This window comes from Pogona vitticeps, chromosome 6, assembly GCF_051106095.1.
Source record: "Pogona vitticeps strain Pit_001003342236 chromosome 6, PviZW2.1, whole genome shotgun sequence".
Lineage (NCBI taxonomy): Eukaryota > Metazoa > Chordata > Lepidosauria > Squamata > Agamidae > Pogona > Pogona vitticeps.
In genome coordinates, this window is record NC_135788.1 from 95719742 (window position 1) to 95990110 (window position 270369).

Below are 270369 nucleotides of genomic sequence, written 5' to 3' on the forward strand. Positions count from 1 at the left end.
CACTGGAAAAATCGGAATCTTGGGACTGAGCCCTGATAAACTCTGGCTCAAATTAGGTCACAACTGCATTTGTACTTCTTAGAATTACACTCTCCAACCTTCTCTTTCACCTCCGGTAACATTTCAGCATGTAGACAGCAAAAGAACAGAATGCCCTGTATGAAATTTCTCTATCCTTGTCCACCAGCACCCCCTGCTTCCTTTTCCTTCCCTGGTGCCTGAACAGTTAATTATATTTAGCAACGTGATATGAACATCAGTAGGCAGTAGGTGACCTTATAAATGACTATCATGGTGTTAGTCAAGCTGCTGAATGGAGGGGTGGGGGGAGAGAAAGAGAGAAATAAAGGCTGGGAGGGAAAGAAAAGGGAGGGGTGAGGTGGGAAGACAAATTTCCTGTTGCCATGACACTCCGTGCAGGATTTGGTTGCTTGCATCACTGTCAGACCTATATCCCCTAATGGAACTAAAGTGAGACAGAGAGATGGAGAGAGACAGACACTGTTCTCTTCCAATCTCGCTCGCTCGCTCTCCCCACCCCCTCGCTTCCTTTCTGGCCTTACACAGGATTTCTCCATTTCAAGCATTAGTAAGTTAGGTTGTTGATAGAGTGCTCTTTCTCCCTCTGTGTGTGTGTGTGTGTGTGCATACGCGCGTCTGCGTCTGCAGAGATTTAAAAGCCCAGGCATCTAATAGTAGTTGGGGAGGGGAAAGCAACGGGGGCAGTGCCAGCAGCTGCTCATATTGTGGTGACGTTTGCTCCACCACTGACCAGGGAGGGAAAGGAGCAAAAGCAAGTGAGAACAGAGAGTGGCAGACAAGAGGAAAGTCCTGTAAATTTTACAAGGAGGCAAGCAACTCTATTTTTTCAGGTGTTCCAATGTTCTTTGGGAATGTTTACCTCAGAGAAGGACTGCGGCCAGCTTTGCTTCTCGTGGTTTTCTTCCCCCACCTCCTGAGGATCTCAAGATTCCTCTCAGATACATCAGGACTTCCAAAGAGGGCTTCCCTGCCATGACTAAAATGATTCCTGCCAGATGACTCTGGCATTTTTGGAGCCTTTTGCTGAACCATGGAGATCTCTCTGCTGAGACTTCTTTTCGTTTGTTGCTTTCATCTTGAAATCCTTTGGGCAGCTGGGATTTTTCAGCATCAATACTCGGCTCCACCCAAGGCCAGGACTCCCAAAACAAAGGATTGGATGCCTTCCTCCTCCTCCTCTTCCTCGTCTTCTTTGGCTTCAGCTTTCACGTGGGTGCCTACTCCTAACTTGGAAAAGGCTGATCCTGAGGGACTGGAGGCAGCTGTGGCCTTTCTGTACTCTGGGGATGTTTTGAGCCTCTTACAAGCCAACTGCAGCCAGAGGTTTGAAGTGAGGGATATGGGGAAGGCCTCTGGTCCTGCACCAGCCTTGCGTTCCTATCTGCGTGGTGCTACTGACACCCTGACCCATGCCACCAATTTCCTCAATATGGTCTTCCAGACCAACGACATCCGAGAGTCCAGTGTGAAAGAGGATGTTGAGTGGTACCATGCCTTGGTCAGAAGTGTTATGGATGGAGATCCTCAAATTTACCGAGCCGTGCTGACCTTTGATGCTCACCCGGTGTCTTCCAAGCCTCAGCTGATGGTCCAAGCCACCAAGGAGAACAATGAGATCTTACTCCAAGACCTCTCAGCCTCTGCAGAGAACCTGAGGAATTTGACTTGGGAAAACGAGTGGTACAACTTTTTCCGGTTCCAGAGAGCCCCTCTCCTGTACAAGCGAATTCTCAGCAATGACCTCAAGACCCTGGACACTCCCAAATGGAGCCAAGGAGATAGCTATGTGATGGACTCAGGTCACGTCAAATGGTCGACTCCTTTCCTGGAATGTGAGGATGGGAAATTCTTGCCCAACTGGATGGTCACACTCTCCTCTTCCTTCTATGGCCTGAAACCTGACCTAAATCCAGAATTCAAGTAAGTGTTAAAGGGTGTGAGGGATGAGGGGATTACATGGTGGCCTGACCTCCTGGGTTTGAAAAAATATGTGAAAAACAACGATGAGGGAGCTGGATCGTATATGACAGCAATCTTTAGGAAGGGTCAATGGCCTGCCTAGCACCTTTTGTGAGAATGGATCTGGACTCAAACATTTTTTTAATATTGAGCATAGGAGTCTGTGTCTCTGTTTATCACTAATATCCATAACTCACTGAGAAACTCCCCAGGCTCTTGTAACAGCTTACAATAAAATTAAAACATAAAAAAATAATTATCTCAGAATGTGGTACTATTTTATTGATTGGATCTATAACAGGATTGGTCCTCTGGATGTTATTAGACTGCAGAGCCCATCATCCCTGACTCACATAGCCACTGCTGAGAGATGCAGGAGATGGAAGTTCTGCAACAAGTTGCTCACCCTGATCTATATATAAGATGCCTGTAAATCATGTTCTCCAGGCATGATTTACTCTATGAAGAGTAACAGTAATGATCAGCAGTAAGAGTAAGAATGACAATAACAAAGTGCATAAAGAGGTTTCTCATCACAGCTAAGTAACCCTTACTTGTCCTTATGCATCTGGCAGGGTCGGAGAGGGCAAGGTAAAGTGCTGAAATAGAAAGGCATATGAGACCAGCTCCTGAGCAAAGAACACTGAGTGAGTCCTCTGATTTAGGATCTCAGAGGGCCCAGTTTCAGATGTAAGCTGTTCTCAAAAACAATGAGATAGCACTCAGTGCATCTTCAGGCAGACACATACACTTACTCTATGATTCCCCATGTTCCAAATGTGGATTTAAATAAACCCCTGGGTCTTCGCTCATTTTCCATTGGGCATGAATCAAAGAGAAGATCCATTTACACTTGCCTGCTATTCATTGCATCATAGAATTATTCCTTGTTTTGTAATTTTGTACTAAAATTAAATGAGAAAGGGCAGTATATAAAATTAATAACTTCATTAGTACAAACTGTGGCATCAAGCCATAAAGACTACCACTATATCTCTGCTTATACTGCTGCATAAACCTTGTCCTTCACAAACCGTTGCCCAGGGATGTCACCTGGAAATGCCAGACTATTAAAAACAGATGTGCTGTGTGGGCTCCAGTTTTACCTGGAAATCTCTTACTGCAAGACAGGTGGTCCCTTAGCAGTAAGAGAAGCATTGCTGAGGGGCTGCTGATGCAGCTTTACCACCACTACCTCAGCAATACTACACTAGCTTACCCGGAGGGGTGGTGGTGGTGGAAGAAAACTCCAGTCTTTATAAGCATCCTCACATAACTACCTGGAGGAGATTACTATAGGTGTCCAAAGGAATACATTTTACGTTGTTATATTGTTATTCCATTATCTTCAGCAAGCCCACTCTGATAATTCAAAAGGTCATTCAAGTGCTTGGGAACCATAACCAGACCCTAACAACCTTACCTTCTAATACCAGAGGTGTGTGAACTATGACAAAAGAAAGGTATTTTGCACATGGCAGGAAACACAGCCATCTTTTTCAATATTACTTTACACACTCTAGAACTAAGTCTCAAGACTGAAATGAAAGAAGGTGTTAGGACTGAAAACTACAGTAGTGGGCAAGCAGGTCAAACTGAACCTGAGAAAAGAGATACAGAAATAGTCCCCTGAGGTAGAAATGTACGTATTTCCCTTTAACCTTACACGGTCGTTAAAAGAGAAAGGAGATTGTATGTCCACAATCACATTTATTTATCTGGTGATAAGATTTATCTATCTTGTGTGAATTCCTGACAGCCATAATATTAAAAAGATAAATTAGAAGTTTCTAATCAGGGTAGTAAGGGTGGGGGTGTTATAGAAAAGGGGAATAAAGTATTTTGACAGCAGTCTCATTGATTTTTGTAGGACTGGCTGCTTAACCTCCTTTTAATAAGGCATGTGTGACTGTATGTTTTCTATTCTGTAATGGACAGAAGCCCCAGAAACAGAATATTTAGACTGCAGAAACGGACCCATCAACAGTGCCAGTGTAGAACCATCCCATGACTCGTATAAGGTGTTGTTTTTTAAAATAGCTGTTAAGTTTAAAGTGGCATATAACAAAGAAGAAGAAGCAGTTACTGATTTATGAAAGGCTCCTTGCCTATTCGTCTGAGACAATTCACACCTAAGGCAAGCAGTCAAAAAGCTATTTAGAAGCCTAGGCATACCATGTTTTAAATGGTTATCTTATATTCCAGAATGCCATAGTCCCATACAGTGTAATACATTTACTTTGTTCCTACACTACTTATTGAACACAACAGAAATCCTGTTTAGCTCTTTTCTTTGCTAATTCACTTATGTCTATAAACAGTCTGTAGATCTACCATTTAATTCTGACATCTGGGTTGCCACAAACATCTGACATCCTTAAGTAGTTGCCTGGGCCCCAAAAACCTAGCAGAGATTCTTGTCATGAGTCCTTCCTCCTTCAAATTTGTTTCCAGCTTGGTGCTCCAAGCAGTAATAGACAGCTGAACGGCTAGGACTACTCATCATCATTATTTCTTATAATGCCCCAGGAGGCCTTCATCTGAGGCATTGTGAAAAATCCAGATTGCATCTAGACCAAACTGGCTGGTAGTGCTGTTCACTGGTGTCAGGGCTGGCCCTACAATTAGTTAGGGTGAGGCACCCACTTGAGGCAGAATATTTCGATTACTGTGAAAAGCCAGATAACGGTTAGTAGCTAATTTAGTATAATTATTCTATTTTTAATTCTAGCACAATGAAAAGAGGCCGTTGTGCCAAAGTAACTTGTCTGCTTCTGGATACTACATGCCATGTCTTTGAGTGGGGAGGCACCAATTGCTACTCCACCTTAGTAAGCAAAATGTCTGATCCAACCTCAGCTGGTACTACCAGCTAAGTTTACCAATGGAAGAAGGAGCTCAACCAGAGGTCCCATTTCTTTGGTCTCCATCAAATCCTGCTTGCTTAGGATTATGGCACCTGTTGTTTGAAAAAGTAACTGCTTCACCCAGAATCTTCTCACACTACACCCAGAATCAATATCTTGTTATCTTATTTATTTTCTGTTTAATTATTGCTGTTAGCCACCTGGGGCATGAATGAGTCATTGAAAGGTACAGTATAAATATCTAAAATAAGCCAAGAAGTACGGACAATTTCCTGTCACCCCATGGAAATTTGGATCAATGCATACCCCTCTCTATGTTGGAAGAGTATAATAATAGCTTCATTCCACACATGACTTTTTCATTACTTCATCCAGACACCACAATTCAAGAAAAACATTGACAAGATGGAACGGACTAAGGTGAGAAATGCAAGACTAATAACAAAATCTAAAAGATAACAGACAGAATGAACCATAAGCATTTGCTACGTCTATAGGATTCCCGCATAAATTGTGACCCCCAAAAGATTTGAATACAGCCCACCTCTATAGTATCAGTAGAGAGATCTGATACACTTCTTGTTTATGCTGCGGAGAATAAAAACTGGAATAATTCAAGCAATTGAAGTCATAGTCCTTGGAAATGAGCAATCCTTGGCTCCCTGGGATCATTAATTGTACCTAGAAAAAAAGAGATTTACAATTTTCAGTGTAAAGGATGTATGAATGAAGAAGGAGAACATATATTTGTTTTACTTGGTGAGAATTGAGGTTCAAAGCTCTAGCTGCCTACAAAAGATTCAGGTGAAACTTCAGAATGAAGTGTATTTCTTGAAATAAAGTCCCTCTCTATGTAGTAGAAGATATACCTTGCTCATGAAGAAGTCCCAGGTCCACTCTCTCCTACTTTCAGTTAAAGGCCAATATTGGTAACAGGTGGAAAACATCTGTTCAATGATTTGGATGAGGGATGGGGAACGCGTGCTTGTCCAAACATTATTGGGCTACAACTCCCTAGCATGGTCAGTAGTCATGAAGGAAGGAAGGAAGATGTAGGTCAACAGCATCTGGAAATTCAGATGGATGCAGTTCTCCACGCTGATATAGGATTTCAAAGTAAAGATTACATGTATAACGTTATCATGCTCACTCCAGTTCTCCAAGCAGCAGTTCCAATGGGACAGCATGTACAGTACTCAGATTTGTTTTCCCCTGGAATGAGATCACTGGAGATCACTTGACAGTTTGCACTGTTTAAGAAATTTATTGTTTTTCTTACCCCTTGTCCCCTCCTCTTAAAGGAAGAAAACAGAGATGAATAATCTATCATCATCAACGACAACAACTAGTTTTACCTATGGATGCAGATCATCAGAATATCCTTGGCTGCCAACACTGTTCTATCAAGATAGGGCAGCACGCACTGCTAGTTTTACTCACAGAAATTTGATGGGAAAATCATAACAGCATATATAGATTTTCTCAGTTAGACCTAGTTATGGAAACCAAAACAGCATACCTGATTTTATAGCAACAAAAATATGTGTGGCTGCACCTGTACCTGTGCAAGGCACAACTGAGTGGCCAGGAGTGAAACATTGCAGTTAATTGTGCTGTGGAATGCTGAAATCGTCCACACTGATTTTATAAACAAATCTTCAAAGTCCTCTAGTCTCAGAGAGGAATGCTTAATATTCTGGTTAATAGACATTAACCAAAATATTACACATTCCTCCCTAACACTGACATTTACAGCCTCAATTTCTCCCCCCAGCAGTGAACAGGCACTGCAATGGAGATGTAAACTGAGGGATCAGAACAGAAGCATAATCCCCACTGCCCCATGCTGCATCACTGAAAAAAATTGCCCAGCCAATAGTTTGTTTTTTTGAAAGAAAGAAAGAAAGAAAGAAAGAAAGAAAGAAAGAAAGAAAGAAAGAAAGAAAGAAAATGGGAGAAATTACCCTCACAGAATTTCCACATGACATGCAGTTTGAGCTCCCGCTTTGAGTCACATGTTGTTGGCCAGATACTAGCAACGTAGTGATACATTTGAAAGCGCAGATGCTCATCACAACACTCCCCACAGCCAGCCCCCACCATATCGAGAGTCCCCAAATTGGTGGACAGGTCTATATCAACCAAGGAGGTGCTGTTTTTGAAAAACAAATGGCTCATAATTGCCTATTCAAGATCAAAAAAATCCTCAGGCAGTCTGCAGGGATAGGTTATAACAATATACTCTCCCTCAGAAAATCACTCTCCAGGTACTACAAGGATTTCGGCTAAACTCAGAAGACACAGGGAATCCTGAGGGGGTGGCAGATTATGCCATGCTCCCCGCTTCTCAGAAAGTGACAGAGTGTCAACCTGTGTTCCCTGCCTCCACTACCATATTGTTGGATATGTTTTCTTTCATAGTTCCATTTCTATTATAGTCATTCTCCCCTTATCTTCTGATGTCTTGTGAATCTGCTCTCTTGTCTTCTTACTTAGGTCCTGCCACAGCTTCTTTTCTTACTTATTACCAACTGACCTTTCTTTCCTAACTCTTCCTCAGTTCTTTCCTCTGCCTTCACTGCTGTTTAATTATAATGATATTCCAGCATTCAATGCTCTTATCAGAGTGAGATGATATTCCACATAGTTGACCCTTTCCTGAATAACACATGTCCTGATGGCCTGCATTCACGTGTACTCTTTTCTCCAAATATTAAAAAACAGAACCCAGGCTAGTGGCCACAATATACATATTCTGCCTTTCTTTCCTTTCATATTGCAAAACCTCCACAAATACATAACTCTCATTTCCACATGAGTATATGTAAACAAGTGGTTTGAGTCCAGCATTAAAAAGCCACAGGCTATCGTGTTTTACGGCTTTTTTCTATTTTTTTTTTTTTACACCATGCCCTCCAGATTCTTTGGACCACTGCTCCCATCATTGTTACATAGGACTAATATTGTCTGTATGATGATGCTGATGATTATAATTTGCCATGTCTGAAGGGCATCAGATGGGTGACAGCCACTTTGCCCATGCACTTTAGATGGTGGGGAGGGGCTAATTTTTTTCCCTCCAAACCTCCATTTGAAGTGTAATTCGTACATAACTTTTTCCATAATAGCGCGGATGATTGCACTGAGGCTATAACTTGATGTACAAAAGGAAAGTAAATGGCCTAGCCATGTGTTTCCATGGGAACTTATTGTTAGACCATTTAAATTTTCTGAATGGAAGTGAAAGCACCAGCGAAGCCTAGTGCCAGATCTAGGTGCCTGTACTGTATGTAAAGATGAGGAAACAAACAAACAAAAACACCAAGCTGCAGTGAGAGAACAAGAATGGCATGGAGAACGACCAATGACAAACTCAATAGCTGCCAACATCATGGTTTAAATATGCCTCTCTGCATTAAGAGTAAAGGAACACAAGATGGAGTCTTCAACTGCCCTGACACCCTACTCTGTGAGCTTTGCGTAGGCATCTGTTTGGCCACTGTGTGAACAGAATGTTGGAACAGACAGGTTTTTGATATTATCAAGTTCCTTCCCCAGTTCCTTTGCTCACTTATCTACATGAAATACTCAGCATAACATTTTGCTGTAAAAGATGCAGAAAAGGGAACGGGTTGGAAATGCCATGGAGTATTACAGAGGCAGATCCTCTGATGTGCAAACTTAGAAAGAAAAAAATCCCATTGAAGTAGCAGAGAGCATTCCCCCCCACCTCTGGAGCATAGAGCGCTATTTTTAAAACAAGGAAGTGTAAGTATTAGTAGTTATTTGTGAAATGTTACTTATTGTTACTTCACACGCAATACCAGCATATTTTTATTATGCTTTTTTTCCAGAAATGTAATAAAAATGATCCCCAAAATTATTCTCAATAAAACATTATAGAAGTAATGGGCACATTACAACTAAGAAGAGTTAACAATGTTATCAATAATTACTTCACAAAGTACTGTAATGTTGTTACACACACACACGAGTGTGTTACAGGTAAATAACTTTTAGCACATTACATCCAAGTTGTGTTAAAGGGAAAGAGAATGTGAAGGTCTTGCACAATGCTCTACTTTTTCCTTGAGTAAACAGGGAGCAGTTTAAGGCAGGTAAAGGTAAAGGTTCCCCTTGACAATTTTTGTCCAGTCCTGTTCGACTCTAGGGGGCGGTGCTCATCCCTGTTTCCAAGCCACAGAGCCAGCGTTTTTGTCCGAAGACAATCTTCCGTGGTCACATGGCCAGTGCGACTTAGACACGGAACACTGTTTACCTTCCCACCAAGGTGGTCCCTATTGATCTACTCGTATCTGCATGCTTTCGAACCTCTAGGTTGGCGGGAGCTGGGACAAGCAACGGGAGCTCACTCCGTCACGTGGATTCGATCTTACGACTGCTTGGTCTTCTGACCCTGCAGCACAGGCTTCTGCGGTTTAGCCCGCAGCGCCACCACGTCCCACAGTTTAAGGCAAACCTTGGTCAAAAAGCTTCTTCTGATTTAAAAGCCTAATTTGTTAATAGTCAAACACAGATTTCCATCAACTCATTTAACCACCCTTTAACACACAGTCTACTGGAATAGAGTTCTTTCTGAAACACATAAGCCCTTCTGTTCAGGATTCTCAGGCTTGTCCTATATCTGATAAGTCCATCCTCCCCTTCCATTGACCAGATTGCTCGTGTACTCAATCATCAACAAAGAGGCAGTGAACTGCAGTGCCCTTTTAGCCTGCTTGAGATCTGTCTCTTCCAGAGTTCAGGCAAACACAGAAGCCTGATGTGTGTGTGTACACACACACACACACACACACACACACACACACACACACTCCAGCTGCTTTGTAATCACATATGTTAATGCGTATTAAATATATCTGTTGTAACATCATTTTTATTTCCAGATCCACTTTGCCATATTTAGGGGAAGTTAAGGTTCACCCTTATAGCTCAGCCTAAGGTCCAACACGTGAGGTGTCTAAGCAGGAAATGGCACTCCGTAAGACCCACCCAAATCAAGGTGCATAGTAACCCAAAGCCAGCCAAACTATCCCAACACATGAAGGAAAAAAGTCCTACAATCACTTCTCTTCTCTGGAATTAAAAATATATTAATAGCAGAGTTAGAAAATAAGAATTGGCTGTCCTTTGAAGACAACCAAATCTGTTAAGTCGTCCATCTTACTCTGTCTAATGGTAGAGTCAGCCTTGCTTGAAGGCGATCTCATCCCAGAGCAGAAGCTTCTTTAAAATGACATGCTATGGTTTGGAAATAAAATAGAGGAAGATGAGGAGGCGAGGAAGTAAGGCCACGCACCAGCAGAAACTTCGCAACTTTTTTCCTGTCAGAATTCCTGTGTCTCTTAATAGCTGTAAAATGGGCAGGGATCAGTTTTGGCACAAGTCCTCCTTCTGCGTAACATGGGAAGAGAGGTGTCACCTCTGCCATCCCTGCACTCACGTGCCATGATGTCATTCTCACAATAAGAAGGAATTCAAGTAGGATGATGGCAGTGCCTTTTTTTTGTCCAACTGCTCCCCTGTCCACAACACAGTTGCTTCTTGGCTGGCCTGGAGGAGAAACATTTGACCACAAGGAATTGAGCCACACACCTTTTTTTTGGCTACAACCCCTCCCCCCAATAATTCCTTGGCCTGAAGACTCCCAAGGTGAGGCAATATTAATCTAGTCAGCTAAGCAGCAAGCAAGAAGGCAGCAGCAGAGGCAGAAGTTAGAGGAAGAGGCCAACTCAAATATATTGGCAGCCAACTCAAGTCGCCGAGAGTAGGTGCCAATGACAGATCCACCACCTCTCCAAACACTCCACTGCTCGATGCAATCACCTTCTCCTGGGCAATGGCTGGCCTCGGCCTGGTAAAGATGTAAGAGGCTAGTACAGAAGCAACTGCTACCAACTTACATGAGCCTAGGGATGATTACAAAAGCTAGTGGAATGCTCTTCAAATTTTTTGAGCTATCATTTTTACAGTGATTCATGAGTTGGTAATCTCCAAAGTAGACTACTGCAATGGTCTCCACTTAGGGCTGCCCCTGAAGGCAATACAGAAACTTCAACGGACTGGTATTAGCAGATTCAAAAATATTTCCCCATTTCTCACAAGCTTTCATTAGCTCCCTGTTAATGCACAATTCAAAGTATTGGTTATTACCAACGAAGTCCTTAATAGTTTAGGACCTCAATACTTGTTGCAGTGTCTTTCCCCTAAATAGCTACCTGGTCCTCCCACTCTTCACAGTCCACATTGCTAAGAATACCTACACCTAAGGAGGCCAAAAGAGTAAGCATAAGAAATTGTGCTTTCTCTGTAGCAGCACTGTCTCTTTCGAATAAACTTCCAATAGAGGTTGTATCCCTCCAGGTTTTTAAGAAGCAGGTAAAAACTATACTTTTAAAAGCAGCTTTTTATTTAGTAACTTGAGATGTTAAGCTGTTTAATTAGTTATTTTCATTTAAATTGGGTTGTCTGTGGCATAGGATTAATTATTGTTTTTTAATTAAATGTGCATTTATAGTATACTGTGCTTTATTTGATTGAATTCTCAACTGTAAGCTGCCCAGAGAGTGCCATGCACTATGGAATGGTATACACACTAAATAAATAAATAAATCCCACAGTACAGTATATATTTCAGTGAGTATATTAAGCCTGGATCAAATATTTGGCCCCACGCCCAGCCAGGAATTTTCAGGCTATTTAGGCCACTTATATGATGTGCTGTTTACACGAGAGTTTAGAAAAAAATTATTTGTGGACCACAATTTCCAGAACCTCCTAGCCAGAATGACTGTCAGTCATACTTGCTGAGGGATTTTAGAAACTGTATCCCAAAAGCTAACTGTCCAAGCTCTGATATGCATCTCAGCTGAGTGCTGCAACATCTGCTAGGACTCTATGGCCAGGCTACAGAAGACCAGATGTTAGAACTGTTCCCCTGCTGTTATCTCTCCATGCCCAGTATATGCTTAACCCCTTGTGTTATCTGTTCCAGAGGGGTCGTGAGGATGGATGTTAAAATCCAGAATGTTGATATAAACCAGTGTGCTACTGGACAGGGATGGTTTGCAAACACACACCAGTGTGACCTCAACAGTACACAGGTAAGGGGACCCTTGCAGCTGTATGCCTAGCTCTGTATTCCTAGCTAAGTTACATTGTGATGTTAGATTAGTAGAAGACTGGTAGAAAGGCAGACTAGGAGGTTTTTTTTTTACATTTCCCATTGTCTTTCTGTAGAAATATTTGCCTTCTCCAGCTACTGCTTTCTTGTAACATTTATTATAGTGCCTCCAGTGTGCAAATTGCTCTAGATAAAACAGAAGTGTTACAACTCTTATTCAAAGGGATTATCTTTAAGCAGACAAACCAATGGAATGGGAAAAGGTGTGGTGTTGAATGATGGAACTGGATATCAAGGTACTGCTGAGACAGACAATGAGTAGTTTTAAAAGGCTAGAGTTTAAATGAAATTTTGTACAAATTAAAAACCTGAAATATTTTCAGAACCCCATAGAATGAAATGTTATTTTTGGAATTTAATTCAGATCAACAATGTAATGTTTTTTCGATTGAGTTGCAATTCACACAAATGTTATCATTTTCCAGGAGATGCACACGCACACACGCACTTACATCCTTTGTGTCCTATTAGCTACAGTACATAATGCTATGGTTGGGATGCAGGTGTCAGCAACTTGCTGTTACAGAATACAGTATGTCCTTCAGAAGTCTTTCCCCATAAAGATCTACCTAAAGGTCAAAACAGATGCAACCTTAATTGCATGGATGTAGTTAATTGCCCATGAATTCAATTAATGTGCAGACAGTGTGGTATGTTATATAAATGGCAGCCAAAAAGAGTCTTGAGTAGCCTCTGAACTACAGAAGTGGAGGAGGCCTTAATTTTTCCTCTCCACCTCCCCAATCCTGACAGAGTATTAAAAAAAACTCAGGGTCTTAGAAGTGTCCCTTTGCATTTTTGGTTATGCTTTCATTGGCACCAATGACAGTTTCAGCTGAATAATACCTTTGGAGAAAGGCTATTGCAGCTCTGAAGCATAAATCATAGTAGTTTAGGGCAGTGCTGTAACTACCATACAGGATTTTGATAATGGAGGCTGGATATTTGTATTTCGGACAAAGAGGGACAGTAAGACAGTATAGGGACCCATGGTGGACTGACATAATCAGGGAAGGATTTCAGAACTGCTACCCGAATGCCTAGCATTTGGCCAAGCTGAGTCTTTCTGTAGGAATGCTTCACAAAGGAAAAGAACAAGCACCACAAAAACTCCTACGCATTTTGAGCAAAATTCTTTGATGTGTATAAATTTTTAAAATAGCCATAATACACGGCCACTGCAAATTGCAATATCTAACCAATACCCCTTGCACTATATTACTTCCTACAAAGCATATTAACAGCAACAGTAAATTGTTATCTCAAAACCAGAGAAGATATATTAAAAAGGAACAAAGTAACTGTGCATGATTTTCAAAAGCATAATTTATTGTTGATATCTTTGCTTTAGTTAATCAAAATAATGTCAATATAATATGATGTTTCCTAATTTACGCTGTATTCATTTTAATAGATAAATGCCAATTAAAATATAGTTTTATATATCTTGGCCTATCTGTGTATGTGTCTCTCTGTTTCATTCCCATTTATTTTGTCAACATGCTTTTCCATTCTACACAGCAATTTTCCAATTTAAAAGTCTAAATGCCAATACTGGAAACAATGTTAATTTTTTTGTAGCCTTTGCCTTTCAAAAGACTTTGCTCATAACAAGAAAGGCATTTTTCTCTTTGAGTCCTTGCAGATTTTGCTCTTCTGTGAATCTTCCTTTCTGCCACAGGGTTCTGTTTATTTTCTACTCTCATTTTTCTTTCTTTCTTTTCGTTTAATGTTGCCTACCTAGCACCACTCACAGCTAGCACAGGACCTCTTCCTTTGCCACACTTCTTTCCAATATCCCTCTTGTGTCTCATTTCCCCTTTGCTCCTGGCATCTCTGCATTATCCCCCGCCTCCCCCGCTGACCCATCTGCCTCTTTCAGCTGCTCTGTACCTTCACTGCACAGCAGGGTTTTAATGTGCAAATCTGCATTTAAGCACCTTTTACCAAGTGTGTGTTTCTGTGTGTGTCTCATTAGGAGCACATAACATGTAATGGGCACCAGGGCAGCACTCGAACAATCACTCACTCTTATTTCTATAGGTCTAAGTGCGTATTGTCAGAGCTACAAATCTCAAACCATATATTACAGAAATAATCTTGGGAGTTCTTCCAGGCATGTAAATCAGTTGGATGCAAGGAAGCAGGGATGAAGCAAAATGCCCAAGTTTTCAGAAACCAGGGTGAATTCATTTGCTTGGCCATATCTGTACAAGAGCAAAATTTATACATGCTTTTTTTAAAAATCTGCTACAGAACCTATGTAAGACATTTTGGTGCCTGAAGCAAAAAACAACAAAAAACTAAGCTCAACTTCAGCCCTACATAAGTGCCTACACCTACTTATTAAAACTAATGGAACTTAATTTAGGGTGCAACTACACAATGGGAAAAATGCAAAGATTTGTTGTGAAATTGCACCTAGGAAGTTGGGTCTCCCTGGGTTAATTCACTTCAGCCAACCACACATGATTCAGCAGAGATGGGAAGAAATTGCCTAGATTGTAGGTTGTTAGCTATTTGAATCCTCTGCTCCCCACATCTGGTCTGCTTGTTCCCCTCCCCTCCCCTCCCCTCCCCTTCCCTCTTTCTTTCTTTCTTTCTTTCTTTCTTTCTTTCTTTCTTTCTTTCTTTCTTTCTTTCTTTCTTTCTTTCTTTCTTTCTTTCTTTCAAAACTTCAGTGTCCTAACACTTGAACATCTAGGTGGCTGAAGAGGGGAGAGAAAAGAGCAAGAAATCAGCATAGAGAAGAGGAACTTATGAGTTAGCCTGTTTTCCAGCTTGCGAAGGTAGTTCTGTCCTGTGACTCCTGCAAATTTGGATGGTCAGAGCAGAGCTACCTAACAACCTGGAAACAAGGCTGATTTCATCCTCTCTCTCTAACCAGTTACTGTAATGTTCTTTTTTTTCTCTCTTTGGTCTCCTAGCTGTCCTAGTACTAGGGCAGCAAGCCTTTCAGAAGGAAGGAAGGAAGGAAATAAGCACACCCAGGCACCAGGTGTGGGGAGGAGAGGGTTCATACAGCTGCCCTGCCTCGTGATCAAATTCCAAAAAAGTAGAAGCCTCAGCAGAGGAGGAAAACACTACAGATTCAGGGTGAAAAATCTTGGGCTGATACGCATTGACTCTTATGTCATGTAGTTAACAAAAATAATGTGAATCTGACCATTCCAATCCTGACACATTCCTGCATTATTTATCAATGTAAGTATTCCCTTAGCTGGGATAAACAAGTCCTATTCCTCTATAGGTTTTGTACATCTTTAGTCCCACATATAGTAGACCTATTTCACCTCCATCTAAGCTTCTCTCTGAACTAATATGGGATCATAATCCAGTAGGAAGTTCTCCTGCACAAGGTCCACTGAACAAATTAGAACAGCACAAAACACTTAAAATGATATGAGAAACTTAAGAAAATCCAGGAATTTCTATGTGTCAATATTTATTTTCTGGAAGCACATTTGATATTGAGCATACTGCTCTTCACAGATCTCACTTTAAGTATCAATTTCCATTCCTTAGGGGCTAGCCTTTGGAAGTACCTTATGGGACTAATTTGTCCATTTAGTTCAGTATTGTCTATTTTGACTGGCAGGTGCTTTTGAAGGTGGTAGACAAAAGCCTTCTCATCTTCTTACGTTCCCACTAATCTATATATCGTCATTCAATTGAAAGGGTAGGAGCAATACTAGGAGCAGTCTCTAGTAATGAGTACGGTCCTGGCTTCAGAAGGTTTTGAATAGTAGAGGGGAGAGTGTAAGTCACTTACACAGCTCCATGTTTTCAGGGGCCAAAATCTTGTTAAAATATCCTAATCTGCAACATTAATCACACAGCTGGTTTTCACTCCTTAGCAAGGTGTCCATCATGTTTCCGAACTAGTTGCTTAACTAGTGTGCAACTGGTTGCATAATCAGCACTCTAATAAATGGTGCAAGCTGGTTGCATGATTAATATTTTATACTTGTATATTTCAGTAGGGTTCTAGCCATGGTGTACACTTGAGCACATAATTCAGTTTTTCATGGTGCGGAATTTGTGCTACCAGAGTACAGAACAGTTAATAGCCTTTTAGCCCAAAGAAGATACATACAGCCTTGGCTTTTATTTCAAGAGGAGCATATGTATTGGCGCTCATAACACAGTAATGTGCCAAAGAAATTATTTATAGGACATTTTGCTCTCAAGAAATTGCAGGGATCTGTTTCTGAGTCAACTGTGTGTGATTTTACATTAAGTTGACTTTACATAAGGAGAAAACAAAATCTACATCATTACAAGGAAGAATGGAATTTATGTGAAATGCTTGTTAGATATGAAAGTCTGGGAGGCATCTGAAACTATTTCAGCATACCAGTGTTCAGTGTCCTCTATAGCAACCTAGGTGTGTCCATCTTATTGTGAAAAATGTGGTATGCGATACATAAAGTTAAACAAATGGTGTCAATCCAGAGGCAGCTATACATAGTGATGAAGCCCAGTGATTTCTTGCTAGGATTCCATGGTCATAAGGAAATTGAGACTGGAACGCTCTTGAGTACCATTGCTGGAAAAATGATGAGTTGACCAGTAATAGCAAAAACATTTACCCTAGGCTCAGAGTAATTATATTGGGCTTAATCAGCCTGAGGCCTCATACAGCTAACAAATTACAGAGGTCACCAGTCCCGTTAAGTGAGCAGGGCTGATATCTATTTCATAGCTGAGATTTGCAACAAAGCAATTGGATGTATATATGCATTCTTCCTCCAAAGCCCCAAACTTCGCTCCATAAGACGCACCTCTCCATAAGACGCGCCAAATTTTTAGGAGAAGAAAACAGGAAAAAATAATCTGTTTTCTTCTCCTTAAAATTGGTGAGCCTTATGGAGAGGTCCATCTTATGGAACATACCCTAGGACCTTTTGGAGGCTCACCCTGCCCGCCCGGAGGCCAGAGGGGGCGAAATCGCCACCTTCTGGGACTCTTCTGAAGCTTCCCAAGCCTCAAAAGAGTCCCAGAAGGTGGCGATTTCACCCCCTCTGGCCTGTGGGGGGGGCAGGGTGAGCCTCCAAAGGGTCCTAGGGTGTGTTGCAGGACCCTTTAGAGACTCACCCTGCCCCCTGGGGGTCAGAGGGGGGAAATTGCCACCTTCTGGGAGTCTTCTGAAGCTTCCCAAGCCTCAAAAGACTCCCAGAAGGTGGTGATTTCACCCGCGCTGGCCCCATGGGGGGTGGATGAAGCGTCGCAAGGGTCCTGGAAGGCTCACTCAGACCCTTGCGACGCTCCCTCCACCCACCCCCACGGAGCCAGTGGGGGCAAAATCATTGCCTTTACTCCATAAGATGCACAGACTTCCCCCCCCCACTTTTTTGGGGGGGAGTGCGTCTTATGGAGCAAAAAATACGGTACTCTATGAGCATTTTCGGCCTTCACTGGCATGTTTCATTCAGTATCCACACTTCTGATTCAGTTGTGAAAATGTTTTATAGTCCTGCAAGCTTCCAGAATCCCTCAGATTTGCTGATACCCTTTTCTTCTCTGGACATGATACACATTTGGAAATATAAGCCATGACATTATTACACTGAATACCAAAAATGGAAGACATATATATTAGATCCTTTCTTCGTTTATCTAAACTGCCTTCTCCAGGATGGTGTCTCCCAGATATTTTAGACTACAAATCTCATTTAGACCCTGCCAGCATTGCCAACAGATAGAAACAAGTGAGTTGTGATCCATATCATCATCATCTGAATTTTAAAAAAAATCTGCACAAGTGACCATCACCACACCTCATGGCTACAGATTCTAGGAGTGAACTGTATGATTAGTGTTAATAATACCACGATCATTTTCTGTATGCCATTTCACTCAAACAATGACCACATCCATGTAAGCTTGTGGTCTGACGACTGTATTCTATGCCTCTGAAGAAGTTAGCTTTAAAGATGCCACAAAATTGTTCTTCTTTTGTGTATATACCAATTCTCAATGGATCATGACCAATGGAAATGTTCTTGATAGCCCCCACATTTCTTAGTCAACACACACTCCTTGCCTTATGGTAAAACCTCTTTTACCTGCAGTATCCAAAATGACGTAACATGGAGATTTCTTTTGAATTTTTCCTCTTCTGATTAAACAAGGCTTTTTTTGTTTTAAATTTTAAACAGAAACATGCTTCAGCGTTGTTAATTAACAGCTCATATCTATCTCTGGTCTTTCGTTCGGTTCCATCCTCTTTTTCTCATGCTGCGTAAATACCAGAGACCCATGCTGATCATTATGTGTGTGTGTGTGTAATTAATTCATTTCTTTTGAACCACAGGAGCCCTTTAAATATCCTTTTCCTCAGGCACTTTTGATTTTGCAATCTGTGAGGGCCCTAGTTTTTATCAGAGCTAGCCACTCTTCCTGTTGTCACCATCTCTCTCGTCTCCTTTTCACACTCTCCATCCCACACTCGTTTGCCTGCTCCTGGTCTTTCTTAACCCCATCTTCTGCATGTTATTGCTTGTGCTTAGAACAGATACTTGTAATGTCATCAGCAAATAAAATTAATCTCAATTGTATCATTTTTTCCTAATCCTTTAATTAATTCATCATTTCTTATTGCATTAGCTAACAATTCTATAATCATACAAAACAATACTGGCGAAAGTGGGCAGCCTTGTGCCTCGGCCTAGAGAAATCCATTCTGTTAAACCATCATTGACTATTATTTCTGAAGTATTATCTAAATATAACTGATCTATAACCCCAATAAATCATTATTAACAATTAAAAACCTATGAGAAAGTATGGATAGAAATAAAAATCATTTAGAAAAATTTGGGGAAATAACAGGATCAACAGGATAAATTGGCAAAAAACACAAGTCATGATGTTTAATAACAACAAATATGAACAAGAAAAGTTTGTAAATAAATATGGTTTTAAAATGTGTAGTTATATTAAATACCGTATTTTTCGCACCATAAGACGCACTTTTCCCCCACAAAATAGGGGGGTGGAAAGTCTGTGCGTCTTATGGAGTGAAGAAAACAGATTATATTTTCCTGTTTTCTTCTCCTAAAAAATTGGTGTGTCTTATGGAAAGGTGCGTCTTATGGAGCGAAAAATACAGTACTTAGGTATAAATATAGTCAAAGTGACTCAAAAATTAAAGGAGCAAAATTTTGATAAATTAAAAAGCGGTATTAAAGATAAATTCTAGAAGTGCTCTAAATTCAATCTTTTGTGGTTTGGGAAAATCACTATGGTTAAAATGAAAATATTACCAAGTATAATTTTTCTATCTAGGATGCTCCCAATACAATAAGAAGATGATGATTTTAAGTATTGGCAGGGTTTAATTAATGGATTTTGTAATAAAGGTAAAAAATCAAGAATAAATAAAAGATATTGGTATAGGACTCCAAAAAGTGGAGGTTTAGGTATTCCTAATATAAAAAATTATTATGTAGCAAATCAACTAAGATTTATTGGAGATATTATATATAACGAAGGAAGATTAATTTGGAGGGATATGGAATCTTCAGAAATACATGGAAATATTGAAAAATACTTGATCAATGCAGTAAAAAGAAATATAATAAATCAGATGAATAACTCCTTTTAAAGAAACATGTTAAATATGTGGATATAAAAATAAGTTTTGTCCTTTTACTTCGCCACTAAAATTAATGACTGAAATAGAAAATTTCCCAGCAAACTTGAAGGGCTTTGTTGATTTGTTTAAGGATAAAAAAGTTGCCAGATTGAAAGATTGGACGGTAAAAATGAGTTTGAAGGATCAGATTATAGCTAAACTTCAAACTAATAAATAATCATGGTACAATTATATCCAGTTAGACAGATGGACTAATGAATGGTTGAGGATTAATGGCAAATGTAGAGAATGTACCAAGTATGAACAATTTCTATCATCACATGCTTTGAAGAAGGGAGTAGTAAGTAAAATTTATAACCTAATTTTGGATCAGGAAGAAAATGAGATTGAAATAGAAGGATTAAAATCAACTTGGGAACATGATTTAAATACAGAAATTAGAACACAGGATGGATAAACATTTGGAAGATGAGAGTTCTAAGATTAATGTCAATAAGAATAAAGGAGAATATTTTAAAAATTAGTTTAAGGTGGTACATGACTCCGGTGAAATTGAACATAATAAGTTCAGACTATTCTGTTGGAAATGTGATGAAGAAATTGGCACATATTATCATATGTGGTGGGAGTGTAAATTGATTCAGAAATTTTGGAAATTTATTTTTAAGGAAATATGTGATATATTTGGAAAAGATATTGAATTTAACTCAAAAATTGCTTTGCTGTCAATTTTTGATAAGACAGAACTTGATTATTACTCAAAGGGATTGATTTCTAATTTTATGACAAGTGCTAGATTACTAATAGCTAGATACTGGAAAGACAAACATGATATCAAATTAGAAGATTGGTATAACGGAATATGGAACATTGCGTTAAATGTCAGATTGACTACTGAACTGAAAATGAAAACCTCAAGGCATTTCTAATTAGTCCACAAATTCTGGCAGAGAGTGTAAATGGATATATTCGGTTCCACTCTATGTTGTGTAATAGACTGAAGAGTCCAGGATAAACTCTGTAAAATGTACTTATCATGTGCACAGAGGGCCAAGTTTGGTTAGGCATCTTTGTGCAAGCTCTGAGACCCCTGGTGTGCAAGATGGAAGTATTGGTTTAAAGCATGAGAAGTAATGGCATACCATGAATATTCCCAGGCTATGTTAGACCCTGGGCTGCAGCAGGTGGGTCACTGGAAATAACACAGGATGTAATTAGACAGGAATTTGTCCCATGGTTTGTTCTGGTATGGGAACTGGCTGGTTTGGTCCTTTCTCAGGAAACTGCATGACATACTTATATGTCAGTGTGAACTGTCCTGTCTCTTTCAGAGGCTACTATTTCTTATTGGTTTGGTTTGGCTGCAGATAGGATTGCTCCATTTTGGTTTGGTTCCAACAAGTGTGATTGCTGGGATCGAACCAAAATGGATGGCTTACATTGTCCATTTGCTTAAGCTATTTAACAATCTTGAGAAATGGAAAGCTTTCTTCTCACTCCCCTGAAGAGGGGAAAGGAAAGGAAGTTTTATGTTTCTTTTTAATTGTTCCTAATGCCTGAGCAATACATTAGCAGCATGCATTGCTGATGTGCTATGTAAGTTAGGAGCTATTAAAAAGAAATCGAACATTTATCCATTTGTGGGAGAAGTTGGAAGGAACTTTTCAGTTTCTTAAGATCATTAAGTAGCTTAAGCAAAGCATGGAGGCAGACATATATCTCCCCCTCCCCTTTTCCTTTAGAGGGAAAGAACAGCTTTCTAATTCATGCTAAACAGAGTCACTTCAGGTTGATGAAGTTGATCCTTGCATGTGGATGCAAGGATTGCCTCAAAGGACGCACTACACCTCAAAGCATGATCAGTTTAGCAGAATTGACACCAATCCAGATCAGCCGGGTCATCTATTTGTGCCCACAGTCTCTGGCTCTATCAGGAGGCCTCAGTGGGTGGTGTAGCACAGTCTGAGAACATACCATCCAGCATGTTACACTGTGAAATGGGCCGGGAACTTGCCAGAATGCAGTAATTCCTGAGATTGTTCTAGAAATACTTCCATGTCTCTTGGAACCCAGGCTCCCATATGGGGTATACTTCTGGCAGAGTTTTGAGGTTATTACTGTGCTTACAAGTTAGTGACATACCCACCTGTTACAGGCCACATGTTGCATAATGAGGATGCAACTAAGTTAAGATTTCAAATGTAAAATAATGAATGTCAACTATGTTGCTCTTTTAATTCAACTAGTAACATTTTCTAATTACCTTCAAAAGGTACTTTTAAAGAGGCATTTTTACAGGCATTTTGAGAGAATTTTTTCAAGATTTATACTATTCCTTTATTCATTCACAGTGGCAAGGGAAGCACTGCTAAATATTTTCAAGGTGCTGTGACAGAACTAGCCTCTAAAGTCAACCAAAGTGTATTTTTCTGTATTCTTCTGGTTTGCTCTCTATGACACAGCAATGTCCTATATGCATAATGCACATAATCTGCCACAAATCAACAAGTAACACAATAAGTTCCTTTTAAAATGTAATGCTCCGGGTTCTGAATCTGCTCCATTCCCGTTACAAAGGCCTCTTCACATCCGTTTTATAAAAATCTTTTCTAAATAATTTTAAATCTCACCTGATTACATCTACACTTCAATTTGAGCTGTGCCATGTGGAAAGCCTATTTCCAATGCCAAATGCCACTCATGACAGCCCTTCTGCACATTCACTGTTGTCCATCTGGGAAATGCTTCTAGGTAAAAGGGCAGATCTTCTCTGGATTTGTGCCTTCCATGTACCTTTAGAAAGCAAATACTGTACTGGGGTGAATCCATTTGTGTGTGCACTTTCTTTTCATCAGCCCAAAACTCCAGCCCTATTATTTTGTATTGTCTTGTCCACTTCTCCCTAGATCTTCTTAACCCTTCTTTAGATAAATGCAAAAGTTGCCCTTTTATTTCTATAGAATATGTTTCCACACTTACTTGGGAGAGTTAACCATAAAAGTGGGGTTGTAACTTTTATATAGTATTTCAGACAAAATCCTTGGTGCTTAAATCTTTTGCCTGTTCAGAACATTTATTGGCAATAGCAAATACATAATTTTCAGAGCAGAAAATCAAGGATATTCATAGTATTCTTGCTCAGACATTAGAGTCTTCCTTGCCGAGAGCTAACCTGTCTCTCTGCATTACTCAGTGAAATCTACAAGAGCAGGCATTGAACAAATGATTGAGACCTCCTCTCCTCTCCTTTGCCTTAGCTACTATACATTTTCACACTAGGCAGAACTCCATAATGATGTGGTTTAGCCTCCTCTTACTCTGATTACTAAACGCTTCCTTTCAACCCTATTAGACGTGTCTAATCTAGCCATTAGTTTACAATAAAACAGCTTCAGACATTAGATGACTTAAAGTAGGCTTGTCCAACCTGCGGCCCGAGGGCCGCATGCGGCCCAGGTTAGCTCGTAATGCGGCCCAGTGCAATTTTTTATTTTTAAAGACATTCCAAAGTTTCAAGTTACACTGCCGGCTCCTGCGGCCGGAATGTGGCCGGGGCATGTCACAACAGTAGAGGGGGAGAGAGGGAAGGAAGGAAGGAGTGGGAGGGGAGGGGACAGGGGGGCTGCATGACTGCATTGAGCCGTCCCCGTCAATAGGTGGACTCCCTCCCGGCCCCATAAAGCTGCTGGAGTCGAAGCTGGCAGCCTCTGCTGTCTGAGATCGCAGCTGCCGGTAAGCACGCTTGGAGCAGGGCTGCGGAGGACGGCTAGGGCTGCCCCCCCCCATGTGGCCTAAACCAAATGTATGTGCGGCCCAAACCAAATTTTCATCTTCTAATGTGGCCCAGGGAAGGTGAAAGGTTAGAAACCCCTGACTTAAAGTGTTAGTCTCCATTACACATACTCTGAAAACAGAAAGGTTCTAGACCAGGCCTTAGAGCTTCTAGTTCTCTGTACTGTTAATGTTTTTGCTGTCCAGGGCTGATCACACCGTTATGTAGAGTGAGGCAGCCTCCTCAGCAGCTGGATGCGGAGTTTCCAGAGAGACAGCAAACCTGCTTGTTTTTGCTACTTAAATTGCTATTATTCTATTTGTTGTGCTATGGCAGAGGAAAGTGTGTGTGTGTGTATGTATCAAAATAACTTGACTGGCCCTGAGGACTATAATCTCCACTGTGGGTTGGAACTGCCATCTGCCATTATGCCTTGGGCAGCAAAAGATCTTTGGCTGGCCCCATTTAGGTCACTGATAGTAGTTCTTAGGTATTTCCTCACAGGTCTTCTGTGTATTCTAGCTCTTTCCATTCTACATAGACTTCTCTGCCCACTAGATCTGCAAAAATCTCAACTATCTTTGAACTGTCAATTAATTTGAAAAAGTCTCTTGGTGACTCTGTTATCTCATCATTAATGTGCACAGTGCTCCTCTTTCCAAGGTGGGAAGAGAAGTTCCACTGTTGCTGCCACTGCTACCCCCACTCAGTACCACAACACTGCTCTCATTATGAATGCAAAGGATGGCAACAGTGGTGGCAGCAGCTTCTTTCTCCTATCTGCTTCTCCAACTCCATAGTGAGAGCACTTACTGATCAGCTGCGTACATAATCCCTGACCCTGATGACACCTGGGGTCAGGCATTATGCACAATGCACATTCCCAGGTGAGAAATAGCCATGATATGGAGATGTCGCTGCAGCAGCTGCGATTAGAGGAAAAGACCAGCGGCTGCTGCCATCTGAGGCTGCACAGAGTAGGAGGGAGTGATAGTTCTGCCACCACCCCCAGCATTCCACCACCTGAGATAACATCCTAGCCCTAGTGCTTGTACAGAGTGAAAACAAAGAGATGGATTTCTCTGGTGTGAAGCGTACAATGCCTAGATACAAAACAAATGGAGAGAGGCTACAAAGCAGGTGGGCAACCTTTGGCCCTCCAAGTATTTGGGATGACAACCCCTACAGACACATACCATCTGGGTGTGGTTGATGGGAGTTTTATGTCAAAACATCTGGAAGGCCAAAGGTTCTCCAGCTTTGCAACTGAAAAATCAGAGGAAAATGGAGGAGAGGAAGAACTGTGCTTTTCAGTTCAGCAACATATAGCTGAACTTACTGTATTTTTCTGCTTATAAGATGCCCCCATTTATAAGACCCACCCCCACTTTTCTAGCACAAACATTAAGAAAATGTAGCTTTGAGGACTCAGTTTCTGGGATCAGAATGCTCCAACATTAAGAGTCCCTGTGGAATCTGAGCCTACAGGCTCCACCTCTGAGGTATGTTCCAATTGCTTTGTTCAGCATCAGCTGACATCAGTTCCATAAGCCTTGTGATTGAGGGAAGCCTTATTTACAGAGGCAAGGTATGGCCATTTTGTTCTCCATGTTCTCAGTTTGTGTAAAAGATACCCCTCAATTTTTAGTATAATTTTAGGAAAAAGTAGCATCTTATACACGGAAAAATACGGTAGCTTCAGCAGCCTGAGGAGTTGAAACTTCACAGAGAAAGCAACTTTGAAAATACAGTGGTACCTCGATTTATGAACGTAATCCGTATTGGAACGGCGTTCGTATGTTGAAACATTTGTAAGTTAAGGCAAAATTTCCCATAGGAATGCACTGAAAACCATTTAATCCATTCCGGCTGTTTTGTGTTCTTATGTTGAGGCGCAATTCGCAAGTAGAGGCATTGGTTCTCATAGGAACTAATGCAAAGCCGATTAATCTGTACTCTACCACTAGGGGGAGAATTTTTTTATTTTTTCTTCTTTTGACCTAAGATCAACTTAGGTAAAAAAAAAAGGGCAGGAAAGTTTTTTGTTTGTTTGTAAGTCGAAGCCCCATTCGCAAGTCGAAGCAAAATTTTGCGAGCTGAGCCATTTGTAACTTGAAATGTTCGTAAGTGGATACATCCGTAAGTCGAGGTGCCATTGTAAAAGGGTATCATCATGTAGGTCCCCAATCCCCACACATTTTTTCAACATTACACAGCATGGATGTAGTTGAATTTAGGGGCTTTAAAAGGGGAGACGACCTCCAAAGTATACAAAATTGAAGTTAGCAAGCTGGCACTTTACATTTTTACTTAAAATTCAAGTACAAGACTTAAGAGGTTTTTTTAAATGAGTATCCCACAAATTTCAAAAACAACATTTTTTAAAAAAACAACTAATTCCTAAAGGAATATTTGAAATCTACCTCACTTTGGAAAATGTGTAGAATTTTACTTCACCTTCTCCGTACCTTTCCTGTTGCCCCATCTCCTTTTTTCCAGCTGGCCTTGTGGCCTTAACATGCCTTAGAGTCTGGCACTTGATCTGCACAGTAACAGCATGAAAACACTGAGATTTGACAACTCTAAATAGGGTCTGCGGAAGGAGCAGGCTGACAGTTCTGTACACAATAACCCTTTGCTCGATTCGTCCATCAGGCCCTCTGCCCCACTTCTCCATTCACATCTGCTCTTTTGGCACGGGTTGGGGGGATCACTTGGTCCTTTGGCATTAAACTCCAGGAGGCTCACATGGAGAGAGTGCTCATACAGTGGTCGATTTAGCTCTTTTGGCTGCGGTTGCTCTCTGAGGGATTAGCGCACTCTGCAGCATTAGTGATCCATTTAGGTTTTACGAAAAGGGGATTTGGCCATACAGCGTTTAGCTATTATCATGTTTAAATGTTTAACCACTGATGTCCAGAAAAAGGGGCGGGGAGCCATCATGAACAAGCTAGTGAGGAGCCGTGAGAAGCACAAAATAAGAGCTTTGGTGAGAACTGAGACACTTCGATCTCACTAGATCAGACAAGAGGTTAAGGGGAGGTCGGCTGGATGATAAGGAGGGGAGAACCCGAGTTGTAATCTTTTAAGTCTTTGTTTATAGAGAGAAGGCATAAAGGCACGTGGCAGTGGTATCATCTGTAGACTCAGGCCCAGAAGCTGTGTGAAATACCCACAGCAAAGTCCCACTGGACAGGCCTGGCCTCAAAGACTAGCCATAGGATTGCTGCCCAGGTCCATAGCTCACCAAGGGATCCTGCTACCAATATCTTGAGTCTCTTGACCCTTCATATATCTATAGTAGTCACCTTTCTCCTTCCCTGTGGCAGAAATACAGTAAACAGAGTTTAAAGAAGTGAGGGTTTTTAGAGTACAACTCTGAGCACAGATGGTTCATGCTTGGGGAAACACAATTTTGGGAGGAACCATCCTCCCCATTCCATGAGCCACCCCAAATCCCAGAATCCATCAGCCGGCCGGGCCAATGGCTTGGGTGGCTGGAAGATTGAGGGAGTTGTCATCCCAAAATATTATTTTCCAGATTGGATAAGTGAATAATTGGCAATATCAACAGCCATGAAAAGAAGGAGAAGGTGACTCTGCTTAAGGGAAAGATCTTTCCCAAAGGGTCCTCAGAAGGTGGAAGTAGTTCGGCCCTTAGGGCAGCCGTGCAACACGCAACAAAAGAAGGCAAAAAGATTAGTTTTACATATTTCTTAGTACAGTACATGCAAACTTCAGTTTATGCATGTAGATTTTTAAAATAATCGGTAAAATTAAGGTAGAAACACAGACCGCCAGGCATAAATGGTGAGATATGTCACCATAACCAGGTAACCCATGTCCTTGCAGTCTGCTATATAGCTCTTATCTTTCTCATTTTTTTTATCCTTACACTGGATTTAGACAGGACTGCACTTCAAACTTGGCACCCCTTCAAACAGAGGACTCTCCTTTGTAAACCAGTACACACCATGGTCACCCTGACTGACCCTGAAGTATGTGGAGTAAAGAGGGGGGGCATTCGTTAACCAAGAGGAGGAAGGTCACACATCCCCTCCACCTCTCGATCAGGTCAGAGGGGAAGCTTCACATACCTTTGTGAGGAGAAATCCCACTGAGCCTTTCAAGCTCCTTCTTGCTGGGGCTTCTGCTTTCCTCAAGCTTTGCCTACGGCGGATGATGTTTATCACCTAGCAGGCCTCAGACACCACTGAGCATGTGCAATCCTTTTAAGGGAAAGCCATTTTGAAACTAGGTAAAAATGTGTGCTGTAGACACATAAGGCAAAGAAATACAATCTTTTATTTGTTTTACTTCTTTCTTCTTCATCCTTCAGGATAAGAACAATGCTACTATTACACTGCGTACTGAGATACACATGTTCTCATTCAAGCCTTTATGGGCTATAGGTTGACTTAGCTTCAATAACATTCACCCCCCCCAGTGCCTTCGGACAGTTCTCTGGGAAATTCTAATAATGTGCAGAAGATCTTGGTCGTGGGAAGCTTCTGGGTACCTTAGCCTTATTTTAAAAATACTATAGGCATGATACTGTGGAGCCTGTCAATTTGGACAGATTTTTTTTTTGCCCCAAGTATTAACTTCTCGTAATACTTTGGGATGTGAAACCTTAAATTAGTTGCATATGAACATGCAATAACTAAAATGCAATTCAGACAGGAGACTCCAAAATCCAAAGACAGCTATTTTGCAAACTAATTTTGCACATTAACAAGATTGTCCTCAAGGATCTTCTGAAGTGAAAAGGGGAGACAGACTAACTTAGAAAACTGCATTTCTTCTTTCAGTGTGTACCACAGGAAAAGCAGGGGTTTGTCCTTGGGAGATATCTTTGCCTCTGCAAACCAGGTTTCTACGGCATAAGCAAAGCCTCATCCTCCCCTACTGCCACAAATAATGGCCAATCTGGTATGTAGTAGCATTGTTTGTCTCCTTGTTGCAGTTTTCCCAGACTGAGATTGAATTTATCTGGTGAGAGAAAGAATCTTATTTATAAATGCTTCTTCATTCTGTTACGTAACATGAAACCCCTGGAACCTCAAGCAGTTTCTCCTAAGGAACTGGAGAGACAAAACTGTGTACTGTATGCTGTTTTATCACTTCCAGTAGTAGCACATGTGGGTATATGTATGCAGTCCTTACCCCAAGCTGAAACATAGAATAATTGGTATGATGGAATTTTCAAATACTGTACTTGAAAGATTGCCCTACAGAGGAGGGGCAGGATCTGTTCTTCATTATTCCAGAGTGCAGGGCACATAATAACAGTTTTTTTTTAAAAAACACAACAACCTGGGAGATAGCATTTTCAGAATAAATAATAATTCTGCTTTGTTTTAAAATTATCAAGAACCATTGTGATGTAAAGTTTAGAGTGTTGGACCAGGACCAAAAACATTGAATTCTAAATCCCCATTGGCGTCTGCCTCCCCCCCCCTGCACAAACTGCCCCACAGAATTATTGTGAGGATAAAATGGAGTAGGAAGAAGAGAAATATGTGTACCATCTTGAGTTACTTGTATGAAAGAAAGAATTTAAATTTAATAATAATAAATGGAAAAAGAACAGAGACAATATAGAAATAATGCCAAGAGACCTGTAATTGCTGTTCTGTTTTTATTTATTTTAACCAACAAGATAAACACAGCAGGTGAGGTGTATATGGATCTTTACTGTGAAACCTGGGGAAGTTTTAAACACATTTTCCTCAGTGCTATTTGTCTGATTGAAATAATTCTGTGAAACTGTCAGTTTTCCTTTAAGGAGAAATATACAGGCAACCCAGTATATCAAATACTAGGTTTGGGAGATGTGCAATTCAAATTGGAGACAATTCACAGGGGGAGTGATTCACAAGAACTCTATGCCACTTCTCACAAAGTAATATCTGTTGCAAAATAAGTGGCTATATGTCTTCATCTCTGTCTCATCTGCCTTTTTTCAGGCATTGTCATCAGCCTGTACTTCTCATAGCATTCCTTGCTAATGTGATACTCCACTTTTGTGCTCACCAGCATATTTTCTCCTCTTTTGTGACTGTGCCCTGAGGTATAATTAGAGCTTGCAAAGGCTACCTTTTTTACTTCAGCTCACAGAATGCCCAGCTAGGATATTTGGCTGGTGTGTTCTGGGAGTTGTACTCCAAAAAAGGAACATTTATAAGTTCCAGTTCTAATGTCAGTATCTACAACTTATTAAGGACTGTTCAATTGCTTTCAGGGTTTCATGGGCCAGCCTTGTCCCTCCCCCTTTGTAGTTCCACATAAGTACTACTTTTATTTGGCCTCTCCCAATTTGAAGAGACACTTGTACAGCAGGCCGAGGCAAAGAGGCAGTCCCGAAACCAACAAAACCAGGGAGCTGGGCAGGGGACGGATTGTATTTGTCTTCAGTGTGGGATTGTCACATTCAAATTGACATTCTCAGCCACACTAGACACTGTTCCAAGTCCTGCATACAGAGCATATTACCACAGTCTCTCGAGACTGAAGGATGCCTACTACTACTACTACTAATTTCTACTTTTTCATCACACTTAGGAGAATAAAATGCAAAAGATATTCAAACGAGACTTGCGCTTATGCAACCACAGTCTATTGATGCTTGGGTCAGTGTGTCTCATATTCAACATCATTATCAGTTAAATGGTCAAGGTTCCAGGGACCTGCCCAAATTTTTTCAGGCCTGTTCCTTTCCTATCAAATACCTTGTAAAGAATTGCCTGGATACAGAAGGGCAGCCCAGAAGTCTCTGTTGATTTTAAGTGAGGAATGGGATCCATGATTTTAATAATTGCTTTTCTCAAATTAACAGAGGAAGATGCTTCCCAGTATGGAGCAACAGCTTCTGGAAATTGGCTAGAGTGCCGCCCCTGTCGGGAGGGATGTTCTACCTGCATTGATGGCACACCATGTTTAGTCCAGGAAGACTGGTTGTTGCGGGCGGCTGTTCTAGCTTTCCAAGCCTTCTGCATGCTGGCGGTTTTCTTCAGCATGCTGGTATCCTATCACTTCAGGAAGAGCAAGGTAAGGGTATTGGTACACAGTAGGAAGACTGTATGGATGTGCAAAAGGAGAGGGGCTATAACAACTTCCCCAAACTAGTATCCTCCAGATGTGTTGGTCTGCAGTTCCCATTATCTCCAACTGACACAGCCAATTGTAGAATAACACATCTTCATGGGTGACAGGAAGGATGAATGATGGTATACCTCTTTCTCTTTCCTTAGTCTAAGGATGTGTCAAACTGTTCTCACTACCAAATTCTGCTTGCCATTTTTTCTAGTGACTAGAACACTAGAGCACCACCCTCAAAGCTGCCATTTCTTAGTTGGAATGGGCTGTATCACCATTTCACTTTAATCTCTGTTTTCCTAGAGGATTCGGGCTTCAGGAGTTGTTCTTCTGGAGACGATACTCTTTGGCTCACTCCTGCTCTACTTCCCTGTGAGTATCCAGATTGGACTCATGTCGGTTGAGTTGTCAGAGGTTATATCTGCCATACTACTCTGCCAGGAAAACTGAACTGGCGTTGGTTCCCTAACTTCGGGGGGCGGGGCTGATGCCAGGGAAAAAAATTGCTCACTACACTTCTCATGGATCAGTGCACTGTATTCCAGCAAGGGGAACAGGCTGGACAAGAAGTGGCCAAATGGAGTTATCCATATATTGGCCAAAGAGACAAGTGTGGTTTGAGGAATTTGAGCCAAAGAATCTGTGTCTGAATCAACAGCCCATGAGGACAGGACAAGTGCAGGTAAGGGAAGAAATAGACCCTATGGGACTAGGGGCAGTAGTCTGAGGAATTTAAGAACAGCCAAAAAAGTCTTGAGGTAAATAAGAACAAGAACTTCACAGATTATATTTTTTGCATGTATATGTAACCTACACATTAAAACTGAAAAACAAGGAATAGTCTATAGGGCAGAATAACAAGAAAGTGGCAAAAGGAGTTTAATGGATTCTGGAATAGACAAAGAGAATGAGTGAGACAAAATGAAATTGAGCTACACAAATTACAATGTTACTGTGTATATGCAGCACACACTTTAAAAGCAAAGCTTGTGAGGGGAACAAGGAAAAAATTACAGAATTACTCCCATTCAGTGTGGTTTCTGTGACCTGGCACAGGACTGGCCATTCCATTACATGGAATGAGGGAACTATCACATCTCAAGTGATGGAAACTGAAAATTGGCAGCAGTGGCAGCCACTCCCCTCTATCGGAAAATAGACCTTCTTCTTCTTCTTCTTCTTCTTCTTCTTCTTCTTCTTCTTCTTCTTCTTCTTCTTCTTCTTATTCTTATTCTTATTCTTATTCTTATTCTTATTATTATTCTTATTATTCTTATTATTCTTATTCTTATTCTTATTCTTATTATTATTATTATTATTATTATTATTATTGATGGTGGTGGTGGTGGTGGTGGTGGTGGTGGTGGTGGTGATGATGATGATGATGATGATGATGATGATGATGGATGATGTCACATTTCTCCCAACAAGGGACCCAAAGTGGCTCAGGACATTAAAATTCACACAATTAAAAAGTCAATAAGTTAAATAGATAACGCTGCACCGTTTGTCAGGCACCCATTAAACTAGACTGTTGTCCTCAAACACAATGGAGACTCCTCCATCATCGGTACTGAAGTAACATTTACTGATAGCCCAATTCACTTCTGTACAGTATATGGAATTAAGGGCAAGGTCTCATCCTTTGCCTTAAAGAGCAAAACAATCTCAGCCTAGCCTTGATCTGATATACATTAGGCCAGAGTATCAAATTTGCATATATACTGTATGTCCTTAGCAGTATAATCCATTCTGCTTCTGATGGTCATGGGGAAGGGGCAAAAAGCAATGCAATCCACTGAAGTCCCAGTCAATTACCACAAGTAATATGGATAGGTCTCTTCTATTCTTGAGATTTTCAGAGTTTGGCAGATTACCTTTGAGTTTATGTTTGCAGTCTTAATGGCTGTGGCAAAGTAAGGAATTCAGTGCTGTACACCAGTGTCTGCATTTCATGGAACATACAGAGATATCGTCTTTTGATAAAAAGCAAATGTTCTTTAAAGTTCTTAATGAGGGATTCTCTGTATTAGGCCACCAGAAAAGCAAAACCAAATTATTGAAAGCAATATTTTTCCAACTCCCAAAGAGGAGCTACAGCCTCACTTTCCCTCTAATTATTATTTGGAATTGGGAAGTCACCTCCAATTGATCACCCACAAGAAAAATATGGGTTGGCAAAGTCTGTGTCATCTGGATGGATCGTTGTGAAACAATACCATTTTGAAAGGGGGAATAATTATGTGATGCACACTTCAGTTATGTTTCCCGTTCTTTCTTTTCATCCAGGTTTTTATTCTGTACTTCAAACCAAGCATATTTCGCTGTATTGTCCTGCGCTGGGTGCGTATGCTGGGGTTTGCCATTGTTTATGGAACAATAACCCTTAAACTATACAGGTAATAAAGATCCTGAGGTGAGTAAAGAAATATTTTTGAAAATGAGCCATAGAAAGATCCATATGAAAATTATTAACTCTTTTTCTAGGCTTAAGGAAGTTAGTCCTTTTAGCCTCATATAATAACTCCAGACACAGCCAGAGATACACTCAAAAACAATTAATATATCTACATTATGTACCTTCCTACATTATATTTGTACTTGTTCAAACTTTCTATTTTGGTGCGGACTTGATCGGGTTACAAGGGGTCATTTGAAATTGGGGTGGGGGAGCAATGTGCCATTAGATGTACTATTTCCATCCCAATGGCATATCTTTTGGCTTGTCCTGTTGTTAGTTAAACGCTTCCCCTAATCATCTGGTGAAAGTCAGAGGAAGTGAAATTATTATTTTTACATGTGCTAGTTTGTTTCTGATATGATGAATCACTTCAATTAAATAAATAAAAAAATTATTCGCCTGCTTATATATTGCTGATTGAGAATTTGCGCACAACCATGGTTTTGATCAGCAACACAGAGACAGGCAAATAATTTTTTAAAAAAATGTAATTGAAGTGATTCTCAGCACATCAGTGATGATCTAACAGATGCAATAACAAAGAATGTCATGTCCCCTGACAAGGGAAGTGTTCAATTTCCAATATCCTGGAGTGGTTAATAAGCCATTTCAGAATTCTAAAAATTGACACAGGAAGAAGCTACCGGGCTCTAGTTTAGTCCATTCCAAGCAATTACACTTTTGGAAATCTAGTCCATTCCCAGCAAGTGTGGTTTCTTGGAATGGAGCCCTCCAAATCTGCAGCAAAATAGTAGAACTCCCTGACAGAAGTCTAAAAGGGCGAGGTGGGGGCCAGATTGGTCTGTTCTAGTGATGTCCATGTGTGGACACTACAAAAAAAGAGAGTAGACCGACCCCACCCATCAGAGCATCAAATAGCAGGACAAATCCCCATGTAGACAGTCTTTTTCTCTGTGGCTCTAGGCAGAGTTGGACCCCTCAAGTGGCAGCTCCTTACTGGTGAGGTGTGTAGAGAAAAACTATGTAGGCTGCACAGCTTGCTCTGCATCCCTAAGCTAGCCTTCTGCCCTGAGGAACAATGGAAAATGTTCCCGTTGCCAATGTCAAAATGAAAGTTGGTGGCCAAGCGTGTTGGACCTGTGCAGGTGAAAGGGCAGAGGAAGCCATCTTGTTTTTTACCTGAGCAGCAAAATGTCTTGGGCTGGCTCCATCCAGCAACTGATTTTGTGTTGTATGACTTTGTGGCACCCCAGGTTCCCTCAGACATTTCAGCTTTAAGAAAAAAATGTTTGTCCACAGACTTTTTAACCATCTTTGTTTTCTTGTCCTGTAGAGTCCTTAAGATATTCCTTTCCCGCACGGCCCAGCGAGTCCCTTACATGTCCAGCAGGCGGGTTTTGAAGATGCTGGCCTTGATCCTGCTCTTGGTGCTTTGGTTCTTATCTGCATGGACTGTCGGCATGCTGGAGAACATAGAGAAGAACATCCCACTAGTGGTCCTCTCCCAGACCACCAGAGGCCTCCAGTTTTTTATCTGCGACCATGACCGCTGGGACTACATGATGGTTGTGGGTGAGGAGCAGACCTCCCTATGCTTGATCATGTGACAGGGCTTAGTCTCAGAATATATGAGGCAGGGCAGGACATCCATTTTGTATCTGTTACCTCTCCCTTAGAGAAAGCTGCATCCTAGCCTCCTCCTTCCTTATCTGTTGGGAGGAGATAATTTACGTTTGGTGGGTGGCCTGCCTTGTAGCTTAAGGCAGCGGTCCCTAACCTTTTTCGGTTCATGGGCCGACTGGGGAAGGCAGGGTACCCCCTGTGCTTGTGCACAAGTGCCGCGGCGCTGTTTGTGCATGCGCACAAGCGAGTGTGCAGGCGCAAACAGCTTTTGCGGGGGTGAGTGCGTGCAGGAGGTGGGGTGGGAGGTCTGTCTTCGTGGCCCGGTCCAGCTCAGACCATGGACCGGCACAGGGCTGCAGACCGGGGGTTGGGGACCTCTGGCTTAAAGCACCTGTGGCCTCTGCTCTAATTCTGCTCCAGATTCAAAGCCGAGGCAATTCACATGTTGGGGTTTTGATCCTCCTAGCTTGTCCCAGTTGCCCCTCTGCTGAAACACAGGCTGCTGTTCTGTGGTTGCCAGTTTTGTATTGGATGGGGGATTCTGGGAGCTGTAGTCCAGAAGAGGTATTTTTCCAGGCTGTGCCCACCCTGCGGTCAACTCCCATCCTAAATCTCATCTCCACAATGCCCAAAAACATTCCACTCTCCCTTAGTATTCTTTCCTTGTCTGTTTCCTCCCCATCACATGTGTTCTTGAAGGCAAGACTTCACTGCACATGCAGAAGACAATCTACACTTGTAGCAATACACACATTTCAGCTGCAAAGTGTCACTAGAGTCATGTGCTTATTTTGCATAGTTCCCTATGCTCCATTTTAGAGGCCAGTAGGAGGGGTTGCATGCCTAAATGTCCCATACCACAGCTAAAACAGAACTTTTTTTGTGTGTGTTTGTATGGTGTATCCTAAGATCTAGTACTTCTAAAGATATAGAAAGCACCCATCACTGAGTCACCATTATCAGTCATCATCAGGGAAAAGCTTACTTTGAGTATAAAATGGAAAAGCTTACAGACAAGTTTTACTACAGCACCTACCTACTTACCTTTGGTCCTAGAAAATGAAAATTGAGAGAGAAGAAGGGAACAGACAAATTTGAGGGCAAGAACATGACTATATGGGAGCTGCTTAAATTTCCTATTTTTCTGTCTGTTGCTAACCAGCTGAGATGCTGTTCTTGTTATGGGGAAGTTTCCTTTGCTATGCCACTCGGACAGTCCCTTCTGCATTCCATGAACCTCGCTACATGGGCATCGCCCTACACAACGAGCTGATAACTTCCACTGCCTTTCATGTTGTCAGGTGAGGACGGACAAATCCTTTTTTAAATGGTGGAATGGAGTGCAGTTATACTTTGAAACCAAAGTTCAATGTAAATTGGTGTAGTGCAATGGCTGTGAGCTTGGAAGCTTCAGCTCTGACCTCTGCCAAGAGAACACCTTAAACAAAACACTAATATTTCAGTGCTATATTCATTCATTCTGCAATTAGTGTGGGCACTTTGTGTGCTGATGCACACAAAGAATTTTAAAAAAAGAATACAGTATCATAATTTGGGAAATCCATGTTCAGTTCCCCACTGAGCCATAAAACTCATGTTGATATCTTGGGCCACTCTCTCTCTCTCTCTCTCTCTCTCTCTCTCTCTCCCAGGCTGACCTTCCTCAAAGGATGTGTGTGACAATAAAGTGCCAAAAAGTTTAGCCATGTGCACCACCTTAATCTCACTGGACTAATGTAGAATATAAATTTATAAATGTAACTAAAAAAATTAACAGATAACAAAATTGCCACTAATTCTGGTGGTAGCAACTTGCCAAATGCTGTCTGTTTTCCTATCCTTTTCTTCTAGCCTGGTATTATGCTAACAAGGAATGTACTACTAGCTTTCCTAACAACCTTATTTTTCAATGCACCCTATTCTACTCTACCCCATCCCACTTATTTCTGGCTTCAGGTTTTTAATGGTTCCTTCTTTGCATCCTGACTGGACTTTGCTGCTCTTTTTTGTTCACACACATGTTACTACCACCATGACGTTGGCACTTCTTTTCATCCCAAAGGTAGGAACCCAACAGAATCCTTAACAAAAATGAAAAACCACTTCTCTTTCTCATCTCTCAAACTTTAAAAAAACATGTTAGAAGAAGACACAAAGCTGTAGTTGTTTTCACTATTTAAAATACTTTCCATTTGCTATTTTGCCTTTTTGATATACATGACGTTTAAAGTTTATATTGATGTATGTCCTTTTCTTTTGTGTGTTTGTGGCATATTGGGTGCCTAGAGGTTTTATGGCATCAGATATGGCTCCAGGATTTGGAGTGGGGGCTGCACATGGTATTCGCAGTGGGGCTCCTTAACCTGAAAAAGGCAGGAAATGCATATACCACAATACATACAAATGTGTTTCCTGGGTTAAAATGTATACAGATACTGTATGTTATACAATGCTAGAACATGCTGTGTAGAAAGATATATTTTTGAATGGAAAAAAGTAAAAAAACCCTGACCCAATATGACTACACAGTCGAGCCCCCCTTAACAATTACCCTGCATTACAACAAATCCTCTTCACGACAATGTTTTTGCAATCGCAATTGTGATCGCAAAACGATGTTTTAAATGGTTGTTTTTTTGCTTTGCGAAGATCGGTTCCCTGCTTCGGGAACCGATTCTTCGCATTACGACGAACAAAACAGCTGATTATCAGGTTTGCAAAATGGCTGCCAGGTGCTCAAAATGGGTCCCCGCTGTGCTTAGGGACGGATTCCTCGCTATATAGGCACCGAAAATGGCCACTGTATGGAGGATCTTTGCTGGATGGTGAGTTTTTAGCCCATTGGAATGCATTAACCGTGTTTTAATGCATTTCAATGGGTTTTTTATTTTCGCTTTACGACGTTTGCGCTCTACAGCGATTTTGCTGGAATGAATTAACGTCGTTAAGCGAGGCACCACTGTAATAGTAAGAAAAACACATCACAGACTGACAACAGGACAATAGACATGATTTGATTATGCATCCTTCAGTCCTGAGAGAGTATGGTAATGTGCTCTGTATGGAGGACTTGGAACAGTGTCTAGTGTGGCTGAGAAGGCCAATTCGAGAGTGACAGTCCCTTCCACACTGAAGACAAATACAACCTGTCCCCTGTCTAGCTCCATGATTTTGCTGCTTTCATGACTGCCTCTTTGCCTCGGCCTGCTGGACAAAGGTCTCTTCAAATTGGGAGAGGCCTGCCTCCAGGCTGAACGCTCAGATGTCAGGGTTTCCCATCTGTTGAGGTCCATTCCTAAGGCCTTCAGATCCCGCTTGTAGATATCCTTGTATCGCAGCTGTGGTCTCCCTCTGGGGCGCTTTCCCTGCACTAATGCTCCATACAGGAGATCTTTTGGAATCCGACCATCAGCCATTCTCATGACATGCCCAAGTCAACGCAGACTTTCATGATGAATACATGAAACACAGAAGCAAACTCGATACACACAGATCTATTATTTAATTATGACTAGCAACCAGGGACAAACCATTAACCCCTCTTAAAACCTTCTGTGCCAGTGGTAATCCCAGCATCCTGTGTTACTCAGTTCCATAAGCCTATCATGCGTTGGAGGAAGAAGAGTCATCTTCTATTCATCATGACTGTCAATTAATTCATTGGATAGTTCCAGCGGTGGGTGGGTCTAAAGTCAAGAAAACGATAGGCATTTCTGGTGTTATATCTTTTTCCAATTCCCTGAGCCCCTGAGATGGAGTAGGCTACACATGTATTTATTATTACAAAATTTTTAATGAATTAAAAAAAAAGATAAACCCAAAGCATTAACCATATGAGATACATCTACAGATTGAAATAGAAAACAGATGAAAGTGACATACTTGGTATTTGTCCCTTATACTTCCTCTTACTTCCCTCAGTAACCTATGTGTGATTTTTAGATAGATTGCTATGAATTGTTGCTTTGACTGGATTTTAACACTACTTGTGTTTTCCATTTTTGTGTTTTTCATTTCTCAAATTGGCATTTTAAAAAAATTGTATACATACTGATATTTGCCTTAATACAGTATTGCCTGTTAATTATGTAAGATGCCTCTTTATTCATTGTTCATAGTTTTAAATATTGTCTTTTAATGACATTAACCACTATTGTACTGTGTTTTCAACTTTAAATATTATCTTTCACTGTTGTAATCTGCTTTGGGTCCTTTTCAAGGAGAAAGCCGGGGTAAAATAAATAAATAATTAAATAATTTGTATAGATGCTGCAAGATCAGCTTCATGTCTTTTTCTATCACCTTCCAGGAGAGTATGGTGCATAATCATAAATAAATAAAACAGACCTATAAAATAAATAAATAAATAAACATATGGAAATATGTCAATTAATTAATTATGTCCTATCAAGTTGATTCTGACTTACAGTAATCCTTGACTGGATTTCCTCAATATAAAATACAGTACTCAGAAGTGGTTTATCAATCTCTCCTTATGGTAATGCTCTATGCTTGTGCAGTTTGCCCAAGAATACAGAGGCTGGCCTTGCTCTTGGGAAGTTCATTGAGGAATTAGACTCCAAATTCCTAGCTCTGCAACTAAATGTCCCAATCCACTGAGCTATATAGCCAGCATGAAAATTTGTTATGGTTCATATAATCCAGTGGTTCTTAACCTTGGGTTACTCAGGTGTTTTTGGACTGCAACTCCCAGAAGCCTTCACCACCAGCTGTGCTGGCTGGGGTTTCTGGGAGTTGCAGTTCAAAAACACCAGAGTACGCCAAGGTTAAGAACCACTGATATAATCAGTGAAAGGAAACCAGGTGTCATTACAAGCACAATGACTATGGCTATCACATGCCAACCAAATCTGTTCTGTTTGTCTGTGCTGGACTGCATAGTCTATTTAGCCAGTGCCTACTTATCTAGCCTTGGACATTATCTAGCCACTAATTAATTATCTAGCTCCACAGATTAATTTATCCATGTCTCCAGGCAGCCCTAGAAATTTATAACTAACATTCCCTGTAATGTATCCCTGAAGAAAATTCACCTTTCTCCATTCCATGTTGTCACACAGTTCCTGCATGCAGGGTCGCCCTTGCGGGAGGAAATAGCTGCTGAGGTCTACGAAGATGAGCTGGACATGAGGCGCTCAGGCTCCTACCTGAACAGCAGCATCACATCGGCGTGGAGTGAGCACAGTCTTGACCCCGATGACATTCGGGTGGGTGGAACACTCAGGACCTTCTTTTGACGCTAGCTATGCCAGAAACTGTGCAGAGTAAGAGTTGCCTTTTGCAGTCTTTCTCATGAAGCTAAAACATATTCCCCCCTCCCACATAATGATACATAATTTCAAATCAAGAAAGTGGGTGGGGAGGAGAAGGTCCACAAAAATCAGTGTGGCTGAACATCATTTCTTGTCTCCTTGAATATCGGTTATGGAGAACACACGGGGATGGGATAGAAGAAAAGTATTTTTCGGCATTAAAGGTATGAGTGCCTGGATACTTTCGCTACTAGGCAGGCTTTACTTTGGAACAGTTCTCATGTGTGGGATGACAGCAGGTACCACACAGTCACAGGATACCTGCCTGGAATGCAGAGGGTCTCGGGTTCAATCCACAGCCTCTCTAGATATGGCTGGGAATTCAGATTCCCCCTGAAAGCCTAAGAGAACTTCTACCAGAGTAGACAAGACTCAGCTAGGCACATCAATAGTTTGACTTAATGTAAGGTAGCCCAAAATATTGCAGTGCAGGATTTCTTCCCAACAGCCCCAGTAAGTATGTTGCACACACAGCAAAGAATTCAAACAAGAAATGTCTCTATAAACATTCATCCCATGCATTCTGAGTATTTAATTAATTTTCCTTTCAGTGCTAATGGGAACCTGCCTGTACATTTTTTTCATACCCACCACTGAGCTAACCTTTCTGGCAGCTTTGCTTTTAGAAGACATATATTTCATCAAATGAAACAGTGAAGGGCTGTTGTAGCAGCAGCATAGACTGGGGACACTGGATTTTTAATGCTAGTTATTCCTGGGATAAAAAGTTATCTGAAGGATGTTGACCATCTGCATAATGCTATGCATTCAGAAATCTAACAATATTGTCATTTAGTCCACATCTTAGCATAATGTTGTCATTATGATTTTGACTGAATAAGCATTTTTATTTTATTTTTCCCCACCCACCTATCTGTGTTCCCTACCCTTTGCCATGTTGTCCCCTCCCTGCTGCACATAACATGTAGGATGAACTTAAAAAGCTTTACACGCAACTGGAGGTTCATAAAACCAAGAAGATGGCGGCCAACAACCCTCACCTTCAGAAGAAAAGAAGTTCCAAGAGGGGCCTAGGCCGTTCCCTCATGAGGCGTATCACTGAGCTTCCAGAATCCATGTCCCGGCAGTGCAGCAAAGAGGAGAAAGATGGGTCTGTGGGTGGAGGAAATGCGAGTCGCTCTGGCTCCTACAAGAGAAGGCGTTTGGACTCTGGTAGCTCCAGCGTGAAACTGAAAGACGACTCCTCTTCCAAGCCTAAAGTGGCCTCATCCTTGAAGAAGTCCCACAGCACCTATGATCACACAAGGAACACCAAAGAGAACAACCTACCAACGAGGCACGAGAGTTACAAAGAAGCACCTTTACTGGACTCAATGATGAGGAAAAAACTAGCCAAGAAAGCCTCAGAAAGATCCAACAGTGACTCTCTTGATGACTCAGCTCCTCTGGTCTACAAGTCAGCCAGTGCTCACAATCTGATGGCAGAAAGAAAACCTCTACACCCTAGGCCATCCCCCCTGCAGAAATCTCTCAGTGTTGTCACCAGTGCCAAAGAAAAAGCTTTGTTGCTAACTAATAGGGCCTACCTAGAAGACAGCAGCAAACTAGCTCAGGACAAAGAGAAGAAAGCAGCCACTGAAGACTCCACAACAGAAAGTGAGGTCTCTGGGCACACTGAGGTTACTGACGTCAGCTCTAAGGCAGCAGGAAAAGACTGGCAGACAGATGACACATCAGAAAGAACTGTGAGCTCTCTTCTGGAAGATGGTAGCAGCAGCCAAGATACTGTGTGCCCATGGGAAAGTGTGACAGCCCCATCCACACCCTCTGAAAACAAGTCTCAGAAACATGTCACATATGCTCCTATCAGGAGTCTCAGCATCAACACCTCTGAGTTGCCAGGAAGGAGACACCATGCCAGTAAGAAGATACCGCCTGAACCACCTATCAGGCAGCAGAGTTTGGTTCACACTTTTGAAAGGAAAGATGTCACTCCCTGGGATGCACAAGAACAAACACAGACTTCTGGCCAGTGTCTCAAAAAAGATGACAAAGAGAGACCAATGCTGGCAGATGTACATCTGTCAAAGATGGAGGAGTCTCTAGAAAAGACTGAGGTGCAAAGGAATCAGCAGACAGAAGATAACGTACCACCTTCTACCCCTGCAGGATTAACCAGACTAGCCTCCATTGCTGCAGAGGTCTGCCCGTGGGAAGTCATGGAAGTGCCCATTCCAAGGAAGAAAGACCCAGAACTGAGTGAATCAGATAGTCAGAAGAGCTCTCCTGAGAAACAGATCCCCATTCCCAAAAGTACTATGAAAAGCTTAGGTCTTGCCATTAAAGCATTCAACCGGTCAAGGATGAAGACAAACATAAGAGCAAGAAAGGATGATGAGGGAAGTCCAAAGAAAACTGGAAGAGAGACAAGTGGAAAGAATGAAAAACATCAAGTAGCAGAAGGAGCCTTGATGTCTGTAGGAGGGTCACCAAGGCAACGGGTTATATCTAGGGGCTCCAGGGAAACAGTCAGTAAACAAGCGACCATTTGCCCTTGGGATGAGGAGGAAGAAGAACTTTCCAGCTCACATAAAAGCAGTCCAAGGAAAGTTCTTGAAGTATGTCCTTGGGAGGCAAGTGCAGATGGCCTCACCCAGGACAGAGCAAGCAGTACAGAAGCACCAGCTTCCACTTGTACGAATAGGCTGCACTGGATCAAGAGCCAACGAGAATCTGTCTGTCCCTGGGAAACTATAGATGATGATCAGACTAAAGAGGAAAAAATCTCCAACATCTCTCCAATAGTCCTGAAGACAGAAAAGAAAGCGGAAACATGCCCTTGGGAACTGGAAGAGGTCGTGCTGAGCACTAGAAGCGAAGCCCAAGAAAAGGCAAGTGGCTTGCATGATTCCAGGGATATCAAGAAGCCTCCTCTGGGCACAGAGGTTAGAAAGAGCCCAGATCTCTCCAAAGCAGAGGAAAAGAAATCCAGGAGTGTTGAGAGCCACACATTTAGTCCCACAAAATTGGAGGGCAGCACAGATGTTAAAACAGAGGTCTGCCCTTGGGAGGCAGAGGAATCTCTATCAAAGCAAAAGATGTCTGAGGAGGATCGTGAAAGATCTTCCAGAGAGAAGGGCACTACTCCAAGAGCAGAAGCAATAAAGACTTACCAAGAAGACACAGTTTGCCCCTGGGAGATCATGGAATCACCAGAAAGAATAGATGCTAAAACTACATTGAGTCAGAGGGTATCTGACAATGTAACAAGCAGCAAAACTGCTATATGCCCTTGGGAGTCAAGTGATACACCATCAGAAGAAGCTAGAGAGGAGTCCAGAGAAGACCCCAAAAGGTTTGAAGGTAGAAAGCTCAGAAGTCCATTATCAGAGGAGATCAAAGATAGAGAGAGCACCCCTCGAGACTCTGTTTGCCCTTGGGAGGATGCAGGTGCTGCAGATTCTTCTACGAAACCTGCTGGCAAAATATTAGACCTTGGCAAAATAGTTTTGAAGAAATCTAGCAGTGGGGACAGTAAAAAGGTAGAGGTCTGTCCTTGGGAAACCAAGACAGCTGAAGTGTGTCCTTGGGAAGTAGTTTCATCCACCATGGAAAAAGGGGTGGAAGAAATGGAAGGACAACTCTTCAAAGGCATTACACTGAAAGCACTGCCTCCTCTTAAAGGACTGGAGGACAGCAAACAGCGTGAATCTGTCTGTCCCTGGGAAGACACAGAAGCAGAGGCTGCTTCACTAAAGCCTAGTGCAAAAACGTTAGAACCAAATAAGGCAAGCTCTGATAGCTTCCAGAGCAAAAAAGCAGAAATTGCTCCTTGGGAAATACAAGAGGCAAAAATAGACATTAAAACAGCCATATGTCCCTGGGAGAGTGATGATACCCCAGTGCACACAAAAAAGTTTAAAAAAGATGCAAGTTCACTCTCAAAAGATGAGAAGAAAGAAACCAGAGATACAGCCCCAGAGAAAGATGACGATGGTACAAGGGAGTCTGTCTGTCCATGGGAGAGGACAGAAGACAAGGAAATATTGATCAAACCTAAGCCCCAGAGCCCCTGTGTCTCCAAAGGTAGTTCAAATAAATCAGGCAGTGTTGAAAGCTTCAAGGCAGCTGTTTGCCCTTGGGAAAGTGAGGGCATCGAAGTCAGCACTAAAGCAGATATCAGCCCCTGGGATACAACTCCAGCTCCATCAGATAAAAGATCCTCAAGACACGATGCAGGTGGAACCCTGAAAAGAACAGGAGACGTTGCGTCTAAACCTCTAGAGAAGGCAAGCAGTTCCCGAGAAAATATATGTCCTTGGGAAACCATAGACACTGATGACTCATCATCTGAGCCTAGTGCCAAGAGACCAGATCTAGCTAAAGTCAAGTCTAAAAAATCCAGTAGTACTGACAGCCTCAAGGCAGAAGTTTGCCCATGGGAAAGTCAGGAGGGTGAGCCCAGCATTAAGGCAGCTGTATGTCCATGGGAAGCTCCTGAAAGCCCTGTGGGAGAGAGACCATCATTTAAAAGTGTTGGTGCTTTTGAAAGGCCAGCTCCACAGAAAGAAGCAGGCCATTCTAAAACAACAGAAAAGATTATCAGCCCTCTTGAATCAATCTGCCCCTGGGAAACCATGGACACTGACAAGCCTTTGTCAGAGGTCAGTGCCAAGAGTCGAGAAGTGTCTAAAGTCAGCTCTAAAAAATCTGATAGTGGTGACACACACAAGGCAGAAGTGTGTCCTTGGGAAAGTCAAGAAGCTGAGCCCAGTGTTAAGGCAGCTATATGTCCATGGGATGTGCCTGAAAGCCTGGTGGATCAGAGACCATCATCGAAGGGTGCTGAGGCTCTTGAAAGGCACAAGTCAGTCCCACTGGAACAAGCAGGCCATTCTAAAGCGACAGAGAAGGTGAGTAGTCCCCAAGAAGCTATCTGTCCTTCGGAAACCATGGACACCAGTGAACCTTCCTCTCAATCCAGGGTTAAAAGCCTAGGGCTATCTAAAAGCTATAAACTATCAAGTGGTACTGACACACTCAAGGCAGAAGTGTGCCCTTGGGAAAGTCAGGAAGCTGAGCCTAGTACTAAATCAGATGTGTGCCCATGGGAAGTGTCAGAAACCTCAGTGGATAAAAGACCATCACTGAAACGTGCTGGGGCTCTTGAAAAATCTAAATCAACCTCTCTGGAACAAACAATCCATTCTAAAACAGTAGAGAAGACAAGCAGTCCTCAAGAATCTGTCTGCCCATGGGAGAGTGTAAATCCAAGCGAATTCTCTGCTAAACCTGGACAGTCTAAAGTTACTTCAAAGAAATCTGACAGTGCTGAAAGCCTAAAGGCAGAGGTTTGCCCTTGGGAAGTGGTTGAAGAAAGTGTTTTGAGAAAGGATGATGGTAGCAGGGCTCTCCAAAGGGAAGACAGCAGGAGTACTTCCCCTAGGAGCATCTCTGAAGCAATGGAAAGGTTGAGCAGGTCACGAGACGACGTCTGTCCGTGGGAGAGCATGGAGCTTGAAGGGCCTTCAATGAGATCTGCTGGCCAAAGTCCAGCTCTGTCCAAAGCTGGGTCAAAGAAATCTGACAGCGCTGAAAGCTTAAAGGCAGAGGTTTGCCCTTGGGATGTGGTTGAAGAAAGTGTTTTGAGAAAGGATGATGACCAAAGGGCAAACAGCACAAGTACTTCCCCTAGGAGCATCTCTGAAGCAATGGAAAGGTTGAGCAGGTCACGAGACGACGTCTGTCCATGGGAGAGCATGGAGCTTGAAGGGCCTTCAATGAGATCTGCTGGCCAAAGTCCAGCTCTGTCCAAAGCTGGGTCAAAGAAATCTGACAGCGCTGAAAGCTTAAAGGCAGAGGTTTGCCCTTGGGATGTGGTTGAAGAAAGTGTTTCGAGAAAGGATGATGACCAAAGGGCAAGCAGCACGAGTACTTCCCCTAAGAGCATCTCTGAAGCAATGGAAAGGTTGAGCAGGTCACGAGAGGATATATGTCCATGGGAGAGCATGGAGCTTGAAGGATCTTCTCCGAGATCTGCTGGCCAAAGTCCAGCCCTGTCCAAAGCTGGGTCAAAAAAATCTGACAGTGCTGAAAGTCTAAGGGCAGAGATTTGTCCATGGGAGTTCATAGAGGAAGAGGAAGTGAGCACCAAGACAGAAGTGTATCCATGGACAGCAGCTATGGCTCCCTTTGAAAAGGGGAAGTTGAAGCAGGACCCAGCTGAAACTTTGAAAAGAAAGAAAGACCAAGTGCCACTAGGAGCTCTGGATTCGAAGAAAACTGGGGGAGAATCATCATTTAAGAAAATAGAGAAGTCAAAAAGCCACCAAGAGTCTGCTTCCCTTTGGAAGAGTATGGAATTTGACAAACCACCTGCCAAAATCACCCGAAGTCTAGATCTGTTGCAGGTGAGTTCCAAAAAATCTGAAAGTGTCGAGAGTCTAAAGGCAGAGATTTGTCCATGGGAATTCCAGGAGATTCCAACACATGCTAAAGCTGAAATCTGTCCATGGGAAGTAACTGAAGGACCACCAGAGAGAGGGACCTTAAAAAATTACCAGGGCATGGTTTCTAGTGATGAAACAAGCACCAGCCCAATAATGAGACTGTTGAAGACAGAGCAGAGACGCGGCAGTCAGCAAGAATCTGTTAGTTCTTGTGAAAGTGTGGAGCTATCACAAACTCAAAGTCCCAGTTTGCCAAAAAGTGGCTCAAAGAAATCAGTCAGTGTTGAAAGCTTGAGAGCTGAAGTATGTCCGTGGGAAACCGAGGAAGAGGAGCCTAGTGGCAAGATTGAAACGTACCTCCCTAAAACAGCAGCAATCCCATTCAATGAAGGATCACTAAGACAACATATTTCACAAGGCAAAACACAGCTAAGCCCAGGTGTGATTAAAACTGGGGGGGAAACTGTATCTAAAAAGATAGAGAAGACCCATAGCCATCCTGAATTAGCTTATCCTCAGAAGAGTACTGATGAACTGTCAGTCAAACCCAGTAGTAAGAGTTTAGATTTGCCTAAGGTGGTCTTTGTGAAATCTGACAGTATTGAAAGTCTAAAATCTGAAATCTGTCCATGGGAAGTTCAAGAAACTGGAGCCTCTACCAAATCTGAAGTGTGCCCTTGGGAAGTGGTTGGGACTCCACTGGACAGAGAGACATCGAGTAGGGATGGAGCTGCCATTTCTAAGAAGGATATGAAAGTGGATTCTGCAAGTCCGATAGGAACAATCAGAACCCTGGAGAAAGGCAGAAGCATTCGAGAATCTATCTGCTCATGGGGGAGCATAGCTGCTGTGGATGTCTCAGCATCAAATACTTCTGCTAGTCTTTCTTCAAAAAAGCCTGACAGCAGCAACGACAGCAAGAAGACAGAGATCTGTCCTTGGGAAACAGATCAGCTGGAAAAGGAAGATATTTGTCCAAGGGAAGCAAGACTGGTACTAGCCACTGAGGATGAAAGAGCTATGCCATATGCCCGTGCAGCAGAGATGCCAGCAGCCAGCGTGAAAAGATCCCAGAGCGAACAGGAGGGCTTGCCTGAACACAAGCCCTTGTGCCGCAGCCTTCCTGAAACCACACTACCTATAGACTTAAGCAAAGGGAGTGGCCCAATGGTGGAAGTACTGGCAAAAAGTAGACATGACAGTACTATAGCTGATATCTGCCCTTGGGAGGCTGAGGAAGACCCCACGGCCACAAGGAAAGACTCTGCTGGAATCACCAAAGCTTTGTCAGAGGTGTGTCCATGGGAGATAGAAGACACCAGCCCCACTTCGGCCAGTTCAGCTAAAAGCAAAGCAGGGGAGAAGCCAAAGGCTGACAAAGCATAAGATCCTTATAAACCCAGATCAGATATTTGTCCTTGGGACTAAGATTGAATGTGTTTACAGATTTTTCATAGAAGATTATCTACTGACTGCTCATGTGCCATAAAATATGGCTTACTTTTAGCCCACTGCCTGGTTTAATAACAAAAACAAAACAAACAAAAAGGACAGCTGCCAGCTTCGGTGATGGTGCCCATCATATTTGTTAATGCTTGGAATCATGTTAAAGCAGTCATGAGACAGGGGACTGCAGCCATTAGGGAACAGCGGTACCTACCTGCCTTCATCTGCAGAAAGAGCAGGCTAGCTGCAAAACTCTGCACATTCTGCTCCATATGTGTAAAAATGTAGCATCACGATCCCTGCATTGTTATGACTCATAAGGTTTCCAGTTTGTATACTCCTGATGTCTGTAAACAACAACATTTTTATAACATGTTTCAAGTAAGAAGTTGCAACCAAACACTGGCTTTATGCAGTGCTTTGTTTGAGGAACATCAAACAAAAACTGGAAATTAATGGCAGATAGGGGGACTTCCGTAAGTGTTCTAGTTTTTGCTGTTTTTGTTTCATTTTGTTTTATTTTGTTTTGCAAATATGATCCCAAGTGGAAATCTCACAGGCATGGAAGAGGAACAATACAGTATAGTAAATTATGATTCATAGAAGACTGTGTAATGCATCTAACAAATTGTTAATTTATTCAGTTTACCTGTATGCCAGAGGGAGAGAAAGATTACTATTTAGACTCTTCTTATTCTGTTTGATACTTCTGACAGACTGTTCCTTCAGTTTTCTAGAATGGCTTCTGGAAGTGTTAAATAATATTTGAATTGCCTCAGATATATCTGAATGGTACTTGTGGGTTTTCAGTCATCACTGAATCCATGCTCAGCCATTTCTACTAGGAAGCATAATGAGAACGAGGTATTGCCAGGCACAGAGGAGGCCCTGGTTTTGCTTGAATGCATTTTAGATTTTCTGAAACGTTGCGTGAATACTGTTTGTGTTGTATCTGCCATTAAACCCATTTGTGGATTTGCAGTTATGAATTTTAAGGCACTGGTACTCATCATAAACAGCCCACATAGCCAGACGCCCAAGAAGAGTCTAGAAATGCAGGCAGCTAAATTTGTTTGTATCCATCTCTACCAAGTCATATCTATAAATTTTAATTGCCTTTCCAAGACCTATTTACCACAAAATACTTTGTATTTTAATAGTGATAGGCCAAAAGAGGATGTTGCTGCTAGGAAAAAGCTACACTCCTGCAAAGTAGTGTGAGAAAGGATTGTAGAAAGGATTAACGTCAGATGGGAAAAGGATACTTGAGGGGGCTGATAAGATGGACTTACTGTCCCTGCTAATTTAATAGTCCTGACACGTTGACCTTGTGAGCCTTGGCTTCACTGCACCACTGTCCTTGTGCAGTGAAAAGGAGCCAGAAGTACATTCTCTTGTTCTAATTCAGTTCATGCAGGATACTTCTTAGGAAGCTGCCTTATTTAGAGTCGGAGCACTGATCCATGATGTCTGTATAGTCTACATGTCAGATTGGCAGCAGCTCTGCAGACGTGCTGACAGGAGTCTTTCTTTGGCCCTACCTTGACATTGTTGGGACTGAATCTGGGATGTTTGATATGCAAAACATGTATTGGGCCACTAAGTAATTACTCTTTCCTGTTCTAATTTTGGAGTGTCCCATTGCTGTACTGCATACACTGAGTGTGCATGTTAGCACACATCAAGCTCTTCCCTGCAAGTGAACTGCAGGGGACGGTCAGTTTATGTGTATATTTGTGAGTTCTGTTAAAAAAAAAAGGTAGTGGGAAACCAATAGGATGGGGGCTTGGGCTACACCTGCCCTTAGGCTTCTGCTGACTTTATTGTTTGGTTGATAGACATGTTCTGCTCTGTATCAGACTACAATCTATTTATTTATATGAAACTCTGCAGGAGCCACTAAAATTGACACTACCTGTATATCCCAACTCTACATTAGTTATTGACAAGATCTGGTGTGTCATAGCATTTAGGGCAATAAGCTACAGAACAGAGCAGAGTATCTTTGGTTCACTTCTTGCCTTTTTCATTAAATCTACAGGTTATATTAGGGAAACTGCTTTCTTTCAGTTTCAAAATACTTCAAATTACAACAGGAATACATCATAACAAAATATTGTTAGTAGGAAAGATCCAATTTGTAGTAAAGTCTTCTTGTTTATCTTCTGCTGGAGGTTAGATTTCATGATGGTTATTCTGACTGGTCGCTGCAGCTTTAAGTAATGATGTTGCATTGCACCCATACTATTCTCTGCAGTAGGGAATACAATAATGACTTAATTTGCAGAGTTATTTAGGATTACAAATAATGCTTATGAAGCATTTTGTACACTAGAAAATGATATGCAGATATGAAGTATTTTATTATCATAACCATTACAGTATTATCAATGTAATGTAACTTTGAAGACCAGAAGAAATTGTAGACATCAACAACACATTCAAATTACACTAATGGTACTGTACACATGGAAATGCCCTTAAGACAACATTAACAACAGTATTGTAAGGAACAAAATAGATTACATCCTAATTAATTAGATAACAACTCAACAACTATGCAAAGAAGAAAAAACGAAAGCACTGAAATCAATGAAATAACCCAAGTGTATGTCACAAAAAAGGGATTCATGAAGGCATCAATATGATCAATCATCGTGCACTAAAATAGCTATATTTATGCCTCTTGCTTCAAACAGACAGAAGTATTAGAAGATCTGGACATCAACAATCTCAAAAGTAAAAATGTAAATAAATAAAGGATAACTGAGGAACTGCTAGAGCTAAGGGAAGAGAAATAAAAAATAGAAATATTCCATTAACTATATAAGAACCTTTGAAACAAGCTCAAGAAAGGCAAAGAAAAGTGGTGGTCCAAATAAAGGCTGAAATCCTGTTATGCTGCAACACAAAAGGTGCAATTTTGGGAGACAAAATGTCTCAAGTTAAGAAACATCTGCTGGCATTCATTGGACATGAGTCATACAATTCAGTATGCAATAGATGTTTCTGGAGAGTTCTTAACTTCAGGCGATTCGCCTACAAAAGTTACGCCTTTTGCACCGCAGTGCAACAGGATTTTACCCAATCTACAGAAACAAACTGTAGAGAAGGTTCAGATCTCCTTTAATGTGGGGGGAAATCAATCAAGGGAATAGTAAATATATTTAAATTTTTTAATATATTTGATAACAGAAAACAAGATAAAATAGTGGGATTCAAACAATCAGGAAGTAGATTTAGGTTCTACAATAGGATGGAATCATCAGCACTAAGAACATAATGTAGAACTAACTTCGTCTTAATTTTTGGGGATGCACAAAGTGGCATGGACAAATTGCCCAGTCCATATGGTGACTCATTGCAAACAAAAAAAAAAGTCTATATGTTGCAACAATTGACACAAGCACACTTAGAAGTAGTCTTCAGCTGGTACCTGTAGCTCAATAATAAAGGCATGGCCTTTCATACATAAGGTCCAGGTTCAATACTAGGCATCTCCAGGTATACCAGGCAAAAGATTCCTCTTTGAAACCACACAGAGTTACTGCAAGTCAATATAGTTTACACTGTAAGCCACAGGTGTGATACCCATTCTGCTCCAGATGTTTTAACCTTCACTTTCCAAAAGCCATAGCCAACAGTCAATTAAGACTCTAAGAACTGATGAGTGAAACATCTGGATGATCCAAAAGGATTTATCCTGCTGTCAAAAATACTGAACTGGGTGGAGGTGGGAAGTGTTAACAGTTTTACTTGGTTTAAGGCACCTTCCTCCCTATGTTCAAAATGCAGAAAACTATCCCTCAGCAACACACTGAAATACCAATGGGGGCCCATTTCTAAATAAATGCAGCAACAGCAGCCTCTCAGAGTTAGTCCTTGTGTTCCTGTGTGTGAAGAAGTGGATTTTGATCCATGAAAGATAACACTTAAATCTGTTAGTCTCTGAAATGTCACATTTTGTTCCTTGTTTTCTCTTTCTTCTTCCCTTTAATGTTGTCTTTCTTTCCTGAAAGAATCTGACCTGAAAGTGTATATTTCTTAGCAGGAGGCACATTCAAAGGAGGTTCGGCTCACTCAACATATTTTAGATTCCTACTAGTTCCCCCTAACATTTCCCCCTCTGATATATACTTCTCCATATGAATAACCTCTCATTTGCAGCTTGGGTAAATTCATTTTCGGACTACAACTTCCAGAATCTTAACCATAATTTTTCTAGCTGCTGTTGAATCCAGAGAGAATATAAAAGAACTAAGAGGAGCAAAAATGACATTCTTATTTATGATTTTAAAAACTGTTTTATGGAATCCACTTTTGCCTGTGAGATTTATCTATTGCGCCTTTAGGAAGTACAGCACTGCTAATATAATGTAAGGTCACCTACCTGTATCTGCGCTGAGTAACAAACGAGGTTATTAAATTCTGTAATAAATGTAAATACATAAATAAAAGATTTATCTATATATTGAGAGAATGAGTGCAGGTGATTGTTTGGATGTCCAGAACAGCTGGTAACACTAGCTGGGTTCCAGCTGGTGCCACCTTAAAAATACTCAATAATGCAATCTTCTGGTCAGATTAGTCCACTAGTCCAAGCAATTCTACATAGATTTCGTTGGATGCCCCACTAAGTCCAGTGGGAGTTGGTGCTTGGCATATATACTTACTATGTATCCTGAGTTAGCTGCTCTATTTGGTGCCCAAGAATTTCAACATAGCTAGAGTATAAACAGCTTAGACTACTGCCACCCTCTGCAGCTTGGCTTTTTTCCCACCCTGGGAGAAAACAAAACAATCAAACCATTGTAGAGCTGCCGTTTATGACACTAAGCCTTTGGTCTAGATGGGCAGGGTATAAATCTAATAAAATAAATAAATAATAAGATGCCCCTGGGCTCCGGGTCAATGTATACAGTATTTGCAAACACTCTTGTTACATTCTTATTTTACAATTTCAGTAAGTGTACACCTAAGCTGTTCAAGGTGGGAAAAGCCCTAAAACAGAGGTCCCCCAACCTTTTTGGGACCACAGAGCGTTTGGGGGGTGTGGGGTCTGTGTGTAGACTGGTTGGGGGGGGCGGGGGCACCCCCGTGCTCGTGGGAGGGTGTGTCACGCTCATGGAGGGGCGTGTCACGCTTGCGAAGGGGTGTGTCATGCTCGTGGGTGGGCATGTGCCTGCGGAGGGGCAACACGCCCACCTGCAAGCGCAACACTCTCACCCGTTCTCAAAATCTGCCTGGCTTCTAATTTCAGCCCAACTAGGAGTGGGAGCAGTGGCGGCGGCACCTACTTGGCGAGCGCGAGGCTTCCTCATCAGGGGCTCCCAGAAGAGCCTTGCTTCAGAGTTGTCTCCATGGTCCTGGAAGACACAGGAGCAATTCCACCACTGACCCTCCCCGCCTTCCTTTCCTGCCTGCCCCCCCCCCCGAAGCACCCACGCATCCAGAAGAAGAGCCCTCTCCCTGCCCATCAGTCTTCTCCCTCCAAAGGGGCAGAGCTCACGGGTTGGCAGTTTGGCACCACCAGGCTCCTGCTTTTAGGTCTCTCTGTCTCTCCCCCCCTCCCACTGCTCTTCGCGGATCACCTGGCAAGGCACTCCGAAGTGCTCCGGCGATGTGCCAGGGAGGGAGGGGGCGACACAAAGCCCTTACCTGGAGCACCTTGTCAGGCCACCTCTCCAGGCATTGGTAGCACCTCCGCTGCTGCTGCTGTCGCCTCGTCCTCTCTGCGGCTGAGGTAAAGGAGGGGCCCCACTCAACCAGGCCGGATGCTTCTCCTTCCACCCGCCTGACGCTCCTCCACTCCCTGCCCAGATGTGCCATGGGAGGGGGTGATGACAAAAGAAAGCAGCCTTCTCACACGCGCTGCCCTGCCCCCCTGATTTCTATTCGCAGCCTGCCACGGAGAGCTCGCACCCATCCGTCTGTCAGTCTTGATGGTCTGTCACTCGTTCCCTCTGTCTCTCTTCCTTTCCTTTTCCTTTCCTGCTGCTGCTACTTGTTTGTCACTGCTGCCAAGGCTGAAGAGCCGCAGCTAACAAGGGGGAACGAACATTCCGTCCAAGAGAACAAAGCGGCCAGTAGGAGGCACTGCCAGCCTGCCTGCCAACCAATGGGGAGTCACAAAATTGCAACACGCCCACCCACAAGCACAACATGCCCACCCGTGTGTGTGGGCAGGGGTGGAGATCTGTGTCCACGGCCCAGTTGAAGGATGCCCCTGGACTGTCACCAGGCCACGGACCAGGGGTTGGGGGACCCTTGATCTAAACAAACTACACAGGGAGTGCCCCCAGATCGCTTTACACCTAAACCTATGGAGAAAGTTCTCCCCTTAATGGAGCTTCCAATAGGAAATTAGTTCTGGCCCATACCCCATTCCCCACTGCTGATTTATTTAATGGGGAGAAAAAAAACCTTGCACTATATTGAGAGGCCCTTCAGAAGTACCTGGACTTGATCCAAAGGATCATTACTACTCACCACTCTTCTGAGCAGCCTCCTAAGCGAAAATGAGAAATGCCAGGCTCTTGCTGAGACCTATGTCTGGTATACTACTCATAGGGTTCAACAAATAGCCGATGGCAATGGAACAGTTGATCGGCCTGAAGCAGCAGCCCTCATAACCTGAGTTATTGATCCCAGTCCTAATAAGCTTGCTGGGGCCCACTTGCTGAAAGCAGCAAGAAATGCTGCAATTCATGGCCTCAAACTAAGAGTGCCAAAGGCTGTGAAACCTTCACAGAGTATATGTGATTTTTAAAAACCCCAATGAATCCCCAAATGAATTTCTGATGAGGCTCAAGAATAGTTTTCAACGGTACACTCACCTTGATCCGGATTTGGAATCAACAGCCAGCTGTGCCACAGGTGCAGCTCCAAAAGCACCCAGCCATGTGTGAACTGCAGCCACTGAACTGACCGAGTCCTGCTGGTGGTCTGGTCAGACAGCTATACATCAGCTGTAGCACAACTACACAAAAGCACTTTGCACATGTCTCTCTGCTGTCTGTCTACTCATTGCCCTCCTACCCGGAATAACCACGCGAGACCAAGTATGTGGGTAAAACATGGGCCATGCTTTATTGAAGTCCAATCCATTTTCATAAACATTGCCACTCCTTTGGCAAAAAGGGGGAAATAGCACACTGTACCTTGGCATCTCCCTCCTAATTGTGAGAGTCTGATTCAGCCAGCCTGGCTAGTTAGGACTGTGCCCTAAGTCAGGACAAGGCAAAGAAAGATTTGTTTTAGTGCTAACATTTTCTGAATTTGGACCAGGGTTCTGTGGTGACACAAATAGTGCTTTTAATGGCAATTAGTTCTCCAACATCTTCTAATATTCCATTCTTGACTCTTGACCTAAAAAGGAGTAGGTAAATATCTCCACGTCATTAACTAAGGTAGTTGATGGATGCTCATTTGAAGATACTACTTATCATTTATTAGCTTATAAGAAAAACAAAATCAAAACAACCTGACAGCAGCCCAGCAGAAGTATTTATGAACCACAGGACAAGACTTTTATTTTACTCTTGCAAGGAGCCTGGTTGGACTTAAGAGTGTGAGAGACATTTAAATAACTATTAACATGCCACTGAGGACATAGTGAGAGGTGATGTCACATGACGTTTGAGGTCACATGGTTGCTAGAGTGACAGTTGGTCTTTGCCCACTTGCTGCTTTCCTGCCTCAACAGCCATTGGGAGCAGAGTGAGTTAGAGAGACCTTGGCTTTTCAAAATTACTTACATTTACCTTTCATCCGGGCTTAACCATGGACTTTCTCAGCCATTCAGGTTCATAGTTTGTAGAGATGTGGTGAGTGCTCGTATCGATGGCTGAGAAGGAGTGGCAGTCCAACATGATCCGGAGCATGAATTCCTGTCAGTTCATACTCAAGATGGCAGATTGGTAGCAGGTCAGAATTGTTACTCTCCGCCGCTCTGGTCTATTTTTCTTTTCTTTTTTCTTTCTCTTTTTTCTCTACTCCGTTTAAAAGCACTGGTTTGTTTGTCTGCTTGGATGATTCCTTCCCAACCTGCCCTGTATGTTCGTGGTTGTTTGAGTCCGTGGAAGCTGGTAGGAGTGAATAGTGGAGGAAACAAAGGTACAATGGGCGAGACCAGCAAGTCGAGGCAGGGAACAATTACGCTGGGAGCCGGCATCAAAGTTCAAGCAGCGGGAGTCGTTCAAGACAGCTGACTGGAGCCCAAGGGCAGCATGCTGGGAGCCGAGAGCCAGGGGTGCTGGTGGAGTTCTGCCTGGAGGTCGATTCGGGAGAACTTGTTTGGGACTCCGGCGATGACGGCGGGACCTGGCGTGGAGGACCTCACAAGCTGCTGAGAGAACTGGAGGTGCCGAGCATCTTTCAACCTTGGTAGGGTGCTGGTGATTTTTACAGGGTGTTTGGAGCAGGGGGACGGGCGGTGGGGTCTCATGTGTCGTGGGGTCCTGCTGGTTGCTCCCCTGTTTGTTGCCATGCTGCCGATTTTCATCAACAATCACCCCCCCTGCCTTTCTGTATGCCTCAGCGAGGACTCGTTCTCCTTCATTTGGTCTGGAGAACGGCAACAGTGGCACCATTTTCTTTTACAGCTTTCTTATTACTGTTGCCTTGCTGCATGTAAAACAAACACATCTCAAAGTTAAAAGCAGCCTCACGAACAGGACAGTGAGCGGAAGGAGGAGACATTGGGTTCATATTTTCTTTACTAATTTAAGTTATAGTATAATGTGTGGTGGGGGTAACTTTGGGGGAAAATTCTGTGTTTATAATTGTCTCATAGGCATCCTTCAGTCTCGAGAGACTATGGTAACATGCTCTGAATCGAGGAGTGTCCTCTCCAGAGCATGAAGCCCGGGTAAGGTAATATGGAGGATAGGCTGTTACCCAAGCAGCAAATCCCCCCTCTCCACATTGCTGAAATGGTCCAATGGAAAGGCAAGAGCCAATACGACTGGTTCCAGCAACGTCGCAGGAGGTGGCAGAACGACACGAGCTGCCTTCGGGACTCCATCTCCGGATTTTGCCTCGAGGTTAACTCCTGAAGCCTTTTCCATGAGTGGATATAGCCACAAGGCAGTGGAGGTTTGAAATCGGAGTTTTCCTTCTCCGAGATGGACTGCCTTCCATGGCTGACGAGCCCCACCTACCCGGCCTGCTCTTTAATAGTGCAAAAGTATGATCTGATCCTTAAAACTTTCCTGACTCCCTGGCTTATGCAAATATAATTGGCTTTCCTATTTACCATATAATTTACCATATGGTAAATTATATTTACCATATGGTAAATATAATTGTCTATTCTTTAGTGTTTATGTTATTTTAGTTTTCATTTTATGATACCCTAATCTATTTTTGACCACCTTATTGCTAATTGTTTTATGCTTTAGTTGCCCAATTTAAATTCTTTTTTAATTCTTATTTTGGTAAATCATCTAATTTCATAGCTGAGTAATTCAAATATTGACAATTGTATGACCCTGTTGTTATTGTCTATCGTTAAATATTATTTGCAAATTCTCTTATTATTGTTCATTGTATTACTTTAGTGTATCCTGTTTTTCCTTTCTTCTTTCTTGACATGGAGAGGAGAGCCTGCCCCCCAGTGAGGGTTCTAACATTAGTGTCATTATGGGTAGAGGGAGATACGGTGCTGACACAGTGCCTACTTGTTTTAGAAGAACAGTGAACAGATGTCTGAAGGCTGTTCACTGTTCTGGCACTGTGACCCTGCCAGCCTCAAGGTAAGCCGATCAGCCGGCCCTCCACTCTAAACCTGGTGCTATTGAATGCCAGGTCTATGTCCAATAAGTCCCAACTTATACAAGATCTTATTCTGGAGGAGGATGCAGACCTGGCGTGCATAACTGAGACTTGGATGGGTGGGGAATGAGGTGTTGCTCTGACCCTTTCCTGCCCTTCTGGTTATTCAGTCCAGCACCAGGGTAGACTAGAGGAGCGGGGGGGGAGTAGCCATTGTTTACAGAAATATCTTAGAGGTTATGAGGCGCTCCTTGGTGGTGAAGCCGGGCTTGGAGGCCCTTCATGTGTGGATTGGGGGCAGGGACGGTATTGGGATCTTGCTGGGTTACCACGCTCCCCATGACGCAGCCACCTCACTACCAGAGCTGGCGGACTTTGTATCCGCGGCACTGTTGGAGTCCCTGAGGCTTTTGGTCCTGGGTGACTTCAATATCCATGCGGAGGCAGAGGGTTCCGGTCCAGCTCTTGAGTTCTTGGAAACCATGGCTTCCTTGGATATGTCCCAACATGTCAATGGTCCCACATACATGGGTAGCCATATGCTAGACCTGGTTTTCTCCACTGAGCGGAGGGAGTGTGGTCTGATGGTGACTGACCTGGTGTCAGTCCCCTTGTCATGGGCAGATCACCACCCAATAAAATGTAACCTCTCAATGGCACTCCCTCCCCACAGGGAGCATGGACCTATTTTAATAGTCCACCCTCACAGGTTACTGGATCCATTGAGAAGCTCTGGTTGATGGCTGGCTTGCCGCCGCCACTAGGGCCGTAGATAGCTCCTAAATGCCCTCTCAGGCACAGAGCTCAGCCAGGGTCCTGGTATAATTGGGACCTACGAGCAATGAAGTGAAACAGGAGATGGCTAGAGAAAGGAACTGATGGGTTATAATAAGATAGCTCTCAGGATTGCAACTAACCATTACCTGGCTAAGGTAAGGGCTGCTAGACGATCACACTTCACTGACCAGATAAGCGAAGCTCCTAATCAGTAGGCGGAACTTTTCCATATAGTTTGCAATCTATCCGGAATTGGTCTGGGTAATAGGTCTCCCACTAATATCTCACCTGACCAATTTGCAGCATTTTTAAAGCAAAAGTGGAGGCCATCTGCCATGACCTCTCTCCTTTTTTAAATACAGTGGATCGAGCAGAGATGTCCAGCACACCGCCTTGCCCAGTGATTCTCGATTTCTTTCAGCCTGTGATGCCAGATTTGGTGGACAAAGCACTTGATCACTGTCAGGCCACCACTTCCTCCCTTGACCCTTGCCCAGCCTGGCTAATCAAAGCAGCCAGACCTGTAACAATGGAATGGGCCACAGCAATAATTAATGGGTCTCTCCAAGAGGGCAAGGTTCCTCTTGCCCTCAAGGAGACATTCATTAGGCCCATTAGGAAGAAACCTAACTTGGCGGCGTATGATATTGGAAAGTATAGGCTGTCACCAACGTTTCCTTCCTTAGCAAAGTGGTGGAGAGGGTGGTAGCAGACCAGCTTCAGATGCTTTTGGATGAAACCAATGCTCTGGACCCATTTCAGTCAGGCTTCAGGCTGCATTATGGCACAGAAACGGCACTGGTCGCACTGTTGGATGACCTGTTGAGGGAGGCCAATGGGGGCAATATGTCCTTGTTGGTCCTCCTTGATATCTCAGCCGCCTTTGATACCGTCGACCATGGTATCCTCCTGGGGAGGCTCTCCGAGTTGGGAATTGGTGGCCTGGCGCTTGCCTGGCTCCGATCCTTCTTGGAGGACCGTCCCCAGAGAGTACAGCTTGGGGGATTCTTTTTCGTTTTAATTATTTCATCTCAGCAATGATTTAATATAAGTGTTAAAACTATGTTTTAATGGATTTATGATGTTTATTATATTGTTATGTTTTTATCATGTGTGTAAGCCACCCTGAGTAGACTTTGTCTAGGGGGGCGGAGTAAAAATCTAATAAAAGTAAAGTTAAAAAAGTAAAAGATGTACTCTGTATCAACGGACAGGATTGCTTCCTGTTTTGTCTATAGCTCTGAAAAATACATTAAGGCGTTGCCTGGGTAGTGTAGGTTTAAGGTGGTGAGGTCTGGAAGGGCAGTTGATGTGGTACTTTTGAGAGGTTGCTGTTGTTTTTTAAAAGAGATAAATGGATTTGTTAGGGGGCAGCCAGATGTAAACTGGATTTCAATAATAGACTTCCCACACAGATGGGAAAGTGTAGCATTTGTGGTGATCCTTTTCTGGGTGCCCCTTTTCTGATGGAGCCATGGGTGTAGTTGTTGGATATGAAACAGAAATGTTTCATTTCTGAAACATTTGCCCACTCTGGATGATTAATCTGTGTATTTCATCCCTAACATTCATTAGATTGTATTCAGTTAATCTCCTTCCTTAGTACAGTGGTGCCTCACATAGCGAGGTTAATCCGTTCCGGATTAACCTTCGCTATGGCGAAACATCGCTGTACGGAATGTAAAAGCCCATTGGAACGCATTAAACTTAGTTGCGTTCCAATAGGCTGCAAAATTCACCGTTCAGAGAGGTTGCTCCATTGCGGCAGCCATTTTCGCGCCCTCAGTAAGCGAGGGGAGGGTGCGAAAACGCTGCGCGCGGCCATTTCGGGGCTTCCAGCGGCCATTTTGGAGCCACCGAACAGCTGATCTGCAGCATCACTTTGCGAAGATTGGTAAGCGAAACGCTTACCGATCTTCACAAAGCGATTTTTGCCCATAGGTGCCATCGGTATGCGATCGCATTTGCGATCGCTAAAACCTAATTGCTATGCGATTTTGTCGTTCTACGGTGCGCTCGTTAAGCGAGGCACCACTGTAACTGTAATTAGAAAAAAAGTTTTTGTATATGTTGTTCAGAAATGAACAACAGACCTCTTTACATATTGTTTCCAAGTCTGAAGGGTTCCAAAGATTATTGTGTCTGAAATAGTTACCCATTTAACATGTTAATACGCCAGGATCTATTGACTTGTTCAGCTTAATAGTTCTCTTTCTGGGCTGATTTCTCTTGTATTTATTTCCATATTGTGATTGGGTTCTTTTGTGAGTGGGGGCAGGCCAGGAGTTTCGGCGGGAAGAATGGATGGAGATGACGCAGAAGGTACAAAAACCGGTTCTTTATTCCGATTAACATCAAATGTTCCCAAACCGAAGGGATCCAACAACTCAACATCAGTTAACACATGATAATGTTTCCCTTTTACATTTTTATCTTCTTTTGTATCTTTCAAACTCTTTCACATTCGCCCATGCGGTTTGGTAGATCTTAGTGTCTCCATGAATGCATTTAACCACTAAACCTTCCTCCGATTTGTCAGTCTTTAAAGTTCTCCTGCAGCCAGTATTGGTCAATGTTTTCTTCTTCTCCCCATTTACCCAAGCAACTACCTCCCAACCTGACTGTCCCCCATCATTGCGCACTCTAGACTGGTTTAAACCTCCTACCCAAGAGCAATCAGTTCCTGGGCAATCTCGGCATAAATGGCTGGGGGCGCCACAGCCGTAGCAGATTAGACTCCCAAAGACGCGATCGTCTACCAATATCGGTCGAACAGGACGAGGTCCCATTGGTTCGAATGGGCGACCACGTGGTCAAGCTGCTCCCAGAGCGTCCATGCTGCGTCGTGTGTTGCTGCTGGGTGTTGGAGCGGCTGCCTTCTCATGAGTGCGAACACGTTCTGTAGAAGAGGTGGAGCTCTCTCCCCCTGCCTCTTCTGATACGCAGTAATCTTCCACTAGGTGGAGCGCTGCTTCTAGCTGTTTGGGATTATTCTCCTGCATCCAACTGTTTATATTCCCGCTCAAAGTGGTCACCAGCTGTTCCATTATAATCATCTCTAATAACTGCTCCTTCGTCTTCTCCTCTGGCTTAATCCATCTAGTTAAATTAGCTCTCATACGTTGCACTAATGTTCGAGGGTGCACGCCTGGTTTTAACTTTAGTTCTCAGAACCTTTTCCTGTACACCTCTTCTGTCAGATTTAATGTCTGTAACATTTCTGTTTTCACCATATTATATTGAGCCGCTTCAGCGGGACTCAACATGTCTACCACCTCTTGCAATAAACCAGTCAAACATGGTACCAAGATTAGTGTTCATTGCTCTTTGGGCCAGCCAGCTGCTACTGCCACCCTTTCAAACTTATGCAGGTAAGCTTCTGGATCATCGGTATTACTCATTTTTTGTATTCGGATGGGCACTGGACTGGCTACTAAACCATTCTTTATCACTACATTATTTTTCACTCTTTTATCCTTGTCTGTTTCTTGTTTCATCCTCCTCCTTGTTAACATAGTCTGTTGTTCGGTTAAGTTCTCTATCATTCTCTCCTGTCTCTCTATGGTTCTCATCATTCTTGTCTTCTCTTCTCGCTCTGCCCATTGGCCCGCCCCACGTTGGGTGCCACTTTGATTGGGTTCTTTTTGCCACATTGCTTCCACCCACACACTTTTCCCAACATAGTGTCACGTTCCCGGGGGTTACAACAGCCAAGGTTCGATAAACCAGTCCAGGGGCAGGAATACCAAGAATGCAAAGCCAATGTCTATAAACCAACTCACAGAATGCAGTCCAATGTCAGAGTCCAGAATCCAATACACAGCATAGTCCAGGGTCAGAGTCCAAAGTCCAATACCAGCGTAGTCCAAGGGCAGAGTCCAGAGTTCAGGATCAGGAACACGGTACAAGAAGCGTGGATGCAAGCCAAGGTTTTGACTCTTTGCTTCCACAGAATTTCTGGCTTCACTGGGAGCTGTTTTATAGTAAAACAGCTCCTTGAGCTGCTGAAAAGCTTTCTATCCTGCTAATACTCAGGACTAGATGAACGTAGGTTTCTGTGGACAGCCTTTGAGCGATCCTCTGATCTCCTTGTCCTACGTTTTCCCCGAAGCCTGGCCCGAAGCTTGTCTGCTGTGGAAGGAGAATCTGGAGGCGGTTCAGGTGTTTCTAAACTCACAGCATTCTCTTCAGCCTCAGTTAACCCTTCTGGGTCCAGGTCTTCGGATGCACTCATGACACTATCCCCCTCCCCAGGACTCCCCCCTTCAGATGGGCCGGGTCGATCGGGATGGGTAGCATGGAACTGCTGTATGAAATCAGGGGCGTGTAGATTACTGGCAGGTTCCCACGATCGATCCTCAGGACCGTAACCCTCCCAATCCACAAAATACTGAAGACCCCCTCGGTGGATTCGGGAGTCCAGGACCTCTCGGACCTCATATTCTTCCTCGCCATCGATCAGAACAGGTGGAGGTGGAGCCAGGGGTGAGGGTCAAGCAGGGTCCAGGGCCGAGACAGGAACAAGGAGGGATTGATGGAAAACCGGGTGGACACGGAGAGTATCTGGAAGTTGTAGCCGGACATTTGTTCTGTGATTTCATAGGGTCCTATAAACCAAGGGTCCAACTTACGGGTTCGGCCAGGTCGGCGAAGGTGACGGGTAGAAAGCCAGACCTGGTCTCCTGGTTTCAGAGGTGGCCCTTCTTGTCACTTCCGGTCGGCCGCTGTTTTATAAGCTTCTTTAGCCTGCTGAAGCTGCTCTTGGAGTAAGTCTTGGAGGGCCTGTAACTTGCGTATATGGTCATCGGCAGCAGGAACCATGGTCGAGGGTAGAGTAGCCGGGAAAAAGCGAGGATTGTACCCATAGTTGGCTTCAAAGGGTGTCTGTTCTGTAGATGTGTGCACAGCGTTATTGTAAGCAAATTCTGCCAGGGGTAAGAGGGTAGCCCAATTATCTTGCTGATAGCAGGTGTAGCAACGGAGACACTGTTCCAGGCTGGCATTGGTACGCTCGGTCTGTCCATCTGTTTGAGGGTGATAATGCTGACGACAAGTGCACCTGGGTACCCAAACTGGAGTGTAAGGCTTGCCAGAACCGGGAAGTGAACTGGGAACCACGATCAGAAATTAGGTGCGTCGGGAGACCATGTAGACGGAAAACATGATGGAGGTAGAGTTGAGCGGTGTCAGGGGCTGTGGGAGGTTTGGAACATGGGACAAAATGAGCCATCTTACTAAGATACAGGTATACCCTTGTGACTGCGGGAGATCTGTGATGAAATTCAAGGATACTGTGTCCCAAGGGCCGGCCGGTACAGGTAATGGTTGCAGCTGGTACGTCCTTGGCTCGACAGCAAACCTCGCAGGAACCAACATATCGGGCAACGTCAGCTCGAACCTGGGGCCACCAGAACTCTCGTGTGAGCAAGTGCAGAATTTTGTATTGACCAAAATGTCCGGCAGGAGGGGAATCATGAGTCAGATGGAGGACCTGAGCTCGGAGGGGCCCCGGAGGAATATATACGCGTCCACAATGTAATAGGAGGCCCTGGTGGCTGGTAAAGTCATTGACCGAGCCCTCTTGAAGTTCCTGCAGACGTTGCTTGGCCCAGGAATCTGGAACTTGGCTGGCTCGAATCTCTTCAGCCAGGGAGCGAGTGGTTACGGCTGCAAAGACTGAAGGAGGCAGGATCGGTGAAATCGGGGTTTCTTCAGAGGCCGGAACGACGTATTCTGGTTTGTGGGACAAGGCATCAGCTTTCCGATTCTGGGTATGCGGGATATAAGTAATACGGAAGTCGAACCGGGAGAAAAAGAGACTCCATCGGATTTGGCGTTGGTTAAGGCGTCGGGCTGTTTGTAAGTGTTCCAGGTTTCGATGATCTGTCAAAACTTGGACTGGGTGATGGGCCCCTTCGAGGTAATGCCTCCAAACCTCGAATGCCATTTTGATGGCCAAAAGTTCTCGCTCCCAGATGGTGTAATTACGCTCTGAAGGTGTCAACTGCCGGGAGTACAACGCACAGGGCTGCAGTGGTTGTGAGGGGTCCTCCCGCTGGGACAGTATTGCGCCCAGGGCAACACTGGAGGCATCTGTTTCCACGGTAAATGGTATCCAGGGATCCGGATAGCGTAGGATGGGCTCAGTGGTAAAATGGGTCGTTAGGGTGGTAAAGGCATGATCTGCCTCCGGAGTCCAACGGAATGGCTCTTTGGGCCGGAGGAGGCAGGACAGTGGCATGGTTACATCCGCGCAAGATGGCAGTAATAATTCGCGAAGCCAAGATACCGTTGTACATCCTTACGATTCCAAGGTTTCTGCCAGTCCAGTACCGTCTCGATCTTCTTGGGGTCCATCTGGATCCCCTGGGGAGATACAATGTGACCCAGGAACTCGACTTCTCGCAGGTTAAATTCGCATTTCTCCAGCTTGGCGCAGAGTCAATGTTCTCGTAACCGTTGTAAAACCTGGCGAACATGTTCCGTATGCCGAGTGGGGTCTCGGGAATAAATCAGAATGTCATCCAGGTAAACGATTACAAAGCTATCGAGCAAGTCCCGAACGATGACATTCATGAATCGCTGGAACACCGCTGGAGTGTTGGTTAATCTGAAAGGCATGACTAGATATTCATACTGGCCATAACGCATTCCAAAAGCCGTCTTCCACTCGTCGCCATCACGAATTCGCACCAAATTATAGGCGCCACGGAGATCCAACTTGGTATAGACTTGGGCCCCTTTAAGGCGATCCAGAAGCTCGCCGATCAAGGGTAGAGGGTAGCGGTCTCTAACAGTTATCTTGTTCAGAGCTCTGTAATCATTGCAGGGGCGGAGCTCCCCACCCTTCTTTTTAACAAAGATGACAGGAGCAGACAGAGGTTACGTAGATGGCTGGATGAATCCCCGTTTCAGATTTTTATCCAGAAAGGCCCTCAAGGCTGCGAGTTCAGGTTCCGACATGGGGTAAATCCGTGCCACAGGAAGGGGCGCCCCAGACACCAAATTAATAGCACAGTCAAATGGTCGGTGCGGAGGTAGTTGATCAGCCCCCTTCTCCTCAAAGACATCAGCAAAGTCCTCATACTCCGAGGGGATTACGGATTTGTCTGCTGACCCTGCTGCGGCCAAGGTGGCTGGTGGATCCAGATGCGTACACGGATCCCTGAAACTTAACTCTCCTCATGTCCAGTCCATTAGGGGTTATGGGTTTGGAGCCAGGAAAGTCCCAAAATAAGTGGAAAACGGGGCATGCGGGCGATGTTGAACTGTAGTTGCTCCTGATGCTGTTGAACCTGGAGGATGACCGGTTGGGTTTCTTGGGTCACGGGACCGGAGTGAAGGAGACGTCCATCTATGGATTCGACTAGGGTTGGGATCTCTTTATCTTGTACAGGGATCCGGTGCTGTTTCACAAAAGTGGTGTTGATGGAACAGCAATCCGCCCCAGTCAGTTCATACCATCTTACGCGGATGTAACCACGCCACTGTCCCGCCACCTCCAGCCCACAGAGCCGTTCCTTTGGACTCCGGAGGGAGATCATGCCTTTACCACCCTAAAGACCCGTTTTACCACTGAGCCCATCCTACGCTATCCGGATCCCCGGCTACCATTTACCGTGGAAACAGATGCCTCCAGTGTTGCCCTGGGCGCAATACTGTCCCAGCGGGAGGACCCCTCACAACCACTGCAGCCCTGTGCGTTGTACTCCCGGCAGTTGACACCCTCAGAGCGTAATTACACCATCTGGGAGCGAGAACTTTTGGCCATCAAAATGGCGTTTGAGGTTTGGAGGCATTACCTCGAAGGGGCCCGTCACCCAGTCCAGGTTTTGACGGATCATCAAAACCTGGAACACTTACAAACAGCCCGACGCCTTAACCAACGCCAAATCCGATGGAGTCTCTTTTTCACCCGGTTCGACTTCCGTATTACTTATGTCCCGCATACCCAGAATGCGCCGTTCCGGCCTCTGAAGAAACCCCGATTTCACCGATCCTGCCTCCTTCAGTCTTTGCAGCCGTAACCACTCGCTCCCTGGCTGAAGAGATTCGAGCCAGCCAAGCTCGAGATTCCTGGGCCAAGCAACGTCTGCAGGAACTTCAAGAGGGCTCGGTCAATGACTTTACCAGCCACCAGGGCCTCCTATTACATTGTGGACGCGTATATATTCCTCCGGGGCCCCTCCGAGCTCAGGTCCTCCATCTGACTCATGATTCCCCTCCTGCCGGACATTTTGGTCAATATAAAATTCTGCACTTGCTCACACGAGAGTTCTGGTGGCCCCAGGTTCGAGCTGACGTTGCCCGATATGTTGGTTCCTGCGAGGTTTGCTGTCGAGCCAAGGACGTACCAGCTGCAACCATTACCTGTACCGGCCGGCCCTTGGGACACAGTATCCTTGAATTTCATCACAGATCTCCCGCAGTCACAAAGGGTATACCTGTATCTTAGTAAGATGGCTCATTTTGTCCCATGTTCCAAACCTCCCACAGCTCCTGACACCGCTCAACTCTACCTCCACCATGTTTTCCGTCTACATGGTCTCCCGACGCACCTAATTTCTGATCGTGGTTCCCAGTTCACTTCCCGGTTCTGGCAAGCCTTACACTCCAGTTTGGGTACCCAGGTGCACTTGTCGTCAGCATATCACCCTCAAACAGATGGACAGACCGAGCGTACCAATGCCAGCCTGGAACAGTGTCTCCGTTGCTACACCTGCTATCAGCAAGATAATTGGGCTACCCTCTTACCCCTGGCAGAATTTGCTTACAATAACGCTGTACACACATCTACAGAACAGACACCCTTTGAAGCCAACTATGGGTACAATCCTCGCTTTTTCCCGGCTACTCTACCCTCGACCATGGTTCCTGCTGCCGATGACCATATACGCAAGTTACAGGCCCTCCAAGACTTACTCCAAGAGCAGCTTCAGCAGGCTAAAGAAGCTTATAAAACAGCGGCCGACCGGAAGTGACAAGAAGGGCCACCTCTGAAACCAGGAGACCAGGTCTGGCTTTCTACCCGTCACCTTCGCCGACCTGGCCGAACCCGTAAGTTGGACCCTTGGTTTATAGGACCCTATGAAATCACAGAACAAATGTCCGGCTACAACTTCCAGATACTCTCCGTGTCCACCCGGTTTTCCATCAATCCCTCCTTGTTCCTGTCTCGGCCCTGGACCCTGCTTGACCCTCACCCCTGGCTCCACCTCCACCTGTTCTGATCGATGGCGAGGAAGAATATGAGGTCCGAGAGGTCCTGGACTCCCGAATCCACCGAGGGGGTCTTCAGTATTTTGTGGATTGGGAGGGTTACGGTCCTGAGGATCGATCGTGGGAACCTGCCAGTAATCTACACGCCCCTGATTTCATACAGCAGTTCCATGCTACCCATCCCGATCGACCCGGCCCATCTGAAGGGGGGAGTCCTGGGGAGGGGGATAGTGTCATGAGTGCATCCGAAGACCTGGACCCAGAAGGGTTAACTGAGGCTGAAGAGAATGCTGTGAGTTTAGAAACACCTGAACCGCCTCCAGATTCTCCTTCCACAGCAGACAAGCTTCGGGCCAGGCTTCGGGGAAAACGTAGGACAAGGAGATCAGAGGATCGCTCAAAGGCTGTCCACAGAAACCTACGTTCATCTAGTCCTGAGTATTAGCAGGATAGAAAGCTTTCCAGCAGCTCAAGGAGCTGTTTTACTATAAAACAGCTCCCAGTGAAGCCAGAAATTCTGTGGAAGCAAAGAGTCAAAACCTTGGCTTGCATCCACGCTTCTTGTACCGTGTTCCTGATTCTGAACTCTGGACTCTGCCCTTGGACTACGCTGGTATTGGACTTTGGACTCTGACCCTGGACTACGCTGTGTATTGGATTCTGGACTCTGACATTGGACTGCATTCTGTGAGTTGGTTTATAGACATTGGCTTTGCATTCTTGGTATTCCTGCCCCTGGACTGGTTTATCGAACTTTGGCTGTTGTAACCCCCGGGAATGTGACACCCCTCCAACTGCAGGAGATAGGGGTGGAAACCACATGGGATCCCTTTTGTCTCCAAAGCCGTGAAAGTTTGAACTGTCCCTGAAATCCATCTCCCTCCTGCTCCACACTTATCTTTCTTGGCTGCGTCTGGTGGATCTGGCAGCAATCCTCCTCCACTCATGAGTTTGGGGAAATCTTTCACTAGCTTAGCAACACAATCTCTCTCTGCTCCTTTTTCTACTGTCTGGACTGCTTCATCCTTCAACTCCAACTGCCTGTACCCCCTCCTTTCCTCCTCCTTTATCTCTTCTTTCTCCCCCTCCTTTGTGCCTTCCGCCAAGACCACTTCTATGGCTTTATTGTTCCCTCCTATGTCATCCAGATTTATTAATTCTCCATCCCTCATTTACTTCGACTTGTTCTTTCGGGGAGGATGGCACACTGCCCATCTCTTGCTCATACATATTCATCGTGTTAATTACTTGCTCAAAACGTAAAGAGATAGTAGTTTATAAATAATACATATCACGTAACTATATTCTAGGTGAAACAACATATCTTATGGTTAGACATTGACCAGGTAAGGGATCAAAACTCAAATTAGATTTATTTATTTTTTACTACCTTCCCTTCTCATACAGGCCAAGACACCGACCAGGTAGGAGATCAAACCTAATTTTGGTTTATTTTTTCCATTTTTACCACCTTCCCTCCTTATGCAGGTGAAGACATTGACTAGGTAAGGAATCAAAACCAATTTCTGTTCATTTTTTGCATTTTAACTGCCTTCCCTCCTTATACAGGCCAAGACACAAACCAGGTAAGAGATCAAACCTAATTTTGGTTTATTATTTCCATGTTCACAACCTTGCCTCCTTATACAGCCTACGACACCAACCAGGTAGGATATCAAATCTAATTTTGGTTTATTTTTTCCATTTTTACCACCTTTCCTCCTTATGCAGGTGAAGACATTGACCGGTAAGGAATCAAAACCAATTTGTGTTTATTTTTTCCATTTTAAGTACCTTTCCTCCTTGTTCAGGTAAAGAAACTGAGAAGGTAAGAGATGGAAAAATGGATTTTTTTGCATTTTTACCACCTTCCCTCCTTATACAGGTAAGGACATCAACCAGGTAAGAGAGCAAAACTGGTTTTGGTTTATTTTTTTCCAGCTTTACTGCCTTCCCTCCTGTGCTGTGATGTTTTTTGTGTTTTGGTATGGTTTTTTCCCCAGCCCCATCGCATTTGGGCTGGCTGTGTGTATGTGGAGGGTGTTCGTGTGTTTTTTTTTCCCAGCCCCATGGCATTCTGCTAGGGCTGGCTGTGTGTGCGGGGGTTGTGTTTTCCCCCCAGTCCCATCACATTCCGCTGAGACTGGCTGTGTGGGGGTGTTGTTTTTGAGTGTTTTTTCCCAGCCCCATAGCATTCTGCTGAGGCTGGCTGTGTGCGGGGGCATTGTGTTTTTTCCCTCAGCTCCATGGCATTCCGCTGGGGCTGGCTCTGTGTGTGTGGGTTTTTTAGTGTTTTTTCCCAGCCCCATAGTGTTCCGCTGGGGCTGGCTGTGTTTTTTGTTTGTTTTCATGTGTTTGTTTTTCGGCCCCAGCACATTCCTATGGGGCTTCCAGTGTTTTATTTTTATTTTATTTATTTTTTGTGTGTGTTTTTCCCGGCTGGAATGGACTAATGACGTTTCTATATACTATATTCCTATGGGAAATGGTGCTTTAACTTACGACAATTTCAAGTTATACACATCTAGAATGGATTATAGTCGTAAATCGAGGCACCACTGTAGTAGGTGTGGTTGCTGACCTTGAGCCAGATATCCTGGAGAGTGAATTCAAGTGGACCTTAGAAAGCATGGCTAACAACAAGGCCAGTGGAGGTGATGGCTTTCCAGCTAAACTATTTAAAATCTTAAAAGACAACACTGTTAAGATGCTACACTCAATATGCCAGCAAGTTTGGAAAACTCAGAGGAGGCCAGAGGTTTGGAAAAAATCGGTCTACATTGCAATCCCAAAGAAGGGCAGTGCCAAAGAATGCTTCAACTACCGTACAATTGTACTCATTTCACACGCTAGCAACGTTATGCTCAAAATCCTCCAAGGTAGTCTTCAGCAGTATGTGGACCGAGAACTCCCAGAAGTACAAGCTCAATTTCGAAGCGGCAGAGGAACTAGAGACCAGATTGCTAACATGCAATGGATCATGGAGAAAACCAGAGTTCCAGAAAAACTGCTTCATTGACTACGCAAAAGCCTTTGTGTGGACCACAGCAAACAATGGGAAGTTCTTAAAGAAAGGGAGTGCCTGACCACCTTATCTGTCTCCTGAGAAATCTATATGTGGGACAGGAAGCAACAGTTAGAACTGGATATAGAACAACTGATTGGTTCAAAATTGGGGAAGGAGTACAACAAGGCTGTGTATTGCCTCCCTGCTTATTTAACTTATACAGTGGTGCCTCGCTTAACAATTGCCTCGTTAAACAACGAAACCGCTTTATGATGAAGTTTTTGCGATCGCTTTTGCAATCGCAAAACAATGTTCCTATGGGGAAAATTACTTAACAATGATGGGTTCCCTGCTTCGGAAACCAATTTTTCGCTAAATGATGATTCAGAAACAGTTGATTTGCGGTTCTAAAATGGCCACCCGCTGTGCAAAATGGCTCCCCGCTTTGTTTTCAGGATGGATTCCCCGCTTTACAGGCAGCGAAAATGGCCGCCCCTATGGAGGATCTTCGCTGGATGGTGAGTTTCCAGCCCATTGGAACACATTGAACCAGTTTCAATGCATTTCAATGGGCTTTTTCGTTTCGCAAGACGATGTTTTTGTAAGACAGCGATTTCAACGGAACGAATTAACATTGTCTTGCGAGACACCACTGTATGCAGAATACATCATGCGAAAGGCTGGTTTGGATAAATCCCAAACCGGAATTAAGATTGCCAGAAGAAATATCAACAACTTCAGATATGCATATGATACCACTCTGATGCCAGAACGTGAGGAGGAATTAAAGAACCTCTTAATGAGGGTGAAAGAGGAGAGCGCAAAAAATGGTCTGAAGCTCAATATCAAAAAAACTAAGATCATGGCCACTGGTCCCATCACCACCTGGCAAATAGAAGGGGAAGAGATGGAGGCAGTGACAGATTTTATTTTCTTGGAATCCATGATCACTGAAGATGGTGACAGCAGCCATGAAATTAAAAGACGCCTGCTTCTTGGGAGGGAAGTGATGACAAACCTAGACAGCATCTTAAAAAGCAGATACATTACCTTATCAACAAAGGTCCACATAGTCAAAGCTATGGTTATTCCAGTTGTAATGTATGGAAGTGAGAGCTGGACCATAAAGAAGATTGACCGCTGAAGAATTGATGCTTTTGAATTGTGGTGCTGGAGGAAACTCTTGAGAGTCCCCTGGACTGCAAGGAGAGCAAATCTATCCATTCTGAAGGAAATCAACCCTGAGTGCTCACTGGAAAGAAAGATCCTGAAGCTGAAGCTCCAATACTTTGGGCATCTTATGAGAAGACTTCCTGGAACAGACAATGATGTTGGGAAAGTGTGAAGGCAAGAGGAGAAGGGGACAACAGAGGATGAGATGGCTTGACAATGTCATAGAAGCTACTAACATGAATTTGACCCAACTCCGGGAAGTAATGGAAGATAGGAGGGCCTGGCTGGCTCTGGTCCATGGGGTCACGAAAAGTTGGACACGACTTGACTAAACACCAAAATAGGTTATTGGCAGAAGATGTAAGTAAATGTTTGGGAGGAACACAAGGTCCTATCCAGACCTGCTCTCTCCTATATATACTTCACACATTTTGTCTCCATCTCACTCCTTAGCCAAATCTTCACACACACACACTCAGTCCCTACATCTGAATTCATCCACTATCACACTGACCAGCCCTCCCCACACCACCCTCCCTCCAGAAACTGACAGAACATGTCTCTTCTCCTCCTACCCACAATCCCCCATCATTGCTCTTCATATGCACATACCCAGACATACTATTAATACAGTATTTAAAAAAAAAACATCACCTCTAGACCCACGCAACTCCCCTCTCATACGTACACCACCTTCTTCCCAGCTGTATGGCTCCCTTACAGGAGATCCTCCCCTCCCAATCCCACACCATGCCACATGACGCCTCCTCTGCCCCACATAGACAAAAAGCATCCCACTATGCACTCCCCTCATCGCTTCCATGCCCCACATGCCCAACAGCCCTAACCAATCCCTCACACCATTTATAACATGCCCCCCACAACTCACCCCTCAATAGAGGGGTTAAAATCAGTTGTGTTCCTAGTTAACTCCAACACTTGAGTCCATCTCTGTATTTCTGGAGCTGGTGGGCAATGTATACCTCTGCCGGCGTGGATTCATACACTGGCTTGGAACTATTTTTCCCACATATCCTGATCTGACATAGGCAGGTAGAGGCAGCAATTGGCGCTTCCCACAAGGCTGTGCTGGGGATGGATGTTGGTGCAATTATAAGATCCTTCTGCCCCCGGCCAGCCCTTTTTCCTTTGAGTTAACTTGCCCGCCCTGGGTCCAGTGTGGCTGAGGTGGTCGCTTCGGGGCCGGATAGGAATTTTGGGTCCGTCTTACCTGATTGGCATATAAAAGGTGGGCGGACGTATTTTTGCCTATCCCACACTGTTTACCCATGGGATTCTGAGGGCTATTTAGGTTTGAATCACGTTTAAATAGGTCAAACTGTCAGGTAGTGCAGAAGAGAAGGTGAGTTTCATTGAGCTCCCAAAAAGCACATGGGGTCCTACTGCACCCAGCATCACAGCAACCAGGATCTAGCATTTCACTTGCTGGGATGAGAGGTGAATAATGTATAGTCCCATCCATTGCATGTCTTAGTTCTAGACAATTGGATGGATAGCAGATAGGGAGGTTTTTCTTCCCATTCGGTTGCCAGGAGGGTACAAGCTGTTCAGGGGACAGCTCTGACCAGGGGTTTGGGGCTCACCCACTTAGGATTGGAGAGGGGGTAAGAGATACCCCTAGAGCCTGCCCCAGGGATCCACATGACGTCCAGGTCTTTCTGCAGGATGAGAGTGATTGGAGGTTAAAAGCAATAAAGTGTGGCCCTAGTTAACTCCAACATCTGTGTCTGTCTCTTTATTTCGGGAGTGGGTGGGCAGAGATTAAATAACAGTGGTGGAGGAAAACATTGAATATTAATTTCATGAACTTTTAAATATCATGTGAATAAATCAACAGTGTTTTGGAAATTCATAGTATTACTGTATATTTGTCATGAGTGCATCTGAAGACCTGGACCCAGAAGGGTTAACTGTGGCTGAATAGAATGCTGTGAGATTAGAAACACCTGAACCGCCTCCAGATTCTCCTTCCACAGCAGACAAGCTTCGGGTCAGGCTTCAGGAAAAACGTAGGACAAGATCAGAGGATCGCTCAAAGGCTGTCCACAGAAACCTACGTTCATCTAGTCCTATTAGCAGGATAGAAAGCTTTCCAGCAGCTCAAGGAGCTGTTTTACTATAAAACAGCTCCCAGTGAAGCCAGAAATTCTGTGGAAGCAAAGAGTCAAAACCTTGGCTTGCATCCACGCTTCTTGTACCGTGTTCCTGACCCTGAACTCTGGACTCTGCCCTTGGACTATGCTGGTATTGGACTTTGGACTCTGACCCTGGACTACGCTGTGTATCGGACTCTGGACTTTGACGCTGGACTTCCTTCTGTGAGTTGATTTATGGACATTGGCTTTGCATTCTTGGTATTCTTGACCCTGGACTGGTTTATCAGACTTTGGCTGTTGTAACCCCCAGGAACGTGACAATATTCCAAAGTGTCAATAGTCAACAAGGGACCACAGTAGAATATTTTAACTACAAAAATTCTCAAATTTTATTGATTGATTGGTTGATTGGTTGGTTGATTTGATTTGTATCCCGCCCATCTGGTCTATGCGACCACTCTGAGTGGCTTCCAATATAATACAAACAAATTAATAAAAGCACATAGTTATATAAATCTACAAATGAAAATGTGGAAACCAAGAAAATAAATAAATAAAGGACAAATGAGAAGAGAGAATCAAGTATTGACTGGAGGGAAGGCCTGAATAAACATCCATGTTTTTACTTGGCTTTTAAAGATATCCTGCTTTCCAGACAGTTTACATGTCTCCTCTACATTTTCTCTTTTGCATTCTTTTTCAACAGCTCCACAGTTCATCCCTAAAGCAGTCTTGACTGCCACTAGCAAAGTTCCATCTCCCACCCCTCCAAATGTAGGATATCCACAAGGATAATCACAGGCCTGACACTATACTGATTTCCTACTGATTCTGCCTCTTATCATACAAGAGGTGAATTACTGAGATGGGGCTCACATGATCAGCATTGCTGATTTGTCAAGAAAACATCAAACTAGTGGTATTCCCATTTGGACATAAGAAAAAAAGCTCTCTTGATCCTGAAGGATAGAGGTCCAAGGTTTGGACCCTTACAAATTTTAAACAGAAGTTTCCAAGAGCTGCAGATGGAGATGGTGTTTGTAGCAATCTCTGACAGATTGTTACCGCTGATCATGCAGGTAAAAGGTAAAATGAATGGAAGAAGCAGTGCAGAAAGAATAATCAATTATTGGTCTCAATACAACACAATATCATTGTTTGGAGTTGTTGCATGCACGGTCAGAATGGCCACAATGACATCCAGCCTCTAATAGGAAAGGGATGAGCAGACCACTGTCTCTTCAATTGGACATGTTGGAGTAAGATGTTCCTTGCTTAAAAATTGAATTTCCTTTTTTCCTCTTTCAATCTGCATTTGGTTAGGCAGAAGGGGATGGGTGATTCAGAAGTCATATACTGGGGAATGGAAAGGAATAGTGGAGTATTGGATGGTAGCACTCTTTGTGGTACATGGCGGGTATGTCCTACATGCAACTAAACTACATCAGGGCCTGAAGACAGAATTCTACTCACACTGAAGCAAAACTGCTCCCTTTCAGTCTTTGGTACTACTACACATGTTCAACTACTGGGTGACAATAACAATCTATTTTGAAATACAGTGGTGCCTCGCTTAACGAGCGCACCGTTTAACGAAGAATCCGTATAGCGATCCCTTTTGGGGGATCGCTATACGGATCTGCCCCAATTGCCGCACTCGCTTTGCGACGATTGGGGCGTCCGGCAGCCATTTTGGAGCTGCCGATCAGCTGATCGGCGGCTCCAAAATGGCCGCCGCATGACCCGAAATGGCCCCTATCAGTGTTTTCGCGCCCTCCCCTTGCTTATGGCCGCGGATGACCCGAAATGCTCCCCCGCAGCGTTTTCGCGACCTCCGTAAGCAAGGGGAGGGCGCGAAAACACTGATAGGGGCCATTTCGGGTCATGCGGCGGCCATTTTGGAGCCGCCGATCAGCTGTTCGGCGGCTCCAAAATGGCCGCCGGACGCGAAAACATCGCTGGAGGGGTAAGTTTGGACGCTTATTGGAACGCATTAAACTAAGTTTAATGTGTTCCAATAGGCTTTCCTTACCCGCACAGCGATGTTTTCGTATAGCGAAGGTTAATCCGGAACGGATTAACCTCGCTATACGGGGCACCACTGTATGTTGTGTTCTGCCTACACGGAAGAAACAAATATAAAATAGTCTTTGTTCTACTAGATACCAAGATTCCTTTCCTTTTTGTTTGTTCCTTGTTGGCCACGGAGGGGGGGGAGGCCTAAAAGCAGATGCCCCGGTGGCAGCAAACCCCTGAGGGAGAAGATTGCCAGGCAGGGAGAGGGCTCCCCTTCTGGATGCATGGGCCCTTTGGGTGGGGCCGGTGGGGAGGAAGCCCTGCGCTCGCCAAGTATTTGCTGCCGCTGCTTTTCCTGCTCCAGGTTGGGCTGAAATTAGAAGCCAGGCAGATTTTGAGAGTGGGTGGGCGTGCCGTGCTCATGCGCGCGTGACATGCCCCTCCGCAAGCACAACATGCCTCCGATGCACACGTGCAGGGGGGTGGAGAACCGTGTCTATGGCCCAGTTAAAGGAAGCCCACGGACCAGCACCGGGCCACTGACCGGGGATTGACGACCCCTCCCATAACAGACAGGCACACACAGAAAAAGGATAAAGCAACCAAGAGTTGGGAGAAGGGACATCTGAAAAGTTCCTATCAGAACTGTAATTTTGTATACGTAGTACCTATAACAAAGGAAGATGCAGGAGTGCAGGCACACAATCAGGAGGTTAGAAGTTGCAGGCATCCAGAAGCCTCTAGGAAGCCCAGAAGCAGCAGAAGAGGGCTCTCCAACCAGCTGCTGTTCTCCATCAACTATTAATCAAAAAATTCTGTCTTGGATCATCAGAGATACTGCAATAGCCATCTTGGCTATTCATGCAACCATCCAAGTTTGCATTTGCTTTTTCAAAAATAATTAAAGAAAAGACCTTTTTTTAAGAATTATTAATCTTGCTTGGTAGTACAGAAGCCCTTTGTAAGGGCTGAGTATCTCCAACAGAAAGTAATGTTACTAATATTGAAATATTACAACCAGTGCTAAGGTTTGAAGGTGCATGATAATCTTGTTGAAGCTACCTAGATCTGCCTGAACCAGACTACACCAGGGAAACTTCTGTGTAAGTTCTCCTTTAAAAGAGTGAAATATACATATAACAAAGAAGAGTATGTATATTCCACACATGATTTTCAAATGTGAAATTTTCAATAAAGCCTCTTTCAAGAAATCTAGGACTGAGCCAAACTTCACTCTCCCCATAAGAACTGGAACAATGTCAGTGTGATGGGGGAGGTTGAGATCATAGGTTGGCCCAAGAAAAGCGGATCATGAATGGCTCACATACACTTGAATCTTGGCACATGAGCTAAAACTGCAATGGCAAAATTTGGATAGACTTACTTAGTGTTTCTTGTGGATACTGTATAGCACTCAGCTATGTACGTGGCAGGCTGTCTACAAGAGACTAACCTGAAATGAAAACTTCTCTGCATTTTGCCTTGGGATTAGTCAGTTTCATCAATTTATGTGCTTGGTAACAACTGTTTGCAATGATGTCACAGACACAATTAAAAAAAAAACTCAATGAATCCTGTGATACCTTGAAGGCTATCAAGTTTTATACTGAATACAACTTAAGTCTTCAGTGGGACACAAGAGTCTTCTGTTGTTTTGTTGCAATTGACAAGCATGGCTACTGCTCCCCTGGAGACTATCCAGGAGGAATCCCAAATACTTACCCAACAATTTTGAATCAGCATTTAAACTCTCAATGCCTCTTTTAGCAGTGGGGAGCAAGAAGAATATTAGCATTTGATAGGGGAGCCATTCACCATTGTTTAGCAAAAGGAGCTCTTGGCAGGAAGAGGATTGGATTTTATGCAGTTACTGCACATTTAATGCTCTAAAACCAAATGTCTGGAGAACATCTTAGCTCAAAGCAGGCTAACTTCTGATTTCTTTATGTAAAGGTCAAGTTCTAGTTTCACTGCCAAGTCTCAACACTAGTGGAAAAAAATGTGTGTGCCTCTCAGCATGTACAGTTTTTTCAGGACCACTGGAGAATCATGAATAGCCCATCTAGTATTAAGAAATATAACCAATATCAAAGACATGCCTCCTAGGTAGCCTTGAGAAACAGAACTTTTTATTGTTAGGAATTGAAAACACTGGTCTTAAATGTACTCCAGCAACAAGTACCAAGCCATTTAAACAAACAGCAATCAGAAAGGCTTGAACGATACAGCAACATTGGAGATCTTTGGTTTGCTCAATGCCATGTAACATCTTTCAGCCTCTTGGAACTCTCAAATTGTGAAAAAAATTTATTGTCTATACAAATTCTGTGTCTAGATGCAAAAAGGACTGAAATAGAGGCATGAAAAGATGAGATGTTTCTAAGCGTGGCAGCATTCCATTCAACAGCAGCTCCAATATCCAATGTAATCACGTTCTGTCTCATATGGGGTAGTTTTCTGGTATTATTTGTTTTACTGAGTCACTGGGTTGGGTGCCTGCTGAGGAGCAATGGGGTCTTCATATTCTTGACTAGGGTCCAATTTTGGTCCTGGAACCATAACAGTCTGCACAGCACAGGGAGAAGCAAAAGAGGGAAACAAATTAGCCTACCAATTTCCAAAAGATGACACATGATACTAACTAAAAATCCCAACAAATCTGAAAGTGTTGGAACATGCAACCCAAAAGTTGCCTTCAACAAGGCAACTTTTAGGTTGCTCCTTTTTTTGAAATCCTTTTGATCCTTTTCATGAAATCCTTGTCAGTGGTAACAAGTCAAAGCTTGTACAACACTGCTTCCCTTTGGGGCACTTTATTGTTTAGCTTAAGTGGCAGCCAATTCTTTTATACAGCACAAGACAGAGACAGCCACTTAGTAAGAACCACAACATGAGTGGAGGCTAAACCTGTACTAGAAGAACCTTAGTGTTTGGTAGAAAACACAGGTTTTGCTTTTTCTCAGCTGTGGCTCACACTGCAGTTCAGGATTGTGCCAAACTCCATTTGTGTAACCTCACCCATTAACCTCACCAAAACCTTGGGCTTTGCTTCTCAGCAAAATCTTTGATTGTGATGGAAACCAGGGCTTTGGAGAGCATATAGTGGTGCCCCGCATAGCGACGATAATCCGTTCCGGAAACTAACACTGGAAGACACTCAGTTGGGCAAGTGCTACAGGAGCACAGGACAGAGTAAAAATAGAAACCCAAGCTGTATGCACAAACTATGCTCTGGACAGTCTGCCACTCTCCTATGTGTGTGTTCTCAACACACATGCCCCTTAATTGCAACAGACACATTTCTGTGATTAACGGAGCCACGCTTATACAATTTAGCACTTGCAATACACCCTAAACAGGTTGCAATTTTATGAGACCAAGCTCCAAATCCCTGCATGACAATGAAACATGCACCGGAGCTTGGTGAAATTCTTTTCTGAGACTACAGCTCTGGCTATTGGCCAAGCTGGTAGAGGGATCTGGGGAGTTGTAATTTTAGACAATAAGGGCTTATCTATATGGGCTCATTTGGAGCAGGCTGGTATGGGCTAAACAGCATTGCTTCAGGTCGAGCAGAAGTTCAGTGTGCCATGTGGTATGATCCTTGCATCCAAATGGCCTAGGCACCTCTGGTTACCTTGTTATGTCATCCTCCTCCTGCTTCCAGGAGGAAGTTTTCCATTTCTTTCTAAGTGGTGTACTGCATCAGCGCTACCCTAATATAGTTTTTAAAAATGTATTTGATATTATAATATTGTGAAGTAGTTGTCTTCTTAAGCCACTTCACAATATGGGAAACTGAGGAAGGCAAATTTAAGCCACAAGCTCCACTTTGGTTCATTTTCAGTGTGGGTAGCAATACTATGGGGATGGACTGTTTCACTCCAGTTACATTGTGTGATCACTGGAAAAAGAAGTGAAACAGCCTGTCCTTACAGCAGACCAAACAGTAGGACAAATGCCCATCTGATCACACCCTACATTTTCCAAGCTGCTGAGAGATTGGGAGCAGGCTACGCTTTCAAGTGGATATGAAAGGTATAAAGTCCTACAAAAATGGAAAACAAGAATGCTAGCAACATTACATTGCTCCAGTGAGGCACAGTGCTTGTGTCTACACACAGGAGAATGCTTTAGAAACAGCAGCCAGGAGTCAGGAAAATGCAAAGCAGCATGGCTCCTACAAAGTACCTTGATGACGGGGTCCTTTGGAGGTGCCCAAGAAGGAACAATCTTATCATGTAATCTCCACTGACCATACCGGTTGGTCAGGTGCTTCTCAAACACAACATATTCCAGGACATCCTTTGGTATATTCTCCCCACCATACATCAGCCTCCCAAAACGATCATAAATAGCCAGCGTCTGTCAAGAAGAATGGTAAATCAAGGTTTTGGTATGAGGCAATGTTATGCAAAATGCAATACTGTATATCCCATCTGGAATGAAGGTGCATACACGTACCTGTCGGGTGTGCATTCGAACTGTCACTTGTCCATACATATTTTCTTGGCTCACCATAGTTGAGAGTCGCACCTGAACAATCCGTGGGGGCTCCAGGGACTCCAAAAATCTCCACCTGATAGTCTTGTATTTGTTTCCCCGCACCATTTCCTAACAATTTAACATCTATATTTAATATTAGGAATAATCTGAAGATTTCAGAACACTTGACATGAATCGTGCCCTTGTGAAATTTCCCACCCTTGGTTCTTTCACACCCTGCAGTCTCAACCACAGTACACCAGGAGCTGGCAGTAGATTCAGGAGGAATCTCTAGTGGGGAAAAAAGCAGCAACTAAGGGTCTTTTTTTTAAAAAGTGCTTTAGGAACTTGGAAATTTGAAAATATCAGGACATTCTCGGTTACAACAAAATAGCTAAGCATGGAAGGTATTTTCCCCTGCCTTCTGGGCCACAGAACGTATAGATGGACATAGAAAGCAAAATCAAGTTGTGGAGTACTATGATCTGTCATGCTAACCACAACAAACAGGTCAAGATGCTGACACCCACAGAACTTTGTGCACAGTACAATCAGTGAGACCCAGTGGCCTAAGGCAATAAATAGCCTTGGAGGCCTGAGACAGACCCACATCAACTTCTGAGATAAGAAAACACTAAAGATCAACTAGGCTGAAGAACTAAACCCTGCAGGGGCTGGCTTCTGTTTGTCAGGTTGCAAGGTGTTCTGCTCTTCTCTGCTCTAGAGGAGAACCTAGACTACATGTAATACAACAGGGCATTATATACTTCTCTCCTCCCTGCATGCTTTCATCATCAGCTTTTTGAAAGTTCCTTTAATTATCTTCAAGCATTGCACAAGTAATAACAAAGTAAAACACCTTCAGAGACACATGATTTCTACTTTTCAGGAGCTATGGTTGCCAAGTGGCCATTCTCCATATAGTGACTATGCATATATTGCAAGCAATATACAACCATGTACAAATCCTGTCTTCTACTGTCTCTACCCATATGATTGTGGACCTATTTTAAAAAAACAGTGGTTCTGCTTTTATAAATGTAATTGATCCCTTCTGAGATGATGGACGCCAACACTCCCTATAAGGCTCCTATGGCAAAGGTAACTTCCTTCCTCATTGGAAGGAGACTTTGGCGGGACAAACGAACCTAAACTAACTCAGTGGTCCATGCCTCAGGCATCTACCCAAATGTGAACCAGGGATTAGTTAAAAAAAAGATCTGGCCATGCCCCTCTGAGGCAACCGGTAAATCTGGAAGGAACAGTAGCAGGGCATGTATTGAAAGTACAGTATTCCATGTTCAATTCCATGCATCTGGAGTTAGAAGTCAGATTCTTGGTCCATTTAGCACAGTACAGTCTGTTCTGACTGATAACACATTTCCAGTTTCCTGGGCAGGGATCCTTCAAAACTCCTTTAACCTAGGTGCCTTATTTAGGGGCCACTATTCCTTTAATGTGGAAGACAGGAGGGCCTGGCGTGCTCTGGTCCATGGGGTCACGAAGAGTCAGACAAGACTTAGCGACTAAACAACAACAACAACATTCCTTTAATGTCTCTATGTATGAACACAGGAACCCATCAATTGATAGTTAAAACTACCAGGAGTAGCAATCCGGGGATATAGTGAAGAAATTCTGTAGGTGTCGGATACACGAGAGTGTACATAATGCATCAACATTGCTTTCCAAAAATGTGGGGAGGAGAGCAGGTTAACGCTTCAGCAAGACATTCATTGATTAACTCTCAGATATTTACCGGGTAACAGTGCTCAGTCACTAAATCATGCAACTTGTCCTTGTTGAAGCTGTAAAAGGAATAAAAAGTATTCAGCTATCAAAATGCCTGAACAGCCAAGAGATTACTCTTGTAAAAATGTTTAGTATTCTGCCAGTAGCAGCAAACAAACTGAAAGCAGGTCAGCACTCATTCAAACAGATACAACCACATAACTCTTGAGAGCTCCTACAAACAGCGGCACTGTCAAGAAACCTCCCCCATCTTTGAGCACTGTAACAAGATCACAGTCTTATTTATTTAAGCACATTCAAGATCCCATTATTGTTCTTGGTTAAAGATGGACAACAACTATAATTTATCCAAGCTAAATTTATGGGAACTATGCTGGTCAAAATTAAGCCTCTCAGTAGGGGTTTGGTTCAATAGAGTAACTATCTTTCTGCTGCAGCCTGTTCACAACTACACAAATGCAGCAGGCACCTTGGGGTAAACACTAACTTTTTAACAACAGGAACCAACAATGTTGCTTTGGCATTTAATAATCCATGCAGTCACCACTGCCCTCTGCTTGTGTTATAACAAAGGTGAAGACCATGCAGCCCTCCAGATGTTGGACTGTAACGCTCATCAGAACAATTAACACATTCTGTGGTGAGAGATGATGCAATCCAATAACATGCAAAGGACTACATTTCTCCCACTGTTGTATTAAAGATTTCAAAAGATCTAGCCTCACTTTACACTAGCCTTTGAAGAGCTCTCCCTTCCAGCTTCTGCAAAGTACAACAGGAAAGGAAAGAAATGGCTGGTATCTATTCCAATTGTTAGTACCAACTAGAGTAGATCCATTGATTCAATGGGCTTTAGGTAAGAATTATTTAGCACTGACGACTTGGCAGTTGATTCAATGGGTCTACTCTCTAGCTGCCAATAAAATATTAGCTTCTATGTACTGTACTCTGCTGCACATGGGACCATGAGGACAGAGGACCCTCCTCTTCCTGGGATAGTAGAAGATGGCTTACTCTATTGCCAGAAGCAGAAGAATAATTAGTATAGGTACACCAATTTGTAATCCTTCAATCTTTTCATTACAATGCCTCACATTCCTTCAACATGTATACAAAAAGTTCTGTTGAGCACAGAGTAATCTTGAGTTGACTCCCTAAAACACACTGAAGTTTGACAAAAAGCATCAAAAACATCCCAAGGGATAACACTGGAATACATATTAGCATCACATGAATTTAGCATTCACGAGACTGGTGTATTCAAACCTCTGTTTACAGAACTCAATTTTGCCTAAAGAGCTCTGTGAAAACCTTTATATACCAACCTACATCGGCTCAATTAAAGGTATCTAGCCTGCTTTATGTCATCAGTCCTTTAGGTCCCATAAAGCTGATTGCTGTTGTGAAACTGGTGTGTGGGTGGCAGGGTGGAAATAACAGCATGAACCCAAAGAAATATAACAAACCATTTTTACTTTGTCAAGTTATTGTGAGCTTCAATAAATATGTTCTGGGCTTCCTCTGCAAACGTTTTGACATTGAATTTAGGATCCAGTTTTCGAATCTTTCGGATTCTGCCAGGGCAAGAAAAGGATGATAGAGAGAAAACAGTTATGGTGCAAAGAAAGCAACTGTACTGATATATATTGCTTCAGGCTAGTTCAACCCCCCAATACATAAGAACTATATCTAGACTAATGAAATTCTTGCAAAGGTTTTATATCTAACATATTGTGCTTTGGAGCAAACACAGCAGGAAGCTCTTTCCATTGCTTGCTTTTTAAATTTGTTTTATACTATGTAGCTCCTTCTCTAGAATCTTGGATTGACCCTGCCTGCTAGAAGGCAGGACTTCCTCCAGTCATACTCTTGCCTACTAGAAGTAAAGCAATTTGATTTCAAACTCCCTTCCTATTCGGAAGGAGAAACAGGGAGAGAAATTCATTACTGAACTCATTAGAGATTGACCAGGGCCTCTTACTGATGAAACAATTTTATACGAAGCAAATTATGAACCAAAGAAAAAATTCCCATATAGCAACTCCCACCATCCCTTATCATTAGCTATACTGGCTAGGACTGATGGGAGCTGCAGTCCAAAGGGAGGCCCTTATGTTGCCCACCACTGATTTAGATAATGTGTCCTCCTAAGACATCATTAGAAACTAAGTTTCTAATGTTTCTAAAAGGTTTTTTTAAAATAGATTTATCTCTGAAAGACTGGCTTATCAATGACTTAACCAAGAGATGCAGAAACTGAACCTCCATGTTCAGCAGCAGTACACTAGAGTTTACAAAGGACTGGTACCAGCTTCAGTATATTCTGTTTATGAGTGTACACAGGGCATCCAAGAGGCCAGTGCTGGATGCTCTCCTGCTTTATCTACCGATACCTAAATATCTTGCAGAGTGCAGGTTTGGTATCTGTGGATTAGCAAGAGCCAATAAAGGCAGCCAAGAAAACCACCCTGTACCTGCTAGCACTGTAGCGGCTCCGAATGCAAGTAGAAGGAGTCTCCCAATGTCAGAAACTAGAATTTTTTAAACTCCTTGTCTGTGGAAGGACAGTGTCAAACAGAAACATTCAAACCTCCTCAACCCACTCATCTTTTATATACAAGTTATTTTATGGCAAAACATTCAGTTGTAAAATACACTTCACAAAGATGAAATGAGCAGCCTCAGAAGGACTAAATCTTCTTTCTCTGTAACAAGGCATACTCATTACTTCGAACTTTTAGGGTAGTTGTTCTGACCTACAGAGGTAAAATTTCTGGAAATGTTAAAAGCCATATAAAATGGCTTTGGGAAAAAAAGAAAAAACTCTCCCCCCCCCCAATTTTTCCATTCCTCCCCCCCCAAAGCCGTTTTATATGGCTTCAATATTTTCATAAATTTTACACATCTAGCCAGGACTGCATCTTGCTTAGACATGGGAAGGCCTGTGGGGAAAAAAATGGAAAAACGTTTTCCCCCCTTCCCCCCCCCAAAGCCATTTTATATGGCTTCAAAATTTCCAGAAACAATACATCTCTATGAATTTTTTAAAAATACTTGTCTAATGGGTGTCCTGTGACACACAGAAACAAATGCTAGAAAGAAAAAAATAATATTGCATCAGAATGGGCAGCTGCTATAAACTGGAATGGTACATACGACAGTTGTGTGCTTGCCAACTGTCTGAGTCGCTCTGTCTTTTGCTTCAGCCCATCTTTTGACAAAGATGACATTCGGGCATCTCCTTCTGGAGGAACATAAGCGTCGGCGATGCCAGCTGTGCAATCAAAGCAAAAAGCAATCAAATGTAACAGAAGCCAGAAAGTTATTTTTACACAAAATACACTCCTGCAAGTCTAAGACTAATATAAAATACCAATTAAGAACTGGAAGAGAGAATTAAAGCATGCACTTTTGCTCCCTGATGTACGGAAGCATCCAAGTTAAGGAATTTATGAGCTGTTGCACTGAAGACTTAAAATCTGTTTTAAACCAGATAAGGAGCAATTGCAAATTAATCCTGTAGGGAAAAGGAAAGAGCCATAATATTTCACTAAAACAAAATGGATCTTTAAAAGAAGTCAATACGTTTCAAAGGAGGTGGGTCCACGAATTCCAGGTTCAAGTTGTATACTTACATTATAGCCTTTACTTACAGTTTCATTTCTCTATTGCTACCCTGTAAGAATTTTGCACTGAAGGTATGAGGCAAGTGAGGTATATAAAACTAAAAATCATACAGTCAATATTGGTAAAATGGAAAGACATAGTGATCCACCTGACAGGATTACTGTACAGACAAAGGTAACTGAGGCTTGAAATGAATGTCAATTAAAAGTTCTATGTATCAAAACACAGTGGAGCAGGGCAAGGATTTTCAACTGGAGTCCTCTAATGTTTTTAAGCTGCAACCCCCATAATCTCTCACCACTGGGTATAGTGATTTGCGTGTTTTAAATTATAACAAAATAGGGCTAGACCACCTCCAATGGTCTGGGGGCCACAGGCACCTATCCCTGGACCTTGGAAAGCTATACCCACTCTTTATGAGTACTGTACTAACTTTCAAAAACTAAAGGAGGGATCACTAAAAATCCCCCTTGCACCCTCTAGTGGCCCTCCAATTTTCAAAATTAAGTTTCGGGAGGGAATGGAGTGCTCGGAGCATGTTGGGAGTTCCAAACATGGCAAAGTTGCCCGCATAAGATACCAGGGGATTTTGCAAGCCTTTTTTGAAAAACATTTCCAGACATTTGTGTGTGAGGGAACACTGTGGAGTCCCTACATATTAAGGAGCCAATTTGGGCCCCTGAGACCACATGGGCCCATGTGCTCCGTGGCCCTGCGCTACAGAGACAACAAAGCTGAGGAAATGGCCCTGGAGCTGTTGCCATAGGAGAGGCCTAACAGAAAGAAAGGAAGATTTGAGAGAAAGACACAAAGGGTGAGAAGCAAATGGACATGTGGTGTGTGAGAGGAATTAGGAAGTAAACCTCAAGACAGAAGACTGGTTCACACATGCTTGCCCATCCCTTGTTTGCTCAAGATTTGTTAACTGCAATCTGAAGCCTGGTCAGCATATGCAGCAGAAAGTGCTAAGAGCCCTGAGGTAAAAGAATGGACCGTAAGTGCTTTAGACAGCAGGTGTACGGTGTAGGCAGAGCACAGCACCACCAATACCTATTGGGAAACAAGACAGCAGCACAGCAAAGGACTGAGCTGAGATAAAACACAGGTGGTGGATTCTGGCCTATCAGTCACTGCTGAATGATAACATCTACCAGTCCTAGTCAGCATAACTAATGCTGGGAGTTGAGAACTCAGTTAGCCGGGATGCCTGGCTGTGGAGCCAAGGGCTAAGTGTTTCAATTCTCACTGTGCCTTCTGGGAGAGGTCAGCCAAGATCATCTTGACCACAAATAGCTAATTGGTTACCCAAACCATGTAGCAAGCTGCAGAGTCCCAAAGTGCCACATGGAGGAGGGCCTGGCAACCCATTTCTGTACCAGGGAAAACTGACAAAAGATCAAATCAATTGACAGCATATTCATATTAATTACTATTGCACAGATAGAACAGATCTGTACATGTAAAATGACTTCACTGAAAAGCACTTCATTTGAAACAGTACCATTAAAAAGCTGAACCTACAGCACAATTTTGTTATCATTTTTCAGCCTCTCCTGCCACTGGCAGGCCGCTCATATTCAGGTGTGAAGAGAGCTTTGGACTACTGTAATCATATGAATAATCATATACAGGGCTGTGGTGGATTTAACCACAAAGCAGGCATTTCATCCAGCCCCTGGAGAAATGGGGTAAACAATGATAACAGGCCCCATCCTCGGTTCCTCTGTCTCCCAACACTATGTGCTCAGATTCTACCATTCTGATTTGCCAGTTGACACGGAGGAGCAAAGAGAAAGCACAATTCCCTCGCTCCCCCATTTTTTCTTTGGGGGCAAAGAAAACATTGCCGTAGTCATACACTCATCTGATAAATCACACCCTGTTTTTCATTCTACTCCCATGAGTAGAATGAAAAGTTATGGTCAAGAACTTGCAGTTTTCTCCAATGTTTTTGCAAGTATCTGTGCTACTGCGTATCCATCACCCTTATATACTGTATTTTGGGATTTTTATTTTTGGGAGTGTTCCCTCCACTTGAATATTGTTACACACTCAGCGTTCTGAGTTCACTATTAGTGAAAATGGTGATGGTTAAGCCTGAGATATGCATCATCGCTTGACAACACAATAATTACACTGCAGCTGTACACATGCAAATCATTCATTATTGTCAGAAACAAAAGCCACTCTGAATATTTTATAATAGAAAACTCTTCTAGAAATATATTATACAAAAAGCTGAAGAGAAAATAAAATAAATGCATTTATGCAAGCTACACTGATGCTTACAGACCAATACCCACTCAGGCAAATGCCATGCCTTAGGTACAAAAGATGTAATCAAAACACTTCAAGCACAAAACCACCTACCCACCATAAGAATGGCTATGTTGCATCAATGATTATCCAAACAATGTTAGTGTGTAGGCATCCTTCAGTCTCGAAAGACTATGGTATCGTGCTCTGTATGGAGGACTTGGAACAGCGTCTAGTGTGGCTGAGGAGGCCAATTCGAGAGTGACAATCCCTTCCACACTGGAGACAAATCCAATCTGTCCCCTGTCCAGCTCCCTGGTTTTGCTTCCTTTGTGACTTCCTCTTTGCCTCAGCCTGCTGGACAAGGGTCTCTTCAAATTGGGAGAGGCCGTGATGCACTGCCTGCCTCCAGGCTGAACGATCAGATGTCAGAGTTTCCCATCTGTTGAGGTCTATTCCTAAGGCCTTCAGATCCCGCTTGCAGATATCCTTGTATCGCAGCTGTGGTCTCCCTCTGGGGCGATTTCCCTGCACTAATTCTCCATATAGGAGATCCTTTGGAATCCGACCATCAGCCATTCTCACAACGTGCCCAAGCCAGCGTAGACGTCGCTGTTTCAGTAATGTATGCATGCTGAAAATTCCAGCTCGTTCTAGGACTACTCTATTTGGAACTCTGTCCTGCCAGGTGATACCAAAAATCCGTCGTAGGCAACGCATATGGAAGGTGTTCAGCTTCCTCTCCTGCCGGGCACAAAGGGTCCAGGACTCGCTGCAGTACAGGAGTGTGCTCAGGACACAGGCTCTATAGACCTGGATCTTGGTATGTGTTGTCAGTTTCTTATTGAGCCATACTCTCTTTGTGAGTCTAGAGAACATGGTGGCTGCTTTCCCAATGCGTTTATCCAGCTCGACATCTAGAGAGAGGGTGTCAGAGATGGTTGAGCCAAGGTACACAAAGTCGTGAACAACCTCCAATTCTTGTGTGGAGATGGTAATAGAGGGAGGTGAGTCCACACCCTGGCCCATGACTTGTGTTTTCTTCAGGCTGATTGTTAGTCCAAAGTCTTGGCAGGCCTTGCTGAAACGGTTCATGAGTTGTTGGAGATCTTCAGCAGAGTGGGCAACAATGGCTGCATCGTCTGCAAAGAGGAAGTCCCTCATGCATTTCAGCTGGACTTTGGTCTTTGCTCTCAATCTAGAGAGATTAAAGAGCTTTCCATCTGATCTAGTCCGGACAATGTTAAAAGAGTAGAATAATAAGTCATCCATTTTATTCTGGCATTCAAGATTCCACAGCAGTCTATTCTGTGTGATCATCTTCCCTCTCCCAAGCTTCCCAGCAGAAATAAACTTCTGCTTCCCAAGAAAAAGGACACACAGAAAGATACAAAGGGCTAATTAAAGCAAAATCAAGAAGCCACACCATATCTTGTGCTTGTTTGTTTCCATCTCCTTTGTTTTGGAAAATATTTATGGGTGGCAACAAACAGAAACTATCCCCAAACCATGAAGAATATAAGCAAATTATCATGCCCACCTGTGCAGAAAATATTAATAGGCCGAAAATTATCTTCATGAGGAATCACAATCCCTGCAGCCCTGGCATATTTCATTGCTTCTTCTGGAGTAGAAAAATCATTTATTGATTTAGGAGGAGTATAGCCTCTCTTTTTTGTTCTCACTGGCATCACCAGAGAGGATGGAGTCAAACGGGCGGGATTCAATAGACATCCTGTACTCTATGGAGCAAAAAAAGGCCACACTCTTGTCAAAGAACTAGCATTTTGTTACATCCCATGGAAACAAATTACAGTATCTATCTGCTTCTCACATCAAGTTATTTTACAGCAACCCAAACTACACAATTGAACAATATGCATTATGATTCCACATCCTTTTAGTATACATCAGTATTTATACACAGAGTTACTGGCTCACTTTCTATTGAAAAGAGGGAGTTGTGTGATTTTTTGCTTGTCCCCATAAGCAGCATTGTGTTTTTTTCTCTCCAAAATTTCTCCACTCTCTAAGACATATTTTCCTTCTCCCTGCCACTCCACATAAAAAGAGAGATCAACACAGAAACATGAAAGCATACCCAAAGCAGAATAAAGAGTGCATTTACCTACGCATGGTTATGTCTCCTCTTTTAGGGATAGGCTGTCTTATAGAGCTGCAGCTAAAAACATTTCCTAAACAAAAAACCCTAACCAGCATGTCCCAAAATGCAATACAAATATATATTTTTCCACCAAACATAGAAATAATAATTTGCTGTCAAGTAAATTCTGACTTAAAGAGTTCTCAAAAGCAGTTTAACATTCCTTTCTTCTGGGGGCCATATGGGTCAATGTACTTTGTCTAAGGCTGCACAGGCTGGCTTTTCTTCTGGAAGGCAAAGTGAGGAAATGAACTCAAAGCCTTTAAAGTTGGCAGCTATGAGGGGGTGCTGCTAAGTATTAAGCCTTACCCAGAAAAAAATTGAGCTAGGAAGCTATAAATTGCAGGGTATATTGGCCAATCTGTCTATATTCAATGGTGCAAAAATCAACTATCTATGATTTTAACTTAACTTTCATTTTCCGGTCCAAAGTGAACATGGCGGCACCTCCAGAAAAGTTCAGTGTCAAAGAGCATAGGACCATAATCAAGTTCCTGTTTTTCCAAGGGAAAGGTGCAAAGCAGATCCATGATGAAATATCACAAACTATGGGTGAACAGTGGCCCTTCATATGCAACAGTTAAACGTTGGGTTGTCAGTTTTAAAACTGGCCATTTTGGTGTTGACAGTGAGAAACCAAGTGGAAGGTGTGTTTCTGTCTCTGTGCCTGCAAATGTGAAAGCCATCCATGACATGATCATGGAGGACCGTGGAGTATCAGCCAAAATTATTGCTATATATCTGAGAATATCACGTGAGAGCACTGGTGCCATTATCCACAACTTGGAAATGAGAAAGCTGGCAGCAAAGTGGATCCCCAAACTTTTGACAACTGAAAAGAGGAAACGTGTGGAGTCACTGGTGGCTGTTCTGGAACATTTTGCAAGAAATGAGTCAGATTTCCTGGGCAAACTGGTAACTGGTGATGAGACATGGATCTACTGTCATGATCCTGAGACAAAGAAACAGTCTAAGGAATGGAGGCACAGTGGTTCCCCCAGGCCAAAGAAGTTCCAAGTGCAAAGGTGGGTGCAGAAGCAAATGGCAACAGTTTTTTGGGATAAGAAGGGAGTTCTGCTGGTGGACTACCTCCAACAGGGTTCAACCATCAATGCAAAATATTACTGTGTTTTAATGACGAAGTTGAGGCAAAACATCAAAGAAAAATGTCTAGGAAAGCTCTCCAAAGCTGTCATCCTGTTGCATGACAACGCTTTGTCACACACTGCAGGTGAAACAATGGCAAAACTGACATCCTTAGGCTTTCAAGTGATGCCCCATCCACCCTATTCTCCCAACCTGGCTCCTTCTGACTATTATTTGTTCCCCAAACTCAAAAAAACACCTAAAGGGACAACAATTTGGGAGTGTTCTGGAGGCAACTAATGCTGCAAATGAGTGGTTTTTTCTGGGAAAGGCTCAATACTTATCAGCACCCCCTCATAGATACCTGACTCACTGAACTATCCAGCCCAAAGTTCATAGGTACCCTACCACATACAGACTAAAATCACACTTTTTGCCTTGACAAAGTCAATACAGTATAGCTCTTCTAAACAAACAATTGCAATAGCTGATGGTCCTCCTTCCCATCTTGCTGCTTGGAAATGGTGCACATACTAACATTTGTAGTACTCTTCAGATGCAGGTAAGATACCTTCCCTAAACAGGACTCACGTAAACATATAAAATTCTCTTTCTAAAAATGAAAATCTTAGAGAGAAACAGTAACTCATTACATCACATTGTATTGCCTCTCTTTCCTCAGACATCAAACGTTTTCTCTGCCCTCTCCTTGCTGTCCATTTCTTTTCTTCCCTCTTCATGAGATTGGAGAGGCAGAGAAAGAGATTGAGCATCTTTACTATTTCTACTTTGGTAGTTACCTGCAAAAATAATAATTATGTATTCTCTTCTGTATTTTTGACTAGCAAAACTCTTTTCTAGAATTATAAAGGAATGGAAAGCAACACAGACACGCGAAAATTATACCCGGAAATAATCCCAGGACTGACATCATCATCTTCAGTTCCCCCCCCCTACAGCGGGCTGTATTTTGTACGCCTGGGTGCACACTGGTCGTGAAACTGATCGTGCAAATGAAAGCCTGTTGCAGGGACGAACCCGCTGTGCCCTTCCCCGGCGTATAATTTTTTCCCCACAAAATTCTGCATCATTAAGGGGCACGATCCAGAGCACGCCCCGCACGGCACGGCACTGCGGGAGAAACAAATGAGGCATATGGAAAACGAGACATTTCCCTCCAGTACCTGTAAATAAGAGCACAAGGAGAGCTTAACGACAGCTTGTCTCATGGGCGCCGCCATCTTGGGGGGGCACAAGGCATGCCGGGAAGAGGCGGAGCTACGAGACGGATAAGAAAAAGGGAAGGAGGGAGAATCTCCCTGACGTACTTCCGGTGTCGGGGAAGGCTGGACAGGCGGGGCAGCGCCTGACTAGGTGATCGCGAAGTCTGCAGGGGGCAGATCGAACGAGCGGGCTGTGTTTCTTTTAGATAATATAAACTGTCAACTTTTTTTTATGGCTGGTAACAATCATAACTGAGTCTCTGAATGCCCTTTCTTAGTCAAGGTTGTTTTTTAAAATTTTAATGTTTTAAATCATTCAGTGTATGATCAGTATTATACTGTAGCTTTAAGTTATTTTAATGTATAATTTATTAAGTTTTTTGTTCTGTTGTTTTTTATTCTTTGAGCTTCCTTGAGTGCCCTTATTGGAAGAAAAGCAGGCGATAGATAGATAGATAGATAGATAGATAGATAGATAGATAGATAGATAGATAGATAGATAGATAGATAGATAAAATACCACCCCATTAGTGCATGCAGTGCACTGTTTTGGATGGTTTTCAGCATAGTAAATTAAAACACCACAAGAGCAATGAGGTTATAAATACACAGTCAGAAAAATAAATGACAAGAGGTGTTATCATTCTGATAACAGGTGGGCCTCAAGGCATGGGTCGCTGTGAAAGGTCATCCTAAGGAGCAAGGTTTTGAGGTGCCTTCTAAAAATTGGGAGGGAGGGAGCCCATCACAGCTCCACCTGGGGCTGGTTGGAGAGAGCTGGTGTCACAGAGAAGAAGGCTTGACCTCTTGTGAAGGATTTCTTGTCTTTGGTTTCTTAAAAGAGCCTTCCAAAATAGTCCATGCATCTTGTGATAATAAATGTCCTGTGTTAATTATGAGTTATTCTTTTCTACAAACAGTTTCAAACTTCAAAGCCCAGACATTCTCTTCTTTATTTCTAGTGTGGTGTTCAGCTGGCTAAACTTAGGGCCTTTCCAGGTAAAGGTGGCTCATAGACCAGGACAAGGAGCCACCTCACAAAATTTTTTGGGGGAGAGGTCTTCCTCTACCCTGGTTCACAAGCCTAGTTTCCAGGTGGAGAAAAAGCTCCAACTCCCTTTTTCTAGGTTTGTTGTGAATGAGTGAGGTTTCTCAGAATTTGCATCTGAATTTTCTGTTGAAAGGCTCTTTCCCATCTCTGTAAGAAAACAGTTTTCTTTAAGAAATGGGTTTTTTAAAATAAATCTTTAAATAATATTTTAAAAATCCACTTCCCTTCCAGAGCTTTCCTTTGAGTTCTAATTGTGTAACCGAAAGCTTTCCACCAGGAGGTTCTAACTTTGGAGCTTCAGTTACATGCCACACCTCCATCCTCCAGAACAAAGTGAGACTAAACATAAACCATGCTGAAGGGAAACAAAATGAAAAAAAAAAATACCAACCAACCACTGAACTAAGGGAGCAAGCAGGTATCAAAACCACCACTGCAGAACCCAGCAGTTTTATGAGAACAAATACTCGGTTAAGACAGTACTTGTATTTTTTCTGAATTTCTTCCAGATCTAAATGCAACTTGCAAATGTTATTTTACCAGAAAAAGCTAGCTTTCTCAGGATTGATTCAGAGGAAAGACAGATGCAACTCTCCAAGCAATTCAGGGCTTCCATAAAATAAAACACCATAAAATTTTGGGCAGGACAGACATTCCGTGTAGCATCATAAACTGTCACCAAATGGAAGCTATGCTGCCTGACCTACAAAGGCTGCCCCATAATCCTTCATAGTCACGTGGGGACAATTGGGAATTATTGAGCTATGAGGAGGAGAGGAATGCTGGAGATCCATTGAATACATCATCCTGGGCATGTTGAGGCATGTGCCAGCTCTCATCGTATAGACTAGGGCAAGCTAGATATGTGGACTTGCACAGAATAAACTCTAGAAAAACAGTTACTGCTTTGAAAGCCCTTTGGATACTAAAAATTGTATATTAATCAAGCTGATCAGGAATAGGGAAAGGTGTAATACACTTTATCAGAAGCACCTACAACTTGGTGTGGAGATACAAAAGTAACAATTTCCTGGCACTTAAATACATACAGTACATGACATTGAATGGTTTAAATACTGTATCTTTATTGCAGCACATCCAGCATTGCAGGCTGCAGCATATGGTCTGCATACATAAAATGTGTTTATGCAACACAACTGATCATCTCCAAAAGCAAATCCTACAGCTTTTATTACCTTACTATTTACCTATGTACTAGGATGAAACTTTTTCTTAAGTGCTTCACTAGGGGGTGCAACAGTATCACTGTGTGGGGATGTGAAGTTTCATAAGCTCCTGCTTTTAGCAATTGACAAATATACATTTTACTGGATCTGAATGATAGTAGGGAAATGATTTATGGTGTTATAAGCATCCTTTGTAAGGAAGAGGGTTATGCTAGATTTGGAAAGGACAGCTTTAGAAGGTCCCTGAGCCAATGTTCCATCCCCATAAGCTAGTTATGCCCATACAGCTTCAAACTAAGCAAATATGAATGCAGCTACACAAATTTCTGGGAGATCCAATCCAAAATTAGAGCTGTAGAGCTCAAATTACAAATAATGGAAATTGAATGTTTCTGGAAGTCCCATGTCAGTTTGATTTTTGTAGTTTTTCAGTTTAAGTTTTTGTTCTAGTGACGGGTGAGGTTTCCCCCACTGTATTTTATTGTAAAGCCCCCATCCCTTCTGGAAGCTTCTGGGAAGAGAAAACAACATATAGTATTTTTCCGTGTATAAGACACCCCCAAGCATAAGATCCCCTTCTCTTCCAACCCAAAATTTCTTTCTTTGCAAGAAAGTGCAAGGGGAAAGTGATTCCTACTTTCCCCTTACATTTTTGTTGCAAAAAGCAGCTTTCCACCTCCACGTTTTGCAAAGAAAATGTAGGGAGGAAACTTTTCTTTGCAAAATGTGGAGGGGGAAAGCAGGGATCAAAGTGCTTTGATCCCTCCCCCTTACTTCCATGTATAAAACAACCAATTTTCTCTGCAAGACCCATTGGAAACGCAATTAATTCGTTCTAGCAGGGAAAAAACACACACCGAAAAACAAACAAACACTGCAAGACCCATTGGAAACCTAATTAATCCATTCCAGCCAGAAAAACACACACACCAAAAAACAAACATTGCAAGACCTGTCAGAAACGTGGTTAATCTATTCCAGCCAAAAAAAAAAAAAAAAAAAAAAACACAACACACTGAAAAACAAACACTGCAAGACCCATCACAGCACAGAAACAACCCCCCCCAGCCCAAACCCATGCTACAAAACCTTGTACTCACTCAGAACAGGCATTTTAAAAAGCAGAAAGCAGTACCAGGCAGTATGAAGCCTCCTCCAAACGCACACTTTCTAACCACTGGGACAAAATAGCTACAGAGATGCAGCCTCTTCGCTGACCAGCAGTTAGTTTAAATTCCCCGCCTTTTTTCCCGGTCACAAGTCAAAGCAAAATTTTGCGGCTGGAGCTTGTTGTAACTCGAATTGGTCGCAAGTCAAGACGTTCGTAAGTCGAGGCATCACTGTACAGGTAGCTTAATGGAAATTCACTCACGGCCTGACTTCTCCGAGGAAAGCAGCTTCTGGGTAAAATAGAGAAACCACATTTTTTGGTTGAGGTGGGGAGGGGGCAGGCAAGGCTCCCTTGTGAACAGGAGGGCAGGAAACCCAGTCTTTTGGCAAGACTAGGGCAGGGTTACCTCTGCGCACAGACACCAGAGAAACTACAAGTAAGTGCTGAGGGGGGAGAAGGGACAGGGGAAGGATTAGAGGAGTTTGTGGCACCCCTGGATGGGTTTCCTGGCACCCCACGGAACCACGGCACATGGTTTGAGAAATACTGCCATAGTTTGTCATGATCCACACAGTCAAAAGGTTTTCAGTAGTATGTAAAGCATAGGCTGATGTTCCGAAATTCTTTGGTGCACTCCAGGAACCAACATATTTGCAATGTGGTCTTCAGTGCCTTTTTTTTTATTTCCAGAATCCAGCTTGAGCATCAGACATTTCTCACTTATATTTTAAGAGTATTTGCAAAACCTTGAGCATCACTTTCATTTCTTAAGAAAATTAATGCAATGGTGCTATGATTACTTTGCTCCTTGGTCTCAGGAACATATACTAAACATTTTCAGTCTGTGGCCCATTGTTCTGTTTTCCATCTTTGTCGGCATATTTTTATTCCCTAATTGACTTCAGATTCTGTCTCTCTAACTTGAAATAGTTCTATCAATATCCCGTCTACTACTGGTGATACATTTCTTCCATTTGCTTTGAGAACAGCTTTCACTCAGCTTTCTAAACTTTCAGGTTCTTTATCACGTGATAAAAAAAAAATCTCATGCTTGCATCTCTTGTTCAATATAATGTTTCTACCTTTCCTTTATATTATCCTGATTAGACAGTATGTTCCCATGCTGATATTTCAGCATCTCTAATCGAGGTTTAAATCTCCCTTTGATTCTTAGATTTCATAGAACAGCACTCCTGTTATTCCTGTTTTACTGTTTTCCAATTCTTTGCATTGATTACTGTTATAGTTCTTGTTACTCTTCTGTGACAACCATTGAAAAATCTCAGTTATGTTTGATAAAGTTACAAGTTACTTTTGAAAAATTTAAAAAAATCTTTGTATACAGAATTCAAATTCCTTCAGACTTAACATCACAGGCAAGTAACAGGAATCTAAGCTAGACATTCATTCCAGCTTTGCAGTTTCGAGATGATGATGATGATGATTTTCCTCAACATGCTGCTTTTCATGTGGAGATAATTTTTCATATAGAGGAACTGGCTGAGAAATTTGCAAGGCTGCTGGAATAGAGAGAAAACAGAAAAGGAAAAATGGCTATGCTTCTTTGTGTCTCTGCCTTTTTGTGTCCCCACACCTTCCCATCCGAATTTCTCATTTCCCACTGGTGGTGATAATAACATGGGCAGCCTTTACAGGGTTATTTTATTTCCTCTGGCAGCACTTCAAAACAAATCTGCTGTGATTATATACACTTTCATATGCTAGAGCCTGCTCTGTTGCTGTTGTTATCAAGATCACTATTATTATTCCCATTGTTTAAAAGGCACAGAATACTTCTACAAAGCATACGTCAAAGAATAGAGACCATAGCTGACTGCAGAGTCCCAAGGATTTGGGAAATGAGCACTCTCTTTGTGTGTGTGCACATTAGTTAGACTTGGTTTCACAAGTCTGAACTTGCCAGATGAATATGTAAGGAGGAGGAGGAGGAGGAATAAGTGAATGAAGGAACCCCGGTTCATATGCCTTTGAGACCCACATGTAAAACAAGCCACAGCCAAGCTAACAGCCAGCCTTATGATTCATACAAGGCAGGTCAACAAGCCTTTGTGAGGATCAAACAGGCATCCAGACAGCTAGAACACAGCATGCCTCCCAAGGGCCAAGGATCACTTTGGCTTGTCCCTACCGTTTGCCTTCATGACGTTAACATTGTTCCATCCACTACACTCCTGCCTTCACCCACTTGCCAGGAATCATTAAGCACAAGAAGTTCGATTCAGGATGTCAGGCAGAGCAGCAAGCACTCAATGGTTTTATTAAGAGCTGAAAGGAGAGGCATGAGAAACGTGACTGGCATGCTGTTCGCCAGCCTCGTCACTCCTCACCTAATTAATGGAGGGAAAGGGCCTGGGCTAAGGGGCTGAAAGAGAAAGTGGAGTTTGGAAGGTACAAGGGTGTCCAATGCCTACTTAAATTCTATTCACTTCAGTGTAGAAGCAAAAGATTTTTGCTGCTTGTGGCATAGGACAAAAATTGTGCCTTTTCCCCCAAGTAAATGCTAACCAGACTGGCAATTGATTCATGCTTCAGCTTTGCTGAGGGGAAAGCATCTGCACCTGAGAACAGGTTATTATCTTAAGGGCTACAAGGCAGCTTCTTAACCTTGGGTTACTCAGGAGTTTTGGACTGCAATTCCCAGAAGCCTTCACCACCAACTGTGCTGGCTGGGGTTTCTGGGAGTTGCAGTTCAAAAACATCTGAGTAACAAAGGTTAAGAAACACTGAGGTAGTCTATACAGCTCTGTCTACCCCTTACCCCTCATCAGGTACGACCAGAGGCAGCTGCCTCACTCAGAACTGGTCCTGTTAAAGCTGATTTTGCTCCCATTGATTTCAGTGGCATTTGCTTTCAAGTAACCCAGTAAGCGTTGTAGCCTAGTTTTTAAAGCTACTGTGAATGAGCCAAGCTTGTAGTTTTCAAACTTGTTTTATTTCAGGGAAACCCTGTCATAGGAAGCTGCTTCTCAGCCCTTTTGACTGCTGTCTCTGGAGACGGAACCATGTCTGCCTCTGGACTCTGCTGGGATCTGATAGAAGTCCATACCTCCAGGTTTATAATCTAAATGTGTGCCTTTGCTGCACGAAGCTCAAGGCATTGTTGTAGCTATGACTGTATTTTTAACAGATGTGCATAATATCTCAAGTGCTAAACAAGCCCTATCGTTTGGCAGATTGAAGCAAGCACTCCAGTTTCAGATCTAGCTTTACCCATATTTTGGCAGAATAGAACATTCTGTGCAATTCAGCCTGTTCGTATCCCTAAACCGGCTCATCTTCCAGATGGGTACCCTGCAGATGTGGCAGAATGCCCTTTTCCATTTCTAGTACTGATATAAGGTTTAAATGCCAGTCCTGTCTGCTTTCCTGTAGAGGGGTGGCCATCCTATTCTTTGCTTCTGGCAGCAAAATATCTTGGATTGTGTCCTTTCTGTTCCAGTTCAAATGCGACTGACATCATGTCTGCTTTCAGAACTTCCTGTTGGAAGCATTGCAGTGTGTTTTCCAAGAGACTGCCTTTCAGGGCAATTTGAATGCTTCGCTGCAACTGGCACAGCATTCAGTAAGAAAGGAAGGATTCAAAGAACACTACTTTTAAATTGTCCTCCTTATTCCTGATTAGCTCACAGGTTTAAATTAGGGAGTTTGGAAATACCACCTTTTAAAAAACTATTCTAGAATACTCCACCAACATAGTGACATGAATGTCAAGAGGATTCTAGGAGTTGTAGTTTTTAAAACCCCACCTTGTTCAATCATCATCATCATCTGTGGAGCTGCAAGGGACTCTATGGATCATTATCAAGGAGGCACAGTGGGGAGTCAAACTCTCTGCTTCTGACTCCGCAGCTAAATGTCTAAACCTCTGAGGTATCCAGCAATTGACTGAGGTTGCCTGAAGAGGTTATGAATCTGATCTCATCTTTTCAAGTTAGACCAGTGAGGATCTAAGGAAACTATTTTCAGTTATTGTGGAACTTCATGGCCAGGAAAAACCATTTGTCTGTTATTTCTATTTGCCATAGTTGACTGTTTCGTCAAGCTTTTACATTTAAGAAAGGCCAAGAAAGATGTTTTACACAAAACCTGCTTTGCCGTCAAACCTCATAGGGAGTGGCGGCTCTGGTAAAACTACAAAAGAAGATCTAGCAAATGGACAAGATAATGCTACGGAAGTAGCCTGCTTCTGTTCAAAAACAGTCAAATGTTCTTAATATTTTAATTTGTTTTTTTTTATTTTACCTATATTTCATATATATCCATAATTTTAAATTGTGTAATGCTCTGAGATGAATAAAGAAATATCTTGCATACCTTGAAAACCCTTTTAGGGTCACTGTAAGTCAAATGCAACTTGATGGGATATAACACACACAAAAGAAACTGACACCCTCTTCACAACAATAGTACATCAGCCAGAAGGCTTGTGTATGACTTTTCTCTATGTGTGAAGGTTTTAATTGGATGTCACTGCAGAATACTGAAAATAATGTGGCGCTTGTTTCCTGAACAGTTAAGAAAGTAAGCTATTATCAGAAAATTAAGTAAGGTAAGGATAGGGCAGCTACTGACTAGGGGGAGGGAGTTAAACTGGCAGTACTCCTTCCGCTCCAAGAACATTTGAGAATTGGAAAAAATGTACCAGAGATTAAAAGATTGATGCTACATCAGCACCCAAGAGTGGTCAAGACTCTCCCATGACATTTTGCTGCTTGAGGCAGAGGGAAATACAAGGACACTCCCATTTCATGGACAGAAGCTGAGATACTATTCAGTCTAGTCCCTGAATCTTTTCAGGCCACTGCTGATAGTGAAAGGAAACAGGCGAGTTCTTTCCATTACACCTGAGGACAGGAGGGTAAATTATGGCAGGGGTGGGGAACCAAATTCTTCAGATGCTGTTGTCGTTTACACCTTTCACAATCTCTTATTGTTGACCACCATAGGTAGTGCTATATGTTAAAACATCTGGAGGGTCAAATGTTCTCTACCCCTGGCTTAGGAGCTTCCGAGCAGGCTGTGTAGCCTATATGAATTCCGCCTCCCAAGCTTTCTTCTGTTCATCACCCCCTAGCATCTGCTGCCTGAAGTTGCTGCCTTGCTCTGCCTAATGCTAGAGCTGGCCCTGGCAGTGGTAGTGACCCAAGCGTTGCCCCCATAATGTCCCCCATCCCAAAAGATGCCAAGCATGCTGGTAAAAAGGTTTATTTCATGTAGTGGATAAGACACTGCCCAAACAGTGCTTTTGCTGATTCTGGCAATAGATATCCTGTTTCTTTGGCTCCTTCCAGAGGGCCCAGTGGTTTCACACTCTAAAAACTCTCGGCAGCCGGAGTCTAGAGCTGGAGATGTTCCAGAAGTTTTTGTAGATGTTGGAACAGATCTCCTTTTCTTTTGCTGCTGAGGCCAGGGGTGACTTGTTGACTGGACTTCAAATCCCAGTTTGGGAATAAAGGCATTTACAAGTCTTGCAGCAAAGAATTTCTTCACATCTGATGATCAGCAGAGAGAAGAAAGTCCAGAAATAAAATAAAATAAATCCCTCAGCTTGTATTATGATTCTGCATGTTATATTCTTGCCCTGAGAGGCAGCCTTCTCTCCAGATTTCCAGTTTTATAAATAAATAGGAAAAGCTGGATTCCCAATGTGGTATAGGGGATAAGACTAGGACTCAGAAGGCATGAGTTCAAATCCCTGTTCAGTCATGAAAGCTCATTGAGAGTGTGGAACTGTAAAATGATTCCTTAAATATCCAACTTACCATGAAAAGTCTATTAGGGTTGCGATAAGTTAGTTCCGACTTGATGGCACACGACAACAACAGGAATTTATTTATGTATTTATTTTATTGGATTTCTGCCCTGCCCATCTAGACCAAAGGTCTACAAATTTAAAACAGTTAAACCAATAAACATGCACTATAAATCCAAGATGGTAAAATGTGAATTTAAGATACAGAAGGAGTGAAAGCTTGCCCAAATAGCCAGGTCTTGACTTTGCTTCTGAAGACACCCAGAGAGGGAGCCAGGCAGTTGTTCCAGAGGCAAGAGACCACTGCCGAGAAGGCCCGGTTCCTCGTTCTTTCCTTCCAAACCTCCCTCAGGATTAGGCCCATCAGCCACCCGACCTGGCTGGAATAAGTGACTCTGGCAGAACTGGGTGGGAGGAGGTGCCCTGCCAGATATTGAGGTCCTAAACCATTTAGGGCTTTGTATGTCATCATTAGGACTTTGAAATCAACATGGAAACAAATGGGCAGCCAATGCAAGGCGGCCAGCTGGGGGAAATATGTTGGTACCTTTTCACCCCGTAAGAAGTCTCGCTGCCATATTCTGCACCAACTGGAGTTTTCGTGTCAGTCTCAAAGGCAGCACCAAGTAGAGTGCATTGCAGTAGTCTAATCTCGAGACTACGAGCACATGGACCAAAGTGGTGACCGCTCCCACATCAAGATAGGGACGCAGCTGGGCAATTCACCAAAGATGGAAGTGCGCGGGATGGACCACTGATGCCACCTGGGTATCCATGGTAAGCGCTGGGTCCAGATGTACACCCAAACTGCGAACCTCACTCTTGGCGGCAAGAGTCCCCCCCCCCAAAAAAAAGAGAAGGAGTTTTTCAGACCACTGATGTCTGGGGCACCCACCCGAAAGATCTCCGTCTTGCCCGGGTTCAGCCTCATTCCATTCTCCTGCATCCATTTCTGAATGGCCTCCAGGCAGTGTTCAAGGGATGAAACAGTATCCACAGTTGTTGGAAAAAAGGAGATGTAGTGCTGAGTATCATCAGCGTACTGATGACACGAAGCCCCATATCCCCTGATGACCCCTGCCAGCGGCATCATATAGATGTTAAATAGTATTGGAGAGATGATCGAGCCCTGTGGAACTCCACAACTGAGGCTCCACAGGGCCAAGAAACTCTCTCCAATCTGCATATTCTGCAATATTCTTCCTCCAACATTTAGTGGCACAATTCCCTTGGAACTATAAGTGACTAAAATATTAGTTATACTAGATGAAGAACAATGTTATCATTTGTGAAGTTATGCCCATAATGTAAATTAGATATACTTTTGCACTGGGGGGGGCAGGAAATGAATTAATTACAAGTAAGCAGTGATTTGCAACTAGTTGTCTCCAAGCCCTATGGAAATATCAAGACACCTTCATGTCTCCAGATTTTCAGTCTTGCCTCAACTTCCCTGAACACCTGCAATTATTTCTCATTTGCTGAGGTATTATTTAGGAATGACCAACTTCATGCTCATCAAAATATAGGAAAGGGAATACAGTAATTAGACAGAAACAACAAACAGTTATGTTAAAAAGATACAAGTTAATATATTACAAAACTAGAAATGCATCCACCAATAAAGCAGAAGTAACACTGAGGAGATCTCAGAATAAAATAAAGTATCATATACTGAAGATGAATTTAAGGCATGCTCACTTTTTAGAGGTGTTTTTACAATGCACCACTTTTTTAAGTATATATACATTTGTAAGATCTATAAACTTGTTCTTTTTTTTAAGGAACAAGTTTATAGACCTTTTCTTGGGATGCAACATTCTGAAGGAGGCAGCCTAATTTTTTTTTCTAAAAAAAGGTTGCAGCCATGTATGCCAGGAGCAAAAGGGCATTAATTCTGCATAAATTTGAAATTTGTGCTTAACATTTTGCCCTCTCTCCCCACCAGAAAAGAGGAAAAGAAAGGAAGCATGAAACCCAATTAACAGACCTTTAGGTGCAGCAGGTAGACTGAAGAAATTCAGCAAAACAACAGTTCCTAAAAGTATTTAGCAATACTGGATATATTTATCACCACTGTACGGAAAGGTATGTGTATATAGACAGACCTGTAGCATCCTTTTTTACTTAGGTTTCTCTTCTCAATGTAATTGCAAATAAACGCTTCCAAAAAGTTGATGAGTTGCCCTACAAATTTCATTGTTCACAAGACCTCCTTTTGCATCAGCTGCTGTTTATGCAACCAACAGACAGGATGTTAAGCATGCAATAGTTTCCCTGTTCACCAGCAGAGCACAGCATTTGCTCAATTTGACCCTGCATATGTTACATACTCCTGCACTGTAAGTGAATGTTGTAGCATATGCATAGTATTCCAAGGGGAAGAATATCAGGTCTTTCATTGTGGTCTGTCTAGGGTACAAGAATAAACACAACTAGGTCAAACATTAAAACAGTATGGTGTTATAAAGTGCCCAGGGCTGTGCTCAGAATTGGGAAGTCCTTCGTTCAAATTTCTCCTTTGCCTTGAACTCACTCATTAACCTTAGGCAAGCTGCTGATTCTTGCAGCCTTCATTTCCCACTGTGGGGGTAATAATATGGGGAGATAATAATACAGATTTACCATTTACTGTGATGTTTAAAGCCTGCAAAAAAATCATATACATGATTCACATCATACACTTGAATGCACTCTACAAAGCATACGGTGCTGATGATAAATAATAATGCTTCCTCCTCTGAATCTGAATCCTCCCCTGACATTCCCATGGATGGTGTGGATTCAGGAAAGACAATAAAAGGTGGTGCAAACAAGCAGTTACACCACTGATTTTGGTGGGTCATCCCTTAGGATTATTGAAGGACGTTTTGTTGCTATTAAAGCATCTTGATGACTTTTGAGTTCAGTGGAATCCCATGTATGGTGTGCGGGCCTGCAGCCAGACAGTGAAATATTTTGCCTATTTACTTGGAAGTAAATCTCTCTGTGTCCAGCAGACCTTAGTCACGTATAAGTTTTTTTTTTACAACTGGATCCCAAGGCAAAGTTCGAGAACAACGCCCTTCAAGGTTTTTAAAATGTAAAGTACTTCTTCTGTAATGTGGTCAGATATTACATATTCCGCAAAATTTTCTCTAAGTTCCCTCCTGATCCTAATTTCTACATCTTTTGTGCCACTTTCCAGTTCCAAGTATGCCCAATGTGGCAGATGCAAGCTGCACGCTGAGCAGTCTGAAAACAGTCCCGCTCATGATTCCGTTCTCTGGAGCCAGCACAAATCTGGGTCCTTTTCATCTTCTCAGGCTACGATGTTTAAATGGACAGACATTCGAGATCTGAATAAGCCATTTGAAACAAACAAACATCCCTTGATTGAGGCAGAACAAGAAGCCAATCTATTCCAGGAATAGATCTGTTCCAAATGGGCTTGGGCTGTGGTGCCAAACCAAAGCTTACTTCTTCCAACATAGGAGGCCTATAACTTGTTCCCAGACTGTGGCTAGTCCTGACAGAAAATGCATTGGAATGGGAGGAGAAAAATTGCATCTCTTAGCAGATTTGACCTGTGCAACAATATCCATTGGCTGTTATCCCACAGTGCTAACAGCTCTCATATAGCCTTTTGCAGTTTTTTTTCCTGCTGAATTCAGGTGATTAAAAAAAGAGTATTCTAATGTATATTATTATCATCATTATGCTGCACTTTTTATTTCTCAGCATTGCTGGTGCATGGGCATGGACCAAAGGGTCAAGCCTAAACATTAAAAATCAAGTCCTCAAAATTTACAGGTGAGGTGACAAATTTGCAAAATCACTGGTTTATGAACTGCGTATTTCTGTACTGTAGACTTAAGTGTCCAACACTCCTCTAAGAGGTTTACACATGAAAACAGTAACTCAAATATCAGCACATTTAAAAAAACAATGTTGAGAACATAAATACAATAACTAAATAAACCCCAAGTGACCACCGACTACAGGAATGACTATAGAAATAAATTACAAGAGCATGTCCTTAGAAGCTTCCTGAAACATTAGAGTCTTAAGCATCCTCTTAAATCATGGGAGGAAGGAGGCCTGATGTTGTTTCCATATTCTTTTGATTTCTTCCCTTAATGTTTAGCATGTTGCAGTTTTTGTACTTTCTGTACTTTTGAGGTCGCTTGTTGATGAAACGCCAGCTTCTTTCTGGTATTTTTTTCTAGACGGTTTGTTGTTGTTACCACTACTGATTATTTCTTTACTCAACAATTATACAATATGTAAGAAACCTACTTTTTTAAAGGAAAGCTGTAAAAGAGGAAGGCAAGGTGGAGTTAAAAAAAAACCACAGGCAGATCTTTTAAAAGACATTTTTCAGATAAGGGATGTTACAGTATGTTTGTGTTCATTATGTGCCATCAAGTTACATGCGATTTATGGCAAACCTAACAGTGTTTTAAAAATACGTCAGATATTTAAGGAGTGATTTTACCAGTACCAGGCCCAATGGATTATCACAGCTAAATAAGGATTTGAACACAGGTCTCTTGAGTCCTTGTCCATCACTCCACTGGCAGCTCTGGATAAGAGACAGAGCTTAAATTATAAATTTAGAAGGGAAATAATTTATCACATGTGTCCATTAGAGCAGGTGTGTGCAAACCTATGGCCCTCCAAAAGTTATTGGGTGGCAGCTCCTAGAATTCCGAATGACAATGCTAGTTAGTGGTAATGGCAGTTGTGATGCTACATCTGGAGAATATCCTCCACGTTGGTTTCACTTCCCCTAGTCTGAATATCAGGGATCTCCTACCAACTATCTTCAGACTCAAAAAGCTACTTAGATGAGTAGCAAAATGTTTCAACCTAATAAGAAATAAGTCCAGTTGCCATGACTCAACTTCCAGATAACCTCACTTCGATGACTGAGAGTCTTCACAGATATATATCATTTCCAGGCGTTGACTTCCAGCCCTGTTATTTGTCACTGTTATTGACTCTACACCTGCCCTGAGTAATTAAATATGTGACAAGAGAGAAAAAGTAGTAGCCTTTGCATGGATTACCCTTTCCATCTGGGAAATGACCATGGTAGTAATAAGTAGCAAGCTTCCCTTTCCACATAAAAGCATTTAGTCCAGCAGCCCTTCAAAACCCGGATAAGGAATTATCTAAACTAAAAGTGTGTTTTCTTCTTCTCCCTAATCTAACCTCTGTTGCAGTGCTTCCCAACCTTGGACCCCCAGATGTTCTTGGGCTACAACTCCCAGAAATCTTGGCCAGCACAACTAGTGATGGAGGCTTCTGATTTTCTGCTCAGCCTTCTGTAACACTTTCTGTATTACTGCCTGTTACATTGGCTTCCTGCCTGCTTTTAAGTGAGCTCAAGGCAGTAAATGCAGTTTATTTCTTCCTCACTTTATCCCCCAAACAACCTTGTGGGGTAGGCCTGGTTAATCGAGAGTGGCCATCCCCAGGACATCTTATGTTTTTTCATACAGGCCAACAGTTGTAATCACACTGCCTTTTACTAAACTTTCCTGTTTTAAATCTAGAAAATCTTGGTCACTGCTACCTTTGCAAATCTTATCCTGTGTAATTTGGTTTTACTCACAATAAGAGGAACTTCAGATAATAGAAACCAGAGTCATTCCACACCAGCTGAACAAAAAAAAGGACTGGAGCTGATAACAATCCAGAAAGGTTTATAAAATGTACTTTCCTCTAATCAGGAAACTTTTGGAAGGAACAAAGAAGCCACAACTCATAGCCATTTGAAGATTTTTGTAAGCAGACATTCTGCTTCAGCACTTCAGTCATTCATGCTATATAAAGCCTGTTGGTCAATCAGAATTTGACTGTAGGCCAGCCTGTTGTTGGAATGTAGCCACCTGGAATCTGAAATGGCTGAGGAATGCTGAACACTCTCCCTGAACCAGAATACAGTATACTGATTTGAGATTTTTGGGGTATTTCTTTCCCTACAAAACAGAAACAACAATTAATGTTTTGTAGAACCAGCTTATATTACAGACACCCATCTTTCTGTCTTCAATCCTCCTTGAAAATCTTTGTTCTCACCCAACTGCCCCATTTTTCTTGCTGCACTGCCTCAAGGGTTGTGTTAAATTAGCATTCTCTTCCTCTCAGGTTTCTATCATGCTCTGTGCTAACTTATATTTTAAACAGTGAGATATCACTTTCAAGTGAAACAAAACCTCTGAAAAAACAAAATTCTTGGGGATAACAGAAATTTAAACCATCTAGTTCTTCCACCCCACTATTCTGAGATAAAGCACCCTTGCTCTCTCTTAATCCTGATAGGAATATATGATACCCCAAAGAGAAATAGATTGCTACTTTTATTTCTTTGGCACTTGAGATTTTAATTACTTAGCCGGTTACAACCATGAAGGGATCTCAACTCAATTACAAGTTTTTAGACTTCTGTGTGGGGAAACAGTAAACAGTGAAAAACAGGACACAAAGGGAGCAGACTGCTTATGGTTTAATAGAAAAGCAAGGTGGGGGAGAGTTGCTTAGGCAATCCCTCTTCAAATCAACCCAATCTCACTTCCACAGAGATATTTCTCAAAGCTGCCTTTTGTACAGTGGCCGCAAATTATCATCTGACTGTGGATTTAGCAGTGATTTATATACATATAATTTATTTGTGGGATTTAGATTCTCTTTTCCTTTACCCTACTTTACAGGGCTATGGGGAATTTGCACAAGAGCATATTCATATAATGGCAATAGAAGAAAGAATACAGCTTCACAAGAATGCTTGGATCTCCTTGTTCTTTTCCTATCAGAGATCTGAAGTCATAATGCCAAGGCTGCTCCGATTTTGACCACAGAAGCCAAGTACTAACATAACTGAAGATGGGAAAAATTCTCAAATAAGTGGCCAGATAACTTCAGCAGCAGTGCTACAATATTTGTGTAATTAAGGCTGCTTCTGAGAAGTCCTTGTCCTGCCCTAACAGACATTAACAGCGGGCATCTGAGAAGCATGGATCTCTGCAAAATCCTAATACAGGTGAAGATAATCCTCGTAATAATCTGATTCTCACTTATTTATGGCTTTGAAGCTTCAATTGGCACTCTGCTAGGACTAGAAACTTAATGGCCAAGAAGGTACACTTCTCCCTTAAATTACACAAGTCTGAAGAGCATGGTTTTAGTTACACACATTTTCCCCCAACAAATAAATAAACATTCCAATAAATAAATATTCAATAAATACTGTGTCCCCAGCCAGCCAGAACCTCATGAGTTCAACAATGAAAGCATCAAAGTGGACTTGTTGTTTAGTCCAGAGGTTCCCAACCCCCAGTTTGTGGCCTGGTGCCGGTCTGTGCCTGAGCCAGACCAGGCCATGGAGACACACCTCCTGCCCCATCCCCCGCACGCACTCACCCCCGCAGAGCTGATTTGAGCATGTGCTTCAGCACCCTCGTGCAAGCGCTGCTGTTTGCCCATACACATGAGCGTCCACACAAGCACTGTGCCAATATTTGCGCATGTGTGCACATGTGCTCATTCGCACGTGCACAAGCGCGGAGATGCCCCTCCTTCCCCAGCCAGTCCGTGGGGTGAAAAAGGTTTGGGACCCCTGATTTAGTTGTTCTTCGTGACCTCATCGACCAGAGCACATACACTAAGCCCTCCTGGAGTTTGGTCTACCTGCCCCTAAAAACATTTTTAATTTAGCCTCTAGATCAAGGGCTCATAAGGCCCTTTAAGGCTCATTACACAAGGTACTGTATGGAAAGGATTGGCAATGCTATGGAAGAGAACCCCAACAGAGAAAACTGTTCTCTCTCTCTCTCTCTCTGTTAATCATCTGTTTATGTTTTATAATTACATTTCGGGGGTGGCCTCTAAGATGTATACATGGATTTTAACTACTCATGGGTCCAGCACCCCTAACCCATTACTGTTGAAGAGAGAAGTACTGCCTAGCACAACACTTTCTAGTTTTAAAAATAATTAGCAGGCATTCTATCCAAGCCACTTAAACAACCTACTAAAATCAAAAGTATATAGGCACTTGGAAATGTTAGCTATTGATTATACACACAGAACTGCAAAATCTGTGCTTTGATGGGAAGCACTGTGTTTGTGGATCAGTCCTGTTCCTTACAGACTAAGGCAGGATCACAGTGTGTAGAAATTGGTATAGAATGCTAGCTTACAGCCACTTATTTCAAACCACACAGACTAGTTTGATTTAGTTTGCAGGATTTTTGTTAAACGTTTCAATCTGATAACTTGGTTTAGCCACAGAATAAGTGGTACCAGTTATGTCAGAATATGGGATAAGGCATGTGTTAAACAGCAACACCCCCCCCATCCATTTAAGTTGTTATTCCACAAATGTTTTACTTACCACTTGCTCTGAAAATATTGAGTACTCTATATTAATGATATAATGATGTCAATATGTGTTGTATTTACTGAGAAATGGCTGGGATTTTGTCTCCAGAAACTTACTATGATTCATCTTTGATGAGGCAATAGAGTAGAGACAGTGACTGAATCTTAGAATTGGCAGAGAACTTAATATGTCTTTCATCATCCCTGTGCCATACAGGAAAATGGGAAGAATCTCCATTCAGTTTGGTTACATGAATTTACATTTTGTTCTTAATGAGGGAATGGGACTACTATATCATGTCAATGTATGATCTATAGCAATCATTTGTGGCAGATCAATAGTCTATAAACTCCTCTGTTTGCAGAAGTCTTAATTTCTACTCACTTGGGGACAAATTCTTACCGTTTTCCCGAAAATAAGACCTAACCTAAAAATAAGCCCTAGTATGATTTTTCAGGATGCTAGTAATATAAACCCACCCCAAAAATAAGTCCCAGTTAAGTTAAATCCTGCCTTCCACCATTGTGCAGCAACCAGAAGAAGATGACATGACTGTATTTGAATAAATGTAGATTATAGTACATGGAAAAAAAATCCCCTGAAAATAAGCCCTAATGTGTTTTTTGGAGCAAAAATTAATATAAGACCCTGTCTTATTTTTGGGGAAACACAGTAGTAGGACAATAATTATTTACAATCCTGCATTACAGATATACAGTACTGTAGTTTGTTGTCTTGCATGCTACAGTATTCCTTCATGAGTCTCATTTACTTACAAGCAGAAACCTCAAGCTAAATGTAAATTTTGTGTGCTGGAAAATGTTCATAAAAGGATTGTTTGACATTTTATCTTTATATACTCTATACTGTATTAAAGGTTTCATAACTCAGGATGTCAGTAATATTATGAAAAAAAGGAACCCTGCAACTATTAGACCAGTTAATTTTATGTTTGTACCTATTGATTGATTGATTGACTGATTGATTGATTGATTGATTTGATTTATATACTGTCCATCCAGAATGTGTCTACTCTGGGTGGTTTACATATAGCATAAAAATAAAATTCAGATTGATCACAGAGTCCAAGATGGGAAAGGAAGAAAAAGAAGAGAGAGAGAAAAAGAAAAGGGGAGATAGCCTAGGTAATGGCTGTAGGAAAGGCCTGCCTGTATAGCCATGTCTTCGAGTTAGTCTTGAAGGCCCTCAATGAGGGAGCCAGGCAGATCTCTATAGGTAAGTTGTTCCAGAGGTGAGGGGCCACTGCTGAGAAGGCCCGATTTCTATTTTTTTCTCACCAGGCCTCTTGGCATTAGGTCCCTCAGCTGCCTGGCCTTACTGGAGTAGGTGATACAGGTATGGGTAAAACTGGGCGAAAGCAGGTGCTCTGCCAGGTATCGAGGGCCTAAACCATTAAGGGCTTCATATGTAATGGTTAGCACCTTGAAATCAAATAAAAAATCAAATAAATTTATTGTCATTGTAAAAACATAGTATACCCATACAACAAAATTCACACAGACACCGAGAGAACAGACCCACATGCACACACATAAAAAAATCCCCAAACACTCCCCACCCACTAAAAATCCCCCACTAAGAATACAAACATTTACACCGTAGGCTAAGTAACACTGTCCGATCAATGCAGAAGCAAATAGGTAGCCAGTGTAAGGCGGCCAAAGTGGGGGAAATATGGTGAAATCTTTTAACCCCTGTTAATAGCCTGGCTGCTGTGTTCTGGACCATCTGGAGCTTCCACATCAGTCTCAAAGGAAGCCCCACATAGAGAGTGTTACAGTAGTCTATTCTTGAGACTACAAGCGCATGGACCAGTGTGGTGAGCATCCCCGCCTCCATATAGGGATGCAGCTGGGCAATCCGCTGAAGATGTAAGTGGGCAGACTGAACCACGGATGCTACCTGGGTCTCCATGCTAAGCACACGGTCAAGATGGGCCCCCAGACTGCAAACTGATTTCTTTGTGGTGAGTCACCCCCCTCCAAGAGAGGGAGTTCCTCAAACCCCTGACATGGGGGGGGTGGCCACCCGCAGGGCCTCCGTGTTGTCCTATCTTTGTCTTTCAAAAGAAATGCCAAAGTGGCAAACCACTGCTTTTGATGCCATCACTTGTGGATAACACACCGATGGCTGTGATACCTGTGACGTTAAATCGTTTTTCTGGGGCTATCGGAAATCATGAACTCAGGTGGCCGGCTGGGTGCCTCCCATTTTGACCCTAAAACAACATTCATGACTCCTCGTTCTTAAATACTGTATGTAGTTTGAGGTAAGGGATAAAATGTCGTCCCCTTTGAACTCCTTCCTAAGAATGAAAAATTTCAGAAATTAAGAGTAATGAGTGGTTCCCGCTTTAAAACGCCAAATGGCGATTATTTCGGAACAGGCATTCCTTTTCGGCTGCCTTTGGAGAGTCGGGTTTTTTTTGAGGGGGGGGTTAAAACTCTTCCGGAGATTTCTAGAGGAAGCGCTGGGCAGCCGCACTGAGCCCTCCGGGGCGGGGGGGGAGAGAGAGAGAGGAAAAAGAGCGCAGAGCCAACCACCTGACCCGCGCGTGGCGCAGCTCTGGCTCGCTCTGACTTCGGCAACAGAAGGAGAGCCGCCCAGCCTTTCCTTTTCTGTCAGGAGCTTTCCCCCTCCCGCGCACCCTCGCTGTTTCGTTCCAACGCGCGTGCGCCATGACAACAGCCCCTCCCCACTTTTAGTTGACGTCTCTTGTCACGCGCGTGGGCAGTCTCGCGAGGTCCCATGCTTCTCTCTCTCTCTCTCTCTCTTCCGGCCCCTCACGCATTCGCCGCCGCCGCTGCTATACAAGTCAAACCTAAGCACGTGAGAGACAGAGAGTGAGAGGCAGAAACAGAGGCAGCGCCGCGGGCGGATCCGAATGGCTTACGGACCTTTCCTTGCCCGCTTCGTTTCCAGCGGTTTAGCGGCGTCACTGTCTCCTAGTGCGCAGGCGCTCCAGCGTTGGTGTTACCCAACCAGGAGCCGAGGCTCCTCCTCAGCATTTTCGCTCGCCTGGAAGCGGGAGGGGGCGGCAGCGGCGGCAGCAGCAGCGCCAGTACGCGAGAGCGGGAGGAAGAGAAGGAGGGCAAGGTGGAGCGCGCGTGCGCAGTGGGCGCCCCGTTCTCAGAGTCTACCGGTGGAAGGAGGGCGGCAGCGGCAGCCCCAGCAGGACAGCGCGCGGTCGCGTCAGGCCCTCTCCCTTGCTTTCTCTTGGTCGGGGCAGGCGCGGCGCGCGCAGCCTCCTCCTCCTCCTCCCATTTTCCGTCCCCTCCGCCTCCTGTCAGCGGGAGGTTGCTGCCGCCCCCTCAGTGCGCGCGCGCGCTGGGCCTCCCCGTTCGCCTCAGCAGCAGCAGCAGCAGCAGCAGGAGGACTAGCCACCGCCTCCTTTTCAACCTCCACCGCCGCCGCCGCCACCACCAGCCTCACCACTACCATCTCCTCCTCCTCCTCCTGTCCAGTTGCTACGATGCCGGAGAAGCGGCCCTTCGAGCGGCTCCCGGCCGAAGTGCGCCCCATCAATTACGGGCTGTGTCTCAAGCCCGACCTTGTTGACTTCACCTTCGAGGGAAAACTCGAGGCCGCCGTGGAGGTAGGCAAGCAGGCAGGCAATGCGGAGCGGCGAAGGGTGGGCAAGTAAACGGAGCGCGGACCGGGGGGGGGAAGGGACGGGAGGGGAGAGATCGGGGTGTGTGTCTATGGGTGCAGGGCTGAGTGGCTCGTCTTGTGAAGGGGAATACCAGGAAGAATGGGGTGGGGAAGGGCGGAGAGGTGTTAGAGGAGAGATATTGTCTGTGTGTGTGTGTGTGGGGGGGGTCTAGGGATCGTGGGTTGTTTGGGGGAAGCAGCGCAAGAGTTCCGGGTGAGGACATGGCTAAGGAGGCCTTGGTGTGGAAAGAAAGGTAGGAGTGAAGGGGCCCTCAGAAAGGTGACCAGTGATTGAGGGCTTCACCAGAGGAGGGGCAGGAATGAGGATGTCGTAAAAAGGTAAGTAGTGGGTGTGGAGCTTGGGAGGCCTTAGGTGTGCGATGATGGTTAGAAGTGGAATAAATGGAGTGTGTATGTGTGTGAGAGAAAATCGGATCAGGATGATTAGAAAGGGTGTAGGAAGGAAGAGTTTGGATGAGTGGCTCAGTTTTTTTGTCATGGGAGAAAATGATAGTTTTCGGTGTACTGCTCCCTGCTGACTTAAGTCCTGTCTGTGTGTGTGAGTGAGTGAGAGAGAGAGAGAGAGAGAGAGAATGAATTACATTCCTCTCCACCTATCAGTGGTGTCTGCAATTATTTTGAGATCTTGTATTGTGTGTATATTTTGAGGAATGGATCTCTGAAGTTTCCCTGGAGATGGAGCCCTTCTGAAACTGTAGAGGATGGACATGTTATTTAAGTATTTCAGGAAAGCAGATTTTGTAAACATGGAGTAGGAGCGATACTTCTTTAGAAGAGTAAGTGTGGGGGCAGGGGTAGTTTACCTAAGATAGTGGGTTGTGTTGACATGAAACAGCAGTTCCCTTAGTTTTACTCTCAGTCTGTGAGAGGTAGAGATAGTCTCCTAAGAATGAATGGAAGGGAATCCTGTTTGCAGGTGTTCAATCTGGAAGGGAGGAAAAATCTTCTGTAGGTTATGTAGGAAGGGAAAGTTGACTTTAGGACCTTGTGTGTCCCTTCACCTCTGGCTTTGGAATTTGAGGTTTAGTTGTCATGTCTACCTTCTTGAATTTTAGATGAAGATAATGTATTGCTTTAGAAAATGGCATTTGTAATAGAGGGGTATACTGTAATGTGTAAGGATTGGAGAGCACATGGATCTATGCCATTATTTGGGGAAAAGTCAACCATGAACTTGCCATACCTCCTTGGCAGAGGTTGGAGAATGTATTCTGCTATGGAAGCTTGCCGTTTTTCTTCTGTTTAAGTATGCAGAGTCTGAGGATTACTCCTAGCGAGTATCACAATAGAGTCATGTTTGTAAAGCTTGGATCCAAGTATTAAAGTGTTGGGGCTCCTGAGTCCTGTTACATTATAATTCAACTTCCTTAATATGAAAAACTAATATGAACATTAAAAGTGATTATTTAAAGGGTTTGTCAGAAGATATTGGAAGGAGGAGTCACTCTGACTTTTTAATTTGGTTTACCATGGGAATTTTCACTTTTTTATTCAAGTTGCCAGCTCAATTAACATATCCAGATGAAAGCCAAAACCAAAATTGAGTTGCATTTTGCAACTGTACTATTAGGAAGAATGGCCCCTGACCAGGAGGTAGAACACTAAAGAGCTTTTTGTAAGGTCCGTTGTGTTGTTTTAAAATGTAGTGCATGTCTTTTAGTGATTTGCATGTCCATATGCTTTCCAGATGTTTTCAGCCTATTAGAGGTGGAGGTAAGAGATGTAAGGAGAGCTATTGCTTTTAGTCTTGCTCTTTGTGTATTATAAATTTTCTACCATGTTTCCCCGAAAATAAGACAGGGTCTTATATTAATTTTTGCTCCAAAAACGCAGTAGGGCTTATTTTCAGGGATGCTTTATTTTTTTCCATGTATAACAATCTACATTTATTCAAATAAGTTACGTTATCTTCTGGTTGCTGCACAATGGTGGAGGCTGGGGTTTCACTTAACTAGGGCTTATTTGGGGGGTAGGGCTTATATTATGAGCATCCTGAAAAATCATACTAGGGCTTATTTTCAGGTTAGATCTTATTTCCAGGGAAATAGGGTAATTTAAAACTTAATTTAGTTGAGCTGTGTGTATCCATGTGTGTTGGCTGATAAGGTCAAAGATACATTTGCCCCAAACACCCAGAACCCTATTGGTTATTTTCACAAGTGTAAATACAGTGGTGTAAATTTCACAATGAATTGCATCTAGTTAACTATTTACTGCTCATATTCTTCATGGCAGTATAATTGCTGCAATTTATATTGTACTTTGGTAGCGTAAATAACCAATTACATTCTGACCATCAGCTTTTTCCCCCAGTAGCTTCCCAGCTTTGGCTTTGTACATAGACAGGATTGCTTGTAATTTAAATGTGCTAAATAGTGAAATGGTATTCGCTGAAGTTTCCTTACCAATTTGAAACATGGATACAATGATAGACAGCAATTTAAATCAGTCTTATCTGTGGAATGTCTATTCAGTACAAAGCTCTGAGTTTAAATTTTTCTAGAAGGCAAAGGAAGTTTTCCTTTGAAACTTCTGTGCACAGTATGCACTGACTCTTGCTAGACTCTTCTGGATTGTTTCCTGATCGGGATGACTTGCATGAATATAGTGCAGTTTGAGATACCAAGAAGAGTTTTAGTCCAGTGTAACACAAAAATGCTTTGTCATAAGATTTCTGAAACCTTGTGATTTAATAATGAATCCTTCATGAGCAAGGATTAAGTTTTCTCGGGTATGGCTCATTCAAGGAGTGTGTGCTAAACTAGTTCAATTACTGATGTGGTTATAGATTTAGGTAGGGTGGAATGGACTGAATTGGAGTGAGTGTTCCTGAATTGTGAGAACCTAGAAGGTGACTCTTTATAAATGCAATTAATGCATCAGGGAATCAATGCAAGTTTTGGTTCTGCTTCTCTTTTAGTTAATCTTGTGTACTTTTGTAAATTGTGTTCAACACAGTATGTTTGTGCACAGTTTGTAGTGCTCAGATTTTGCAGTGGGGTAAGCAACCTGACACCTTCCAAATATGATGGTCTGCATACACACCCCATCTGCCCCAGCCAACATAATCAATGGTCAGGATTGTGGGAGATGTAATCCAAAACATCTGGAGGCACAGAGTTGCCTAACCATGCTTTCATCCCATGTTTAGAACTTGAAAACTCTTAAAAAACTGAAAGTTTGTGAAAATGTTTCCGTGTACTGTATGAGCCAAAACATATACAGTACTTGTTAAGAGTTTTAAAGTGAAATAGTTGTGATAGCTATATTTATTTCTGCCCTAAATGCAGCACAAGTTAAATTTCAGATTAAATTCTGTGGGGCAAGTGTGTTCTTCAGGCAGTTTTTTTAAAAGATTATGGGTTTAATATTCACATGGAGAAGAGATCCATAGAAAACAGTATTGAGGTACTTCTCACAAACTGTTTGAGATGAAGAAAAACAATACTGTATTCTCAAAAAACAGTACTGCTTGGCCATGACTGATTTGTTCAGGAGGAGTAAAGTTTTCATTTAAGAATTTCGAGAGCATTTTGACTACATAATCAGATATTAAAGCACACTGAGAGGTGACCAGTAGAATAAATACCATGGAGACAACTTACAGGGAAAAGAATGCAAGCTCCAGCCGAGAATGGCCTGTGTATTTCCAAGTTAACTGACTAGAGAGTTTGAGTGTGTGCTTGTGCATGTATCTTGTGCACCAGTGCAATAAAATAAAAACATAAGGTTTCTCAGGTGGATGCAACGTTTAGTGATGACATTTGTAAAGTCGTATTGTTAAATTATGATGGAAAGTAACCAGCAGTGAACAAGCCATATTAATGATTTCCTAACCACCTTATTGCAAAGGTTTCTTGATGAAGTATACCAACATTCTCTTACTGGTTTTTACCACTTGCAATAGTTATTTCAAAATATTTGAAATAAAAGTAATGCAGTCGATTCTTTTTTCCACGTTTGGCCCGCACAACTGACATAAAATTATGCACATTTCCAGTGCTTGTAAACGAAGGGGAGAAATCTTTCACCACAGGCCTAATCAACATAGAGAGGATGCAAATCTGACTCATGAAACCTCCCAGGTCATCCTCCTTACAAGCTACTTGAATCTCCACATTCTTGAAATTATAAGGAGCAGGGGAGAGAGAAACTAAGGCAGAGATTCTGATGTACTGTACATCTTATTTGAGAGGGAGTGTGTGTGATACTGGCTGCGCTCAGCAGATATTTTCAGATGCTAATTAAGAGTATTTCAGTGCTCCTCCTCATTTGCTGCATGTGGAATGAGGAGAAGCAAAGCTGAAGATCTGGTTGAAGTTCGTGATGTCTATGATCTCATCCTGCCTTTTAGAGCTGCAGGTGGATTGCTTTGGCTGTCTGCCCAAAGCACAACTAGTTCTCCATCATCTATAAAGTGTTCTGTTGTTCACCAAAAACTGGTTTTATACTTGTTCAAAGCTAATGTGATATGTAAATGTTTAGAATTAATTTATCTACAAAATCGATGGACATGTAATAAGTTTATTATGGCTTCTTGGTTTAAATGATTTGTCATTATGATGGAGGTCAGAAGCTAGTTGGTTCATTATTTGTTTCTTTACCCCACTCAGTCTTTTTACCAATCCATAAAGGTGTGAAGCAAAAGGAAAATAATGCCTCCTCAGATAAAGTGTACTTGCCTGATTTTCTTCCTGAACACCTCACCTTATTCTTCTTGGCAAGAATTGTCTTCTACACCCTAGTGCTTCCCTATGTAGAGTTCTTCCTGGGCCAAAATGTCTAAGCTTTCGGTGTTTTGTATGAAAAAAGAACCTTTAATGGAGCTATGTATATTTTGCTAATATCTGGAAAGGATTGCATTTCTAAGCAGGATATTTTGACTGTTATGCAATGCAAATTGTGTACGCTCAGAGAATGAAAAGTTAATACAAAATATTGGTTATTGATGCTTTTTCAGTCCTATTGCTGGGTAAGACTGCAAAGCAGTCTAGTAATATCTGCTAGATCAGAGGTTGGGGCCTTTCTCGCCCCTTGGGCACAATCAGAATTTTGAGAATCTGCCATTTGTAACAACTGATGGAAAGAGAAGCTTGCAAAATGGCTGCCACTGAGACATGCAGCCACTCAGAAAATGTAGTATCATGCAAAAACCAGATATTTCAACATAGAAGAAAACATGAATCATGGTTGCTTTTGTTTTGCTTCCTCAAAACACCCGTTTCATAGACAGGTAAACTGTTGAGACCAGAAGTCAGTATCTTTGTCTAGGACCCTAAGCAGAAGGCTGAGGTAGTGTTTGATCTTTAAATGTTGAACTATGCATTTGCTTTACGAAAGTACAATAAAATACATAATGTGCAGAAGAAGGAAAACTTTTTCTGAACGTCAGCAGTGAGGCAACCCCACCTCAAAAGTACACACCTCAAAACTCCAGACCCCCATCATGCCCTCCCACCAATAGATCACATCTCCCAAACACAGGGGACTTCAATGCTTCTAGTAAACAAACAAAAGAAATCAATACCTGCAAATGTGAAGGAATAGTATTCCTGTCCTGCTGCTCTGAAGTTTGGCATAGCGGTCATGCACTAGCAGGAGAAGCAGAGGAGAAGAGAAACCAGAAAATGGCTGTGATTGGGTGGGGATTGTCTATATTTTTAAAATCATGTACAGGATTCTTTGGTTTGTTCAACAAATGGTGGTTTAGTCTTATATGCAAATGCTATCAAAAAAGTGGTGGATCTTTTTAGCAGTACTTTCTCACTTGATGAAAGAAAGCTGAATGTCATGTTGTAAACAGTGTAGTTAGTGGACTTTGATTAGGAGAGCTGGCTCCAGATCTCCACTGAACCATGAAGCACACTGATCTAGGGACCAATCAGAATCTCATAGTGCTGTTAGGATTACCCTGTGTGTTTTTCCCTGAGTTCCTTGAAATATGTGTGGATTACAAAGGTTGATGATAAAAAAAAAAAGTAAGAAAGAGTGAATCAGAGCTAACAAGCTTTTCAGGGAAACTCTTTGAAACACTGTCCTGAAAAGTGTAATTTCTTCTTGCATTTCTTATCAGAAAACATTTATAGCACAACTGAAATTCTGTTACACAGGTGTTTTGATAAATTTAAGATTTCTGACTCTCCCACTTCAAGGTTCTGAGGCTTCCACATGATCTCTTTCTTTGTGGGGAAGCTGTTGGAAGCCAAGGGACTGGAGGGAAGTCTCTGGTGGTGATTTTCAGGAATTAAAGATTGCCCCCATCCTGTGGCCCCCAGCAGCTTCCCCAGGATAAAACAAATCCCAAGAGAGCCTAGGAACCTTCTTTGGGGGCGGGGGGGGGGGGACTGAAAAAGATTTCACAGCTAATGATGCAATCAGCCCTATGTGTAACATAAAGTTGTGCAACAAGATTTCAGCCATAATATTGTGAGCCAACCATTTTAAACATCAGATGAGCAATAGATTGTTTTTTCTTATCAATGAGAGAGACTTGTGACAGCATTTAGCAGTTGGTTTAAAAAGTCCTTTGCTGAAAACTTCTGCATTTTAGTTGTAGTCAAGAAACACTACAGTCACATTTTAGGACATTACACAGTCAAGAACATTCATTATTTAACTGATCCTTTTGCATCTTTTTTTTTACAGATCCCTTGTAGTCATGGAAGCCTCAGAAAGAGATAACTTTTCTGTGATCATCAGATATTTGTTATTGATACTGCAGAAAATAATGTGATTTCAAAATTCATAAAATTGAGTATGTTTTATTTGACTATGTTGTAGTGGTCCCCAACCTTTTTGACACTAGGGACTGGTTTAGTTGAAGATCATTCACCCAAGGACGGTGGTGGGGTGGGGGAGTACTTGTCATGCAGTAGGTTGTTCAAGGATAGGTTTGAATCAAGCTCATTACATGTATTGTGCCCTTTATTTCTATTATCATTGCATTGTAATATATAATGAAATAATAATACAACTCACCATAATGCAGAATCAGTGGGAGCCCTGTGCTTGTTTTCCTGCAACTAGATGGTCCCATGTGGGGGCGAGGGGAGACAGTGACACGCAAAGTGTGTTTTTTATGTCCAGTCTACCGCATATGCTTTTTTGGTTGGTTTCATAGTAGAAAACCCTGCTTCGCAAAGATACGATGTTGGAAAAGGAAGCAGGCTTTTCAGTGCTTTTGTGGCAATCTCAGGATATTCTGTCCTTACTTTAATCCAGAAAGTATGGGAATTTGAAGTTGTCTGAAACATACTTTTAAACACCTAAAAGGGTCTGGTGTTTTGGGATGCTTCCAAGCAGGGGTACATCAGTGACATATCTTGCCTGCCTCTCCCCCTCCTTGCTGTTTATCCTTTGGAGTGCCTGAGGTAGACTGCCCCTGCCTGTGAGGCTCTGCCAAGCCCAGCGAGACCCTGGGTCGCTCTGGAATGCATCTATTTCTTCACAGGGCTGACTGACAGGAGCATCCTGCCCCCTCTAACCCCATTATGCTTTCGCTTTAAACCCCTCTTATGAGCCGTGTGGGTGTGTGAAAGCACTGGTATTGGTGCTAAGGGAGAGAGGAGGGTAGAAGACAGAAACAGATCAGGTGTCACTGATGCTCCAAAGCCATGGGTTCTGTGATTGTGTCTATCCCTCTCACCTGTGGCCTTCCTCTCCTCCTACTGCCCTGGATGTGCCCCCAAAGCCGATTGCTATCCCAGAGAGAGAGGCAGGGATGGCAAGGACAAGGCACAGCCAAGGGGAGCTGGCAGGGGCCAGCCTGGGTCCCCAAAAGGGGGCTGAGCTGGCCTGGCCTTTACTGGTGTGTGTCTGGAGATGCGCCTTGAGATGTGAGGACATCCTGTAGCCCTTCAGGCAGCAGCAGAGGTGCTTTCTGGGGCCCAAAGAGTGGTGAGGCCGGCAGGGCCCTTGGGGTCGTGGCCAAGGCGGATGGGGGCTCTAGCAGCGTCGTCATTTCCTCTTCCTCCATCTCTGTCCTTAGAGGGTGGGAGGATCAGGGCCCTGGTGGCGATGGACACAAGGCACTCGGGGGCCAGATAGTCAAGACCAGACATGCCACCTGGAGTGCACAGGAGTGGCTGAGATCTGTGCCTCTCCCTGCAGCTGTGCACCCCCGAGGGTGCACCTGTCCTTGATGGATGGATGGAGAAGCTAGGTGGACATGTGTGGATTTCCCACCAGGAGATTGTGATTGGGCTTACCCACAGCCTCCTGGTTTGCCATCCTGCTTCAATGTGGAAGAGGGAGAGGAAGGCAAAGCAATGCCGGCACCACCACCCTGTTCTCTGCCCAGCTCAGGCGCGATTCTCACCCTCCCAGCTGGCCAGGGCCCACCTCCCCAGGGCACATTGGAAGATGGGATGGTGGGGAAAGGGAGGAGAGCCGGGCAAAAGGCACCCCTGCAAGCCTTTTGGGTGGATAGGAACCCATGCATGAGCTTTATGCTGACAGAGGACACAGTAGGTGCCTCTGAGAGGAGGAAACATCTACAGCAATGGATAGCAGCAGCAGGAGGGGAGCAGGAAGCAAAGCTCCTCCTCTTCTCAGATCAGCAGTGGTATTAGAACCTAATAGGAGTGCACTGACAGGAGGTGGAGCTTTGTTTGCCGCTCACCACCTGCTTGCCACTCATCTGTCATGGCGGCCCAGTCCTTCCAAGGACATGGACTGCGGCCCAGGGGTTGGTGTATCATACTGGTGTATTTGGAATCTGCCCTGTTTCCTAGATAGAATAAGCTTGTTACTTGTTATTACACTTGTAAGTTCAAGTATAAAAAGTTAACACATGCAACAGTGACTCAGCTTGTGGGTTGCTGGCAGATTAAAATTCTTTCCTGTTTAACTGAGATGGTATGTAGCCAATGTTCTGCCTCCCTTTTTGGGTGTGTATGTGTGTGACCTTTCCAAAACAATAAAACTAAACTGTGAGTGCATAAAACATAAAATGCAACATTATCGTATCAAAATTCAACATTATCATATTGAAAAGGTTATTGTAAATAAGACTTTACTTCAGTTGCTGGATAGCTGTTCAGGAAACTGTTGTAAAACTGTTGTTAAACAAGTCTTGTTTTGAGGCAATTGTATTTGGCTTTACATCACAGTATCTTTCTAATAATGAACCAACTAGCTTCTAACAGAATTAGAAAGGATGTTTTCTAAGCTCCCCTGCAGATAGTGAAAAGCACGTATTATAGCTAGCAGAGTCTGTTGGACCCAGGGCTCCCCTGTACCTGCAATTTTTATCTTGATGGGGCCTGTATGAGTAAGAGCCAAGTTGAAATCTTCTCTCATTCCTCAACATGCTGAAGATTCAAGATGACAGTCTCTCTCTCTCTCTCTCCCTCCCTCTCTCTCTCTCTCTCTCTCTCTCTCTCTCACACACACACACACACACACACACACACACACACACGTGCGTGCGTGCGCGCGCACACACACACAAAATATTTCAATGGCTCTGCAGGTTTCCTTCTAAGATAATTAAGAATCCATTTCCTTGTTTGCCCAGGAGTGTTGGGAAAGAGGCTAACCGGAAGACAGGAAGGAGGTTGGAAACTTCTCCCAGGAGACAGTTTAGCTTAGGTGAGTGGGCCTCCTGCTGTCTCACCAACCAGTCCAGCTCAGTCTTAACAACAACAATGCTGCTCTGGAAATAAGCTGTCTCAGGCTACTGGGAAACCAGGCAAAATGCTAGTGGTTTACCTATATAATAGTGTTTGGTTTCCTCTACTGGCCAGTCTGATAATTACATCTTGGAAATCCATATTTGTAGGTATTTTTAATATTTTCAGACTTGGATAAGCAAATCAGTGGATATTGATCTAGTGGATACGGGGGGGGCTGCTGTACATGCAGTTTTGATAAGACTATGTAGAAGGTTTCAGTTTTATTGGAGTTCCTTTGTTCAGTTAAAATTTCTGCCCCTCTTGTCTGACAAGCAATCTAATTTGTTTGCTGGTAGCTGAAACAGTTTTAGACATATTAGTAAATACTAGTTAAAGTGAGCAGCAGATTGACTGGGTTAGCCATCAAAATTGGATAGCTATCAAACCTGGTGTAATGCAAATGCTAGAATTTGGGGGGGCGAGTTGCTAGAAGTTACTAAGTCAACATAAACATTATTGGTTGTATGCAGAATCTGACAACTTGATAAGCAACAGATAATATGCATATGGATCTTGTAACTTGCAGTAATTCACTGCCAAAAATTATGCTATTTACATTATACAGTGGTGCCTCGCTTAACGAGTGCCTCACTCAACGATGAATTCGCATAACGATGGCCTTTGCTGGAAATTTTGCCGCCTCACCTAACGATGTTTCCTATGGGGGATTTTCGCATAACGATGTTTGGGACCTTGCTTCACTTAACGATGACAGTTTTAGGTCCCCTGTTTCGCTTAACGTTTTTTTTGACAGCCCTGTTTTCGATATTTTAAAAATATTCTAAAATATTTAAAAAATGTTTAAAATGCTTGGAATCATTAGTGCACCTAATAAAACCTTTATTAAAGTAATTTGGCTTCGTTCTGAGGCTTTTTGAATTTTTGGTGATTTTTTTTCACCATTGAAATGTATTCAATAGGCTCCTATTGGAACGGATTAACCGGTTTTCAGTGCATTCCTATGGGAAACGGTGTTTCGCTTGACGATGTTTTCACATAACGATGTTTTTAATGGAACCAATTAACATTGTTATGCGAGGCACCACTGTACTTGATGGCGTAACTAATAGGATTTTGGCCATTAATTTCATAGACAAGTGTGATTAGAAATGTTGTCAGACATCCTCAACGTGGTCCCCTCAACATTTTCTGGCCCAGAAGTCCCATAATTCTGCAGCACTGGCCATCTTTGTTGCACCTGATTGTAATTGTAGGTCATCAAATTGGGGAAGGCTGTTATATGCGTAGACATTTCATTCTTTCTTCTAATTAAACAATTTGTTAAACTGTTTGTAGAAGGCTTGCAGAATTATCTTTGTGCTTCCATTTTGCAAGCGTTATGCGTGAAATATGTATCTGTCCAACCTATCTAGTTGTCCCAACAAAAAAGAAAAGCTGAAATGAAGGTTAGAGATGGGATTTTCAGCTTCCCCACCCACTAGAATTTTGGTAGCCAAAATTCCAAGTTCTCACAAAAGTTTCGAGATAGACACCTGTTCCTTGCCAAGGTTTCCTCTGCAGCTATGGTCTTTAAGTATGTAGGAAGACATGGGTGGAGTGTTCTAAGCTCTATGTGTGCTACAAATCATGGGGGGGGGGGGGAACAGGTGTTTTTTTTTGAAAGGTATCTCTACAGAGCTTAGTGAACAGAGAGACTAGTGTCCCCTGATGCTTTGCGTGCTTTGTGTTGGTGGAGGGAGAGAAATTAATTCAAGTTACATTTTATGAAATAACCTGGTTTGTGCATTGCAAACTAATGTGTATCCTGGAACTCAGTTACCTTTTGGTTTTCATAATTAAAAATATTGTGATAAAGTATTTACATCAGAAATGATTACAAAACCATGTATGTTAGAGAAAGGTGCATACAGGTTTGTGTGTTTGTGTGTGCAGACTTCTGACAAAAATTGTGGAAAAGGGACAGACTAAACTTGTACTTCAAAAAATTCCAAAAATATGAAATATAAGAAATATTCATACATTCCTTAGTATTTTAGGTGATGGCTCTTTCTTTTTGGAAATGGAATATACATTTATAAGCAAGTTTAAATCAATGAGCTTTAAACTGCAATGGGGTAGGTATTTGCTATGTATGTAAGCAGTCAGGAAAAGACCTCTTAAACCTAAGAAGTCGCAATACTAGAGGTGCCTTTTAAGTCAATTCTTTTGCTGTGTTGGTTTGGGTCACTTATTTGGTTGAAGGACATCCTGCTATACATAGTAAAGTTTAACCTGTCTTTGTTGCTTTTTATAGCTTACTTGTATAGTATCTGCCAGATTTGTGGATCATGCTGATTAGACGTTGATTTTATGCTTCAGGTCATTGTGTTTCAGATGCTGGACTTCACTGACTCCTGTATCTGTACTGTATTTACAGTATGTCAAAATGTTGAACGGCCAAAGATTTTAACAAGGGAGAAACTGGGTCCTCCCCCCAGTGGCTGATCAAATTTCTACAAATTACAGTAACTAGGGCATTGGCTGGAACTCAATTACTAACACTAGTTCCAAACTCTGAGGGGAGATTTGGATGTTCTTCTTGAACTGCATGCAGCCTTGTGTACTGCATAGTAAACCACCTCTGAAGCCGCAAGGACTTTCAGAAGCAGTTTGTTTTCTAGTATACAAGCTTTGCTATTTAAATAGTAGTAGTCAGTCTCACTAGGCATGCACGTCTAAGTATGTAGGCAAACCTGAAGTAGCTCTTTGGACTCTGAACAAATATCTGTTATGAGTTCCACTGTTTCAAATAGGATACCTTTGAACTCTTGCTACTCATGCTTAGCCTGTCTGTCCATTGTTTCCAGCTATTTTCAGATTTGGTCTGCACTTACAAATTCCTCACATAAGCATGTTATAATTAGGTAAACCTGTGGTTATACAAGTTTAAGAACAACATTTGCGTAGGGCAGTCAGTCTGTCATTTAACTGCTAAACTGCTTCATTTCCTGCAAAGACTTAACAGAAATTTTGAACAGAGAAGAGAATGCTGTTGTATGTTGTATTAGCAGATTTACTGCTTGTCTACTGTAATTCACACTGAATGTAAATCAGTGAAAAAATGTGGTAGCCTAGATAAGAAATAATTACTGGAGTTACTGACATTGGCCAGAGATATGATCTGGCAAAGCTCTTCTTTCATTTATGTTCTGGGGTGGGAATTATTTTTATTTTCATATTTTTCAGAAGAATAAACATAGTCACTGTCTTAATATATTGGAAATTTCAGCTACTGCACTTGGTGTTTACTGTGAAGTTTCATTGGATACTAGTGGGTTGTAACAAACTTTCAATGTGAGGTTCCAGGATATTTTCAATATGAGATTCTTCCCCCTAACGTTCTATCCTTGCCAGCTTCTTGTACTACTCTTTGCTTATACCTCTAATGAATGCAGGGGAATGTTTGGAAGATGATGCATTGGGCTGAGGTTGTTGGGGATGAGCTTTAGATCAGAGGTCCTCAACCTTTTTTGTAATGCGGACTGGCAGAGCCTCTGAGGGAGGTGGGGTGGCTCCTTGTGCTTGCGCTCTCTGACGCACGTGCGAAGTGGTTGGGGAGCACATGCGCCATATGTGCACACGTGCATTCCCCCACTGCTTCGCACATGCGCAGGAGTGCCTGCCCACCCGTGCCCCCAACCCACCCCACTGAAGTCTTTCATACTGATTGCCTACAAGTCCTTTCAGGAGGTTTTTGACCTGACATGGGGCATTTGAAGGCAGGGTTTCCTGTCCGAGGGCTAAGCAAAAAAGGAGCAGCAGAAGCGACGCCTTCTCGGCCATGAAGCCCCAGTGGCTCTGGCTGGTGGCATGGCGTGCCCGTCGGGCAGATGCTTACTTCCCGGAGGAGCGCTGGGTGCCCGAGTCATGTTCCCCCACCACTTGGCACGTGCACAGGAGTGCCTGCCCACCTGCATGCCCACCCCACCCCTGCGTGTGGGCACATGCTTGAATGGGTGAGGGACCGCATGCCAGCGCCGGTGGCGGAAGACTGGGTATCTGAGCATGGCCGGGGTGCTCCCTCCGGCAGCTTGCCTCCCGACGGGCTCCAACGAGGCTGGGTCGGGGCTCCTCGCCGCTCACCGCGGTGGGAAATTCAAATGGTGGAGGGCAGGGAAGAGTGCCAAGGACCAACACGGCTGCCCCAGCGAGCAGCTGCTGGTGCTGGTGGCAGCGGCGGCGGCGGCGGCAGCAGCCTGCTGAGGGTGGCGGGGAGCGCCAACCCGGCCTTGTTGGAGCCCGCCAGGGGGTGAGCAGCCGGAGGGAGCCCCCCGGCCATGCTTGGACTCCTAGGCTGCCAATGCTGCTGCCGGCCCTGCCGGTCATGAAGACAGACCTCCCACCCACCCTCACCCACTCCCCTCCCCACAGCTACTTTGCGCCTGGGGGTACAGGCATGAAGGTGTGAGGGAGCGCTCACGCCGGTGCTGGCATAGCGTGTGTGCGCAAAGCAGCTGTGGGGAGGGGAGTGCGTGCGATGGGGCGGGAGGTCTGTCTCCGCGGCCCGGTCCATGGACCAGGGGTTGATGATCTCTGCTTTAGATGGTTTAGAATAGGTAAAATGTGATTCTGCGGACCAGCACCCAGCTTTATTTTCAAAAGGCCTGCTATAATAACTGTCATAAGTTAAAATGTGTTTGGGTGTTTGTATACCTCACTGAATTGGGTACCTGGTTGTGGAACCAGAGATTGGGAGTTCGATTTCCCACTTTGCCTCTGAAGAGAAAAACCAGCCTGTGTAGCCGCCTAGAGTGGACGAGTCGCCCAGATAGGCGGGGTGTAAATCAAATAAATAAATAGCCTTGGGCAAGCTGCACTGTCTCAAGAACACTCCCAGAAGAGGGAATAGTAAACCACTTCTGAGTACTTTCTATGTAGAAACTCCCAAAAAGGACTGACTTGATGGCATGCTATTATTATTTTATATTGTTCACAAAACTAAGGACTTCATTCTGAAATGTGTTTTGTAAGTAGAATCCCAATGAAATTAGTTGGACTTTGCTAGAGTGCCAGTTTCTTCATAAACTTGCATTTTGTGTAATCTGATGCTTTTATGTATGTAGTCCACAAATGCTGTATTATGGATGTTTGGAGCTGAACACTTAAGTATGTTCACCGTTAATTGGTCCCTATAAGTATTTTCTGACATCAGCACACTTTTTTAAAATTGCAGTGTGCGCTTACAAAAATCTAGAATTAAAACAGGTTCACACTCAAGTACCAGTGAATTTTACTTTGACAACTTAGGTTGCACATGTACACATACGGATAGTGCTTGTTTCATATATAAAAGACAGCTTGGGGTTTTTAAGGCTTACAGTATATCACAGAACTGAGTACAGTGGTGCCTCGCTTAACGAGTGCACCGTATAGCGATGTTTCCGTATAGCGATCCCTTTTTCGGGATCGCTATATGGAAACATACCCGATCTTCGCAATGGGGAAAACCCGCATTGCGAAGATCGGGTATTGCGGCGGCCATTTTGGAGCCGCCGAACAGCTGATCGGCGGTTCCAAAATGGCCGCCGGAAGCCCGGAAATGGCTGCCGGCAGCCGTTTTCGCGCCCTGCCCTCGCTTAGCGAAGGCGCGAAAATGGCTGCCAGCACCTGGAATCCTCGCTGAACGGGTAAGTAACGAAGGTATTGGAACGCATTAAACAAAGTTTAATGCGTTCCAATACCTTTCCCCTACCCGTTTAGCGATGATTCCGTATAGCGAGGGTTAATCCGGAACGGATTAACCTCGCTATACGGGGCACCACTGTACACTTAGGGCTGTACTCAATTTTGTTGCCAGCAGTTTAGACATTAATGGCTGTGTGTTGCGTTATTTTGAGGGGACAGCACATTTACACTGTTATACAAGATGTAGACCCAATGCTTTACATTGTAGCCAAGTGTCATTTCTTCAGTGTTGTCACATGAAAAATATACTAAAATATTTATGAAATGTGAGATGGTGTACTCACTTCTGTGATATACTGTATCTTTTAAAGATAAATATGTCCTTTCTTATAGGTGGATTTGGGTTATTGTGCTTCTCACAGTGTGTTGCTGCTATGCCTTGGTAATGAAGTGGAAGTAGTTCAGTAAAGGGGTCCAGTGCACAACAGGTTCTGCAGCAGTGCTTGTTGGAGAGGCTTTGAAATTCTTGCTTGTCTGCTGAAAATTCATTGTGGAATCCTGTGCAGGTGGATTGCTTTTATTGTAATTGAATCTAATGTATAAACGACTGTACAAAAACCCATAGCCATCATTTTAGTTTGCATGGGTGACAGAATAATAATCTGAAAACACAGTTTGAACTGTGAAAATGTTATAATTGTTGAGTTGAATTGGAAAAGTATTTCAGGCACCTACGGAATGGAATTTTGAGGAGTGAATCTCAAATTCTTGGTATACTTGATATGAGTAAGTAGTTTAGCAGTAGAAGCAGAGGCTGGATTGATGAAAAGCTGGCATTTTAAGAAATCGCTTGTTTTTTGTAAAGGGACTTATTTGTGGAGGGCTCAAAATGTATTTTGGATTTCTGGGTATTGGCACCAAGATACTGGACACTTATGGTGACCATAGGTTGTTCTAACAGCCTAGACACTGGAGCAGGAGACCAAATTCCTAAGATACCAGTTGGCTCTTCTTCTCTGCCATTCAATGTTTTCCCTTTAGGCCAATGACTGTACAACAGGGTGTCAGAAGCTGCTGAAAATATCCTGGATTCTCATATTGAAATGTAGTTTATGGGAAAAATGTTCCGACTGTGGTTAATTTTATCATCATTTGAAAAAGATGACAGAAGCGCTAAGTATTTTTCTACTTTCATGCATTGTCATTTAGAAATGTGAAAGAGTTGTTTAATAAACCTCCTACCCAGAGATGTGCAAAATAGTGCAAGAAATGGCTTTGTAATCTGTAACATTGTTGTAAAGTTGTTGGACAACCTTCAGTGTGCTCTTTACTCAGTGGGCCTATCATCCATTTTTATGAGTGGTGAGGGCCTTAGAGCTACTATCTACAGTTGTGTTCAAAATTATTCAACCCCCAATGCTGTAAAGGGGTTTAGGGACTATAGTGTACATTTGGAATTGTATTCAGAATGAAATCCTACAAGGACGTTTTAAAGAACCAAATGCAACTAAAATAACATCAATTGTTTATGTAATACAGTAGTAAATGTTTCTTTTGTGGTTTCTTCATTGCCACAAATTATTCAACCCCTTAAAGACTACCACTGTGAAGAAGAGAGGTTCATTCAGGTGTTTTCGAACAGGTATTGAAAACACCTGTGGATGTCACCGAGCACCAATCAAGCATAATCACCAATTAGGCAGCTTTAAAAGGACTGTGATACTCAGCTCCTTCTAGACATTTACTGGTGTGGTTACAAACATGGTGAAGTCAAGAGAATGGTCCAGGAAGACAAGAGAAGAGGTGATTTGTCTTCACAGGAAGGGCAATGGCTATAAGAAGATTGCAAAGAAGTTAAACATACCAAGAGACACCATAGGAAGCATCATTCGCAGATTCAAGACAAAGGGCACTGTTGAAATGCTACCTGGTCGTGGAAGAAAGAAGATGCTGACTTCGACTGCTGTGCGCTACCTGAAGCGTAGAGTGATGAAAAGTCCCCGTGTGACTGCTGAGGAACTGAAAAAAGATTTGTCAGATGTGGGTATAGAAGTTTCAGCTCAGACAATAAGGCGCACACTGCGTAATGAAGGTCTCCATGCCAGAACCCCCAGGCGCACCCCCTTGCTGTCTCCCAAGAATAAGAAGAGTCGACTGCAGTATGCCAAAAGTCATGTGGGCAAACCACAAAAGTTGTGGGATAGTGTTCTGTGGACTGATGAAACAAAATTAGAACTGTTTGGGCCCATGGATCAACGCTATGTTTGGAGGAGGAAGAACAAGGCATATGACGAAAAGAACACCTTGCCTACTGTGAAGCATGGCGGAGGGTCAATAATGCTTTGGGGCTGTTTTGCTTCTGCAGGTACAGGGAAGCTTCAGCGTGTACAAGGTACCATGAATTCTCTTCAGTACCAGGAGATATTGGATGAAAATGTGATGCAGTCCGTCACACACCTGAGGCTTGGGAGACGTTGGACCTTTCAACAGGACAATGATCCCAAGCATACCTCCAAGTCCACTAGAGCATGGTTGCAGAGGAAAGGCTGGAACATTTTGGAGTGGCCATCGCAATCACCAGACTTAAATCCGATTGAGAACCTCTGGTGGGACTTAAAGAAAGCAGTTGCAGTGCGCAAGCCTAAGAATTTGACTGAACTGGAGGCTTTTGCCCATGAAGAATGGGCGAAGATACCCGTAGATCGCTGCAAGACACTTGTGTCAAGCTATGCTTCACATTTAAAAGCTGTTATAACTGTAAAAGGATGTTGTACTAAGTACTAAGATTGAATGTCACTTGGGGGTTGAATAAAAACTAATAATGATGTGAGCACAGAAAAGACATTTGTGGTTATTTCATTATAAACTTAAGGTTATATTTCTCTGACCTACAAGTGCCTCTTTCATGTAAATGTAAGCAAGAAGATTGAATGATCAAAATCAATGTCAAAATGGCCAAAACATTCAATTTCAGTGGGGGTTGAATAATTTTGAACACAACTGTAAATGCTCCTTTTCTATCCATTGCCCTGAACCAGCCTATATCAGATTCAGTAGAGTGGAGTGGAATTGTTTCAATTTAATTTTGTCCTGCTTTATTGATTGATTGATTGATTGATTGATTGATTGATTGATTGATTGATTGATATGCCGCCCAGCTAGCCTAGGGCCATTCTGGGAGGTCCACAGCATAATCAGACAGTGATAGTATTACAAAAATAAAATAAAATCAACATATAAACATAATAAAATAAACAGTAATTTAACAGGTACATATTTAAGCATTGAATATTAAAAAGGCGGTAAGATTGATTTAGTAGCTGAAATTTTTAAAGGATTTTAAAATTCCATTTTTAAATTCCATTGATGGAAATGCTTCTCTAAACAACCATGTTTTAAAAAGATTTTGAGGGCTATCAATGAAGTTATCTCTCTCTCTATGCACATTCACTTTCTCTTTGTTCTTTTATGTTTATGTGCACAGTTCTGAGGACATATAGAAACTTGGATGAATGCATTAGTCATAAATGGAATGTGTAGATTTGGGTAGGGCGGGAAGTGGATTGGTATATCTGGAACTTTTTGGAACTTTCTATTTGAGATTTGATATTCGTATTCAAAAATCAGCTTTCCCCGTCATTACACTGTAATCTTATAACTACAGAGCTAGAAGGGCCCCTATGGATCAAGTCCAGCCCCTGTCAAGGAGGCACAGTGAACTCCCACCTTCTGGCTCTGCATCCAGATACAGTAGTGAAACCACTGAACTATCAGTATGTTGAACTGTTGCTTGTGTGGCATTGTATTCAATGTTATAAATGTAATAAAGATGAAAATCTCTTGTAGGTGAAGCATGCAACCAACCAGATTGTGATGAATTGTGCTGATATCGACATTATTACAGCTTCCTATGCACCAGAAGGAGATGAAGGTAAGAGGACATCTTTATACCACTTTATGTTAAGTCATCAGACATAATATTGGTCAGATTGTTAATAAATTTTATTTGCAGTAAATGTTTCCTGGTTGGTTTGACGTGAGATAACTTGGATGATGTCTAAAACATGGTATAGAGCAGAGTAAGGAAAAACTTCTTGAAATACCTTTTCCAAGCCTTACTGTAGAAGATACTTTGATAAGATTAGATTATTGAAAATCTGGAGTTTAGTGACAAGAATACATAGCTTAACCTGGTTCCTCAAGAAAAGATGTTGGGATAAGGAGACAGTCAGAACTATTACTGTAATATTCTGGACTACTGAGTACTTTGTATCAGGCCTATAAATGTGTGATATTGCAAGTTAACCATTCCTTGAAGTGTGATATAATTTACTACCTAACTAGCATGGAAATAATTTTTCCTGCCTCTATAAAATTGGAAGCATAGTGGAGGCTTCTGTGTGTGACCACACTTACTGTATTGCCTTTTTTTTGTGTGCATGGAGATTTGTTTTCAGTGGAAGTCCAGATGACCTAGAGGTTGCTTTTTTGCAGTTTACTAATTATTTCCTGAATTCAAATTTGACAGTAATCTTTCTTCCGGAAAGTGTAGGTTTGGTTACTTGAATGATCTGCAGTTGTTTTGTCATATTATGGCAGTATTTTGTAATGCAGCTAGCTGCTCTCCTGGTGGCAAACTGGTGTATTGTGAAATTAAGAATATAGTCTGGATGATGGAGAGCATTTCTGGTGACAGTGCCATATATCTGGAGCCCTCTGAGAGATTTACTGTAGTTAAAGCCAACTGAAAATTGGTTGTGAAAATACACATTGTAGGGTGCTGTGCATACTTGGTTCTACTATATGTTATGGAGTTGTAGACTAACAGGGCACCATAAAGACAGAAGCATCTGAAATGTGGCTATATCACAGAAGTGTCTGAACTAAGTGGAAAGCTCACATTAAAATATAGTTCTTAGTCTTTGAAGTGCCACAATTTTTTGTCTTCTTTATTTTTTCATTTTGTTTTGTTCTTGCCTGACAGAATATTAAGACTTTCTTGAATAGAGAAGGTACCAATAAAGAAGTGCAAATGGAATTAATAATGACCAAGAAATCAGAAAACTGTTCAAAGTTATGGGAATCTTCTTAAATTCTCTTAAAACGTGCAACAGAAGCCCAGGTAATTATGGTCAGGATTAGCCAGAAGTCTCCCTTTACAGTTGCACCTCTCTTCCAAAGCCAGCACTTTAGAAATAACATTCAAGACACTTGTCTTAAAAGAGAGAGATAAATTATATTGCTCACTATTAGCAGGTCCAGAAGTTACCAGAAGAAAAAAGAAGGTTAAAAGTAGCAAGAGATAGATTTCCAGCCCCACAAGGTTGGGAAATCTCCATGTCAGTGCTGAGAAGTCTTAATCTGTATCCTTCCATGAGGACATTTTGTGAAAAGTTTGGATTACAAAACAAAGGAAAACATGTGGAGTAAGAGGCGGAAAGACAAATGGGATTTCTTCTTTCTACTGGGAGAGTAGCATGCAAGCAAAGTGATCTTGAAGATTTTTCAGCAAAGGCTTTTATATGGAGAGAGAAATGCCTCATGTTCAAGCTGGATTCCAAAAAGTTACTTAGGCACTTGAAATTGTTGTGCAAATGTCCAGTCGCTACTGGAGCGCACCAAAGAATTTTGGAATAAGATCAGTCTGTGGTTTATAAACTACAGCAAAGCCTTTAACTGTGTGGATCATAAGGAGTTATAGATTGTCCTGAAAAAAATGGGAGTTCCTCAGTGTTTAATTGTCCTGATACATAACCTGTATTGTAGACAAGAAGCTACCGTAAGAACAGAATATGGAGGAAAAGAATAGTTTCCAATACACAAGGGTGTCAGACAAGGGTGCATTTTATCTCCCTGTTTATTCAATCTATATGCAGAACATATGGTATGGAAATCTGGCTTAAATTCAGATGAAGGAGGAGTGAAAACTGATGTGTGAAACATAAATAATTTAAGATACACAGATTACACCATCTCACTGGCAGAAAGCTGCATTGACTTTAAACCAGGGGTCCCCAACTCCTTGTCCATGGCCCGGTACTGGGCTGTGGCGTTGGCAGGACCGGGCTGTGGAGACAGATTTCTCTCCCCTCCTGCACGCACTCCCCCCCGGCTCGCCCACCTGCATGCACAGGTGCCCCGCCCACCCGTGTGTGCACGTGAGCACTCCCCGCCCATCTGCGCATGCACGCAAGCACTCCCCACCCACCCACAAGCATGGGGCCCCTCCGCTCCCCCAACTGGTCCGCAGTTTAGAAAAGGTTGAGGACCACTGCTTTAAACTACCTCTGATTAAAGTGAAAGAAAGTGCTAAAGCAGGACTGCAGCTGAACATGAAGATAAAAATCGTGGCTATAGAAGAACTTGACAACTTTAATGTTGACAAAGAAGAAATTGAAACAATTACAGAGTTTATATACCTTGGTTTAATCATTTATCCAAATGAATATGACAGCCAAGAAATAAGGAAAAGACTGAGATTCAGACAGCAGTGAAGGAATTAGAAAATGCCATCAAGTGTGAGGATGCATCAGTGGAGACAGAGACCACCCACAGTCTTGTATCCCTATCACCATGTACGGGTGAGAAAGCTGGATATTAAAGCTGAAAAGGGAAAAAGTATTCATTTGAAGTATGACGCTGGAAGAGAGTTTTCTGGATACCTTGGATTTGCAGAAAGACAAACAAGTGGGTCATAGAGCAAATCAAACGTGAACTATCTCTGTAGGCAAAAATGTTGAAACTGAGGCTGATATGCCTGTTTTGAGCACATCTTGAGGAGAAGGCAGAATTCTCTGGAAAAGACAATATGCTAGGACAAGTTGAAGGAAGCAGAAGATCAAATATGAGATAGATTGGCTTCATAAAGGTAACCACAGCCTTGAGTTTAAAAAAGCTGAGGAAGATTGTTGAAGACAGGACATTTTGGAGGGCACTTCTTTATTATAGAATCCCCATAAGCCAGAGATGACTTGAGGGCAGGTAACAACAACAAGAGCCAGAGGAATTTGCATGTTAAATTGTACCAATTGAAATGGAAATTGTCTAGCTTGTGAAATCTTTTAACAGGAGCTAACTTTCTGTTTGTAGGAAGTTCTTTTTGTAAAGGAGGATTTACACAGGCCAAGACCAGAGGTGGATTTCCTTGCCTGTTTTTAGAAGGGCCCTGAGAACCTGTATCTAGCAGCAGTCAAGCCAACACTCCCCACTCATTTTTCTCAATTTGGAGACAGCTTTTGGGGTTGAGGACTTCTCTGTGTGTAGGATAGTAGCTTAGGAACAGAAAAAAAAACATGCTGGTGTTTATGCACTAAAATTGCCAAGTGTAAGACAAAAAGGGGAATTACTGTTTTGTATAGTGCATCCTCTGATTGGGATTCATTGTTGTAGAATACTGTTATGACTAATTATTGTAAATGACTTTTAAAGATTAGTGTGAATTTATTTTATTTCACTGGGACAAGGAAGGAACAGGAAAATAAGAAAGATAAGATGCCTTTGTTGTTGTTGCTCTTATTTCCTTCCCTGCCGAGTTTGCCCGACTAATGAAATTTGTAAGCAGGAGCAAGTTTCTGTGCACATACTTGTCAGAACAGAAGCCCATGGGCATAAATCTAACGTGCATTTGAGTACATGTGCTATTCATTCAAGTTTTTGTTTCTTTTAGTTCATCTTGCACATCTACATGTGGCTGTGCTTGGAGATACGCATTATATTGGGCATCTTTTCCTCCCCAAAACTCAACTAGTTGAGAGCTCACACCTCCGTGCTTCTCTGACTGTTTCCAGTGTACAGAGACAATATGCATGCACAGTCTCCTGTCTAACCTCTTTGTTAGTAAGCCCTGTGTCATTCTCATCTTAGTCTATATTAGAATCCTTGGTATGTGGAAACAGTGGTATTCTGTTTGGGCAGTAAAATTTAGCAGGAATAATGTAGTAATTGGACCATTGGTTTATCATATTTACTTATAGTGGAAACCAGGTTGTTGTTTGTTGAATTTTGGCTAATTGTCATGCCTAAATCTGTTTCTGCAAACAAATCATGATTTGTTTCCTGGTCACAAACCAGTGTTAGAACCCATAGGTTTCTTTCTGGCATATGAACTCTGGCTTCTTCAAGTCTAGCTTGTTACTTCAAAGTCCAGAACTGTGACATTTCCCTAGCTTGTCTCTTCGTTTGCTCACCCTGACAGGGTTGCTAATTATAAGGACTGAAGTGAACTACATGAGACGTGGGAGGCAATCTGTTCCAGAAACAACAAACTAGGATTGACATAATTTGTGTTCTAGCAGGATGTTTGAATGTGGTCAGCATGTAGTTTGCAGTGCTAGTTTGGGGTTGCTAGTTGTAGAATTTAATATAGAGTGAATAATTGCACTTATGTAAAGGCAATCTTATAAGAAAAACATCTTGTAGGATATTAGAGATCTAACATGTAATCCCTAAGCTGAACCTGACTGTAATTTATAAAACTTTCCAGTAGATGCATCATGTTCACCTCTCTGTGGAAATGTTTTATCATTTTATATATGCTTAATTCATGGCTTTTGTTGCAATAACAGACTATTCCCAGGAGGTTACATTCGCATACCCTGCCCTTTTCTTGATAGGGTCAAGAAATTTGGTTGTCTGAGAGGCTGCCAAAGCATGTTAGCTTTCAAAGTACAATTGAATGGATTTGTTAGTGTATTTACTGGGAAAATACCCTGTGGCACTTGGACAGATTTCGGAAGGAACACCCTTACTTAATTCTAGTAGTATGTAGAACACGAATGATCTTTTTAGAATTCGTACTAGCTGAAATCCTGTCACTTAGCAAAGTAAGTTGCAGTTAGAGTAGGCCTGTTTGAATCAATAGAATTAATGAAGGAATTGACTCACCAAATTCCCACTGATTTAGTGGGCTTACTCTTCTGCAACTTACTATGCTAAGCAACAGAATTTCAGCCTTTTTTTTACTGAGGCTAAGTGAGCTACTGTGTTGCTTGTCTGCCACTTTTTACAGTGTATGAGCAGTAGTCAATATGCATGCAAAATGGATTTAAAAGCAAGAGCTAGAGTTATTTCTGAGGGTCTAAACTAGACTTGTTTTTAGAACACCTGTGGCCAAATCTTACTTGTGGAGACCACATTACCTTTGAAAATAAACTTAATGATAAACATACAGTGGGGTCTTGACTTATTTATTTATTTGTTTGTTTATTTATTGGACTTGTATACCGCCCCATAGCGCTACAAGCACTCTCCGGGCGGTTTACAATTTTAATTATACAGGCTACACATTTCCTCCCCCCAGCAAGCTGGGTACTCATTTTACCGACCTCGGAAGGATGGAAGGCTGAGTCAACCTTGAGCCGGCTACCTGGGATTTGAACCCCAGGTGAGCACAGTTTTAGCTGCAGTACAGCGTTTTAACCACTGCGCCACGAGACTTGAGAACTTAATCCGTATTGGAAGGCGGTTCTCAAGTCAAAAAGTCTGTAAGTCAAGTCTCCATTGACCTACAGTGCATTGAAAACCGATTAATCCCATAACAGGCCGTTTTTGTTCCATTTTGTTTTTTTTCTGGTCTGTAAGTCAAATCTCAGTCTGCAAGTCAAACCTAAATTTTGCGGCCAGAGAAGTCTATAACTCAAAAAGTCTGTAAGTCAAGCTGTCTGTAAGTCAAGGGTCCACTGTATAATTAAACAAAGCATAATAAGTACAGCATTTCTTTTAGTTCAGCTTGGTGATCGGTTACCTATTGAGAATTATCCCCAGGTTGTCGATTCCTTTAAACATAACTTTTTAAAGATAATTCATATTTAAACACAGTATTACACTACAGTATGTGTTGTTACCACTGAGCTTACACCAGTCATTTCCCTTTTCAATAGTAAGTGAGTTTGAAGTGAATATGCAACATCTTACTGGTCTTCGCTTGAGATTTGTACGATTTGTCACAATTGTGTGTCTCCTCATCTGCCCAGTGATACAGCTTGTCAGTTTGCCAGAAATTATTGTGATGGGAAGAGAAATGGAGTGGAAAATGTTCCAACGATATTTTCTCAGGAAAATTTTCTACACCATGCGTTTCTGCATTTATCTGTAACTGTCCTTGCTCTTGTACTGCAGTTAGTCATGTTAGATGGACTGTAAATAGCAGTGGTTCCCAAACTTTTTCAAGTTGTGACCCCCTTTTATAATAACCAAGTAACTTGCAACCCCCCCCATACCTCACATTTGTATAAAGAGAAAATTTTAATGGGTTAAAGTCATCCCTTCTCAGAAGGTGAAGCCTCCCCCCCACCCGCAGGCACGTTTCTCGTACATACACATGTGCTCTGAAAGGTCAAGGAAGATATTAAACAAGGACTACAACACATATAAGGTGACCTATGTTTCTGGGATATGAATTTTTAAAGTTATTCTTCTCAGGCAAGCATTTCTAAACCCTAGTGTTCAATTGCCTGTGGAAGAACTGAAAAATACAGTAACGTATGACACCTATTCCTGTTCACAGTGAAGTTGTCTTCTGGTTGCTTCTTCACCAGACTTGCACAAGGCTGCATTTGCCCTCTTTTACTAACATTTTTTAAATTGCAAATGGAAGCAAAATTGAAACTAAGACTGTGATGACTATTAGTTTCATTTTCCTAATTGAATTACTTCATTTCTTCTCTTGAACTAAGGAAGGTATAATTACTTGTGCAACATCTGTGAGTCATTGAGTACTTGAGGTTACAGTACTTTGATTCCCAGTCATAATGCCAAAAACCAAGGAGGATGTCCGTGCCATCACAGATGCAGGTAGTAAGGATGAAATGTGATAAGTTGTCTAGCCTTGCAGACCCACATCCATCCTTTAGCAGAATGTTCAACTAGTTGTTGTGGTTCTAAAAATACTGTGTTTCATAAACAATTATTTTTTGTTAAATATAAAGAAACTACATGCTGTTGTCATTTTTTCCTAATATTCTGGTAAAATAACTGACATAAAACCCTGAATGTGTTTGAATATGATATGTAAGCTATGTTGTGTGGTTTACTTAATTTTCTCCAAACAAATATTTCAGTTCAGATGTTACATAACTGTTGGTGAAATTGTTATATTTATACTGCTCATAAAATTGACATAGATTACATTTTAGTGCCTTCTGTTTATTGAATATGAGATACTTTGTATGCTTATTGAAAGAGAATTCATATTGGAGAGCGAAATTAACTCAAACAAGCATGCTAGATCAGGTAACGTTATTTAGAGCAAGGGTCCCCAACCCCTGGTCCGCAGCTGGTCCGTGGGCTTCCTTCAACTGAGCCATGGACACGGATCTCCACCCCCACCTGCCCACATGGGTGTGTGTGTGTTGCGCTCGCAGGTGGGCATGTCGTGCTCGCAAGTGGGCGTGTTGCGCTTTCGCAGCTCATTGGCTGGCAGGCGGGCCAGCGGTGCCTCCTACTGGCCGCTTTGTTCTCTCAGATGGAACATTTGTTCCCCCTTGTTGGCCCCGTCTCTTTAGCCCTGGCAGTGGCAGCAAACAAGCAGCAGCAGGAAAGGAAAAGGAAAGGAAGAGAGAGGGAGGGAACAAGTGACAGACCATCAAGACCGACGGACAGACGGGTGTGAGCTCTCCACGACAGGCTATGAAAGGAAATGGGGAAGGGGAGTGCGTGTGAGAAGGCTGTTTTCTCTCGTCATCACCCCCTCCCACAGCACGTCTGGGCAGGGAGCAGAGGAGCGCCAGGCGGGAGGAAGGAGAAGCATGCGGCCAGGTTGCGAGCGGGGTCCCTCCTTTACCTCAGCCTCAGAGAGGACGAGGCGACAGTGGCGTCAGTGCTACCGGCGCCTGGAGAGGTGGCCTGACAAGGTGCTGAAGGTAAGGGCTCCACGTCGCCCCCTCCTTCCCTCCCAGCCTGGCACGTCGCCGGAGCACTTTGGAGCCCCTCGCCAGGTGACCTGCGAAGAGTGGTGGTGGTGGTGGGGGGAAGAGACCTAAAACCAGAAGCCCCAGTGGCTCCAAACCCCTGACCTGCAAGCTTTGCCACTTCGGAGGGAGAAGACTGCCGGGCAGGGAGAGGGCTCCCCTTCTGGACGTGTGGGTGCTTCGGGGGGCAGGTGGGACCAGCCCCTACGAGGCGGGGAGGGTCATTGGCGGAGTTGCTCCTTCAAGGACCAGGGAGACAACTCTGAAGCAAGGCGCTTCTGGGAGCCCCTGATGAAGAAGCCTTGCGCTCGCCAAATAGGTGCCGCCGCCACTGCTTCCACTTCCGGTTGTGCTGAAATTAGAAGCCAGGCAGATTTTGAGAGTGGATGGACATGTTGCGCTTGTGGGTGGGCGTGTTGCGCTTGTGTGCATGCGTGCGAGCATGACGCGCCCCTTCACGAGCGTGACACGCCCCTCCATGAGCGTGACACGCCCACCCACAAGCATGGGGGTGCTCCCGCCTCCCCAACTGGTCCATGCACGAAGCCCACACCCCCCAAATGGTCCACGATCCCAAAAAGGTTGGGGACCGCTGATTTAGAGCATTCTGAAAAATTTTCAGGTTTGGCTTTTTCTAGAGGTGGGAACTCGTGCAAACTGTATTCAAATAGCCAATATAGTTTAATCTCTGGAGTTGGCTATATTTTGCTAAATCTGTTCAATTAGCAACAGCTAAGACAAATCTACCCCTGAAAACATGCTGTCTGATCTTTCCCTAGATGTGCCAAACCAAAAGCACAAAGATGTGTAAAAAGAGAAATGAGAGTAAAACAGGGTACAGTACATTGTTGCTATAATATAACAACTACTGTACTGGGAGTTGGGTTGTTGGTCCTTCGTCTCCTTTGCAGAGTAACCATGTAGGCAAATAATGGGAGATTAATGTTCTCAAGGATAAATGAGTCGTGGTGAGCACTACATTTGGAGAAATGAGAAAAGAAGATAGAGATGATTCTTTTACACGGAGGCATTAAGATTTTTTTCTAAAGCAGATGAGTTACAACAACGGAGGAGCTGTCTGGACTAGTGGGGGTTATAGGACTTCTTTCATGTTACTGAATAAAGAAGCCACACAGATGTTTTAATCATTTTATAGTAGTAAGTTAAATGGTTCTTCCCACCTTGGTGAGTTTGTTCAGCACTTCAAAAAATGTAGTAGTGAAATTCCAGTGATTCTTACATGGATGCCATTTAAGAAGTGTATCATGCTACCTGGGAGAGGATTCATTATGGCATTTAGCAGAAGCTTTTAGTACTTGCAGACTTGCTAAATCCCAGGGTAATATCTGAGAATGCAGCATTAGAGTAAATGGTGTTCTGCAGAAAACCCACTCCTCCTTTTCTTTCCTTTAATTATTTTTACTCCTCCAGAATGCAGTTAATAATTATTTTGTGTATAAGTTACTGTACCTGTACTTCTGGCTTGAAAAAAATCTTAGGTATATAAAATATCAGTGCTAGAAACCTTAATGCAGGGGTGTCCAATCTTTCACCTTCCCTGGGCCACATTAGAAGATGAAAATTTGGTTTGGGCCGCACATTTGGTTTGGGCTGCATGGGGGGGGGGACAGCCCTAGCCATCCTCCACAGCCCCGCTCCAAGCGCGCTTACTGGCAGCTGCGATCTCAGACAGCAGAGGCTGCCAGCTTTGACTCGCGTGGCTTTATGGGGCCGGGAGGGGGTCCACCTATTGATGGGGACAGCACGATGCACTCACGCAGACCCCCTGGCCCCTCCCCTCCCCTCCCCTCCCACTCCTTCCTTCCCTCTCTCTCCCTCTACTGTTGTGACATGCCCCGGCCACATTTCGGGCAGCCCCAGCAGTGTAACTTGAAACTTTGGAATTTCTTTAAAAATAAAAAATTGCACTGGGCTGCATTACGAGCTGACCTGGGCCGCATGCGGCCCTTGGGCCGCAGGTTGGACAAGCCTGCCTTAATGCATAGGAACATTGAAATGCTGCTGATACAGTACTAATCAGCTAATCTAGGGAAGGAGTAGGGGGCCCTTTGTAGCCAAGAGCAGCTAGCTAGTTAGCTAGCTATTCATTCATTCATTCATTCATTCATTCATTTTTCCTTAGAAAATAACCCAAGGAGGCTTACAACATTAAAAGACAATGTTTAAGACAGAACAATGAGTATATAATGGTGGCACAACTTGTTAAGATGCAATATTTTTATTTATTTATTTATTCAGTCAGTCAGTCATTACATTTATGTCCTACCCATCTAGTGCCAGGGCACTACTCTGGGCAGCTAACAACAATTAAAATACCACAACCCAGTACCCAATACAAAGGCGTAAATAGAGAATCAAGTAACATTACGACTATTGAGAAGGAGATGCTCAGTAAAATAAACACTTTTGAAATCTGGACATGCAGAAGAATCCGTTGCATCCCATGGATTGATAGAATAAAGAAGGAAGAGAGACTTCATCAAATAGGAAAACAAAAAGAGATAGTTATTTGTTAAGTAATTATTTAATACATAGAATTTACTGCAATACATGTTTGAAGGAAAGATAAAGGGTAAATATGGAACAGGCAGAAGATAGATTTCTTGGATGAGTAACATCGGAAACTGGTGAGGGCAGGTGGTACCTTTATTTGACCACCAAAAATTGACAAACACATGACTTCTTTTTCGTTGGGAATGAAGCTGCACAGAAATGAGGCAAAACGCTTGTTTAGCTAAATTAACAGTATTACATTGTGGTTGGAAGGAGATGTCCTCAAATTGGAGTCTTAGTTGGGCCTGTTAGACTGGTTGTAGGTGGTGGGCTGTTCAGGTTATCTTCCATAGTTCATCAAAAAGAAAAAAAAGCCATGTATACAATTCAAAGGCAAAGGTGGGCAATACCTTTTTTATACCAGTAAAAAATTGCAAACAGAGACTCTGGCTTTCAATCCATGCATATCTTTAGCAAGCTGGACACTGCAGAGCTGTGCACAGTGCAGAAAAAACACAGACCCTCTAAAAATTATGGTTATATGTGCTGGCCAGACTTTTCTGCTTAAAGGAAATTTCAAATTAGAGACTGTAATTTCAGGTCAGAGGTGTAGGTTTCAGATTGCCCCTCTGGTGAATTGGAATGTCCCTCCCAAGCTTTTTAGAGAAAAGGAATTCCAGTCATTCAGCATCCTCCCTCATTTATTGCTCTATATTCAAGCACACAGTTTCTTCCTCACTGAAGATCTGTCTGGATGAAAAACTGGCTAATATTTATAATCTTTTAATGTTCTAATAAAGGTATTGCCCACCCTTTCCTTTGAATTGTGTGCACGGACCACAAGGCTTTTTCCCCCTTGTTTCTTTTTATCATAGTTGGGTGGGCCTTAACAAAAAAACATCAAATTTACACAGCATTAAATAGATGAAGATATGTCATGGTAGTAGCCTACTTCAGTGCATGATATGGCATTCAGAGAAAGAGATGCATACATTCTTCCTCCTTGCCCTCACTCCCACTTCCACAAGCTTTTATGAAGCAATATTTTTTTAAAAACCCTCAAACTTTGACTAGGGTGGACAAGCCAGTGCTCACCAGATTTTTTTTATTACACTTCCTACAATTGCTTGTTTTGGCCCTTACTAATTTTTAAGTAGGCATCCTTCAGTCTCGAGAAACTATGGTAACGTGCTCTGTATGGAGGTCATGGAACAGTGTCTTGTGTGGCTGAGAAGGCCAATTTGAGAGTGACAATCTCTTCCACATTGAAGACAGACGCAATCTGTCCCCTGTCCAGCTCCCTGGTTTTGCTTGTTTCGGGACTGCCTCTTTGCTTCGGCCTGCTGGACAAGTGTCTCTTCAAATTGGGAGAGGCCATGATGCACCGCCTGCCTCCAGGCTGAATGCTCAGACGTCAAGGTTTCCCATTGTTGAGGTCCATTCCTAAGACCTTCAGATCCCGCTTGCAGATGTCCTTGTAACGCAGCTGTGGTCTCCCTCTGGGGCAGCTTCCCTGCACTAATTCTCCATACAAGAGATCTGTTGGAATCCGACCATCAGCCATTCTCACAACGTGCCCAAGCCAACGTAGACGTCGCTGTTTCAATAATGTATACATGCTGAAAGTTCCAGCTCGTTCTAGGACTACTCTATTTGGAACTTTGTCCTGCCAGGTGATACCAAAAATGTGTCGGAGACAACGCATATGGAAGGTGTTCAACTTCCTCTCCTGCTGTGCACAAAAGGTCCAGGACTCACTGCAGTATAGGAGTGTGCTCAGGACACAGGCTCTATAGACCTGGATTTTGGTGTATGCAGTCAACTTCTTATTAAGACATACTCTCTTTGTCAGTCTAAAGAACATGGTACAGTGGGGTCTTGACTTAAGAACGGCTTGAGTTAAGAACGTTTTGACTTAAGAACCACTCTCATAGGAAAATATTGACTTGACTTACATACTTAGATTTGAGTTAAGAACTGAAAAAAACCACATGGGAGGCAGGGAAAGTGCAAATTTTGAACTTTCAGTTAACTGTTGGCCAGTGAAAAGGGTGCCTGTCTGCTTCCTCACTCCTCCCAGCGTTTAGAAAGTGGATTGGGAGACAGTCTTCAGACTGCCTGGTACTGTACTGCCTGGACTGTATTTTCCCTGCCTTCCCTGAACCTTTCTTGACCTAAGAAAAAAAAAGAAACAAAATATCCCCCCTCTAGTGGTTGATGGCGGAATAGCAGCTTCCCATTAGTTTCTATGGACGGAAAAGAGCAGATACGGATCAAATGGTTTTCAGTGCATTCCTATGGGAAATGCAGATTTGACCTGAGAACTTTTTGACTTGAGAACCGCCTTCCAATACGGATTAAGTTCTCAAGTCAAGACCCCACTTTAGCTGCTTTCCCAATGCATTTATCCAGCTCATCATCTAGGGAGAGAGTGTCAGAGATTGTTGAGCCAAGGTACACAAATTCATGAACAACCTCCAATTCTTGCATGGAGATAGTAATAGAGGGAGGTGGGTCCACGCCCTGGCACATGACTTGTGTTTTCTTCAGGCTGATAGTTAGTCCAAAGTCTTGGCAGGCCTTGCTAAAACGATTTATGAGTTGTTGGAGGTCTTCAGCAGAGCGGGCAACAGTGGCTGCATCATCGGCAAAGAGGAAGTCCCGCATGCATTTCATTTGGACTTTGGTCTTTGCTCTCAATCTAGTGAGATTAAAGAGCTTTCCATCTGATCTAGTCTGGAGATAGACACCTTCTGTTGCAGTTCCAAAGGCCTGCTTCAGCATGACAGCAAAGAAGATCCCAAACAGGGTCGGCGCGAGGACACAGCCTTGTTTTACTCCACTTCGGATGTCAAAGGAATCTGATGTTGAGCCATCAAAAACTACAGTGCCCTTCATTTCCTCATGAAAGGACCTGATGATATTAAGGAGTTGAGGTGGACATCCAATCTTGGGAAGTATTTTAAAAAGTCCGTCCCTGCTAACCAAGTCAAAGGCCTTTGTGAGATCTATGAAGGCCACAAAGAGTGGCTGTTGTTGTTCCCTGCATTTCTCCTGCAACTGTCTGAGGACAAATACCATGTCGGTGGTAGATCTATTAGCTCGAAATCCACACTGTGATTCTGGATAGACTCTGTCTGCAAGCACCTGGAGTCTCTTCAGCAGAACATGGGCCAGCAGCTTCCCTACAACGCTGAGAAGAGAGATATCACGGTAGTTATTGTAGTCGCCTCTGTCGCCTTTGTTCTTATACAGTGTGACGATGTTTGTGTCCTTCATGTCCTGTGGTACTCCACCTTCTCTCCAGCAAAGACAAAAGACTTCATACAGCTCAGTGGTGATCTCTTTACAGCACTTCAAAACTTCAATGGGGATGTTGTCCTTTCCAGGTGCCTTGCCAGAGGCAAGGGAATCCAAGGCCGCTTTTATTTCTGCTAAAGTTGGTTCACTGTCCAGCTCTTCCAAGACAGGCAGGCACTCAATGTTATTTAATGCAGTAATGCATTAATAGCCTTACTAATGGGAATTTGGTATTCCCAGTATGGTATAGTGGATAAAGTGATGGACTAGGACTCTGGAGACCAGTGTTTGAATCCCTGCGTAGCCATGGAAACCTAGTGGGGGAGTGGAACTGGTAAAGCCACTTCTTAAATATCTCAATTTGAAAGCCCTGCTAGGGTCACTGTAATCTGATTTCAATTAGATGCCACACACCAGTCACCAACTGGAGCTGATGAGAATTGTAAACCAAAATGTCTGGAAGGTATTGTTACATACAGCACTGATGTTACCTGTCTGTCATGGGTTTGGAGGGAAAGTTCCATCCTATGGGGAGTGGAAGGCGGGACATCAGGAGGAGGGGCTGTACTGTATATATATGTGGAGTTTTAGGAGAAGCTGAAGGAGAGCTGAGAGAAGAAGCTGGTGTGGGAGTCTGTGTGTCAGACAGGGTACTACTGTGTGTCAGTCAGTACCAACCTGATAGGTTCAGGTGTCTGTATGGTTAGCCAGAACTGATAGGTTCAGGGTCTGTGCTTTATTTAAAGGTGTTCTGTGTGAACCAAACTGGTGTATGTATGATTGAGACTAAGCCACGTTACTGTATCTTATTCACTTGATCAGTTTATTTTCCCTGTGTGTTATTTAAATAAACCTTATTCCTTTGTTTGTTAAAAATCCATTCCTGGTCTGTGTGACTCCTTACAGGGAATGGTTGGTGGCAGCTTAGTGAAACTGTGGCATATCCCAGTAGGTCTGGGTTTGTCACATTGATTGGTGTCCAGCGGGTGGGATACGACTGGTCCAGTTGTCCAGTGGTCCAGCAAAGCCTTGGCAAGTGTGCCCAGAGCAAGGGGGGTCTAGTCAGGGACAATCTGAGAGCGCGTAGGTAATCTTCTAGGCTTACCTCACGGGGAGGTAGGCTAGTGGAAGAACGTGTGACCTCAGATTGGTGGGACTAGATTAGGGAGCTCTGAGGCAACCTGTTTTGGCGGGAAAACGCTGAGGCAAAGCTGTGTGAAATAGCAGTGATCTAGCCTGTCTGCTGAGAGGCCTAGCAGAGGGGGGTAGACTCTGGCTGGCAACAGTTGCAAGTTAGTGCTGAAGAACAGCAGCAATCTATAGAAGGCTGGTTCTGAGGCAAAAGAGAAAAAAAAAGTGGTCGCTTTATTTTGAGGCTTGACTTTTGAAAGCAGCCTGTTCTGGGGGGGGATTATGCCCTTGACTCGAAGCTGAATGGCAGAAATGGGTGAAGCGAGGGAACCCCAGGTGGACCAAGGTTCTGAGGATGAATTTGGCTCAGTGCAGGATGAGAGCACGGGAGAACAGAACCCAGAACTCAGGAAAATGCTCATAGCCCAACAGCATGAACTGAGGATGAGGCAATTGGAAAGAGAAGAAAGATTAGAGAGAGAGAGAATGGAAATGGCATTGGAGAGAGAGAAAATGGCGTTTGAGTTAAGAAAATTGGAACTGATGAATCAGAATAATAATAACAATAGAGATTCTGAGGGGGGCCAATTGTCTAAGACTGACCTGAAGAAATTCCCTGTATACCACCAGGGAGATTGCCCTGAGGTGTTCTTTTCCCTAGTGGAAAGAGCGTTTGTGGACTTCTCAGTAAGGGAAACTGAGAAGATGACCATTATGCGATCTTTAATCAGTGGCAGCCTGGCAGAAGTCTATGCAGAGATGCCAGAGGGACTGTTAAAAGATTTCGCAGAGTTTAAAAAACTGGTGTTTGCCAGACATGGGATAAATGCGGAACAGCTGAGGCAAAGATTCAGGTCACTCACCAAGAAACCAGAGCAGACTTTTACCCAAGTGGGGGCCCAACTGGTAAGGCTGCTGGAGAAATGGCTATCTCAGGAGGGGACAGAGACCTTCCAGCAGCTCAAAGACCTGATAGCGCTGGAACAGTTTTATTCAGTCCTGCATGGGGAACTGAAGTTCCAGGTGAGGGAAAGGAAACCGAAATCTGTGGCCGAAGCGGCCGAAATCGCAGATTTTATTTCCCAAATAAGAAAGCCCTTAGGTGAGGGGAAATCTGTAGGTAAACCTAAAGAAACCTACAGCAAGTACTCTCAGGGACCAGGGAAAAACCAGCAAGTGGGAGGGGCCCATGGTGAAGGGAAGCCCTCAGACACGAAACAAAGACCTCAGATTTTGGAGGGAAAACCAAAACCAGATGAGAAAGACTCCAAATACAGCAGAAAATGTTATTTCTGTCAAGGAAAGGGCCATCTAATCTCAGAGTGTGAGAAATTAAAGCAGCTAAAAGGAAATGTGCCTCATGATTTGAGTGGAACCAAGCCAAAAGCTGTGTTCTGTGTCCAGACAGAGCAAAGCTCCTTGCCACTGAGGGAGCCTGTTGCCATGGCTACTCAATCTGGAACAGTTACATCTGCTGATCAGGCTGAGGAAAATGGTCCTCTTGTGGAGGTCAAGCGCTGCTTGCTAGTGAGAACAGATTCACAGTTGTTTGAAACCGCAGGGGTGGACGTAGGAATACTTGACCATCAGTATAGGGGGCTGAGGGATACTTGTTCCCAGGTGACCCTGTGCCATCCAGATATTATTCCTAGGGAGTATATAATCCCAAATGAGAGCATAAAGGTGGCAGGGATTGAGGGACAGGTAATCTCGCTGCCAGTAGCTGAGGTACCTGTGAGCTTTCAAGGCTGGAGGGGAGTTTGGCGGCTAGCGATTTCATCGACTCTGCCAGCAGCCGTGCTCGTGGGAAATGACCTGGCTGAACATGTGAAACGGGTGCTAGTGATTACACGCTCACAAGCTACCACGGGGACAGTTCAGGGGGGTACTGATGAGCCCGAGACGGAAGCAGAGGGGAGTTCCGAAGCTGTGGTGGAAACTTTAACCACAGACAGCCGATTTGGCCAAGAGCAAAAGGCAGACGCCACTCTCCAAAAGTGTTTTGAACAGGTGACAGACGCCCAGCTAACACCTGAAACCCCAGTGAGATTTCTAGAGAAAAAGGGAATTTTATATAGAGAGACCCTGAGGAATATCTCAAAAGGGGGAGATGGGATCAGAAGTCAGCTGGTGGTACCTGAAAAGTATCGCCCCATGATCTTACAAAGGGGGCACTCTGACATGTTTGCTGCGCACTTAGGGGTGAACAAAACACAGCAGAGAATCACACAGAATTTTTACTGGCCTGAAATAGGGAAGCAGATCAAGGAGTTCTGTAAACAATGTGATGTGTGTCAGAGGCAGGGGAATAACCGTGACAGGACCAAAGCAAAGTTGTGCCCTTTGCCTGTGATTGACACCCCGTTCAAATGTATAGGAGTGGATATTGTGGGACCTTTGCCCAAGGCCACAAAGAGGGGGAACAGGTTCATTCTCACCATTGTGGACCATGCCACGAGGTACCCCGAAGCCATTCCCTTGACTAACATTGAAACTAACACAGTGGCAGATGCCTTGGTGGGGTATATGTCCAGGATGGGATTTGCCTCAGAAATAATCACAGATTTGGGCGCATCGTTCACATCGAAGCTCATGAAACGGTTATGGCAAATCTGTGGAATTAAACACAAGGAAACCACTGCCTATCACCCTGAAAGTAATGGGTTAACTGAGAAGTTCAATGGGACTCTAATGCGCATGATTAGGGCTTACTTGGCAGAGAATCCAAACAATTGGGACCAGAAGCTGCAATCCCTTTTGTTTGCTTATCGATCAGTGCCACAAGCCAGTACCGGGTTCAGTCCGTTTGAACTCTTGTTTGGGAGAAGGGTGAAAGGGCCACTTGATTTAATCAAACAAAATTGGGAGCAGATCACCCAGGATGACCCACAAGATGTTGTGACATATATAGACTCTTTAATGAATGACCTAAAGAGAAACCTAGAGCTAGCAGCAGAAAACCTGCAAGCTCAGAAGGTCAGACAGAAAACATGGTATGACCACAAAGCCAGGGAGAGGCACTTTGACCCAGGGGAGGAAGTGCTTTGGCCTAGGCCCTGCAAAGAGAACAAACTGCAGCTGGGTAGCCCAGACATAAAATATTTGGGTCACATAGTAGGGGGAGGAGTGATAAAACCCCTAGAGGCCAAGATAGAAGCAGTTCGTGATTGGCCTAGACCCAACACCAAGAAAAAGGTCAAATCATTTCTTGGGTTGGTGGGCTACTACAGAAAGTTCATCCCGAGGTTTAGCGAGATTGCGGCTCCGCTGACCGATCTGACGAGAAAGAAGACTGATGACTGCATCCTGTGGACCAGCGACTGTGAGGAGGCGTTCCAGAGGTTGAAGGAGGCCCTCATCAACTATCCAGTGCTGCGTGCTCCAGACTTCGACCGGGAGTTCATCATCTACACCGATGCGTCTAACAGCGGGGTAGGAGCAGTTCTTTGCCAGGAGGATGAAAATGGTGACCAGCATCCAGTGTCCTACCTGAGTAGGAAACTCCAGAAAGGTGAGAGACATTTGGCAACCGTGGAAAAGGAGTGCCTGGCCATAGTATACGCGATCCAGAAGGCCAAACCTTACATCTGGGGAAGACATTTTATTCTGTGCACTGACCACTCACCACTGCAGTGGTTAAAGACAATGAAAACCCATAATAGTAAACTTATGAGGTGGGCTTTAAACCTGCAGGACTATGACTTTGAAGTGAAGGTGGTCAGAGGGTCAGTGAACTGTGTTGCTGACGCCTTGTCAAGAAGACCTGAAGAATGAAGACGGCGAAAGAAACATGGACTATGTATATATTTTGGTGACCAAAAGGTTAAATGTACCTGTTGTTTATTAAACATGTCTGGTTTGTATGAATAAAGGTAACTTGATGTATTGTAAATGGTAAATGTTTAAATGCCTAATTGATATGTTTATCCTAGAGTAAGTATGGTATTGTATGTCATTGTATAACTGTTTTTGTATGTTTTGGATCCAGGTTGTTTTTTGGAGAAAAGCACCTTAGCTTTCCCCCTACAAAACAACTTAGAAAGAGGGGAGGTGTTACATACAGCACTGATGTTACCTGTCTGTCATGGGTTTGGAGGGAAAGTTCCATCCTATGGGGAGTGGAAGGCGGGACATCAGGAGGAGGGGCTGTACTGTATATATATGTGGAGTTTTAGGAGAAGCTGAAGGAGAGCTGAGAGAAGAAGCTGGTGTGGGAGTCTGTGTGTCAGACAGGGTACTACTGTGTGTCAGTCAGTACCAACCTGATAGGTTCAGGTGTCTGTATGGTTAGCCAGAACTGATAGGTTCAGGGTCTGTGCTTTATTTAAAGGTGTTCTGTGTGAACCAAACTGGTGTATGTATGATTGAGACTAAGCCACGTTACTGTATCTTATTCACTTGATCAGTTTATTTTCCCTGTGTGTTATTTAAATAAACCTTATTCCTTTGTTTGTTAAAAATCCATTCCTGGTCTGTGTGACTCCTTACAGGGAATGGTTGGTGGCAGCTTAGTGAAACTGTGGCATATCCCAGTAGGTCTGGGTTTGTCACAGGTATGAGGTTGCATTCCTCTGTGCCTACATGAACAGGGTAATTCTTAAATTGCTTTCCAGGTTTCATCTTGTTGCTGTGATTCCCCAGAGCCTCCCTGATTAAATCAATAACTCCTTATTCTTGTTAACTGACATTCAAGCAAAGTGCCTTTATGACATAATACAAAAATTTGCAGAAAAAGATCTATATGTGGGAATTAATGTATTATGTGAGAAGGGGTAAATAAGGAATATATGTCCATGGCCTTTTGTATTGGCTCAGGGTGCTCATCACACTTGAGGAAAACGCTAAACTAGAAGGGGTACCTAATACTTCAGAAGATAGAATCAATATTCCCTTGACAGATTGTAGAACCAGTCTAAAACAAACAAAATGAGTTTTAACAGAAGAAACTGTAAAGTTCTACAGTTAACCAGGAAAAATAAGATGCACAAACTTGAGATGAGTGTTTCTTGACTTTATATTAATATGTCCAAAAGGGATCGAGGTCTCTTAGTACACCACAAAAAAGATATGACTCAGTGGTGCATGACAGTGGCAAAAAAAGAGAACCAATACGATAGTAGGTTGCATCAACAGAAATACAGGTCTTGAAAGTCAAAAGTAGTATAATTATATCTTGTTTTGGTCAGGCTTCTTCTGGAGCACTGTGCCCAGTTCTGGACACCACTTTTAGAAAGGATGTTAACATGCTGAAACATGTTCAGAAGAGGTTGACCAAGATGGCTAAGAATCTGGAAACCAAGTCCTGCAAGGAACAATTAAGAAATGTGGGTGTTATTAACCCACAGAAGAGATAACTGAGAAGTGACATTATAGCTGTCTTCAAGTGTTTGAAGGGCATCATGTGGAAAATGGACAAAGTGATTTTCTGTGGCTGCAAAGGGGAGTAGGACATGAACTATGGATTTAAATTACAAGGATGGGGATATTGACTAAGTATTGAGATAATAATGGTATTTCATAGTGAAATATACTTCATTTAGTGGACTCCCCTTCACTGGAGATTTGTAAACAGCAGTTAGATGACTTTTTGCCAGAGATTCTTCAGCTGTAGATTTCTTGCTTCAAAAACTTGATGATCATTGGTGTCATTTCTAGTTGTACAATTCCACTATTAAATAATTTGTGGTTATAGAGCTGTGGCCAAGCATCTAGATACTATCAGTCTTCAGTTCTCTGTGATATAAATGAGCATTACATGTATCAGCCTCCTTTCTAGTGTGTTTAATTCTGGCTTGAACAGTTGACTCTGTCCTTCCTTTAGAACATAACTGCCAATAACCTTTGGCCAGGGTCCAGGCTGTTTTATATTACAGGCCTACAATTTGGAATCATTAATTAATTGACATATCCATCTGGCCGCTATGTAATTTCAAGAATTGCTTTGTAGATGCAGAGTCATTTTAATCTGTACTAGATGTTCTTTGCAGCAAAATTGTTAATATGTAGAGTGCTCTGTGTATTGAAAGCTTACAAGCTTTCACGGTTTGTCATAGTTCTTTTATTTATTTATAGGTTATCACAAGTCAAATTTTACAGCAGTACTGCAAAACAAAGAATGGGCTTATGGCAGCCCTAATAGGATTTTCAAGATACATAAGATTTTTAAAGAGTTGTGTTATCACTGCCACTGCCCAGTGAATTTCCATGGCCAAATGGGAATTTGAACTGTTGTCCCCCGAGTCCTAGTTTGTTAGTTAGTAAAGAGACAGAATCCAAAATATGCTATGCTAATGTGTAATTTAGCAATCTATGCTATAGCTTAATTTTTTATCAGCAAGCCATATCTGTAAATATACAAATAGTGGCAAGGAGTAAGATATAAACGATTTTACAGTGATAGCCAGAATAAAGAAGACGAAATGTATTTCAATCAGTTTGCTTCTGACCATTAGTGTTAGTTCCCCAGTGTTAGTATAGAAAACATTCTAGGAGTCTGCTTGCCTGTGTTTCTAAAAAAAATCTTGTGCTAGTTTGTGTCCATGCATTTGAAGCACTTTCAGTCTTATACAGTGGGGACTTGACTTGAGAACTTAATCCGTATTGGAAGGTGGTTCTCAAGTCAAAAAGTTCTCAGGTCAAATCTGCATTTCCCATAGGAATGCATTGAAAACCATTTGATCCGTATCTGCTCTTTTCCGTCCATAGAAACTAATGGGAAGCTGCTATTCTGCCTTCGACCACTAGAGGGGGGATATTTTGTTTCTTTTTTTCTTAGGTCAAGAAAGGTTCAGGGAAGGCAGGGAAAATACAGTCCAGGCAGTACCAGGCAGTCTGAAGACTCCCAATCCACTCTCTAAACGCTGGGAGGAGTGAGGAAGCAGACAGGCACCCTTTTCACTGGCCAAAAGTTAACTGAAAGTTCAAAATTTGCACTTTCCCTGCCTCCCACGTGGGTTTTTTTAGTTCTTAACTCAAATCTAAGTATGTAAGTCAAGTCAATATTTTCCTATGAGAGTAGTTCTTAAGTCAAAATGTTCTTAACTCAAGCCGTTCTTAAGTCAAGACCCCACTGTACAAGGATAGTTTGCAAAACTATGGTTCTGGTTTTGGAGATTGTGACACATTTCTTGGCCTCAGTTGCTTGTGATAGGTTTGACTGTGTAACTCACTGGTTCTTAACCTTGGGTTACTCAGAAGTTTTGGACTGCAACTCCCAGAAGCCTTCACCACCAACTGTCCTGACTGGGGTTTCTGGGAGTTGCAGTTCAAAAGCATCCGAGTAACAAAGGTTAAGAACCACTGGACTGAAACATTTCTGAAAGGAGTTTTTAATTGCTGCATTGATTGCTCAACTCTATTGACCTGTCTTCTTTCTTCATTTATATAAGAAGAACCACAATACAATCAATAAGCATATCAGATAAATTTCACTCAGTAACAGATGACATTAAGAGCATTTGGGATAGTTAGCATCAAATCTTCCGTAGTACATGTTGAGGGTAACAAAAATAACATGTTTTATTTATATGTTGCATTTCTCCCAACAAGGGACGCAAAGCAGCGCACAGCATTAAAATTCACACAATTAAAAAAACAAAAAGTTAAATATTAAAAGACAAATTATGTGAAGTTGCCTGATCTTCTAAGCACTCACAAAGGACTGTGTTGGTGAGAAAAACTCATTTTCTTAGGCTTACCGTGGTTCTGCTAACACCTCTCCATAACCCATGAAGTGATTTCCAAGTAATTCAGTTCCCTGTGTGACTTTTCCGGGCTTCCATCTATTTTAAGAGGTGGTTAATTCTTCCTTTCCACCTTGTTATGGATTCTCTGCTTTTTTTTTCAGGATGTTCTGAAAAACTTTTCCTTGATTTTAATTTGGAAGGGGCAGGGTAGTAGCTGGAGAGTGGATTTGCATTTGATTTATATGCTTTCTTTAATTCCCGCTGTTAGTTTTTACCTCTCAACAGTGTTTTTTGGCTTTGAAGCTGTGTTGAATTGTTAATCTCTTATCTTCGCTTGGGAGAAGTTACACAAGATAATAAAACCCTTTGTGTATACTGAGTAAATTGAATGAGAACATCACCTGTTGCTAAGTTTAATTGCTCTTTGAAATTCAACCTGCAATTTTAAGTGTGAGTGCGTGCATGTATGTGTGTATGTTGGGAACCCATTCTGATTGTGAAGATTTTTACTTCTGAGTCAACAGTCTGTACTGGGCTAACATATTCGATAAGGTGTTTTAGTATATATGGCTCCTCAAGATTCTGTTTGACAGAGAACTCATTCTGACAAGTTATTGTCATATACAATAGGACCCCCATATCCATGGGATGAGTATCCACTGTTTCACTTATCCACAGTCTAAATATTAAAAGAAAAATATCCAGGAAAAAAAAACAATTTTCACATGTATTACCATAACAGGCCTCTAGATGGAGCCATCTGGACTGTGGATAGTATTTAAACGCACCAGTCTTGCATTATTGAGCCCTTTGTACTCACACACATGCTTGTAGAAGATGTAAGGTTTTGTTTGTTTATTTGTTTTAAATTATAGCAATCAGTAAGTAAAGACTCAATATTCTGGGTTAGTTGGAAGTTGGTAACTAGACCAGAAACTTGCCCAAAAGGTTTAAGAAGCTAGACATGGTATTGTATTTCATAAATTGGATCTGCAGTGGTAAATGCAGTACCACCCACATCCACAGATACAATTAATACACATTTATTTCAGTTAATATTTACACCTTCTAATGTGGTTCTGCTTTTATTAATAAACTCTGTAGGTCCATAGTATTGGGAGATAGAATTAGGGAAATGGGACATCCCCGCTTTGTCATTTTGCTCAGATAAATGTTAACTGAATCCATCCCTTTCTTACAATTATATTATGGTCAGTATAGACAGTCAAGTCAAACCTAAATTTTGCGGCGAGAGAAGTCTGTAACTCAAAAAGTCTCTAAGTCAAGCCGTCTGTAAGTCAAGGATCCACTGTATGTTAATTGACATTATTGTCATTTGTGGTCCTAAAATGGACTGTTGGGTTATTTTGCTCATCAGCAAGTTTGTAGTGCAATGCTTTTGAAAGGATTGGCTGGCTGTGTGCCATTACCCAGGGAATGCCTGATTGTCCTCTCAATACTTTGAGCGGTTTCCACTGTTCAGGGAGGCTCCTTCTATGTCCCCCTCTTCTAATTCCAGAACAGGCAGGCTTTAGACCTGGCAAGAGCTAAAATCTCAAATCTTGCCTCTAACCCAGCATATAGAGGATGGTTTTAAAACACATAATATAACTGCAGCATTTGTTGAGCTTACAGCAGCATATGATACTGTCCACCATCACTTGCTGCTCAAAAAGTTCTACCTACTTACTAAAGATTGTGATCCAACAGAGTGGTTGGTGTGCTACTTCAAAACTAAAGATTCTTTTTAATTTTAAGGGAAGCACAGTTGTTGGAGAAATCAAAGGAATGGTCTGCTGCGTAGCATCCTGGCACCATTACTTTTTAACATTTACACAAGTGATCAACTTTCCCATACTCCAGAAATTCTATTTAAGATGATTATCTTACTTTGACAGTTCAGGGAGAAGCCTATGAGTACCTAGAGCACCAGCTAGGCTCTGTATTAGATCTTTCTTTATAAAAATAAGTTGAAAACAAACCCTTTAAAAGGACAGGCCTCTGCCTTCTACTTGAACAATAGGGAAGCAGAGAGTAAGCTGTATGTTACTTGGGAAGGCAAGATTTTTGAATGCTGCTCTGCCCCAAAGTATTTGGGTGACACTCTGGATTGAACTATGACCTACAAAAACATTATCTAAACACAGAAAGTTGCTGTCAGAAATAACATACTGTACTTAGGAAACTGGCTAGGTTAGACTGGGGTGCACACCCACAAACAATAAGAACAACAGCTTTGTCCCTGTGCTACTCCACGGCAGAATATGTTAGTGATGTACGGTATAAATCAGCATGTGCGAAACAAGTGCCTGTAGCTCCTCTGATCAAAGATAGTCTAATTCTTTTGACATTTTAATTTCTTTTTAATTTTTACCTATTTTTCATATATGTATGCAATTTTAAATTGTGCATTGCTCTGATAGAGAGAATACAGTGGTGTCTCGCATAGCGATCGTTCCGTATAGCGATGAAATCGCTTTGCGATGGACTTTTTGCCATCGCAAAAGCGATCGCTTTGCGACGGTCCCTATGGGGAAATTTTGCTTTGCGATGATTGCAGGGAAGCAATCATCGCAAACCTTCATTTTCGGCCAGCTGATCGGCGGTTTCAAAATGGCCGCCCGCTGTGTTTCCTCGCTGAAGAGGCACCGAAAATGGCCGCCCCTATGGAGGATCTTCGCTTAAAGGTGAGTTTTTAGCCCGTAGGAACGCATTAATCGCGTTTTAATGCGTTTCTATGGGCTTTTTTCGCTTAGCGATGTTATCGCCTAGCAGTGATTTTTTTCTGCATGGATTAACATCGCTAAGTGAGGCACCACTGGAATTCCATTCAATTTTATCAATGGATGGAATATCATAAGGCTTTAATTTCTTATGTGGGCCTTGATGTATCACACAGAACAGTATGCTAATTGAGTTGATTATATACTGACCCTTCAAAAGCCAGATTGGTCATTTCCAATAAACTCATCTGTTAGAGAAAATCAGTTGGCAGAGGTTCTGGTAACAATCTTGGCATCTACATTTAATAGGGCATTGGGCCTATAGGAATCTAGATAGTCAGGATCCTTGTTGTTTTTTTGTGAATGAGACTTATTATGGCCATATGCCAAGATCCAGAAGATGGTTTCCCTTTAAGAATACTGACACAAGAGTAAAGGTGCCAGCATACATTAAAAAGCCTTATAAAAGCAACCTGGAAAGTTATCAAATCTCAGAGTTCTAAAGAGTCTCCAGGTAAACTCATAGGAAATGTTCTTGGATATTCGGAACTTTTAAGCAGTGTCCTTCTCTTTTCAGAAATCCATGCCACGGGATTCAACTACCAAAATGAAGATGAAAAAGTGACTCTGTCTTTTCCGAGCACACTTCAGAAAGGTAAAAGTTCATCTTCATCTCTTGGTTCATTCACGGGCTGTATCCTTTGAGATCTAAAAGATGTGTGGAGTTTATTCACAGGTCAGAGATATTCCTTGTCCCATTACATTATTTACTCTTTTTGGAATATGATTTGAAAGCTTGCCCTATTCCTGCATTTCACAGTCTGTCAGAAATTGAAATGAAAAATTTGATTCACAAGGGTACTCATGTTAAGAATAAAATAAAATTTAAACTCCATCTTAGGGCAATATCTTAGGCCAACTAAAAAGTGCAAAATTTTACGCAAGCTTTTGAGATGAATGTGTCTCTTTATTAGTTAAGCATTGCAAAAGCACAGAACATAGATATCTTGCTCTTTGAGTTGAGGTGGAGAGGAAAAGCTGGCAGATATTTGGATATTGCTATATCAGGAGATTGTACTGGTAATAGTGACTGTATTTGCTTAGAGCAAAGATAGAAATAAAGTTTTGGTCCTCCATTATTGTGACCATGCAATTCAGCAGTAGATGCAGCGTTCTTTCTCTTAGGTGAAACTATACACCAAGAAAATTGAGAATTCACACATTATGAACTTGCACCAGAAAATTAGGTTTTTTCTAAGTAGACTTGAGTTAATCAGCCACACAGGGAGAGGAGAAGAAATTGACTAAACAGCCTTGTTTGCAGCTTTTAATGTATTTATTCTGTAGTCCTCCTGATTTACAAGAGGCAGCAATTTCCTCTTTCTTTCTTTCTTTCTTTCTTTCTTTCTTTCTTTCTTTCTTTCTTTCTTTCTTTCTTTCTTTCTTTCTTTCTTTCTTTCTTTCTTTCTTTCTTTCTTTCTTTCTTTCTTTCTTTCTTTCTTTCTTTCTTTCTTTCTTTCTTTCTTTCTTTCTTTCTTTCTTTCTTTCTTTCTTTCTTTCTTTCTTTCTTTCTTTCTTTCTTTCTTTCTTTCTTTCTTTCTTTCTTTCTTTTTGTTAATGTTAATGTACCTCTCCTATACAGGGAAATGGCCTTAATAGCCTGTAAACAAGAGTTTCCTTCTCTTCTTTCTTTCATTTGGGTGGCACATGTCTTGAGTACTTGAGTATATTTGTACTCTATAGCAGTGATTCCCAACCTTTTTGGGACCGCAAACCAGTTGAGGGGGGGGCTCTGTACGTGGGAGGGTGGGGGCACCCCCGCAGTCACGTAGGGGGCGTGTCATGCTCACCCAAGTGTGATATGCCCACTGGGCTGGTGGGTGGGGGCGAAGATCCGTCCGTGGCCCAGTTCTGAGAAGCTCATGGATTGGCACCAGGTCGCGGAACCAGGGGTTGTGGACCCCTGCTCTATAGCATTGGTTCTCAACCTTGGGTCCCCAGATGTTCATGGACTACAATTCCCAGAAGACCTTGCAGGCCCTGCTAGTGATGAATGCTTGCAATCCAAGAATGTCTGGGGACCCAAGGCTGCTCTAGAGCATGGCTGAATGTGCTTCTGAAAACTTGCTTTGTGTTCTTCTATCAGGTGCCACTTCTCTCAGGATCATATGAATCATGAAGTTAGTACCATTGGTGTGCACCCTCTTTGAACTCCCAATGAGAACGTTCGAAAAGAGAGAGAGCATGTTTGCGATAACATCCATTTAATTTCAATAACAGAATCCTTTAGGAGGCATTCTAAACAACTTTCGTATTTGCAAATGTTTTTGTACTGCAACTCATATCTCTCCTAACCAGCATAGCAGGTGGTGATTGCAATGCAATAACATTTGGAGGACCACATATTCTATTTTACAAGGGGCAGACCATCCACCACCAAAGCACATTTTCTTTTATTTTGAATTCTTTTTTAAAATATTGGATTTGCTTTCTGTTGCGATAGATGTTGCCCAATATCTTCAGTGCACAATTATGAACATACTTCTAGCTTAGGAGTAACCATTTCACTTTGCAGCACTATGAAGAGATGGTTGCTTAGATGTATTGTAGAACCTAGCAACTACTCTCTGACAAAAAGGTTAGTGTCTTTCAGGCTTTGTCTGGTCTGCTGAATTGTGTGATCAAACTCTATTCTGACTAGAATCGGGAAGCTGAATGCTACTTTTGTTGAAGGGGAAAGAGTTTTTAAGGTGAATCTTTAAAATTAAGTACAAAACTTTGGGACAATAACAATTAGATAAAGTAAGTTAAGTTTGAATTTACAGGGAGAGATATGAAGTGCAGCAGAGAAGGGGGGAGTGAAGATTTTAATAGCTCTGGAATTAATAGTCTTCCCTGGATCCTAATATCTCCATCACATCAAACTCCTAGAAAAATATAGGCCTTCATATTTTTCCTTATGAATGTAACTGGTTTCACCTCTTTACCACTGGTAATTCTGTAGCATTCTGTAACTATCAAGGTTGCAAAGTTACAAAACAGTTGTAGGATTTCAAAATATATGCAGACAAAAAGATCCCCTCCCGCACATGAGTGGTTCCATATTCTGTTTTGGAATAAAAAGAAGCCACAAGACATTGTGAATACAGAGAATTGTTGCTTCTTCATCGTAGTCTCTGTGAATGCACACTATAGGGTTTCATCTGTGCTTGCCCAGAGGTTTCCGGGATACTCTAGAGCAGTGGTGTCGAACTGTGGCCCTCCAGATGTTCTTGGACTTCAACTCCCAGAAGCCTTCACCACCACCTCTGCTGGCCAGGATTTCTGGGAGTTGAAGGCCAAGAACATCTGGAGGGCCACAGTTCGACACCACTGCTCTAGAGCTTTATCATGTGTTTGCCAGGACTGCCCCCCTAGTACACGTGGTCCGCCCGTCGTGGAGATTGCCTCAGTTCCTTTTTGCTGCCACTGAGGTTTCATCTCACGTTGAGCTCTCCATTCACCAACTGCTTTTGTTTCTTTCTAAAAGTAAAATAACAGAGGGAAAACAGTAAGAGACTTTTCAAGTTGTTTCTCGCTTTTCTAACCGTCTCCGCTTTCCCTTCCCTTCCCACCTTTTATGGTGCCCGTATCCCCATTTAAATGGTGCGCTTCTTGCCCAAACAAAATTCCCCTTTCTGACGGACACAACCACTGTCTTTTCTGCCTCGGGAAATCCCATCAACCACCTTCGTGTCAAATCTGTAAAAACTTTACAAAACAAGCACTCAAACTCCAACAGCAACACCTGAGATCATTTCTCTGGGAGCCATCTCTCCTCCCAGCACAGACCACTATGAACACTGCTTAGACTCCCCAGTCCCAGGAGATATCCCCTGGTATGCCCTCTACTTCTCTGACACTGAAGCCGACATCATCTACAGTAAGGTGAAATCTAAGCTATTTCCAAATCCAAGTCTTTGGGACTGTCGACTGAGTCCACACCCATACCCCACACCCATACCGAAACCTCCTTCGATACTGGACCATTCCAAACCTAAGAAGTCAAAGAAATCTTCAGACTCTCAAGCCACTAAGAAATCTCCCCGAGTAACAGTGGGAAAATCAACGTGGACAATCCCTTTGTAAGATCAACCAACCATCTGTTTCCATGTTTCTGACATTGACTTCATGCCACTACTATCCAGCCAACCACCTTCTCCGCTTCTTCCCCAATCTCCATCCTGGGCTAACACCTTGGCTGAGGTTACAGTCATCTCACATTCAGCACATTTGAGTCCCAAATCCATTGGTTGCTCTGTCTCTGTGTGTGGTTCAGAGTCACCATCTGCTCTGGCTGACCCATCTCATCCACGTAGGTGTTCTAGGAGAACACACAATACACCAGAGACTTGTCAATCTAATGCTGACCTTGCACACCCTCCAACATCTATGGGGTTGCTGGCATCGCACGATTCCATGACTCAGTATTGCCATCCAAAATGAGTCATGCTATATGAGCCTCCAACTTATTGTAAGCCTCTACCTAAATGCTGTCGACATCGAGCATACCAATGCTAGCAGTCTGATACCGGTCACTACATTGAACCTAAGCATTCCTGGTATACCTATTATTATCCATCTAATTGTAATCTATCGTACTCATCATTCCCTCCTCGGTACCATCCATGGTCAAATGAATACAGTATTATCAAACCTCATCTGAAGATGACACCGTGCTTCCACCTCTGGTACCAAAGCCGTACAAACCCTCTCATAAGAGGAGTTATTCCTTCCAGTTTGTGATGGCGCAGCAACCACTGGCATCAAAGCGATCCCAGCCATCAGCTCAGGTTCACCTACCACCTACTGAACCCAATCTTCAGTTCAAGTAACAACTACCTATACTGCACCTCCAGCTCTCAACACTACTCAGGCTCGCCATACGAAACACCTGAAGCCCTGTCAATCTACATCTTGCTCTGTACCATCTCAACATGCTGCCAACAAACCTACTTGATACCAACCAGAGGCTCTTCCCACCAATCCTGCTTCTCCATATCATCAACATTCTCCACCATCATCTCTGCAGTTCTCTGATTCGGACACATCTGACTCCTTACAGCCTCACAGTTCACCTCAGAATCTACCAACACCAGACTCTGATGTGGCAGACGTTATTCCTCCCTCTCCATCAGAGGATTTCTCATCCTATTCTCAGCTTGTGCTCGGCATAGCCAAGGCTATGGGCCTCAATGTCCAACAACCCGCCCAACCCGAATCTGACAAGGTGTATGAGGACATCAACAAAACCAAACACCACTACTCCGTATGGGATTTATCCCATCCCTCTTAAAACTGATTAAACAATCCTGATCTAAACCCTCTTCTGTACTGCAGATGTCTCGAAAAGTTGAGAATCTGTATAAAACATGGAGACAATACTGATTTCCTTTCAAAGCACCCACCTCCAAATTCTGTCATCATTGGTGCTTCCCAAAACAGAGCATGCAATTGTTCCAGTGCCACTCCTAACAACAAGGAAAGGAGAAAACTAGACATCATCAGATGCAGATTCTATTCTCTTGCATCATTTACACTGAGCTGCTAACTTATTCACAGCTATGGTATCATACCATCACTTTCTCTGGAATAAAGCTCTACCATTGCTTCAGTCAGCACCTGATGAATGCAAGGCTCGTGGCTTCACTTTTCATCAGGAGGCCATGGCTCTTGCACGTCAGGAACACATGACTGCATGTCATGTCAGCAAGGCTGCATTTAAACATATGGCTACTGCAGTTTGCTCTTCACAGACATGCATGGCTCCATCCAGCCCCATATCTCAGAAGATTCCCATATGTACATTGATGACTTACCCTGTGATGACATGGGTCTTTTCGATGACAAGACTGATGAAATATTAGAGAGTCTGCAAAAATTAATAAAGACAGCACAGTCTTACAACACTCAACCATATTACCGACCTCAGCATTATTAGTGTTTTATCTAGGCACAACATGCAGCGTCAGCACCCCAAAAGAAGGGCGCAGAAACTCTGACTTTTCCATTCCTCAGATCTGCCTACCCCACTTGTCCCTACTCAGCACCCACCCACAGACATTTTTGCAACGTCCCAAAACTCAAAGTGCCCCCTCTGCTGTTCCAGAGCAGGCATAGGTCCCAACTCTCTAGGGGACACACTTACGTTTCAGTGGACCGAACACCTGATCTAACTTTTCCTACCTATACCTCTCCTTCTCAGGACAATTGTCAGACTCTGTCATGACAATTCATATGCGGTTCTCATCGCACCGTGATGGCCCAGACAGCCCTGGTTCACCATGCTGCGCCCATCTCAACAGACTTCATATACCTGCCTCCCATCCCTCACCTTCTTACTCAACACCAAGAGAGGACTTATCTCCACTGCCATCTTAGCCAATGACTGGAAGCCTGCTACAACTTAGCTTTATTCTTATAAGTGGTCCGCCTTCCAGAAGTTTGCAACTCAAAGCAACCTTCCCACCAAATCGACAACTCTCCAAGCAGTTCTCACATTCCTTTCTCATCTATTTCAACAACAGCTTTCCCTGTCCACCCTCAAGGCCTACATTTCTGTGATAGTTGCACACCAACCACAGGACTCAGAAGCAGCCCAACTATTTCGCCACCCTACTATGAAACAATTCCTCAAGGGTGTCTCCAATATTCGGCCTCCTAAATCCCCCCCCCATGGTCCCTCCATACCATCCTCCCAACGTATCACACTTCCTCCATTTGAGCCACTTGCTACCATGTCTGAGCGCTTCCTTTCCTTTAAGACTCTTTTTCTAGTAGCCATTACTTCAGCCTGCAGAGCCTCAGAACTTGCTGCAAACTAATTCATAAAAAGATGAAGAAATCCAAAATGAATGAGAAGATTACTTAAGCTGCTCATTTTATTTTTGTTTTGGAAAATATTTGGTCATGATAATAGCATTGCCTGCTACTGAGAAACTGGAAGCAAGTAAGAATCACAATGTAAAACAAAGCATAAACACAATAATTTTCACATATAGGCATATAAACTCAGCTTGAATAAACAAATGAGAAAGTATAAATAATATATAAAGGAAATCCTGAAATCATGAAGGCATTTGCCTTATTTTATAAACAAAGTACAGGTGATAGGAGACAAAGGTTATCACTGGGAGCTACATTCTTAAGTCATGCTCAGTATGTGTTACCCTACCATGTGCCGAATCACTGTAATGTTATACATTCTTAGCCATCCCACAAAAATACAAGATTTGTTTCTGCTGCTGTGAGATGGCAAAAAAGACACCATGGTGTTTGAGTAAGATAATGTGAAATGGGATGTTAAGGCATGGGTTAAGCAATATTACACTTTTTGTAGAAAGGAAATCAGTAATGAATTGTTCATAGTGATAAATCATATTTCAAAGAGGAAAAGTCTAGTTTTCTTGTGTGTTTCTCTTGCCTCTGTTGATATGGCTGTGAGAAATTTGGAAAGTTTTGCTTCAACTTCCTAATTAGTGGCTGCTTGCTGTGTCCAGACCTGGTCAAATTCTAAATAATCGTAAAATGATTTTTGGAAACAAGCTAATCTTATTTATGAAACTGGCTTGACTTCTGTAACTAAAATCATCATTATCGTCATCTTAGAACTGCAGAGCTGGAAGAGATAATTGAGTTCAGCTGTATCAAAGAGACACAGTGGGGAACCAAACTCCCAACTTTGGCACTGCAGCCAGATTCCTAAACCACTGAGCTGTCCAACTGTACTTAATGATACTAGAAAAGGGATGGTTAGTGCCTGAGCATGGGGGAAGGCTAGACTTAGCTGATTTTTAAATAATTAAATATGGTTTAACCTCCAATACAACTATAGATTCAGGTAAGCTGCTTAAATGCACATGCCCCATGTAATAGATTTTTGCATCCCAGCTAAATTAACTTCTTTAATGAAGGCACTCTTCATTAAAGCAGGGTCTTATTTCCAGTTCATAGTTCTAGTTCATGGTGTAAAGGGGTGGATGCTTGTTGAAGTAAAGTTGCCTTTGGATAAATTAGTATGTTCCACATTTCAAAAGAGGTGTTGTAATGAGACATAACATGTTTCTTTTGTCTGCAGGAGAATAACTATGGTCTACTCATTTTGGCTCTGCAATGTCCATTTGTTCAAATGAAGCAACATTTCCTGCACTAAGATTTGCTTCTCTGGTTCCATTTGGAGTCACATGAACTATTTGTTAGCTTCTGTGACAGCCAGGGAAATTATTGACATTAAATCATTTTTTTATGCTTCAGGCGTTTAATGTACAATTACTTTTCAGGTTTGGTTACTTGATAACTTTTGGACTGAAGCTTGTCATTTTTTCATGAAAACTACACTTTAAATGCTGTGCTACTGAATTTAAAAGTATGGCAGGTTTATACAAAACTTAGTTTGCTCTATTGAGCAACACCTAAGGATAGCAGTGTCTCACCCCTTCCTCCAGTCTCTTCAGAATGCTGTTGGAATGTCACCCACCTTGTTTACTCTGAAATGGAGAACAGTCACTTCTCTAGAATGGCTTCTGAACCTTTTCTAAGAAGTCTCTATCCAGAGCTGGAAAAAAATTATCTGAACTCCTGGTTGCCAGTTTCAGGTTTTTGAAGATTTATATTGACTAGGTTCCTTAGATTCTTTCACCACATGTCTCAGAGCAATTTACATTAATCTATACATTATATCCTTGATCTGCAACATGAAGAGTGGATGAGCCAGTTCTACAGGTAAATGATGATGTAGTTGGTATGTGTTTAACAGACCTATCATCCTAAGATATTTGCACAGATGGAGAATTCCTCAGAGAGGTGCCCAACAGTTATGGCCAGAATACTATTGCTTTTTGTCATGACATGGAACGGATGTTGTTGAAGATGCACTGGCTGATTGATATGCTGCCATGCATCATGCTCTCTCTTTTCTTAACTGCAGGGATGGGAACCTTAAAAATAGATTTTGTTGGTGAATTGAATGATAAAATGAAAGGCTTCTATCGAAGTAAATACACAACACCTTCTGGAGATACTCATTTTGCTGCTGTTACCCAATTTGAGGTATGGATTCCTTTTATTTGTAGTCTACCTTTTCAGTCTATTTCATTGGAATTAACATCCTTCCTTCATGAACTTTAGATTATTGCAAGGGGATAGTGTATCTGCTGTAGCTACATTTACTGTTTTTAAAAACATCTCCCTGTTTACACAATTCTTTACAGTGCAGTAGAAATTTATTAAAAATTGACTTGCAAAGGTCTAGTAGCAGTTCAAGTGTTGAAGCAGCTGTCATAAAAGATACTCACTCTAAGCCTTTGTTGTCTCCTCTCTCTGTGTATTCTAAGTACATGCTTTTTGACTAGCTTAAAAAAATCACAGGGAGATGGATTTTGTGGGCCAAGTGTGAGGGGTGGGTGTTCCTCTGTCTGTTGTTTTTTGTCGTGTAGCCTTTATCATACTCATTTTGCTTCTGCTCCCATACTTGTATTCAGAACCATTGGTACTTCATTGTACCCATTTTACCCCTGCTCCCATATTTGTATGCTGAACAGTTGAAGCTCGTGGCTTTTAGAACTGACCTGGTACCATACAAAACAACAAAGCTGGTTCAGAGTGTTAGAACCAGCCTGCTTTGCTTTCAGATATGGAAGATCCATTTTACTTCTGGAGACACTGAAATACTTGTGAAGTTGTCTGCTTTGGTTTGGTATTTGCCAAGAGTGGATGTATATCCCTTGGAAGCAAAGCCTCTGTCTAACTTTCTGTAGTAGATGTTTGTTTCTCCTCCAGCCCCTTTTCAAATAGCATGAGTCTCATATGCTGTGTATGTTTCTTGAATATCTTGTCTCTTTTTCCATTACTGTTTTTTTTGGGGGGGGGTGTTTCTTAGGCCTCATATACTCTTTTGTGACTTGCTGCACACTTCTCTGTGTGTCTCTGTTTTTACCCATGTCACCAAAAGACTGTACTGTATTTTACTGGAGAGCTAAAGTTCTTTGGATTTGTTATACTTTTCTTGGTGGCATTTTCAAAGAGCCACAGCTGCTGTGGTTAATTAAAGTTCTTGCTCCCTCCAGGCCACAGATGCTCGCAGGGCCTTTCCTTGCTGGGACGAGCCGGCCATCAAGGCAACTTTTGATATCTCACTGGTGGTTCCTAAAGACAGGGTAGCTTTGTCCAATATGGTAAGTCTTTGAAACTGGTAAGAAGTGAAATGAATATTAAACTGTAGCTCTCTCCATATAAACAAAATGGGTTCGTGAATTGAGAGAAAAGTGGGATGTCATAAAATAATGAGCAAAAAGTTGTAAATGAAATTTAAAAAATAAATAAAATACTCTGAATGAACAAAAACATGTGAACAGGAACACAGAAAATAGTTTTGAATGTGCACCTTCTGTACTATTCACATACAGTACTTGCTAAGATTCATATAATTATACTAATTATTCACATTTTTTGACAAATCAAAGAAATGTTTTGTTAAGGTGAATATTGTGCTGATGTTCAGGGGAAGAGCAGATAGCAGTTTTGACAAATACTGGAATAGACTTCTATGAGTATTGAGAGAAATATAGCAAAAAAAGGGTTAATAGAGTAACAGAGGAAGTGCACAGTAGAAGAACTGATGCTGAGAGGAAGAAGCAAGTTTCACACATTTTTTTGATATTACAAATAACTCAGGAACTACCAACCCCTGCCTTCTTATGAAATCTGGTGTTGCTTCACATCCAACCTAACAAGCCTCTTCCAAACATCTTTCCTTGGAAAGAATATCACTGATCGGAGGCCCTACCCTGATGATGAAAACCTGGTGGAAGTCAAGTTTGCCCGTACTCCAGTGATGTCAACCTATCTTGTTGCTTTTGTGGTTGGAGAATATGACTTTGTTGAGACCAGGTCAACTGATGGTGTGTTAGTCCGTGTTTATACCCCTGTTGGCAAAGCAGAACAAGGAAAGTTTGCATTAGAGGTAAATCATACTTAGAAATTCCTGTGTTCAGTTAGCCTTTACAGTTTCTTAGGGGGGTAGGAGGGAAGGAAAGAATCTTGTCTGAAATCTGTAGCATTTATATATAGCTGTCATAAGACTTTTGTTTTATGTTAACCCTGCTTATTACAACCTGAAGTGCACGAGGTGTGCCCCCCCCCAAGTTGCTGAACTTCAGTTCCATTCATTGCTAGCCAACATATCGAAGTATAGACAACAAAGAATGCTGAAAGTTGTCCAGCAATATCCAGAGGGCTATATTTTATAGAAAACATAGAATTAGATGATCTAATGGTTTGACTGGGTACAAGACAGCTTCCTATTTTTTAATGCTGGGGGAGGACTCTGTTTTTAAGTAGCATTTCATCTGCATGAATTTTAACATATGCATTAGACTCAGAAATAGGTGAGCTCTGTAATTAAGTTTATATACTGTAATTTAAAAGCTGAAGGCTTTGGAATTACTGGATTCAAATACTTAGAACACAAGCTTTTGATATAAAATCCAGAGAGGTGATGTTTGTGAACATTTAAAGTGCGCTTCAACTTATCTGTATTGTTTTATGTGATCATGTTGCATGTATAGATAAAGTTAACTCCACAGCTATGGTTTTGTGGCTGGCATGCTGAAATGTCAGACTTACGCTGGTTTGTAATGGGTTGGGGAAATTTTAAGACCTCCTACTGCTTTATGGACACAATAGTTAAAACATGGTGTATTCAAGTTAAGAATTACGTGTTTATTGTATTTTGATGAATATAATATGTTAATGATTCTTTTTTCTCTCCTATTGCATTCATAGGTTGCTGCTAAAACTCTACCTTTTTATAAGGATTATTTCAATGTTCCTTACCCTCTCCCTAAAATTGATCTCATAGCTATCGCAGACTTTGCAGCTGGTAAAGTACTTTGAGTTTTTCTTAAATCTGGATTTTCTTCAATTTTAAAATGTTCCACAAGATTTCTGTGTATATTAATATCAATGCATCTGTTTTATTTATTTTATAAAGGTGCCATGGAGAACTGGGGCCTTGTTACTTATAGGTAAGCTGTTAAAACACTGTCACTTCTCTGTCTGTTCACTGATTTTCCCAAGCATATCAAGCTGAATAGTAGGGCACTGTAATAACTTGGCATTGTCCTGATTAATGTCTGGTAACTTTCTTCAAATAATCTTCCATTTTGAGTAACATTAGCTTTTCCCAAAAATATGTACATGAATATTCGGGGGAAAGATCTAAAGTCAATTTTCAAGTGCAAAACATGTAACATAGCTGTAATTTTTAAAGGATACTTTGTTTGCATATTCATACAATTCTGTGTGGCAAAATTCAGACATAACACTGCCTTGTTGTGGTGTGTTAGTAATGTTACGTATATGAATGGTGAGCTCTTATGCTCCTATTTTGTCCTACAGCACAATTGTGAGAAAATCTGAAGCTTTCTGTTTTATTTATAACTATTGACCATTTTAATTATGTCAGACTGGACATGTTAGTTAATAGTGAGCAAGGTCCTAACATGCTGAATTTATGTGCCTCTCTTGAGATCAGGCTATGTACTGTATTTCAGGCAGACTCAGTAGCAGTAGTCTTGAAAGTCACCAGGACTCTCTAGCATTCTTGATCAGGGAAACAGTGTAGGATACCTATGATGTGTAGTTACTACAATTTTTCAGAATTAGAGATGGGCACGAACCACAGTTCAGCAGTTGTTTCTGTTGGTTAATTTTTTGGCTGAACACGTGTTTGGAGATTCATAGGCCCGCCACTTCTGGTGGGTGCTCAATCAGAGGCAGTGCATTCACTGCCTATAGTTCTCATTGCAAGCCAGCTGCATGAATTTGCATTCAGCAAGGGATATAAGTGACAGCTGGTTAAATAGCAGTAGTTTACCACCATATTTTACACTAGTGCACTAATGCCAGTATAATTTATGCCACGATTCTGGGCACTATTTCTTATGTGCTTTGGTTTCTCTTCAGATTGTATGTACTGTGGGCTGTTTGGAATTTTGGTCCAAATTGACCATCCAGTTATCACTTCATTAAAGAATTATTTTAAAAAATTCAGTTTAAAAAGTTATAGTATTTTTAATTGACTCCCTTAATTTGAACAAGAAAAGAGTTTGAGATGGCACTTGCCACTGGAGTTTCTACAGGATATGGCAATTTGTGTAGTATATTATTGTTCAGACTAAAAAGATATGGATCAGTAAAAGGTAAAGGTAAAGGTTCCCCTTGACATTTTAGTCAGTCGTGTTCAACTCTAGGGGTCGGTGCTCATCCCCGTTTCCAAGCCGTAGAGGCAGCGTTTGTCCGAAGACAGTTTCCGTTGTCACGTGGCCAGCACGGCTATACACGGAACGCTGTTGGATCAGTAGCTATAAGCAAATTTTTTCAAATAAGATATTATATAAATTTATATATTATATAATACATAATAATAAGTATAATCTGTAATAGATTTTAATAATAATCTATAGTACATAGATTGAACACAGACTTTGAAGACTGTCAGAAGCAGGGAGGTGAGGGAGTTGTTTACTGTCCCCAAGCAGACCTCATCTTGTGGCATTTTTTTGTATGTCAGTTCCAGCATACAGCAAGAAATTAGTGGAAAATCAAGCTCCCTTCCAGCTGTCTTTATTAACCACAGTAATGAGAATTAGAAATGTCTTTGTCTTTGGAGCTCATCAAATTCCAGTAGTAAGAGGCATATTGTTACGTGACAAGTAATAGCATACTGTGTAGCAAAACATGTTGACACTTCTGTTGATAGGGGCCTTGCTAAATTGTATGTAATCATCACAGAGTTATAGAAGCTGCAAAGACTTGGACGGCTCCTTCCATGCTTTGGCATGCAGTTTGTAAAACTCACCAAATCCAATAATGCATGATATGAATGAGTCTTTTGTAGATTTGTCTTGTGTGTGTCTGTGCATGTGTATGAATTGTGAGATTGACTGAATATTGGTGATGCTGTGATAATTTAAATATTTTGGAGTAAAGGATATCTGAAAGGCCACAGCAAAATATCTACTAAGTGAAGCAGCTTATTTCCTTTGCTGTATTTTTCCACTCTCATTTGATATAGGTTTTTGAGGGCTGATTGCGGATTCTAGACTCCTTGCATGCTAGGAGAAATGTGCTTCCTTGCTGATGTGATCCACTAATCTTGCTGTCATTCTGTACTGTATTCCAAAATTTTCATAGGATTTGATAAGTTCTTGAGGTAGATTAGTTCTTAAAATCATACTTTTCTCTGATGTCTTGTTGCTTCAACTGTTTTGTTTTCTTTTGTTTTGTTTTTGTTTATTTTTATCTAGGGAAACAGCACTGCTGATTGATCCCAAAAACTCCTGTTCTTCCTCTCGCCAGTGGGTGGCTCTTGTGGTTGGTCACGAACTTGCTCACCAGTGGTTTGGAAACCTTGTGACTATGGTACCTTAAAAATGTATTTGGCTTCTTTGGACTTAGATCACGATTACTAAAATTGTGGGGTGGGCCCATTCATTCCTTTCCTTCTGAGCACAGGAACTCTTGCTTGTTCTGTGGATGACACAGAGCTGTGAGGAAGAATAACAGTCTTGATGATCTTGAATTTCTAAGTTGGATCAATATGGGCTGAAAACTGCCTCATGAGAAATTGTATATATTTCTCTTTGTCAGTACTAGGTAGATCAAAATAATCACATAAATTGTGCAGTTGAACCACATTTAGGTAAATGTATATGGTTTATTATAATTCTGTTCTTGCTATTCGCGGGAAGAAAGATTTTACAGAGACTGTGATGCTACATCTGGCTTCTGTAGAGCTCTCCCATTCATTGCTCATAGATCTGCAATCTTATATTTGCATCTTACTTTAAAGGGAGTAGGAGAAGCTGAGATTCTTAGTATGATGAGTAAGTTATATTCTCTGCATCTGAGATGTTACTGTGAAAGCATTGATTAGAATCCTATATATAAAGGCACTCCAGTGGAACAAATATTACTCATTTGTGTAAACTGATTTATCTACCAATAAATTGGCAGAGCACAGGTTTGGTTTTTACACCATACAGCAGTTGTTCCCAACCTTGTTGTTATACCATACAACAGTTGTTACGCAGGTGTTCTTGGATTGTAACTTCCCCCAAATCCCACCCAGCACAGCTAGTAGTGAAGATGTCTGGGAGTTGCAGTTCAGGAACACTTGGGTTACCCAGGAGTGGGAACCACTGCAATACTCTCTCTCTCTCTCTCTCTCTCTCTCTGTGTGTGTGTGTGTGTGTGGTGTTGTTGTTGTTGTTGTTGTTGTTTTGTAGACTAGCCAAGTCTCCTATTCAGAATTGGTACCATCACACTTATTTTGCTGCTGCTAGATTACGGCAGGTTCCACAATCATGAGTTTATCAGCTCATTTTCACTGTAAGAGACAACAGTGAGATGTAGCAAATTAATTATTCTGGGTTTGAATCTTAGAACATAATGATCCTGCATACATTTTCCAAGTAGCTTTGTGACAAGAGTATTGAATTTGAACAATGTGGCTGCAGTGATAATTTTCACATACTTTGTACTGAAAGCATAGCCCTTGCAGTTCAGACCTTATCCTGTCTCTGTCCTGAATAGTATGCAGACCAAGTCTTAATATTTAGCCTCAGTGTCATGCTTTATTAAACAGGTACTGAGAAGCACATTTTTGTGTGTGGACAAACATTTTGCATTGTCCCTCATTGCAATCTTCCTTTTTCATTCTTCATTTCTGTTAGACCAAATTTTAAAATCCCCACCTGATTTATTATTTCGCCTGAAATTCGTATTGATCATATAAACCAGCATGCTGCATTATGTTTGAAGAAAATGCATTCAGGGATTGGTCTCAGAGTATCTGATGGTTTCTTTTGTTATAAAATGCTGTCTGCAATTTCCTTAAAAGCTTCTCCACAGATTTTTATAAAAAAGAAAACCTGCACAAGTTTAAGAACTCATGGAGCCACAGTTATGGGGGAAGGGTTATGCCTTACATGATTTTCTGCTTTTCTCCATAACTGACAGAAGCAGAATGAATAATGCACATGTGCTTGTAAATTTGCATGATTTATACACTGCATAATTCATTTTTAGAACATTTTTGTTATCCCAGTACATAATTAGTCCAAGAGCATACACATTCTGAACATTCTTATCATATGCACAGTTTTGGAAGGGGCCAGTATTATCCAGCCTTATAGGAGTATTTGAAATACCTTTATCACAAACCTCAAGGATGTTACTGGTGTGGGGAAGGAGCCAGAGCCATCTGTTTATACATGTAGGCTTTATTTGCATTTTTAAATTGAAAAAGAAAAGTAACAATATGTTAGCAATCACATCTTTTGAAGATCTGCAGAGTGGCATAGGTAAAGGGGAGTGATTAATAAAAAAAAAAAAGAATGGAATGATAGTAATGCAGGAATGCCTGAGTCAAGGGTAACAAATATCTGTGTCCTTGATGTCTGTCTCTGCCAGTACTGTAATAGGAAATTTGAAAATGGGTGTTACAACACAGCTGGGCCAGCTGATCAGGTTCTAAAGATAGGAAGCCGGCAATCTGATCTGGGCCTAGTTCCAAATTATGTGTGCATACCCTTTGGTATGCATCCAGCTTACTTTCTCCCACCTATATCAGGACCCAAGCAAAGAAGTTTCCAACTTTCAGTAGCAACAGGGTCAGGTCTAATTGTTTCATGGGTCAGCTTGCTCTGCAGTCCTGCATTTCACACTCTGCTTGCTTTAAAGTTCTAAAACTACCAAAGGGAAAATATTTTCCTAGATGAGAAATGGGGACATGGAACTGTATAGGTGTTTAGGTTAGAATTATTCTTATTTTTTAGTTGCAATAATCCTGACAGTGTTGCCACTCTTTAGAGGCCCTAAGTTTTGCTTTGAAACCTAATGTTGTCAGATCTGTTTTGGAAATGGCAATCTCTTCTCTTTAGAAATAATGTTGAGCCTCTCCATATAAGCAACTGTTGGTATGAGGCTTTAATAAACTCCTCCAGATTGCTTCTTTAAAAGCTGCTGGGCTGTCAAAACTAGAGAAGGCCTATGTCTGATGACTTGTTATTCTTGTGTTTTAAAATCTAGCATAAGACTGTTTTTGTCAGTAATTTTCTCACCTATTTTTAGGAATGGTGGACCCATCTGTGGCTGAATGAAGGCTTTGCATCCTGGATTGAGTATCTTTGTGTAGACCATTGCTTTCCAGAGTATGATATCTGGACGCAGTTTGTTTCTGCTGATTATACACGAGCTCAGGAGCTAGATGCCTTAGACAACAGTCATCCTATTGAAGTGAGTGCCAACTGCTGTAATTAATGGCATTTTAAGTGCTCTCCTTGCCAGTTCTCACATATTTACGCATCATTAGAAATGTTCTTCTAATGGGTTAGGCATGGAGAGCATCCAAGAGTAACGTAGTATTCTAACAGATTAGTACTGCTTTAACTGGAGTTCCAACCCAACTGCAGGTTATTCTAGTGATTTCTTTTCTTTTCTCAGGTCAGTGTGGGCCATCCTTCTGAAGTAGATGAAATATTTGATGCAATTTCTTATAGCAAGGGTGCATCAGTAATCCGAATGCTACATGACTATATTGGAGATGAGGTAATGATCTGGAATTTCTCTGCAATTGATTTCTAGCATAAAAATACATGTTTTGTAGGGAAGTAGATTAGGGTGGTGGTTATGACAGGGAGCTGAGTGGATTAGGCAGATGTCTATTTTTGCAAAATGCTATATTTCCAACAGTAACATAGCCTGATACCCCCTGGAGTTCATAAGCAAAAGATTAAGGTAATGGCCGTCCCCTTATCTTGTCTTGACAGTTGATGCCTAATATGGTGCTGGGAATCATACTCCTCAGTACTACTTTTTTGCAGCCCCAGATCTCTCCTGGGACAACCTCCATCCCTTGCAAAACCAGGAAGGAAAATTTGGTGAAAAAAGGAGAATTGCCTCTTTTGGAAGTTTCCAGGAGTGGCAATTCCTCCTGGCTGGAAAGCTCACTGAGTTGGAGTACCTGGCTGCAGAACCAGGAATCAGGAATTTGATTCTCCACTGCTCCTTCTGGGAGAAAAACCAGGCTGTGTGGCCTTGGGAAAGCTACACTGTCCCAGAGAACTCTCATAAGAAGGAATTGGTAAATCAGTAGTTTATACCTAAACGATCCTGTAAGGGTGCTGTAAGTTGATTTTATAGGATGCCATGTTTGCCCCTCTGCAACCTTTCAAGTCAAAAAATACTTTTTTATAAAACATGAAATTAAATTCCAGATCATTTTCCCATAGGGAGCTTAGTGCAGCCCTGGGGGTGGCAAATAGCCCCTTGACCTTGCCCGCCCCTGCCCTATGAGTTTCTATATTTGAGGGTCTTTAGCCTGTGCATATTCATGAGAATTAACAAAACATACTATTTTACAAGATAGCATTTTATTTGCATCTAACATTCTGTCACTTGGAAGACTTTTGATACACACCGTTCCTTCACTTGTATAGAACATATATATGGGGTACTGCAGCAGGTCATGGGCTCCTATCTTCCACCCCTCTTTTCAGAATAGAATAACATCTATGAATGGGCTCTGTGCATACATGCTACCTGCTATCCCTTTTTAGTAACACATAGGCGGTTCAGATCCGTATTCAAATGCAAAACAAATCTTTCATATTACTAGTCTCACTTGGTTGTATCCAACAATCTTCTTTCTCTAGTGAACCAGACATTGCTGTTGGATTGAATTTCTTCCCCGTGCACCTCCATATCTGCTGGGGCATCCTCTGGAGCTAATCTGAGAGCAGGCAGGGATGCAGGGAAAAGGAGGAAATGCATTGTTTCCATTGCATGAGTAAACGTTAGCTCTTGTGCAATTATATGTGACTATTTAAAATTAACCTTTTTAAAAATATGTTCATTGATATTGTATTATTGAATGAAATGTTCTGAACAATTCTTTACACTTTAAAAATACTAAGATAAATGTCAGTGTTTCCAGATGCTTTCTTGGGCTTCTCAGATGGCTGGATAGCTCAGTGGTTTTGGTACAGTGGACCCTCGACTTACAGACGGCTTGACTTACAGACTTTTCGAGTTACAGACTTCTCTGGCTGCAAAATTTAGATTCGACTTGCAGCCAGAGAATCGACTTACAGACCAGAAAAAAACCAAAATGGAATAAAAATAGAATAAAAACCACTCGTTATGGGATTAATCGGTTTTCAGTGCATTGTAGGTCAATGGAGATTCGACTTACAGACTTTTCGACTTGCAGCCACCATTCCAATACGGATTAATTCCTTAAGTAGAGGGTCCACTGGCTGCGTAAACAGAGATTGGGAGTTTGATTCCCCGTTATACCTCCAGGGAGAAGAGCCAGCCTGTGTGGCCTTGGACAAACTGGACAGTCTTAGGGTGCTCTCAGAAGAAAGGAATAGTAAACAACTCCTGAGTACTGTCTACCTAGAAAACCCTGAAAAAAGTTGTCATAAGTCAGAATTGACTTACTGGGACATTATTATTATTATTATTGGGCTTTTCAGTTTCAAAGTTGTTTGGCACATATCTAGATTGTGGAAAGTGATGCATATGGTATGTTTAACTTTGTTTTATAGAAAACCTTGTAAGTGCTTGAAAATTATTCTTTTGTGGAAAAGAATACAATATTCTCCTGTTCAATGCATTGTTAAGCTAATTCTTGAAAAATTTGTTTTCTCACATCCATAGGATTTCCGAAAAGGAATGCACCTATATCTTACCAAGTTCCAACACAATAATGCAGCTACAGGTAGTAAGCTATTTTGTTTGCTCTTTCTGGTCTCTGTTGTCTCTTTGGCTCCTGAATATCCCACTAGAGAGAGAGGCTGAATCCTCCAGCAATAAATTTCTCTTCCGGAATAGACAGGGAGGTTCACAAACAAAGTGGCTCCTAATAAATTATAGCTTAGTGAATGTTGGATTCCTCTCACAGTCTTTATCTGATCTACTTAAAAATCTGAGCCAAACATAACTTGAGGTGGAGTATGTGACTTGTGACACTCCAACAGATATTGTTGAATTTCTCTGATGATGCTGATTAGAATTTGAAGGTGACAAGTTATGTCTGCTTCAACCAAAACCCAGATCAGATTCTAAAACTTGGGAACTTGAGAATAGTAACTTCTAAGTCCCTTTCTCCAAAGTAAGATGATCTTGTATTAATCTCTGATACCTACAGTACCTTTTAATAAAAGAGGCTACTCATGCAATGAAATGTTGGACAATTAGCAACATATTATGTGGTCAGAGAAAGTCTGTATTTAGTTTGGTTGCCTTTAATATTTTATGTAACACCAGGATTGTGCTAGGTACTGTGAAGAACACACATCTGAAATTATACCTCTCTGTCTTTAAAGAAAAGCAACCTGAGTACTTAAAAGTTCATGTGGCTAGAGATTTGGTGATAAAGACATTTAGTAGTGCTTCTGGACATAAATTTACAAACCATGTAATGTACTGATGTGTTTGTTGCTTATTTTACGCACAGGCAGAGGGCAACACTCTAGCCCATCCCAAGGCTCGTCCCTCTGTTTTTGGTCAAAGAAAAGAAAATTTCTATCTCTGGAACCCTCTGGGAGTGGCAGTTCTTTGCTAAGCCTTGTTTTATTGAAAAATAGCGTTCTAAAGAAGTGGTTATCAACTTATGTTTCACTTGCATACCCCCTGGCTTCCTGTTTCCATAAATTGTACCCACACCATCATGCACCAGAGTAACAAAGCAACAGAGATGTAACAATTTTTTATATTAGCCCACTCAACTTTCTTCTCCAATCCCCACTTTCCTTTGTCAGAGTAACTGGCATAGCACAACTTGCAGAAGCCTCACCTTCCCCCACCAGCCCTTCTTCTTTTCCATGCCAACCTCACCCCATTCCCCATCTTGTGTGGGAAGCCCAGTCTCAGCAATCAGAAGACTCCCAAATGCAGAGCCAAGTGGCTCACAGGAGGGTTTCAACTAGAGATGTAAAATTTCAAAATAAATTCCATTTTGGAAAAAAGAAAAGAAAAAGAAAAAAAAAAGAAAAAAGAAAAGAGAAATTTTCAGAAATTGTACATCTTTAGTTTCAGCCCCTTACAGTAGCATTCTCTCAGCTTGACTGCAGGAACTGAAGGTGGGGCAGATTGTGTGGTGTGGCCTACTTTACTTCCCCAGGGACCAATGAAGCTCTTGACACTGCAGCAACCACCTGCTGACGTCATGTCCCTCTGCCTCCCATCCTGAAGCGCCTCCAAACCCACCCATTGCTCCACTTTCTGTAGCTCCTTCAAAAATCTCAGTGCAAGACTTAGCAGCTTCCTCCTAAGCTAAAGGCAGTCCTGACACACAACCACAGAATGGAAAGGCAGCCCAGCTGGTCCCGTCTCACAGTGTTGACCGAACCCATTTCTCACCTACAAAACAGGAGCCAATCAGTGAAGAAAATAAGATTGAGAGGAAATAGAATGGTCTCAACCATTGAGGGCTGTGAAGAGTTGTGGATACTTGTCAGCTTTCACCCGCATTTCATCTGAATGCCAGTCTATAACATATATCTCTATTTTGCCTCTCTCCACTTCCCTATGCCTTTTCCCACCATTATTCAATTTTTTCTGTGTACTCCTGGGGATCACATACCCCAGATTGGAAATCACTGTTCTAAAGCATGTCTTTTACAGATTTTTAGTTCACTTTTTAAAACACTGTTTTTATAGAGGATGAGTGGTTCACTGTGGATCCTTGTGGGTGGATGGTAAAAAGTGGCTTTGGAACCAATGAAGTTTCAAACCTGTGCACTGAAGAATTTTCCAGATATTTTTGAAATTGCAAGGCAGCCAGCCACATGTACTTACACACAAATACCCCACACATTCAGATGCACACAACTGCTCTTTGGTTGTGGACGAAAGATATGTTTTTGACATGCTGAATGGCTTGCATGCCTAGTGGGATTTGACTTTCAGTAGTAGAGTCATATCACAAACTCTTTTCGCCGTTTTTGCCAGTATCAGAATTGTAATGATCTTTTTAACAAAGATGAATCCAAGACTCCCTTGTCTTTTGGGAGCAGACACTGGAAGTAGTGGGAGAGTTAAAGGATTAGTTATTTATAAAACAAGGGTACAGTATGCTATCTGTCTAAAGCACCTGCAAATGTCATGGTATTATATGGAGGATTCCTGTTAGAGTCATCAGAAGATAAACTGTATCCTCACTGTAATCAGTGGGGAGCCCAGATGAATGAGAAAATAAATTAAAGAGAAATAAAATGAATGGGGCAGTAACGAATAGAAAGCAAATTGAATGGGGCTGCCAGGAAGAGAATGATTTCCACACACCCGCAGAGAAGTACATCCCTAAAAAGTATAGTCCGGCATTAATTTTGGATGCAGCCATGACTTCAAGCAGTGTTTATAAAAGTAACTGAGTTGTTGTGTCCAGATGTTTCACTCATTGAGTATTCTTATTGTCTGAAGGAAATTCATTAAGATACAAACTGCTTTAAGATTACAGAAGCTCAGTTTGGGAGCTTTCTGAACTTGTTGTGGCTATATGTAGTCTAATGGAAAGGCTGGTGGATGACAAAGGCACATTACAGATTAATCCACATATAGGTTTTGATTGCTTCAGTTCCCCGTCTGCTAAACGGGAATAATGACCATTTTCCTTACTTAATATGTTAGTACGTGTCAATAAAATGTGTATGAAATACTTTGCAAGTAAAACTTCTTTTCAAGAGTTTGTGAACACTCCTATAATTGTAGCAGGTTGTGTGTGTGTGTGTTTTTTTTAATCATGAAATGTTAGAGGTGCCAATTAACAGAATATTTTATCTTCTCTAGAGGACCTTTGGGAAAGCCTGGAATATGCTAGTGGCAAACCTATTGCTGCTGTGATGAATACTTGGACCAAGCAAATGGGGTTTCCACTTGTTTATGTGGAAGCAGAGCAGGTAAGTATTGCATTTGTGACTTTGACTGGGGTTCAGTTCAGATGACATGAGAAACGCAGCTTGAGCTTCCGAAGATACAAGCAAGTTATAGTTTAGAACTTTTTTCTTTATTTCAATTTTTTTTCCACATTCATTTTTTAAAATTGAAAGTGATGACTACAACCTGTGGCGTATCTGTTGAGATACTATTATGTAACATCATGTTTGACACTTGTAGTTGGAACAAATCATGTTACACAAATACACTTCAAGCCATGGTTTTTTGTTTTTGTTTTCTTCCTGATCACAAAACATGATTTGTGGTGCAGAGATTGTACCAAACATGGTTAGGTTTCTTTCAAATGGTTGAACACGACGCCTGAATTGTTGCTGTAATTACAACAAAAAACAATCTGTCAAAATCTACATTTATTTAAAAAGTAAAGAGTAAAATATTCAGCAGCTTTGAATTTGCATAATAGATGTACAGATGTGTTTTACAGAGGGGCTGCAGTTCATAAAAGCTTGTGTAAAATAAAACGCATTCATCTTTAAGACTCTCCACTGTTCTTGCTGTGACAGACTGACATGTCTATCCCCCTGGAAAATTTAATGTACGTGTTCTCATTGCAGGGTCAGAAGCTTCATAGCATTTGTGATATTTTAGATATGGCAAAGACAAAATGTGGGAAAATGTATTTCTAATCAGCATAAGTTGTACAACCAGGATAAGACTATACAAATAAACCAAAACAAATTAGTGAATCTTTTGTTACAGACAAAACAAATTAGCGAATGGAATAGTTTCTAGAGAGGTGGCGGTAAGAGACTGATAGGATTATGTGGGCCCTGGATATAAAATGGTCAACATCCTGTGGTGTACAGATTGTTCAGATCAAGCAAATTCATTGCACTTTTGTGTAGTTCAACTTCTGAAAGAACTTAGTGACAGGTGTATGGGACACTATATTCCATCCCTCACTACTGAGACAATTATTCATGCATCTCACCTTACGTACTTCGCTACTTTTAGTTGCTTAAAAGAAAGAAGATGGAGATTCTCAAAACCTAATGCTGTATCAGTTTGGTGTGTCTTTACTAGTCTCTTTTTCATGGATAATATATAGCCTCAGCCTCCTAAGAGTCCCTGGCTAATAATATAAAATTTATTTCAAACAAAGACAAAAACAAATATATTTTGGCATCTTTAAAACTAACAAATTTATTTAATTGTAAACTTTTCTGGATTATAATCCACTTCTTCCAAGGTTTTTAATTATTTTATTTTATTTTTTTCTACTAGAAATCAGTTTTGCTTTTAAGTGTGTAGAATGCCTAGATGTAAAATAAAAACAATGAAAACAATCTGCAATTTTAAAAAATTTCTGCTTATATACTGCCAGAACACATTTTCAGTAGCTTGATGGAATATCATTAATGAGAGAGCCAGGCAATATCTAAAATGACAGTTGCTTAATATAGACTGATCATTAAGATATGTAGAGTCTGTCCCCCTTCAAGTTTTAGCCATGCCCCCTTCCCATTGGTCTAATGGAGAGAAGAAAAATGTAATAGGAATAGTTGTTTACAGGCATGTGAGAAAAGGAGGTGAAGAATGGAACATATTTTGTAGTCAAATCAACCAAAGCCAAAGCAGTACCCAAAACTGTTGCTAGGGATTAAGTGATGTTAGAGAATTTACCATGACTTGCAACTGTAGAGAACTGGACTGAGAGATGGGGACAGCAAAATAGGATGTGGCCAGAAGAATAAAAATCTTTTCCCACCCTCAAATCCTACGTGCTGTAGTCTGGCAGATAACTCAGTGAGACTCCCAGAATAAGATAATTCTGAGTATTTTATACAGTGGTGCCTCGACTTACGACCTTAATCCAATCCGGGATGATGGTTGTAAGTCGAAGCACCATTTCCCATAGGAATGTACTGGAACGTGATTATTACATTCTGACCAAAAAAATTTGCCAAAACAAACAAACAAAAAAAACACTGCAAGCCCCATCGGAACGTGATGGGGGGAAACCCCCCCCCCCACAAAAAAAACAAAAACACTGCGAGCCCTGTCGGAACGCACTGGGGCTGAAAAACAAACACACCAAAAAACAAAACAAAAATGCAAGCCCCATGGAACGTGCTGGGGCTGAAAAAAAATCACAAAAAGCAACAACAACAACACAGCAAGCCCCATCGGAAAAAAACACCAAACACACCAAAAAAAAATTACAGCACAGAAACATAACCCCTCCTCCAGCTCAAACCCACCCTGCAAAACCCTGCAAATGTACTTACTCAGAAGCAGAAAGCAGTACCAGGCAGTCCGAAGCCTCCTCTGACGCACACACTCTAACCGTTGGGGCGAAAGAGTTACAAAGAAGCAGCTTCTTTGCCGACCAACGGTTAGTACATTTGAACTCTCCACCTTTTTCCCCACCTTTTTTTCTGTCGTAATTCGAAGCTCTGGTCAGAAGTAGAAGCAAAATTGTATGGCCGGAGCTGGTCATAACTCAAAATGGTCGTAAGTTGGGACATTTGTACGTTGAGGATCCACTGTACCTAGAAAATCCTGGAATGGGTTGTCATAAGACTCAACTTGCCACCACATGGCAATAATAGCTTTCTTTCTTTCTTTCATAGCTTTTTAAAAAATCTTGTTCTTCAGAACTAGGACCTAGACAACCACCCATCATTTTATTTAACTGAAAATTATGCACCATTTTCTTAAGTGCTAAATTCTCCTCCATATTTTCTAAATGCAACTCTTTAGGTTTACTGCTATGGCCAGTATCCTCTAACCTAGCTACCATAGCAGGAATGATGTCACCAACAGAAGCAAATTGCTAATAGTTAAAGAATTCTTGCTTCAGTTTCTGATTGAAAGAGAGACAGAGTTCTGCTGCAACCTGAAATCAAAGCAGAAACGCTTTAATTAGTGGCAGTTTGCCATGGCTGGTGACCAACTCCTCTTTTTCCTACAGAGCTGTGGAACAGGATACTGGTAAACATAAGCTGAAATCCTATTTATGTAAGTTCTGTGGTTTAAGACTGATGGCATCATCTGCCAGGGCAGTGTTTTGGAAATAAAACACTTGCCCGTTCTGTCCTGAGGTCTCTGTAGGTCCTGAGTAATCCCTTTTAGCACAGTCACTCGTACAATAATAAAAGACTTTCCCTACCGTCCTGCAGACCCCAAGGGTTCCCAATTATGAAAGGGAATATTTGGTACCTGTAAGGGCCTTGGGACTGGAGGGAGAAATGTTTAATTTCCAAAAAATTGTCCTGGCTCATGATGTCATCAGCCTTATACCATGGAACTTAAAAAGGATTTTGACACAGTATTCTAATGAATGATTATATTATCTGGCCAGTTTAATCCCTGTGCTCGCAAGGGTAAGAAGAGAGCAGAAATAGGTATCTCATAAGAGGCTTGCTAGTGATCTTGTGGCTGAGTGGAGGTATGTACCAAGAATTCCTTGGTCATAGCTCATGTTTTAAAGATTGTGTTGCACCAATGCTTTGCCATAACTCTGGATAGTCACGGAACAAAAGAAGGCTAATTGCCTTAGAGAGAGAACAAAGGAGTCGACAGCGGATGTCCAAGCCAACGGAGCCTACTGACAACACCCCGAGAGCTCTTTTATTTACTTAGCATGATTACATAGTGCATTATGAGAAAGACAGATAGGATACTAGTACCTAGGATTGGCTAAAATAACCTTTTGATTTTATGCTGTAGCTCTAAGCGAAAGGGCAGAATAAGGTTACACCGCCTGCTGGCAGCTGCCGCTTCCTGCCAGGAGTGTATGCACATCACTAGAATAAAATGCCGCTACAGCCTTTAAGCAGAAGTTTCCCACATTTCCCCTTTTTATTTTGTGTGTTAAGCAAAGGGACATATTCATTCATATACAGTGATGCCTCGACTTACGACCATAATCTGTTCCAGAAGATGGACTTAAGTCGAAATGGTTGTAAGTTGAAGCACCATTTCCTGTTAAAATGCAATGAATCCATTTCTGCCGAAGAAAACAACAAAACAATGCAAGATACATCAGAAATGCATTTAATCCCTTCTGGCCGGGGGGGGGGAAGAAGAGCAATCAAGCATGCAAGACCCATCGGAAATGCAAAGAAAACAAAGGAAAAAGCAAACAGAGCACATCGGAAATGCAAAGAAAACAAAGGAAAAAGCAAACGGAGCACATCGGAAATGCAAAGAAAACAAATGGAACACATTGGAAAAACAAAGAAAGCAAAGGGAGCACATCAGAAATGCAAAGAAAACAAATGGAGCACATTAGAAATGCAAAGAAAACAAAGCAAAAAGCAAGGGAAGCATGCAAGACCTATCGGAAATGGGGGGAAACCCCTAAAAAGCAACCAGACCCCCCAAGACCCATCAGAAATGGGGGGGACCAAAAAACAAACCCCCTAGACCCATCACAGCACAGAAACATAACCCCCAGCCCAAAACCATGCTGCAAAACCACCAAGAACAGTTTTTAAAAAGCAGAAAGCAGCACCTTACCTTACTAGGCAGCTTCCTCTGATTGTACACACTCTAACTGCTGGGGCGAAAGAGCTATAAAGAAGCAGCCTCTTCACCACCAACAATTAGCAATTTGAATTTCCTACCTTTTTTCTCTTCCTTTTTGTGTTCGTAACTGGAAGCTCCAGCCGCAAGACGAAACAAAATTTTGCAGCTGGAGCTGTGGTCGTAACTCGAAATGGTTGTATGTTGGGACATTCATAAGTCAAGGCACCACTGTATTTGCGAACTACATATAAATCTTTTCGACGAAGGCTTGAGGGCGAAGCTTTGAGACAGGTAGTTGTAATGGAAAAGAAGACTGGTATACATTGAATAAAGCAACAGGAACTTATAAGGAGTATGAGAAGCATAATTCCAAGAATGAGAACACAACACAACAGCATCACAGAGTTGGCATTCAGCTGCGAGATAATGGCTGCTAGAAAAGTTTCAGGAGTTTCCGGAATCTGCTGCTGATTTAGAGTTCTTTTGGCATCAGCACTCAGCATCTTTATCATCCCCCAAGTAACTTTGGGCTGAGTGCCTTCAGGTCGGGCCGGGCGCTTCCGGCGCAGTCATCTGGTCTTGCTCCAGGGCCATCGCTGGGTTGAATTCCGGAATCTGGTTCTGTAGGTTGTGATGCCAACTCATTCTTCCCACGATATGGCCTCACACACCGATCCGGGATCTACAAAGGACCTGTGGGAGTAAGCACAGCAGCATAGCTGTGACCCCATGTTAGTAAAGGGGCTGGACCCTCCCATTGAGGGTCGGGTGCTTGCTTATAAGTCACCAGTTCCATGGGGATTTCTTTATGAAAGTTTTTCTCTACTGGCAACAACGTATGCTGACCTGCAGATACAGTTAAATGATTTAATGTGAATAATGCTATTGATGCTACATCTGGAACTTTTTGGGGCTTAATCCCTCTATTTTTTGTTTTGTTTTGAAAGGAGAAGTTTAAAAGAGTGGTGTGCTTGTTTTGCAGTTGTCTGTCCTGTGCAGTTTTTAGGAATATCATGGGAAAATCGAATGTCCCATTCATTGCAGAAAGTGGTAAAGGCATAAGAGGTATAGGCAAGGACATTGTCTGCTTTTAAGGCTTGAGGCTGGTCCAACATTGCAAACATATGTAAACAATGTTGTATGACATGGCAAGAGATCTCGCCATGAAGAGGGGTAGGCCAGATGTATCCTGAGTAAGTATCAATACAGTAGTTAGATGACCATAAGAAAGAGGTGCAAGAGTAGGAACATGAGTGACATCCATTTGCCAAAGCTGATTTGCATATGTTCCTCGTGGGTTAACAGCATCAAAATGAAAGGAAATGGGAGACATGGAACAGGAAGAGCAGGAGGAGATAATGTCTCAAGCTTGAGAGAGTGGAATAGAAAATTGCTTATGGAGTTATTTAGCACTCTGATGAAAAAGGAAATAACTGTCAATAGGGTTGGAAAAGAGGGGACACAAGGAGCAAAGAGCAGAGTCTGCACGATGATTTCCCTCTGAGATAGCATCCTGAAATCCAGTATATCGGATGTGAGCTGCAAAAAAAAGGTTGTGATCTGGTAGCAAGGAGGTTTTTTTAAGTCAAAAACAGGGAAAGTAACAAAAAATCAAGAGCAGGAGAAAGATAGGCACGTGACAGATGAGTGAGAAGGTTAAATACATATTGAGTGTCTACAATGAGATTTAAAGGTTGATCTGGAAACATTTGAAAGGCAGGGATGACAGTAGCAAGTTCTGCACGCTGAGCAGAGGTCTGAATAGAAGTAAAACAGGTTTTCCAGGTTTCGGGAGGTTGCTGAAAGGTACTCACACCTCTGGTAGGCGCACCATAGGTAAAACCAGTTAGTGCATCAGGAAGAGGAGTAGTAGTGAAAGGAGAGGAAAAGCCAAGGGATACTTGCTGAATTAATGTTAAGCGGGATTAAAACATATGTCGCCAATATAGTCTACAAAAGCAATTTGATAAGTTAGTGACGTAGACATTAAATGATCATGGTCAGCTTTGGAAATAGGTAAGTAATAACGCAGAAGATCCCAACCTGTGAGTTGTTTGGCACGATGGCGTCCTTTGATTACAAGGTCTGTAATCACATTTAGAGTGGAGTAAACATTTTGGGGAGGAATGTTAAGATAAATAAAGCCATTCTGCTACAGAAATTGCCTTGTATACAACAACCCAGTAGGCAATTGGGGAGTGTTCAAGATAACCAGCTGCAAAGGACCAAAAGAAGGAATGCTGTCGACCATGGTACGTCGCAAGACTGCATTAATTTGATGTATGGCGTGTTCCATAGCCTTGGTGATGGGTATGGAGTCAGCAGGAGACTGATGTCCCCGGAGTGCGTTAAACAAAGGCTGCAATTCATGAGTAGGAAGGCACAAAATGGACAAGCTCAATTTAAGTGCCTGAGGAACTGCTGTAACTGCACTAATGTAAATTGAGATGGAGTTTTTCGTTCTGGTAAGATCGGAGAAAATGTAGCTTGCAACAGTTTGTACCCTAGATAAAGAAATGGAGGTGTGGTTTGTATCTTTTCGGGAGCTATGTGAAGGCCTTTTTTATCTAAGCAGGTAGCTAGAGAATCATAAACAGCAGTGGGGAGAGATTGCCCAGCCACCAAAATGTCATCCATGTAATGATATACAAGCAATTTAGGATGTTCCAAGCGAAATTGCTGTAGGGCTAGATCCACAAAATGTTGACATAAAGTCGAGGAATTCAGCATTCCCCGAGGCAAGACTTTGCACTGATATATTTCAGTAGGTTGGGAATTGTTGTACACAGAGACTGTAAAGGCAATTTTCCCCCTTTCTTGTCGTACTAAAGGAATAGTGAAGAAACAGTCCTTGAGATCTGCTATCATTAATTCCTAGTTTTGGGGTATCATATTTTGATTGGGCAAGCCGCATTGTAAAGGGCCCATAGGTTGAATGTGCTTGTTAACTTCTCAAAGGTTGTGTAGCAAATGCCACTTCCCAGATTTCTTTTTGATGGTGAAAATGGGGATATTCCATGGACTGTTAGAATATATGTCCTTGATCTAATTGCTCCTTAACTAAAGCCTCCACTGTGTGGAGCTTTTCTTTAGACAATGGCCATTGATCAACCCACACAGGTGGTCCAGGGAGCCATGTTAATGGCAAAGCTGTGTCAGATTGCATAGAGGCCTGTGTTATAAATTTGTCTGCAATTTTGCATCAATCTTTCTCAACAGATCCCGACCCCAGATGGAAAAGGGAATAGGCAGAATGTAAGGAGTGATTGTGATTTGTTGAGAGTCACCTAGACTTTCCAGAACAATGGGCTGAAGGCTTTTCTGGGCTTGCTCATAGCCTCCAACTCCCCAAATGCCGTGCATTGGCTGGGTGGAAGCTTTCTGGCCATTCTTTCTTTGCAAGAAACATAAGCTCCTGTATCAATCAGGCCAGTAAGAACAAGTGATCCCATTTTAAGAGGGAGCTGGGGCTGCAAGTGTTTGATGGTAGTTAAGGCAGCAACTCGAGTAGAACCAAAATTCCTGCTACGAGGGTTGGTAGAAGGACCCATCTGTGTTAATGGAAACAACAGTTGAGTGATAGATTCACCCACAGGAAGGACTTGCGGTATATTAGACCTTGTTTGAATAATTAGAGGTCCTTCATAATTCTTATAAATGACGCCTGGTACAACAAATAAACCCCGTGCAGAGATGCTAGAGCGGGGGAGAATGAGACCCACAGTGTCTTTGGGTATTGGTCCATGAGGTAGTGTTTTGACTTTGGAGACAGCAAGAGGGAATTGATAGTCGACCTCTTCGGCTGTGATCAGATCAGGACTGGCACTTTTAGCAGTAGCAGGTCAGATTTCTTGAACTGGAATAGTATTCGCTGAGTTTCCCCACTTGACCCGGGGCTGGAGGTCCACCCGACTTGGAGTTTCCCGGTGTTGGAACAGACTGGCTTCGATTGGCCCAGTGATAACACTGGGGGCATTTATTATTTTGGCGAGTTGATCTGCATTCCCATCTGAAGTCCCCTTCCTTGCCACAGGAAAAACATTTACGATCTCAGGTGGGTTTCAAGGAGGTAGCCATGGCTGTGGCCAAAAGCTGTGTCTTGTGAGTTTCTGTCCCAATAGTCTGACATAATTTTAGCATGGCAGCAATATCAGTCTCTGGTTTACTGTAAATAGCCTGAAGGGCCATTTTACAATCCATGTTAGCATTTTCCAATGCCAGCTGTTTCATCAGAATATCAGCGACCTCAGTATTCTCCTCCTGCCCACCCAATTGCTCTTTGCAATTTGTTAATGAAAGACATATAGTCCTCTGTAGGATCCTGATGCAAATTGGCAAAAGACCCTAAAGGGGTGCCTTTGTTTAGTATTTTTATCCAGCCTGCTTTAACAATGTCACCCACTTGTGCCAATCCCCTGTTAGGAATGGTAATCTGCTGTGCTATGGTGACGAAGAGTCCATCTCCATTTAGCATATCTGCAGACACAGCAATATTATTTTGTCCATTATATGGCCAGAATAGCAGTGGCATCTTTCCATTCCTGCATAAACAATACGTATTGCGCAGGAGTGAGCATAGCTTTAACGAAGACTTTCCAGTCAGCTGGAATAAGATTTCCATTTCCTTGTAGCCCATCAACCAGCCCAAGAGTAAAACTGCTATGGAGGCCATTTTCACAACACTTTTTTTCAATTCTTTAAACATGGCAAGGGGAAGACTTTCGTGAACACGTTGTCCCTGATTGTTGTGAACCACAGAACAAACAGACATAAGGGGAAGGGCGGCAGGAACATCCTCCGGGCTTCCTTGGGCTATAACATCAAATAACATCTAATGCACCACTGAATGAGGAGGGAGGAGGAGAAAGGGGAGAAGGGGCTGTTGGAAGAGTGGCAGGAGCTGCGTAGGAAGGAGGATTGTTTCTATTTTCATGGAGATCTGGTTGTGTAGAGGGTGGCAAAATCTGAGGGGCTGTTGGAAGGTTAGCTAAAGATTGGGCTAACAAAGGGTTCGCGATCTTTGAAATCGCGTCCCAGCAAAGATGCCATGTATGGAGGACATTAACTAGAGCAACAGGGCCTTTGTGCAGTTTATTCCCAATTTTATTCCAATCTGAAAGCTTAAAGCTGCCCTCTTCCGGGTATCAAGGACAAAAAGTACCTATTTGTGTCATTAAATCCTCTACCGAGGCAGATACACCATGGTGGCCTTCTTTATGGAGCAAGTAAATCAGGTCTTTCTTATGTTGATTTTGAAGTGCTGTGAGAGTGTTTCCCATCTTGAACTAATACTCACCGGGACACAAAAGAGGATGCAAGGACGCGTCTGGAGCCCGTGCCGGGCGAGGTGAGCTGCTTTGATTGCCTCAGGCGATGTCCCTGTTCGGGCGCCAATTGTGGGTGATCACGGAATGAAGGAAGGCTAATTGCCTTAGAGAGAGAACAAAGGCGTCAACAGCGGATGTCCAAGCCAGCGGAGCCTACTGACAATGCCCCGAGAGCTCTTTTATTTACTTAGCATGATTCCATAGTACATTATGAGAGAGTCAGATAGGATAGTTACCTAATCGTAACTAGGATTGGCTAAAATAACCCTTTGATCTTATGCTGTACCTCTAAGTGAAAGGGCAGAATAAGGGTTTACCCCATCTGCTGGCAGCTGCCGCTTCCTGCCAGGAGTGTATGCACATCACTGGAACAGAATGCAGCTACAGCCTTTAAGCAGAAGTTTCACATACAACATTCTGTTAAATATTGTACTTCTAAAACAAACATTCCAATATGTGATATTTAACTGTGATGAATTTGCTTCATTTGAAAAGTAAGGTGCTATGGAGCACTTAAATCAGCCTGGCCATTCTGTTGTTTGACCTAGAAGCACCATCCCCAATCCTAGATGAGAATTGGCTTTAGTAACCCAATAGAATGCTCCGAAGTGTTTTCTTCCCCATCCGTCGTTCAGGTGGGTAAAGCTTACAAGCCCAGAACTCACTTCTGGAATAACCTTTGGGTCTCGCTGAGACTGAGCACTGATTTTTAAATTTTTTTGGTCTTTGCTTTTTTGTTTGTGTGTATGTCGTGAAATTCTTTTGGTCAAAGAAGTCCATGTTCTTGTCCTTAAAATTCCTGTATTTCTATTATTAGCACAGACTGAGGGGCATGGGTAGCTTTTTAGTTGGACGTTGCCTGACCAAAAATATCTTCCATTTAAGGCCTGAGACCTGGCTTAAAAACAGCTCACTGAATTGAGCTATATGTGAGATTAAGCTAGTGGTACATCTTACCTGTATTTGTCAGACCAGGTGAGCAGACTGCAAAACCTGTCACATTCTATTCTAGACAGAGCTTGGTATTACCCTATGCACCTAATCATCTAGTCCTGGCTGTCATATTTCAGTTATGGTATGATATATGTGCTGTGATGTTGTATTGTGAGAACTTGCCAGCCGTAAATAGGGAACAACAGTCCACTAGTAGAAAAAAGCATATAGGGATGGAAGGGGCAGTGTGTGTCAAAAGTGAGCAAGAAGAAGTGACATAGTAGGTTATTCAGGGGAAATAACAATCCTAATGTACCTTGGAAGGATGTTGGGTTGGGACCTTATAGCTTTAAGTGTTTGGGGCATAGTTCAATTAGAGACGTAACTCGTTTGTACTATTTTTGCGTCATTTTCTCTGTTCCAGCAAGAAGATGACAAAGTGTTGAAGCTAGTCCAGAAGAAATTTTGTGCCAGCGGACCATACAGTGGTAAGACGATGGCTAATATCAGGAGGCAAGCAGCGCACCATATTGTACGTGACACCAACCATTCCACGAAACAGCACTTGCACTGTCAGTTTGTGCAGGCAGGTGTCCTTTTTAGGATTTAGATGTTTGAAATAACATAATCGTAAACAAGCAAAAAAATGATCAAGACTTAAGTTCTAGTTTTTATTGTTATCTTTTCTACTCCGTGTCTTCACATTTTATCTAGTAAGATTGTAAACTGCCTTTAAAATGATTTTGCAGTGTTTTTATAGTACCTGTGTTTATCTAAACCTCATTTGAAGAAATTGTTGCAGAAGGCAGTTAAAAACTGGATTTACACAGCTGGTATTTCTCTATACATAAAATCTAGTATTGAACAGATTCACTTGCTCCATAGGCACAAAATTAAACAAACCAGATATTTGGCCTTAGTCAGGCATGCAGTAAGAAGCCAACTGTATTATTAGTGAATTTGTACAGTTGGGGAAAACAAGCGATTTCTAGCCTAATGCTTGCTGAAAAGCAGAGCCATCAGTCTACCTAGTCTTGAAGACATAGAGATTTTTTTCTTCAAAAGGGAGCCCTTAGAGCTATGAACACCAGATGATTCATGCAAGTGAGATAAATCCTGTGCCTCAAGGTAAAGCACACAGCAAAAAGCCTAATCCAGTAATTGGCCACTTTTAGCTAGAGGTTGGGAGGAAGGACTATTCCTGTGTTTGAGAGACACTCACTCAGCCAGTCTTCCAGAGGAAACTTTCATGGAGGACATATAAAGTGTATGAGATTTAGTTGCTAATTTTGCCAGACATGCCACCCTGGAGAAGAGGCAAGGGAATGAGAGGTGAGAGAAAATCTTCATTTCCTTCAGGAAATGAAATAGTTTGGGGTATCTGGAACGCTTTGGCAGTGTCTTAGCACAATATAGATTTTCTCTCACCTCTAACCATGCACATTCCCTTGCCTCTTCTCCGGGGTGGCATGTCTGGCAAAATTAGCAACTAAATCTCATACACTTTATATGTCCTCCATGAAAGTTTCCTCTGGAAGACTGGCTGAGTGAGTGTCTCTCAAACACAGGAAAAGTCCTTCCTCCCAAGCTTTAGCTCAAAGTGGCCAATTACTGGATTAGCCTTTTTGATATTTCCTGTTCAGGCAGAATGTTTTTATTGTTTCTTATCTAAATTTGGTAATGGTCACCTTGCATTCTTTTATCTACTATTATCTATGACCCAACCAGCATTCTGATTCTGCTCACTATTTCTGATTTATTGTGGAGCATACTGTTGTCCCCAATCCGGTTTTTTTCCCCTAAATTGAACAGATCTCATTCTATTAATTTGTTACCAATATCCTTCATTCTGTTTGCTGATTTGCATTCACTTTGAAGGCACAACAAGGTTCATGTGGAAAGGTACCACTGGATGTTTTTGTAGGGCTGATTCAAAGGTTTGTGTTTTCTAATCTATTCATGTGGTGGTAAGAATGTATTTTACTGTTCCTGTATCTGAATGGGTTGAAGTGTCTGATTGGGACGCAGGAGCTTGGATGCCCACTGTGGCTGCAAACAGGAGACGAGCTGAGGTCACATGGAGCCTGTGTGGCTGATTGAATTATGGGCATCACCACCTGTGTGGCTTTGGGCAAGCTACAGATTCCCAGAGTGCTTCCAGAAGGGAAATCATTTCTGAGTACTATAAGTCTAGACAACTCTGGGAGCATTGTCGTAAGTTTACTTGATGTCACATATAATTGTTATGAAGAGTGTGTTTTTAATTGCTTTGAAAACCATATGGTTGGAAAGCAGTATATGTACATTTTATAGTAAAAGTATATGTCTGCCGCAAGAACAGTTGTTTATTGAACATACCCACAAGGCCTCCTTGATGTTTCTTAAGCACTTATGTCAGGTGGACTTCTTCACCTGGGCCAGGGAAAATGCTGGGCCAATTCCTAAAATGGTCATGCAGATAGTGCAAGGAGATACCAAGTATTCTTCAAATACAAATCTATATTTTTGTTCCAGTTTCACTTTGGACTATCTTCTCAGGGATTAGTATGACAGCAGAGCAGCAAAAATGTGAAATCAGTGTAGAGTGGCAGGCATTCAGTTAAAGCATAGCTGTTTTGGTTTTACTCCCCCAACCTACTAGTTTTTTCAGTTGGCTTGATTAAAATGGGTTCAGTGAACCTTTGATTCACACAGACTACTTTCCACATGAAATTTGTTTTCCAGATTGATCTGGTTGAAATGGGTTCCATTTTTCAGTGTCTTATTCACATAAACCGCGTCCCAGGTGGAATGACATATCATGGCTCTGAATTTCAGTATGTTATATTGTCTGAATGTGACAGAATGTGGCTAGAAGCATGTTTGCTGAATTAAAGCAAGTTCTTATAAATATGGCCTGAGAATTAATTAAATTATCCTTCCAAGTGCCTAGGAAATGTGGTTGTCTGGTACACCTTATTACATATTTCATTTGACCTAGAAAACCATATCAGAGAGCTGCTGTTCTTTGCAAGTTTCAGGGTTTTGAAAGTGCTGTACAGTTTGCATTTCAACAAAAACTTAGAAGCTTCAATGAAAATATTCTATGCAGAATCATTGCCTTGATCTTGAATAGAGATGCTGACTTGAAGCATCTTTATTGCTGTACAACCTTAGGATTGATTTTGTTGGAGCTGGGTAGAGTACCACACAATGCCCTGTTCTGTCAGGCATTCTTTTCTTTCATACAGGGGAGGATTACCCTCTGTGGATGATTCCTATCAGTATCTGTACAAGTGAAGACCCAACTCATGCCAAAATCCAAGTGCTGATGGACAAGCCTGAGTTAACCCTGGTTTTGAAAGACGTGAAGCCAGAAGAGTGGGTGAAGGTGAGCAGGTGTAAAAGGGGAACTGTTCCTCTGGCAGGATTTGAAAGATTATATAGTCTACTGATCTATCTCATAATTTTCTTGGTCAGCACCTTGCGTGACAAGGAGACTAGTGATGGGGACAAATAAAAACAATGGCAATTTGTTTTGATCCGTTATTCGTCAAGGTTAATGGATCAACGGATATGAATATAGAAATATTGTTCGACGAATCGATCTGTTGATTTGTCTGCACTTTAAATGGCTATAACACTGGCCCCCGATGACCTAAGGGTGCCAAATTTGCAGGGAAGCTTCCTCAGACACGTTCCTACAACTCCCAAAAGTTTGGTGAACATTGGATCACGCCCCCCAAGTTATATAGTCACAAAGAGGACCCCCCAAGAAAGCTCCCCCCCAGGTACTTAGAGACTCCAGAATCGCAATGGGGCTTCTTATATCTTTCCCCAACACGCCTGCCGACTTTGATGAAGATTGGATATTGGACATCCAAGTTATTCACCCACAAATTGGGTCCCCCCCAAGAGAGTTTACCACATGGCACAGAAGCCCATTCTGCCTACCAGCTGCCGATCAACTGATCAGAAGCCAATAGGCAGCCACACCCACACACACAGCCAGCCACCACAACAGCCTACCCCCACACCCCCTTCTTTTCCCTATCTTAGCCCCCACTCTCTCCCACCGACACCCTCTTACCTTAATAGCTGCTGCCGAAGTCTCCATCAGGCCTTCACAGCCACAGCATGTAAAAATAGAGACTGGCTGCCCTTTGCAAAGATGGTGGCTGTGGCTTCATTTAGGGTAGGGAAGCTGCAGCTGCCATCTTTGCAAAGGGCAGCCTGGATTCCCTTAAGGCAGACTAAGGGAATCCAGGCTGCCCTTTGCAAAGATGGCAGCTGCAGCTTCCCTACCCTAAATGAAGTCACAGCCTTTGCAAAGGGCAGCCACTCTCCATTTTTACATGCGTGGCTCCAAAGCCAGAAGACCTCGGCAGCAGTGATTAAGGTAAGAGGGTGTCGGTGGGGGTGGGGTGGGGCCAAAGGTAGGGAAAGGAAAGGGGTGGCGGGGTAGGCTGTGGTATTGGGTGGCTGTGGGGGGGTGGCTGCTTTTCTGCCACTGATCAGCTGATCGGCAGCCAGGCAGAATGTTGTGGGGTTTTTTGCGTTTTTTTAAAATATGAAGGACAAATAAAAACATAAATATTCATTCCTTCATATTCATGGGGGTCTCTGGAACCCACAAATACGGATCGATGAATATTTAATGATTCGGTCATATTTGTCGGAAAAAGCAATCTGTTTTTATATTCGTTCCCTCTAAAGGAGACCAGCATGAACTGGAGATTTTACCTGTAAATTATGCCCTTGTTATTTTGATATTATGCCATGTCACAGCCCAGACAACAGGACTGTGAATGCTTCTGTATAGATTTCCCAGTAAGAATTCTGCCAGCCAGACTTAACTTGTACATATTCTGCTTAAGTCTCCCATAGGAAAGTGTCTCATCCACTGCCAAATGTGATTTTGGCAGAAAGCTGATTGTAAATATATGATAGTTGCTCTTGTGTGAAAAGCTGGCTGGAAACTGTAATGATGGGGTTGAATTTGAACTGGTGGTCCAGTTGGTACATCCTGTTGACCAGGATACGGAGAATGGTTTTCTACTGCAAGCACGTACCTGTGTATTTATGATGTGTGATTATATTTATACTTGCTGTGACACTTCACTTTATTACTCAATTTTTAAAAAATATTACAATGGTCCTGTCTGAGAACCTGGTACTGAATTGTCAATTTGCTATTCTTCTGCTAGATGATGTCCATTCTTCTTAATTTTCTGCTCCCTCTTTCCTCTGAAGGTGTTCTGACACTGTTTAGTCTGGGAACTTAAGAAGTGAGAGTGAGCACTCAGGTTTATTTGGGTGTAATTGAAACTTTTAGCATCAGTTATTACCTTCTGGTAAGAGTAGTCGTTAATATTAGAAGTTACAGTGAAAGATACACAAAATTATTATCTTAATTGTTGCCGGTCATGAAACAGATGTGTTACCAGTGAGGCTGCTTAAGCATGTATGTTGCCTTCTTCAATTTAAGGAAAATAAAAAATGATGTATGTGAGGGAATTGCATTATGTTTTTAATTTTGAGAACCTTTGAGCTGCATTGATTTTGAAAAAGGAATCTTTTTGATGTATTCTTGAAGGCTTTCATGGCCGGGATACAATGGTTGTTGTAGGTTCTAACTCTTGTCCTCTGAAGATGCCAGCCACAGAGACTGGCAAAATGTTAGGAAGAAAAACCTTCAGAATGTGACCAAACAGCCAGAGAAACCTACAACAACCATAGAATCTTTTTGAGTTGAAGTCTGTAGAAGGTACATCGTCTCCTGTTATTGTTGCCAATAAGAAAAGTTATTTATTATTAAATTTGATATAACAAGAACCTCAGTGTCTCCTCTAATGCTCATTGTCCTTACATTGCTACATGAAGTATAATTACTGAGGTTATTAAACAACTCTGCCTAATCGTGTTCTCTAGATTTGGATCAACAAAACAAAAAGATGGTAACTTGGGGCCACATCTTTATTTCTCAACAGGTATTTTAGTTTTTGTGAGATGCTAACTGTATTCTTCTATATTTTCAGCTAAACCTAGGAACAGTAGGGTTTTATCGTACACAGTACAGTTCCAGCATGCTGGAGAACTTACTCCCAGCTATCCGGGACCTCTCTTTACCCCCTGTGGACAGGCTTGGATTGCAGAATGATCTCTTTTCTCTGGTAAGGACTTGTTTGCCTTCCTTTTTTCCAGTCTGAAAGCACACCTTCTTTGCAGTTAATACATCTGACATCTTGTTAGCAAGGCATATGTATTTCAACTTGGTAGGATAAAAAAAAGGTTCTGCAGCTCTGGCCTTGAGAACTTGGAGACAGCACTTGTTTTATGTAAGAATAATAGAATTAGTAGCTTGTTCTTGATGTTAACTAAGATTCTGCAATATGAATAAATTGTGCAAGCAAAACATCAAGTGAGACTCCAGATTCCTGCAGAATTGAATTCTGCATGTCCACTATAAATTTTTGCTTCTTTTGAATATGATTTATGTCTTGTAGTTTTATCTCTTTTTGCTACTCCCCTCAGTATTAAAAACAATTAACCATGTGCTTCAAACTGATTCCATGATTCCTTGGATCATGGCTACTATGTTTTCTCTGGCTAATTTTGTATGAATTACTTTTTTGTTTTGCTCCTTTGGTGTAAGAGTGACACAGAACACCAAAGACACATCTGCTTTATGATCCTTGGACATGCTATCTTTAGACATCTGATATAATCAGTATTTATTTCATTGTGAAGTAGCTTGTTGCAGCAATATACAGTCGTGGGGGGGGGGGAAGATACCTTTGAATTATATGTTTTTGCATATCAGGACATAATTAAAATCTGTCCTTAGCAGGTCTGAAAATTAGGTGAATACAGCCTCAGTTGAACAACAACACATGATGTGCTACACCATGTCATTATTTATTTAATAAAATAAACCCAAAATGGAGAATCCATGTGTGAAAAACTTAAGTACACATTATGATTCAGTATCTTGTAGAACCGTCTTTAGTAGCAATAACTTGAAGTAATCATTTTCTGTCTAACTTTGTCATTCTCTCACATCATAGTGGAGGAATTTTGGCCCACTCTAAATGTTGCTTTAGTTCATTGTGGTTTGCAGGCATTTGTTTATGCATGGCTCTCTTAAGGTCCCAGCACAGCATTTCAATTGCGTTGAAGTCTGGACTTTTGTTGGGCCATTGCAACACCTGGATTCTTTTTCAGCCATTCTGTTCTAGATTTGCTTGTGTGCTTGGGATCATTATCCCATTGCATAACTCAATTTCAGTTAAACTTCAGATGGCTTCACGTTTACTCTTGAATACTTTGGTGTACAGAGGAGTTCATGGTGACTCAGTGACTGCAAAGTGTTGAGATCCTGTGGCTGCAAAACAAGCCCAAATCGTTCCACCACTGTACTTGATAGTTGATATGAATTGTTTGTGCTGATATACTCTGTTTGGTTTTCACCAAACTGATGCTGTCCATTATGGCCAGACATCTACATTTTGGTCTCATTTGTCCAAAGAACTTTGTTCCAGAAGTCTTGTAGTTTGTCCAGATGCAAGTTTGCAAATCTAAGCCTGGCTGCCATGTTCTTTTAAGAGAGAAGAGGATTTCTCCTGGCAACCCTTCCAAACCAACCACACTTGTTCAGTTTTTTTCTAATTGTACCATCATGAATGTTAACATTTTAACATGCTAACTGAGGCCTGTAGAGTCTGAGATGTAACTCTTGGGTTTTTTGGGGTTGACTTTACTTGGAAGTCCATTCCTGGGAAGTTTGGCAACTGTCTTGAATGTTTTCCACTTGTGAATAAGCTTTCTCGCTGTAGAATGATGGTCTTTAAATTGTCCAGAAATGGCCTTCTAACCCTTCCCAGATTGATGGGCAGCAATAATTGCTTCTCTACAATCATTGCTGATGTATTTCCCCTTTGGCATTGTGTTAACACACACCTGAATATTCCAGAACAGCAAACTGCTAAAACTTTGACTTTTATAGAGATGGTCACACTTACTGATGAGTAATTACTCAAAGATATTTGGTTAGCAGCACCTGACTGCTACTTAGCCTCTTAATTCCTATGGAAACAATAAAGGTGTACTTAGTTTCTCATGCATTTTGACTTAATTTTTGTTAAATAAATAATGACATGGTATAATATGTCGTGTGTTGTTGTTCATTGGTAGTTGTATTTACCTAATTTTCAGACCTGCTAAAGACTGGAAGATTTTTATTATGTCCTGATATGCAAAACCGTAGAATTCAAAGAGGGCGTACTTTCTTTTTCACATGATGGTATGTTAGCAATTCTTGTGCTAATTAGTGTCCTTGTGCAGTGCAGTTGCTGGTGTGTGAAATGCACACAGCCTTGTTTGATTCCTAACACTTCTGCTTTCCTGACTTCAGTGGCTTCTGGGTGAGAATGTAAAATATAGCCTTCAAAGTTGTTGTGATAAGATGTCCTATATTTAGAGAGCTCCTTCTTACATGTCAGTTAGCAAATTACCTTGTGGTAGATATCAGAGCATACACTCAATATAGGTAACTGCTCAGACATGTTGAGCTTTGCCATCAGCCAAATTATTTTAAACTGTGAACTATGGGCAGCTTGTGGAGTGAGCTGTGGATGAACCACACCCCTATTTGGGAGGGGCAACTCTCCTGCTCTGCTCATAAGTCACCTATTGTATAAACATTGCCTCTGAGCTGTGTTCATCAGTGGCTACTGGTGGCTTCTTTTCTGACCAACTGGATGGGACAAGGATCCCTTCCCAAAGGATTGCTACCGCTACCTGCCTGTTGCAAGCTGTAGTTATCCACAGAACCAGTTGAAAGGGATTATTATTTCTGGCAAGAAGGCTATGCTATTAATGAGTACTTCTTTTCCTTCAGTTTATTGGCATTGAGGTTTGGAGATGTAGAAACAGCAGGAATCTTGTGCTTTTCATTATCACCTCCATACACCAAGGGAAATTAGAGCATTACCTGCTTCTTTCTGCAGCTGTCTGTGCATGCAGAGAACCTGGGAGAGGAGTGGATTTTTGGAGAACAGAAGTGGGCTTGCTAGTTAGCCAAGCCAATATTTTGATCCCCCTGAAAACTGCACCATCATGAAATCGGTACCGTTGAAACTTAAAGCCAAATATCAGTATTAGGTGCATGATACCTGTCTCTCTCTCCATGTAGTTAAAAGGAGAGAATGATGGGGTGGGCAAACTATATGACATATGTATCTGCCTTTAGTGATCTGGTTGTTATGGAACTCTTAACAGGTTTCTGAAGGAACCATTGGACTCCCTCGTTCACAGTTTGGGAGCTAGAGTTAAGCAGTACTTCTGATAGGAGCCATATGAGGGCTGACATTTCACATTTAACTGGTGGTAGGCAACAAATCCAAAGATGTATCCAGTAGGAAGAAAAAAGTATATGGAAAGCAGTGCGATAGGGATGGGGAAGATGTCTCATACAGAGAACAAAGGAATAGTTTTGACCATATTCATCAACACAGAAGTTTATGATAAAACAGATTCCCTGCTGGATCTAGCAATAGGTCTTTTTAGGCAAATACCTTTTCTCCAACAATGGCCAGCCAGATGCTTTTGAGAAGTTACAAGCAGGCTTTCCTCCTTATGTATCATCCAGTATCAAACATAGTTTCCTTATTTAGTGGTGTGCTAGGTAACAGTTATTGATAAATATACTCTCCATTAATTTAAGCCTTTGTAAATGTCATCTTCATGGATTGCTGCCTTGTCATGGCAAAAGGGCTTGAGTAATTCAGAGAAGCTATGGGGTATGCCATGCAGGGACACCCAAGACGGACAGGTCATAGTGGAGAGTTCTTACTAAACGCGATCCACCTGGAGCAGGAACTGGCAAGCCACTCCAGTATCTTTGCCAAGAAAACTCCATGAACAGAAATAAAAGGCTAAAAGATATGACGCTGGAAGATGAGCCCCTCAGGTTGTAAGGCATCCAGCATGCTACTGAGGAAGAGCGGAGGACAGGTACAAGTAGCTCCAGAGCTAATGAAATGGTTGGGCCAAAGCCAAAAGGATGCTCAGCTGTGGACGCGCCTGGAAGTGAAAGGAAAGTCTGATGCTGCAAAGAAGAATACTGCATAGGAACGTGGAATGTAAGGTCTATGAACCTTGGTAAGCTGGATGTGGTCAAAAAGGAGATGGTAATAATAAACATTGACATCCTGGGTGTCAGTGAACTAAAATGGACGGGAATGGGCAAATTCAATTAAGACGATTAATCCAATAATCCAAGTTTATGCACCAACCACCAATGCTAAAGCGGCTGAAATTGACCAATTCTATGAAGATTTACAACACCTTTTAGAACTGACACCAAAGAAATATGTTCTTGTCATTATAGGGGACTGGAATGCTAAAGCAGGGAGTCAAGAGATAAAAGGAACAACAGGGAAGTTTGGCCTTGGAGTTCAAAACGAAGCAGGGCAAAGGCTAATAGAGTTTTGTCAAGAAAACAAGCTGGTCATCACAAACACTCTTTTCCAAAAAACACAAGAGGCAACTCTACACATGGACATCACCAGATGAGCAACACTGAAATCAGATTGATTATGTTCTTTGCAGCCAAAGATGGAGAAGCTCTATACAGTCAGCAAAAACAAGACCTGGAGCTGATTGTTGTTCTGATCATCAGCTTCTTATAGCAAAATTCAAGCTTAAACTGAAGAAAGTAGGAAAGACCACTGGGCCAGTCAGGTATAATCTAAACCAAATCCCTTATGAATACACAGTGGAAGTGAAGAACAGATTTAAGGAACTCGATTTGGTGGACAGAGTGCCTGAAGAACTATGGATGGAGGCTCATAACATTGTACAGGAGGCAGGAACAAAAACCATCCCAAAGAAAAAGAAATGCAAGAAAGCAAAGTGGCTGTCCAACGAGGCCTTACAAATAGCAGAGAAGAGAAGGGAAACCAAATGCAAAGGAGATAGGGAAATTTACAGAAAACTGAATGCAGACTTCCAAAGAATAGCAAGGAGAGACAAGAGGGCCTTCTTAAACGAACAGTGCAAAGAAATAAAGGAAAATAATAGAAAGGGAAAAAACAGAGATCTGTTCAAGAAAATTGGAGATATTAAAGGAACATTTTGTCCAAAGATGGACATGATAAAGAACAAAAATGGTAGGGACCTCACAGAAGCAGAAGACATCAAGAAGAGGTGGCAAGAATACACAGAGGAATTATACCAGAAAGATCTAGATGTCCCAGACAACCCAGATAGTGTGGTTGCTGACCTTGAGCCAAACATCCTGGAGAGTGAAGTCAAATGGGCCTTAGAAAACATGGCTAACAACAAGGCCAGTGGAGGTGATGACATTCCAGTTGAACTATTTAAACTCTTAAAAGATTACACTGTTAAGGTGCTACACTCAATATGCCAGCAAGTTTGGAAAACTCAACAGTGGCCAGAGGACTGGAAAAGATCAGTCTACATCCTAATCCCAAAGAAGGGCAATGCCAAAGGACTACCGTACAATTGCACTCATTTCACATGCTAGCAAGGTTATGCTCAAAAATCTACAAGGTGGGCTTCAGCAGTATATGAACCAAGAACTCCCAGAACTACAAGCTGGATTTTGAAGGGGCAGAGGAATGCTGGGTTATGGAGAAAGCCAGAGGGTTCCAGAAAAACATCTGCTTCTGCTGCATTGACTACACAAAAGCCTTTGACTATGTGGACCACACCAAAGTATGGCAAGTTCTTAAAGTAATGGGAGTGCCTGACCACCTTATCTATCTCCTGAGAAATCTATATCTAGGACAGGAAGCAACAGTTAGAACTGAATATGGAACAACTGATTGGTTCAAAATTGGGAAAGGAGTACGACAAGGCTGTATAATGTCCCCTGTTTATTTAACTTATATGCAGAATACATCATGCCAAAGACTGGACTGGATGAATCCCAAGCCGGAATTAAGACTGCCAGAAGTAATATCAACAGCCTCAGATATGTAGATGATACCACTCTGATGGCAGGAAGTGAAGAGGAATTAAAGAACCTCTTAATGAGGGTGAAAGAGGAGAGTGCAAAAAACGGTCTGAAACTCAACATCAAAAACTAAGATCATGGCCACTGGTCCCATCACCTCCTGGCAAATAGAAGGGGAAGACATGGAGGCAGTGACAGATTTTACTTTCTTGGGCTCCATGATCACTGCAGATGGTGACAGCAGCCACAAAATTAAAAGACACTTGCTTCTTGGGAGGAAAAAAACAGAGAATCACCTTACCGAAAAAAGTCTGCATAGTCAAAGCTATGGTTTTCCAGTAGTGATGTATGGAAGTGAGAGCTGAACCATAAAGAAGGTTGACTGCCGAAGAATTGATGCTTTTGAATTGTGGTGCTGGAGGAGACTCTTGAGAATCCCCTGGACTGCAAGGAGAACAAACCTGTCCATTTTGAAGGAAATCAACCCTGAGTGCTCATTGGAAGGGCAGATCCTGAAGCTGAGGCTCCAATACTTTGGCCGTCTTGAGAAGAAAAGACTCCCTGGAAAAGACCCTGATGTTGGGAAAGTGTGAAAGCAAGAGAAAGAGATGTCAGAAGACGAGATGGTTGGACAGTGTCATCAAATCTACCAAGATGAATTTGACCCACAGTGGAAGAGAGGCAGTGGAAGACACGAGGGCCTGGCATGCTCTGGTCTCTGGGTTCATGAAGAGTCGGACACGACTTAATGACTAAACAATAACAAAATGTCATCTAAGTTAGTAACCAGAAACCCATCTTCTGAAAGTATATTCTTTACATTTATCATGTTTTATGAAGTACAGCTTCATTTTGTCTAAACTGAATTAATTGCCAATCCATTTTTTTACAGTAATACAGATCCAAAAATTGGGAGACTGAGGAAAAATGTCTTTTTCTCAGAGTTCGTTGTTGTTATTGGTTTGGCAACATTTTATGATTTAAATACATTTTTTTCATTTGCACCTTTAAGGGCTTGAATTAATCCAGCATAAATTTTTATAGTACTCTGGCCATCACTGGGTTGGATTGAGAACCAGTGGAAGCCTAAAACATCTTGCATAGTGGTAAAGAAAAGAGGACCGAGTTGAGTATGTGCTCTATTCTTAAGGCTTATTGTGTCTCCAGATTAGAGCATCCTGATTCTAGTCCCATATAAACCATGAAAGGTGTAGTCATCATCCAGTCTTTGCTTGTAAGAAAGGAATCCAGAGAGTGTTCTGTGTGGTAAGATGTAATGTTTTGGAGATGAATGTAACTTACTTGTTTTCCTCTCTTAGGCCCGAGCTGGAATTATTAGCACTGTAGAGGTTCTAAAAGTCATGGAAGCATTTGTGAATGAGCCCAACTATACCGTGTGGAGCGACCTGAGCTGTAACCTGGGGATTCTCTCAACTCTCTTGTCCCACACAGACTTTTATGAGGAGATCCAGGCGTTCGTCCGTGATATCTTTTCACCCATAGGAGAAAAGCTGGGTTGGGACCCTAAGCCTGGCGAGGGTATGAAGATTAAATCATCTTTCAATTTTTAAGTGCTGAATTTCTACCATGCCACATTTGCTCTGGAATAATAGATAGCCTCCTCTGCATTCCAATACTTGAGAGGCTTACATAAATGAATGCTCCATTAGCATAGACCTAATTATGCTGCTTTTTATTCAATAATTAACATCAAAAAGTATGTGTTTACAAAGAGCACATTACCTTGGTTGCTTTGCTTGTCAGTTTCTGTTGTAAAACCCATGTACTTAAATTTAAGAAATGGAAGAGCAGTGATTCACAGGCAGCTACCAAGTCTGTGGTTAAGCTGAGGTCAGAGCCTAGACCTACACTATTCTACATGTCTCTAACATTCTTCAAATGATTTAATTTTGTACAACTTTCTAATATTTACTGCTGTAACAAAAAGTAACTTACAGTATTTGATGACAGAATATGAGAGATATGTAGAATACTGTTGGTCTGGGATCAAAGTGCAGTTTAACCATGGATTTGCTAGTTGCTTGTCAGTCACTGCCCCTTCATTTCTTAAAACATACATATCTGGGTTTTTATAACAGAAATTAAAGTGACAATCATCAAATATTCATATGGAGGCCAAAATCCTGTTTAGTGTAGTAAATCAGACTAAAGTAGACCCGTTGAATTGATGAGGATTTGTTGAGTCAGCTGTTCCATAAATTCAAATAAACCTAATCTAACTGCAATTTACTTTAATATAGTAAGTTGCAATTAGAGTAGGCCCATTTGAATCAATGGAATTTACAGAGGAGATTATTCATTAAATCCCTATTGATTTAGTGGGCCTAATCTAGTATGATTTAATACTCTAAAACAGCAGGATATTGGAGTTTGATTCCCCACTATGCCTTGAGAGGGGCTGGACTTGATGATCCATAGAGACCTTAGATCACAGTTCTAGGGTTATTAATATACTTCACTGGTGATCTACATTCTCTCTTATCCCTTGTGTTGGCAATTAATAGATTTCACATGGACAACAAGGAGAATACTTGAGCTCTGTTCAGAGCTGGTGCCTAAAGTCTTCCTGCTCTTTTTTAATAATTTGAAATACTGTAATTGTATCAGAATTGCTGCACAAAATTAATAATGGAAGAAATCAAGATGTGGAAGCTGACTTGTGGGAGTTTAGGAGGAGCGGAGCCAGCAAGCATTTTGCAGACTACATCATGGTCTCATGGCTTGTGTTGAGCAGATGCAGGAAGCCTTTGTCTCTCTAGATGTTTTGGTTTGCCCATCCCACCAAGCATATTCCTAGACAAAGGACTTTGGGAGTTTTAATGTAAATACCTGAAAGATTACAGGTTCCTAGCCCTGCTCTAGGGTGTATATTAATAAGCTTACATCCTTTTCAGTTCAGTTTCCATTATCTCACAAATTCAGATAAATAAAAAATGTTAATTCTTAAAAAAAAACACAACTGACTTTATCTCTTTTTTTTTCTTTTGCATCAGGCCATCTGGATGCACTTCTGAGGGGTTTAGTTTTGGGCAAGCTAGGAAAAGCCGGTCATAAGGCAACACTGGAAGAAGCTCGGCGTCGGTTTAAAGACCATGTGGAAGGGAAGCATATCCTGTCTGCTGATTTGAGAAGTCCTGTAGGTTGCTTTAAAACACTTTTTTTCTCCTTAATGAGCTGAATTTTCTCCAAATACTTACTTGTGTACTTGTGTGCTGAGTTAAACATGCAACATACCCACTTCCTGTTTTTGTGTTGGTAGAACAGTAAGTTTCTTTGAGCATTTTTCAACCATCTTTTCAACTCATATTGGTAAATCCCTCCCTTGAAATTTTAAATGGTTGAAGCAGAAGATAATCCTAATATCTATGGGAGAGGCTCACATACTTATAAATATTTTTTAAATACCTTGGCTGCCTTTGGTGAGATGGCAGGGTAAAAGGGGGATAAAATCTAAAGGTGACTGGTCGCTGATTAATATGTGATTAATGTGACTTAAAAAAATGTTTAAATGTTGAAACGTGTCATTCTTTTTCCAGGTGTATGTTACTGTTTTAAAGCATGGTGACAGTACAACCTTAGATACAATGCTAAAGGTGAGTGTGCTATTAGTGTGCTAATAGTATTACTGTGCAGTAAAAAAACCTGCAGAGAAAATACTACATCTCTAAATGAACATGCTGACCCTGGGTGGGTGATGCATTAATGAAGACGAGGGCCACATGTGACCTCCATATTTGTAATTTTGATTATATGTATTTTTCTTTACTGTGTCTAATGTGAGCAACAGCAGTAGCCTTTAGGGTGATTTGTTTAAGTGGGAGACATTATAACACATACTTAAACATCTTCTGTAGAAATGAATTTGATTATAAAACACCAGTGTTTGTTTATATATAAATCATTTTAAAAGTGCATAAATTATGTATTTTAAAATTTAGTACAGAATGTATGTTATTTATATGCCACCTTTCCCCAACTCATAAGAATTAAAACTGTGTAGTAGTAACAACTTTGCAATACTATACAAAATTTATATATAAACATTATATATAATGTTAAACATTACTCAAGATTAAAAACAAGACTAAACACAATTTAAAAAACACATTTAAAATACAGTGGCACCTCGAATTACGAACTTTTGGAATGACGTTCACATGTTGAAAAGTTCGAAAGTCGAAGTACCATTTCCCATTGAACTGCATGGAAATAGAATTAATCCATTCCAGCATTTCAAAAGGCAAAAAGGCAGGGGGAAAGGGCTGGAAATTCCAATTTCCCACCCTTTCTCCCTGCCTTTTTGGCTTTGGAGCTCTCAAAGGGCTTGCTCCGATGTCGGGGGGGGGGAACCCTTTGAGAGCTCTGAAGCCAAAAAGGCAGGGAGAAAGGGCGGGAAATTCAAATTTCCCGCCCTTTCTCCCTGCGTTTTTACAGGGAGTCCTTTACAAACGGCTCTGTTCGCAAAAAATGGCATTGACTTGCGAATCGAGCCTCGACCTCGTTCGTAGGTTGAGCTCCATTCTCAAGTCGATGCCAATATTGCCAACGGAGCCGATTGTAAATCGAAAAGTTTGTATCTAGGGACGTTTGTAAGTCGAGGGTTGACTGTACCTAAATTTCAAGACTACAGCATTCCCTTAGACGTCCACTTACTGATTAAAAGTCTGCCTGAAAAAGGTCTTTGCCTACTGACGGATAAGGGCCACAGAAAAGGCCCTTATCTTTTGTAGGTATTTGCCCTTTTCTTATAGAAGACACATATAGAAATTCATATTCTGATCGTTTCAAGACATGAATAGATTGGGAAGCTGGCCCAGATATTTGAGGCCCACAGCTATTTAGAGATTGAAATTTAGCACCAGTACCTTGAATTTGCCTCAGTAACAGGAAGCTACTGTAGTTACTTCAGAATGAATGCAGTAGGGCTCCACCTGGGCCTAGCTGCTAGCGTTTTGGCAGCTGGATTCTGTACTAATTGACGTTTTTCAGCTATTTTCAATGGCATCTCAACAAACAATTCATTATAAATAACCCAGTCTGAAGGTTACTAGCACATGGATCCCTATAACCCTGATGATTGCTATGTAAGAAAGAATGTAATTGGTGAACCAAATAAAGGCAATGAAAAATTGAGCTGATGAGAAGTGCCATCCCCAAATGTACTTGCTGGTGGGTGTGAGCATGATAGAGAGATAATTTTATATGTTACATAAATAGAAACAATACTTTGAAATTAGTGCAGTTTTGTTACTCAGAATGCATAAGAGATCTGTTCTATAAATAAAATTAAATAAAACCTAGAATAGATATATTTTTTAAAAGGTTATGGAAGGGCTATAGTCATGAGTGTAAAGTGAAAGGAAATTGTTTGGCCACTACAAAACATAATCTAATGTATATTTTAATACCAATGTTTTAAACTTCTGAAATCTGCCATTTTCTGCCCTCTTCTCCAAACAGTCCTGTTTTCACAGTTCAAACTGTTTTTGAAACACTTGTTTGTACCTGACAGGTTCCTGTAGCTTTAGCATTTATTGGTAGGAAGATTATTTTTCCTCTAGGTCCTGAGTCCCTTTAAAGGGCTATGACTTGTTGAACAGCTTCAATGTAAGTTGCTTTGTACCTCTATGTGGCAAGAACCTGGTCATGAACATACTTCAAAAGAGAATGCTGGCAGTACAGTGAAATGTAGATGAAATGAAGATGATTGACTCATTTGAAGATTGTATGGAGTCAGAACGCCACCTAATGGCTCTGTTCCCAAAACAAGCCCACAGTTACTTGGAAGCATGGCCTCTTTTTGACCCCCCACTAAACTAAGTGGCAGATATTCTTTTGTGGACTGCTCATTGGCCACACTCCCAGAGAGTCAGTAGGATTGCCAGTGTACCATGGTATGTTTCTAATTCAACTTCTCTGGCTCAAGTTTAGGGTGGAGGATATCTGCTTGTGGCAGGAAACAAATATTATGTCACTTGCAATGTTTGTTTTTGTTTTGTACAGCTCCACAAGCAAGCTGATATGCAGGAAGAGAAGAACCGAATAGAGCGTGTACTTGGAGCAATATCTCAGCCAGAGTTAATACAGAAAGTTCTCACTTTTGCACTTTCAGTGAGTAATTTACCAAATACTACATGTACCCTGTGCATTGTCAGTTGAAATGTAAAGTTTTGTATCTAGTGCCAGTTTCAACACCCTGAGAATCTTTTCTTTTAGTTAAGTGTGTCATCCTTAGGGCTACAACCATCTAGGCAGAACATGAAGACATCTGGGAAACAGGAGACAGGGAGGTTGAGCAGTGGTTAATAAACTCCTGTTGTATAGCTACTTCGTCTTACCTGTAGTTAGTGAAAGCAAAATAAACTATATTTAGCAAGCCTCACAGGTAAGGTGAAGATGAGGACAGCAGTGAGAGAATTGCAAGAAGTGTAGAGCGTTCAAGCCAGCTCTGCAGCCTGTGACCTTGCTGCCCCTGTTTTTTCAAAAACTGGGCCGCATGGTTAAAGCTTCATTGAAAAGTCCCGAGAGACTGTTACTGAAATTATCAGTGGTGCAAGAAGTTTGCTCACTAGCAGCTTATTGCTGAGTCTGCCCTTTTAGCCTCGCTGATGCATGTCCACCAAATGTTTGGACGACTAATCAGTGGCTGCTTCTCTTTTTCCGTGTGGGCTTGAAAGAAATGGGATGGGTTACTTGGCATTCTTCCTCGGCAATAAAACCAGAGGGAAGGGAATGTGGCAGACTTGCAGCTTCTCAGAAACAGGGTTAAGTTACGCAGAAATAGCATTCAGCAGTTCTCATCTGGAATGAACGTGTCAGTATTATAGATGTGAAATATTCTTTGTGAAACTGCTGTGGAAATAGGGCACTGCTCTTACAAAAGAGTTATTTAAAGTAGAGGCAGTGCCATGTATGAAGTACCAAAATAATGCAGGCTAAAACTAAATGGACTTGATGATCCATAGAGTTCCTTCCAGCTCCACAGTTCAAAGATGATGATTATTGTAAATGGGCAGAAATGGGGCTACTACGAATCCGATATTGCATTCCTGCCTCCTTCTGTTTATGATGTGTAGATAGAAAATGCATGGTGTTATGCTGTTTATTTCCATTCCTGCTTTACATTACCGACTGCTGCTGTTGAAAACATAGATCACAGCAGGCAGGGGGGTCTGCTGTGGTATGTAATCATGGACCTCTGTGACAACAGAGAGAAAAGAAATCCAACACATGGCTACTGTAGGTGAGGTGCCAATGTCCTAATCCACTCAAGATGCCACATTTAGGTGCAGCAAATTATGCAGTTCTTACATGAATACCAATAGGATTCCAGTCTATATAGCTTGCTGTTGTTTAGTCCCTGAAGGGTTTAAAAGAGTTTGTGATTGTCCAGTACAATATATTATGCATAATTGGTACTGTATTGAGGTTCAAAGGTATTAGAATTACAGTATCTTCTTATTTCATTTGCAGGAAGAGGTACGTCCCCAGGATACAGTGTCTGTCATTGGTGGAGTTGCTGGAAGCAGCAAGCAGGGCAGGAAAGCTGCCTGGAAGTTTGTCAGAGACAACTGGGAAGAGCTGTATAATCGCTATCAGGGAGGCTTCTTAATATCCAGGCTAATAAAGGTGTGCATGAAAAAGTCTTGATTATGCATTGAAACAGAAGGCTTTAGAAAATGTCTCCCTCCAATTTACTGTGTGCTTTGCTTTGTGTTCCAGCTATCAGTGGATGGGTTTGCAATTGACAAAATGGCTGCAGAGGTTAAGGTAAGATGATTTGATTTGTGTTATGACTTTAGCATTGCAGGGGGCTCTGGATTTAGATGCCAGAACAGAATTGCATACATAGAACTCATTCATTTTTACTGTTGTTGGACCAATCTCTCTGAAAGGGGAGTAGAGAATTAGGGCAAGGTTTCAGGACAATTTATTCCAGGTCTCTCCTTTTTAGTTAATCACAGCTACAGGTTTTGGTCAGTCAGTGTGCTTTCTAGATAGATAAACTCAACCATGCAACTAAGCACATCAATATAAATTGGTGTTACCTTATGTAAGAGTTGATGGATCAAATGCTAAAAAAGTAGCTGTAGAAAATTGTCATGGTTACAGACTATTTCCCCAACCAAAATGCTACTATTTATATGCCTGTTGCTATACAGAACAACATTTTCAGGGGTGTGTTGAAAGCAGTCTTTCCTAACCCTTTTGGACTTCCAATTTCTATCCATCCAGCCAACATGGCTTAGGGTGAAGGATTATAGGAGTTACAGTCCAAAACATCTGGTGGACACCACTTTAAAGAAAGCTGCTCTGGAAGGATTAATCACCTATCGTTCAAAGTTGTGGGAGAATTTGTTACCATACCACAATGGGGGCTATCACCTCTCTCTCTCTCTCTCTTTCTTTTGCATATGTATACCGCCCCACTTAGTGGAAACCACAACTCTGGATGGTCTTACAATATAACATAGACTCTATTCCCCCTATCCCCACTCCACCCAAAAACAAAAATAATAAATGAAAACAACCAACCAACAAAACTGGAACAGATAAATAAACAGGCTAAAAGACTAAATAATAGCAACAAGCATCAAGAGGCACAGGGGTCACAGACCAGGCTGAGTAACAGGATATCTTTAAAGGCTTCCTTGAAAAGTGAAGTTTTGAGCACTTTTTTAAACCTTTGAAGGTAGGAGGCCTGCCAGATCTCCAGAGGGAGGACATTGCAAAGTCTGGTAGAACTATCAAGACACAACTTCTACTTGAAGCCTTCCTTGCCTCTCTTGGTGTGGCTACCCACAACAAGGCCTGGAAGGATTGGGTAAAGCAGGCAGCATTTCTGTGGAAAATGCACTCTGACCGAGACTTAGGTCCTGAACTGTTAAGGACTTTCTCCATTAAAACTAACAGCTTGAACTTGGCCTGGGATGAGACTGGCAACCAATGCAGGCAAGCCAGGACTGGGGATTTAGTATATCTAGAACATCTAGTATACCTGGGCAAAGTGGAGAGTTAACCATAACTTCCACAGATTACACAAGAAACGCATGTGTAGTATTTGGGTTTGGGTCTAAATTAGAGTGTAGTGGATGTTATGGCAGAATGTAGAACAGATTTGGCTTGTAGAGTTAGTTGTGAATTAAGTACAGTGGTGCCTCGCATTGCGACATTAATTCGTTCCAGTGAAATCGCTGTTGAACGAAAATGTCGCAATGCGAAAAAAAGCCCATAGAAACGCATTAAAATGCAATTAATGCGTTCCTATGGGCTTAAAATTCACAGTTCAGTGAAGATCCTCTATAGCGCGGCCATTTCTGGTGCCTCTTAAGCGAGGATTCCATCCCAGAAAACAGCGGGCGGCCATGTTTTTTTCCCGGTGGCCATTTTGAAACCGCCAATTAGCTGTGTGAAAATGGTGGCTTTGCAATGATCGGCCCCCTAAGCAGGGAACCGATCATCGCAAAGCGAAATTCCCCCATAGGGAACATCGCAAAGCGATCGCTGTTGCAATCGCAAAACGTTCATCGCTATGCGATTTCATCACTAAACGAAGCGCTCGCTAAGTGAGGCACCACTGTAATTACAAGTTCTTCAGTGCTCTGCCACACACTGAGGAGCACTTTTAAAACTCTTAAAATGGGCCTGTTTCACTAGGAAGTTGACTTGGTGAATGTACCATCCATTTTCACGTGGATGTTGGCCATGAGAAATGTAGCCACATGATTTCATTATAAGGCTTAAAATGCACACATGATATAACCACTGGCTTTCTTGGGAGCTTAGAAAAGCTTGCCATAGCAGCAGTGCTGAAAAATCAAAATATCATTTAAACATTAACATACAAAACCATGCTTTGCTGCTTTAGTGGGCATGCTCTATAGATGGCATATGTAGGGCTCACACATGTCTACCTGAGCAGTCACCATTTTTTGCAGATATGGTCTTTGTCCCTCTCTTCCTTATATGCTATGGAACTGGAGCCCTATCAAGACTGGGAAGTCTTTATCCCTTCATACAAGTTTGGACTCCAGTTACCATCAGTTTCAGCCAGCCTGATGAGTCATGAGGGATGATGGATAGAGTAATTTATCAGCTGACTGGACTAAATTACCACAGATTTCCCACATCTGTGGTGCATATCCTCATTACTTCAAATGTTTTAAGATGTCATCAAAAGCGGCACTCCCAGTGGATGTTGTTTTGTTTCATTTAGGCTTTCTTTGAGAGTCATCCTGCTCCGTCAGCTGAACGCACAATCCAGCAGTGCTGTGAAAACATTCTGTTGAATGCTGCATGGCTGAAGCGTGATGCTGAAAATGTCCACCAGTACCTCCTGCAGCGTAAGGCCTCACCAACTGCTGTGTGAGCTTACCCTCACCCACCTCAGACATCCCAACTGCTATGGCCCAACTGCCTCGGTGCGAGGATGAGGAGCTGCTATCCAACAGCCGAATAATACGCCAAGGAAATTGGAGTCTTTTCTCAAACCAGTGGAGATTGGACAATGAATGTAGTTAACTGGTTCCTGCTCACACTCCAGAACTAAATTCTATTTAAAAAAATTATCAACAATTCAGCAAAAAGCAAACAAAAACAACCACCCTGTAAATATAATAGTAATAAAATAGAGCATAACAAAACTGTGAAAATTCCTTAAGCCTTTGTCAGTGGTCAAAATATTTAACACCTACCCCTTCCTTACGCCTACTGATAAATGATTTTTTTAACCATTCCTCTCCCTTTTTCTAAAAAAAGAAAGAAAGAAAAGCAGCAGGGAAATCAGAGGCACGTTGAATTCTATGGTGAGTTGAGGGCAGGAATGGGTTAACGCCTCTGAGCATGCCAGAGAGCACACAACAAGACGGCAAAAAACACAAGCGTGTTGAATGGTTCAATTATGAAAGACAGCTTGGTATAATTTAGTGTGTATACTGAGGTGAGGGTTTCTGGGAGACATTCTGTAATCTTGGTTCTTATTTGAAGGCTTGTAAGAATCCCGCCCTTCCCAATCCTTTCTCTCATTGTCTTTTGGGAGGGGAGAAATAAACCATTCTGTCTCTATCTCCAGTTTTGATTTCATTTGCTGACGTCCTTCTTAGAGATTACAAAACCCATATAGAAACATCTTTCTGAGCCACATTAAAAACAAATGAATTCACAGCACCTTTTTCTATCTTTCTTTAAATTATACCCTACCACTGCATGCAAATAAGATTTAGTACTGTGACTGGATTTTTCTGGGCCGCTGTAAGGGCTGGCTTTCTTTATGCATAACACTGTAGCTTGACTGAAAGACTCACTCTGTTTAAAAACCAAAACATTTCCCTAAACACCTTGTGACTGCAGTTTTCCATCCCTGTTTCTTTGGTGATGTTTGGTAATTTGATTCAGAAGCCTTAAAACTTGTACTAGCTGGCATGATGACGAAATTCTGAGTTGTGTGCCATCAGTTGCTTATCAGAGTAGCATGTTCCTGCTAACCAGATTTCAAACCTGACACCACTTCTCCCACAAACGTTTACAGTTCCCCTTTTTAAAATACCTTTTTGAAAAGGAATTCATACTTGGTGTGGCTTTAACTGTTATTTGAGAAGGTCATCAGATACTAGCTGTCAAACTGCTTCCCTGGAAACACATTTTTGTGCTATTGTTTTAAAAGAAAAACAAAAGGAAAAAATATTAAAACAAGTTGGCGTTAATAAAAAGGAAAGTCAATGTGAAACTGAAGAGTCTTGGTTTTGGTGTATGTATGTTGGAAAACTGGAAGCTGTTTCTTTGTATACGGCTTTGATGATGAGTAAGTTTAAATGGGTTGGGGTATACGGTGAAGAATTTTCTCTTTATTCATCATGTATACGTCTTGGAATGTTCCACTCCCTACTCAAGAGATGGGACTATCACGAGGCAAAATGATGGGGCTGTTTCAGGTGACCGACTCTTAAATTCTATTAAGGAGCTTAATGCAGTGAGCATAAAGTCAGATTTGGGAGCGTGGGGTCTTATTCATTTCAGTGGAGCTTGTGTGGGAGGACTGCCAGTAAATAGTACTCAACAATTAGATACAGCATCGAGTTAATTTCACTTTGTTTCTACTGAAACCACAATAGGACTTGAGTTATCCTCCTAACTTGTCCCACAGATTTTAGTGGGAAATAAATTCAAATGATTTTGTATGTGTCCACCTTTGTGGGTAATTAAGGGGGTGTCTTCTGGATTTCATACTCCTACTGTCTTCTCTTCTTCAAGTGCCACCTCCAAACAGCTGAAGAGCATATCCTTTGAGTGTCCACAGGTTGCTGCTCTAAAGTGGTAGTGTTGTGTTGAAGAGCAATCACTCTAAGAAAGATGTACTGTATATAATATCCATGCTGAGCCTAGAGCAACATATTCAGAACCAAAGTTCTAGACTTTAAAAACAGCCAAAATTGCTCTAGTGGGAGTTTCTTCGGACTTCCTGGTAATAACCAAGTTACGGCACTTGGCCTTTTCCACAGCAAAGGTGCTGTTTCGTCTTGTTTTTCTACCTTAGCAAAAACTCCCAAATGGACTTCTGGGTGCTGCTGCCTTGGTGTGTGCTGGGTCCTGGATCCAAAGAATAGAAGTAAACAGATGGTAGCAACCATTTGGTGCTTCAACATAATTGATGCATAAACCTGAAACACATTGGAAGCCACTATAATATAAGCTCAAACTTCTCTGTACTGTACTGCATACACATGCTAAAAATAACATCTACAAGAGGAGAATACACACACTGTTACAAACTATATAAATGTGCATGCTTTCTTTTGTTAGCCTTTGCAGAGAAATCTATGAAAGTTGCTAATTCCCTTCCTATCAATCTGGGAAAATCCTTGGCATTAACCAATTAGTCCATTTTTTCTTGGAATTTTTTGTAGTAGGCATTATGCATGAACTTTCAACATTATTTTTGTAGTCTTAAGGCCTGCAAGCTTCATCACTTATCAGGTTAAACGTCTATCTCAGGACATTTTATACTGTGCTCAGTATCACATTCACTTCTAAAGTCCTATTTTCAGGTACTGTACATACAAAGCTGTGATGTGTGTATATTATATCAAATAGGCTGTTTCAGATGATTTGATTACTATTTTGCTATGTCTGATACATGGCTACTTGTGTACTTTCCCATGTTACCCAGCCTCTGCTCATTCCAGTATTCCATTTTTGTGATTCTTCTTGAATAGGGGTGACCAATCCCAGCAGATTTCCAGCAACTCAGAGTGCACTCCCAAAGACATGGCACTAAAAGGATCAATTTGCCTTATTCTTTATTTTTATTTTTTAAAATATTGCAGTGGTTTACTACAATAAAGGCAGTTACAGTGAGTTTTTGTTAAATAAAAATGCATTTAACAATGCTTAAAGCCAACATTTTACCCCAAGGAATGAAGGAAAAAATAGTGTGAGGCTTGCCGGGTCCTTGAATAATTATATTTTAACCCTACCTCTTTCTCTCTCTGAATTTTCTATTCTTTCTTCAGCCTACTCCAATCCTTGATTAGAAGCAAAGAAAGGGAAGATGAATTACAGGTTTTGACATTTAGGCCTTTCTTTTTAACTAATTCAAAACATTTCCAATACCAACATACAGGTAAATTTAAAGTTTTCAATTCTAATGTGCTACTTTATATGCCACAGATTAATTTGTCATTCTAGTCTAGGGCTGGACAACTGGGCCTCCAGATCTTTTTTGCCAGCAATTCCTATCGAGTCTAGCTAGCACAGATTATGGGAACTACAGTCCAAAATTACATTTGCTTAACCATTTTATGAAGTTCACATTTTTATCTAGAAGGTTACCATGTGCAGTTGGATAATACAGAATCCTGCACAATGGAACATATTTAGCATTTTATATATGTACAATACTATTTTTCAAGTTGAAGTTTTCATATACAATTCAAGCTGCCATTAAAATAAAATTATGAAAGCAAATAAAACAAAAATATTAAAGGTAGCAAAGAAAAAAAATGTTACCTGTACAAAAACCTGAGCAAACAAATGTCTGCATGCTGCCCAAAAGGGAGCAAGAAGTTGCAAGCAGCCCTTGGTAAAGAATCTACATGCAGGATGCCATAGCTGAGAATGCTCTCTTCAGTTACTGCTCACTAGTAGGTGATACAATAATGACTCTTATGCTTATCCTACATAGCAGATTGATATGGAAGATGGTTCCTTAGCTATCCAGCCATAACCAACCATAAAAGGAAGCTTTGTCACTTCAGCATGGGATTAAACAGTGCTATAAAGACATCTGCACTTCGGAGAGCAACATTAACAGAGATTAGATTAAATGATTTTGTCATTGAAATCCTAGACAAAGAAACCTAAGGAATGGTGGCCTTCCAAGAATTCCGTGGTTTAACCCAGTGTGGAACATAACAGCAAACCTTAAACCACAATGTTTGTGGGAGAAGTATAATTTCTTCAACATCGTAACTGCTAGGAAGTAAGGTTGATAAATGGCTTTTTCCTGTCTTCTCTTACACATAAAAATAAGCTTATAGAACTGTCAGTGTTCTGGCAGTACTCCGAAAATGTCTAACTCGAGTTAAAAAACTTAAAACCTGGTCTCAGTTGCTTATGAATTATAGCAACCAGCACCTTTTCTGATTATTACACCTAATTTGGGTGAATCAAGAGCCCAGACTAGTAGGCAGAGATTAATTCCTCCCACTTTATGCACAATGAAGTCATGAAAGGTGGTTTTCTTACGTGCTAACCTAGAATTGCCAGAACCTTTAGCATTTAATCCTAGAAAGTACAGTGTGATAGTGTTGAGCTTATTTTATTATTTATTTCATTTATTCTGTATCCCGCCTATCTGGTCTTACGACCACTCTAGTTAGTTATTAAGGTTATTAAGCAGGAATAACTGCACATTCCTAATTAAGCAAAAAAATAAAAGGAAAATTTTAAAAACTGTTTCTACGGTTTGCTTCTGCAAAACCATTCAAAGGTACTAGAGGAGACACAATCCTTAACTTGGTCACAGCTTGTGGTCAGTGTACGATATTCCCAGCATTGAGTAACGAAGCACACGATTCCCAATGGTGGTGGTCAAGGCTTCTGGGACTTACAGTCCAAGAACACTTGATTTATCCAAAGTTGGGAACTACTGATGAAGAATAAAGCTACCGCAGTGTTTCCTAAGAGTTATAGTTCTTCTTTGTGGAGCCTAAAGGGCAGCACAGACAACGCTTCCCAGGAAGAACCGTGGCAGCTTCCTTTTCTGTACATTATTCACAGGAAGCAAAGTCTGTGATAGCTGTACAACTTCTGTGATAGGTAAGTGAATAAAGTAGTCTTCAGCTATGGGTCTATGGGCTGGAAGTCCCAGAAATCTTGGTGAATTCTGGGAATTGGGGTCAGAAAAGAAAATAATGGCATATCCCTAGACTTTGGTCTAATTCAGCAAGCTCCTGTTAGGGTCTCATGACCACTGACATTTCTAATTAAACATAGTGAAGCTTCCCCCCCCCCCCTTTTAAAGAAGAAACCAAAGAAACGAAGGGGGGAAAGAGACAAAAACGTTGACACATAGAGGACATTTCTATTTTAATGTCAGCTTTCATGAATCAAGTCCATTTCTTCGGAGACAGTGGGATAAACTCTGTTTAATTTCTAAATGTTGTGCAGAAATTTTAACAAACTGCTGGCAACGTGCTGACTGTTCGATTGTGTGTGAGATTTAATAAAGGTATTACCTCTCCTGCATAAAGGACACGGATTTGTTCGTTTTCTTCAGAGGAATTCGGCCTGATGTACAAAAAGCTAAAATATTAAGATTTTTAAGATGCCAGATATATATGTGTTGTAATTTTAGATAGATAGATAGATAGATAGATAGATAGATAGATAGATAGATAGATAGATAGATAGATAGATAGATAGATAGATAGATAGATAGATAGATAGATAGATGCTATGCTTGCACAGACTAACACGACTCCTCTTTTGAGACCTCGCAATCGAGCGGGCAAAGAATTGCACTTTTAAATAAGCCCCCCCAAAAAAACTGACTCAGACATTTATAAAAATACATTTTTTAAAAAAAGAAGCGCTTCCTTCGAGTTGTCCGCGTCATGACGTACAAAGGCAAGCGGCCAATCGAAGAACCAGCGCGGCAGGAGTCGGCCGGTCGAGCACGACAAAAGGGAGGCGCTTTCACAGTCATCTGTTCAAGAGGGCGCCCGGCGTGCGTGAGCACGCCATCGACGCAACGAACGTTACGTCCCTGAAGGCGGGCTGGGGCCTGGCAGGCCTCACTCGCCCAGTCAAATCAGTCAGCGCCTAGGGATTCAGGGGAGCGAATTGGCTTCCCCCCTCAGGGCGGCTGCGGTGGGTGCGGGGGGGGGATGTGAGCGAGCGCCGTTGCGCTCTTTTGTTTTCCACCCCCTCCCCACCACCTTGGGTTTGCACGTTCAAGAACCATTTCGCTTCACCTCGCCGCGCGCGCCCTTTTTTCAACTCCCCCGTTTCCTCCTCCTCCCCCTCGTCTTTCCCAACCCCCCTCCCTCATTCTCTTCCGCCGCCAGAAGGAGTTGTCTGTGTGGGGAGGGGAAGTAGTGGAGGAGAGCAGAGTCGCTTCCGCCGGGGGTGGGGCCGCCCCGCAGCTGAAGAGGGAGAAGTAAAGAGCGCGCGAAGGGAAGAGAGCGACCGGCCGCCGAGTGAACGAGCGAGTGAGGGGCGAAGAGAGAGGCGGCGGCGATCTCTGACTCCGGCCCTCTCTTTTTCCCCCTTTCCTCCCCCCCTGTCTTTCCTTTCCTCCCTTGCTTGACTTCACGCCGCCCCTGCCGTCATGGAGCTCATTACTATCTTGGAAAAGACGGTCTCGCCAGGTAAAGGGGAAAGGTTGGCTGAGGGAATCCCACAGGCCTCTCTCCATGTCAAGGTAGAGAGGAAGCGGTGGGCGGCGGTGGCGGCACCCTCTGAGGAGAAAGACCTCCTCGGGTGTGGGAAAGAGGAAGGGGAAACCATCCCTCTTGTCTCTTGAATGGGGAGTGGGGGGGGGTTCCGAGAAAAGAGAGGGCCCTTCGGGAATGGGGATGGAGGATGCCGACGGGGCTGATGGATAAGGGGGTGGCCGAGAAATAAGGGGGGGGAACGCTTTCCCCGCCCTCTCCATACAGGGCGATTGGAAAAGCGAGACTCCATTGTGGGGTGATATGGGACAGATTGAGGGCTGGACATAGGCCCCGCTTTGGGTAAAGAAAGAAGAAATGACAAATGGGAATTGAAATATCCGGCGCGGGGGGGGGGCTGCCTGTGGCCTGACGTTTAACTCTCGTAGAGTGAAGCACAAACCGGCCTTTCCACCTGATCTGTTTGGGGGTTACCTGGGAAATGTAAAGATCCGCTCCCTCAAACACGTGTATTTGGGAATGTGAGAAAAGGGCCTCGCTGTGTAAAGTGGGGTGGGGGGGAACTGAAGGGAGGAGTAAGGAGAAGGATGGGAGTGCTGTTCAAGGGTGGGGATGGAGTCGCCATGTGGGACGAGGGTGGGGTGAGGATTGTCTCCACGAGTGTGCTTCGCATATGGCCGTGGGGCAAAGCTTCTAACTAACTGCTTGTGTCGGAAGGGAGATAAGTTTCACGGATGTGCTTGCATACTGGGAGCGACGGAAATGGAAGGGAGAATTATAGGTGGTCCTAGAAAAGATCGAGTAGAGGTTGGTGTATAAAATGGTGTGTGTAGTACCTGCCCATTGCGCTTTCTGTAGTTAGTGGCCCGTCATTTGTCTAGGGTGGTCTGGCTTGAGTTTAGGCCTAAATCAGCAGGGTAGGTGGCAATGATCTGTAACACTCTCCGAAACTGTGTTAAGCTGTGGGGCTTTGGCTCGACATAGGTTGTTGGAAGTGGAGTGTGTCACCCTCCCCCGAAGTGTGTTCACATTTGGAGGAGGGGGTGTCTCTTTTCTGTAGAGATGAGCACCAGCTGTGATATAGTGCACCGGCATAGGGTGGGGTAGGTAGAAAGCAATCTAATGAAGGGACAATGATTTCAAGTCTTGTGAGGGAAACAGCGTGGGGGGCCCTCACCCCACGCATTTTTGCCATTTGCCGATGAAACTGTGTTTGCAAGTAAAATGCAGCCGAAAGGCCCTCTATGTATCCTGAGGGGCCTGAGTTGGGGAACTAGTAGGAATGTGGGTAGCTGAGGATCTTAAAATGGGCGGGAGGGGGGGCTTCGGAAGTTGCCGGTGGCTTGGTTTATGTAGCAGGAAGGGCGATTCTTGTGTTGGGACAAAAAATGAGAAGGTGTGGGGGTTACTGCTAGACTGGAGGTTCATAACTGGCACCCCCTTATATATCTTTTCTTTCTGCTAAATCCCCTGCAGACTGCACCGAGCTCGAAGCGGCTCAGAAGTTCCTTGAACAGGCAGCCATCGAGAACCTGGTAAGGGAGAAAACCGGCCTTGTAGTGGCCTTGGGTGGGGTTTGCTGGAGCGGGATCCCTTCCCTGTGTGTGTTTAAAAAAACACATCCCATAGCATAGCAGGCCGAACCGCCATAGAGGGGCGCAGCCTAACTGAAGGGGTTTTTTTTAATCTTGGGGGGGGCGAATGAAGGAGGCAGCCAATAGCAAAGCTCCCTGGAGTCGCGCCACCCAATAGCAAATGTGAGCCGGGCCCGCGGGAGGGAAAAGGAAGGGGAGGGCAGTTTGCCTCTGCCGCGCTGCATGCATGGAGGGAAAGTGGGGGAGGTGGATCTGTGGGGCCTGCGGGAGCCGGCCATGTGGGGAAGCCGGCATGAATAGTTAGATGCAGCCGGAGGAGGAGGAGGAGGCTGCCTGATAGAGAGCTTTTGGCCTAAAAAGCTGGTAGGCGGGCCCTATTAAGGTTTCGTTTCTTTCTGTTGCTTTTCCTTTCTAATCTTAAGGTTTGCCATGCTGTATCTTCAGATCTTTCCACGTTTTCTACACTTTCCTCCCTCCCTGGTAATAGACCAAATCCCCACCATTTCCTTCTTCTCAGTGTTCTTGAATTTAAATTGGCTTTATTTAAACCTTGCCCCAGTAAAGTTTCCGTTGTAAAACTAAAATTATCTTGTTTCTGTGGGGTTTTTTGCTCATTTCTTGGCTGGGCTGTTTTTGGGAGATCGGCCACTGGTTCAGCTCACTCTTTCAAAGAAATATGCTGTCATTTTAATTCTTTGTGAAATAACCATTTATGCCTACTTCTTAAAAGAGAAAGATCGCTAGGAATGGGGTAAAGATGTCATAGCCAAGTGGAAGTAATGGGTCTGATGCATGACAGTTGGAAACTTGTAGGTGAAAAAAGTATATAACATGTAGAGACAGATCATTTAATTCAAAGTCTGTTCCACAATAAGCATGAGATAAATGGGCATCAGATGTTTTCTGTCTAATCACTTTGGTGTTATTTCAATTTAAACTGAGTATCTCTTACAAATAATAGAAAAGCAAAATAGGTATAATCTAACTAGTTCATTGAATCATTCAGTCTTTATGGCAGCTTATTATTTAGCTAGTAAATATGTGTAGTCAATATGTACACATTTAGGAAGGGACATGTCTGTATTTTCAAAACCTTAACATCTTTTAGTCAGGTGTTACTGAGGATGAATTAATTGCTGTGTGAGAGAGATTAATCACATGAAAGAATCTTTAAATGCCTTCTCTTAACTGGCTGATTGTTCAGTCTTCAGGAATATGCCCTTAAACACTGTGGGGAAGGAATTTGTCATCGAGTCCAACCTTTGCCAGTGGAGGAAATCCAGAGCTACAGATGTATAGGTGCTTAGAATATTTTTCCCCATTGATTTTTACTTTTGAAGGCCATATTGTGTGGGTTGATTTGTACTTATATATCCAATGCTTTTTACACAAGCATGCTACTTTGAAAGGTTTTGATGTACTTTTTTTACATATTAAATAAAAGGGGAATAAAAATTCCAAATAATGAAGGCTGCTACTTTATTTATTGCTGGAAAACAGTCCTGACTCTACTAGTTCTTTTTCTGCTTATAGTGTGTGATTGCTGCTTCTCTATAAAGCTAAGTAGAAGGGATTCTAGAGTGTTCCCGTGATCTCACATGTTCTTCAGTGAAGGATAGATAATGATCTTCTTTGGGTTAAAGCTTACTGATATACAGTTAGGCACATATTTTGGTTGTAGACTAGTCTACTTCAGATAATGTTTCTGGAGTGAGAAATACCTATACCTCTCACCACTTCACCTACATTCTAAATTAATGTGAAAAGAAGCATGAGGGTAACACTGAAAGACTGGCATCTCTTTACAAAATCAGCATGTTTGCAAACTTTCCCCCCTACAAACTTTTAAGTTTGAATCAGATATTCCTATTCCAAGTGTAGTAATGTTATCTATTATAAAGTTTTCCTTGTAAACAAGAGGCTGAAAAAATATTTTCAGTTCATATATGCAAGGAGCAAATCTTTGTTTATGACATTTATTCATTAGTGCAGAGCACTATTCTGGGCAGTGTGCATATAAAGCAACAAAAAAACCCAATAAAATACTGTATATAAATTACAATAACAAACTGAAATAAGGCGGCAGGTAGATTCAGTCAACCTCACCCATACATTGTATTATCTTGACTACAGTCCTTTTGAGTTTCTGCAGCACAGACTGAAAATCATGTAACTTGTATGTGAAATTATGCCAGCTGTCATGTGCTTAGACATACCCCAATCTTGTGCTTGGTTGTGCAGCATGTCACGTCTCCTGGCCTGCAGCAAATAGCAAGAAAATACAAAAATGCTTGCATTACCTCCCTTATGTCAGGATGTTGGCCATTACTTCTTTCTATAACAAAATGTAGGCATTAGGGAGTCCTTGTGGATTCAGTGTATAATTGAAGTTGTTTGTGAGAGCAGAACATATTGGCCGAAATCCTGTTGCACTCACATATCAGCATACTTTTTGGAAGTGACTTACCTCAGTTTAGAAATTTCTGTGGGATTTGGCGTGCAACAGATAATGTCTGTGGAGATTTATTTACTTACAGTAGTGTGGTTCAAAAGGTTAGCTGTTTGCTTAACCGTGCAACTGGATTTTAACCATTGTGACCTGAATGCTAGGTTTCCAGTTTCTTTCCTCACAGAAATCCTACCAATTATATATAATTTATTTTACTATGTACAGTCTTTCACTTAAATACATGCATTTGTATGAAAGTTGAATTGCAAGAATGAATTGACAAAGATAATTTAATCCTCCTGATAACTGGTGTTAGTCTTTTGTGTTATTAAACATTGTTCCAGAGCATGGTTCCTCATTATAGTGTGCACTTCTACCCTTAGTCCTTTATAATCTTACTAGGAGACACTGCAACAGGCTAGTTTTGTGAAATAATTTATTTATTTTTACTAAAGAGTGGCATGGTGTTTGTTACACAGTGATCTGGAATCTCAGCAAGGTTTTTTTAACTTCATAAAGTGCAGTTCACCTGTGTAGCAATCACTGCCTTAAATCCAGAACTCCCTGCAGATCAACTTCATATTTACAACAAGATTATAATATCCTGATACTGTTGTTGTTTAGTCATTTAGTTGTGTCTGACTGTTTCTGACCCCATGGACCAGAGCATGCCAGGCCCTCCTGTCTTCCATTGCCTCTCAGAGTTGGGTCAAATTATGTTGGTAGCTTTGATGACACTGTCCAACTATCTCATCCTCTGTTGTCCCTTTCTCCTCTTGCCTTCACACTTTCCTAACATCAGGGTCTTTTCCAGGGAGTCTGCTCTTCTCATGAGATGACCAAAGTATTGGAGCCTCAGCTTCAGGATCTGTCCTTCCAGTGAGCACTCCGGGTTGATTTCCTTTAGAATGGATTGGTTTGTTCTCCTTGCAGTCAAGGGGACTCTCAAGAGTCTCCTCCAGCACCACAATTCAAAAGCATCAATTCTTTGGCGGTCAGCTTTCTTTATGGTCCAGCTCTTGCTTCCAGTCATCACTGCAGGAAAAACCATAGCTTTGACTATGCGGTGATGTCTCTGCTTTTTAAGATGCTGTCAGTGTTTGTCGTTGCTTTCCTCCCAAGAAGCAGGCGTCTTTTAATTTTATGGCTGCTATCACCATCTGCAGTGATCATGGAGCCCAAGAAAGTAAAATCTGTCACTGCCTCCATATCTTCCCCTTCTATGTGCCAGGAGGTGATGGGACCAGTGGCCATGATCTTGGGTTTTTTTGATGTTGAGCTTCAGACCATTTTTTGCGCTCTTCTCTTTCACCCTCATTAAGAGGTTCTTTAATTCCTCCTCACTTTCTGCCATCAGTGGTATCATTGCATATCTGAGGTTGTTGATATTTCTTCTGGCAATCTTAATTTTGGTTTGGGATTCCTCCAGTCCAGCCTTCCGCATGATGTATTCAGCATATGTAGACCTCCCTAAAAACATATGTTCTAGCTGTATAAACATCTTTTTTCCCTAAGCTCCTTTTTCTCTTTTCACTTGTTAACTGTTTAAAAATTATCTTATACTGTTCATGGGAGGGGAGAGGGGGGAAATACAGTGTTCTTTTTGTGGTGCTGTGCAGGTAACTTTTGCCCTTTTATCTAGAATTTCTTCCTGTACAACTATTGAGGCTAGTGAAGTTCATCTAAGTTTCAACCTTGTTTAAAAGGGCGAGTTATAACATAATGTAAGAATATCCTAAGGTGACTTAGGCAGTGTTGAAAAACAGAGCTGATAATGGCTTCGTTGATGTGAGTTAAATTCTTTGCACATCCTGTAGGAGGGCTGAGAAAATAATTATTGTTCCAGTACCATATTGTCAGGCTGCAGTTCAGAGAGTTACACACTTCTCTGCACATGAAAAAGGGAATTTTGGCTATGTTTCTTAAACATCATCCCTCTATGCTATGTAAGAATCTACTTTTGTTGTGTGAAGCTACTTCAGGGAATATTTTATAATATTACTAGCAGAACTTTGAGCCCTCATTTAAAAAAGCTACCAAGTAATCCAAACTTTGAGCACTTACCCTCAGTTTCTGGTTCCTAGATATCCAAGTCAGTTTGTTTGTCAGTGTACTTCTAGTGGCCTACAGACCTGCCTTAAGCAAGCTTCAATGTTTGGTTGTCTTCTCCTGTTTATCATTTGTATGTTCTGACTAATCAGATGTAATTTACCAAATATATCTTTATCCCCTTCTGTCTTCCACCCATACTTTCTTTTCAGCCACCATCAATAATGAAAACTTACTCCATGGTTGGTCTGTCAGTGCTCCCCCAGTGCCACCAGTGATAATAAAAGTAGAGAAATGCTTTTGAGAAAATTGTCCTTTGTACATGTTCTGGTATCTTGCTAATTTTAGCTAAGCTAAAAATTGTGTGGTTTCTCCATCATGCTTAGACACTGAATACTATTTGATGATTGTATAATTTCTTTATTAGATAGTTCAGTTGGAACGCAAAGAACTAGTCCCACATCATTTTGCAAATTAACTCTTTCTAAACCACTGCAGGTGGCTTTGTAAGCATTTGAACTCAAGCTTTAATAATTTACAGCATTACACACAATTATCTCAGAAGTCTCTTGATCCAAGGGGGCACAGCTGATAAGAATGTGGATCTCGTTAACATAGTTTGCATGTTGTGAAGGTCATGGGCCAAACTACTGTTGATGGATCTGAATTGAATGTAGATAGGAAGTTTTGGAGGTTTCTTAATGGCCATTTATTTGTGGGGCACTTGGTTCCTTCACTCTTTTCCTCTTCCCCTAAATCCAGTAGTTCTGTTAGAATCATGAGGACCCATGCGGTAATACTGATATCAGGCCTCATGCATCTTCTCTTTGCTTGCTGTTGCATTCCGTTATAACATATTTGGCTGGGATTTTCAGGAAATACGGCAAGCTTTTCAAACAACTTGAAAGAACATTTGAACCAATGGAACATCTAGTTTTTCATATTTTGTTCTAAATAAAATATGGGAAGAGTAACTGGGCACAGTAGAATGCAATGTAAATATAAGAAACTGGTGTAGACATACAGTATGTGAATAGAGCTGAAATTCAGTCTGGTCCTGCGGTGCAGCAGGATGAAGCAACCTGCTTTAGGTGTGCTATGAAATGGGATAGAAAAAAATAACTGAGTAGATCCAGTAAGCTTTTTATACAGTTGGCCAAGAAGGAGGTGGGGAGATCTTTATCCTTCCATATATTGTGGGACTTATTGGTCCTATGCAGTACAGCTAATGAAGTGGGATTATGAGACTTGTAGTTCAGCAATTTATGTAGAGCCAGAGATACCCATAACCCTATCTCTTTTTATCCTACTCAACCATTGTGCTGTCTGAGGCAGAGCTCCAAATGTTTTGGACTCAGTTGATCATAGTGAGATGTTCTTTGGATTATCTGAAGAAATAAAGGAACCAGTTTTGGTACAGTAAACTAAGCGTTCTTGATATGAGGGGTGGGTTTGACTTCTAGGTTTAGCACAGGGTTACTGAAAGAATGAACAAGTCAGTATGTTTTTTGTTGAACTGCTACATGAATTACTAGCAGGAAGGAATAAATCCTAGACATGGAAATTTGAGTCTACTTACCTTGAAGGATTGAAATACTGCAATTCATCTATGGTTTATTTGCTCTTCCGTTGATAACACTTTCAGTTAAATACATTTAAATCTCGGAATTCCCTCACTCAGGAGAAAAAAAGATTACTGATTTCAGTTACTGATATATCTTAATCTCACTTACTCTCTCTTTTGGCCAGCCCACTTTCCTTGTGGAACTGTCCAGAGTGCTGGCAAATCCAGGAAACAGCCAAGTTGCCAGAGTTGCAGCAGGTTTGCAGATAAAGAACTCCTTGACATCTAAAGACCCTGACGTAAAAGCACAGCACCAGCAGAGATGGCTTGCAATCGATGCCAATGCTCGTCGAGAAGTCAAGAATTATGTATGTAGAATCTCCCCACTTAATTTGCTTTTTAATCTTGTCTGTTTGGTTAAACAGTATATTCTGTCTTGCTATTGTGAGTAACAACATATATAAGGCCTTGCTCCTCAGTTTGTTTATTTTCTGTGTAGTCCCAGATTAAAAGAAATGTTCAAGCATTAGAGGTTGAGACTGTTTTGCTGATTTTGGGTGGCTTTTTATGGAGTTCTTTGGAGAACATGATATATAAATGAAAAGACTGTAGTTTGTATTTCTGTTGCCTAACGTGCATTCAGTAATCTTACCTTCTGGTATTCTGACACTTTCCTCTTTCTCTACAGGTTTTGCAGACCTTGGGTACAGAAACATACAGGCCCAGCTCAGCATCACAATGTGTTGCTGGCATTGCCTGTGCAGAGATCCCCATGAATCAGTGGCCTGAACTTATTCCACAGCTCGTAGCCAATGTTACAAATCAACACAGCACAGAACATATGAAAGAATCAACATTGGAGGCCATTGGCTACATCTGTCAAGATATTGTAAGCTCTGACTTTTAATTCTGCAGTGCAGCTATAGTGCTTTTAATTCTGTGCTTAGTTTGATGTTTGGTGGCTCAGAGTGGCCCAATTCCTGAACAAGTGTCAACTGTGCTGTGCATGACATGTCAGTACTGCTTCTGAACATGTGCTAAGGCTTTCCCACAAAACTCAGGAGCTGCCTCCAAAATTGACGTTGAAAACAACAATCAAGCCAGCTGGAGACTCCTGCTCTGTTCATCTAGAAATAAAGCAGTAGATACAGCAAGGGTACGCTGAATGCACCAAGCAGGTGATGTGGATTGACTCTCACTCAGACTGTCAGCATGAGGAAGAAACAACAGACTTTTTAAAAAAATTGTCACTTTAAAAAAACAGTCCTGACTGGGGCAGAGTCAGTCTGTTCCTTCATTGGCAGCTGTACAACTGTCCCCTGGTTGGAAAGGCAGGGAGATGAATGTATGGACAAAATGTGATACTTGTTTTTCCTTCCTCTCTGTTTGCATTTTGTCTGAATGTGGCCAATCCTGCAGTCCTGGAGGCTGTTAAAGGAGCCTTGTGGCGCAATAGTTAAACTGCAGTACTGCTGTGAAGATTCTGCTCATGACCTAATTTTGATCCCAAGCTCAGGTAGCTGGCTTGAGGTTGACTCAGCCTTCCATGGTTGATGAATTGAGTACCTGTGTCGCTGGAGTGGGGCAATATGTAGCCTGCATAACTAAATCATAAACCACCCAGAGAGTGCATTAAGTGCTGTGCGGCAGTATGTAAGCAGCACACTTTGCTATATCTTAAATCTGATGTAACAAAGCAGCAAACCATAAAGTGCCTAAGGAATGTAGAAACAGTTCAATAGAGAAAACTATTTTTTTCTTTCTTGTTCTATTTTGTATCTCTTTCCACTGCACCTGCCATTGCGTTGCTCTTGCAAAACAGTTTATGTTCAATTGTTCATTCTCTCTGGTTCAGAAGAAAAAAAGATGAGAGAATGTAGATCTTTGTGTATTCTCATTTTTGTTTCATGTAGCTTACTGTTATGCCCATAGTAAAAAGATTTTTTATGGCATGTAAATGCATAAATGTGTATGGAATACACCCAGTTCTGAGCCAGAAGTTGAGTTTGATAGTCACTTGCTTCTTGGGATACCTCAAGCTATCATGACCTTACTGTTCTTTTGATGTGACATCATGCTGTGCTTTGGTTGGAAACAAAACTGATGCTCACATAATCCACCTTTGCTCTGATCTATGTTTCAGGATCCAGAACAGCTTCAAGATAAGTCTAATGAGATCTTGACAGCAATTATCCAGGGCATGAGGAAAGAAGAGCCAAGTAATAATGTGAAGCTAGCAGCTACCAATGCACTCTTGAACTCTTTGGAATTCACCAAAGCAAACTTTGACAAAGAGGTGAGTTGCAAGTAGGGCAGGGAAGGGGGAGTGACTTAAATGCAAAGCAAACAAGGACATGGAATAAATCTCTACGGTCTATGATGAGAAACCATGCACCACTCTGAGTTCTGATGCATTCTTATTTCTCCTGAGACTGGGATTTTTGTCTTCTAAGAGTGTCCTGTTTAGAAGCCAGCCCCTGTTGTATGAGTTAAGAATGAAAGTTAAATCTGCTAAAATGGAATACATTAAAAAGTTTGTTACTGAGCAGGGATTTGGGCAGCTCTGACAGCAATCATCTGCACTTGCAAACTAGCATAGTCCACCCCCTTGTATTATCCTTCTCAGAGATCATTTCAGTACAGCAGTCATTTCCTCATAGGTCCTCTGGAGTCTATCATGTTAATATAGTTTTTCACAGTTTTGCAAGGCCACAGTGTTCTGCACATAAAAATATAGGAGTAATCTCTCACCTGCCACTTGCTTCAGTCTCAAAATTTTTAGAAAACATATTTCATTAAAACATGTAAAAACCCTAAAAATAGCGGGGAACCAATAGTTGATTCTTCAGTTACTTAAGAGTCTCTACAATTAGCTTCTAATTTGTTCCTGGTCTTTACATATACGTGTCAAGGAAGTTTTCATGATTCATTCTGTTAGGCCTCATGCAGTGTTAAGATTTACTGGTAGCCATCAATATTGTTTCAGTCAGATGCACTGTAGTACAATTAGTGAATATATCAGATAATTTTTGCCCAATAGCAGGAAACATCAAGATCATTTGGGGCAGGTATGATTGAATCTTCCATAGTACATGTTGAGGGGCATAGAGTACATTGACATAGTTATGAAACTGTCTGTCCTTTCTCTGCACTTGCAGACATTTGTGTGAGTGCAAATCTCCTGTCTGTATAAATCATTGTACATTTTATGCAAATGAAATAAAATGTTCATGTTCCTGGAAAGGCAATAATAAGAATAACAATATCTACAGTAAGCTTTGCTGAACTGCAGTCCAGTTCATCAGATGGATGCTGTCCATGACACCACATGCCAAATAAATATATTAGGCGTTAGCATGCCACCAGACTTCTTGGGTACCATCTTGTTGCGTAAACTCAGAGCCAAAAAAAATAAATCACATAAGTATTCTCCTCCCCCTGTGCCAGCAGTCTCCCCATTGCATGACCAGCCTCATAATGTGAGTATGGACACAGCAAAAAGCCTGTTGGGAGAGCGGGGATGCTTACTTGGAGAGCCATATGGCAACAGGATACCAGCCATGCTTTTTTGTATGTTATGAACAATGGATTATGACAAGAACATGAGATAACAAGGTTTGAGTATATATGCTTGATTTTCTCAAATCATGATTTATGAAACTGCTTTTAAGATAACTGGATAGTATAAACTTTCCTTGATTCATATAAAATAGGTAGCCATGGTTAAACAAGAAGGAAAGGGCAGCATGTGAGCCTAAGTCACTACAGTTCATGCACGTCATGAATTGAAAACCTGATCGTTTTTTCACAGTATGTAAATGCAACCATTGTCTAATGTGAGAACATCATATGCTTGAGTACATAATACATGTGGATATGCCAAAGTTTTATCTCCTGGGTTGCTATGCAGCACAATTTCTGTTAAGTCATTGGATACAGATGGAAATTCATTTGCAAAAAATACTTTGTTTTCCATCACACTGTTTATGAATGCACAAGCAGCATACACCCAACACTTAAAACAATGTTTTAAAGAGCTAGACACCAAAAGATAGCAGAAAATGTATTAAAATCTCGGAGAGAGCAGGCAGCAGTTTGATAGTCCTTAGAAAGGTGTTTCTTTCAGCTGGTAAAAAACCTTCAGCAGGGAGACAAAATGAATTCTTGCAAGATTGCTATGTTCCAGGAGTTGAGGTGAGTGTAAAATTCTCACAGGTTTAAATAATGAATCGATTCTTTCTTCACAAAGCAGTCAATGGTAGCAAATCTATGCCAGAAGCAAATTGACATCTGAGTCTTATTAGACTATTGTCTTTGCTTCTGCAGAGAAATCAGTCCCTGTGTACTGTTGACCGCTGTTAGAAATAAAAGGTGAAATTGTCATGCTGGGTCTATGGATTACTTGTGTTTTGAAAATAAACTTAACCATTAAGAGGCTTTGAGGTTTCTACTGATTAATAATATGCTTTTCTTTTTCTCTTCTTCCCCAATGTCCAGTCTGAAAGGCACTTTATTATGCAAGTAGTCTGTGAAGCAACACAGTGTCCAGATACAAGGGTAAGTTTAGACTGTTGTTTAAAAGAAATTGCAGATGACACTGCTCTTAGTGTATACAACTGTTTCATATTTGTGCCTTGTCTCTCACCAAACAGTAAAGAAAACAGTACTTAAAACAAACAGCAGCAAATCAGAACAAAAACTATCTGCTCCAAAGGAGCTAAAAGTCTAGCATTAACAGTGAGTTAGACAGACAGGACGGGGAGACAGAAGTATGGATGCGAGGACATGCCATTGTTTGTCCTGATCACTGGTTACACTTGTGGATGTAGATGGAAGAATTAACCAAAGGCAGGACAGAGAACATGGATTTTGAATATGCTTTAAATGGTGTGGTATTATGTTATAGGAGTCTTAGCTGCCATTGTAAAGGAGAATGGGCAGATTCCCCTAAGAACAGTGTTCCAGAACATCAGAGTAATAGGAGAAATCACAGACTGAAATGTAAATAATAATAAGGAAATAGCAAAGCAATGGAGAGTTGTAAAGATAAAGAGAAATTCATGCTCCATTCAGAAGGGGAGGGAAGTCAGCGTAAAGCGTAATCTGGGCAGCGGGAACCGAGAATGATTTTCGTCCTGGAATCGAATAGCAAGGGGAGGCTGAGCCAAGTTCTTGTATTCCAAGGCAAAGTTGGAAAGACTATGCAACATAGTTTTAGCTTTGGATGGCAAATATTTTTCTGCAGTGTAGTTAGGGAGGAACAATTAAGTATTAACAATATACTGAATTTTGAGAAGAATGGAGAAGAGTCGAATGTAAAGCCATGTCCATGGAAGAAACTAAAACTGTGCTACAGTCTTTTGTCAGTCATAAGCAAACATGAAGTACTGTGGTAGGGTGATGCTTGCTAGTTGTTGTCAAAGAGCCAGTTAGCTTGGCATTCTGTCTTGACAGTTAATTGCTTTTGAATAGTGTGGCTTGGTTAAGAGGAAAGGAAGAAAGCATTTCTAATATTAAGGGCCCTAAGTGTCAGTGGCCAGGAATATAGAATATTGGGTAGAAGGAAGCTAATAGGAGAATGGAAGGTTGAGATTGAAAAAGGAGGTGAGATCAGAGAAAAGGAGTTTGGTTTTGGAGGATGGATATGAAATGAGAGTTTAGAAGTGATAACTTCACCCAGGTACAGAAGAGCTTTGAAAGGCTTTGAGAGATTATTACTGAGTTTATGTAGCATCATAGATACAGTATATATGACTCTTTTGGCTCCAAGAAGCTACTTTTGGGAGATTTACTTTATCCTGGATAATGGCAGAAGTTGCCTTGGTGCTTTCTGGTGTTAAAGCTACTGTAAAATATGAAGAATATGGACAGCCATTCATTAAGGAAACATTTATTGTAACAGAGAAATCATGTTTTGGAAGATGGTTGAAACCAAGCATTTCCAGATCCCAGCTGTTTAAGGCATTTCATAAGAGCTGGTGCTTTTTGAGTAAAGTAGTGGGCACTGATGATTCTGTTTTCCCAAGCTGCTTCAGTATGCTTTCAAAACAACTCAAGCAAGATTACTTGGAGATTGTAGCTTTTCATTACATTAATTGTGTGAGGTCTGTATATCTTTTTAATTGTTAAGAAGGCACTCTATTGCACTAACACTTTTAAAAATACTGTAGGGGCATTTTACTGGCATTTAATGTCTAAACTGCTTTGCAACATTTTCTTCATTCACCCTTAGTATTTTCCATTTCTGAATTGGAGAGCAGATCTACAGACTGCTTGATCAGCCAGGGCAACTGAGGTCCTCATCCTCATGCATGAATGAGCATTCTTGCTTTTTCAAAACATTCACAAAGCTAATACAACATGTCCCCTTCTTTCTATTAGGTGCGAGTAGCTGCCTTACAGAATTTAGTCAAGATTATGTCCCTTTACTATCAGTACATGGAAACGTATATGGGTCCTGCACTTTTCGCTGTAAGTATTCAGGATTGAGGAAATGTAGTTGCTTAAGAGGTACATTGTAATTATGAATCAAACATGGTCTGAAATGTATTTTGCTTTTCCAAAGATCACAATTGAAGCAATGAAAAGTGACATTGATGAAGTTGCTCTTCAGGGGATAGAGTTCTGGTCAAATGTCTGTGATGAGGAAATGGACCTGGCTATTGAGGCATCAGAGGTAAGTTAACAGCTCTCCAGTAGCGTGTTTTCCAAACTGGTTGCACTGAGGGGACCATTCTAAGTAGTGTAGCAGGCTTTGGTCCATGATGAAACACCATGCACCACACTGATTAAAGTGATGCATAAATCTATGAATGCTGAGACCAAACATTGCTAATGATACAGGTGTCTCCCTTTTTCTTTCTGAAATATGCATTTGTCTAACTGATGATAGATTGATTGTTACAGATGTCTCTCCAAGGTAGATTGCATTTGTAAATACTGTTAGATTATGACAGACACCCCCTTTCATCATAGCACAAATCCTTTCATGGTTGTAACAGTAATCCTTCACAGGTGGGGAACTCTAGGTAAATGAGAATTTATTAATCAGACCCCATAGTGATGAAGCTCATGGTTAAGCAAAATCTTCCATTTATTTTTCAAGTTTCTCTCAAGTTATGTATAAATTAAAGTTAAAGCCAATTAAACTTTGTAATTTCATTTTAGTTGTCACTGCTTGCATAAAATCAAAACTGAGCAACTTTAAGATCATTCCTTGGGGGCATTTTCTTTAAGTATCTAGTATTTAAATGTCAGGTACTGTAAGAAACTTGTTTCAAGGGAATTTGAATTTGATTGAGGTGATGTATGTGTGTATGTTTTTATTTTCCAGGCAGCAGAACAAGGAAGACCTCCAGAGCACACCAGCAAATTTTATGCTAAGGGTGCACTTCAGTATCTTGTCCCAATTCTCACACAGACACTGACCAAGCAGGTAAATGGTGGTACATTTTCATCATTTTCCAGACGAGACAGTTTTGGAGTCTGTTGTAGTTTCCATAAGAACTTGAAGCTACAATGTATCCGCTCCTGTTGAAAAAAGGTGGTGTGTTGATAGCAAGTTAGTGTCCCCATCAGATGCCTGGGTTCGCTTGTGATTTGTTAAGAGTACAAGGGTTCTGAAATACATGAAAAAATCTGAAGAGTTAGAGATACTCACTTCTGGTCTATTTTTTTCTCTCTGCTACTGGGACTTAATGGTATTCAAATACCGTACATTTGTGTTTGCTTAACAGTTACTGTAGAACAAGTTGGCCAGGTAATTTATGTATATTGCCATATGGCAAGTTTTACTCTTGCTATGTGGCTGAGCTAGTACAGCCTCTTTGCTTACATTATCACTTCTGACTGCTGGTTTATATCATTCTTGAAGATAATGATGTTTAAGTTGTATATTCAGTTGTAAAGGGGCCCTGACTGAACACAATGTATGCAGAGAGAAAGATACTAATGTTGATGTTCTCTCTTCCCTTCTACCTCCCAATTAGGATGAGAATGATGATGATGATGACTGGAACCCTTGCAAAGCTGCTGGGGTCTGTCTCATGCTCCTAGCCACCTGTTGTGAAGATGACATTGTCCCTCATGTTCTGCCCTTCATCAAAGAACACATAAAGAATCCTGACTGGCGATATCGAGATGCTGCTGTCATGGCATTTGGGTGTATTTTAGAAGGACCAGAGCCCAATCAGCTCAAACCCCTTGTCATTCAGGTAGGATACTCTTGTACTGGGTTGCATCCTTAGTTTTTCAAACCATAAAAATATCCAAGTGGCACTGTCCTCTCGAGTGTGTCTTATTTCACTACAAACCTTCCTTTCATCTATGAAATAAAAGAAATTTGAAACATGGATAGCTGTATAGCTATGTTGCAGATTCAGTGTTGCTCTAATTTCAATATGTTGGGCAATATTTCCTGCAGTAGTAGATGCACTTCATCTGGGTTGTTCCCTTTCTCCGACAGGATAAGAGTATGGCACTCCATTTTAAATTACACTCTGAAATGGAGGACCAACTTATTCCCAAATCCCATTCCTTCCCCTTCAGAGTGTTTCATCATATATCTATAAGAGGCCTTTCTTCAACTGCTCACTGAAACATAAAAGATTGGTTATATTGCTTACAATACACTGTAGTAAATAACAGTGGGTATTCTTTAATTAAGTCATGTATGAACTTGGCATAGCAGTTGGAAATACTACACGCGTTGCCTTTATTTTTTGTAAGGAACCTTAACCTCTGCAGTATTGAAAACCATTTTTTTTGTCCTTGGACTAGAGAGGGTCAAGAGCCAGTAAGAGGATGTATCTCCACACACTCCCATGAAAATGCTCATGGCAAGACTGACCATTGTTCAGAAAGCAAAGAGCTTCAGGGAGGTTGCCCGCTCTCCCTCTCAGAAAGAGTTACATGAGTAGTAGGTTCCTTTGGCTTTTGCTATGCCCTCAGAAACGGGCCACTCAGGTAAGGAGAACAAAATCCTCCCTTACTGAAAGGCTGTGGTAAGGGAAGAATCACCCTAACCCTAGTCCCTGGTCAGGAAAGAGATGGCTTCAGAGACATTTTTCCTTTTCTGCTGCAAAAACAACTACTACAGCTCTCAGTTGCAGAATTGAGGAAAGAATATTCTGGCCTTAATGACCATCTGGGAGTGGAGAGGGGTTGACGCTTGACATAAAAGACTTTGCCTTTGTTTGAAATACAGGCGTACCTTGGTTTATGAATTTAATGTGTTCTCCGGGATTTTATATAATGTGAAAAATTTGTAAACCGAAACACTGTTTGCCATAGGAATGGGGTCAGCGCTATAAACCTCCATGCACAATGCATCCTGGGGAAACTTGCTTCGTAGAGCGAAAAAATCGTAAACCAAGGCATTATTTTCAATGGATCTTCCTTCGTAAACAAAAAATTACATTAACCGAGGCGTTCGTAAACCGAGGTACGACTGTACAGCTTTGAAAAAAGAAAAAGGATGACCTAGTTACATCAGTCCAGTTGTCCTGATAGTAAAGTTTACTCCCTGTTTTACAACTAAAAAATCAGAAGGCCCTTACAATAAGACTGTGTCAGCTAGAGGAGAATGCAGCCATTTTTTTGAATCTGCTCCTTTTCATAGTTCTATTATGCATTGGGCCTTTAAAAATGAAATAACTCACTGTGTTTTACTTTCTGTGAAAGGGCAAGATATAATACATTTTTTAAAAGATAGTTACTTTGCTAGATTCTGTGATTGAACAGAGATTTAAATGTGAATTTCTTATTTCTGATCCGCAAATTTGTTCTTGTCGAACTTCTTTGTCACTAGTTTCTGGGAACACTTAAGAAGTGGATTTATTTCACAGTGTGGTGGACATGAAGGTTGCTAAGTTCTCTTGGACCAGCAGACCAATTGAAATGTTCTGTTTTTATTTTTCTAAGCTGTCTTGAGAGCTTCCTAAAAGGTGCTGTGTGAACTTGTAAAATAAAGTACATTGTCTGACTTCTTAATTGTTTAATTTCTTCTATAGGCCATGCCTACTCTTATAGAGTTAATGAAAGACCCAAGTGTGGTGGTCAGGGACACAACTGCATGGACTGTGGGCCGGATCTGCGAGCTGCTCCCAGAAGCAGCTATCAATGATATTTACCTCGCTCCCCTGTTGCAGTGTCTAATTGAAGGCTTGAGCGCAGAGCCAAGAGTGGCTTCCAATGTATGCTGGGTAAGGCAAGATCCTTTTTAGGGTTGAACTTGACTGGTTGATTTAATCAGGAAAAAAAGAGAAAATATACATTCAGCTGCTGCTCCCAACACACTCTTGTCTGTGTGTATTTGTGTATTTTGGAGAAATAGTAGAAGGTGACGATAGTGAGCAAGTTTGTGCTGACATGCAAAATGTTTACAATGACAGTGCTGTTGTAATTTGCTGTACATAATGGGAATGGGAGCAGTTAAGGACAGGTCCAAAAAGGTGGGCTCAAACACTAAGGAGTTGGTGGTTCAGGCTGGAAATGATTGCATATTAACAGGGCAAATCTTCCTGAAATGATTGAGCTCTGTCTAAGCTGTTGACATCTGCTGTATTTCAGGCTTTCTCTAGTTTGGCAGAAGCTGCTTATGAAGCTGCTGACGTGGCTGATGATCAAGAGGAGCCTGCAACATACTGCTTATCGTCTTCATTTGAACTAATAGTTCAGAAACTTTTAGAGACTACAGACAGGTAAATAAGCCATTCCTCTTCCAGAATACCTTAACTTATTGCTTACCTGTGGTCCTGCTTGTGAACGGCACAAACCACTTCCATTATATGAAGTAGTAAAATAATCAGAATTGCATACAATACACATTTTTGTATCATTTATATGAGTTGCAGACTGTTGTTCTTTATACATTAAGATTTGGATTTACTTTAGTAGATTTCTGCTTTCTGTAGCAGATATGCATTCTCCTGACACACAGGGGTCAGCCTCAGAGTTCTAATGCAGGTGTCTATATTAGACAGAAAAGGAAAGATAATGTGTACCTTTAGTTGGACTAAGGTGGATTGCAAAGCCATAAAATAAAGTGTTTGTTTATTGGCATTGCATGACGGCTCCTCTGTGCTTTCTTGTATGTCAATATGAAATACTGTATCAGTTCTTAAATCATTTACAACATTAGAAGCTAACATTGGAAAAGGCAAAGTTTAGGATAAAACAGTGGGTAACTGTTGTAGCAAAACATAAATATCTTGTAGTCCAGAAATTGATGACAGAATGTGTACTTCAGCCTTCTATAATAATTATCACAGTTTACACTAAGACTAATCACTCCTCAGGCCCCAAACTATCCTCCTCTCCCTGATTCCTAACACAGACTGAACTCAGATTCTGACTCAGAGTTGAACTCACTCCTCCTCTTTCCGGCTCCGCATTTTAACATCTCCCGTGGCCCCACCTCTTAACCATATTAGCATATAAATCATGAATAATAATAATTTATTGCATAACAGGGTGAATGCTACACTTCTCATGTGTAGAGTGGAGTTCTTGGAAAATTTAAGAGTTAAAGCCAGTTAAATGTAGTCAGGCTGCCTGGATAACAACTTAAATTTGGCACACTGAGATTTTGTTCAGAAGCTTTTGTTTCATCTTCAGGTCTAAATGGAACATTAGCAATAATTTTGGGAAGACCAGGACATCAGTGCTTAAACTGGTGCCTTTATGATGCAGATGCGTATCAGATTTGCCAATAGCTGTTGAAGCAGGGATGGGCCATCTAGTTTGGTGTGTGACTTGTGTTCTGCTCATTGGTAAACTTACGTTGGTAATATCCATATTTTTCATATGATCATTATATTTCTGAACACTTTGTCAAACAAGAGCCTGTGGGTGTTCACCCCTTTTCTTAATTGAGCCATTAATATGTTTTTCAATTTTAAAAACAATTTTCTAACTAGATCATAGCAACTCCCAAAGGCACTACCTTTCAAACTGCTTGTTGCCCTGAGATATCAGGATGAAAGAAGGGTTACCTGATCTCTGCTGCCTTTCTGTTGAACACACACCACTGGGTGGATTGCATCCCAGAAACTACTGTGGCAAGGGGAAGAATACCTCTTGGCCAGAAAGGGAGAGGTTCCATGTGGTTTTCGCATTTCTTTGGCAATGGACTTTAGTCCAGTTGTCTGTTGGCTAGGAATTGCCACTGGTTGGACAATCACATTTTGGTTTGCAAGAACATAAAGACTCCTGCTGCATAAAAGTCCCCCATCTGGGATTTTTAGGCATCTGACAGTGATCAGTCAGATGCCTAAAAGGAAGCCCACAGGTAGGACCCAAACACAGTACCACTGTTCTGCTCATCTTCCTCAGTAGCTAATATTTATACAGTGGGGTCTCGACTTACAAATTTAATCTGTATTGGAAGGTGGTTCTTAGGTCGAAAAGTTCGTAGGTCGAATCTGCGTTTCCCATAGGAATGCATTGAAAACCATTTAATCTGTATCTGCTCTTTTCCGTCCATAGAAACTAATGGGAAGCTGCTATTCCGCCTTCTGCCACTAGAGGGGGATATTTTTTCCTTTTTTTCCCCCCTTAGGTTCAGGAAACGGAGGAAGGCAGGGAACAGTTTGCAAAGCACTTTAGAAATCTTTTTCTTTCACTGAAGCCAATTTTAAATCATGTTTTAAAGCATGTTGTGCTGATTTTTTCAGCACAAAGACACACAGGCAGGCTTTTTAGGTGCTGAGGAAGCCCCCCCCAAGCCTCTTCAGAGCCAGCCAATCAGCTGATAGGCGGGGAGAGGAGGGTGCAGGGGGGGAGCACAAAATGGCTGCTAGGCTCTCTTCTGGTGTGGGCTTTTAGCTGTTTCCTGCTCTTTTTCCTGCTGTTTGGGGGCTACCAAGGCCTGGTAAGTGACTTTCTTTTATTTATTTTAAAGTTTCTGACCCTTTTTCCCCCTCAAGAAGCCTTTAAGGGGAGGGAGGGGGCACTTTTTTCCTGTTCGTAACTCGAGGGAAGTTCGTATGTCCAGTCCTTATTTCCCCTATAGGGCAGGTTCGTAAGTTGAATTGTTCGCAAGTAGGGTCGTTCGTAAGTCGAGACCCCACTGTAGAGGCATACAATCTCTTGACAGTGGAGATAATACATAACCATCATGACCAGTGGCCATTGAGAGCTTCTCCATGGATTCACTTTGAAGGCAACTTAAAGTTGCTTCAAGTTTTTTAAACATACCAATAAGGCCAGGGATTGCATCTCTCATTACTGCTATATGTACCTTGGCTCCTCAGGACCCTGAAAATGTCAGCCTGTTACAAAAATCTGACTCATATCTTTCTTCAGTGAAGACAGAAGTAAAATTCTTTGCACTTTCCCAGTCTCTTTTTCCTCCTTTAACACCATTACAATCTAAAGGTTCAGTTACCTATCTTACAATTTTCCTCTTTTTGAAATACTTAAAATGATTTTTATTGTTTCTTCTAATGTTATTGGCATTAATTCTCCAGTGTTTTTGTTTGTGTGTGTGTGTGTGTCATTGTTTACTTGTATTTCCTTTGGCTTATATTTGTGTTCCTCGTAGTTTTTCTCATTTGGGAATCCTGCCATTTTCTGAAGGAAATATTCTTAAATCCTTCATGATGTTGTTTATTAACGGATGACTTCTTGGACTTCATGCTATATCCCCTAATCTCTGGTATACATTCTAGCTGGGCTTTGTTTATTGTGGTTTTGAGCACCTTCTCCGCAATATTCAAGAAATGTTTATCACTGTGGTAGACCTCCTACAGAATTCTCAATTTCAGTATAACTTCATTTAGATGGCATTTCATTCAGTTTCTGGTCTAGCAGCACTTAAATCTTGCTTTGGATTTTGGAAGCCACCTTTGCCTTGCTAGTGGCAGATACCAGTTTCACCAGTTGTCATTGTTGTCACTTTTCAGGTTTTTTTCCAGGAGAGGAGAGAGGAGGGACTGCAACAAAGCCTAAAGAGCGGTTAAATGAAAACAAAGATGGCAGATAATTAATTGTAACTATTTCTTTTTCTGTTTCAGACCTGATGGACACCAGAATAATCTGAGGAGTGCTGCATATGAGGCACTGATGGAAATTGTGAAAAACAGTGCCAAAGACTGTTATCCTGCTGTCCAGAAGACAACTTTAGTAATTATGGAACGGCTACAACAGGTGCTGCAGATGGAGGTAGGTAGGTTGGTAGAAATGTCTTCATGCTGGATATACAGGTGCTCAATATATGGATAGTTGTCTAAGAATGTAAGTTTTCAACAGGTTTTTGTATTTGACTTTACAAAATTCACATGAAAGCTGGTGGAGGATGTGGATTGCTTCTAGGTTTAAGGTAAAGGTTCCCCTTGACATTTTAGTCTAGTCATGTCTGACTCTAGGGCGTGGTGCTCATCCCCGTTTCCAAGCCGTAGAGCCAGCATTTGTCCATAGACAGTGGCCAGCGTGACTAGACATGGAACACCATTACTTTCTCACCGTGGTGGTACCTATTTATCTTTGCATGCTTTCGAACTTCTAGGTTTAGCATAGGTTTATTGAAGGCAATAAACCTATGCTAAACCTAGAAGTTCAAAAGCATGCAAATGTTTTCTTTGGGGGCTTTTCAGGTGGTCCTCTAGGGTTCTTATACAATTATTATTGCTGTTAAGTCCATGGCTAGACATGATTTATAGGTATCGGTCAGGTTTTGGCTATATTAAAGATTTCAGAGTATGTTTTGAATAATGAAGACTTTTTTTCCCTTCAGTCCCATATCCAGAGCACATCAGACAGAATCCAGTTCAATGATCTTCAGTCTTTGTTGTGTGCCACTTTACAGGTAAACACTTGTTCTTTAGTATCTTGCTTGCGTTTTCAGGTCATGCCGAAAGTATTTAACATGAAGACTAGTGAGCAAAGTTGAGAGGGAGGCTGATTTGGGTTTTATTCTAAGATACACAAGGAATGGTATTTCAGCTTAAATTTTGGTTTATTTTTTCATTTGTAGTCTCTAAAAAGGGCATTGAAGTATGAAGCATAACAAAACGAGATTGTGAGCAGTAAGTTGGGTGTATATGTCCTTTGTCTAAATACTGGCTCAACCCATGAATTACAAGGTAGAAAAAGAGGCTGTGAGAAGTAATCATCATAACTATTTTCAGTCTATTAGATTTTAAAGCCAGTCCTACCAGTGGGATGAAATTACCAAATTACCACCATTCCTCCTGGTATAGAGAGTTGCATTATAAGGTCAGATACTGAACCAGCCAAGATCCAGTTCAATTCTAAAATCAAGTTGCCTGGCAAACCTATTATAGTGGAGGAAGGATGCATTCCAGTTTGAAAACTGGCAAGTACCCTTTCTGATCAAAACAAGCTTGTTTATAGATATATTTCAGCTGCAGAATGGGAAGTGGCTATCAGAAAGGAGAAAAGTAATCCAACAGAACTGTGCTCATCAACATTCACTTTTCTCTCCCAAATGCAGAATGTCCTTCGTAAAGTGCAGCATCAGGATGCTCTCCAGATTTCGGATGTGGTGATGGCATCTCTTCTGAGGATGTTCCAAAGTACAGCAGGATCGGGAGGTGTCCAAGAGGATGCCCTCATGGCTGTCAGCACCCTGGTGGAAGGTCAGCGTTTTACTCTGTACAGAAGTGGCCAAAGAGGGAATGGTTCTGAAGCACTATGTAAACTTGAGGATTGTTAGATGTTCCACAGTCTCTCTTCTATTCAGCTGCAAATATAATGGTGCCATTTCGGTATCTATATTTAGTATAGAAAAATATAAATCAGTGGAGACTATCGGAGTGAGAAGTGATTAGGTTATAGCTGTGGAGAAAAAACTGTTTGACTATCAGAAAATTTGGCTGCATTTTAATTGATTGGATTGCTATTTGTTCATTAAAGAATAATAAATAGTTTGAAATAGGCAGGAAGGAAATATCATCTTGATTAAGATCCAGGTGTAAATGTCTTACATTTGTTTTGGATTATAATCCCCACAGTCCCTGATGGGGTGACTGGGTTGGAATACAAAGCATCTACAGGCCAATGGTTCTGCATTCTTGCTGAAAAGCAATATTTGTATAGAAAGAGGATATACTGTTGAATGAATCTGAAAAGCCATAGCATTGGGAGGTGTCTCTGTAAGAGGCAACAGAAATGGGATTGGTTCCTCTTATTCTTCAGCAAAGCTTTACATCAGAGATGAGGTGGATATAACAAGGGTTCACTCTGTTCACTGTTCACTCACTCTTCCACTGTTGCCACTGGCTACGCACTCCCTTCCAATCGCTCCAGAGTTCGTGGCCAACTAGCCACTCCTGGCAGAAGGAGGGAAGATGAGCTTCCCTGCCAGGCTGACGAGTGGCTAGTCAACAGCGAGCTCTGGAGTGATTGGAAAGGAGCTCAGAACCAGCTGCAACAGTAGATGGGTGAATCAACAGTCTGGCCCCAGGGGACCGGACCCTCGTTATGTCCACTTGTGCAGGGCTTTTCATATATGAATACTCCATCTCTGCATTGTTAAGCAATCTAGATTACTCTGCTGATTATAATATATAGCATCACATAATAAATGGCTGGATTCCATGACTCTCCAATTGGATGCTTTGGTAGCCAGCCAAAATGTATGGGTGCTGTTAATTGTGCCCTTTCCAAATGGTTGGAACTGCTGGGTTTCATCTCTGGCCACACTTTTAAAGCATTTGGCATCTTCGAGGAGTCACACCTCTTCTTTTTGAATGATTTTTCCCCAGAAGCCAGGACTGGATGTCGGGGTCTGCAGAAATGAGGGAAGGAGGGACCTGCAGGCCTCAAGTTGGTTACTTCTTCTTTAAACAAGTTAATTTTAGCCAGTACCATTAGACACAGAATCCTATTCATGGAGGTTTTGTGGCGTAAACCAGATGAAGTCATCAGCCAGATGTTTTTTAAAATTAAACATGCCCTCTCCTGTCACAGAGCTCCTATAGACCCATAGTAATCATTTTCATCATCAGGAATCTTTGAGGGCCTATTGATGGGAGGAAAAATCTTTCATTATCAAGAATTGCCAATAACACTCCTCCAGAAAAATTGCTGTAGGGGCCTTGAAACAGGACAGGAAATGTTTAATTTTCAAAAATGCTCCATCTGATGACATCATCAATCTAGTGCTACAGAACCTACACAAACAGGATTTCAGGCATTATTTTAGGAGCTGATATGTTTGGGACAGATGTTCTTACATTTTTAGAAAGCAGGTTTGGGAAACAAGAACTTAAACAGGAAAGTTATGTGGGAGGAAGATGTTCTTTGTCGTCTTTGTGACTCACACCACTGGGCTTTTACATGTGCAGAAAAGATCCCAAATACTCCAGAGTGGAGAAACTTCTGGCAGTAGCCCTGGCCATGCCCTCCTGTGCTCATCTAGAACGAAGGGTATTGTGGGGGGGGGGGTCATTAGAAGTGGTAAAAGTATAGGAAGAGAAAGAGTTAGGCAGATCTTTACTTCATCTCCATTCCTGCTTCTCAATTCCTGGAGATTTTTTTTAATGTTATGCATGCATGCATATTTGTCTTACACATTGTATGTAGGTAAAGTGAGTTCATGGATTTATTTATTTTATTATGTATGTACTAAACTTACATCTTGGCTCTTTGCTAAATAGTACTTTAAAAATATACAGATAAAGTACATAATTTTCATTCCATCAATTTTAAAACTATGAAAAGTCATTGACAGAGAAGTGGCACACACCAGATAAAACATATTTCAGTGCAGAAGCTAGTATATCCAAAAACTAGGCTTTGTATTTGACAGAAGGACAGATTCAGCTTAAAACTTTCCTGGGCTATGCCACTTAAGGCAGGAGATAGGAAATTGGTATGCCCCCAGCCCCCAAAAGAACACAAAACTCCATTTTGATCTGAAAGAAAGCTAGTGTATGATAGAGAAGGCAAAGTTGACAGTCTTCTCTTTGCCATGATTGTTTTGTGTGCCCAGCGTACTTCTGAAACTTCCAGCTGCAGCACTGATTTCTGACTATTTACCTTCCTGGTGCTGCATTTGTTACATGTGGAATGTTAGAACACTTTGCCCAGAACTCAGAAGAGCCATACTTTAGCTGGGAAATCAGCTACGAAATTGACCTCTCAAGTTTAGGCCGAAACACTTTGGTAGATATGCACTGTCATAGCACAGTTGGAAATTTCTTTTGACAGACTTGTTTTCAGAGGTGGTGTCTGAAAATTTAATTGAAGAATTTGTAAAAATAAATTGAAAATGTGAACCACTTCTGATGATAGAGCACGCAGATACAATGGACAGTTTGGATACTCTCATAGACCTCTTTCTCCACATATACATCACTTCCATCAATTTTAAAACTAACCAGTTAATGTTTGCCTTTGTATTGGTATTTTTTCTTCATGGTCTCTGTGAGTCACATTAATGGATTTGTTCTGCACCTGCACAGATATCCCTTGAATTTTCCAGAAAAGAGTTGTTAACCCCACCCCTAGCACTTAGCTCTTGCTCCTCCACTCCACATTCTGAAAAACATTGGTGCTTTAACCCAGTCTCGATCACTATCCTCAGAATTGGAGGATATCTAACTATTGTTTTCAGGAAATCTCTGAACAAACAGGCTGACCAGATGGACAAAACCAAGTCAAAGTCCCAAATCCCAAAAACCTTAAAACTCTCAAAATCAAAATTGAGAAGAACCAGAAACTCATAACGTTGGGGCCTCTAGCACACAACGCATGGCCCAGAAATACTCTTAATGTCAAGACAGTTTTGATTGCCCTAAGAACTAAATCACATAAACGTCACTCACCAGATCCCAGCTTGGCATCTTTGACATCAAAAAGAACTGGATCCCACAAAGAAAATAATCATTCATAGGATTCCCTCTCAAAACCGAAGTCACAATCTCAACGTGCAGAGCCAAAGGAGAAGACACAACAGAAAAAGACAAGCAAATCTGGAAAGACAGTCAACACTAAAGTATACCTACTTACCTATCCTCCATTCTCTAAACCTAGGAAAGAAAAGAAACAAACCAGGAATGAAAATCTTCAAATATTGAGATTGACAGTATTTCCTCCCCAGAATCACCATCATTTATGGAACCATCTCAGGACTCAAGTGTTGCTGATAACAACCTTCCCTCGCCATCAGATGACATCAGGTCCTTCACAGACCTGATTAGGATGGCAGGGTCCCTGCAAATGGAAGTCCAGAGATCTCCTCTTCCTACTTCCTATCCTGCCTACGCAAAGGTTCAAAAGAGCGTCGCCACCCCAGTCCATATAGCCATTCTGCCATCATTAATAGAATGGGTGAAAGAATTATGAGAAAAACGATCAGTTTTCTCCTAGACATTAAGAAGGGTTGAAAAATTAAACAAAATACAAAACCGGCTTCCGATAAAGAAGTGGGTTGTCTATTCAGACATTCACAACCAATGTTTCCGTAAAGCCTCCCTGCACACAGCTGTCTTCCTGCTCCGCACAGCAATCATGTTAGGTTCTGGTCGCAGTGGAACCCAGCATATGTGGACTCCACACACCCCTGCACAGCAGGGGCTGAAAATTAGAGGGTATGTTGTCCACAACCCAATTCAATTGTTGTCAAAGCATCCCAAACAAGATCTAAGGGACAAAATATAATGACATACATAACGAAAGAAGGCAGGAAAATGGATGCCACCGGCCACAGAATATACTCAACATCTTCCTTAGGAATCCAGGTTGCAAATTATCAGGCAGCCATGACAACGTATCATCTTTTTTCTCAGGGAGAAGATAAAGAGCATTGAAAAATCCTTCCAGCAAGAAACTGCTACTTGTCAGATGTATTCAGATTGTCGCTCTACAGATTGTGCAGCAAAAGAAACTTGTTAGCAGTGGTAACACTATGATGTTATGCTTAGCTAAGATCTTCTAGATTAACTGATGATTCAAAGGCACAAATTGAGGATGTGCTGTATGATGGCTTGTTTAATGATAAAACAGATGATGTCATGGATAAACTATTCAAAAAGAGAAATATGCAAATGGGTTTCTTTGTGCCTCAGCCATATTATGAACAACATAAACAATACCGACCTTTCTAGAGATGGTACTACCAGTAAGCTCCTTCACAGCTCAGCCCTACAAACAGTTGACGAAACCAACAAAACTCTGGTCTTCAAGCACATCCAAAAAATTTGAAATTAAAATCAAACAGCACTTTCCTCCCAGCCAAGATCTGGACCATCACACAGACTTCCCAGTACTAACCATCAAACACCCTAGTGCCATATATCTCGCACTATTACAAATGACAGTTGAGTATTATGCATTGTGACCTATGCCTACGCAACAGAGTTTTATATTCTCACTTAAACAGGACACTTCAAGATACCTCACATTCTGCAGGAAAAGATTCAGATGTGTTGCGTCTGTAGCTGCATGCCTCAGACTGATATCAGCATCTTCCAATTGATACATTGATAATTGGCTGGTAGTCACAGATTCAAAGGCAACAGCAGAAATGCTTGCAAACTTCACAGTAAGAGTTCTGTCAGATCTTGGCCTGAGGGTAAACCTTAACAAGTCACATTTGAAACCTACATGTGTGGCCTGGTATATAAGTGCTGTTTTAAACTCAAGAACAGTGAGGCCCTATTTACCACATGAAAAGATTCTGAAAATCACTCAGCTTGTCAAAAAACTGCATAAAGGTCCTAGTGATAGCACCCACAGCTCAAAAGTTACTCAGCGACATGGCCTCAACTCTCAACCACCATCAAAGCTAAAAATGAGGTCCCTACAAGTATGGTTCCTGTCAACATTCCATAGTGACAAAGACAGCAACTAAAACTCCAGGTAACTCCAAAATTAGCAGGACAACTTCCCTGGTGGTCCAGCATACAAAATCAATAGATGTGGATACCCTTTAAATCAATGTAGCCTTCAGTCTCTATAACAGATGCATGCTTGTCGGGATGAGGTGCACATTTTGAAGACAAATACATACTTTGTGGACACACATAAGAGATAAACATGTTAGAAATGATAGCAGCCATAAAAGCCTTCAAAACCTTTGAGCCATTTCTTTGGGGAAAGGTGGTACAGATTAGCCAGAGACAACTCTGAACGTTTTAAATGAAGAAGCAAGGAGGCACACATTTCTTGGCTTTTCTGTACCTCTCTATCCTACTGTGAGAATGATGTATTCAACTACCCAATTTTGACCCCTGTTGCTGGAAAGGATAACCAGATAATAGACCCACTGAGCTGGCACAGCACACAAATGCCTGAGTAGGAACTAGAGATGGGGTATTTGTATACGAATACAAATACCCCCGCAAAGGTAGAATTAATGAGGATCTGGCCCCCTGGGGCTGGACTGTCCACTCACCTTCCACTGCTGCTGCAGGCTCCACACCCCCTTCCTATCCAGAGTTCACAGTCAACTAACCACTCTTCAACCTGGCAGGGAGGCTCATTGTCCCGCCTCCTGCCAGGACTGGCTAGTCAACTATGAGTTCCGGAGCGATAGGACGGGAGCGCAGAGCCCGTGGCAGTGGAATGTCCACCTATGCCGATCTCTAATAGGAGCAATCCCTTCTGATATTCCAAGACACACAACTCCTGGGGCTCACCACATATAGACCAGTTTGCAAAAAAAGAACAACACATGTTAAATTCTATTCCTAGACTTCCCACAGAATAGTCTCTGAGAGTCTCGATGAAATAAGAGTAATCTCCCTCTTCCCTCCCTTTCCAATACTAAACAGAATAGCTTTGAAGCTACGTCAGAAAAAGATGAATACAATAATTGTAACACTCTGGTGGCCTCGTGAACCATGATTCACAGCTCTCCTTCACATGGCGAATAACATCTACCGCCTGCCTGTGAAGCCAGATCTAATAGCACAGCGCAACAATTCACCACCCCACCTCAAAAAACAAACTCACAGCATGGAGGATCCTAGTTGAAGCCAAGAAGCCCTTCACAAGAAAAGCCTATAAATAGAAGTGGAACAAGTTTGTCACATTTGCTAATTTGCTCGAGGAAGACTATCATCCCCCATTGTTACATGTGGTCCTATGCTTCCCTTGCACTTGAAAGAAAGCAGACTGTTATAATCCTCCTTGAAGATCCACCTCTCCGACATTACACCAAACCAAAAAGCTAGGTTCACTGGAATCACATTTTTAAAAAAAAACCATGAAGAGATTCCCAAAGTCATACAAAACTTCCATCCGGATAGTAAAATGCCTTTATCTCAGTGGTCTTTGCCTCTCCATCAGATGATAAAGCATCCATTTGAACTGCTAACATACACAAGGTGGTATTATTGGTGTTTTGCATTGTGTATTGCATTGTGATTTCCTCTTTCTTCAATTCTTTAGAGATAAGGTGAATCTTACAGCAGATGTGTCTTTCAAAAATTGTGACAGATCTCCACATCAACCAATTTCTAATGTTGCCAACCTTGTTTCCTGTCTATACTAGAGACTTGGAGAAAACATTACACATATTAAATACTTGCAGGACACTAGCTTTCTATGTGTCAAGGACAAAATCTTTTGGGAAAACTAATAGATTATTCCTCTGCTACCAAGTAAATTAGCTGGGAAATAATTTTTCTTCTCAATGAATATCCAGCTGGTTTGTAAATGTCATTACCTTGTTTCTGCCAGTTGTCAATCACCCATTGGTGTGAATCTCAAGAGACCACGAGGAAAGATAGGTTACTTAACCTGTAACTGTAGTACTTCAAGTGGTCAACAGTGAATTCACACAACCTTGTCTCTGCCACACATTTGCATTTGATTCAGCAGTGGATATAGGAACTGACTATTAACCATGGAGGAGCATGTGCTAGCAACTTTTTTCTAGATTCTGGAAGATTCTGAGGGTATCTGGACAGACAGAACAAACCAATTAGTGTGAATTCAGAGATGACTATTCAAAGAACTACAGTCACAGGTAAGTAGCCTGTCCTTTTACTGCTAGTAAGTGCCAAACCATCCTGCAGCCGTGTTTGAAAAAAGAACTGTTTATTGTGATCTAATGAAAGTTATGGTCAGTAAAAATGCTATTCCGATGTAACATTAAATATTACTAGTTTTGAAAAGAAAAGCAGTGGTTCCCAAACATGAGACTCCAGATTCTTAGACTACAACTTCTGGAAATGCTGACCATTGGATGGCCTGGCTAGAGTTAATGGAATTTGTAGTCAAAGGACATCTGGACCCAAAGTTTGGGAGCCATTGTGTTAGTGGGGAGAAAGAGAACCATATGAGTCTGTGGGGTGCTCCCAGTTTTTTAAGGAAGTTGGGGATCTTTGACAGTATGTTATCTACAGGATGCATCAACATGACCTTAGAAAAGTCACTTCTTGCTCTTGGCATGATGTAAAATGGGCAGGGGGAGCATGGTTGACCTCACCAGGTTCTTTTAGGTCAGCATGATATGCCAGGTTTTGTAAAATACGGTATGCCATGTGAACATCCTTAACTTGGTATTGTAAGATATCTTAATTGCTTTAATTTAGTTACCCAAGTTACAAACATGAAAACCTGGTATTTTAAATGTATTTATTTAAAGTATATAAAACCATGCCCGTTCCTCTCCCTTTCTATTCTGCACAGTGTTAGGGGGAGAGTTTCTTAAATACATGGATGCCTTCAAACCTTTCCTGAGCATTGGATTGAAGAACTATGCTGAGTACCAGGTAAGGCCATCTTTTAATTCTGATAAATTGTTTGGATTTGATATTACTGCCTTCAGTTTGTATTTCTGTACAGCTGTTTTATAATCTGGATTCCATTGATTAATCTAGGATAGTGTTTCACAACTTTGTATCTTGTACTCGGCCAATCAAACTGAAAATCCCAAGTGAGTCTTTTTCTGAGAAATATACTTACATTGTACAGAAAAAATAGCTTCATCTTCTGTAGAAAGAAACAAAATTCTGGGTTAGCTAGTATATTTATTGGATTCAAAAAAAATACAAACAAGGTGGTGAGCTTTCAAATTCTTTAGAACTTTTCTTCAGACTTTGATGGTGTAAAATTTGGAGAATAGGCAAAGAAATAAGAAATCTAGAAAAACAGGCCATTGTGCTTGGATTAAGGCAATAGGAAAAGTACATATGGTATAACCCAACCAAAAATTGTATTTCTATTCATGGATTATATAGTTACTTTTTAAATTTGTTGTAGGAAATAGTCACTTTGCAGGGACTGGTTCTACTGTCAGAGGAAGATATTTTTCACAGAAAACATTTCTGTGGGAATGCCATTTTCTCCAATCAGTATGTGTGATTACATAGTGATTTAATTAACTTTTTAACCCATCTATGATGCTTAAATTTGATCTCCTGTTCTACTCATACAAAGACTACTTTATAGCTACAAGTTTTTCTGCTATAAGCCTGTGTACCCTTTTCAAACAATGTACTGATCTGTAGGGTTCTGAGCCATGTGTTCGACTACAGAGAAGGGAGAGTTTAAATGGGTACCTCAGTTTTTCACTAATGCAAAAATCTCCATTTTCCCTTGCAACCACTTTCCCCCCATTATTTATAACCAGGGTTGATAAAAAACAATTATGATTTTTTAAATATCAAATTGATTTAAATCAAATTTTATATTAAAAATCTATTTTTATATTTGAATAATCAAAATTGATTTGTTTATTAAAATCATGATTTAAATCAATCTGATTTATATCAGATCCACCTTCTTTATAACAGTTACACCTGGCCTAACTTTCTGAAGTTTTTACCGTATTTGCCGGCATATAAGACAACTGGGTGTATAAGACGACCCCCCAACATTTCCACTCAAAATATAGAGTTTGTTATATACTCGCCGTATAAGACTACCCCCTCTTCCGCACACCTTCCACACACCAAATAAAAAGTGCTATTCATTGTCACCATTGTACAGCCGCAGCACGGCCGCAGCGCCTCCGGCCCGCCCTTGCATCTCCCTGTGACCGGCACTAGTGCGCATGTGTGAGCTCTGTGTAGACAAGGGGCGGGCCGGAGCACCGCTGCTTCCTGCCGAGCAGAACGGGCCGGTCATGTAGAAAAGGCTGGCACCCCTATCTCGCTGCTGAAGCCATTCCTTAAATATCTTACTTAATCTTGAAAGCTCTGTTCCAGAAGGCTTTTAATTGAAATAATATCAACTATGGGTCCTGATGACAATTTTTAGAGTATCTATTTTAATTGTTTTATCTTTTTATTGTATTTTAATTGTAAGCCGCCCAGAGACCTTTGGGTAGAGTGGGTAGCATATAAGTTAAATAAATAAATACTGGGGTCATTATAAGTCAGTTCCAACTTAACAGCACACACCAACCAACAACCAAGCATGAAAAGGAGTTCTGGAAAACTAAAAACACTTGAATTTTTAAAATTGTGAGTGATCTAATATAATCATTATCCAGTCCAGAGTTTGGTATGTTTTATGCATTCTGTTATATTTATAATTTGCTTTTTGAGTTGTGATCAGGAAGAACAGGGGATTAGGAAAAGCTCTTAGTGTCAAAAATTACTACTATCATACTGAAAAGTCAGGTGAATAATGCAAGGCAGGTTGACAGGAAGCAGTGTGTCATACTTGCAAGAGGCCATGGGGAATTCAGGAAGAATACAGTGGTGCCTCGCTTAACGATTTTGATTGGTTCCATAAAAACATCGCTATGGGAAAACATCGCTAAGCGAAACACGTTTTCCCATAGAGATGCATTGAAAACCGGATAATCCATTCCAATAGGAACGGATTGCTGTCCTTAAGCGAAAATCGCCATAGGAAACATCTCTAAGCGATACAATGTTTCCATTGGAATGCATTGAAGCCTATTCAATGCATTTCAATGGTTTTGCGATGTCCATTTTCGCTATTTTTAAAGTGTCTTAAAATGTTCAAAAACTGTTTTAAATGCTTGGAATCGTTAGTGCACCTTCTAAAACGTGTGCAAACTTAATTTAGTTTTTTTCTCAGTCTTCGTTAATTTTTGGTGAATTTTTCCCCCCATTGAAATGCATTGAACCTAAGTTTGACAGCTGTCAAACGGGCACTTCAGTGCATTCCAATGGGGGAGAAAGAAATTCACCAAAAATTAACGAAGACTCAGAACAAAGCCAGATTAAGTTTGCACACGTTTTACAAGGTGCTCTAACACATCCAAACATTTAAAACAGTTTCTGAGTCTTCGTTAATTTTTGGTGAATTTATTTCTCCCCCATTAGAATGCATTGAAGTGCCCGTTTGACAGCTGTCAAACTTGGGTTCAATGCATTTCAATGGGGGGGAAAATTCACCAAAAATTAACGAAGAGTCAGAACAAAGCCAAATTAAGTTTGCACACGTTTTAGAAGTGCACTAACGATTCCAAGCATTTAAAACAGTTTTTGAACATTTTAAGACACTTTTAAAATTGCAAAAACGGACATTGTTAAGCGAAACAGGGGACCCAAAATACATTCGCTATGCGAAGCATGGTCCCAAAATCGCTAATCACCCATAGGAAACATTGTTAAACGATGCGGAAAATTCTTTTTAAAAACCCATCGTTAAGCGAATACATCGTTAAACGAAGCAATCGCTAAGCGAGGCACCACTGTACATGTATGACTGTTTGAAAACTAGTGGACAAAGCATTGTTCTAAAAAAAGGGTATACAAAATACCACTCTTCAAATGTAGCCAGACTATACGTCTCAGCATTTATCACCATTGGCTCTAGTAGATGGGATTGACAGATGTTGCAATTCAGCACTTTTGTCATTTCCCCACTGAAACTTTGCTTCTGGTGTTGTCCTGCTCCAAATTAATGGAACTCACTACATTTAACAACAGGACCTTAGCCAGAATTTATGGAGGATTGAGAAATGAGGTATTGATATGGGGTGGCTATTTCCTTGTGGAAATAGTTGCCTTCTCTTTGGAATTTAGCTCAGAAGTTGGCATATCACCAAATCCAGCTCCATTGTGAAAGTGTTGTGTTTCTACTAAATTGTTAGCAAGTTGATTCCTAGGTATTTTTTGTTCCCCCCCAAAAATGTTTTGTCTCCTTTTCTTGCTACATGTTAATATCTACTAAGTGGTTAACAGAAGCTATGACTCTTCTCAAGCACGTCACCATCGAACCATTGCTGGCTTTATTTAGCGTTTTAATGGGACACGAATGTAATGATCATTGCTGCAGGGGGCGAAAAGTGACTCATGCCTTGGGTGGGTGTTATAACTTGATGCATTTCTCCTCACAGGTCTGTTTGGCTGCAGTGGGTCTAGTGGGTGACTTGTGCCGAGCTCTGCAATCCAACATTCTGCCTTTCTGTGATGAGGTTATGCAGCTGCTCTTAGAAAACTTAGGGGTGAGTGAACTGTTCAAAAAGGAGAGCAGATTGAGAAAAGAGCTGGAAATTAGAGAAGAAATGTTCTGTGTGAAACTTGGAGGCTCCCTCATGGTGGAAAACCCATGGGGAAAACATCTACTATCTATAATAACTGGTGTATTGGCAAGGTACCAGCAGGCAAGAAGTATAAGCAAGAAGCACACTTAATTAAAGCAGTAATGTCTTAGTGTTATGTGAGTTTCCTTAGAATGATGTCACTGTACACATAGCATTTTGCTCTTCTTTTTCTCCTCCCCTCACTCTTAAGTAAATTTCATTGGCAGTAAGCTGATAGATTTAATGTAGGTCAAATGTAACAACTGTTGGGGGAAATGTCAGCTTGTTCCCTTGTGATGAATAGTACTGCAGTCCTTGAGAAGATTACTCTTAGTTTGCCAAAACTGAGCAGACAAAGAGAAGGAAACAAGAATAAAATGTGTCCCGTTGTTAGGATCAGTATATGGAATGGCAAACAGCAAAGGTACTTGCAGTGTGATGTGAGTGGATAGTGTTGGTTTTGCACTGGAGCTACTTGGGTTCAGTTAGGAAGCTCATTAAGATAGCCCCACAGTATAACAGCAAAATGTTTGACAGTCTTATAGTGTGATTGCTAAGGGATAAACGTCCTGTTTGAATAAAATCAATCACCTGTGTTCACAGAATGAAAATGTGCATCGATCTGTAAAACCCCAGATTCTCTCTGTGTTTGGAGACATTGCTCTTGCTATTGGAGGAGAGTTTAAGAAATATTTAGAAGTTGTACTCAATACCCTTCAGCAAGCATCTCAAGCCCAAGTTGATAAGGTAAGACTCGGAAACCTGGGTAGTTGCACAGATGTGTGGATGCTGGCAGTAGCCAAGTCTTCTGGCAGTAATTCCATGGGCCCCATTTGTCAAACAACCAAGAGCAAACTTTTGGAACAACCGGAATTCCTTCCGGGAGCTTTCTGAAGGGTTAGGTTCCCTGCAATAACCTTCCAGGAAATGTCCTTTCAAGAGAGTCCCCTGTTAAAGCTACAGGGCACCCCGAGAGTCCTGGTCTTTGAAAGCGGAAGGGGAGAATGAGTCTCAGGCTTCACTGGAGACTTTTCAAGAACAGCTGTGATAGAGCTGGGTAGGGGATACTGATGCCCGCACCTCCTGGAGCTTCCTCTGTCACTTGTGCTGTTTTCATTGCCAATACTACAGCTTGGTCAGAGTAGGTGATGCTGCTCCTGTTGGTTGATGCAGGCACCAAGGTTGTGTCAAAGGTGCAATAGGCTCTTGGAGTCTTGGCCCCAGGATCCCTTGTCTGTGGCCCCTTCCTCTATCCAACAGGTGGGGTGAAGGGAAATTCCCTGGGGACTCCTCTTCCCAGTCACTCTCCACACCAGCTGAGGCACAGAACTGGCAGTCCCAAGCCGCACCAGCCTCTTCCCATGTCTCCATCTCCCCCTCCATTTCCCTGAAGGAAGCCTCCACATCCTCCCAATCTTCCTTCTTTATGCCAGCCTCTGCTTTGCCCTCTTCCCCTCACTGGTGGTCTTCATCAGCCAGCTTCCTTGCTTGCACCTGCCATCCTATCCACTTCCCTACTGGGGTCCCAGAAACTATAGCCTAAGACAGCTCTCCCTGAGTGACCCCTTCAAAGTTTCTCACTACCAGATTGACTCTTGCTTATGTTTTGCCGTAGTCTGATTATGACATGGTAGACTACCTGAATGAACTGCGAGAGGGCTGTTTGGAAGCATATACAGGCATCATCCAAGGACTGAAAGGCGATCAAGAGAATGTGCATCGTGAGTACACACATATATATGTATACACATACATATACAAGATTGCATGACATTCTGAGGAAGGCCTCTAATTTCTTGCAACATTTGATGCTGTTCTTGGTTAAGGGGAGGAGGGTGAAGATCCTTGGTTCAGGTCTCTAAATGTTTTTGCCTTTATACCGAGTGCATAGTGGATTTTTCTTAATTACTGCTTGTTTTTTGCCTTGAGGTGGACCTATCGTTAAGTGACCTACTTTTAAATATCTGGTCAGGAGCCACTAGATGGCCTCTGGGCCACTTTCCTACCATCTTTTTAAAAGATTGCTTCCAAGAGTTATTGTATAGCCTTGTGCATTTCTTAAAACAAAGGCTCCTACAGTGAAGAAGTGGGAAGACAGTCTTCGCTTAGGATCACAAGCTGCTACGTCTGCATTATATTTATGCACATGTGTTTCTTTTAAAAAGCTATTAAATGTTTATCTTGGGAGGCCAGCTGGTTGTGTGTTTGTGCATGTAAGGGTAATCTAACATGATGCATTATTTTAAAAGCACAAGTTTTAGGAAGTCAGCAGCCACAGAGGAGATGTGGAATCAATGGCATGGTGACTGGGGGGGGGGGGGAGGACAGCAGTTTTGTAGGCCTATTCTGAACAATGCAAAGAGAAACATGTTTATCTAGAATATAAATAGTAGCTGGGTTTTTAAATATCACCAAGCAGGAAATAGCTAGGTAAACAGCCTTTAAAATTGAATCTTGCTTCCCTTTCAGCGGATGTAATGCTGGTGCAGCCCAGAGTAGAATTCATCTTGTCTTTCATTGACCATATTGCTGCGGATGAAGATCATACTGATGGTGTCGTAGCCTGTGCAGCTGGGCTGATAGGGTAAATGATGCACCTCTATGTGCTCTGATAGGAGGTAGCTTTAAATTGCCACTTTGAGGCTCAGGTATGAGACAGGTGAACGCTGTACAACCACCAAGCACCAAACAATAACTAAATAATAGTAATAAACCAACAGTCAAACTGCACTGAAATGTTTTTAAAAAGCAATTGAAATAAACCACCACCAGCATCCTAACTCTCTCAATGAATGTTGAAAAGAGCTTTTTGTTTCTTTGAGTATGCACATGATGTTAATTCCATAGTCTTGAGTAACTTGAGTAGAAATGTCCTTGCTTGGAGGTAATCTCCAATGGACCCTCTTTCCAGAGAAAGCTGTAGAAAGAAGCTCCTTATTTATTTCAAAGTGCCAACACTGCAGTTAAACCTGAATACTGAAGTTTTAGTTTAGAAAATCTATTGCCCCTGCCCTGCAAGGGTTAAATGCTTATTTCCTTTTATAGGGGCAATATTAAAAGAGAAATACTTACCAATCCCTTGTTGGGCTAGACTGGTACTGGCCACCATTGCACCCCTCTGCTGGACTACTGCACCAGCCGAGGGGAGTGCCAAAATCCAGGGTCGGAGGATGGGTAAGTCTTTCTTGATGGTGATTTGTGGCTCGCGTGCCCACAGAGAGGGCTGTGGGTGCCAGCTGTGGCACACATGCCATAGGTTCACCATCACTGTTCTAAAGGAATTAAGTAAAAACTAGCACCGTTTGCTTTGAAATTCAAAAAGAATTGCAAAACTCACACCACTAGAGGAGGATCAATATAATCTATGTCTTTCCACAATATTTCTGCAGTAGTTCCTTAAGGCTGGTGATTGGAGAAGCTTTACTGAGCTGGGAAACTTAGTGATTTCTCTTGGTACTCTTGATTCTCACAGGGATTTGTGCACAGCGTTTGGGAAAGATGTCCTCAAATTGGTAGAAGCTAGACCTATGATACATGAATTGCTAACTGAAGGAAGGAGGTCAAAGACGAACAAAACAAAAACTCTTGCTACCTGGGCCACTAAAGAGCTTAGAAAACTGAAGAATCAAGCTTGGTAAGCAGATTTGCCTCTTTAATTTGCCTCAGAATAATTTAGTTCCTATGCAGCTTGCATTACAAAATCAGAATGCCGGTCTCGGACCTTTTCTGATTTCAGTGAAGATTTCATTTTAGCTATTGAATAGTTTAGATTGGTGGTCTTATGATACCACCATGTAAGCTTTGTCTCTGATGCCATCCTGCTCCAAATAACAATTATCTTCTCGTTTTTTTCATTATTTGCTGGCTTTAAGAAATGCCATGCTAGATCAGACCAGAAAGCCTTTTCAAGCCAGTATTCCCTTCCCATATGAGTTGACCGGACATCAGTGCGAAGCCCATTTAAATTGTATTTTGATTCTGCCCAGAATTCTACAGTTGTTGCAGCTTACTGGAAGTTTGTGTACTGCAGTACAGTATAATGTGTGAACATGTTCTTAAGTTTAAATGTTGCCATTTGTGAACTGAGCATCTTCAAAAGAGTGTGTGTTGGGAACTCTATATATCTTCAGAGCTTGCTTGGAAGTTCCTCAGCATGAAAAAGAGCAATAGTGCATACATTTGATAGAAAAGCTGCTTTTCTTTATCAAGTGGTGCACTTACAAAGTGTTCCCAATAATTGCAGGAGACATATGCTCAGTGGATTGGCAACAAACTGCTGGAACCCTAGGCAGTTCTTTAGAATTCTGTGGAATGTGATGAGAGAGGCAAATCTGAGCAGAAAAAGGTTCCTTGGTGATGAAGAGCTTTGCAAACTACTGTAGCAATGAAATGTTCTTGTATTTGTTGTTAAAAAGCCTGCAAAATCTTCCCTCCTGCTTTTTTTGGGTGGTGTCCTCTTACTATTTTCCTTTTCTTCGCAGATCTGTTACCATTGGGACGACACCTGAGACCCCCACTGGAAATTTCCAATCAATTGAGGAAAAAAACCCAACCCGGAAGTGAGGAGTGTGCACGGATGCTGAGTGTTTGGGAATGAGAGGATGAGTGAGTGAGAGGCTTAAAACACACCACGGTGAAAATCCAGCCGCGGCAAATGGCAGCAGCGCTGTTAATGGAGTTAATCACTGACTTGCGTAGCAACAAAACTTGTCATCGCTTGCCTCCAGGAAGTGGAAAATGATTGATTTCCGTACCAATGCAGTCTCTTCAGACAAGAGACAAGGACTTACTTCTGTGTCTTTTGGCCAGTGAAGAGGGAGATGAATTAGTCTGGGAGAAAGGAAAGCTAGTTTCAGGTTCAGTTCTGAGTGCTCATATAATAAGGTCTGGCTTTCGTTGCTGGAGGGAAAGAAGAGGTGGAATCCTCAGCCCACCTCAGTCACCTTTCTGGGGAGGGGAGCTTTTGGCCGCACAACGCTGTCAGTGCACGAGAGAAACGGGAAGGGTGAAGGATTTTCTTTCCAGAGTGAGTGTGTGTGAATGAGGCGGTATCTACATTCTCAACTTTTAAGTCATTACAGTTAATCTTTCCCAAAAGAAATACTGAAGAGATTAGCAGTTGCATTTCATAAAACTAACAAGTTCAGTCTACTTGAAGTGACAGAGGAGTAAGAGAGTTCAAGGGGGGGGAGGGGGGAGAGAAGCTGCTTTGCTTAGGGCTTCTTTAGGGAATTGCTGGTGGGATGTTCAAAGCTCCCGTCGTGACACTTTTTTCACGATCTTGTTTCATTAAAAAGCGCCTTTCCTTCCTGAATTTTGTTCAACTGTGAATGTAGAAACCAGTGGGTGGGGGTGGGGGGAGGTGGGAGCAGGTGTCCAGAAAAACTCTCACATGTTAATAGAGAGATTAGTATCCAGATTCTCCAAATGGGATATGAGGCTTTGGGGGGAGGAAAAACCCACGCAACTCTGCTCTAAATTGGCGACAAAAAACAAGCCCAAAAGGGACAAAGCCCCCTCTCTTGGCGTGAACAAAGTAGCCCAAACCACACACAACTGTGCCAAAGAGTTTAAAAGGAAACAAAGTCCAAACTAGGGGGAAACAACCTTCAGGAAATATTTTGGATTGCAAAATGAGGTTGAAATTCAAATGTTCAAAACAAAGCAAAAAAGATAAAAGTATGATTTGGAAACTGCTTGGCCTATTTGTTCTCTTTATTTGATTCTGATACGGTATTAGTCTTGCTGCACTTCAAAAAGGAAAATTTATATAAATATATATATACTGAAGCTTACACAGGATGGCACTTGTAAAAGGTTATATTTTTCCACTGCAGTTGAAGATTAATAAAATGGTGTCAAACATTCCCACCAGTACTACTTTTTTTCTATTGGTCTTTCCAGCAAACCGGAAATTTATCTCTTTTTTTTTTACCAAAAAGGAAAAAAAAGTAGCAGTTGGATGGGACAGCTGTGTGTTAGGGTCTACAGTATATCTGTTAAAATTCTGTATTGTTCCATAACTTTTAAAAACAATCCTTTTCCCTCATTTCTCAGTGGATGGGGAAAGGTAGCAGCTTTGTAACTTCAGGATTCTTAAAAGGAGGCAGGAGGGGATGAGATTCGCCTACTTCTAACTATGCAGCTTTTGATGCTTAGGGGCTTTTTAAGAGTTGGGTGCTTTCAAGCTTGCCTTGTCAGGTAGGAAATCTCATATCTTTCAAGAAGCATTTTTTTTAAAAAAAAGCCTCTCTCAAATCCTTTCTCTGCCTCCGCACTTTCTCAGGCTCATCCTGGGATCCTCTTTGATTGCCCATCCTCATTGGACAAGCAAGCAAATATGCCAGTTTCTTGTACAGGGTATCTGATGCGTGCCTTTCAGTGCCAGGTTCAGAGTTGCAGCCCCCAGTGCAGATTTCTCGAACCAGTGTACAGAGAAGACCAGGTGGTAAAGTGGGATGGTTCCAACATGAGTCTGAAAGATGGGCTTCTGATAAACCTGGGTCCACCTTTTCTTAATGCCTTTTTTCTTTGGGGTGGGGTTTTCTTTGAAAGACACCCACAAAACGAAAGCCATTCCTGAATTGGGGAGGGTGTGTGTGAAGAGGGAGATCTGATCATTCCTCAGTGCTACTGAACTCTGTCCAGTGTTGGCTGTTCAGCTGTAGGCTGCAGGTGAATAAAGTACACTGAGTTAGTAGTGGAAACCAAAATCTGTGTCCTATTTTTTTTCCTTTCTCGCTATCCTGTGCTGCCTGACTTCTAGAATGGCAGAGGCTGAGTACAACGCTAGTCTCTGACTTATAAACAAACACCTTTCTCCTGAGCTGAGATATATGAGCCAGTTCCTGTTCTTCGAGGGGAGGGGTGGAAACACCCTGTTCCTCTTCCACAAAGGCATTTGTCAAGCTGCTGCAGTTCTTAGCACATACTCAGTGGCATAATACCACAGCAAGCTCCTGTACCTAAAGCATACACACCCCTCCAAATCCTTTCTGCATTTCAGGAGAAGCAGTCAATTCTCAGGAAAACTCTAGGATGTCTTATAATTAATGGAATGCATCTAGAGGCTTGCAAATATCAGCTGTGTGTCACATTTCCATAAAGGGTATGTGCCTTGGCTGTGAGTAAGTAAAACTACTGCATGGCTGGAAATGGCTTTAAAACACTTTGTGGTCCAATTCATTGGGTATATAGAAAAACATTTTCTTAACTGCAGACAACATGGGATGGAAAAGGGATGCTCTTCATATAAGTCAGGAGTGGAAAACCAGTCTTGCAGACTGTGATGAAATGCAATTCCCTTCACACCACACCATTAGCTAGGACTAGCTGACAGGAGTTGGGGCTTACCAACATCTGGTGGTGTGTTCTCTAGTCCTTACAATAGATGTAACCATGCTGAAGGAATAATGTAGTTCATATTGCCCTGAGACAGTCCTTCCAAGCAATCACATGCAAGCGCAGCCTATCATATGCCTTGAAGTAAACTGCTTAGGAACAGGCTAAAGAAGTGAAGTTCTAGGCTTCATTTATAGCATTCATGCATTTTCACAGATCTTTTAAAGACAAGCCTATTTCTTTTAAGTGGCTCCTGGATAAGTCGCCACACAGGTGTGCTGCATCAGCATTTACTGTAAGAATGAAGAAATGTAGCCTTTTTTTAAAATTAAGGTATCTTGAACAGATGGACATGTGGGGGAGGCATCAGAGTATCTATCTTTCAACAAAAGGTTCCACAGTAGTAAACATGAAACCTGGAAATTAAAAAAATTAAAATTAGCATCAGTGATGTTTGTATTTGAGTGCTAATCTGCATGCAGTTCTTTGTGACCTTTTGACACATGGCAGCTACATGTGCTGGCTCTTGAGCTTGTATAGAAATTAATTAGAAGGGAGAATTTCCTTCATTCCAACACAGAATATTATAATGCTCCGTGGATTCTTCCATTAACCTCCCAACAAGCTAGTAATTACTATTATTTTGGCAGGGTTTCATAAGTGTTTAAAATGACTAAGCAGTATTCCATGTAGGAGCCCTTTAACTTCACAGCTTAGAAAAATTTGGCTGAAGTGTCACTTAAGCTTTGTGGAGATGAAAGTTAGGAATCTCTCCACAGAAAGTAGTCTCAGTTTTTGTAGCACTTGTGGATTTTTACCATTGCAACAAGAACATGTAAAAATTCACAAGCAAACAAGTTAGTGTCTGTCTTCAGGCGATGTTGGATTCCAGTACCCATCAGTTTAAGCCAGTTTAGGCTTTGTTGGTGGCCTGAGGGAGTTGGCAATCCAACACTTTTGGGGGGCCATACCTTCATCCCTAAATGTCTTCCTAAATGTAACCTGTAAAGTGGAGGGCATCTGAATTCAATTAATTAAAATACAGCCTGAGTAATACCTATAACATGGGAAATTCTAGTAACAATCTAGTAATGGTCCACAAATTGCATCCTCAGATGCCTATTATGTGGCCCTCATGTTACTGTTCGATGAAATTCACTCCCTTGCTGCTGCTGTTACGAAGATCTCTACATCTGACCCAAAGGCATTGGCAACATCCCCACGTTCCTATTATGCCACAGGGTCATCAAGATCTCTCTATCCTTAAGGCAGTGGTGAGGAGTCTTTCTAAATATTTAGTAAGTTGCAATAATTTTGTAATATCTTAGAAGCCATGGTGGCATAAGCTTTCATAGTCCATCCAATACATGGAGCATTACCAGATGGCAAAAACATAGACTTACAATCACAGTATTACTAGAAGGACAAGGAAATAGTGCAGCCCATCCCATTGGAGAGAATGAGACATTTGCCACAGCTGCAGATGCTGCATAATGGGAAGGGGAGTAGTGGCATTAGCCCTCTGGATGCTCCTGTTGGAGAACAGAGGTGGGCCTTCCAGACAATCACCCCCTGTTCCCACCTATTAGCCTCAGCTGAGAAGAAAGCTGCTACCCAATCATCCCTGAGGGAAGAGGTGACGGTCAGTTTATCTTCTCTGTGTGGAACAGGAGATGCTATTTTGTGCTTTGCCTGAGCCAGGAAAAATGTCTTGGTCAAATGAGGCAGCAAAAATGCTTTTGGACCGTGAGATTTTAATGTGGATACAAGCTGCTGTAAGTGGAGTTCTCTTCTGGAAATTCAGCAGGCTATTTAGGGACACTTGGGTCTCTTTCCTGCACTCTCCAGGGTAGCTGATTGCAGAAACCTGGATGTGTTTTGTGCTATCAAGTCAGAACCAACTTACAGCAACTATAATAGAGCTTTCAAGGTAAGTGAGAAATTTACGGTTTTACCAGTTTCACTCCCAAGTTAGTTCCCATGGCCAAGTAGGAACTAAAACCCTGTTCTCCAGAGTACTAGTCCATCACTCTATCCACTACACCAGTGGTTCTTAACCTTTGTTACTCGGCTGTTTTTGAACTGCAATTCCCAGAAACCCCAGCCAGCACAGTTGGTGGTGAAGGCTTCTGGGAGTTGCAGTCCAAAACTGAGTAACACAAGGTTAAGAATCAGTGCACTACACCACACTTGGTCTCTTTTCTGCACACTCCATGGTAGCTGATTGTCTGTGGAAACTTACCTCTACATAATGTTTGCTGTTCACACCATTTCACTGAAGGGTTATGCCCAAATTGAACCTACCAGTCCTTAACTTCTAAAAAGACAGGTAGTGGGGATCAGGCCTCCAAATGTTTTGAATTATATCTTCCCAAGGTATTTCACAATCAGCCATACTCACAGAGATTTCAAGAAACCGAAGTCTAAAATGTTTGGAAGTCCAACATCTCCCTATCCCTGTTCTAGTTTAGTCCATACCATTTCCGATGGTGAAGGAGTGCTGTTTGTTGTAACATTTCTTTGTGGAACCACAAAATTTATGCTTGCTTTCCTGCTTTGGGGTGATTTAAGATGCCCTTGGGTCTTACAAAAACCACATCTATGGCCTTGACATTCCACTAAACCTTTGCAATATAGAACTTTCCTTGTATAAGAAATCTATAGTTGTCTTGATTATTTAGTATGTGAGGGATTTATTCTCCCCAATGCACCACTGAAGGTTTTTCTTAAGGAACCTATTGGTGATGGCCTTCTCAAGCAGACAAAATTCAAACTATTTACTTCCTTCATTTGTATCTTCCCATTCCTTAAGGTGACAGATGTAAATTAATATTGCTCTGTTGGGACTCATTAAAACCCTCTAAGACTTCAGTTTCCAAAGCATGACTGACCCAAGGTTACTTGGGCTAGTATTCTACTTATTAACTGCTCCTCATTTATCATTTGCTTTTATAGTTGTAATTTACATTTTAATACCGCCTCCATTCATCCAAGGAGTTCGGCATATTCATGTTTCTCTTTCATGCCACTCATTTTATCCTCTTCATAGGTTTGTGAAGTAGGCAGACAAACAGGATGATTGGCTAAGCTTCCTGCCTTGAAACAGAATTTTAAACTTGAAGTTCATTGGATTGCTTTTTATATGAATCCTTGCATCGCATCGGCTCTCTTGTTTAAATATGAGTGTGAGTTCAGATTCAGGTTCAGTATTCATATCCACTACAAAAAAGGGTGGGCAATGTCCAGCTCTCCCAGTGTCACTGGACAGACTCAACCCAGACAATTATGAGGGACGATGAGACTTGGAAATCCAACAACAGCTGAAAATGGTGGTGAAAAAGGCTACCCTGGGAATTGCAGAGGTCTGGTCTAATCATTCAGCAGATAGAATGATAGCATGGATTGTACCACTTTAGCTACGGAATGCCTTTTTCTCAAAATCTTTACATAGAAAAAAATAATATTTAAACCCTTGTAAGTTAAAATGAAGTAAACAAATCCCAGTGCATGAGGAAAATGTTCTGATCCACCCTTTTCCTTACTATGTTTTGTGCTTGCAGGAATACATTTATGTACATGAGTATTGTTTTGTTTTTTTAAACTCATGCTTGCAAAGTGGTTCATTCAGTTCTGTCACAGGTCCTTGACTCACGTGCTGCTGAATGGTTAGGCTAGGCCAGGGATGGGAACCCCTTGACCCTCCTAATACATATTGATGGGCAACACTCTTACTTACTGAGTCTGGTAGCTGAGGATGATGGGATGTGCAGTTCAACAATTTCTGAAGGGGCACACATTCCTCATCTATGGATTGACAAGAAAACATGGGAAATTAGAGCAATAAGATGAATACACTTGTATAAACTAGCTTTCTTTTGAAGAAGGATGGTTAAGATTGAGAGAGCTTCCACCTGCTCAAGTTGATTTAGAATCATATAATCACGAAGTTGGAAGGTGCCTATAAGGCCATAGAGTCCTGCTCAGTGCAGGAATACAAATCAAAAGATATATGCCAGGTGGTTGTCTAAATTTCTCTTTAACTCCTCCAATGTTGCAACACTCATCACCTCTCGAGATAATTGGTTCCACAGTCGTACTGCTCTAACAGTAAGGAACTTTTTTCCTGATATTCAACTGAAATCTGTATTTCTGTAACTTGAGGCCATTGTTATGTGTCCTGCACTCTGGGTTGATTGAGAACAGATCCTGCCCCTTCTCTGTATGTTGTTGTTTAGTCATTAAGTTGTGTCCAACTCTTCGTGACCCCATGGGCCAGAGCCAGCCCATAACTTCATAAAGTGCAGTTCACCTGTGTAGCAATCACTGCCTTAAATACAGAACTCCCTACAGATCAACTTCACTTTTACAACAAGATTATAATATTCTGATACTATTGTTGTTGTTCAGTCATTTAGTCGTGTCCGACTCTTTCTGACCCCATGGACCAGAGCATGCCAGGCCCTCCCGTCTTCCATTGCCTCCCGGAGTTTGGTCAAATTCATGTTGGTAGCTTTGATGACACTGTCCAACTATCTCATCCTCTGTCGTCCCCTTCTCCTCTTGCCTTCACATTTTCCTAACATCAAGGTCTTTTCCAGGGAGTCTGCTCTTCTCATGAGATGACCAAAGTATTGGAGCCTCAGCTTCAGGATCTGTCCTTCCAGTGAGCGCTCAGGTTTGATTTCCTTCAAAATGGGTAGGTTTGTTCTCCTTGCAGTCCAGGGGACTCTCAAGAGCCTCTTCCAGCACCACAATTCAAAAGCATCAATTCTTCAGTGGTCAGCTTTCTTTATGGTCCAAGCTCTTGCTTCCATACATCACTACAGGAAAAACCATAGCTTTGACTATGCGGACTTTTGTTGGCAAGGTGATGTCTCTGCTTTTTAAGATGCTGTCTAGGTTTGTCATTGCTTTCCTCCCAAGAAGCAAGCGTCTTTTAATTTCATGGCTGCTGTCACCATCTGCAGTGATCATGGAGCCCAAGAAAGTAAAATCTGTCACTGCCTCCATATCTTCCCCTTTGATTTGCCTGGATGTGATGGGACCACTGGCCATGATCTTAGTTTTTTTGATGTTGAGCTTCAGACCATTTTTTGCACTCTCCTCTTTCACCCTCATTAAGAGGTTCTTTAATTCCTCCTCACTTTCTGCCATCAGAGTGGTATCATCTGCATATCTCAGGTTGTTGATCTTTCTTCCGGCAATCTTAATTCCGGCTTGGGTTAATTCCCTTCACTGTATGACAACCTTTCAAATATTTGAAAAGTGTTATCGTATCTTCCATCAGTCTTATTTTCTCAAGGCTATATATGCTCAATTCTTTTAGGAATTCTTCATAAGGCTTGGTTTCCAGGCCCCTGATCATCCATTTTACCCTCCTCTGAACTTGTTCCAACTTGTTGGCATCCTTCTTGAAGTGTGGTGTCCAGAACTGGACACAGTACTCAATATGAGGCCTAATCTACTAAAGATGAGGCCTAACCAGTGCCAAATAGAGGGGAAGTAGTATCCTGCAGAATTTTGAGACTATTCTTCTAGTGATGCAACCTAAAATAGCATTTGCCTTTTTTGTAGCCACATCACACTTTTGGCTCATATTCAGCTTGTGATCTGTGACAATTCCTTGATTGTTTTCACTTGTATTGCTGAGCCGGGTATCCCCCATCTTGTAACTGTGTGTTTGGTTTCTTTTTCCTAGGTGTAGCACTTTGCACTTATTCCTGTTGAATTCCATTCTGTTATTTTCAGCTCAGTGCTCCATCCTATCAAGATCATTTGAATTTTGTTTCTGTCTTCAAGGGTGCTAGCTATTCCACCCAATTTTCTGTCATTTGCAAATTTTATTAGCATTCCCTGCATCCCTGATCCAGGTCATTGATACAATATTGAATAGCACTGGGCCCAAGAATGACCCCTGGGGTATCTCAGTTGTTACCTCTTCCCAGTATGAGAAAGAGACATTAATCATCATCCTCTGAGTATGATTTTGTAGCTGATACTTGATCTATCCAGCCCATACCTAGTTAGCTTGCTAATCAGGATATCATGGGGCACTTCGTCAAAAGCTTTGATGAAATCAAGATATAGCTTTCCCTCTGTCTACAGAGAAGTTACTCAATTAAAAAAAATCAGATTACTTTGGCAGGATTTGTTCCATGTTAGCTTCGAGTTATTACTGCTTTGTTTTCTAGGTGTTTGCATAGTGACGACTTTATAATTTGTTCCAGAATTTTTCCTGGGATTGATGTCAAACTGACTGGTCTGTAGTTCCCAGGTTCCTCCTTTTTGAAGGCTAAAATCCTGTTGCTAAGTCTCAACCAGAGCGGGCCCCTCAAATCAATGGAATTTACAGAGGATTTGACTCACCAAATCTCTCTTGATTCATTGTGCCTGTTTTACTTGGATTTCATCCCATGAGTATCATATGTACTTTTAAAGGCTATTTCTATATTGCCTTTGTATCCTTACATTATTTTTTCATATCACCTAAAACCAAATGGGTTAAATCCAGACTTATGCTTCAGTTCACTGAATGCATGACAAAATCTTGATGCAATTAGCATAATCTGGGAAAATAAGCAAGGGTCTTGAAAAAAATCATGAATACAATTCTATAACAAGGGCACTCTTTCCCCTTGATGTTTTTTTTTTTAAAATAATGGGAAAATAGGAAAACTGACACCATACACTGAAAACTCTACTATGTGGAGTTCCCAGTTCCGATGCTGCAAGGGCAGGTCTTTGGGGCAGATGTTCAGGCTCCCAACCTTATAACGAACAGGAGAACCACCAAACATATTGGAGCTAGCTTAGTAGATTTTAAGTAACTAATGTCATGTATCTAAATATCTAAGGAGGGTGTTGATACTGGTGGTGCTCTTGTCTGTCCCCCTCCAGTTACTGTACTCCCATCAATCTAACCACCATAGCTGTCAGGGAGGGATTATGCGAGTTGCAATCCAGCAACATTTCGGAGAGCCAGAAGTCGCCCACATCTAAGGTGCTTGTTGGGACATTATATCCTATCTCTCAGTAACTTCCCTAGCCTTAAATGATCTCTTATCTTCGTTTCTGATAGGCATTAACAG

The 270369-nt window shown here is 41.9% G+C and overlaps 4 protein-coding genes and 3 long non-coding RNA genes across 8 annotated transcripts; 4 read left to right on the forward strand and 3 right to left on the reverse strand.

Moving 5' to 3' along the window:
* Window positions 1-360: 360 nt before the first annotated feature.
* Window positions 361-52256, forward strand: GPR179 (G protein-coupled receptor 179). Of its 2 annotated transcripts, none has more exons than XM_020785499.3 (11): window positions 361-1962; window positions 11884-11992; window positions 28256-28376; window positions 30283-30494; window positions 30846-30914; window positions 32832-32941; window positions 34298-34536; window positions 35750-35888; window positions 36544-36649; window positions 39669-39815; window positions 40850-52256. In XM_020785499.3, exons 1-11 carry the CDS (start codon window positions 1073-1075, stop codon window positions 47714-47716), a joined length of 9009 nt encoding a protein of 3002 aa, XP_020641158.3. In that variant the 5' UTR covers window positions 361-1072; the 3' UTR covers window positions 47717-52256. The 2 variants fall into 2 exon arrangements, with proteins under 2 accessions (XP_020641158.3, XP_078234060.1); XM_078377934.1 differs by having other exon boundaries at window positions 39669-39872; window positions 40850-43828.
* A 3196-nt stretch (window positions 52257-55452) lies between these two features.
* Window positions 55453-55891, forward strand: LOC144583654 (uncharacterized). Its single transcript, XR_013537566.1, has 2 exons — window positions 55453-55495; window positions 55573-55891. It is a non-coding gene; the product is annotated as an uncharacterized LOC144583654 (long non-coding RNA).
* Window positions 55892-77966: 22075 nt separating this feature from the next.
* On the reverse strand, window positions 77967-92508 carry MRPL45 (mitochondrial ribosomal protein L45). The gene is made up of 8 exons (XM_020785627.3): window positions 92414-92508; window positions 89520-89721; window positions 85253-85370; window positions 83572-83670; window positions 82104-82152; window positions 80324-80473; window positions 80051-80224; window positions 77967-78424 (listed from the first exon to the last, which is right to left on the reverse strand). Exons 1-8 carry the CDS (start codon window positions 92468-92470, stop codon window positions 78332-78334), a joined length of 942 nt encoding a protein of 313 aa, XP_020641286.3. The 5' UTR covers window positions 92471-92508; the 3' UTR covers window positions 77967-78331.
* A 14820-nt stretch (window positions 92509-107328) lies between these two features.
* Window positions 107329-112996, reverse strand: LOC140708445 (uncharacterized). Its single transcript, XR_012088624.2, has 2 exons — window positions 112861-112996; window positions 107329-107540 (listed from the first exon to the last, which is right to left on the reverse strand). It is a non-coding gene; the product is annotated as an uncharacterized LOC140708445 (long non-coding RNA).
* Window positions 112807-215695, forward strand: NPEPPS (aminopeptidase puromycin sensitive). Its single transcript, XM_020785617.3, has 23 exons — window positions 112807-113558; window positions 132781-132865; window positions 158771-158848; window positions 167159-167280; window positions 168297-168404; window positions 168992-169192; window positions 170014-170110; window positions 170222-170255; window positions 172539-172653; window positions 175366-175530; window positions 175738-175842; window positions 177958-178018; window positions 181090-181199; window positions 192415-192478; window positions 195221-195360; window positions 198008-198142; window positions 205269-205488; window positions 206964-207106; window positions 207507-207563; window positions 209974-210081; window positions 211444-211599; window positions 211693-211740; window positions 214187-215695. The coding sequence occupies exons 1-23, from the start codon at window positions 112848-112850 to the stop codon at window positions 214337-214339; spliced, it is 3216 nt and encodes a 1071-aa protein (XP_020641276.3). The 5' UTR covers window positions 112807-112847; the 3' UTR covers window positions 214340-215695.
* Window positions 215696-220604: 4909 nt separating this feature from the next.
* KPNB1 (karyopherin subunit beta 1) lies at window positions 220605-261807 on the forward strand. The gene is made up of 22 exons (XM_020785593.3): window positions 220605-220838; window positions 222339-222397; window positions 228705-228887; window positions 229208-229408; window positions 230663-230815; window positions 233017-233076; window positions 234901-234990; window positions 235085-235195; window positions 235853-235954; window positions 236508-236732; window positions 238530-238721; window positions 239089-239219; window positions 242535-242682; window positions 243254-243325; window positions 243974-244118; window positions 252124-252206; window positions 255755-255862; window positions 256544-256687; window positions 257556-257661; window positions 258410-258524; window positions 259413-259574; window positions 260422-261807. Coding segments are annotated over exons 1-22 (2631 nt in total). The 5' UTR covers window positions 220605-220798; the 3' UTR covers window positions 260423-261807.
* Window positions 244154-247623, reverse strand: LOC144583655 (uncharacterized). The gene is made up of 2 exons (XR_013537567.1): window positions 247495-247623; window positions 244154-244251 (listed from the first exon to the last, which is right to left on the reverse strand). It is a non-coding gene; the product is annotated as an uncharacterized LOC144583655 (long non-coding RNA).
* Window positions 261808-270369: the final 8562 nt, after the last annotated feature.

What these genes read in the sequence shown, in the direction of transcription:
- GPR179 (XM_020785499.3), top strand. Translation starts at nt 1,073, where the DNA reads ATGGAGATCTCTCTGCTGAGACTTCTTTTCGTTTGTTGCTTTCATCTT. An exon ending in GACCTAAATCCAGAATTCAA is followed by an intron (nt 1,963 to 11,883) that starts GTAAGTGTTAAA and finishes TATCTGTTCCAG; the next exon opens with AGGGGTCGTGAGGATGGATG. An exon ending in CACAAATAATGGCCAATCTG is followed by an intron (nt 28,377 to 30,282) that starts GTATGTAGTAGC and finishes TCAAATTAACAG; the next exon opens with AGGAAGATGCTTCCCAGTAT.
- MRPL45 (XM_020785627.3), bottom strand. Translation starts at nt 92,470, where the DNA reads ATGGCGGCGCCCATGAGACAAGCTGTCGTTAAGCTCTCCTTGTGCTCT. An exon ending in TTGGCAAGCACACAACTGTC is followed by an intron (nt 83,671 to 85,252) that starts GTATGTACCATT and finishes TTGCCCTGGCAG; the next exon opens with AATCCGAAAGATTCGAAAAC. An exon ending in TGACTGAGCACTGTTACCCG is followed by an intron (nt 80,474 to 82,103) that starts GTAAATATCTGA and finishes TTAAATTGTTAG; the next exon opens with GAAATGGTGCGGGGAAACAA.
- NPEPPS (XM_020785617.3), top strand. Translation starts at nt 112,848, where the DNA reads ATGGCTTACGGACCTTTCCTTGCCCGCTTCGTTTCCAGCGGTTTAGCG. An exon ending in AACTCGAGGCCGCCGTGGAG is followed by an intron (nt 113,559 to 132,780) that starts GTAGGCAAGCAG and finishes AATCTCTTGTAG; the next exon opens with GTGAAGCATGCAACCAACCA. An exon ending in TGCACCAGAAGGAGATGAAG is followed by an intron (nt 132,866 to 158,770) that starts GTAAGAGGACAT and finishes TTCTCTTTTCAG; the next exon opens with AAATCCATGCCACGGGATTC.
- KPNB1 (XM_020785593.3), top strand. Translation starts at nt 220,799, where the DNA reads ATGGAGCTCATTACTATCTTGGAAAAGACGGTCTCGCCAG. An exon ending in GGAAAAGACGGTCTCGCCAG is followed by an intron (nt 220,839 to 222,338) that starts GTAAAGGGGAAA and finishes AATCCCCTGCAG; the next exon opens with ACTGCACCGAGCTCGAAGCG. An exon ending in AAGCAAACTTTGACAAAGAG is followed by an intron (nt 230,816 to 233,016) that starts GTGAGTTGCAAG and finishes CCCAATGTCCAG; the next exon opens with TCTGAAAGGCACTTTATTAT.